We start from the raw sequence: 285,388 nt of genomic DNA, 5'->3' as shown, positions 1-285,388 counted from the left end.
GTTACAGATGTCCTGACATTTTGCTCAGAGATGCCTGCATATCTATTCTAAGACGGTGAACATTCTCCTTCATAAGCACAAAACCATTATCACACCCAGTGAATTTTACATGGATACACATCCGGTCTCTCTCTATGGCCTATATGCAGATTTTGCCAGTTATCCTAATCCTGGCCTCTCCCTTTTGATCTAGGACCCAACCAAGGCCCATTGCCACCCCCGCTGTTGGGTCTCCTCAACCTCCTCTCATCTGGAACCTTCTCCCACCTGCCTTGTCTTTCGAGACACTGATATTTTCAAGTGTTCAGGTTGTTCGTTTGGCAGAATTCTCCCCAATTTGGATTTGACGGATTGCTCCTTATGAAGAGATTCAGGTTACGATTTTTTATTTTGACAGGATCGATCTTGATTTTTATTTTACTTTGGAATAGCTGATGTGCTCACATGAAATAAAATCCAGAAGATCTAGAAGAATCCACACTCGGCAATCTCCCTCCTTCCCCGTCCCTTCCAGGAGGCAAACCACGTTCCAGATTTCCGTGTCTCCTCAGAGATAACACAGGGCAATGTCTGATGATGACTCCCACACCTCTACCTGGGCAGTTCAGCAGGTGTCTGTCTGTCTGTCTGCTGTGTTACTCACTTGCCTAGAAACCTCGGAAGGCTCTCTAAGATGCTTACGTGGCCCGCATGAGCTGGTGCCCTGGCCCTGCCCCTCTCTGCTCACCTCGTTCCACTCTCTTGCCCGGAGGGGCCCTGTCACAATGGCCTCCCTTCCAAGTGAGACAGGCTGGGACCTGGGACCCTCTACCTGAGTGCTTGCATCCGGAAAAACGTCTCCTCCAGTAACAGATACAAAGAACCTATAAGGGACAAAGCTATAAGGAACTATAAGTTTCTTAAACTATATAAGAAACTGTAAGGGACCGCACATGTGCAGTCTGGGCAATTATCAGCAATAAGATACAAAAAGGCCACAAAGCAGCTGCCACTTCTGAGGTGCTGGGAGCAAAGGCAGTGTCCTGGGGGCGCCGCCTGCACACGGCACCACGCGGTGGGGGGCACCTAAGCCACGCCTCCGGCCTGACCCACCAAGCCGCCCACACCCTCACCCCATGTAAGGAACCAGCCCCCCGTCCTCGGGGATGAGCAAGGGCACCTGTTACTTGTTTCTCTCCCTCGTGGTGCAGCACGAGTCCCAGTAGAGCTTGCCTGAACTTCTGGTCTGGCCTCTTACCAATTTCTAGCCGAGTCGGTCACACAAGGAGACTCCCCTGCCTGCCACAGGCCCTGGGACGTTCCCAGTGTTCCCCCTCGGGGACACTGCTGGTCCTCTTCACCTACCCGCTTCTCGTCACCCTGCATGGCCCATCCACCAGCCCTTCCTCCAGGCAGCCACCCCCAGTCCCGGGCAGGGTTACGTCCCAGTAAGGGCCCCTCGGGACACCTGTTCCGTCTTTGCTCCAAGAGGGAGGAACCAGCTGTAACTCCGGCCACCAGGAGCAGCACGTGCTGTAACAGGCTTTCAGGAAACGTTTGTGTGGAGTGGCTGTGCTGTGAGTCCTTCATGTCATGGCAGGAGGCATCTGAGCCAGGGCTGGGGGCCAAGTGGAGGGACCTCCAGGGCTGGGTGCTTGGGAAGTTTCTCTAGGATGCTTCAGCAGCAACAGGCCCTACCCAGGGCCCTGATAAAGAAGCCACGTGTCCCAGCGGTGGGCAGTGGTCGGCCATGGGACCAGCGGAGGTTGGCCCGCGGGTCACCAGCCCCTGTTCCGCTGGGCCTCAGGCTTGGCATTGGCCTTGGACCTGGCATTGGATCAGGAACCAGGGACCTCACCAAACAGGGAGGAAGACCTGGGGTCCTGGGGTCAAGAGAGGCCGGGGGCTTGGGCTCCGCTGAGTGTTCCGGAGGATCATTAGACAGATACGAAGGCTCAGGAGGTGTCACGCGGGGTTCCAGCTCTGCACGGCTGGGAGCCATGGCAGACGGCGTGGGCCGGCCTCTCACAGAAGGGCAAGCAAGGCCCAGCCAGGTAATGAAAGTCTCCCTCCAACGCCTGGAGCCCACTGAGGCCCCAGGAGGCCTAGGATGTGACCTTTGACCCCGAGTGTCCCTAGGAAAGGTTAAAGGAGGAGCTGAACTACCTCTGCAGATAAACGGGGTTCACACGTTCAGCCTGAGGCCAGAGGGAAGGTGAAGTTTACCAACAGCACCCCAACTCTCCCCGCCCACTCCTCATTTAAACAGGAGCAGGATGGAAGCTGGCAAACCTCGGGCGCACGACTCCTTGGGGAAATAGGTTCACAGAGAAAGGAAAATCCCAGCGGGGTAATAGCGCACGGAAGTGGTTTTTTTTGTTTTGCTTTTTTAGGTTTCTGTGCGACTTTCAATTTTTTCCTACAATAATGCCAGCTATTTTATAGTTTTACAATAAAAACCACAAGCCTTTTCAAAGATTCTGTACACACTCCCTGAGAGTACTGGTTCTAACCCTTGATCGCACATTGGAATCTCTTAGGGAGCTTTAAAAATACTGATGCCGGGTCCCACCCCAAAGTGATTCAGATGTAATTATTTGGGGCTGTGGCCTGCCCAGGTGGTTATAATGTACAGCCAAGTTGAGAGCCACTGCCCTGAAAGGAGTATACACTGGAGAGGTCAAATGAAACACATATTTATCAAGCACCCATACCCAGGGAGTCCATGTTCAGTTGTGTGAGCTGTGCACTGAGTAACTCCAGGGGCACCATATACACAGCCTATAGTGTGAATGGGGCCTCCCTGGAGTTATGCAAGGTGGCAGCCTTGCAGATATGGCTGTGTAATGTATATATTCATAGATACATAATTTAAACACTGATTGCATTTATTAACTACAACCCTCCAGGGGGAGGGCAAAGTGACTTCCACTAAAATGTACAGAGCATTTTCTAGAAGACTTAGTTTGTGTCATCTGGGGCTTTAAAATCTGAAGGCCAGGATACTAGTAAAAAATCAAGAACCAAGGGGATCACATCAGTCTGGGACCATGGGTGGCACTGCACTCAGAAGACTGAAAGGACAGGCCCGAAAGGGCTGGGACCGTGCAGAAGCACAAGCGCAGGCGGGAAGTCGCCAGCAGACAGTCCGTCAAGGTGTGGCCGGTGGGAGCACTGCTGGGGCGAGGGGCAGCGGTCACGTGACGGTCTTCAGCCTTTGCCGTGAAGCTTTTTTGTCTCCGCCCGTTGGGATGACCACGATTCTTGGTCACTTCCTCAAACTCAGAGATGAGATCTAATTCCCTGCTCTTAAGTTTGGGCTGGGCTTTGACTTCTTTGGGTAAATAGAACACAGTGCGAGTGATGATATGCAAGTACCAAGGCTGCAGAGACCTGTAGCTTCTGCCTTTGCTTCCTGAATTGTTCCTTCTTGGAACCTAATCACCATTCTGTGAGGAAGCTCATGCCGCTGACTGGAGAGACGTACACCACACACACACACACACACACACACACACACACACCCCCACCCACCACACACACCACACAAACATATACCGCACATATACACAACACGCACACATACCATACACCACACACACACACACACAAACATACACACACACCACACACACCCCACACACACACCCCCCCCACACACCCCACACACAAACATATACTGCACACACAGATACACCACACACACACACACATACACCACACACAAACATATACTGCACATATACACTACACACACAGATACATACACCACACACACACCCCCCCCACACACCCCCCACAAACATACACCATACAGACACACACACACACACACACACACACACACCACACACACAAACATATACTGCACACATACACTACACACACAGATACATACACCACACACACACCACACACACACACACACACCCCACACAAACATACACCATACAGACACACCACACACACACACACACACACACTCCACACAAACATATACCGCACATATACACAACACGCACACATACCATACACCACACACACACACAAACATACACACACACCACACACACACACCACACACACACCCCCACACACACACCCCCCACACACACCACATGCACACATACCATACACCATACACACACCACACACACACACACACACCACATGCACACACCCCACACAAACATATACCGCACATATACACAACACGCACACATACCATACACCACACACACACACACAAACATACACCACATGCACACATACCATACACCATACACACACCACACCCACACACCCACACACACACACACCACACACACCACACAAACATATACCGCACATATACACTACACACACAGATACATACACCACGCACACCCCCCCCACACACAAACATATACCATACAGACACACCACACACACACACACACACACACACACACACACACACACACACAGGGACGGAGGCTTCTGGTCAGCAGCTCCCCTGAGCTCCCAGCCAGAACCACCTGGTCAATCCACAGAATCGTGAGAAATAATACATTTTTATTGTTTTGAGTCACCACATTTTGGTTTTGTTGTGACACAGAATTGGGTGGTGGAAGCAGGGCCGTTTCTGCTCTGCAGGTGGGAGCGAGCCAGCCTCTGGAGGGATACAGGGTTTGATGGCTCTGGGGCTTTGGAGGGATAGAGATAAGGGCAGATAAAAAGCAAGATTTTTATATTTTATTTATTTTTATTATTTACTTATTTGGCTGCACTGCACAGCATGTGGGATCTTAGTTCCCTGACCACGGATTGAACCCATGCTCCCTGGGGGATTGAACCCATGCTCCCTGCAGTGGGAGCATGGAATCTTAACCACTGGACCACCAGGGATGTCCCTCCCCCCTCAAAAAAAAAGGCAAGGTTTCTAAAAGTATATTTATATTTATAAGAGCAATGTATTATGTGGCAACAACTCAGATATGTCAGAAAAGCTGAAAATGACAGCAGCTGCATCTCATCTGCCGTACTTGCCCACCTGTCCCAGTCCCCAGAGACAGCATCTTTTGGAAGTTCCAGTTTATGTTTTTCCTCTAGACTCCAAATCACAAACTTATACCTCCCTTCCTCAATTACCATCGTTAGACAATAGCTATTCACCCCACCATAGTTAAGACGGGGATTCAGCTCCCTACTCCCAATGTGTCAACTTTCGATGACTATTTTTGTTTCTATAGGAGCACCTCCTATTCCAACACCAGTTGCCGATGTAGCTCTCGATTCCCAGCTTTGTAGGATGAGGATATTGGCACCCCCTCCCGTTCTTCTGCTCTTCTCCTCCCTCCTGTAGCCCATATTTGGGCTCTACTTGGACCACTCCAGAGCTCCGCATCGTTTAACTGAGGGTGCAGTGACTTCCTGGAGGAACGTCCATGAATTCCTCAAAATTAGGTGCAGAATGGTGTGTGAGTTCGTTCCATTTCCCCGGGGAGAGTTCAGAACTTCCATCAAATTCTTGAAGGGATAAGACCCAAAGGTGGAGTATTGGGCCCTACGCTGGTTGTCTCCCATCTGCCCCCAGACCCACCCTCACCTCCCCCCGCCCCTCCCCTGTGCCCTAGGGGCTGACACAGAGCACCAGTAGTTCTCACGCACTTGACGTCTGTCTGGGTTCAGCGGGAGCCCAGGCAGGACTCAGAGGGGCGGGGAGAGCAAGGAGGTCACAGCTCCTTCTCAGCAGGGCCATCTTGGGCTGGCTGTGTCTCGCCAAAGGATGCTGCTCCACACGTGCACTGTCTCCTGGGGCGTCCCGCATAGGGGTGATAGCAGCCTGGTTGGTCCCAGCCCCTGGTCACTGCTTTGTCCCTCTGGTCCCACCCCACCCCACCCACGCTCATGTACGTTGTCCCTTTGGAACACACCTTGAATTTTCCTAATCTGACGGTGGCATCTGTTTCCTGTTGGGACTCTGTCGTTGATGTTTCCTTGGACACAAACCCTGAGTCTGTGGTCGTGTGCTCTTGGCAAAGGGAGAAGTTGAACTGCGACGCTGTCTTCACGGGGGTCTGAGCTGACCCTGTGGGAGATCTGAATCTGGGAGGCCTTTATTCTTATCTCAAACCCAGGCAAGGGGCCAGGCCTTTACCCCACCCCCAAACGACCAGCCATTAGATGCCGGGAGGGGGTGCAACCTTAGGCCAAGTGGATGCCTTCAGGGGAGGGCAATTCCCGGGAAGGGCCTGCCGGCAATGGGTACCAGCCTTCCCTGGGGCAATGAGAGCCTATTGTCCAAGGGGGATGGGTGAGCACACGTTGGAGCCCACTGCACACCTGACCCTGGTCTGGCCTTCTACACTGAGGCTTTTGTTCCCTGCGTCCCCGTTGCTAGCCCTGTCTGGCATATAGTAGGTGCTCAGTAAATGCTTGTTGAATGAGAGAGTTGAGTAACAAGCTTCTTTGATATTTTAAAATTCATAACCGCAGAGCTCCTGTGTACCACTATTGTTTTTCTTCTTAACTATTTGTTTTGAAATACTTCCACAGAAAACTTATAAAAACAGGGCCAAAAAGTCATCAGATTTCCTAATTATTAACATTTTGCATTGTCCTCTCTCCATATATATAAAACATATATATATAGTATATATGTCTAATATACACATGCACATATAACTCTCATGCTGTTATTAATTTCTTTTCTTTTTTGTTATTTATTTATTTAAATTTTATTATTTATTTACTTATTTTTGGCTGCGTTGGGTCTTCGTTGCTGCATGAGCAGGGGCTACTCTTCTTGCGGTGCGCGGGCTTCTCATTGCGGTTGCTTCTCTTGTTGCGGAGCACGGGCTCTAGGCACGTGGGCTTCAGTAGCTGTGGCACGTGCGTCTAGAGCACAGGCTCAGTAGTTGTGGCGCACAGGCTTAGCTGCTCTGCGGCATGTGGGATCTTCCCGGACCAGGGATCAAACCCATGTCCCCTGCATTGGCTGGCAGATTCTTAACCACTGTGCCACCAGGGAAGTCCCGCTGTTATTAATTTCTGAAACACTTGAAAATGTTGGAGAGTCCTGCTGCTTTACTCATAAATACTTCAGTGTGTATCTCCCAAGCACAAGGGCATCTTCCTACACATGCTCAGTACAGTTTATCAAATTCACGAGCTATGGCATGGACTCAGAGCTATGATCTGAGTGATCCAGCGTGATCCAAGGACGCGTCCCCCAAGCTGTGCCTAGAATGTCCTTTATAGAAACCCTCCCATCCTTGAGTTAGGGTCCAATCCCAGATCACACTGCCTTCAGCCTGTATGTCTCTCTAGAGCCCTATGTCCTTTATGATGCTTTTGAGGACCACAGACTGATTGTTCTGGGGAGCGGCCTCCTGCTTGGGTCTGTTTCCTCGGGGATGAGATTTGGTTGTGCCTTTTGCCGGGAAGCTGATCATTCCTCAGCCCCGGACGTAGCAGGTTCAAAGTTCACGGCACCTCTCATCCCACAGGGAGGAGTGCCCATTCCCAGTTTCTACTCTAAGTCAAGGTCCAAGGGTTAAAGAATTCATCGAGGTCACACACTTACAGAGTGACTGAGCTGAGGTGACATCGATGCCTTTAGCCGCAGCTCAGAATCTTCCCCATCACAGGCGATGAAACGAGTGACAGTGACAAACACGTTTTTCCCTCGGACTTGGCTGGCCTTCGTCACCCAGCCTTGGTTGTGTTCACTGGGTAATGGCTGGGGAGGCGTCCAGAAGATGCTGGAGGCCCGAGAGGCTAAACTGATTTTCTTAAGAAAGCACTTAGAGCTACTCTCAGAGGGGAAGTCTCCTGGAGAAGGGAGGTAGGAGAGAGCGAGTGGGGAGGAAGGGACGAGGCAGGCAGAGGGCTGCGGAGCCTGCAGGGGAGAGCGGAGAGCTCCCTATGCTTCGGGGCTCTGGGGAGAAAGAATGGTGGCGCCCCGGGTTTTGAATATTCCCTCTCTTCCCCCCTCCCCACCCCTTCTTCTCCTGTGTTTGCCTCTTCCAGATACTTTAGAAAAACACTTTCAAGGCTTTGGGAGAGGACCGTGTTTCATGTGAATTCAACCCTGTTCGCCTGGCCCCGAGGAGGCCGGGTTGTACTCTGGTTACAAGCGAATGGAGGTGGTTCCGTTTGGGTCACCATAAGGGCTGTTTCTACGCAGTAAACATGGGTAAAATCTGTTGTCCTGAGGGGTTTCCAAGGGCTTCTGCAGACCCAGCATCGTCGGGGTTGTTGAGTTGAAGACGACTACAGAAAGTCTTCTCTATTCCTTCTGATTATTTCACGGGTGTGAGTTTTCTGTCCCCAAACAGGCTGGACACCCCAAGGCCAAGCCCTGGGCAGGGAGGGGCCTTTGGCCTCCTGCATCCTGCCTGCCAGAGTCTCTCACCTCTTTGGGCCTCAGCTCCACCTGTTAAGTGGGGCTATAAATACCGACTCTCAGATGGGATGTGTATGACGATTAAAGGGGACAATGCGTCATAGTGTAAGGGACACATGGGTCTTTGGTGGCTTTTCATGTCCACCCTCATTTAGGATGACACCAGGCTAGATGGAGCACAACAGGGCTGAGGGGTGGCCCACCAGCCTGACCAGGGCCCAGGCGTCTCATGCGCAAAACACACTCTTGGCTTTCCCTGTCCTGCCTTCCCTTTGTCACTGTGGGGACAGGTGACCAAGAGGGGCTTGAGGCCTTGGAGGGTCCATGAAGGTTGCTGGGCCTCGTGCAGGGAGGCTTTGGAGAAGCCCCGTCCCCAAATTCTCCCCTACAGCGGCCACTGGAGAGCGCCTCATTCTTTGTCTGGAAGATGGAACTGTTTTCAGGAATTGGCCATTAACTTTTCTCATTTTTCTGGGAGGATAACTCCTCAGAGCAAACTAACAAGTCACTGCAAATCCCCAGCTGTAACCTCGGAGCCTAGGGTACCACGGCCCTTGGCCATGTGTCCCTCGTGTGAAAGCGAGCTGGCTGTGCAGCTGGGGCTGCCCCTCCCCGTCCCCCCCATTCCGGCCAGGCTCCCCCTGCACCCGGGCTGCCTGCACCTGCTCCTGCTTCCCTGTCTGGATCAGGTCAGCCCCTGAGCAGAAGCCTTCACGGCTCCCCGTTGCCCAGTGGATGAAGTCCTCAGCTCTGCTTTCAAGTCCAGCTGCTTTGCCTTTTCCGATCAGATCTTCAACCATTCTTCTCCATGTGTCCCGCCTCTGGCTGGGATGGGTCTCCCATGCGCCCTGGGCTTTCCCAGCCCTGGGTCTTTCCCCAGACTGCCCCTCCTGCCTGGGAGGTCTTCACACATCTCTTCCCACCCCCCAAACTCACCCCAAACGCCATCATCTTCAGGAGGTACCACCCCTCATCCCACCACGACCGGACATGGTCTCCCCTGCAGCTTGTTCTCGGCATTGACCACACCCACCTTGTTTTTACCCTTTGGAAACCATCAGTGGGGACCGGAGCCAATGTGCACCAGCTTAGGTTCAGTAAAGTCAGGTTGGCCATTTGAAATCCACCACTGGGGAAGGATTCATGCCAGGAAACTCAACAAACACTGCAAATCTGCCCCCTCCCGAGAGCTGGCTTAGCAGCAGCCCACTGGATGTGCATCTTCCTTATTCCCTTCCCTAGACTGTGAGCCTCACAGGAGAAGGTGGAGCCTCTCTGCACGTCCATCTACCCTCCCATCAGCACCTCATCACATGCATCACCCTCAGTAGGAACTTCAGTTTGGTCAAGTGGATCAACTCACGCAAGGCGAGGATCTATTGAACGGGACGTGGGGTGGGCAAGGGACAGGGGTCAGGAGAGGAGAGAGCCTTCAGAACAGTACTAAACATTAAGCCTCCAAAAATCATCTTGTTATACCTCAAGATGTCGTAGACCAAACGGCCCCACCATCTTCTGGCCTCTTATCTTACCTCCCTTGTTTGAAAAATCATAAGTTAGAATTTTGCCATCTGTGATAAAGATGGCTATACATCCTCTGCTGTCCTTCCCGTTGAAACACAGAGCCTCTGTCCCTTCTCTGTGAATTAGGTGAGGCTCTGTGGCCACTCGACCAGCAGAAAATGGCAGCAGTGCTGCTGTCCTAGTTTCCAGGCCCAGGGCTTATGTGTCTGGGAGCTTCCATCTCCTGTCTGGGAGCCCTGACCTGCCATGAGAGAAGTTTGACCACCCTGAGCTCATCATGCTAAAGGGGCCACAGGTGAGCGTGCCGGCAATAGTCCCAGCAGAGACCAGCCTTCCAGCTGTCCCCCCCAAAGTACCAAAACACAAGTGAAGCTCCTTCAAACCAGCAGCCCACCAGCTGGTCACTGAGTAACCACCATAGATGCCACGAGGAGCAGAAGAATTGCCCAGCCTAGCCCTGCCTGAATGCTTCACCCACGACATCATCAGAGAGCATGGAATGGTGTGCTGCTTGGGGTCGCCAAGCTTTGGAGTCTTTTGTTATGCAGCAGTATTCACTCACTTACTACATTTTAGACACTGTGCTGGGAGTTTTACTTGCTTTATCCTGGTCAACCTTCACACCACCTCCGTGGAGCAAGCCTTATTATAATCTCCTTTTTACAGAGGAGGGAGCTGAGGCATAGAGAGGTCGAGAAAATATCCCAAGGTCACATCAGTAGAGGCCTAGACCTCAGCAAGGGAGGGGGACACTGCCTTGGACTCTGTACTCTAGTGGGCTCTGCTCTGGCCCTTCCCTGCTCTGCCCCTCGCCAGGGGGTAAGGAGGCTAGGGGCTGGGGGACATGCCTACCCAGAGCCTGTGAGGCCTCCAGGACCAAGCCTCGTGTATCTGGGACCCTAGATCTCTTGCCCCAGTGGCACGAGGCCTCTTCCCAGGGCCCGTGCGGGTCTCCTCCCTGACCCTCACCACATCCCCAAAGGCAACCCAGGACTGGAGCAGGTGCAGGGGTGGCCGAGGGGCAGCTCTTTGTGGAAGGGTTGGTGGAACTTGGACTCGGGGCTGGGAGGTCGTGTGCACGTGTAGGAGGCCTTTGCAGGGCAAGACAGAGTGGTTGCGGGCAGGCCAGGGGCCAGGCCTTGGCCTGGGTCATCTCTCCCCACCTGGCCACGTCCTGCAGTGGATCTCCATGGAGGCCTAGAAGGCTGAATTCAAACCTGACCTCCTGGCCCTTTAGGAAGAATACAGTCAATGTAGGGACATGGAGCATATTTTACTGAATGGCTCATTAGCTTGAGTTATAACATTTAGATATTCAGACACATGGGACGTGGGCCTCCGTTTGGCCCCCGTGACTCAGGCCTGTGAGTGCAAGGGACAGACCAGCAGGCACAGCTGACAGTGGCCAAGCCAGGGCCCGGGCCCAGGGCTGACTGAAGCCAGGAGAGCCACACGACCTCCCTCTGAGCTTATCGCCCAGAGAAGAGTACAGGTGGGGATGGACATGCTAAGAGAGAAGCAAAATGGTCATGCTTTCAGGAGCGCGGCTAATAGCATGGGACCATCTCAAACTCATTCCCAGCTTGGACTAAATGCAGGTGGTGCCGAGCCAGGCAAACTGCGAGGATGCTGGATTTAGGGAATCCAGTTGCTGGAGGAGCAGGTGGTGGGAACTTCTAGGAGAGAAAGGAAGTGTCTTCAGGGCCCCGCCCTGACCCCGTAACCAGAGCTAATGATGAGGCCGAGACTAGTGGACAGCCAGCCCTGTTTGTGGGCGCAGCTCTGGGGCCTCCTCCAGCCTGGGCATCCCTCCCCCACTGGGCCAGCTGCAGCTTCAATTCCACATGTAGGGGGTCTGTTTGCCCTGTTGCCAGCTAAAAAGGGGCCTGGATGGCTGGGGCCCAGGCCAGAGGGGTGGGCAGGGCTGGGGTGCTGGTCAGGAGGCCTGTGTTTCTTGGCCAAAGGAAAAATTCAAGAAATATGTGGTTATGATTTAAAGAAAAATCAAAGGGAGACAGGAGCTCGGGACGTGGGAAATTCTTTCCAAAGTCAGCTTTGGGGAGAGGGGGTATGCATTTAGAGCCCCAGCTTTTTCCAGCCTTCTGGGGAGCCACGTGGCAGTGACGCTTGTCCTTTCTGTGGCCAGAGGTGGACTTCAGATCGTGTCCTCCTCTCTCAGTAGGACATTCTGAGCGCATGAGGTAAAGCGCATGGAGCGGGGTTGCCAGGGCACTGGCTCCACCAGGGACCTCCTGGGAGGAGCCTCTGTCCTTGCTGATGCAGCCTCTTCCTCGCAGAGTGGAGAGGGGGCCGTTCTCGAGAGGCTCCGAGTTTATTCTTCTTGATTTTCTGGTCACTGGGATGCAGTGGCTGAGGCCCCTCCTAATTCAGGTGCCCGGGCCTGAATGAGCACATGTAGACCCATCCCACGTGGCTGAGCTGCAGAGACCCTAATTCATGCCCCCAAGGGGGAAGGGGCAGAGACTAGACCAGACGGCGGGGAGACAGCTGTTGGCGGCATCTAAGAACAGCTGGAGTGAATCTCCTTCCTCCGGTTTCTCAGCCACGGTGAGAAGCCTCCACTGGACCCAAACCAGCAAAGGCAGGGCCAGGCGTCCAGGGAGGAGCCACCAGGCGGTAGGCCCTGTTCCCTGCGGGGCGGGGGATGGTGGCTGTGGTGTCCCTGGCAGACGGCACTCGGCTTCCCTTCGGGTCGGTGGGCCAACAGAGGAGGACCCTCACCCTCTTGCGACGTGCAGGGACTCTGAGGGGGTTGCCACTCCTTTTCCTGTGGGGGCTATGGAGCCCACCCAGAGAATGTGGCCTGCGAATTCCAGCCCTGGCCTCCTGGGGGCCCGGAGTTGTCTCCCAGGCAGCTCCCCAAGAGCCACGGGGTCAAGTGACTTGGAGGAGGCTGGGATGAGGGTGTCTAGTCCAGGAGACACCACCTCGCCGTAGCTGGGGAGGCTGGCTTAGGTTTGAGACGCACAGACATAGGTCAAAGCTTTTGCTCTGCTACTCATCACCTTCAAAAGCATCTTCCCCTCTCCCTTTATTTTTCGGCCAACATTCATGGAGGGTGTATTAGTTTCCCGGGGCTGCTATAGCAAATTGTCAGAAAACTACACACATACACACACACACACACACACACACACACACACACACGTGTATATTTTTTATTGTAGTAAAATATACGTAACATAAAGTTTATCGTTTTCCTGGTTATTTTTCCGATTTTAGGTGGCATTAAGTACGCTCGTTGTTGCGCAACCATCAGAGATGGACCAGGAAGGCTCATTCTCAGGCCCCTGGGCCTCAGGGCATCATTCACGGGTGGCGGGGGGAGAATCTTGTAGGAGGTGCCTTCACCTCACCTTCCTCCTTCCACGTTTCCTTACGGAGCTCTGAGGAACAGGACCCCAGAGGGGGAGACGGGAAGGACTGAGAACGCGGCGAGCCCAAAGTAACAGCCCAGAGCCGGCATGACCTAGTGACCTCGAAGAGGATGACCACCCCGCTGCCCCCACTGCAGGCTCTACCCTGTCATGTTGCCACGACACCCACCCATGTTCTCCTTTCCCTCTAGACCAGTGGTTCTCAGAGTCTGGCCCCTGGGCCAGCAGGACTTGTTAGAAATGCGAAATCTTAGCCTTCACTCTGGATCCAGTGGACCGGAGAGGAGAGGTGGGACGCAGCACCTGTGTTTTAACAAGCCCTCCAGGTGACTCTGATCTACACTAAAACGAGATCACTAAAATGCTCTGGGTCTTCAGAGAAATCCTGTTTTGAAAGAACTTACTACCCCCTCTACAAAGCTACCATTTATTTACCAAAAGTTCCATGCATCAGTAAAACAAGGAATCTGACAGACCCAGCAAGATCCTGTGAGTCTGACTGCAAGTGAGCTGCCTAATGGTCCTTCTACACTTGGATTTGCTTGGCCTGCACATATTTAAAAAAATTCGTTGCCATCATTAAAGAAATAGAAGAATTCACATAGAAATCCGTATTTCAATATTTCTTGAAAAAAATTGGTGTGTCTGGCACTCCGGGTGCTCCATGTTGCCACGTGAGAGTGGATCGGGGCAAAGCATGGGCTCCCTAGTCAGCCACAGTCCCCACTCCTCCTGAAGGTCAGGAGGGAGCCCCACCTGACTAGTTCCCTCATTTAGTCACTGCACTGGCTGCTGCAGGGATCTTGAGTTTTGAGACCCTCTACGTGAATGGAAGCCACAAACTGTAGCCCACTGTGATGGTTAATTGGATGTGTCACCTTGGCTAGGCCATGGAGGTTGCAAAGCAAATGAGCAGTCTTATAATATTATTACTAATTCATAAATAATAAGAACAATGATGTTATTAACAATAACAATATTTGTTGGGTGTTTATCATATGCCAGACACCATGCTAAAGGCTTTCTTCTAATTAAATATCATTCACCTGATACAAGCATTGTTACTCCAGCTTTCTTTTGATTTCCATTTGCATGGAATATCTTTTTCCATCCCTTCACTTTCAGTCTGTATGTGTCCCTAGGTCTGAAGTTGGTCTCTTAAGACAGGTCTTGTTTTTGTATCCATTCATCCAGTCTATGTCTTTTGGTTGGGGCATTTAATCCATTTACATTCAAGGTTATTATCGATATGTATGTCCCTATTACCATTTTATTAATTGTTTTGGGTTTGTTTTTGTGAGTCTTTTTCTTCCTTTGTGTTTCCCGCCTAGAGAAGTTTCTTTAGCAGTTGTTGTAAAGCTGGTTTGGTGGTGCTGAATTCTCTTAGCTTTTGCTTGTCTGAAAATCTTTTGATTTCTCCCTCAAATTTGAATGAGATCCTTGCCGGGTAGAGTACTCTTGGTTGTCGGTTTTTCTCTTTCATCACTTTAAGTATATCCTGCCACTCCCTTCTGGCTTGCAGAGTTTCTGCTGAGAAATCAGCTGATAACTTTATGGGGATTCCTTTGTATGTTATTTCTTGTTTTTCCCTTGCTGCTTTCAATATTTTTGCTTTGAATTTAATTTTTGTTAGTTTGATTAATATGTGTCTTGGTGTGTTTCTCTTAGGGTTCATCCTGTATGGGACTCTCTGTGTCCTGGACTTGGGTGACTAGACATTTCACCAAAGAAGACATACAGATGCCCAAGAAGCACATGAAAAGATGCTCAACATCACTAATTATTAGAGAAATGCAAATCAAAACTACAATGAGGTATCACCTCATACTGTTCAGAATGGCCATTATCAAAAAAATCCAGAAACAATAAATGCCGGTAAAAAAGGAACACTTCTGAACTGTTGGTGGGAATGTAAATTGATACAATTACTATGGAGAACAGTATGGAGGTTCCTTAAAAAACGAAAACTAGAACTACCCTATGACCCAGCAATCCCACTACTGGGCATATACCGTGAGAAAACTATAATTCAAAAAGAGACATGTACCACAATGTTCATTACAGCACTATTTACAGTAGCCAGGTCATGGAAGCAAACTAAATGTCCATTGACAGATGAATGGGTAAAGAAGATGTGGCACATATATACAATGGGATATTACTCAGCCATAAAAAGAAACGAAACTGAGTTATTTGTAGTGAGGTGGATGGACCTAGAGTCTGTCATACAGAGTGAAGTAAGTCAGAAAGGGAAAAACAAATACCGTATGCTAACACATATATATGGAATCTAAAAAAAAAAGGTACTGATGAACCTAGTTGCAGGGCAGGAATAAAGACGTAGACATAGATAATGGACCTGAGGACACAGAGCGGGAAGGGGAAGCTGGGGCAAAGTGAGAGTAGCATCGACTTATATACACTACCAAATGTAAAATAATTAGCTACTGGGAAGCAGCAGCATAGCACAGGGAGATCAGCTCGGTGCTTTGCGATGACCTAGATACGTGGGATAGGGAGGGTGGGAGGGAGGTTCAAGAGGGAGGGGATATGGGGATATATGTATGCATATGACTGATTCACTTTGTTGTACAACAGAAACTAACACAGTATTGTGAAGCAATTATACTCCAATAAAGATCTATTAAAAAAATCTCATTCAATCTTTGAAATAGGCTTATAGGACAGGTACTACCAACGTCACATCTTTGACTGACGGAACAGTCACAGTGAAAAGTAACTGGTTCAAGTTCACCTAGCTCATGAGTGTCAAGAACAAGGTTTGAACCAGGAGTCAGATTTCAAAGCTCATGAGTATAACCATTATACCATACTGCTATGCCAGAGCATGAGCTTCACCTTGAGTTTCCAAATAATATTATGCGGTAGAATCCCCTGGGGTAAAGAAATCAGAGGCCCTGGATTGTAATTCAGGTAGTCCTTGGATCACAGTTTGCCACATCCAGTTGCACAGGTCGTGCACTGTAAAACTGTACTCAGTGCACCAACCTCCAAAGTGCTGCAGGCAATGGAGAGGGAGATGCTGATGCTTCCCATCATCCCTAGAGGTAGAGAGAAGTGGTGGTATATTTATACAATGAAACACTCTACAGCAATGAAAAGGAACAAATAATACCTGCAACAATATGGCTGAATCTCAAAAACTTGTTATTGTATTGAGAAAAAAAAGCCAGACACCCAAGAGTATATCTTATACAACTGCACTCATAGCGGAGAAACCTGGTAGACACAGTGTTAGCCTAGTGATCAAGGTTAACATCACCAGTATTAGGACATATTGGCATCATGAAGCCCTTGACATTATGACACAAGATCATTTTAATGGAATTCTTGCCAAAAAATGCATAATCTCACTCCAACTATGAGACAACATTGAACAAACCAAAGTTGAAGGACATTCTACAAAATAACTGACCAGTACTCTTAAGTGTCAAGGTCCTTGGAGACCAGGAAACACGGAGTATCTGTCCCAGACTAGAGGAGACTAAGAAGAAACAACCACTGAATGAAATGTGGGATCGTGGATAAAATTCTGCACCAGAAGGACATTATTGGAGGAAAGGTGAAATTTAGTACCGTCTGCAGCTCAGTTACCAGATGTTAACTTGAATCACCGATGCTAATTTTCTGTACTTAACAACCATGCTGGGTGATGTGAGGCGCTAACATGGGAAGAGGCGGAATGAGGAACATACGGGAACTCTGTATTATTTTTTGCAACTTTCCTCTAAGTCTAAAATTAGTTCAAAATTCAAAGCTAAAAACCAAAACAGCCCAATAATCTAGGCAGTGAGCTGTCCGTGCCGTTGACCCAGCTCCTCCCACAGGCCACTCTGGAAGCAGGGATGGAGACAGTCTGGAAAAGTCCGTGGGTGACCAGACATAACAATGCAGCTCTGCAGCAAGAGGAAAGCCTGGGTTCACTGAATGCTTTTGCAGAAACACCAAAATGTAGCCGACGAGGACAGTTTTATTTTATTTAAAAAAAAATTTTATTGGAGTATAGTTGATTTACAATGTTGTGTTAGTTTCTGCCGTACAGCAAAGTGAATCAGTTATACATATACCTATATCCACTCTTTTTTAGATTCTTTTCCCATATGGGCCATTACAGAGTACTGAGGAGCGTTCCCTGTGCTATACAGCAGGTCCTTATTAGTTTTCTATTTCATACATAGAGGACAGTTTTAGGCTCTCACTTCTCTGTCAGATGACGGCTGCTCTCGAGCTATGCACGCGCCTGGTGAGGAAGCCTTTCTGCCAGTTGCCGGCCTGCTGTGCCCTGGGGTGCAGGCGTTGGGGGGTGTTCTGACCCCACCCAGCAAGGGGGTCGTCTCTCTGTGGAGAAGAGACAGGGCGAGGGCAGCCCGCTGGCCCCCTGCACAGGGACCAGAGTAGGACGTGGTCTCCTTCCTTCCCGTGACACCCCTGACTCTGGGGCTACACTGTCCCGCGTTTGGCACCTGTCCCTTCTGGTTTCCAGTGAGTGCTGTGCCCACGGAGGCTCGTGAGCGTCTCCCCTAACCTGGCTGACTGGACCTGGCTCGGTGGGCTGGGCCTCTGCTAGGGATCTGGGCCTCTCATGGGGAAGGTGTTTAAACTGATCCTCCAGGGCAGACGCATGGGCCCCTTTCTGCTTTCAACCCCCTGGAGTGTCTAGAAGGATATAGTTGAATCTCGGGGATCCCCTTGAGCCGTGGGAATCCCAGACGATCGGCTCCTTTGCTGAGAAATCGCTCCGAACTTCTCTGTGGATTCTCACCTCCCCCTTCCACCTTAATCACACGTTTCTCTCTTGATTCTAGAACTTTCTGGTGCTGCTCTTGGACTGTTTGGGGATTTGGTCTCTGCCTTAGGTTGGGTTCTCCAGGATCAGACCCCGAAACAAACGTTTCGAGGGCAAATCGTTTATTTGGGAGGTGATCCCAGGACAGAGCGGTAAGGATGTGTGTGGGGAGACAGAGAGGGAGGGAGGTGATGAAGGGGGTGGGGTTGGTCAGTGCCCACGGTGGGCAGCTAAGCTCAGGCATGCTGCGGCATCTGGGACGAGTCCACGGAGCTATACCACCACCTCCAGCCCAGGGGGCGAGGGCGCGGGGTATTTGCTCGATTGTACACTGTTGAACAACATTTGTACGCTTCTGATGGCCACGCCTGCGTGTGGGTGGAACGGGCTTAGCCAGAGACATCGCTCAACTCAGCTGGGCTGGTGTTGGCAGCTGGGTGTGGCTGGAGCTCCCAGGGGTGGCACAACTTGAGGACGCTGACAGCACCTACACGTCCCGAGGGAGGAACAGACCACATCTGAGATCAGGAATAGAAATCAAGATTCCCAAGCTCCCTCAGGAGAAGGTTGGAGAAGCAGAGCCGGATCCATCCTACTGTCCAGGGGCGCCCCAGCGCGTCCAGGTACCGCTGAGAACCTGGGGCCCCAGGGAGGATCTGGGGCGTCCGGAGGCCGTCCTGGCCCCTGAGCTGTCGGGTGGCTCAGCGTCCTCACTGCTTGGAGCCGCCCTTTCTCTTTCCATCTGTGAATAGCACCAAACCATTTTGAAAACAGATTCCTTAAAATATTTCTGTTAAAAGAAACAAAAGCACCACCTCCTTATTGGTTGTTTTTTTAAGAGCAGTCAACCCGTGAGCAGCAGCCTCTTCCGGCTTCGGGGCCTGATGCTTGCAGGGGCCGCCAACCTCACCCACCCAGGGGTCTGCTTGCTCATCCCCCAAATATGCCAGACACGAGACGGCATTCCTGTAGATTTTTGTTTTCAGATAGAAAAGGTGTTGTTGCAGAAATGAGAGCACAGATCGCCACCAGAATCCTTCACTGTCTAGGGTTGTCCTCTGGGTTCCCGCTGAGCCACTAGGATGGCTCTGAATAATGGAATCTTCTGGGATGGTGGCAGGGTTTAATCTGTGCTGTCCATGATGGCAGCCACATGTGGCTACTGAACATTTGACATGTGCTCAGTGCATCCAAGGAACAGAATTTTTTAATTTCATTTTAATCGAAATAGTTTACATTTAAATAGCTACATGTAGCCTCATGTGGTTACAAAATTGGACGGTGCAGATCTTGAGCAAAGGAAATCCTGAAGCCTGTTGGTCTCCCCGGCCGCATAGGTAGAGTCAAACGTGTGCACACACGTGCAGGGCTGGAGCCCAGATAGCAAGCATCTTCTTCCCAGCTCATGTCTTCTCGAAGAGCCAATTCAAGTTGAAGAAGTTATCATGTCCTGCCCTTTGCCTGGAGTAATGACCTTGACCTCAATCAACTAGCATCTCCGAGCCCACCCGTGTCAGGAGTCTGCTCTCCATGACTCCCTGCTAAGGAGCTGGGGTCGCACTATTTACCCCCATTGTCTTGGAGGGGGAAACTGAGGCTCGGCAAACTCCACTGCTCTGCCTGAAATTCACAGCAAAAAAGTGGTCAAGTCAGGGTTTGAACTCTAGTCCATGGAGGCCCGTGATCCCTGGGCATTTGGGTTTTTCCCTAGAAGGAGGTGGTGTTGCCCTGAACTTTCCAGCACACTCTTTCTCAGATCTCCTGGCAGGCACTCACTGGGGAGGGTCCAGCAGACGCCCTGGGGTTGGGCTGGTCAGCGCAGGAAGCTCTCTGCTCCCTCGGGCCTCACAGTCGTGGACTCCTGACCACTGGCGGCATCTCTGCCCTGACACCCCCCCTGCCCCCCACCCATGAACCTCATGGTAAAGATACCAAAGAATAACAAGAACTGGAGCTCTGCAGTCAGAGGGACAGCATGTGTTTTCCATTTTCATCTTTCTCTTCCCTGATTCTCTAGACGTGGATTAAATATAAAAATGAACTTCCTCTTCTCAATACACTGTAATGACCTATATGGGAAAAGAATCTAAAAAAGAGTGGATGTACGTATAAGTATAACTGATTCGCTTTGCTGTACACCTGAAACTAACACAACACTGTAAATCAACTAGACTCCACTAAAAATTTAAGGAAAAAAAAAAAGAGAACCTCCTGACTGAAGGGCCGGTAGACACTGTGAAGCGTTGTCCAAAGGAGAGATTAGTCCTCAGAGAATTTCTGTAAAGCCATTTCTTATTTTAAATAAACCCAAACCCCCCAAAACTCTCAATGATAAAATTCACACACGTTCCTTACGGAAAACTTGGAAAACAGACAAATACAGAGAAATAATATGCATTGTCGCTGTGCTCCAAGAATCTTCACTAACCACTTGTTACGTTCCTTTCCAGCTCTTTCTTTCCTTGCATGATTTGTTTTGCTTGTTGTAGTTGTGGCTGCAGATTTTAGGGGGAATTAGAGATTATGATTCAGTAAAGATTAAGGAGGATTTGGATCCTACCTGAAATCAAAGGAATAATTTAGATCACTGCTTTTCAAAACTTCTGGGGTGAAGGACCAGTTTTTAAACATTCCAACCCATCACCCGCCCCTGACCACAGGTGGACCTCCCTCTCGGGACCGGAAGCAGCACATGCCACATGAGCTCACCAGCGTGTTCGCCATCACCCCCCCCCCACCCCCAGCTACTCAGAGCCCTCCACACTATGCCTGGATGCCACAGCAATGCCAAACTGCTCTGAAAGTTTCTAAACTCCGGCTCTCAACATCCACACGTAATTCTTCATAGTAGCTCTGGTCTAGAGCTGGGGTCTGCAAACTACGACCCTTGGGCCAAGTCCTGTCCACCACTTCATTTGTGCTCAGGGCGATTTTTACTTTTGAAGTGGTTGGGGGAAAAATTTTTTTTTTAATTTCATGACATCTAAAAATTCTATGAAATTCAAATTTCAGGGTCCATAAACAAAGTTTACACAGCCGTGCCCCCCATTTCTGCATCATCTGTGGCTGCTTTTGTGGGACCGCTCTGCAGACTGAGTAGTTAAGACAGAGACCCATTGGCCTGTGAGACCTAAATATTCACAATCTGGCTTTTGACAGAAGAAGGTTGGTGATCCCTGCTCTAGATCAATGATTCCTGAGTTTGCTGCCTCTCAGAATCACCGGGAGGTTTAAAAAAATACACACAGTTTGCCAGGCCTTCCCCAGCTCTGTGGACTCGGGGTCTCCGGGGTGGAGCCTGGGACTGTAGTTTTGGAAGGCGCCCAACCCCCAGGTGGTTCTGATGATTCATGGATCTGGACACTCCAGCCAGGTGTGCCTTGGAGATGTGCTTCTCGAGCCCCCAGGCTGAGTCACTGGGACGGTCCAGCAGCTTGACTCAGAGTCTCCTTAGGGACAAAACCTCTTCTGTCCTGAGCTGCCTGAGTTGTGGGCTCTGCAACAATGTTCTGGCAGGTCCAGCCCTTCCCAGGACACAGCTTGGATTCACACGTCCTGGCGGGGCCTGGCCTGGAGCCCCTCCTGCCATGGTGCAGCCCTCTGCACCAGGGCCCTCGGCTGTCCTGATGTCCCCTTAGCTTCTCCTGGTCTTGGGAGACTAGAATTCTTGGCCTACCTCAGGGGCGGCAGAGCCCCACAGCCTTGCATCCTCTGTGCTGGGCACCCGGCCTGCCTCCTCTGGGCTCCCGCCTCTCACTCTCTGGTTTATGTTTCTGGCACCAGAACTGGAGGCCCGAGCCAACTGCACTCATGGCCTGAGCCAGTTCTGTGGGGGAGTTGAGAGGCGTGAACTGGAAGGGAGACTGACCACGAAGCAGGCCTCTCTCCTGCCGGCTCTTCTCTCTCCCCAAACGTCCTCATGACCGTCTTTATACAGTCATCCCTTGACATCTGAGGGACATTGGTTCCAGGACCCCTGTGGATACCTAAATCCGCAGATGCTCAAGTCCCTTATATAAAATGGTGTAGGACAGCTGGCCTCTGTATCCACGGGTTCCACATCCGCAGACCCACCAGCCTTGAATTCCACGGTTGGCTGAATCTCGGAAGCAGAGCCTGCGGATATGGAAACCCGCCTATATTTCCTGCTCTTTCTGGTTGTAGCCTCAGCTCTGCCCTCTCACTCTTTCCTTCTTGCTCCTCCTCTTCTCTCTGTCTTTCCCTCTTCCCCCGAAATATGCTTTTTCTCACTCCCTGGTTCCTCCCCTCCTGCCTTGAGTTTTCTAGCCAGACCCATTGCTTCCAGGCAGAGCTGAGCCTCTGCCTTGGAGGGCTGGTGCCTCCTCCAGAACGAGATGATGTTGGATCGGCTCTTTGCTGGCAGTGGCTCAGGCCTTCGGGCTGGACATGTTCACAGAGTTTATTCTGGGGAAATGTATTCAGGCCCTGCCCTCAGGGAGTTCACAGTTTATGGGCAAGTTGGACAAGCCACAGGTAATTTTAACAGTGTCCTAAAGGGTGATCCAGGGATCAGGATGGGGCACTGGGTAGGACAGCGCTCAGCAAGACATTGCAGAGTCAAGGAGAGTGTCTGAAGGAGCTCACCAGCTCTGCACGGTGGGAACTGGAGCTGGATTAGGTTCAGAGTGGAGAGCATCCCAGGAAGAGGGATGGCATGTATTCACAGAAGTCCCTGGTCATGCCCCAACTGAACCCTATGGAAGGATCTCAGGTGAGGGAGGGCCATGATCTGATGTGCACTTCAGACACCTCACCGGCATCTAGAGAGAAAGGGGTGCTTTAAAAGCAGGAAAGCCACTGGAGAAGAACTCTAGTGCAGAGAGGCGCGGCCTGGTCTAGGGCAGAAGGGTTGGAGAGGCTGGGAGGGCTTGGAGAAGCATTTAGGGCTTGGGGACTGGATGTGGATCATGAGGGAGAGGCAGGAGAGAAGGGTGACATTCAGGTTTCCTGCACAGCTATCTGAATGGATGGTGTATGAGTCAGCCGCTTCTGTGAGGATGCTGCATAACAAACAACCCCACAATCTCAGTGGTTTACATCAACAACCTTTTAACTTCATACTCATGAGACAGTAGTTTGGCTGCAGTTGGTTAATCTTTAGTGGGTTTGGCTGGGCTTGGTTGGGCTGAGCTTCTGGTTGGGTTCAGGACGCTCCACTTGACTTCATTGTGGATCCCAACCCAAACAGCCAACTCTTATCATGGAAAGTCACAGGAATGCAACCATGCAAGCATCTTTAAAAATCTCCATGAGTATAACATTAAGTTCAAAGGCAAATTCAAGGCCACCAGGAGAGACAGGAGATAAGGCTTCTGAGGACTGAGGGCTGAGGCTGATTTTCTTGAGAAAACCTAGTTCCTGCTCTTCCTGGGCCAAAAAAAGGTCACTCTTGTGATACATTTCTCAAGTCCTTAAAAGGATGCCAGGGAACAGAGGTGTGGTGACCAGAAATGGGCACAAATTGATGTCTACAGAAGTCTTTGTCCATCTAACAAATATAAATTGCACATCCACTCTGTGGCAGACTCACCTTTCCCCCTGTGGTGTACACATGCCTGCTGGAATCAAGACCTTACTGTAAAGCGTCTGTTGCCCTAGGATGGAATATAGACGTTTGGTGTCCTAAGATTTAGTTGTACCATCAAATTGTAACTTCAATTAGAATTTAACAATCAGTTATGTAAACTTTATAAACTTGAAATTGCAGTTGACTGTAACAGAGATCTAAAAAATAATGACTTAAATCCCCAAGCATTTGTTCTTTCACTTAATAAGAAGTTTAGAAGTAGGTGAGCCAGGGCAGAACCCAAGCTTGTTACGTATTTCTGCTCCATTGTCTGTAGTAAGTAGTTTCTGCCCTCAGAGTGTCTTCGTGGTCCAATATGGCTGCTGGAGCTCCAGCCATTGTATGAACTGTAATCTGGAAGAAAGACAAAAGGCAAAAGAGGTAGTTCTCTTAATTGAGACAGGTGTCTTTGAAGCAGGTTTCCTGGAAGCTCCACCAACACCCACGCTTACATCTCACTTAGTCACACGTCCACACCTGGTTACAAGAGAGATTGGGAAATGTGAGTTTGTCTGGATACATTCTTTCCCTGAATATAATCAATGTTTTGTTATTGTGCCAGAAAGTGAGAACAGATATTGAATGGCAACCAGCACTTTCTACCACACTCTCCAAATGTTATTTATGTTTGTTTTTTCCAAAACAGAGAAGCAGTGTAGCAGAGTGGGAAAAGGCCCTGGCTTGGTCTCAAGGCCAATCCCTCTACTTACTGGCTATGCCATCTGGGCAAAGTCACATAATCTCTCAGAGCCTTTGACTCCCTCATCTGCAAAATGGACTGTTGATCGTATTTCCCTTCCAGAAGTATCAGGAGAGACCCAGTGGGATCGAGAACTCTATGAATTATAACACACTGTAAAAAATCAATAATACTGGTAGTAAAATTCAAAGTAGACCAAATACATCTTTGGACCAGAAGGGAACACCTGTTGGTTAGCTTCTCCCTGGACAGAAGTGATTCCCCTCTGTTCTCTGTGCTGCCCCTGCCCCAGCAGGCTGTGGGAGTGGGCGGGATTCAGGGTGTGGACGGGGCTGGGGCCCTGTAGATGCAGACAGTCCTCATGCCCTGGGGACAGTAGGTATCTTAGGAGAGTGTCTACCTGTGGATGGTGCCCCTTGATTCTGTGGTTCTCAGTGGTTCCATCTGACCATTGCTGTTTGGCAGAGGATAACCCCAAACCTACTGGCTTCAAATAATGACTCATTCCCTCTCATGCTTCTACGGATGGACCGGGCTCAGCAGGGCGCTTTCACTTTCGTCTTGTCAATGTCAACGGGGACTGCAGGCATCTGAAGGCTTGACTGGGCTGGACCCCCCAGAGGGTTGCCCCACGCGGGTGGCAGCTGACGATTAGCTGTCTCCTTGACAGCACCCTGCACCACGTGGTTTCTCTGTGTGGCTTGGGCATCTCACAGCATGGCAGCCGGCTTCTGAGTGGGAACCGTCATAAGAGCAAACATTCTTGGGTGAAGAAAGCAGTGAGCTAGACCAGAAGTGGCATGCATCACTCCCGCCAGGTTCAGGGGGCGGAGGAACACACTGCCCCTCCCTGTGGGGGAGCTGTGTGTATGGTAGGAAGGGTGGGGACTGATGGCAGTGTCTCAGAAACCAGGCACCACAGAGACCTTGGCTGTACGTTGAAATTGCTCAGGTGGTAAAGTGCTGCGACCCGAGTGCACACCCAGACACTGCTGGGTCTGGGAGTCTGCAGTGTGGGTATCACGATACAGAAAAGCTCCCGAGATGATGTTAATATGCAATCAATGTTGAGAACCATTGGCTTAATCCAACCCTGAAAAAAACCCAAAAGACCCTCAGGGAGGCAAAGACCCCAAGGCTTTGTCCACAAGGACTGGCATGCTCCTAATCAGACTTCAGGAGGCTCTGCTCGCCACACTGGTTTGGTTCCCATGAGACTTTCTCCTCATATGGCGGGAGACAGAGGAGCAGCACGAAAGCCACGGTGGGAAGAGTTGTTATTTACTGGGGAGGGGCGTGGGGTGGGCAGTAGAGTTTATAAAACTACCTGGAAGCCTCCTTGATCCAGATTTTTGATCTGAAATCAATAGTTTGACCAGTTTTTTTCCACTGCATTTGCCAGGAGTTAACTTGTGTCAGAAAGTGGTGCAAGTTCTAATGAAAATGTCAGAAATCCTGTTTATAGAGCATTTTTGGTCAATCAGCCTACCAATAGTTAATATCTTTCCCCCAAATGGGCAGTACCTAACCATTCATTCCAACACATTCAAATGAATGAATTCCAACACGTTCATTTCAGGATGGAGGGGCAGGGAGCTTGCTCATGAATATTCATGGTTCTGCCCACTGGCCTCACACATTAGAAAATACTATTTATTCCTAAGGCTAATGAGCTCTTAAATTTCTTTTGTGCGGGAGAAAAAGGTTTTATTTTTCTGCATAATTTATTTTGGTGCCTGTCCAGTTTTTGGAAGGGATCTCTCCTTTAAGACCCCGGGTGCATTTCAAGAGCAGAGTGGAGTTTTAAATGAGCCCCGCACAGAGAAGCCCGTCAGCCTAGCGATGACATTGGTGAAGGCAGCGCCGGGAGACAGGTAGGCAGTAGGATGAGAAGTCCGCTGTGAGCCCAGTTCCCAGGGAGATCGGTGTCTACTGGGAGCCAAATAATCACCCCCCACACCCCGTGAAACGCATAAAACCTTGCCATGGAAGACAGCCATGGAAATTGAATGTGGACAATACATAATTGGAATTTGAGACTCTTATGCGTTGAAGGGACCTTATAGGACATCTTGTCCAATGACCTGTGAGATGTTGGAATGCCCATTACAGAGCACGGAAGAGGGGGGTTGTCCTTTCTCTCTCTCTCTCTCTCTCTCTCTCTCTCTCTCTCTCTCGTCCAGTTCTGCCATTACACAGCGTTCCTTATATCCACCCACACATCCTCTCTCCACCTTCCACCCTGCTCTGTGAACCACCTGACGCCCCACGTCCAAGGGGCTGGAATTCTGCAAGTGCCATTTCCCAGGCTCTCTTACCAGCAGCTTCTGCTGAGCTTCCTCCAAGGGGAGGCGTGGACAGATACTGAAAAGCGGCCAAAGAGGAGGCTAATCTTATTCTTTCTGTTGCATACTGAGCCTCCAGCAGAAGCAGCAATAACGCAGGTTCCTGCTCAGGCGGCTCCAGGGGCCCTGGGTTATCCCATTCTCCCTGTTGTTCCAGCCCCAAAGGTGATCATGGCTTCCCGCAGGTATTATTCTCTGGGTGTCCTGATCTCTCCCTGTTTGCACCTTCCAATATCTTCGTAACAAATTCCCTGTATTAAATCTCTCCTGTTGGAAATACCTAAAGAGGTTCCTGATTCTCTGTCTGGACACTGAGTATTGAGATCGGAAGAGGACAATATAGCCAAGCTCAAATATTTGTTGTCACCGGGAAGAGGCAGAAATCTTTGTATAGTTCCAGTACCTGCACTAATACAGTTTTCTCTTCACCACGCCCTCCAGCAGATGCCTCTTCTCCCGTGATGCAGCATCCAGGTCTGTCTTCATCCTGGCCACTCTCCTCTGAGTACACTCCATTTGGTTACTGCTTATCAAGGGATGTCACAGGTGGTGCCTGATCCCCAGCTATGCCAGTCCAGGACAAGGAGCACAGGACTTTCACTTCCCTCTGTCTCAGCATCTTCCTTTGTGGGGCGAACCTGTGATCCTGTTGGAGACCGGCAGCCGACACACGGAATTATCCCTACACCTTCGTCACTGTGTTCTTGATAAGTCCTCACTTTTCCATCCAACACTTGTGTGCTTACTTTTGTTTTCTTAGTTTTTGTTTGGTTTTGGTTTTGGCCGCAGCTACAGGCAGTTGTGCTAACTCCCACTAAACCTCACTCACCCCGCTAAACAGTCCATCGTTCTGTAAGGTTCATGGAGGTTCCTTATTCTCTTGTGCAGCACACTTGCTACGCCTCCTGGTGTCCTGTCTTCTGTAAATATTCCAGGCGTGGCTTCTGTGTTATCGTCTCAGGCACTGATTTAAAACTACTGAATAGAACCCGACGCTGCATAATTGCCCACTCAACAATCATTGCCTGTTCTGTTCATCTTGCTCACAAAACCCTGATCTGGGCTGGTGGGGGCAGTGAGCCCAACTTCAGGAGGCATAACTGTCCTGCTTCCCTTTGTCAGATTCTGTTTCAACTCCCCCTGGGGCAGCTGGAGGCAGGTGGGGGAGGCGTGTGACCCAAGTCTGGCCAAGGGGAAGTCTACCAGGGGATTTGGGGAAAGATCTTCCCTCCCTGATAAAGGGGGAAATCTGTCTCACTTTGGGGACCCCCAACATTCCCTGAGATTAGAACTGGAGGGAAAGCAGTTTTGCGGGTACAATATTTACAGGAAACACTGGTAGGCGGTCAGGGAATTGAGACAGGGAAGGGAAGGTGTCTAACAAAGGGTGCATTATAGGCACTACTATGGGTGACCGGAGCTTGATCATGTAGGGAAAGTCTTGGAAAAGGTGTAAACCATTTGCTTTGGAGTCATCCCTCAGAGGGACCAGGGAACTAGGATATTTATATACCAACTCCTTCTCAATCATTGGTTGGGGGTGGCTTTGGGGGATATGAAGTTTTTGTCACTTCTGATCTGATGCTCATGGGTATAGTAGCCTTCTGTGGTTTTCGGAAAAAGTCTTCAGGTAAAGGCAGTTGGAAACTGCCTGGAGTCCACTAAAGTACTAAAGTGGAGGGAGACTGGAACAACTCGAATACCATCTGCTGTTGTCCCTCCCCCACTTGTGTGTGGTTATGATGTCTGGAGCTGCAGCAGCCATCTTGTGACCATAAGGTGATAAGCAAGAGGGTGATAAACCAACACTCTGAGGTTGGTGGTGCAGGAATGCTGGGAAAATCTATGATCTTTCCTGATGTCAGTGGGCTGCTACACCAAAACTGTCACATCCACAGGATTCTTATTTTATGAAATAATTGTTTCACTATTTCTTAGGCCACCATTACTTGCGTGTCCTGATATCTGCGGTTAAAACAATTCCACCTGGAACAGCACCAAGGAATGAATGGTTGAGAAGTTCAAAGGCAGAGCTGGCCTGTGCAAGTCACCAGAAACCACCCTCTTGCATTCGAATCCTTGTCTCAGGGTTTGCTTTGAGGGGACACAAAATAAAACACAATCCAAATAACACCTTTAAATAAATGTCTGTTAATAAACAGATGAATGGGTGACTGAATGGATACACAGATGGGTGTAACTTCAGTCTCTCCATGTTAAGTAAATGATGACATCCCTATCCCTTGTGGCTAATGGATATCTATTTGGGGTTTTCCTGGATTCTCTCTTTTTGACCTCTGATTGCACATTAGAAGGTTACTTGGCACTAATTGTTGACTTCTCAGATCTTCTGTTTGCAGCTCTGCAATTGTTTAAAGATCCCTAATAAAGTATTGACCAATTGACTAGATAGTTGATAAATTCCAACTTAGCTCTGAGCAGTCCTGGAAATTAAAGGACACTGTTTTCCTCCAGTGCCCATTAGTAGAAGCTGGGGCAAGGGGCACAGGGGAATGCAGAACAGCTTGGCTTTTGTCAGGAAAAGAAATCCTTCCAGGTGAAACTGTGCGTAATGAGTCAAATCCATTTCACCTGCTTTCACTAAGCAAGGTCTTTTTAAAACTTGCATGTCCTCCAAACGGCATGGAGCCTAAATAATAAGATGTTTGCAAGAGTTGTTTTTTAGAAACTTGGGGTCAGCTGCGTCTAGTTCTAGCTGAGCTGGTTAAGACTGGAGAGGACCACCGCCGTCCAACCAGGCATGCATGAGTGTCCCGCTAAGTGACCTTTTGACATTGAACGGCTGAAAACTCCACCCTCAGAATGTGCATAAGCCTGTAGCTTAGTTATGCCCGTGGAGAATGACAATTACTGCACCTTTTCCCAATCGCCTTTCCCCATGCTCCCCAAGCCTCAGCCCACCCTGCTTCCTTATTCATTATCCCATAAATACCCCAAGCCCCTTCCCTTCAGGAAGGCAGAGTTGAGATTTGTTCTCCTGTCTCCTCGCTGGGCTGCCTTGTGGACAAACATTCTCTTTGCTGCGAACCTCAGCATTTCAGCGTTTTGGCTTTGCTGTGCGTCGGTCAAGACGAACCTGGTTCGGTAACACAAGTAGGCACAGCTAAAAAATGTTTCCCTCTCGTCCAAAACCTTTTGGTTGTAAGTGACAGAAATCCAACTCAAATTAAGCAAAAAAGGGACTATGTTTGTTCTAGTAACCACACGGTCCAAAGACAATATGGTTTCAGGTACAGCTGGATCCAGTGGCTCTGGTGATGTGGGCCGTCTCTCATATCTCAACTTGACTCTATTTATCCTCATTCTGCACACAAGCTTCTGGCAGGTGGAATCCCAGGCATCCCCAACTCCAGGGCTACCTTCTCAGTTTACAATTCTGATTGGCAAGCCTCCTATCCAGTCTCTCCTAGGGTCCCATATTAACCTCAGGGAGGATTCTGATTGGACTGGCCTGAGCTAATCAGAATGTCCAGGAGGATGAAATATTCTGATTGGCTACCCTGGGTCACATGCCCACTGCAGTGGCTGAGGAGGGGGTGGGGTGAAGGGATTAGCAGCCCCACCAGGACCATGTGATGAGAGGGAGCTCCCAGAGTAACCATCAGATGGGGGCTAGGCGAGCATGCTGGACAGCAACTGCGATGACTGCTACTGGCCACTTCAGCTTCCTGATCCTCACTGACTCTGATAGTGTAACATGGGATTTCCCAGGTGCTCCCCATGGCTGCCCACAGGGCTTAATCCTCTCATCCCCTTCCTGGTGTCAGGGTGGGGTCGGGGGCACACACATTCTCATGCCAGCCTAAGGATAAGTGTGTCCCCGACACAAGGATTTGGGTATAGGTAGTTAATTTGAGAGATGACCCCAGGACACATGGGGAGGAAGGGAATTAATGGGACAGAAGAGAAGAGAACCAATGAAGGGTGTGTTCATGACAGAAGGAAATAGGGCTCAAGCACCCTTGGGGACCTTCTGAGAGACTGTATAAAATTTCACACACCAAACGATTCCACAGAGGTGTCCACTGAGGGGCGAAGACGCCGTGGTCCTTTCCGTCATTCCTCGTTGCTTGGGGGCTGCACCTGCGGGCGGTCTCTCCCCGCCTCTTCTGGCTGCACGTGCTGGGGCAGGGCAGGGGGAGCCGTGGGTGCTGGAGGGAGGAAGCCTTGTCCACCAAGGCCATGAGTGACTCTCTGATGGCCCGGGGGTGTGGGCTGATGCCACAGTCTGTTACATCTTTGACCACTGTAACGGCCACGGGGCTGGTATTACTCCATTTACCAGCCAAGTCCACTGAGGCCCAAACAATTTCAAAGTTTTGATACCAGATGTGCAGTAACAGTGGCCAATCTGCTTTTTTTGTTGTTGTTGTTGTTCTGTACGCGGGCCTCTCCCGTTGCGGAGCACAGGCTCCGGACGCGTAGGCTCAGCGGCCGTGGCTCACGGGCCCAGCTGCTCCGCAGCATGTGGGATCTTCCCGGACCGGGGCACGAACCCGTGTCCCCTGCATCGGCAGGCGGACTCTCAACCACTGCGCCACCAGGGAAGCCCCCAATCCGCTTTTTAAATAAAATAACCTCGTTGACAGAGTTCGGGGTTGTACAAGTTTCTTCCAAAAGTTCGACCTGCATCCTGTTTCGAGTTTGTTACTGCAGTTGCTTACTAGTTGGCATTAATAAAGACCCTGTCTGTTATTATCTGATACTCATAACCGTTTAGAATCTCAGGAAATAGACCCACGGGTGAGAAATACCAGAGCTTGATGTTTCAGAATGTTGATGTGGGCTCGAGATCAGCCTCAGCCCAGCAGGGACCACAAGATAGTGGTCCACAACGCTTGCAAAACATTTCCTGCCAAGGAGGGAAACCACCGCTTATCATGGGGCCACTTCATGCCCCACTATGAACAAGGACCCGGCAGGCAGCGCTCCATGGGAGTGGCTTTCAATGCTTCAAACATCACGAATTTGATGTTTTGATGGGTATGAAAGCCCCCAGAATGTCGATTCTCACCAATCAAGGACTAGCTGGGGCCTGGGGTCTGTCACTTAGCTCTCAAGAGGCCAGGCTAGGAAACTTGGTAGAAAGGGCCTCGGGGAATTCTTTGGTTTAGACGTGAAGATGAGACAACGGGATAAACGTAACTTGCCATTCTGCTGCAGAGTAAAATGAAGAAACTGGCTGATAAGCAGCTCCCTTGGACTTCCCTGGTGGCGCAGTGGTTAAGAATCCGCCTGCCAATGCAGGGGACACGAGTTTGAGCCCTGGTCCAGCAAGATCCCACATGCTGTGGAGCAACTAAGCCTGTGCACCACAACTACTGAACTTACACTCTAGAGCCCACGAGCCACAACTACTGAGCCCACCTGCCACAGCTACTGAAGCCCACGCGCCTAGAGCCCGTGTTCTGCAACAAAAGAAGCCACTGCAATGAGAAGCCCGTGCACCACAATGAAGAGGAGCCCCCGCTCGCTGCAACTAGAGAAAGCCTGCATGCAGCAACAAAGACCCAACACAGCCAAATAAATTAATTAATTAAAAAAAATAAGCAACTCCCTTGGGTTTAGCTGTGCAGTCTTGAGAAAGTCACTTGACCTCTCTGGGTCTAGCTCTCTGGGTCACATATAAAATGCAGGAGTTTAGTTAATCAAGTGGTCAATACAAGGCACTGGGGCTGCCACCGCCCCCTCCCTGCCCATGGCATAGGATGCTATTCAATTATGACCCTTTACCTCTGAGCTGAGTGTTGGCCTCAGAATCCTTCTCAACACAAGTGTGCCAGGAGCCACTACTGAGAATCAGAGTCAGTAGGTGGGCTGAAGCCCATCTGCCATCCCTGGACTGAATGGCTAAGTTCCTTCTAATTTTAACTTGTTGGATTCTGTGAACATGTAAACCAGGAGCTGGCAAACTGCCCGCAGGCCAAATCAGCCTGTTGGCTGTTTGCGTAATTAGTTTTCTAGAACCCAGCCAGGCCCACTTATTTACATATTGTCTGTGGCTGCTTTTGTGCTACAGAGGAGCGACAAAGTTGGCTGGTTGTGATAGACTCTAGGGCCTGTGAAGTCTAAAAGAGTTCCCATCGGTCCTTTGCAAAAAAAGGTTCGCCACCTTCCGATTTAAACCCACCTCCTTCCCTCCAGTCTTTTCTTCCAGATCATGAGTGAAACTCGTCATTGTCCCTGAGGGTCGTTTCTGGCTGAGCGGGGGGGGGGGGGGGGGGGGGGGGGGGCTTCGGCATCCCTAAATTGGAAGGAGAGAAGCCAGGGGATGGAAACCTCCCAGGGGCAGGGGGGTTGGGGCGGGTGGTGCATGGAGGTGGGGGGGAGCTGGCTTTAGTGAAAGAAAAGAAAAAGGTGCATCCAGACAAGAGAGCAGAGGTTTCCCCTTTGTGCTGTCGCTGAAGGGCCACCCTTGTCAGCTTGGCCAGGCGTCCAGGTGGAGTCACCTTCTGAGGCGCTGGGCTCTGAGAATCCTGGGGTGGCCGGCTGCCCACCGGCTTCCATGAGTAGTTTGGCATGAAAAGTGCAGCTTGGGCCCTTGTATTTCCTGAAGGAAACAACCACCTTTCCTGGTCTGTGGACAACCCCCGTCGCCTCCCTGGCCGTTGGCAGGAGTATTAATGGCGTCCCTGATGGCCGCCGGGGAGCAGGGACCTCGTGGTGCTCCTACAGCTACACAGGACGGGCTGCACGTCCACTTTCAGTCCGTGGGGGCTGAGTCCATCACCGAGGCAAGTCTTCCTAATTCTCGGTGGGTGAAGTAAACTCTACAGCCTCATCTCCGCCCCCCCCCCCCACCACCCGCCGTTGGGATCCCTTTTCCAGCACCTGTGTGCTTTGCTGCTAATGTGCATACCTGCGGCTTCAGGCGCCTGCCCTTGGGCACTGCTTAGAGCCTGGAGGGCCTGGGGGTCTAAGTCTCCGTGCTGGGCAGCTCCTCTCCCTTCGGGTGTAATTCCTGCCCAGCCCCCTGCGGGTCTGCTGAGGCTGGGCCTGGGTCACGCTCTCAAACACACAGGCCAGGCCAGCACCAAGCCCTCAGGGACTGGGTTAATGAATACACAACCACCCACTTTTAGATTCCAAAGTTTATTACACACATAGACAGTGAGAAGAGAAGCCAAAGGTGTCAGCCTCCCAGGCCCTTGTCCCACACAACAGAAAAGGAGGACATCGACAGCAGAGGCCGGCTGACCGCGATGTGCCTTGCTGAGCTGCAGAGCCAGGACCCCAGGAGGACTGGCCTCAGGACAGCCTCCTCCCTGCCCCCGCCCTCTCCTGCTCTGAGGATCCAGGCGTTCCCTAGGCTCAGGGTTAGATTCCCGTTGCTGCTCTCACAAATTATCGCAGGCTTGGGGGCTTAACACAAATGTATTACCGCACAGCTCCGGAGGCCAGAAGTTTGCCGTGCGTTCCTCTGGGCTAAAATCGAGGTGTTGCAGGGCCGCACTCCTTCTAAAGTCTCAGGGGGAGGATCCTTCTCCTGGCCTTTTCCCACATCTGGAGGCCACCTGCGTTCCCCCGGCCCGCGGCCCCGTGGCAATCGGGCCACTGCAACCTGTCTTCATAGTGGAATCTTTCTCCTTCTCACAAGGACCCTTGTATCACGTTGGGCCACCCAGATAATCCAGGATGTCTTCCCATCTCAGAATCTTCATCCAGTCCCACCTGAGAAGTGCTTTTTGCTGTAGAAGGTAGCATGTCCACAGCTTCCACGGATTGGGGTGTGGACATCTTTGGGGGCGTTATCCTGCCTTCCCACCACGTTCAGATCAGCTGTGGTTCAAGCCTCTGCCTCCATGGCGCTTGGATACGTGCGAGGTCGTCAGGGTGCCTCAAGGAAGATCCCACACACCCAGATGACGTCGAGCTGACGTCCATCCCTGCCAGTTCCTCCCCTTCCCCGAACTACTCCTCGCACCTGGCCAGTTTTCCCTGGGAATGCTTCCCTATTAAATCACTTGTCCCACATCTTTGGCACAGGGGAAGCTGCCCTCAGACAGCGGGTCTCTCCGTGGGTGGAAAGGAGTACTTAGCAGGGTCACAGAACTGGTGTCCTTTTGCTCCTGTGTAGCATTATAACTAGGGGATCCCCTTATATTAAGATCAGTTAACAAAGGTGAAGGCTGAAGTTCCCCAGGGTTTATGTAAGTCCAACCCCAAGAGAGGGAAGGGAGGGTGGGTGTGTCCTAGATGGCGTGCATCTCCGGAAGGTTCAGCAAGGCCTTCAGCAAGCCCTGGTGCTAACATGGCCCGCAAGAGGGCCCCAAGTGCCCCAGGAATGGGCTGGGGGCAGCCCTCGGGAGGCAGTGACTCTGCAAGAGTGGCGGTGGCTTCAGAGCCCACATCTGGGGCCCCCTCAGTTGTGCGGAGGTCTCGAGGCCTCTGCAGAAGGGCATGGCCAATGGACGTAGGGTTTGAACTTAGTTCAGGTGTCCTGGGGGACCTCTTGGGAGGATTTTAAGCAAGGGGAGTGACACAGCCTGGCTGACATTTATGGGACAATCACTGGAGCTGCCAAGTGGAGAAGGGACGGTGGTGGGGCAGAGAGGAGGCAGGGAGGCCGGCGGGGAGGCCGGCGGGGAGGCTGTGCCTTGTCTGGGGAAGATGCTGGTGGCTGACTCAGCCCACTCCAGGCCCCAGGGACACCCGGGAGCGAGGGCGGAGGACACCTGGGCTCACTCACTGCCTCATGGCAGCAAAGTCGGCCGCCTCCTCTAATCTGTCTTCTCAAATCCCGTGGGGTCTGCACTTACTGCCCCGCCAACCCCCTCCCCTGTCCTCTGCCTTCCACCGGCCCCTCGCCTCCCCAGGCCCCTCCATGTCCCTGGTCCCTGCCCCTTTGCTCCCAGCTCTGCCCTGAGAAGACACTTACTCCGTGTCCTGAGGGTCCCCCACCCCCTGCCCCTGCCTTGAGAAGTGCAGGTCCTAGGGCCCCACTGCAGGCCTGCCGGGGGCCCGGAAGCCTGTGCTCTAACAAGTCTGCCAGGTGATCCTGATGCTTGAGAACCACTGGGGCCGCACACTGGGCTCACCTGGGGGATTCGGAAAGCCCAGCCAGCCCAGACCCACCGAATCAGGATCCCCGGGGATGACCCGGCTTCAGTGCCTTGTTAAGCAACTCAGGTGCTTCCACCATGTAGCCGAGACAGAGGGCTGCTGTGTGTTGTGCTGTGTGCGTGCATGTGTGTGTGAGCGTGCGTGTGTGTTGTGTGTATGGTGCACATGCAATTCAGTCAACAGACATTCGCTGAGCCCCGCCAGTGTTAGGTGGTCGCCGGGGATGGAGAGCTGGGGTCTAGCAGGAGTGACAGCAGGTAAAGGGGGGGCTTGCGGGGGTGTGTTCCCTTGCGAGTGGAGGCGAGAAGGGATGGGGTGGGTAGGAAAAGGAGACCAGGACAGGTTCCTTAAAGAAGTGGGGAGTGACCACTTTTGTGAGGTCAGCACCCTCAGGCCCAGGCCCTCTATCAGCCTGGCCCCGGGATGGGCGGTGGGCCCAGTAAATGCCTGGAAGACCCCAAACCGCGAAGCCAGACGTCACACAATCACACTGCCCTGGACCCTTGCAGCTTGGGGACCTGGAAAGCGGGTGGGGGCAGGGCTGAGAGGCAGTTAGGATCCTGCGGGGGAGGAGGCAGAGGGAGGGGCGGGGCCGACAGCCAGCTGGGGCCTGCGGGGGTTTTAGGCTGTAGCCGCTCACATGTCCCGGCTGTCGGGACCCTCGGGGTTTCTGGAGGCGGAGTACAGGGCAGTCCCTTGGTCTGAGTCATGCACATCTGGACAAACGTGAGTAAACGGAACCCTGGAGCAGGCAGAGTGCAGCCCGGGTTCCTCCTCCAGTGATGTCTGTGCACAGGGAAGGTGCGGGGGGCAGAAAGCCTTGGGTGTCCGGAACTGGAGACTGTGATTTCACGGAAGCCCAGCTGCCCGTGTGTTCTTGGGAAAGGAAGCGCCTTGAGGTGGAATTCTTGTCTTGGGTTTTGGCAACATCAGGATGAACTGGGTGGTTTGCTTTCTCTTGTGATGTGCTCGGAGCAGAGGTAAGAGGCCCCTCCTGGCCTCCAGGTCGGATATCGTGTCAGCGGGGCGGTGGCCTGGGTGGGGAGCGCCTGAACCGAGGCCCCTGCTGTGGATGGTGATGGGAGCCTTTGCTGGGTTCCTCGAAAGCGGAGCTGAGCTTGGACTTGGCGCAGGTGGCTTATCTGGATCCCATACACAGAAGGTCACTCAGCGTATGATTCCGTTTATATGAAACATCCAGGGGCTGGGGGCAGGGTGAATAGGGGACAAATGCTTAATGGGTACGGGGTTTCTATTTGGGGTGATGAAAATGTTTTGGAATCAGAGGTGGTGGTTACACAACATTGTGAAAATACTAAATGCTCCTGAATTGTTTGCTTTAAAATGGTTAATTTTGTGTTATGTGAATTTTGCCTCAATTAAAAAAAAAATTTAAAAAAGAGAGAACACACAGGTAGATGCTAGTACCCCAGCCAGGGAACATGCCAGCCAGGTGTGGTGTGACGTGCCCAGGAGCTGTCAATATTCCCGTCCCCGTAACTGGAGCCGTCGTGGTCCCCACGCCTTGTTCTTGGCCCCGGGACCATTCCCATGTGCCCTGTGGGGCCCCAGGAAGACACCTCTAGCTGGTGTCTGCTCATCTGCTCAGTCTTAGGTGACAAAATGTCCTCTGGCCCCTTTTCAGATGGAAGAATTGACTCATTTTAACACCTGATATGCCCAGTGCAGTGTAATCACCCAAACTCTGCATGTAGCGGTCCCGCCCAGCTCAGGTGGGCACTGCCAGCGGTGGGCGAGCGGGTAGGGGCAGCTCTTTCGCTATTTCTCAGACCTGAGCTCCCACCCTCCTCACCACTCACCTGGCTGTTCCCGGATCTTCCACGTGGAAAGTCCAGAGGGGAGAGGTGAAGGCCAGGGAAGGGCCGGGCCCCGACGGGAGCTGAAGTGGCTCTGGTCCCAGCCTCTCTCACCCTCACGGTGGGCCAATGGCCACAGCCTCCTGCCTTCAGATTCCCAGGCGTGAGGCGAGGCGGCTGCATCCCCACTCATTCCCAGGGGGGCAGGCCTCCCCCCCACTGGCCACTTTCTTCAGAGGACTCTCCGCCCCTCTGGCCTCTTGAGATTCAGCCCTTCGTGACCTTGCGGTGGTTGGGAGACAGAGGATCGTGCGCCTGGTGTCTGTGCATCTGGTCCGGGGCCCCTTGCTGTGCTGGCATCTTACCACCTATTTGGTTGGCCTTGGCTTTTGGGCCTCAGTCAAAACGAAGATGGAAAGAGTCCCTTTAAAAAAATCCTGTTACATTATTATGTTTCAGTTTGTATTAGTCTCCTGGGGCTGCCGTGACAAACTACCACAAACCAGTGACATCAAACATTGGAAGCTTAAAAATAGAGTTGCCGTATGATCCAGCAATCCCACTTCTGGGCGTAGATCCAGACAAAACTCTGATTCGAAAAGATACCTGCACCCCTGTGTTCTCAGCAGCACTATTCACAATAGCCAAGACATGGAAGCGACCTAACTGTCCATCGACAGATGAATGGATGAAGGAGATGTGAGATAAATAAATAAATACACACACACACACACACACACACACACACACACACACACACATACACACAATGGAATACTACTCAGCCATAAAAAAGAATGAAATAATGCTATTTGCAGCAACATGGATGGACCTAGAGATTCTCATACTAAGTGAAGTAAGTCAGGCAGAGAAAGACAAATACCATATGATATCACTTACATGTGGAATCTAAAAATGACACAAATGAACTTATCTACAAAACAGACTCACAGCCAGAGAAAACAGGCTTGTGGTTGCAAACGGGGAGAGGGAGTGGGGAAGGGAAGGATTAGTAGTTTGGGATTAGCAGATGCAAACTATTATATATAAGATGGATAAACAACAAGGTCCTGCTGTAGAGCACAGGGAACAATATTCAATATCCTGGGATAAACCATAATGGAAAAGAATATGACAGAGACCATATATATGTATAACTGAGTCACTTTGTTGAACAGCAGAAATGTACACAACACTGTAAATCAACTATACTTGAATAAAATATAATTTTTAAAAATCGGAAGTTTATCATCTCACAGATCCTCAGACTAGAAGCCCAAAACCAAGGTGTTGCCGGGCCTTGCTCCCTCTGGAGGCTCTGGGGAGAAGCCCCCCTGCTTCACACGGCTTTGGGCAGCTCCCTGCGCTCCTTGACTGGTGGCTGCATGACTCCATCCTTGCCTCGTCCTTGTGTGGCCCTTCCTGTGTGTCGTCCTCTTCTGTCTAATCTCCCTCTGCCTCACTCTTATGGGGTCACCTGCCGTTGGATTTAGGACCCACCCGGTTAATCCAGGATGATCTCGTGTTAAGAGCCTTAAGTTAATTTCCTCTGCAAAGATTTTTTTTTGCCAAATAAGGTGATGGTCATAGGTTCCTGGGATTAGTCATGTTGAATGGAGCCGCCATTCAACATAGAATTTCTTATTTATTTTATTTTAGTCCCAATTCCCTATTCCTGTATTGCTTCCCCACCACACAGAACGGGAGAGGTTTAAAAACATGACCACAAACTCTGACATTCCTCCCATGAAGGGGCGGGGTCTATGTCCTTCTCCCTGAATCTGCGTGGGCTCGTGTCTGCTTCTACCAGTGGAGTGTGACGGAAGGGATGCTCTGTGACTTCCCGCAGCCTCCTCCTGGTTGGCTGGACCTCTGAGCCTCTGTATGGCAAGTCCAGCTGCCCCGAGACCACCATGCTAGAGGGGCTCCCTGTGGACGCTCTGGTTGACGGCCTCAGCTGAGCCCCCGTCAGAATGCTAGATGTGTCAGCGAGCGCCTTGAGCTACAGACCTGCCCAGCTTTCTGCACACGCTGCCTGGTGCCCTCAGTCGATGCTGCCTGGAGCTGCTCCTGCTGTGTGCCCAGCACTGTGTTAGGTAACAGGCCACCAGAGGAAGGCCTGTCCCTGCTTTTAAGAAGTTTCTTGGGGGAGGAAGAAGCTCAAACAGAAGAGTGTTCACACAATGTGCTTAGTGCAGCCAAGGAAACAAGCCAAGGGCATTGGACGGACAGTCAAGAGGGCGGGAGTCCGCGGGGAGCAGGGTGGGTCGGGGAGCCTGTGAGGGGCGGGGCTCAGAGGCCCTGGAAACAGGTGGAGAGGCGTGTCGCAGGGCAGGAGGAGGGCCACAGGGGGCGAGCTGTCACGGAGGCCAAGGCCAGGGGACACCCTGGTGTCCCCCGAGTCATCCCTTGGTCCACCACTGACCGTGGCTGCGGCGTGGACGCTTCCCATGCACGCAGGTGGGTTCCCCCCGCAAGCACACACTGCGGCTCTCCATCCTCCTGCCCTGGAGAAGTGACAGTGGGGGCACAGCTCACGCCCCAGCTTTTGTCCTTTGCAGGGGTCACCCCAGGGCACATGCTGCACGTTGCTCGGAGGGGAGCAGGGGGAGTGGAGCCCCAGGTGCCCGAGAACACGTGCTCTTTCCTTGTCCCCACCATCTCCCTTCTGCCTCCTGGGCCTCCTCCCACGTGAACTACCTGCCCCCAGTTCCGGTCCCGGGCTCTGCCTTGGTTGAAACCCAACTTAGACCCCAGTGGGGTAGAGCGTTTAAGTGAAACAGGTCAAGGTTGTCCAAGCGGCGGGATGAGGGTGGTGAGCTGCATTCTGGGTAGTGGCCCTTGGATCTGCAATGACGAGGTGACCTCCTGGGCACCAGTTAGGCGGAGTGGGGGGCAGGGGTTCCCGAGGTCCAGGGTAGGGGGAGGAGAACGCAGGTGGGAGGCGGTGGCTCTGAGAAGCTTAGAGAAGGAGGGAGGACAGGGTGCCTTCACTGTGTCCCCCCCACTTCCTACTGCACTCTGCCCCCCTCCATGGAGGTCTCTGGTACCCTTTGGGGGATGGCATTGCTTTGGAACAGTTTTTCTGGAATTTTCCATGATGAACGTTCTAGCACCCCAGGGGCTGCATCCCTGGAGGGGGGTCTGGGCCCCTCTCTCAGTGATACGGACCCTCAGTTCACGCGCCCAGCTCTGTGCGTGGAACTATTGTCTGCTTCTCGAGGCCGCCGCTGATACGCCCCCAGTGTCCCCAGCAGTGAGGTAAGGGCAGCTGACGGTGGAAAAAGAGTCACAGACAAAACACAGCCATCTGTCCAAGGTCAGCCAGGAAGCCGGCGGCAGCCTCGGGTCTGGGACGCAGAAACCAGATCTCCTGGCCCAGCCGCAGCCTGAGAAGCTGAGCCCACACACTTGCAGGGGGTCAGGGGAGGAAAAGGGAGTCCTCGTTCCTTTCCGTCCGCGGGGAAATGCCCGTGGTGCTGGCAGCGTCTGTGGGGCCACCTGCAAGGAGCAGGGCAGCTGCTCCTTCACGAGAGGTGCGGGCGTCTGCCGGCCAACCCGGGCCACCGTCCAGGGCGGACCCTGCCAGCCTGTGTCCTGAGTCGCAGGCCGCGCGTGCACTCGCCAGTGGGCTGACAGGGCTGGCTCGCTAGCCCCCCAGCCCCCCAGGGCCCAAGTTCAAGTCTGGGGCCTGGGGTTTGGAAGGAATAGAGAAAAGTGTCTCCCCGAGGTTAGGAAAATAACATTTTATACTTTCGAGCGTGTGAGGAAACAAGAAGCAGAGCTACATTAAGGCACAGAATGTAAAATTGTGAAATAAAAACGACAAGAGGAGATTTTAAGGAAAGCTCTCCTAAGATGCTGAGCTCCCAGGCCTCTGGGGTATGACAAGCTCTCCTCTGCACCAGGAGACTTTAGCAGAAGTGTAAGAAGCACCCATCTAGTCCAGTGTGTGCTGGTAAATATTTAGCAACCAGCTCTCAAAAAAAAAGCCTGATTTGCAGCAGTTTGCCAGCATCCATGGTGTACATGGTCCCTCGATGGCCCATTTCATCCCACCCATGTGACTGACGTCACTGCCCATGGAGCCGGGGTGGGGGGGGGGAGATGTGCATGGTCTGTTGTCACAGGCGGGTGTGAGCGGCGCTAGCAAACACCACTCCCTGTTCCAGCCAAGTCCCTCATTTCACAGCAAGAAGGACGGAGGCCCAGGGAATGACCATCAGGGTCACACGGGAAGTTAGTGGCAAAGCTGGACTCCTAACCATATGCTCTACCGTTTATTCCATGCTATCACTCATTATTTGTTTTATTTGCCTTACCCTGGAATAAGCGAGGCTTGTTCTGTGTGTGTGTGTGTGTGTGTGTGTGTGTGTGTGTTGGCCATCCCCTCTGTCAGGGACACAGCTCCTCACCTGCCCAAAGCTGGCATGTTTTCATCCTTCAGGTCTCAGTGCAGAGGGGCTTCCTGGCCCCCACACCACAACCCATCCCCGCCGACACACAGCCCCTCTCATTTTCTTCAATGCACTTAGTGTCTAAAATCATCTTGTTGTGATCTCCTCCCAAAGAGCAGTGTCCATGTGCTCACTGTGAGGCCAGCTCCTAGAATGGGCCTGGAATCTATTCCTTAGCTGCTGTATATTTATTGAGCAGCTACTATCTTCCAGGCACCACTCTGGCACCTGGCTTTCAGACAGGAGCTGGTCCTTCTGCTCTAGCAAGTGGCGCATGTAGAGGTTCTTTCTTGGCTGTGTCTGGAGTTTTGCACCCAGGGAATCCCTAATAGGACTAGGAAAGTGGATAGCTCTAGGCTACCTCTTCCCCCTTTTCCGGCCCTTATTTTTATGTTTTTACTTTTCACTTTGTTTACTTCTTTATCGGCATATAACTCATAGAGAGTGAAATGCAGGAATTGTAAGTGGGCAGACATTCCAGGTGTGCCTGGCTGTACAGCCCAGATCGAGAGGCGGGGCAGCCCTGGCTCCCAGCAGCATCCCTCACTTCCCCTTCAAGTCAGTCACCCCCGCATTAGCCACACTCTGACCTGTCTGTCGCCATCCTTGACCTTCACGTAAATGGAATCGTACAGGACGTGCTTCCTTTGCTCAGTGAGACGTCTGACGTTCGTCCCTGTTGCTGTGTGTCGTGTAGTTGATTCTTTTTCTTGCTGTGTCGTGTTCCATCCTGTGAACACACGTGCATCTTCCATGCATCCTGCTGATGGGGGGCTGGGCTGGTTCCAGTCTGGGGCTACCGTGAACAGTGCTGCCTGACTGTCCCCACGCATGCACGGGTGCTCACATGCAGCAACATGGGCGCCGCCCCACCAGCAGGGCCTCCAGGCTGCACTTTCAGGAAGTCCTCTTCCGCCTCCCTCCACCCCTCATCCCCATCCCGAAAGGGAAGGTTTTGGGGCAGCAGGAGGTGGGACTCCCTTACGCTGCATGTGCTCCCACAGATGGGTGGTCGCCCCGATACCAGGGTGCTTTCCTGTCTGGTGAGCCCAGATGCTCCCCCAGTTGGACAAAGCGAGACAGGTTTTCTTACCCTGTGAATCTCCAAGGGACCCCTAGGCCCTCTTACTCTCAGGGGATCGTTTTGCAGGACAAGTGGTCTGAAGAACCCATGCTGGGAAAGTCTGTGTAGAGGAAGATTTAGGAGAAGTATCCTTGGAATATTTATGTTTTGGGCCCTGGGGCCTGTTTTCTCCAAATTGGGCCCCACCTCTCCCTCTCCCTCTCCTTCTCCCCCCCCCCCACAAAGCAGTGGGGATGGAGCCAGGTCTCCCGGGCATTCCAGGAGCTCCAGGGCACACAGACCCTTACCCAAATGGGGGAGGGGCTTGGTCCCCTGTGGAGCTCTGTGGGGTCTTTGCATCCTTCTGGTCCCACTGGCTTCCCCCAGCCCGTGTCTCAGAGTCCAGCCCCCACCTTCTCAGGCCTTGGCCTCTCAGTGGGGACTCCCCCACCGCCCTAAAATAGCAACCCCCCACTTCTGGTCCACTTTCCTGATGTTCCCCCTGCTTAGCCCTCGCCACTAGTTACCACACTGCCTCTGTCACTATTTAACTTCTCCGTCATCTGTCCCCCCTCCTTCCTGGCTAGAGTGCCAGCCCTGGGAGGGCAGGGGTTTTTATGTCTTGTTCTGCTGTGTCTCCAGAGCCTGGGACACTGCCTGGCACCCGGCAGGTGCTCAGCAAATCCGGCCAGAATGAATAAAGCAGCGTCTGCCTTGTCCTTGTTAGAACCCTTTCTTCTGGTTGTTGTTTCTGCCTGGAGGAGGCGAAGGTGGCAGGTCTGATTCCGAGGGGGCCACACATGGGCCACACTGGCTGTATCAAGACAGACTGGGGACTGTTTGCTCTGAGTCAGTGCTGGGCGGGCAGATCCGGGATCCTGAAACCCATCTTGGGACACACGCCGTGCTTAGTGTATTCAGACTAGAAAACAGCCTTCTTTTTGTTTTTAGTGCTGTTGCATTAATATATATGGTGTGTGTGTGTATGTTTTATAATATATACATTATAAAATATACAAAGTGAAGTTTCTTTCTCACCTCGACCCGCTGTATTCCACTTCTCCCCACCAGCACCCGCTGATTTCAGTGTTTATCTTTCCAGAGGTGTTTCACGCAGGGAAGAGCATTTTTTCCCGTTTCTCACAAGCGGTCTTCGGCCTGCTCCGCTTCTACTTAACAGTTCGGCATCGTGGAGGTACTTCCAGCTCAGAGCTTGACATTCTCCCCATGACAAGGCATCGAATATTCCATTAGGTGGAGAGAGCATAGGAATTAATCCTCCCACTCCCTGGATGCAAAGGTCGGTTTTAGTTGTTACCTGTTACAAGCAATGACATCATGTGTGGACTTCGGGCTGAGGGAGAGAGAGAGAGAAAGCCACCCATATGGCTTCAGAATTTATTTAACAAATATTTATTGATGCATATTTCTTTTTTTTTTTGGCGGTACGCGGGCCTCTCACTGTTGTGGCCTCTCCCGTTGCGGAGCACAGGCTCCGGACGTGCAGGCTCAGCGGCCATGGCTCACAGGCCCAGCCGCTCCGCGGCATGTGGGATCTTCCCGGACCGGGGCACGAACCCGTGTCCCCTGCATCAGCAGGCGGACTCCCAAACACTGCGCCACCAGGGAAGCCCTATTGGTGCATATTTTAAGTGCCAGGCCTCTTGTTAAACTCTACAAAGCCCTTGGAGCCAGCCTCACAATGAATCTCAACATCCTGCCATTTTTCTTCCCCGAGAAATTCCTCCCAGGGAGGGTGGGCGCAGAGGAGGGTGCAGAGCTTTGAACCGCAGCCTCTGCCCGGCGGCATTCTAGGCGCCACTTGACCACAGGCTCAGGGGTGACTGACAAACACACATCTGGGCCGCGGAGGGTTGTGAGTTTGTCAGATATATTTAGAGTGAGCCCTTCAGTGCTGCCCAGGCTGGAGAGTAAACAGCTGCTTGCAGGGCCTTTAAAGCGAGTGTACAGAGAGGCTGGACTTGCAGAGCTGGGGAAGGCTGTACTCGAGCTTCTCTGAAATGACAGGCTGTTGGCCCAATATTTTCCCACATGCAGAGGCCTTTTGGAGGTCTGTGCGGCGCCTCTTGCGCAAGGATGGGTCACAGCCGGCTCCGCAGGAATCTGCCCAGCCGGGCCCAGAAGCCGTCACTGGGAAGACTGGGCTGAGGGTTGGGATGAAATCTCCCAGATGCAGACGGTACTGCCTGCCAGCAGAGGATTTGAGGATTTGGAGGAGATTCCTGGAAGCACAAATAGGGGAGTGGGAAGGAGTAGGGATGGGAAGGAGGTGGGCAGAGTGTAAATAGGCAGTGCTGGGGCCCAGGGAACCTGCCTGGACCATACTTCAGAGTTGCCCACCCCAGGGCAAGGATGCTGGGGCTTTATTCCAACATCCTGTCACTGGTTGAAGACTCCTTGGGAGGAAGTGAGGCCCCACCTTCACTGCTGGAGGCTGGGTAGAGAAGCTGCTGGGTGGTCCCCAAGGGATTTTTACGCAAAACCTCCTAATTGATTAGTGTCTGCAAATGACCCCCACATTTTCTAAATGCAACAAGAGCCAATCAACACGCTGAAGCCCTGAGATGCAGCGTGCGGACTCCAGATCGCTGGGGGGAGGGTGAGACCCGGCTGCCCTCCCTCCAAGGGGCTGCCTCCCAGGTGTCCAGGAGGGGAGGCCTCCCAACAGCACGAGGGGTCTGCAGAGCCGGAGAGCTCAGAGCAGCAGCCGGTGCTTCCGCCTGGCTCCACCCACAGGTAAAAAATCCTAATGAATCCATCTCATCCAGATCTATATACTTGAAACTTAGGGGAATGGAACAAAATTGGAGCATTCTTTGAATTGAACTCAAATACCCTCTTGCACGAGAATCTGATGCAGGGTAGTAACAAGAATGGCCTTGAGAGTGGTGCGGGCATGAGGGGGACTGGCTGTGTACAGGTGGAGGTTCACAGCCCACCAATAGCAGCCCCCTCCGAGGCCTCCCCTCCCCCACCTCCCCGCTGGGGAAGTGATGCTCTGGGCGCCACCATCCCTGCATCATTCTTCACCTTTGACCTAGTTAAAAATTCCACTAAGTGAAGGCTGACAATTTAGACCTCTCAGTTACTTACACCCCCTTTTAAATGAGTTTTCCAGGTTAAAACGGTATTGCTTTTGACTGAACTCTTTTAGGTAAAATGATAGGTTGTTTGGGATTTGTTTCAAAGTAACGCAGGAGGTGGAGAATGGGTCGGGGGAGATGCAACAAGATCGGTCACAAATTCATCACAATTCAGGTTGGGTCACGATGCTCATGTACGATTTTTGCGCATTTTCCATAGTGACATTTTGTGGGAAAATTTACAAAGGTATTACTTTTGTCAGTGAACTAGGGAATTAAATGTGACCATCCCAGACGAGAGCAGAGCCCAGTGACTGAAGGACCCAGTGCCAGAGGAGGCTCTGTAGACAGACGGTCAGCTAAGGCCTCTCCCTGCGTGTTTCATTCTAGAACCTAAAGTAACATTAGCTGCCGTTTTGGAAGTAGCTCTAAGTTGCAGAAGAGAACTTAGTTTCTGTCCTGGGTTGTAAGCAAGTGTTCTTGAGTGACTGTTGGTGACTCTTAGCCTCAGAGAAAAATCTGATGTGTTTCTAGAATCGCATGGGAAGCATGATGTACTCCAAGACTGGGGTGCTGGAGGCGCTCTCGTCAGCTCTGGAGGGCGGATCGTGTGCATCTTTTCCCAACTCTGTTTTCAGCAACGTCAGGCTGGAAGCTTGAAATCGGCTACAGTGGGAGGATTTACAACATGGAAGTTGGCAAATGCTACCGACTGGGACTCTTCCTCTACCCTTCTAGGTCGTTCATGGCTGGACTACGAATCAAATTAACGTGAGACAAATTAACAGGAGAAAAATCAAGCAAAAGTTTAATGACAGGGCTTCCCTGGTGGCGTAGTAGTTGAGAGTCCACCTGCCGATGCAGGGGACATGGGTTCGTGCCCCGGTCCAGGAAGATCCCACATGCCGTGGAGCGGCTGGGCCCGTGAGCCGTGGCCGCTGAGCCTGCGCGTCTGGAGCCTGTGCTCCACAACGGGAGAGGCCACAACAGTGAGAGGCCCGCGTACTGCCAAAAAAAAAAAAAAAAAAAAAAAAAAAAAGTTTAATGATGTGTATACATGGGAGAGACTTGGGAAAACTGAGCAACTCACCAAAATGGCCAAAGCGCTCCTCTTAAATACCATCCTCAGCTAAAGGCAAAAGAGGATGTTGAAGGTGGGGCGAGTCAGTTCGGAGAGGTTCCCAGGAGAGGCACAGTGAACAGGGGTATGGGCGTTATGTGGATTTAAGTCGGTGTCTCCTCCATTGATAAGAGTTTCTAGACGTTTGATCATCCTCCTACGCCTGGTACAGTTAGGGAGATACCCTTACAAATGGAGATTTTTGTTTCTTACAAAAGGGTAACTCCTACTTGGTTTTCAGTTTTTCCCATGCCTGCTGTTTCTTAGAAAATAACCAGCTAAAAATAATATACCAGAGAGACACATTTTGGGGTGGCGAATTTGGGCCACTGCTGTAGGGTCTCTGTCTTGGGATGGCCTCAAGAACATGGACCTTCCATCTTAAATGTCTGTGGATGCACTCTGGAAACAGATTGCTCTCAACACTTCTCAGAGCTTAGGCAGAGGGAAGGGGAACAGCAGCAGATGGCCTTCATTAAAATCTGATTGTTCAAATGTGCCCAGTGCAGGGGTAGCCCATGGGAGGTACCTAGTCCATGTCAACACACTTCTGCCGAGCAGTACTGGGGAAGCGGGCAGGTTCTGGGGTGAGGTGGTGTATTGGAAAAGGATGATGACTAGTTTCGTCTGGAGTGCTGTGTTGAGGATTCTGAGCCTAAGATATTTTTGAGCACCTGGAGCCTGCTATTCCTGAAGCCAAACCCCAAGAACTCTCAGGTGCATAATCCAATGAATTTGTTGTGTTGCTGTTCAACCCAGTTGGAATTGGATTTATGTTCCTGCCGCAAATAGTCCTGGTGATATGCTGTGTTGACACTCCCAGAGGACCCAACCACACGTAGGCAGCCCTCACCCCCACCTAGTGAAGTCATAAAGGTGGCTCATTTCCAGTTAGACTGCTGACTCGGTGGTTGGCCAATTTTGACTGGTCCCTACAGGAAACACATATGTGGCTGGGTTTCCAGATATGTTTTTTAGGGGTGGAGGAGGCTTGTCATGCTCCACACTCCATGCTGGGGGGCATGGATGCGGCGACCACCAACTCTGCCCAAAGGTGCCAGGTGGGTGAGCTGGGGACGCCTGTGCCCCCTGTCCCCCACTGCAGCGGGCAGCTTGGGGTGGAGCGTGAACAAGGCTTGAGAAACTGCTGGGCGTTTGCTACTGGGGTCCCAACCCCAGAGAAAACCTAGGGAGCAGCCCAGGAGATGGGGTGTTTGGGGAGCTGAGCAGGGGCCATAAACAAACGTGCAAAACAACTAGATTTCAAGTGACTTCCCGGCTGGGAGGGAGGACAGTTGTTTGCTTGTCCCCAGCAGGCCTGTTTTCTCTCTGAGGCTTCCTGTGCCAGCTTTGTTAGCCCTCGGGGCTGCAGAACCACAGTTCAACGGGCTTTGGAGAGGGGATGGGGCCCTGAGCCCAGGAGAGGCCCCGGAGGTAGACTGCTGGGCTAAGTGAACCCTGGGCGGCAGGGATGGTTCTGTGCTCCATCGCGGGGCTTAGGCGAGTCGGTTCACTGCGTCCTTCTCATTGAAGTGGGATGACGTTGCTTCATTCCCGCTGCTACCAGCCTTACCTGCGGCTCTGTCCCTGCTCACCTGGACCCCTCCATCACCTACTCAACTGGTCTCCTCGCCTCCACTCAGACCCTCACAGCTCTCTTCTGCAAAGCGGCAGACTTGATCTTTCATCCACAGAGATCAGGTCATGCCAGGCCCTCATCAAACTCTCAGATCACTTTGGAAAACCCGTTGGCAGAATTTAGACCCAGCAGTTCCACGCCTGAATCTCCACCCAACAGAGAGGGGCACCCACGACCCCTGAAGACTTAGCCAAGAACATTCACAGCCGCTTCCTTCATAATAGCCCAAGTGTCCAACCATAGGAGAATAGATAAACATTTTATGGTAAATTTACACAAAAGCATAAATACTACACAGCAGTGAAAAAGTATGACCTGCTCCTACATGTGGCGAAACGGGTGAATCTCCCAGATGGAACGTTGAGTGGGAGAAACCAGACATCAATGGGTACGTGGCCATACGGTTCCGTTCACAGGAAGGTCAAAACCAGGCAGAGCAAATCTTTGGTGATATAAAGGGGAGGGGCATGAGGGAGACCTGTAGGGCTCTAGAATGTTCTCTGTCCTGCACTGGTGGTAGTTTCCGGGTGTATGCGTATGTAAAATTTATCGACCCCTACACTTAAAATTGGTGCAATTTACTGTGTGTCAGTTACACAGATACGACACAAAAGAAAGAAAAACCCCTCCACTGGGTCCCCACAGCCCTGAGAGTAAAACACTTGTCTCTAAGAAATGTGTGGTCTGCCCTGCCCAGTCCCTCTGCTCCAGCCATGCTGGCCCTCTTTTTGTGAACTCCATCCTGCCTCAGGGCTTTGGCGCAGCTGTTCCCTCCTCCTGTGATGCTGTTCCCTCCTCCTTTGATGCTGTTTCCCTCCTCCTTTGATGTTGTTTCCCTCTTCCTGCGATGCTGTTCGCCCCACTTCCCTCGTCTCTCACAGGTGTGTGCACCTGTGCAGAGGTAGGGCGGAAGGGGGGTGTGCACTGGGGTTGTTCACACCTATGCGGGCCCTTCAGCAGCAGGAAGAGCACAGTGTAGGGAGAGAAGCAGGGTGGGCTCTAGGCCAGTGACCTTCATGTGAGCTCTTGTCTGGGGCTCACAGATGTTAGGAGACAGTCTGCTGTCCACTGTCCTGTTGAATTGATCATCTTGTTTACTTTCTTGTTTGCTCTTCATGTGCTGGTGCCGTGCAGACAGGGGTGGATTGCCAGCATCTAGCACAGTGTCTGGCCAACGAGAGGTTCTCAAGACACACATGCTGCCTGTATCAAGGAAATCTGCCCCCTGACCCTCTGGCCTCTGGAGAGGCTGTGAGGAACACGGGTGGCCACAGGGGGCTGAGCTGACCCGGCTGAAGAGTGCCATTGGCCTTGGAACCCAACAGCCCTGTAGGCAGGTGACAGCGGCCCTGTCTCAGCTCTGCTTCAAAGGGCTCAGGCCCTCCTCCCTGGAGAGGCGGGCTTGCCCCCCAGCATCTACTGGCCTACACTGGGCTCCGGCTAGACTGGAGTCCCAGGAGCAAGAAGGGCGTCCCAGTCCATGTGGCCGGCCTCGCTTAGCTACTCTGGGGTGGGACAGGTCGGGGAGGTGGGGCAGCTTGGAGGGCTCTCCCCTCAAAGGGGAGCGTTCAGGGGCCTAGGGGCACCCTCTCCACTCCCCACGCCTCCTCATGGCTTGTCAAGTCCAAGAGGACAGTCAGGAGGGGGGACAGCTGCCTTTTGCTCTTGACTCATTTAAATGTAACAGATACATAGAAACGTGTGCGTGTGGGAATTCCCTGGTGGCCTAGTGGTTAGGATTCTCGGCTTTCACTGCCGAGGACCTGGGTTCAATCCCTGGTCGGGGAACTGAGATCCCACAAGCCGTGCGGCGCGACCAAAAAAATAAATAAAATGTGCACGGGCATAAGTGTACAGCTTGCCATGTTTTCACAGATGGAAAAGGCCCAGATCAAGAACCACTATAACACCAGCCCCAGAGCCCCACGCTCCCTCCAGCCTGTACCCTGCGAGGCAGCTGCTGGGGGTGGACAGCAGAGCCTCACACGCATGGAATCATCCAGCATGTGCGCCGTGTCCAGCTGCTTTTGTTCGATGTGATGTTCTGTGTATATAGTTATAGATTGTTTATCTCGTCGCCGCAGGCTGTTCCACTGGATGGCATTCATTTATCCATTTATTTATTCGTTATGATGATTATTGGTTATCATTGATTCAGTTTGTCCATTTCACCGTTGATGGACATTTGGGTGGTTTCCAGTTTGGAGGACTGTGATTCAGGCTGCTGTGAACCTTCGTTTGCTTTTCCCTTCAGCGTGCATCTGGGAGGGAACTGTGGGATGTGGGGTGAGGGGGTGAAGGGGTAGGTCGGCCTCCGTTAATTCATAGAACAGGGCTTGTTTCCTTGGGGCCAGGAGCAGCCTGCGGTTTTCTGAGGCATTTGGTCCTTCTCACGAGGATGCAAGGGGCCCTGCTTGGCTGGGAAATATTCTGATTTTCATTTTAAAGGAAGCTGCTGCCTGCCCCGACACCTTGACCTCCAGAGAAACTGCCAGAGCCCCTCCTAACTGAGCCCCCAGTGCAATACCTTCCAGAGAGAGAGAGAGACAGAGGCAGAGACAGAGAGACCACCAGCTGCAAAGCAAAAAGGAATGAAACCTGGGGACTGTGAAGTGAAACCCAACAGCTCTGGGGAAAATTCTGTAGCTTCAAACAGGTGACGATTGTGTTTTTCTACCAAACTGTTGTGAAATGTGGCTTCAGTTTGGAAGGTTCATAGGACTCAACTCAGAATGATTCCAGGGGAGTGAGATAAGCCAGGTCCCTGGGCCGACCTCAGAGGCGGCAGGAGCCTTGGCCGGAGGCGGGCAGCCTCCTGGGGACGAACGGGGACCCTCGCGCCACCTTCCCTTGGCCCCGTTCCTCGGACAGCCGGCCTCCCCGTCCTGTGGGCCTGGTGGGGGCAGAGGGAAGAGACTGGAGTTCTTCTCTGGGACACAATGATAAGACCCCTCCCCTCCTCTCCTCTCTGCCCCAGCCTCACTCAGGGTGGGGCGCCTCCTCTGGGCCAGGCTCTTGGAGGGAGGGACCTTGACTGGAAGGCGAGGCCAGGGCTGGGGTGACAGTGAAGCAAGGAGGCGCTTGCCTGGGGCGCCACGTTTAAGGGGCCACCAAGAGACTCAGGAATCAGGATAAATAACACCTTAACGTGATTTTTAAAAAATTCAAAAGTAATACAAAAAATCCAAGGTGAACGAAGTGTCAAAAGTTTAACTGAAGGCAGGATCCAGTCCTGCCCTTACCTGACCCTGCGTTTCCTCACTCTGCTCACGGCCCTGGTGCCCATAAAACCTAATTCATAGAAGCAGGCAGCTGGTCTGCAGACTGGAGCTGGGCGAGCTGGCATCTATAACTACTGGGGGAGGCTCACCATCTTTCATGAAGCCTGCTGGGTCCCTGGGAGCAGCAGAGACAAGCGTTCCAGGTGTTATGGTCATTGGGATTGGCAGGCAGGAAACAGAGGACAATGAGGGACTCATCTGTGGGCGGCCGGCGCACAGGCAGGAGGAGGGATGGCAAGATGGCCAGCAGACCACAAAAAATGCGTGCTCCTCCTTCCCTAGTGTAAACTGGTGGCTGGGAAGGAGCTGTCCAGCCAGTAACTACATTTCCCATCAGCCCTTGCATCCCAGAAGGGTCACATGACCAGTTCCCACCAATGGGAATGCGAATAGAAGTGATGGGTGTGTCTTCCCCATCCCTTCTCTCCCCATCTTCCTGGCTGAACGCAGAGGACTCTGAGGCTGGGGATGAAAGGAGAACTTAGATCCCCACATGTGGAAGGCCACCTCAACTTCAAACACACACATGGGCTTCTTAAGTGAGCCAGAAGAAAACTTGTACTGTGTGGCCCACTGTGATGCAGGGGCTTATTGTTATAGCAGCTAGCTTTGCTCTGACTCACAGAGGAAGTCATCAGGAGTTAGAGAAACCCCAGGAAGGCTGGCCTGAATGGTCTGTCATGCTTGGATGGGGTTTGGGCTGGAGCGGAGCAGAACTTCCAGCCTGAGTGTGAGAAGAACAAGTGTGAGAAGACAGCCTTCCAGCTGTCTCGTCCAGACCTCTGAAGCTAGCGGTAAACTTGGCGGGGACACCTGTGGTTGGGTCTGCAAGGCTGCCCACCATGAGGAACTGTCCCCTCTGACTGCCAATCCCTGTGGCCCTGGCCACCACGATGTGGATCATTGCCCTCCCCCAGAACTTTAAAACCTGCAACCGAAGGTTAGGCCCCCTGTTTCTGGGTGCTGTGGACGTGAGGCCCCAGGGCTGGTGGTGACTGTGTGCTCTGCCTTGGGAAGTTGCAGTCTGTGGTTGAAGAGAATAAAGCAGCCAGGCAGAGAGAGAGGCAGAGAGAGGGTAGCGACAAGGTTGGATTAAGGATTCCAGCCGCCTGAGACCCAGGCTGGCTCCTGCCCTTCCCCCACTCACTGGCGGTATCTCAGAAACGGCTCCTTCCACCAAACTCCTGCTCTGGGCCCTGCAAGCTCTAAGTGGGTTTCTGCCATGTGCACACCAAGGATTCCAATGAAACCCAATCCACTAAACCCAAATATTTTTGGCGATGGCAAATATAAACACACAAAAAGATACTCAGTATTTTTACCCAGTGGGGAAATTCAAATTAAGACCACAACGAGGTATCATTATACACCTATCAGAATGGCTAAAATGAAAAATAGTGACAACACCAAATACTGGTGGGGAGGCAGAGAAACTGGATCACTCATGCATGGCCGATGGGATGTGAAGAGGTACAGCCGTGCTGGAAAAGAGTTAGGCAGTTTCTTTAAAAAACTAAACGTGCAACTACCATACAAATCAGAAACTGTATGCCTAGGCATTTATTCCAGAAAATGAAGGCTATGTCCACACAAAAATCTGTATACAAATGTTCATAACAGCTTTGTTTGTAATAGACAAAAGCTGGAATCAGCCCAGCTGTTCTTCAACAGGTGACTGGTTAAAAAACCCTGGAGTAAGGAATGCCATGGAGTTAAAGAATGAACTATTGATACGTGCAACTTGGACGAATCTCGAGGATATTATGTTAAGCAAAACCGAAACAAAACAAAACAAAAAACAATCCTCTGAAAGTTACACACTGTACGATTCCATGTATATTAATATTTTTGAAATGACAAAAGTTTAGAAATGGACAACAGTGGTGATGGAGTTAAGGAAGGGGTGAAGATGGGAGGGCAGTGGGTGTGGCTATCCAAGGACAGCAAGGGGGATCCTTGAGGTAGTGAAATGTTCAGTATCTTGATTATATCAATGTCGACATCCTGATTGTGATATTGTACTACAGTTTTGCAAGATGTTACCATTGGGGGAAACATTGAGAGTAAAAGGGTCTGTATTATTTCTTACCAATGAATTATCTCAAAATTAAAAGTTTAACTTACAAACTAAAAAACTGCCTGAATGCACTGGAGAGTGAACAAAAGCAGACAGAAACCGGAAGGGCTCTGCACTTGGCCGTAAAGGAGTGGCACAGGAAGAGTTTCCCATTCTGTATTTTTCTGGCTTTTATTTAGCCCAAGGGCAGTTCCCAGACTAAACTATGCAGAGCAGCTAAAACTCCAATAGAAAACCTGCAGTCTTCTTGGCTTGTAGAACTGGAAGATAAGAGTCTGGGCAACCACAGCTATTGGAAAGTGAGAGGAGAACCTCAGAAAGGTGAGGCCTAGAGAAGGAAATCCCCCTATCCTGTGTATTGACTCTGTCCAAATCTCCAGCTGACTGTGCACCATGCACACGTGGGGAAGATGTCCAATGGCCCAGCTGAGGCTAAGAGAACTGAATTGAGGTTTGAACTGCTGCCCAAAAGGCAGAATCTGCAGTTTGAGTCTAGCCAAGTTTATTGCTTCATAAAACAAGTAAACAAGCAGACAAGCATCAATACTCTTCAGAGGAATATAACAGAATCCAGAGGCTCTGTAAAATAGCATTGGCAATGCCTAGAATACAATCCAAAATTATTTGACATAGGGAAACCTAGGGGTCATCCTTGAGTCTTCCCTCTCCCTTTCTTTCTACAATGAATCCATTCATGAGAGCTGTTAGCCCAACTCAGAAACAAAGTCTCACTGCATCTGCTTCTGGTCATCTCCACCATGATCTCTTGTTCCCCGCACCAGCTCAGGCCTGGATTATACACAAGGCTCCTCCCTGGAGTCCCTGCTTCCTCCCTGCATAGCATCCAGAGCCATCTTTTTAATGTCACTTGCCATTGCTCTTAGGATACAATCCAGCCTCCTCGCCATGACCCACATGGCCGTGACTGGCCTGCCACTTTGGCCTTGTCTCCTCCAATCCTGCCCTTCCTCACCACTTTCCACCCTCACAGGCTGGTCTGCTCCTCCAACATCCTCAGCCCCTTTGTGCTTGTTGTTCCCCTGATCCTCCTGTTATCATTCAGGTTTCAGCCCAAATATCACCTCCTCAGATAGATCTTCCCTGACCCCACCACCACCTCAGATAGCCTGACAGTCCCTATCACATTCTCTGGTTTTATTTTTCTGAATCATTGAGTCACTGCCAGAGTGTTTGTTTGCACTATCCATCTTCCCCAGATGGAGCGTTAGCCCCACATGGGATAAGACTTGGCCTATCTTGCTTATTGCTTATCTGCAGTACCTGGAATAGCACTGAATACATAGCAGGTTCTAATACACAGTAGCATAGTCTCAGCTATTGTGCGTAATGGCCTCCCCTAACATAGAGACATAGAACAACCACCATTGGATTATGCCCACAGGTTTGGGCAGGGCCCAGCAGGGTGGCTTGTTTCTGTCTCACGCTGTCTGGGGCCTCAGCTGGGAAGACTGAGTGGTTGGGGGTGACTCAGAGCACTGGCTGGGGCTGGCGGGTCCACGTCCAACAGGTCTTCCTCACTCCCAGGTCTGGTGCCTCGGCTGGAATGGCTGGAGGCGGGGCTCAGCCTGGCCACCTCGGGGTCATCAGATTGTTTATATGGCAGATTAGCCTTTCAGTGAACTAAACCAGAGCTGCACAGCCTCGGAAGTTGCAAAGAAGAGCTTCCACTCTACTCTGTTGGAAAAGTAGTTACTAGGGAATCTACACCCCAATTCTTGATGAGAGGAATCTAAAATAATTTGTGGCCATTAAAACATCTGCAGTAGTTCTCAGTAAATATTTGTTGGTTGGATGGATGAATCTATATTAAGGTGTCTCTTAAGTGATTGGTCTCAGGTATCAGTTACTGGAGTCAAAGCTCATCCTGAAGAGTCTCTCCAAAGGGTGGCCCTTAGATAAACGTGCTTTTCCTCCAGGCCAGCTGGACCGGAGGGTTCTTCTTGCTGTCTGCTCTGCTGCTTGCTCCCCTGGCTGCAGACACGATCCAGTGAGTGGAGACACTGAATTTTCTAACACCTTGGGTTCCTGCTCAAGCCACTGACAGCAGATGCTGGACCACCTGTGAGCGGTGCAGTGCGTGGGGGCCTTCCCAGGCCAGGCGAGGGGTGTCCCAGCGATCTTGGTGACACAGCCCACGATGGACGGACAGCCAGTGGCTCCTCTGACCCCAGCAAGTGGGTATTGATTATCCGCGGGCATGTGCTGTTCTAGATTCCATCACATGAAGTGAAAAGCTGGCAGAGATTGGCCCCTGCCCATCCACCCTCCCAGGAGCGTTTAAAACTCCAGCCTGAAATCTGATGGAACGATGGTTAGGCCCTCTGGCAAGGGCATGCAAACCCACCCAGACGCCCCTCGGGGTGGTCCTGAGTTCTAAGAAGTCTCTGCACAGAGAGGGAAGGGAGGCCGTCTCCCTGCTTCTCCCTCTGGCTCCAGCTCATCCGGTTGCCACTTCCCCCAGCCAGACTCTTCCTCACCACACCCTCCCCTGGAGCAACCCTTGAAAGGTGAAAGGTCATCACCGCTGCCTTTGCTGCCCAGGGCCTGTGAGCCCATCACACATGGCACCGACCTGAAAGCTGAGAGGCCTCCAGCTTCGGAGGTCGCCCAGGGGCCCTGGGTGAGGCATCATTTCTGCACTCACTGTCCCCCAGCCCCTACCTCCTGTTCACTCCCCAGCGCACCCCAGTCTGCTCTGTCCCCACAGCAGGGTCCTCACTAAGGCTGCATCCTGCTGCCAATGCTCACGGGCACTTTGGGATCATTTTATTGTGGTTGGGATAAAATTTAAAGATGCAAGAATCACACACAAGGTGTTGACAGACCTGGCCCCACCCACCTAGTAGCAAGGCTCCAATTGAGTCCAGACTTCTCTACACACTGGCTGTGTGACTTTAGGCAAATAACCTAACCTCTCTGTGCCTCATTTTCTCCATAAATAAGCAAACAGTAATTCCAACTTTTGAAGATGCAATGAAAACTGCACACAAGTGTTTAATACTGGGTCTGGCATATAGTGGACTCTCGCCTTTATGGACAATCTAGGGTCTCTCCCCCATCCCCACATGTACCCTGCTCTCCAGACACACACACCCGCAAAGCTCCAAGCCTCCGTTTTTATTTACGTGTGGCCCAGCCCATCACCTCTCCCTTTGCCTGACCTCCTCTTCCTTTTCTTTCTCACCTTCGTCCCCTTGCTGTCTCCTTAAGACCCCACTCAGGGATCCCACGTTCAGAAAGCTTTCTCCCCTTCCTGCACCCTCTGGGCTGGGTGCCTGGGCTGCCTGGACACATCTTCGTTTAGCTCTCCAGGGCCAGGAAACTGCTGGCTGGAAGGCAGATTACAGTCACTGAAGTGCTTTGCTCTTTACTGTATTTTTCAAACTTCTGGCATTTGTTATAACATTAAAAATTTGGGAGCCTTCACATGACAACCTGGATTTCTGTAACTCTTGAATACCTGAAGGAGTTAGCAATATGGCTGAGTGTCAGTTGCTCCCTTTCAGGGGCGTGGACACTGCAGTTTGCCACACTCCCCACTGCTCCCTATTGTTTGACACCCAGCTGCTTCTCACTGTCTTAGTTCCTCCCAAACCAGGCTCTGAGATGAGAACTTGGATGCAGGTAGTTCATTTGGGAGGGGAATCCAAGCAGCACAGGGAGTGGCTGGAGGAGTGAGGTGGGGAAAAAGGAAGCCAATAAGAGGTATGTCGATGGCCGGGTTGCCTGTGGATAAATGGGCTCTGTCCCACTGGGCTGCTCCGGGAAACACTGTAGAACCTGCCTCAGGGTGGTCCCTCAAGGGTGGGGAAGCCGGGGTATTTACCCACCAACTGTTGTGCTCCCCAGTTGCAGGCCACCCTCAGCTTGCAAGTGCTCAAGCAACACAAGTGCTGAGAGAAGCAGTGGCCCGCGGCGTGCCTGAGGAGGTGGGTGGTCCACTGCATCTGCCGTGACCCCGAGGCAGGCCGAGGGCATCCAGGCAAGGCATCTCACAGCATCTTGGCACTGTGAGCTGTTTGCAACCTCTGAACCAATAGCATTGCACTTGTCTGGTTCCCTCTCTTCCCCACCTAAATTGTAAGCTTCCCGAGGACAGGGCCTGTGAACTTTAGCTCCTGACTCCAGTGCCCAGCTCTGCACCTGGCACACAGGTACTCAGAGATGTCTCATTAAACGTTGCCTGTTGCTTCGGCTTCCCAGTTACCAGAGGGGGCAGTTCCAGGTCTGTGACAGACACGGCACTGTCCGCAGGAGGGGAGTGGTGCCCCAGAGTCACAGACTTGCCGCCCAAACACGTGAGCAGGGACAGCTCACCTCCCAGGGGTTGCCAAGGCCCAGGGGGAAAGACCAATGCACCCGTGTGCCCTTATGGGCCCCTGAGTGAGGCAGCCTGTGAGCAGTGGTGGGGATGCCACCACGGGTTTTGTGAGCCCGTGAGTGAGGGAACCCAGAGGACCACGCCTACTGCCCTGGAATTGTGTTCCACTTCACTCAGCAGATACGCGTGGAAGTGCCGGGATGCACCACTTGACATGTTGGTGCTGGGAGCCAGGCGTTCAGGGTAAAGGACCATCTCTCTAGAGGAAACAAGCACTAGGAAGAAAATAAACAGGGTGATGTGACAGGGAGTAACGGAGAGGAGAGGACTTTAGGGTAAATGATCAGGGAAGGCCTTTTTGAAGAGGTGACTTTGAGCTCAATGCAAATATCAGCGGGGAAAGGCATAGCAGGAGGCGGGAACAGAGTGTGCAAAGACCCTGAGGCAGGAGCTTACTGTCTAACTTAAGGAACAGAAAAGTTTTGATGAGGACACAGGGAGAGAAGTACAAAGTCCCAGAGGGAAACGGGAGCAGGTCACATGGGGTGGGGGGGCAGTCTGGGGGTGTCTGGATGGTTTTTAAGTGCAGTGAAAGGGCACTGCAACTTTAAGGAGGTGTGGCCATAACTAGTTATTTTTTTTAATACATCTTTATTGGAGTATAATTGCTTCACAGTGCTGTGTTAGTTTCTATTGTACAACAAAGTGAATCAGCCATATGCATACATATATCCCCATATCCCCTTCCTCTTGAGCCTCCCTCCCACCCTCCCTATCCCACCCCTCTAAGTCGTAGCAAAGCACCGAGCTGATCTCCCTGTGCTATGCAGCTGCTTCCCACCAGCTCTCTATTTTACATTTGGTAGCGTATCTATGTCGATGCTACTCTCACTTCTTCCCAGCTTTCCCCCACCACCCCCGTGTCCTCACGTCCATTCTCTACATCTGCATCTTTATTCCTGCCCTGCAACTAGGTTCATCAGTACCTTTTTTTTTTAGATTCCATATATATGCATTAGCATACAGTATTTGTTTTTCTCTTTCTGACTTACTTCACTCTGTATGACAAACTCTAGGTCCAACCACCTCACTACAAATAACTCGATTTTGTTTCTTTGTATGGCTGAGTAATATTCCATTGTATATATGTGCCACATCTTCTTTATCCATTCATCTGTCAATGGACATTTAGGTTGCTTCCATGACCTGGCTATTGTAAATAGAGCTGCAATAAACATTGTGGTACATGTCTCCTTTTGAATTATGGTTTTCTCAGGGTATATGCCCAGCAGTGGGATTGCTGGGTCATAGGGTAGTTCTATTTTTAGTTTTTTAAGGAACCTCCATACTGTTCTCCATAGTGGCTGTATCAATTTACATTCCCACCAACAATGCAGGAGGGTTCCCTTTTCACCACACCCTCTTCAGAATTTATTGTTTCTAGATTTTTTGATAATGGCCTTTCTGACCGGTGTGACTCATTGTAGTTTTGATTTGCATTTCTCTAGTAATTAGTGATGTTGAGCATCTTTTCATGTGCCTCTTGGCCATCTGTATGTTTTCTTTGGTGAAATGTCTATTTAGGTCTTCCACCCATTTTTTAATTGGGTTGTTTGTTTTTTTGATATTGAGTTCCATGAGCTGTTTGTATATTTTGGAGATTAATCCTTTGTCCGTTGTTTCACTTGCAAATATTTTCTCCCATCTGAGCGCTGTCTTTTCTTCTTGTTTATGGTTTCTTTTGCTGTGCAAAAGCTTTTAAGTTTAATTAGGTCTCATTTGTTTATTTTTGTTTTTATTTTCATTACTCTAGGAGGTGGGTCAAAAAGGATCTTGCTGTGATTTATGTCATAAAATGTTTTGCCTATGTTTTCCTCTAAGAGTTTTATAGTGTCTGGTCTTACATTTAGGTCTTTAAACTTGTTTTTAAATGATCTTCCTGGGCAGAGAATGAGCCACAGGGGGCAGACATGGAAGCAGGAGGCTCGGGGGGAAGGGATTGTCATCTTCCAGAGAAGAGCAGTACCGGGTGGTGCGGAGCTAAGGAACTGGGCAGGTCATGCCTGCATTTTGAAGTTGGGGTTGACAGCACCAAGTGATGAACTGGACAGGGATGTGAGGAAGGGGAGACCACTCCTTTGGGGTCCAGCAGTGGTGATCGCATCCGGGCTGAGCCGTTGGCAATGCCCCTAAAAGGGGCTGTCCCTTGTCACCCTCTCCAGCCTGCCTGAGATGTTAGGACAGCAGCTCACACCCTCTGGAGGAAGGACGCACCCCCACCCCTCACCCCCCACGATCAGACAGACTTTCTCAACCAGAGGTCAGGGTTCCCTGGATGGGCTCTCAGGAATCTCAGGGTTTAGGGAGGGAGAGGGAGTTTGAAACCATTTGTAGGAATCCTGAAATGCCAGCATGAGAGGTACTCATGCTCCTCCCAAGGTCCCAGCCCCTTGAGAAACACTTAAATTACTTTATCCCACATCAAAATGTTTTGTAGTATCTGAGAAAGCTAAATATACATATACCTATGAGCCAGCAATTCTGCTCTGAGGTATATGCCCAAGATAAATGATAATACATTCACCAAAAGACAAGTGCAAGAATGTTCTCTGCAGCACTATTTGTCAATAAACAAATTAGTCCAATTGTTTAACAGAATAGTATACAGTCACGAAAAAGAAAGAACTGTGCCTGCAATATCATGCATGAATCCTACAAACATAATGGAAAGAGCCAGACACAGAAGTGTGCACATTGCATGCTCCCGTTATATCAAGTTCAGGAACAGGATACGCTACCTCTGCTGCTAGATGTCAGGATAGCCTTGGGGAGGTGGACCTGTCTGAAGGGGCGTTAGGGGCCTCCTGGCTGCTGGTAGTGCCCTGTTCTCCACCTGGGCCGGTATTCCATTCCTGAAAACTCACCAAGATGCTTATTTATGATTTGTGCGCCTTTCTGCATGTATATTACACGTCAATAAAAAATTTTTAAAAGACCAAGTTCCATAACTCGATCACCCATCAAATTCATAAGACTTTAAGTAACTTTACTTTTCCCCAAATTCAAATGGACCTTCACAAGACAGACTTGACATATTGAGAATATTTAAGAGAACATTTTAAGTGTTAATAGTCATTCTGAAGGCAGAATTCCAGAAACGTTCCTGGCTAGGATTGGGTGTCTCCCCCCATAGTGGCTGGATCCCAGGGGTCTGGGTGGGCAAGGGATTCATGGGGCAGATCAGGAGGGAAGCCCTTTGGCCCTTGAGGTGGCCCAGCCTGCTGGTGGAGGTGACCTGGGGGCAGCTCCGGGATTGGGGCCATTTCTGATCCTCCGCCCACCCTGGAAGCCCCAGGAGCCTGGCCAGAAGTAGCCCAAAATGGGAGGCTCCTAGGGACGCCCTGCTGCTTTGACAGCCTGGCCGAGAGGGGAGTCCCAGCTTCCCGCGGGAGCTTCCTCTCCCCGCTCACTGTGCTGTCCCGGTGCCTGTGCAGGAGACCGCCTGCTCTGCAGAGACCAGGGGCTGCCGTCTGTGTCCAGGCTGGGAGCCTGCTCCCTGGAGGCCTGGTGAGGCCCAAACTCCAGGACTGGGGGCTGGGTGGGTCACTGGTGGGCTTGCTCTGTGTGGGCCCCAAGATTTGAGCTCCTTCCCCAAACATGCCTTTGTGCTGTCCAGTCACGGGGGCTAGTCTGTCGGGGGCCACCCCTTCTAGTTTCACTACAGGGCAGACCCAACAGCCCTCAAGCCAGCCGCCTGTCCACCTGGCTCCCGAGCTGAATCAAGAAAGAACACTGACTAGGACTTGAGGGAAGACCAGAGCCTGCACTCACATCCAGAGGAGGAGGTCGGGGTCCCCAATTTTATAGGGAGACCCTCTGTGCTGGCCGCCAGCTCAATTCAACACTCGGTTATTGAGCACCTCCCCCATGCCAGGCCCTGGGCCAGGCCCTAATTGTTCATTTCAGGGGGTTGAAACAATAAACAAAATAAGCAAATTATACAGTATATTACAAGGTGATAAATGCTCTGGGGAAACATAAAAATAAAGCTGGGAGAGGAGATGCTGGGGGTGACGTTTCTAACAGGAGGGCCTTGCTTAGAAAGGGTCTCGAAAGCAGAGCCTTGAAGGGTAGCAGTGAGCTGGGCGGGGACTGGGGAAGGGGCTCCGGGCTCAGGGAACAGCCGTGCAGAGGTCCCTGCCAGCAAGAGGGTGTGATGTGTTTCAGGACCAACAGGGAGGCTGGCCTGGCCGGGAGGTGAGAGCCAGTGAGGCAGAGACAGAGGGATGAGGGAGGGACAGGCCAGACTGTAGGGCATTCTGGGCCACATAAGGAATCTGGTTTTGTCTTGAGTGAAACGGAGTGAGATGTGGTCAGACCCACTCAAAGCCACGTTCAGCAGATTGGGTCGACCTTTGCAGAAAAGCCGTTGCAGTGAGAATCGAAAGCTTTGAAGATGTCCGTCTTCCCACTGTCGATCCATTTCTAGGCATCTTCCTAAAGGAAAGATGGGGAATGCGGCAAAGATTTATATTTAAGCCTCCATTCATTCATTCATTCAATAAAACATGGTTACCTGCTCACAGAAACCACCTAAAAGTCCCAAACTAGGGGCACTATTCAGTACATGATTGCACATAAATTGGATGAATTGTTGTATAACCAGGAAATACTATTTTTCAAAGATTTCATAATGAGAGGAAATGTTTAAAACATATAAATGAAGGAAACAGGATAACTGATGTTTGATAGAATCTCCATCTGTTGATTTAAATGGACACATGCACTTACTCTCCCATGATGATCCTGGAAAACGTTTTGCTCAGTGGAAGGAGCCAGTCAGAAAAGCCCGCAGGGTGTACGATTCTATTTTGATGAAATGTCCAGAATGGACAAATCCATAGAGACAGAAGGTAGATTAGTGGTTTCCAGGGGCTGGACTGGGGGGTGGGGGGTGACCGCTAATGGAACTGCTAATGGGGATTCTTTTGGGGGTGATGAACATATCCTGAAATTAAATAGCAGTGGTGGCTGCACAACTCTGTGAATACACTAAAAGCCCACTGAACTGTACACTGTGGGAAGGTGACTTTTATGATGTGTGAAATATATTTCAATAAAGCTGTTATTAACACATGTATACCTATGCAAGTGAAGAAAGAGTGGAAAGGAATTCAATAAAATATTGGATGGTATTGATCGTCTTTGGGGGAGAGTTATGAATTTTCTTCTATACATTCTCCTATATTTGAGTAATGGTGGGAAATTTTCAAAAAAACAAAGAAAAGGGACATATATGGCATGGGACAGAACCTTCGCGGGGACTTTCTGTGAATCTCACCCCCTCCCAAGAAGGACTCCGTAGCAGTGAATCGAGATGTTTGCCCCAATTTTCCACGCTCGCCTCTGCCAGCAGACAGCACTGCCTGGTCCCCTTGGGCACTGGGTGAAACTATATGACGTGTTCTGGCCAATGATTTGTTCGTGAAAGTGACCCGTCAGCTCTGAGCCAGCCCATGTAATTGCTGGTGTGAGACACCCCCAGGGCTCTCTTTCTGCTGCAGCAGCCTTCAAATGTTCTACAAGGAGCTGCTCCGTCAGCCCGGGTCCTGGAGGGAGGGCCGTCCAGAACCGTCCCCAGCAGACCTGAAATGGGCCTGTGATGTTGCTGAGATACAAGGCTTGATTGTTTCCAGCCACTGAGCTCTTGTTCGTTGTTGCTGTTGTCACAGCACAACATAGCAGGTACTGACCAATGTGCGTAAACAAGGAGGGCTGAGCTGTCGCTGCCACCAGCCTGCAGCTGCCGCCACGATAAAATAACGCCGTGGCTACACACTGCACTGCTGGAGGGCACCCCAGCTGCCTTCCACTTCAGATGGCTTTCTGTCTATTTTTGCATTCTCTTTAAAGCAAAGCTGAGAGATAGGAGAATCAGATCTTTCCCTCATTTCACAGACAAGTCAAGGGGTTTGGCTGTGGTCTCAGACCCGCTAGTGGCATTATCCAGGTCTTCTGAATCTCTGTCCAGTGTCCTGGCCACAGCAGACCCTCAGTCTGGTCCAAGAAGATCCAGTCACTGGACCAGGCCAAGCAATCCAAGAGCATAGTTTGTGCAGGAAGGTTTGTCCTTAAAATAAACCAGACGGGAAAACAATGCACAGTTATGGAGAATCTGGTAGAAATGGATCCAGAAAGACAACTACCCTCTTCCCGTTCTCCAAGGTAACCTTGACCTTAGGAAGTTAGGTGGGAACTAGAGAGTAGGGGGAGCGAGTGAAAAAGAAGGTCCCAAAGTCTCCAAGTTGGAGAATTCTAAGTGGAACACTCTCTCTGCCTAGAAGGACAGAGTTTGGGATGTGAGACCAGCCGTATGGGAGAATCCAGGGGAAGGACGGGGTGTTGGATGCACAGGATGGCTGTCCCAAGGGCCTCGTCCACCTGTCTCTAGAGCTCTCGTTCTTCGTGTTCCAAAATGGAATGTCTTCTATTGGTTTTTTTTCTGATCACAGAAGTAATACTTACTGATAAAAAGCTCAAGTGATTATCTATCTATCTGATCTCCTATCCATCTATCTATCTATATTATGTACACAAATGAATCCCTCTATAAAACTCACCCATCCTTCCACTGTCCTAGACAACTAACTCCACCCCGTCTGCGTCCGTCCGCAGCCTGCCACCTTGTTCCTATTGCACTGGGAAAAGAGAGGCTGTGGGAAGAGAGATTCCATATCTCCTACCTCCCCGCGTCAGGCCCCTGCTCTTCCTCCCCTCCCGTGGTCCTCTGCGGAGGAGCCTGTGTGTTCCCAGCCAAGGCCAGTCCTTCCTCCTGTGTCCTGGATTCCACCGGGCACCTGCTCGAGGACGCAGTGGCAGCAACGCCTCCCTCTCTCTCCCGCATCCCCAGGGCTCCCGTCTCTGGGGTCTTCCGCACAGCGTGCAAAAATTCTCTCCGGCCCTGATTCCCAGTCCTTACCCACCTGACCTGTCGGCAGCATCTGACACAGGTACCCCCATTCCCGGAAACACCACCTTCCTGCAGCATCAGGAACCTCCAACCTCTGGGGTGATCCCGCCCCATCTCTTCGTAGCTCTCTCTCATCCCTCTGCCTTCTCAGCCCTTGATCCACTCCCGTTTTCTATCGACGCTCACCCCCGTCGGCTCTACCTTCAGGATAGATCTGGTGACCCACCATCACCTCCCACCTGGCTTCCCGCATAGCTTCCTAACTGGCCCCTTGAGACTCTTCCAAACACAGCAGGGTGATCTTCTCAATCGTGTGTCTGATCACGTGGTTCTCCAGTGGGGTCCCATCTCTGTCCTAGTTAAAGCCAAAGTCCTGTTGATGACCCACAAGGCCCACACGATCTGACCTCATTTTCTGCTGCCCCCGACCTGGCTCGCTCCTCTCCCTGAAGTCAGCAGGCGCACCCCACCTCAGGGCCTTTGCACTGGCTCTTTCTTCCGCCTGAAGTATCTCCTCCCAGGCTTCCCACAGCTCTCAGCTCATCCCTTCCAGGCCTTTACCTGGCCTGGCTGCCCTGTTTAAAATCTCCCGTCTCCCTAACAGTCTTGACCCCCTTCCTCTGCTTTCTTTTCTTTCTGTATTTTATTTTTAAGATTTTTTTGATGTGGACCATTTCTAAAGTCTTTATTGAATTTGTTACAATATTGCTTTTATTTTATGTTTTGGTTTTATTGGCCACGAGGCATGTGGGACCTTAGCTCCCTGACCAGGGATCGAACCTGCACCCCCTGCGTTGGAAGGCAAAGTCTTAACCACTGGACCGCCAGGGAAGTCCCCCTTGCTTTCTTTTCTTCACTCATCCTGAAACTAATTTATAAGGCTGAACCACATAAAATTGTCCATGTTCAACCACTTTTGACCCCTACCATGTCAATTTCATACCACTCAGATTAATATGTATTTTACTCATTCACCTTTGTTTCCTGCCTTCTCCCATTAGAATGCCAGCTTCTGAGGGAAGATAGTCTCATCTGCTGTGTTTTCTCCTGTACTAAGAACCACCTGGCACAGAGTAGGTGCCCAGCAAACATCTGTTGAATGATTCTTTCTCAGTGACCTGTTTGCCCCACTATCTCACGGTCATCTTTGCATGGCCATTCGAACAGGTCTCCCTCGCTCCTTCCAATGCCTGTCCGTACCTGGTAGATGCCACCTTTGAGTCCCTGAGAGCACTTTGAAATCACCAGATACACTCCCTCTCCCACCCCCGAGGCGGCTCTGCAGGCAGCAGACAGACCCGGATTGAAACCACCAGTCAGTCAGTGTGACCGGCTTACTTAACTTCTTTGCTGTTCAGAGTCCCCACCTGTAAGACAGGGAAAATGCCGCCTTCTCACCCCGGGAGGATTTGGGGAATGCGAGTGAAGTGCTGGTGTAGTGTGTGCTGAATCAACCCCTTGTATTCCTGCTTGTAAAGGTTTAGAGCAGCTATCGGTTAAAATTTATATATATTTCCAGTAACACTTGCTTAAAGGTTTGTCTCCAGCTTCCTTTCAGACCTTTCCAGGAATCAGTCACCCCAGACCACCCACAGCTGGTCACACAATGGACACTCCGGTCTCGCCCTGAGATTGTCACAGCTTTGTCCCACCTCCTCCCACCCCAAGACACACTTTTAAAAAAATATTTTGTTCTCCTTCTCCACCCCCATCACAGTCGCTTGGCTTCTGTGTGTGACCCGTGGTGACCCCTCTCCTTACCACCGCCCACCAGGGTGCCATCAGGAGGCTTTCTAAAATAGAGGTAAAGTAGGAAATTCTCAGTTTATACCTGGAGATACTCCACACTCCCAGGCCTCACGTGGGGATTTATGTTAGCTACAGCTGCCCTACAAACTACCCCCAAAACAGTGGCTTAAAACAGTGAGATGTATTTGTACGCGTCTGTGGGTTAGTTGGGTTTTTCTCATCTGGGCCAAGCACTTCTGACCTCAGCTGGACTCACTCATGGGTCTGAGGTCAGCTGATGGGCGGGCTGGTCCAGGAAGGCCTCACCTGCACATCTGGAGGTTGGCTGGCCGTGGGCCGAGGCAGTGGCCACGTGTCTCTTGTCCTCCAGTGAGCGAACCCAGGCTCGTTTGCGTGGTGGTCACAGGGGGTTCACACCTGTCACAGTGTCACCTCTGCCACGTGCCTTTGGCCAAAGCAAGTCACGGGGCAGTCCAGTTGCAGCAGGAAGGGAGATGGACTCTTGACAGGCGGAGCTGCAGAGTCTTTGTGAAGGGTGTGGGTACCAGGAGGAGAGGAGGGTTGTGGGTATTTTTCACATCACTTGCTACAGCGTCTTTCTTAGGGGTGCGAGCAGGGCCCACTATCCTGGATTATCGGCCCAGATGTGTCCCGGTCCTGCCAACTGCTGAGAGCACTAGCCTTCCTCAAGACAGAGCCTTCTGAAATGGGGCCACCTAGCTGCTCACATTCAGCCTCTGTCTGGGGGAAACGGTAGGGGCGGGGGAGCCTCGCACTCGGCAGCCCACAGCCCCACCCCTTACCTCTCCTGCAGGGTCCTCAGCTCACTCTCTCTGGGCCAGTTGGGCTTGTCTTTCCCCTCATAGCTCCTTCTCTCCCCTGCTTCCTCCCCTCCCTCTTCTCCATCCTCAGCTCACTCAACCCTGACCTCCCCTTTTAACACCTCCTCCTAGCAGCCTTCCCTGGCCACGCTCATCCATACCCACCTCCCCTTTCTTTCAATAACGATACCCAGTTAGTGCTGCACATTTCAAAACTTAGGTTTTTAGAGCTACCACACATGAAGCTCTTACCAGCTGCAGGAATTTTAATCTTCTGGACGCTTGAGTAGATACTGTTATTATCACCATTTTACAGCTGGGAAGCTGGGCTGAGAGGTTGACTTTCCAAAGGTCTTAGAACTAGTGGTGAGGGGTGGATTCTGTTCTCAAAGCCAGGGCTACTCCAGACCCCGCCTGCAGCAGAGCTGTCAGTGTCCTGCCCTGCCGTGTGCCCCGCCGTCACTGCCTGGGTGCACGCGGCTGGCCGACACCTGGCTGTCCGTGCCTGCCCTTCGGGGCCTGAACACCTTCTCAGTGGGGTTCATTTTCACCACGCGGCTGGCTTGGGTGCTGAGTGATTAACTCCCCGGGGGAGTAGTCCTTAACAAAGGACAGAGAAGGTGTGATGGACACCCCAGGGTGGGGTGAATTAACACGTGTCTACACTGACTCCTGAGTCCCCAGCAGGGTTGAGGTCAGCTGCCCACAGTGATGAAGCGTGACCCGCACGTGCCACAGAGACCCCTTTACTGGCTGTTTGCCCCCTGGCCACACCCCCTATCCCCACCTGCACCTCCCCCACCACCTCTGGGCTGTTCTGCCCTCCCCTCTCCCATCACTTCTGGGCTGTAAGCTCCTTGAAACCACAGAAACTCATATTTATTTCCCTTGCTTTTCCCACAGTGTCTAACCATGCTCAGAACCTTAGACACTCCATAAATACTCATTGAAATCATGTATTGAGTCATGGATGCCCCCAAACTACAGATATTGGGCCAAGAGTCAGTGTGGACCCCTCTTCCTCACAGACGTTTCAGCTCCTGAGCTCTCCTGATGACATATACTGGACATGTACCATGAGAGAGAGATCAACCTTGTTTGGCTAAATCACTGAGATTTGGGGGTTTGCTTGTTATAGCAGCATTCTGTGGCCTATTCTGACTGATACGGTGATCCAACTCGACGAACAAAGACATGTATCAAAATAAAGAATTCAGGAATGACAAAGCTATGATTTTTAAAATAATGATACAAAAATTAATGATAAGCTCTTAAATATAAAACTAAGTAACTGCAGGGGGTATGCTTATGGGAAGAACACATACGCTATCTAAACCTTCACAAATTAAAAGTAACAATAAAACCAACTAAAAAATGAGAGGGAAAAAAAAAATGAGAGGGAAGAAGTAAAAGTGTTAATTTCTTTTTACTTTTATTTCTTTCTTTGGTAGGAGTTTATACCATCTAATATTGAAAAACAAAGTTTAAAATAAACCTAATGATACTAACTTCACTCTTACTCTTTTCTCCATATTATTCTTTAAACTCAGAAGAAATTGATTTAGAAATTACTATATCTAGTGATGAAGAAAAAAATTCAGTGAAGTTCAGCAATTCTTTCAGTTCAGTTCCACTTTTTTCTTCTGTTAAAATAAATATTCACACTGTTGTCTTAGGTTAGGTTCTTCTGGAAGCAGACTCTAAAATTTGAGTATTTCATTGTGTATAGAGGGTGGTCCCAGGAAGCCCTGGTAGGGGAGTGGGAAATCAAGGCAGGGAGGGGAAGGAAGCAAGGCCGGGTGTTAGAGAGCCGGGGCCACCCTTTATGGGGAGCTCAGCTTAGCTCCAGTGGAGAGTGGGGAAGACTGCCTCAGAGCTGTCCCACCCACAGGCAGAGGACCCGGGGCATTTGGCCACCAACTTCCAGCCATGATTAACGGCTCCCCTGGGTGTTAACTCCCAGGCATTTCTTCCCTGCCCTGTGCGTGGGCTGACCCCACTCCTGCAGCCAGAGAACCCCTCAGGCCGAGGGGATTCAGCTGCTTTTGAGTGAAGTAACGGACTCTCCTAGAACAGTGAATGCCGCCAGGATATGGGCTGGACACCAACAACACCTGCTACATTTCTTAAGTTTAAGAAGCCTGTATCATGGATTCATCCCAACTGAATTATACCAAGTAAAAGAAGACAATGTACCTCAGAGAGCGACATGTTGTGTGATTCCATTTATACAGTTTTCAGGAAAAGTTCAAAGTCTAAGGACAGAAAACAGACCCTTGGTTGCCAAGGGCTGGGGAGGAGTGAGGGATGACTACAGGGGGGCTCCAGGGAACTCGCTGGGGTGACGAAGATGCTGTTTATCTCCTTGATGGTGGCGGTTACAGGACAATGCATTTGTCAAGTTCATAGAACTATGCACCTAAAAAGGGCAAGTTTTACCATATGTAAATTATACCTCAAAAATCTGTCTGTGATGCTCTTAAGAATGTTTGCATACTATTTGCTATTTCAAGAAAGTTTAATTCTCCCTTGAGGATGTAGGCACTTGGTTCTAAAACTAGAACAAGGCAGAAGTGATGTTGTGTGAATCAGAGTCTAGGTCATGAAAGACTGCAGCTTCCTGCTCTCTTATTCCCTCCTGGGTCACCTGCTCAGGGGGCAGCTAGATGCCAGGTCCTTACAGCCCGAGGGAGGCCCACTCAGAGAACAGCTGTGGCCTTGGGCCACCAGCCACGAGAGGAGCCTTCTTGGAAGTGGGTCCCCTAGCCCCCACCAACCTGCTCCCCGGCCCACAGTTTGTAACCTCACAGGGGACCCTGAGACAGACCCACCCAGCTAAGCATCTCTCAGTTCCTGTCCCTCAGAAACTGAGCGAGACAAAATGATTGTGTGCGTGAAGCAGCTACGTTTTGGGTTCATTTGTTATGCAATAGATAACTGCTACGCTGACTTAAAATTTAATTCCCATTTTTAAATAAAATTATCCATTCCTTTAGATAAATTTATGCTAAAGAGACAGTTGGCATGATATTGGTGAATAAGGTGAATGATGGCCGTTTCTGGGTGGTAGAATCTGGGGGTCATTTTTCTTGTGTTTGTCCTTCTTTACATTCTTGAACTACTTTTTATAACAAATGTGTGTCAATAAAGTGGAAAAGAAAAATAACGACTTGGAGCCCAGAGCCAGTGCAGAGGTATCATTTCCTAGCGGCAGTGCGCGGGGAGGGTCTACAGGAAGCAGGAGCACCTCACACTCAGTGGCACCACAGCAGCAAATGAGCCACTTCTGAAACTCGGCTTCGTTCTTGTGCATCAGAAGGAACTGTCCCAGCAGGATGTAGGCCTGGATGTAGGAACACGGGATGTAGGATGTAGGAACACGGGAAACGTACTCAGCTGTGCTTCTCTTCCCCTGGCAAATCGATGGAGGGGGCACAGGTCAGATTCAAGGGAGAAGGGCTGTCCCTGAAACCCTGACCCTGGCGAAGCAGATTCGGACACTGGCCTGGGTGAGATGTGAGGTCAAGTTAAATGTCTATCTCTACAGGTGGCTTTGGGGGCCGTGTAGCCTGGAAGGAACCTGGACATGTCTTTGAGATCTTGTTAAAAAGGCAGGATCTGACTCAGTAAGTCTGGGGTGAGGCCTGAAACTCTGCATTTCTAATGCTGGTCCCGGAACAATATTTGGAGTAGCGAGAGCCTCGTGTACCTCTGATGCTCTCTTCAGGCCTCGGATCTAATATTTCTCTCTTTGAAACACACACAGGAATTAGAGGTGCCCCCCACCCTGCCACTTTCTCAATGGTTCAAGCACAGGGTTTCTAACCCTTGACACTGTTGCATTTGGGATAGTTCTGTGTTCAGGTGCGTTGTTGGGAGTTTAGCAGCATCCCTGGCCTGTACCCACTAGATGCCAGCAGTATACCCCCTACCTTGAATTGTGACAATCATGACCATCTCCAGACATAGCCAGGTGTCCCCCAGGGGACAGAATCTCCCACAACTGAGAACCACTGCACCTGGGACTGGCATGTGAAGGGCACCTTAGTATCAGTTTGTTTTTGCAAACCCACCTTGTGACTCCAGGCAACTCACTTAACCTGAAGTGAGAAACTGCAGAGCCTGGGGTTCAGTTTCTGCATCTTCTGAAGGCCCTTCATCTGCCCCGCCCCACCCTGCAAATTGGATTAAGTGAATTCAGTGTGAGACCAGTGGAGAAATGCAACTTCCTTTTTTGTCCTGGAAGACTGCAGCCCTGTGGGAGGAGCAGACAAGGTATCAAGCACACTGAACCTTGCCCCTTTTCCCCTTCTGAAGGGTCTCTGTAGATGAAAAACACGTGTAAAGATTAAGTGCCCACAAGTCAAAGTTGTATGGTGTTCTCTGGTTTTCTGAGTGCTGGTCCCACAGCTTTTCATTCCTCTCGTGCTGTTTCATCACTGACAGTCATGAGGGGCAAGGGCCACAAGGAGAAAGAGACATCCAAGGCCACAGACTGGCCGGGACATGAACGGGGAAGGCCACGTTCAGTGCCCGGCTCTCTGGCCTGGAATGAATGGGAACCAGTGTCCAGGCCTTGAGTCCTGGGCCCCCTCCAGGAAAACCCACTGGCGTCTATGTATTTCACTTACATAAAACCAAGCAAACTTCATCTGAACCAAAATGAACGCATTTTTAAAAAGACAAATTAAATAAAAGCTGAATTCCAGTCATAAAATATACCCAAGCATTGGAGTTTGGGGTTTTAAAAAAATTTTTAGTCCAGATCCAGTTGTTGAAAAGAGACAAAAGCTAGGATTTCATGGTCATTTTAAATTGCTACTTTAATCATCTTTTTGAAAAAGTGGTGTAATTGGTTAGAATGAGCTCATTTTACTTTTGTCAGCATCCTTGTCTTTTCAGGGGTGATTTTACTGAGTTTTTTTTTTTAATTAATTAATTTGTTTATTTTTGGCTGCGCTGGGTCTTCGTTGCTGCACGCGGGCTTTCTCTAGTTGTAGCGAGTTGGGGCTACTCTTCGTTGCAGTGCACGGGCTTCTCATTGCAGTGGCTTATCTTGTTGTGGAGCATGGGCTGTAGGCGCGCAAGCTTCAGTAGTTGTGGAATGTGGGCTCAGTAGTTGTGGCTCGCGGGCTCTAGAGTGCGGGCTCAGTAGTTGTGGCATATGGGCGCATTTGCTCCGCGACATGTGGGATCATCCCGGACCAGGGCTCGAACCCATCTCCCCTGCATTGGCAGGCAGATTCTTAACCACTGCGCCACCAGGGAAGTCCCGGAGATGTTTTTTAATTCAACGTTTTAAAAAGTGAACATTTACTGAATGTTGATTGAGCCCGTTGCTGCAGTAGGTATGGGAGGTGCAGAGCTTTGTCCCAGGAGAGAGAACATTGGTGATAATAGTAGTAAGTGATGCTTTTGAGCACCATGGGCAGGCTCAGACCCCTGATATGTTTTCCTGCTTTGGATCCTGACATGCGCCCCGTCCATTCTCTAGATGGGTCATGGAGAACCCTGGAGGTAAGACTCCTGTCCTCGGCCCCATTCCAGCACACCCCACCCATCTGTGGCCTGGCCTGGCACCTCCACCATCCTGAGGGCTGGCGTCGGCTGCTCTGGTAACCAGAGCTTCCATGTCCCTCCACGCCCAGCAGCCAGGATGCCAGGGACCTCGTGGCTCGCAGGATCAGAGGCAAACTTTCCAGGAAAGCCACAGGCAAGAGGGCCTCATCTTTAGGCCTCCAGACCCAAGTGGCAACTTGATGCTCCCTTCTGCCCTTTCTCTTTGGAAGTTGGCCTGCTTCTCCCTGCTCCCCAGGGAAGCAGGAGTCGTAGGCTCCCATCATGGCCCTGATGGAAGGAAGCCCTCTGGGTTTCTCTGCGGGCTCTAGAGAGTGAGCCCCTACCCTGGGGGAAGAGGAGCCACCCCCTGCCTCCTTGGACCAAAGCTCAGAAAAACCTGGCTGCAGGGAGAGTGATGCAGATACCCTGACAGACGTCCCCACCTCCCGCCACCCAGGCCAGGGATGCTCATTCCTTCCCGAGGCAGCCTTTGCCTGTGTGGCAGGATGGCAGCTCGAGGGAAGACTTCCGTCAACGCCACATCCCAATCGTGAGCAGGTCTGGACCAGCCTCCAGTGTGTCGTGCCTGTTCCTTGCGAAACAGTAGCAATATTTGAGTCCGAGGTCCCTGGTGAGTGACCTATGCCGTCACACAGGCCCTGAGCTCAGAGCCCCACTTGGTTTGCTGGTGTGCTGCCACCATCTTGAAATTCCTGATTAATTTCAACAAGGGGCCGTCCATCTTCATCTTGCACTGGGCCCGCAGATTAGGTCCTGGTCCACGCTCATTAAAAATTTCAGGGACTTCCCTGGCGGTCGAGTGGTTACGACTTCGTGCTTCCACTGCAGGCTGCGCAGGTTTGATCCCTGGTCAGGGAACTAAGGTCCCCCATGGAGCGGCCAAAAAAAAAAATTTTCATCTCCACTATGACACCTGGCCTTTCAAACAGAGACACGTAGTCTCGGCCCCTCACTGTCAAGCTCCCCCCCTGCCAGTTCCCAGCCCCTCAGCGCCCGTGGCGAATGGACTTTACAGCACCACCAGGCTTTGTTGTGTGATGAACAACTTTCTTTTTCTCTGACTGGACGCTGACTCCTCAGTCTTCAGGGCCACTGAGTGCCAAAGACAACCTCGCAAATGCAGCCTCTGTTAGTGTTTCCAGTGTAAAACTCCTTGTCTGAAGCATGAATGTCCAACCCACTGTGCTTTCTTCCCCCTGCCCGTCTCCCTAGGACACACTTACACAAAAACATTGTTTAACTGAAACTCGAATTTAATTTGAGGGTGCTGTATTTTACCTGGCAACCCTGCATAGGATAACCCCAAGCTTCTGTGACTGACTCCTTGTAGGGTCCGGGCATCAGGCAGGGCTGGGGGTGGGGGTGGGGTCCCTTGCCCTGCTGCCCACCCCAGAGCCTGTCTGCCAGATTCAGATTTTGTCTCTCTCACCTTGAGTGACTTTGAGTGATGCACTTGGCTGCTTCGTGCCTGTTTTCTCATCGGTGAAATAGAGACGAAATAGTATACTTTATGGGATCTTTTGGTAATTAAATGAAATAACTGTATGTAGTGCACTCGGATCAGTGCCTGACATGGAGCAAGCATCAGGTGCTGGTTCTATCAGGTGACAGAGGCTTGGGGAGCAGGTGGGCATCCAGGACATTTGCTGCTCCCTCATCTTCCAAGTATGTTTCAGAAGGAAGATTTAGGCATGGTTATGACTTCGTAGGGTGTTCAAAGGGTACTGAGGCAAACCAGATTCTGTGGGATGTGAAACTTACTTCCACGCTGTTGGAGTCACCCCATAGGGCACTGCCCATGACTCTGAATCTACTGAGCGCCTGGAAATTCACCCCCCTCCATTGGGTTTTCCTAGGGAGAGGAGGAGTACGAGAAACCCAGAACAATCCTTTCTTCAGAGAAGACACGGGAGGACACCAAAGGGAGCTGTGCCTCTAACAGAACGCGTGGAAAAAACAATCAATAGTTTGAATGTGACAGCAAGGGGTCCACTGGGTACTCAGCGTTTAGAAACAGCGACGTGTCCGGCCAGGGTGGGTGGGCAGAAGGAGGGCTTGCTTCCGGAGGGGGTGGGCCATGAGTGGGCCCATGAAGGAGACAAAAGTTCATTTTAAGAGGGGCCTTGGGTCCGCGGGAGGGTGGTCCCCATGTGCTTGTAGTTCATGAACAGTCTGGTGGAGCATGGGGGTGAGGGTGGGGGGACAGAATAATATAAGGCGGAGCTAGACCTGGCGCGGACACCTTGAGCACGATGTATCTTCCCTCTTCTGGTCATTCCTTTCACCTTTGCAGACATTTTGCCGTTAAATCTAGACCAATGCTGTCCAGTAGAAATCTAATGTGGGCCAGCACACGTGTCATTTTTAATTGTCTAGAAGCCACGGCAAAAGGGGGAAAGAACAGGTGAAATGAACTCTAATAATTTTAATTTTTTCCCATATTTCTAAATTATTATCATTCCAACATGTAATCAATTAAAAAATTATTGATGAGATGCTTTCCATTTTTTGTTTGTTTGGCACTGAGTCTTTAACGCGGCCATGTGTATTTTATATTTATAGCACAACTCAATTCAGACGGTACGCAGCAGGTACAAGTGGCCCATGGCCGCCGTGCTGGACGGCCAAGGTGTAGATCGTCAGGCCGAAGCCGTCAGCCCCAGGGGAGGGCAGGCACGAGAAAACCCAGAGAAAACGCAGCCACATTCTTGACTTTTGAGACTTGGGTGAATCCGTAGTTTTGAAAGTCAGGACTGCAACTGAGCCAGAGAACTGTTCAAGCCACAGACAAATCTCTGGGAAAGTGCAGAGAGAGATAGGGGCAACCCCGCCGAGCACGTCATGCCTCCGTAGAAGAAGAAATGCAAGTCTGACTTGGGTGGGGCAGGCATCGAGGAGAAATTACTGGACTTAGAGGCTGGTGGGAGCTTGAGAAGGTGTCTCCATGCCTGCCCCTGTCCAGGGCCACAGTCCTAGAGGGATGATCGACACACCCAGATGCACCCTGGGCTCCCAGGGCGGGGCTGGTGTCCCATCTCCTGGTTCCAGCATCTGGTGTCTCGGGAGCGGTGTGAGGGGCCCAGGCAGGCAGGGCTGAGGGCAGCCTCACACATCTGCATCCCAGCGGGTCCTCGGAAAGGCCCAGCACCCATGGGACAGGCCAAGGAAGCCACCATGAGCAGGGGTGGAGCCTGAGGGGATCTCTGCTCACAGCCAAGAAACCCCAGGGACCCCCAGCCTGGGGAGGGGCCTGCCATGTCCAGGCCTCCTGCAGGCAGGGTGTGAAAACCCAGGAGCTCAGAGGACTGTGGGGCAGAGAAGAGATCTGTAGGACATCACCGTGGTGGATACCTGTCATCACTCGTTTGTCCAAACCCACAGGATGCGCTGCACCAAGTGTGAGCCCTAATGTCAACTTTGGGCCCCGGGGAGATAAGGTGTCAGTGTAGGTTCTCCCGTAAGAAACCTACCATTGTGCTGGTAACGCGGAGGCTGTGTACGGGGCAGGGGCATAGGGAACCTCGCAGCACTTTCTTCTCAGTTTTGCTGTAAACCTAAAACTGCTCTAAAAAATAAAGCCTATGGAAAGCACTACAGGAGCCTGCGTTTCTTTTGCTACATCTGAGCCGCCGCCCTGCCGGAATCTACCTGCCTCTTACTGCTGGCCCCGCCCACGGCCCCGCCCCCCCCCCCCCCCCCCCCCCGAAGCGCCTGCTCATCTTGTCGGTGCGACACTGGGGTCTCCTCCTGGATCCTCATATAGGCCCAGCCAGGCTCCAGCACTCGATTCAGGAGCTCATCACCAAATCTCAGTGTAAAGCCCCCCCCCCCACCCCCCGCGCCGCCAGGGTGGCCTCCTGGCCCTGATATTCTTGGGTGGTTTGTGACCATATAATCCATGGCTGTTCTTGTCCTCACTCAGGACCCTGATCAAGGCACTCACTTTCCAGAGCCTCTGTCTCCTCGTTTGTCAAGTGGAGACAGCGACCTCTCATCTCATTCGCAGGTGGGTGAGGGGCTCAAAGCAGAGGAAGAAGGTGAACCCGTGGCATCAGTGCCTGGAATTAGTGGCCCTTGGAATGAGTAGAGCCTAAAAGGAGAGGGCTGGTCACAGCTAGCTAGGAGGTGGGAAACACAGAGGAGCAGATCTCCAGGGACCTGGCCAGTTCCTCCTTCCCTATAGCCCTGACTCTATGTAGCAAGTTCTCGGATGCCTGAAAATTTCCCATTATTCATTCATTCCTTTATCTTCAATATGCCTCTCATCCTCCTAGAATCACTTGAAACAAGTTGGAAAAAGCAAAACTATAGGGACAGAAAACAAATCAGTAGTTGCCAGGGGCTGAAGGTGGGAAATGTGACGGGTAAGGGGAACATTTTGGCACGATGGGGTTGTTCTAGGCCTTGATTGTGGTAGTGGCTACATGACTACGTGCATTTGTCAAAACTTGCAGAACTGTGTACTAAAAAAAGGTGAAATTTACTGTATGTAGATTAAAATATTTTTTGAACGATGAGTATGGCTGAACAACAACAACACCTCAGAACTATGGAGACATGAAACCAATGGTGGTAGAAACCAGAATAGCGGTGACTTCTGGGAGTGGGGGGTGGAGTTGACTGGCAAGAGACACAGGGGAAGCTTCTGGAATTCTCGAGGATCCTGACCGCCAGATCCGGGTGGTGGGTCTATGCATGTATATCTGTGTAAAAACTCACTGAGTTGAACCCGTCACATCAGTGTGGGTATGTTACACCACAATAGAAAAGTAAAAGGGACGATCATTTCTTCTAAAAAATAATTTTTAATTTAAAATGTCTTCCCTAATCAGACTTGCCTGCTCTGCTCTCTGCTTGGGAATGGTCCTCTCTGCTTTATCTGGGAGGAAAGAAGCAAATCTACCTCAATCTGTCTTCCTGACAATCCCACCTATTGGGTATCAGATTGTGGTAGATTCGGGTGATATTCAGAATGTTTAACAAGTGGTGCAGGGCAGCGTGTCAATCAGAGAACCACAGGCCCAGTCGTCCAGCTGCCCCCTGGACACAGCCATGCGCTGGGCCGGTGCAAACCAATCTCACCGTCAGCTGCGCACTCAGCGGTTCCCCGCCTCCCTGGGCGTCTCTGCAGCCTCTTCCCGCCCAGCGGTGAGGGCTGACTTTAAAGCCAAAGGGAACGAGCTACAGTACCTCTGCCGGAGGTGCCTCTCTCGACCGAGTGTGCAATGCTCCTGTGAATTCCCACCCGCTCACTTTCTCTGGGTTCTCTTTGGGAATATCTCCCATCCTCTCCTAAGGTTCATGAAGCCTTATATAATAGCACCATAGAAACAGTTGCCTAGAAGAGATCGTTCCGATTCCATTGGCCATCATTGAGGCTGTTCTCGGACTGCTAGTGACATCTTAGAATAACTCACTTCCTTGTACTCTGGTGTAGACACCAGGCTGCTATGACTCCACCTGCCATGGCCTGATAGGACAAGAGACCCTCATGTCTCTTCATGGGGGTGGGGAGTGCACCCAAATCGTCCATCCTGATAGCTCGGCCCCAGACTCGGGCGGCTGGCTCACTTCTGTCGACCCCTGGGTGTTTGAACACCAAGTGAGTCACGCACAGCCCAGCTGCTCTGAGCCACAGTGATTCGATTTGCCCATTATCTGTGGACCCTGGCGGCTGCCCAAGCATGCGGGGTCAGTAGCCTCCAGCCAAGCATGTGGCGCCCGGCCAAGTGGCAGCTTTGCTCTCCGACAGCCACTGGCAGGGACACGTGGCACTGGCTGCCATCTGGCAGGATTAGGGGAATACAGGTTGAAAGAGAAGTTGGAGAAACGAGAAAGGAGGAATTACCTTGTTGAAACCTTTGGTGCACAGATTGATTGCAAGCTCACGGCTGACCCCATCTACCCAGGCAACATTCTTTTCTCCAATGGGTTCAGAAAGGAAGGTTCTCAGCCTGGGAGACATGTGGTCCATGTTCTGCAACAGCCATGGGGAGGGAGGTGGTTAGGGAACTCCCTCGGCCTTCCCGGGGCGGGGGGCTGGGGCCAACAGACAGTGAGTATCCTGCCACCGCCGAACGTTTACTGGGGACTTTTAGATGCCAGGTGCAACGCCCTGCTTTGAAACCTTTACATACGCATCCCCACCTGCACGGGTTAGGTGGGGACGTTAGTGATGGTCTCAGATAAGCCCAAAAACTCCCCAATGAAAGGGTGGGATTGATGCTAAGAGCTCTGATGGGTTCCTTGCCAACCTTCCCACCCTAAATGCTTAAAGAAACAGCCTGCTTCTCTTAGCCAGTGAATCTACCTTCTCCAGCGTTTTTTTCATATTTTTATTTTAACTTTTATCTCATTCTGTAATAGCTGGTTGTTTGGTTGCAATAACAGAAAACTCGAACTGGCTCAAATATTAAAGAAGACATGATATAAGTCAGGAGCCCAAGAGTGAGGGTGGGTCTGGTACCATCAGGGTTGCAGATCCTTTTCTCTGATTCTTTCAACTTTTCTTCCCTGTGTTGGTTTCGGTGGGGGCTGGTTCCCCTCATGGTGATGAAATGGCTGCTCCAGCACTCATGCCGTGCGCCCCCCCCTCAAATCTCAACCCCAAAAGAAGAAGTTTCTAAAGAGAGAGAAACTGTTTCTGAGGAGTTCCAAGCAGAGCCTCATCCAGCCGTATGTCCAGTCCTGGATCTGGGAGTGGAGTCAGCTTTCTCTAAGCTGTACAAGCTGTGAGTTCAAGTACAGTTACCTGCACAAAATCAGGATGATTATCCAGAGAAGGGCAGGTGGGTGTGAAGGCAGTAACCATATCGTCCCACTATGGTCCACCCCTTTGATGAACTAACATTGGTACAATCTCCTTCCCTTATGTAGCCATCAGAAATACCCACAGGTGGCTGAAATGGACTCACCCCTCCCCCAAAGGGCGGAGCTCTATGATTCATCCAGTTACTGGATTCAGACTCGAGTTCATATTTTCTGTGAGATGCATCGTACTCCCCATCATGTCTGGAAGTAGCTACTCGAGGGATGGTAACCTATGAACTAAATTCTGCAGTTCATCATCATCAACATAGCCAGCAACGATGGGAAAAACCAGGATATCTGCAGTAAGAATTTCCAGAAGGGAAATTCTCCATTTGGAGAAGGAGAAGGTGGGAAACACACTCAGTTGCCATTGGTCGATAGCACATACGGTATTGAGGAAATATTGGGGATTCCTTGCCCTTGTGGTGAAGCCAGCTCCTCCAGCAGACAAGATGCTGGCCCCCAGTTCTGGGTTTGGGTGGGTCCCCATCCACTGCCTTGTTAACATCTGAGGGGCTTGGTGTTGATGCCTCCCAAGAAGATTCTCTGTTGTAGCACCCCACTTCCTGTGGGCACAAGCTCAGGGATCTCCGTGAGGGATGGGCAATCTCAGGCCACTACTTGGCCAGTTTCCTTGGCATCTCAGCCCCCTTCAGAATTTACTGGGTTTCTTCTGTTCAAGTCCATGGGCTGGTGGTTGAGTGGAGATCTTCACAGGTCTGTATCCTTGATCTGTGCCCTGCCTGCTGCCCTGATCCTCGGACTGGGGACATCTAACTACATCTCCGAGGTGGGGAGGTGCCCCAGGTCTGCCCCTTGCCCCACCTCATCCCAGCTGCATCTTCACAGTAAGGCAATTGTCCCCTTTATCAAGCGTGACATCCTTCAGACAAGAGGCTCGGGAGACACCTGGGAACTGGGGCAATGTTCTTCCGGGGCCCTAATCCTTTCTCTTGTTAAGTCACCTGACTGGTCGCCTGTGTTCTAAATTCAGCCTGAAAAGTCAGCTTTTCCAACCCAGCAGGACTTGCTCAAGCCACAGGCAGAAACGCTGTCTCTCAGCAAAGCTGTATTTTCACCCCTCTCACCCCGCCAATGGGCCACCTTCCCCCGGATGTGAGTCTCCTAGGGCCTTAATGAGGACGCAGAGGTGCACAGTGTCCCGCATATCCCGTCAGATCTCCAGATGTCGAGTCTCCACACACATAAGGTCTGTGTCCCCGGGTGAAGCGGGCCCACCAGAACCAGCCATTTCCCTACACAGGGGTCACTGTCCTCGTCGTTTGTGTGAAGACACCCTCACTCCTCTCTGCCTGTCCGCGCTGGAGGTTTGCTCCTTAGTTTATGATGCAAGCAACAGGAAATCCGGTTCCAGCTGGCTTACACTTAACGGAGGTTTACTAGCATGTGCCACCTAAATGTCCCGAGGTGCGTCACATGTGGTCGATCAAGGCTCCCGCTTGATTTCCCTGTGACTCTCGACTCTGCCTCCCTTTGTTCATTGGCTCAACCCTCAGCTCCACTCCTATTTGGAAATAATCGGGCTGCAGCAGGGCCTGCAAGCCACGCCCCCTCCCCCAAAGGAAAACACTGCTTTTCCTCCAGAAGCTGTGAATGTGTGCCTTCTCCAGTCAAATCCTCGTACGCCAGGCCTAAGACATTGACTACGGCCTGATACATGTGTCTTCCCTCTGGTTCAGAAAGCAGGTTAGTGACCTGCAAAGCACACAGGCTGCAGGGGCGGGGATGGGACACAAAATCAGGGTAGTCGCCGTGTTCCTGGGGGCACTTACCTGGGGAAGTGACCACCATACGGGCTGAGGGTAGGAGAGCAACACAGCACCCTCCACATACTCCCCAGTAGGTTGTGAGGCCCCCAAGGGCCGCAGCGCCTCCCAAACGGCCTTTGCTCCGCACCCCAGCCCCAGTGCTGAGTACTGCGCTGGCACACGGGAAACACTTGACCTCAACCACAGAAACATCTGTGGCTTTCACAGCACTGGTCCCCCAACCCGTCCCCATGCTCCCAACTCTCCTCCAGACCTTCCTGTAAAGCCTAGCTCCCCTTGTAAGCCTTCCTGCCCCAGGGAACGTTTTGGATGAAACTAAACTCTCCAAGGAGTGATGAATCCAAATGCACTGATTTTCGGGGCCAGGGGGCTCCTAAGGAAAGTGGTCTCGGTGTGTCAACTGATTCTTGTCCAGAAGCCACCGACTCTGCGAGTCTCAAATCCATGGATGTGTGAGCTGCGAATACAACATTACGTGGAGAACACAGATCTCTCTCTTCAGCAGTTCAATATGAACATCTCTCAATCTGTGAAAACGCGATACTGCGTGAATCTGCAGCACCCATCGCCTCGTGGGGCGGTGAGTCGGGGTTGGTGGCCCAGCTCGGGGCCTGGCAGTAAGAGATCAGGATTTCTGAGTGGGAGGAAGAGGCCGAGAGAGTGCTGGCCGGGTCACCAACTTTGCCCAGGGAAAATTCCACTCCCTATCCGCACTGGCCATCTGTTAAGTTAAACATCTCTGCCTATTCAAAGAATAAATGGAAAGCACAACATTGTTATCAAAGCACCAGCAGCATCAAAGACAGCCAGTCGTTAGCAACACCTTGTGTGTTTGCTTTTCTCACACAGCTGGATCCTTGAGACATTCTGGAGCATAGACAGCGATGTTTACCCTCCTCACGGACCACCGAGGAAAGGTCTTTGCATTCGTTAGGGTGCCTTTGCGACAGTGGTCCTCAACTGGGGGCCAATTGTCACCCCCTCCAAATATGGGGCCATGTGTCTGGAGACACGATGTCACAACTGGGGGGGCGGGAGTGCCACCGGCATCTGATGGGCAGAGGTCAGGGTTGCTGCCACGCGTCCTGTAATGCACACAGCAGCCCTTCCACAGCAAAGAATTGTCCTGTCCCACACATCCAGAGAGTCAAGGCTGAGGAACCCTGGGTTACAAGGAATGGAGAACCCTGACTCAGACGCTCTTAAACAATAAATACATTTCTAATCTCACATGATCAGCAATCATTGGTGAGGTGGACCCAGGATTTTGTCAGTCAGTGGCTCTGTTTTTCAAGTACCGGTCTAGCTGCCCCCAAGGTCCCGAGATGCCTATGGAATTTGCTCGGGTCGCATCCTGACATGAGAACTTCACAGGGAAGGAGAGGTCATTTCTGCTTTGGCAGCAGAACCTCTACAGCAGAACTTCCCTTCCTTCTACTGGCCCAAACCAGGCCACATGCCCAGCCCTACACAAGTCACTGGCCAGGGAGTAAGACCACGGGGTGGGGGGTGTGGGGAGTGTATGAGGTCATCCTCCCGAGCACATGGCTGCTTGGAAAATGCTGGGGTCTCCAGGAAGTAGGAAGGGAGGAGGTGGGTGCCGGGTGGATGAATGACCTTGTCTGCTCCATCTTCTAAACCCTGGACTAATATTCGGTCCGTTGCAACTAGCGCTTCTCAAAGATTAATGTACGCACCAACCACACAGGGGGTCTTGTTGAAAAATGCTGGTTCAGGGACTTCCCTGGTGGTGCAGTGGTTAAGAATCCGCCTGCCAATGCAAGGAACACGGGTTCGAACCCTGGTCTGGGAAGATCCCACATGCCGCAGAGCAGCTAAGCCCGTGTGCCACAACTACTGAGCCTGCACTCTAGAGCCCGCGAGCCACAACTACTGAGCCCATGTGCCCCAAGTACTGAAGCCTGCGCGCCTAGAGCCCGTGCTCCACAACGAGAGAAGCCCCCACTCGTGCAGCAACGAAGATTCAACATAACGAAAAATAATTAAATAAATAAAATTTTAAAAATAAATAAAATTCCCACTGTGATAGCGGGACTGTCTTTCTAAAAAATAAAAAACAAAGAAAGAAAGAAAAAGAAAAATGCAGGTTCAAATGCAGCAGGTCTGGAGTGGACCTGAGACGCTGCATTTCTAACGAGTTCCTGGAAGATGTTGATGTTCCCAGCCTGTGGATCGCACTTTGAGTAGCAAGGCATTACGTGATGCCACTTGTTCTTTTCATGTTATTTTATATCTCATCGTGGTAAAATACACGTAGCGTAAAATTTACCACCTTAACCATTTTTAAGTGTACAGTAGTGTTAAGTATATTCACATTATTGTGCGACCGATTTCCAGAAGTGTCTCATCTTGCAAAACTGAAACTCTTAAATCTATTAAACAAGTCCTCATTCCACACCTCACCCTGCTCCACCCTCCGCTCCTGGCAACCACCATTCTGCTTTCTCTATGAACATCTCTATGAACGTGACTGCTCTAGGGACCTCATATAAGTGGAATCATACAGTATTTGTCCTTTTGCGACTGGCTTTTTTCACTTAGGGTGATGTCCTTCAGGTTCAACCATGCTGTATCATGTGTTAGAGTTTCTTCCTTTTTAAGGAAGCTCACCTTGTACATACATATCACATCTTGTTAATCCATTCATCCATTGATGGGCACTTGGGTTGCTTCCACCTTTTGGCTATTGTGAATAATGCTGCTATGAATATGGGTGTAAAAACATCTCTTCGAGACCATGCTTTTAGTTCTTTTGGGTATGTACCCAGAAGTGGGATTGCTGGATCACATGGTAATTCTATGTCTACTCTTTTGAAGAACCACCATACTGTGTCCCATAGTGGCTGTACCAATGCCACTTATTCTTAAACTTGACAGCACATTAGACTCACATGGGGAAATTTACAAATTACTGATGTTCAGGTCCCTCCTCCAGAGTTTGCTTTAATTAATGTGGAGTAATGCCCTGAACACTGGAATTTAAAAAAAACTCCCCAGGTGATTCCAATATGCTGCAAAGTTTGAGAACCATTGCTGCCTTGTCATTTGCTTCTTTCTCATAAAATTATGAGCTGGTTTTCTAGGATGATGGGGTTCCAGCTAAGTGGGACTTTATAGTGGAGTCTCCACCGTCTGTGTTGCCAGATGGCATAAGCTCACCAACCCTCAGGCACTGTCTACACTCCCACCCCGATCACCAGGCACATCACACCCTCATTAGACATCAACAGGAAGATTTAACTATGACCCCGACGGCTTTGAGGTCAGACAACTTCAGAGCATGCAGACCTCAATAATGGCCTATCCCCCTGTTTTTAAAATTATAAAAAAAGGGATCTTTACTTCAAAGGAAATTTTACCTGGAATCCCTTTATGTAAAGTAGATCAAAGCAGAATTACTCTGTTGACTTGGGAACGAGGTGAGAACACCAACCCCTGCCCCAAACACGGAGCTGTCGGGTGGTCCCCGGTGCTTCCCCGGCCCCTCTCTGATGCAGCCTAAACCCCTCATGTCACACATGAGAACACGGAAGCCCCAAAGTTTATGTGACCTGCTCAAGACCATGCAGCTAGCAACCATGCAGAAGGGCACCCCCTTCTGAGTCAGTGGCATTTCCCAGTGGGGGGTGGCTTCAGGATGGGGGGGCTGCAGTAGGGTCAGATTAAGCGCTTGCTCGAGGGCCATATGACAAAACGACTGCAAATGCTTTAACGTAGTGTCGTCCCGCCAAAGACTCCTGTGTTACAGGGTGTTCTTCTCAATTACATCGTTTTCAACCTCAAAGTAGTGTTTGGGGAAGACACATGGCAGGAAATGACCTCGGTCAAGTCTGGGTTTAGATGCTTAGAGGAGGCACCTGTTTAAATAAAGAATACAAGTCAAGGGAATTTGATCACGATTCTCAAAGGAATGACCTTCTAGTTGCAAATGTTTGACGACATTTAAAGATCATTTAAAAAATCGACACAATCGGTCTTTGTGAGGAGGTGATAACAAATTTATCTGCCCCGTTAGATAAATGGGGTGAGGGTGCAGGACTCTGATACCAGACAAATGGGCATGTGGGGCTTGGGATGCCGTTTCCAGCGGGGACATAATATGTGAATTCGAAAGGTGATGCCGTTCAACACCCATTAGCGGGAAGCAAAGTCATTATTCTCTGAAAACCGTGGGAGAGGACACGAAATGTAACCCCAGTGAGGAAGACACCAAAGTGGACCGTACAGGAGTATAATTAGAATACTATTGTTTTCCTGAAATGGAAACAGAAACGTAATATATTTCTAAATATACCATTTTATATAATATGTGACTTTAAATGTGTGTAATTAAATTATAAGATCAAATAGTCTATGTAGACTATTTTATCTATATCCCTGAGAGTTTATATATTCAAAGAGCCAAAAAACATTTTGAGCAAATGAAAGATTATCTTATTTTCGTGTTTGCTTTCTATTCAGGCATTTACGGTATTGCCTTCCCCAGGAACTACGGTATATTTAATATTAGACTTCGTGTTTTTCCCTCACCCTTTATTGGGGTAGTAACAGGGGGTAGAGGGGAGCATTCTGCTGCTTACATCTTGTTCTATAAAATGTCCCACAAGATACATCTTTTGGAATTTAATGTGAAGAAAAAAGTATACCTTCCAAAATTGGCATATTTCTACCTTTATGACAGAAAGGACTTGCAAACATCCTATTTCCCTTTTTACTAGGAATCTTTGAGCTCAATTTGACAACCGTATAGAGAAACTAGCGTGGATTAAAACCTCCCTCCCTTCCTAGTTACCATGTTTGCTTCTTTATCTCAATGTCTTCATTTTCTTTTTCTCCCTTTATTTTAAAACTTAAATTCATGTGTTCAAAGTCCTCACACCCTCGATTAGAAAGTTGCCCAATGCCTGAAAGCTCTGGAGAGCATAAATAGCTCCTAAACTAAGCAGATTTATGGGAAAATTCAGGGTCCTTCCCTGTGTCCTCAAAGCACGGCAGCTGTGTAGCAGCAAGAGAGCGAGGGTGAGAGCGACCTCAGGACGGTCTCCGCAGAGGCCCTGGGCCTCCAGTGAGAGGATGGATGGACGTTTGCACTCAAGTGCACTCAACTCAGTTCTGACGGACTTGGACCAGGAGGGAGTGAGGATACTACCCACTTCTCACCCATCAGGATCCAAGGATACCTTGTCTGTCAAATACCACCCCAGGTTCTTGGTAACTCTGCCCCACTCCTCAGAGCAAGTCTTCTCCCTTCAGATGACCGGGTCTGGCCCTCCCGCCTTGGAAGGGTGGTGATGTTCCTGTGGCGTTGAGGTCTGACTCCTTCCCCTTTAATCCGCGGAGGGTCCAAGGAGCCACTGTAAGTTCGCCTCCCTTTTAGGATGGAAGTTCACGGGCTGAAGACCAGGGCTCCATTTTGTTCAGTCAATTCAAGAATTACTCTTCAGGCCACACCATACTCACCACAATGGCCTGGGGCTGGCTGGCGTGGGACCTCCCCCTCACTTTCTCAGGCCACATCCTGGCGCACCCAGGAATGCCCCTCTGTGAGGAGTGCTCGGCTGGGGTGACCCAAGCCTGCGGGCGGCCATCCGTGCTACCCCCGGGGCGAGGGGCAAACATCACGGGGAAAAGCAGGTCTGAGAGATGGCAGGCCCAGCAACACAGATGGGCCCAAGAAGTGCCCAAGCTAGGGAGTCAGAAATAAGAGGGTGGGATGATCTGCCCCTTCGCTTACGAGCTAAGAGAGCTCAAGAGGATTCCTGAACCGAAGACTTAGTCTCCTCATCTGTAAAGTGGGCATAATGAGTGTCATCGGGATGACTGTTGAGATCAAACAAGAATGTCGACTCCTAGTGCACAGTCGGGGATAGCGTAAGCCCCACTCCAGGTGAGCTGACTCATTGGGGTTGTGTTTAATTATTCTTCTTCAAGCCGACTCTCTGTGGGTATCGGACCAAGTTGGTGTCTGTTGTTTCTAAGCACTATCATCTTCTAGAACGTGAGCTTGCTGCATCCTTCACATGCCACGGGAAGACGCTTTGGCATCCAGCTCTGTGAGAGACGTCAGCTGTCTACCCCTGCTCAGTGCCTGCTCCTTCTGCTTCTGGGACCATCACCTCCACTTCCCTTTACTGACCTCTCTTCCTCAAACCTCAGTCTTTGTCATCCCAACACCCTGGCTCCACGGGGCAACCGTACACAGGCCTGGCCAATGAAACTAGCGGATCACTTTGGTCTCAGTGATTGGTTCAGAAATGGGTGCATTCCCTAGCCCAGGCCAAGTCTAGGATGTCTTTCTCTGCAAGGATTACTCAGCTTGGTAGAATGTGAGACCAGAACTGCTGCAACCATGTTTGCCATCACCTGCTCCCAAGAGCCTGCCTAAGACGGAAAACAACATATAAGAAAGCCAGATCTGGGATAAGGAAAAAGAGAGGTTCCCCAGTAATCATTTGCAGGCCTGGATCTAGCCACGCCTGAAGGCATCTACCCCTAGACTTTTCAATTACGTCAGGCAATATTTTCTACTTCTGTTTAATCAGTTTAAGTTGAGATTGTGCTATTTGTAACAAAGAGTCCTAACTAATACACCCCCAATGTTCATTCCTTCACTCACTCATTCAACATTTGAGGTGGTGCACCTGCTATATGCTAGGTACTGTTCTAGGCACAAAAGCATCTTCACTCTGCCCAGAGACCCGGGGCAGGATCAGTCCCATGGCTTAGGCATCAGGGATGGAAAAATCAATTTTCAATGACCATGAATGTTCATCATTCAAAAATAAAGGTAATATTTGCCTTCCTTGCCCTTAGTTCCAGTTCTACAATGGCAAACAAGATCTTTGGTGGCTGTCTTACACGTGGCCTTTTAATGATAGCTCTTTCTCTAGATGGGTCTACAAGTGATGAAAACCCAAATAAATTAACTGATTCTGCAGATCTTTACTGACCACCATCTATATGCAAGGCACTGAGTCGTCTATGAACCTGTAGGACAAGTCCTTCTGTGGGTGCCCTGCCCAGAGAAAACTTAACAAGGTGAACTCAGCTTTGCGGGAGGACATGCCTAGAGTCAAGGGGTCCCCTCTTCAGGGAACTAGAAAGGAGAGGGAGGGTTGGCGTCACGGATTCCAGACTCCACTCAAAGCGCAATCTGGGTGTGAAGGCCTCGGCTAGACCCCTACTGGGTGTGCTGGTTGGGCACAGGAGACCTGAGTCTGATCCCAGCTCTGCCCACGACCAGGAGCGTGACCTTGGGCGAGAAGCTTTTGTTTCATATTTATAAAATCAGAACGTTGGGTTCACGGGAACTCATCATTCTGGTCCCTCCCAACGTCACGTGTCTTTGTTAATTTATAATCTGTAGATGGTGGAGACTTCACACACATCCCCAGTCCCCATTCTGCCATTTTCAAATCCAAAATCCAAAAAGCTCTGGAAGCCAGAAGATTTTTTTTTTTTGAAACTTCTTTGGCAGCAAAACCTAGTCTGAACTGACATGAGGCTATTTCTAGTCTTTATTATCCCACTTAGTGTGAATATTTATACATTTTACCACAGGCATATTAATGGCTTTGTTTACAGGGTGCCGAGCCAGACTCTCCTGGGAACGGTCTCGGATGCACAGAATAGGCACCACACTGCTTTGCTAAAATCCAAAAAAATCTGAGTCCCCCAAAACTTGTGGCCCCTGCGGTTCTGAGTAAGGCTTTATAGACCTGAGCCACCTGCAACGGTCCCCTGAAGAAGCCGCAGCTTCTCCAGCTGTCACCTCTCCTGTCTCATGATTCTCAGTCTCCTAACCCCCTTTCCCTAAATATAATTGCCCTGTCTCTAAAATCCTGTCTCTGCTGGATAGCCTTTGTCTGGGAGGTGGTTCTAGCTGGGACTGTTCCTGGCTGCATTTTTCTTTCATGAAAGTATTTCCTCTTCTTTGGGGCCCTGTTCTCTGCAAAGGATCCAGGGCTGATCTAATAAAATACGTCATCTAAGGAACGGATGAGTGTATTAGCTACCCTCCATGGACATCTGCTTTTGTAACAGATATTTTTTCCCTCACTTTTTATTTTCAATTGTGGTAAAAATATATATAATATAAAATTTACCATCTTAGCCATTTTAAAAGTGTACAGTTCAGTAGTGTTAAGTATATTCACATTGCTGTGTGACCCATTCCCAGAACTTTTTCATACTGGAGTTAAACAACAGCTCCCCTGGCCCCTGGCAACCACCATGCTACTTTCTGTCTCTACGAATGTGACTCCTCTAGGGACCTCATATAAGTGGAATCGTACAGTATTTGTCTATTTGCGACTGGCTTATTTCACTTAGCATACTGTCCTTAAGGTTCATCTATATTGCATCATGTGTTAGAATTTTAAGGCTGAATAATAATATCGCATTTTATGCACAGACCACATTTTATCATTATTCACCCATCGATGGACATTTGGGTTGCTTCCACCTTTTTTTTTTTAATAATATTCTTTTTTCTTTAAACCCCACATTTGTTTATCTATTTATTTTTGGCTGTGTTGGGTCTTCGTTTCTGTGCGAGGGCTTTCTCTAGTTGTGGCAAGCGGGGGCCACTCTTCATCGCGGTGCGGTGCGCGGGCCTCTCACTATCGCAGCCTCTCTTGTTGCGGAGCACAGGCTCCAGACGCGCAGGCTCAGTAGTTGTGGCTCACGGGCCTAGTTGCTCCGCGGCATGTGGGATCCTCTCAGACCAGGGCTCGAACCCGTGTCCCCTGCATTAGCAGGCAGATTCTCAACCACTGCGCCACCAGGGAAGCCCTGCTTCCACCTTTTAGCTATTGTGGCTAATTCTGCTATGAACATGGGTGTGCTGTAACAGATCAATTTTATTAACCTCTTGATTTATACCCCCTTTTGGGTAGAGCTTTAGATTCCTCCTCTCTCTGCCATTATAGCCCCAGAGACAAGGAGAAGGAGCTTCTCCAGAAGAAAGAAAGAAGAAGAGAGAATCTACCTTTTCTGCCGCAGATTCTAGAAAGAGGAAGGAGAAAGCTCACCCCATTACCCACAAGAGAGAACAGGTTGTTTGGGACGCAGGTAATAGGGGCAGGGAGCTCCCTCTCTGGGACAAAAATCCCATAGTGGGCAGACATGTAAGATTCCAGAGGGAAAGTTCTGGCAGCCTGGCCAGGCCCTGGGAATGGTGCATGAGACCCAGTGGCCTGCTTCACTGGGCTTATCAAGAGATGACAAGAACAGGCTGCTTCCAAGGTGTTTGGGTCAGTGGTGCAGCGGCCGTGAGCAACTGCTGGATACATGAGCCTGAGCACCAGGCAGAAGATGCTTTGAGGGCTGATGGATGAGCCAGAGTCTGGCAACCGGATGAAGCGGTCCCAGGAATGGGGACCTTACAACCAGGGCAATGGCCGAGCCATAGACTCCAGCATCGGGTGCCAAAATACCCCTACAAGACCAGAAGGGGCTGATGACCCCCAGGGCAGCCACTGCCTCAGGGGTCAGGCCATCATCCTGCAGGCACCACGAGTTCTCAAAGTCCTGCCCCCGCCCCCTCCTTAAAGACGCATAAGCATCGCTGCCCAGCCCCACAGCCACAGAACTCCTTAGGGAGGCTGGGGAGGGGGAGAGCGGTTGCTAAGGAGACCATCTCCCAAAAGACACTCTTTAAATCGGCCTGGATAGCTGACTGCTCACACTGAAAGGACACAGCGTGAAACTGAAGACAGAGCGCGTACTAGGTGCGGTTGGCGCACGCCCAGATCCCCTGGACCAGCCGGAGCACCTATGGCCCAGCTGCTAAAAGTGCGGCCACCCACACTCCCACACTCAGCGGCGGCTCTCCCGGCCCTGCAGTGGAAGCGGCCACTCCTGGAGACGCCTGTGACCTGACACCGAGTACAAAGCCCGGTCCCCTCATCTGGGGCGGGACCCGCTTTCTGGCACCATTACTGCTCCCGGGATCCTGTGAGATCCAGCGGGAGGGGCCCCCAGCGGCAACAGCTTTGCTCGCTCCTCCCCCTCCTGCTCCCCTCCCCCTCTCCGGGCCACGTGCACCTGCATCCTGGTCTCAGGTCTGCTTCCCGGAACTGACCGGCTAGCCTATGTTTGCCTGGACCCCACTGCGTAAGAACAAAGAAGTGCATTTTCTTTGCACATGTGGGTGCAGCGCGAGTGCATTTGTGACCGACTCCACTGCACGGTTAACGATGCTTTACGGTAACAGCGATTCAGTTGAGGGGGCGGTTACAGGCCCTGGGGTGAAGCTCCCGGAGGCCCAGTCTGGGGTCGGGTGACCCTTCTCCGCTCCTCTTGGCCTGCAGGGCCGGCTGGATGGTCGCTGGGCTGATTTCTAACCCAAACCTCCTGTGAGGGTTTGTTCTTCCAGACTAGGGTGGCCAGGTTTAGGAAATGAAAATACAAGATGCCCAGTTAAATTTGTATTTCAGATAAATAACTAGTTAATGTAAGTCTGACCCAAATATTTTCACAAGGCATACTTATTCTAAAGAAGTTATTTGTAGTTTATCTGAAATTCAGTTTCTGCTGGGCAGCCTGCATTTCTCCCGGCAGCTCTCTCCCCACCTCTGACTCAGCAGAAGCCCCTAGGTCCGCCCACACTGTGGACCCTGGGCTGCCCGGTGAGCTGCAGGGCCAGAAATTCTTCCTGTTGAGATTTCTCTCCTGGCTTGGCCCCTTTCAGGCCAGCTCCTCTGCCTCCCTCTCTGGATATGAAAGCTACAGACCCACGGAGCTAGAGAGGGGAAACAGCCTGATAATACACGGCCGGGGAGATAATTGCTGAAGGACAGCGCATCACTCACAAGTCGCCTCGGAGGCCAACACTAGTTTGGATTCAGCGTGTCCTGCTCCTCTGGATGGACCGTCTTTGCCGGCTGGGCTCACCCTGGGGCAAGAACAGAACGTCCACTGCGGGGAAGTGAGGGAAACGCAGTCAAGGGCCTCACGTTTGCAGGACACCGACCGCCTCTCCCTGTCCGTGGCTGTGGTCACACTTAATTCTCAGAATTAACTAGGCAGCAGTGGGGAATTGTTCCCATTCTGAGTGATAGGGAAACCGAGGCCCAGAGAGGCGGAGAGGGTCACGCAGCCAGTAGAGGGCAGGGATGGATGTGAGCTGAGGTCTGCCTGGCTCCTGCCTCTCCCAGGTCAGAATTCGAAAAATCAGAACAACGAGGGCAGGTTTCTCAGAGGCTGTCCCTGCCCGCCCACGTTCCCTCGGGCGGGGCTCGCAGTTCCCACCGCAAGGACCTGCAGGTGGATAAACACCTGCAGGTGGATAAACACCCAGTCCCTGCACAGCTCGGGTGGGGACCCGCAGGTGGATGGCCCCAGGCGGCGACCTGCTCTGAGCACTGCTGCCGTCCCTTCCTTGCCGCCCTTCCCCCCGCCCCTCTGGTGTGACCCGGATCCCCTTGCAAATTACTTCTTGTGCTCAAATCAGTTTCTCAGGGTCGGTGACTGGGAAATCCAGCCCGAGAGAGCAGTTAGCGCTGGTCCAGCTTCCAGGGTCATGGGAAGCTCTTCTTGTGTATCATCTCATTTAATCTCCCCGGCAGTGCGAGGAAGCGGGGTCTACGATGGCCCCCTTTACAGATATGACACATTAACTGGCCTGGGGCATCACCAGGCCTCAAATCCGACTGTGCTCAGACTAACATCTGGTTCCCAAACACTGAGTCATCAAGAAAGTCTTCTGCTGGATTTCTGGACCATCACGTTCTCTCCTTCCAGCCCTGGACTGAATTCCTCTGCTCTGGTGCAGATACGAGCAAGGGCTGCAGCTGGCGGCCATTGTACAGGAGGAAACTTGCCATCGTGCCACATTTTAAGCCATATATTCAGTCCATTCTAAGACATGCAAGGCCCGTACGTGTGTGTCTTCTACTTGCTCTTTGGCAAGATTCCAAGATTCTAGTCCAAGTTCTAGGCCAAGACTCCACTTTCCTTTATCCCTTTGCTCTCACACTTGTGTGCCTGCCCTCGTCTGGGTCCTCAGCACAGCAGGTCCAGTACCTTCTAAGGGTTGTGAGAGTAGGCGTCTATGCACCTGTGAGTCTCAGCTTAGAAAGCAGCTCTGAGTGACTTGCCCCATCTTCCCAAATGCAAAGTCCTACTTAAGACTCAGAGTCTTGTTAGCTCTGCCTTCAGAGAGGAGGTCTCACCCAGAGTTCTGTTCTCTTTCTGATTTGTCCGCTTTCAAAAGCCAGGTTCTCGAGGCCATAAAGAAATGTTTCTCCAAAGATTGCCATTGGTTTCACTCATTACATTATCATGTGAGCAGAACACGAACTATGTGTTTTGCAAAGAGGCCCCTTGCAGAGACGATACAAAGGAGTTTCAGTTATTTCTGGAGACCTTTGGGCGTTCTGTAGCCATCATGAGATAAGCCTGCCCGTTTGTAAACACGCTTCTGGACCCAGAGCATAACTACATTCCTTCCGGGGAAGAGACTCTGCATTCCCTGGCGTTGGCAGGGCTGTGATCTGCCCCTACGAAGCATCAGTCTCCACCCTGGATTGTTAGGGAAGAGTTTAGGCTGGAAGGGATCTCAGTTTCAATGGCCTTTGTTGAAAACACACCATTTTGAGCCTCTGTTCAAAGTTCAGATTAGGGGTTACAAACGCAAAAGCCAGAGGATTCAGGCAAGTGAACAAAATAAATTCATGAGGAAAAACAGTGCAAGGGCAATGGTTAGTGTGGACTAGCATTTGGGATTCATCAAGGAGGCCACAGGTGGTGCGGATGTGGCCATCTGGGGGCCCACACCCCACCTTAATGAGGTAGCCCCTCTCAGGGGTGTGGGTCCCAGGTGGCCAGATCTTGTGAGTTATTTCGAGAGACACCAACATTTTTTATTTTTTAACTTTTTTAAAAAATTAATTTATTCATTTGGTCGTGCCAGGTGTTAGTTGCAGCAGGTGGGCTCCTTAGTTGCAGCAGGTGGGCTCCTTAGTTGCGGCAGGTGGGCTCCTTAGTTGCAGTTCACCAGCTCCTTAGTTGTGGCACATGTGCTCCTTAGTTGTGTCATGCGAACTCTTAGTTGTGGTGTGCATGTGGGATCTAGTTCCCTGACCAGGGATCGAACCTGGGCTCTCCTGCATTGGGAGTGCAGAGTCTTAACCACTACACCACCAGGGAAGCCCCACAAAAGTTTTGATTTTTATATGCAAGTTCCCAATTTTTAAATGTTGGGCAAAAATTCAAATACCTGAAACACAGTGTGGACCCAACAAAACCAAGCCACGCCACCAGTTTGCCTCTCCTGCTATAGACTCTCCTTCCAGAAAAACGCCCCACCTGCACATATAAATAAAATTTGACATCTGTTTTTGGGGGTTGTGGACCAGCGCCCCAGATTAGGAACCTCTGCTGCCACTCTCAACTCTTACGAGAGTGGTTCTCATCTTCAACCTCAGACAGGGTTTCCTGGGGATGTGGTTTGACCTTCCCCACGAAGTGTATCTACAAGCAGGTAACCACCGTTCCCGCCTCTGCTCCCATCTCCCACTCAGTGGCCAGACAGTCCCAGCATCTCCTCTTCAGTCCCCACTGGGACTTTCAACTGTCAAAGCACCTACTGGTGAAGGCTTGACTTCCTGTGTGTGCAAACCCGGCCCAAAATGCCAAGGTGTGGACTCCAGTCCCTTCCCTCTGGGTGGCCTTGAGTGCTGATGGCCAAAGTCCACCAAGCCACGCTTGGCGCTGACTCTGCTCTCAAGGGTTAGGTACACACACCCCACTCTGCTCATGACATCTGCTTCTCCGCCTGGCCTTTGGATAGAGTCACCTCGAAGTGACCAGGGACACGTATGCCACACACCCCCTGCCCCATATGGAGAAGCCCTTTACACCTCTCTGGGCTCCGAGCCACTGCTGTCTGCTCACGGATGCAGCTTCTCTCTGAGTGGCAGTGTAGGGGCCGGAGGGAGCCGCGCAGAGGCTCCTTAGCAGCCGGGAAGCTGGCCCTGATCCCACCTCTCCATTCCCCCTGCCACTTCAGGAGCCCTTGCTACAGGCTTATTTGATCCTCCTAACAGAGCCATGAGGCAGGAATGCGTTGTAGCTCTATTTAACAGATGAAGAAACTGAGGCTTAGAGAGTTTAATAACAGAGCCAAGATGGTGAACTCAGCAAGGAGAAGAGCCTGGGTCCTCCATGTGTAGCTGATACTTGTGAGTCCCACCGACTAACCAACAGCCGCTTTCTCTTTATAAATGTGGGTCTTGGAGTGGCTGAGAAGTGCCCAGACCGGGTCCTCAAACATGATGTTGTTATAGCCGTCATGCACGTCAGCTCGCTGCGGCCCTGACGCACAACCTCTGTCTGGATTTAGAGTGCGTGCTTGGTTCCAGGAACACGACCTTCCTTCTAACCCCTCCTGCCTGACGGGCTTGGCACCCCTGGCTGTTGCTGACTCTTCCATGTCTGTGCAGGCATCGAGCCTCTTCAACCTCACAATGCAGGCACCTTGCCCGTCAGGAGGCCGCGATTTCCTAAGTGCAGACCCACGCGCTTCCTGCACTTTCCATAGTCCCTTCAGGTCTGGGCAGCCCTCTGGGCTCCAGCAGCCCCTCACAGGGCCTTTGTGCGGGAATGTCTAAGAGAACAGAGAACACCCTCCAGAGGAAGGAAAACCACCAGGGCTGGGACAGGGCCCCCTGAGGCACAAGGTGATGCTTCTATGCAGCGTCACATAGGTCACCGTAGCAGCAGGTGGGGTTCAGCCTGAAACTAAAGAGCTGCATGACCTTGTCCAAGTCACTTCCCTTTCTTGGTTGCTTTGTCCATAAAATGAGTGGGGTGGAGTTAGGTTAATAATTTCCCAAAGTGCGCTCAACAGAACAATAGCCTCTAATTTTCCCCCCAGTTCCTGTCAATTCAGTGTCCGCCAGCTTATTCAAGGCCCTGACAAGTCCTGCGCAGAGAGGGAACTGCTGACGTGGCCTAACCCACTGTCTCCTGACCTTCCTGGACCACATGGCCTTTGAAATAACATCAATTCACATCCCTGGGCCAGGGTTCTGTGGACCATGCCTTGGCTAATTTTCATGTCTCCTCTGGTGCTGAAGTTCTTCTTTAGCTCAGCAGTCCCTCTGAGTCTGTGCTGGGAGACAGGAGGCCCAGATAGCCCCCTGGAACTGATAGGGCCCCTGCCCTCTGCTTCCCCCACCATAATAGAGCACCTGTCTCATGTCGACCGTGCTAGTTTCCTGATGTTCCAGAAGTTCTTCCTCCTGTCCAGTTTTCCACGGAGAATCCCACCTTTCCTGCCCTCGTTCCATGTGACTCAGGGGGGCTGGCCTCACCACCTGGCTCCAAGGGCCTACACAGAACCCAGGCCTGGCCGTGAGGTAACACATCCTCCTGGCCACAGCGATTGCTTCACTGTGGGCAGGGGACCCCACGAGGCCAACCAGAGAGAACTCTGGCACGTTTGCTGGAAAGTGCAAACCAGAGGGGCATCTCTTCCTCACTTTGGAGAGTCTGCCAGCAAGACCCCAGGAGAAAGCAGAGCTGAAGATGGTGACAAATACTTTTCTGGAATCACTGAGGCCCTGGATCCAGCCATTCCTGAAGCCCTTGCATGCTCCCATCAATCCTTTTCCCTTAAAATAGCTTGAGTTTGGTTCTAATCCTGTAAATGAAAGAGCCCCAACCAGTTTTGCCAGGGTCATGGGCAGCATCAAATGTTAAATGGGAGGAGGAAGGGTGAAGTGCAGGGGGTTGCTCAGGACGTGGACTGGGATGGCTGCCCATGGCAGTGTGGGTGCAAGCCCGAGTGCCAGGAGAAGGGACAGATCACACGGACCCCAGCAATAGGGCACAAGGCTCAACCCAGTGGAGGGATGCAGTTGTGGTGGTATTTGGGGCTCTGTGAGGCTGAACCTAAACAGAGGGCCAGTGCTGATGGACTTTGCTCTAAGAGAGCCTTGCGCCAGCACGTGTGGGTGGGGACCTGCAGGCTTGGCGTCTCCTGGGAGCTCGTTAGGAATGCGGGGGCTCAGGCCACATCCCACACTGGATCAGGATCTGCACTTTTTTTTAAATTTGGCCACATGGTGTGGCATGTGGGATCTTAGTTCCCCGACCAGGGATTGAACCCGTGCCCCCTGTGTTGGGAGCGTAGGAACCGCCACTGGGCCACGAGGGAAGTCCCAGGATCTGCATTTTAACAAGACCCCGGGTGGTCTGATGCACATTCCAGCCTGAGAAACACCTTGTGGTGACTGTGGCCACATCAGCTGGTCCTCCCTGCGTGTACTGCTGCCTCGGCCATCAGCGGTGGACAGTTTCCCCTCCCTTTTTATCTGGGCTGCCCCCTGACTTGCTTGGGCCCAGGAGTGTGCTGGAAGTGGTGCTTCCGTGCCCTGCTTGGCCCTCAAGTGGCCTGGAGGCTCTGCTTCTTCCCGCAGAAGCCAGCTGCCATATAACAAGTCCGACCCTAGGTTAACCCTGTGGGGATGCCGCCTGAGGACCTGTGAGCTCCAGACGAGTGAGGAGGGCCTTCCTTCTTGGGCCGCCTCATCCAGCGCAGCCCCCAGATAAACGCAGCTGAGCACATGACCCTCGCTGATATCACATGGAGCTGAGCCCTGCCCAAGTATCTCATCCACAGAATCAGGAGAAACATCTCATCATTGGTGTTTGAAGCCACTGTTTGGAGTCATTTTGTTATTTAGCTGAGGAACAGCTACCGGGCCATCTGCAGGGTGTTCACTCGCTCCAGCCTCTGTGCTGAGCACTTGCCACCGGCCAGGCGCTGTTCCAAATGCCGTTCCAGGCACGGGTGGAGGTGCAAGCATAGGCAGCACCCCTGCTCTTGCAGGACTGATGTTCTTGTCCAGGGAGACAGCGATAGACAGGAGACCATGCAACCACAATGCAGTGGCCCGGATGTTTGTGTCCCCCCAGATTCACAGGTGGAAATCCTAACCCCTGGGGTGATGGTGTTAGGACATGGAGCCTTTGGGGGCTGGTTAGGGTGGAGCCCTTGTGAACGGTGTGAGTGCTCACATCAAGGGGACTCCAGAGAGCTCTCTCCCTCTCTTTCCACCACGTGAGGATCAGTGAAAAAGTGGCCGTCTGCCACCCGACCCTGCCGGCACCCTGGTCTCAGACGTCCAGCCTCCAGAACGGGGAGCAATACACTTGTGTTGTTTGGAAGGCACCCAGTCGATGGTATTTAGTTATGGCAGCCTGAACTGAGACACACGATGACTTCAGAGGGATAAGGACCGATTTGGAGTGGGGGTGGGGAAGGTCCCTCTGAGGAGACATACTTGACCTGAGGTCCTGATGTTGAGCCAGAGGAAAGGGGGTGCAGCCAAGGGACAGGGGACACGGGCGGCTGGTCTGTGGGATGGGGATGGAGTCACAGAAGCTGGCAGGGCTACAGAGGCACCATCCCTTTCGGCGGCCACTGGCCACACAAGGCTATCTTACTTTAAACTTAAACTTACGTGAAGGTTAAGTACAATTGAAAATGCAGTTTCTCAGTCCCACGAGCCACATTTCAAGAGCTCAACAGCCACACGTGGATCATGGCTACCATATGGGGCAGCGCCGATGGGAACGTTTCTGTCAATGCAGAAAGTCCTGTTGGCCGGCGCTGGCTATAGAACAAGTCAGAAGTAAGCCAGGGTTCAAGGTCAGACTGTGTGCTCTGGGGCTTGGTACTTCATTACATCCCTTGAGGTCCTGGTTTTCCCCAGGATTCAGTGAGGCTCTTCCGGCCCAAGAGCGGGTCCCTATAATCCCCAGCGAGATGCCAAGTGCACAGAGAGCGGAGCTGGGGTCTTGCCCAGAGCGTGTGTTCAAGGCCTCATTCACAGTAACTGGCAGCAAAGAGGCTGTTTAGTTGCCTTCTTTGCAACCTCATTTAAGCTGCCAATTTGGGGCTCCCTGATGTGAAAAAGAACAGAGCGTGGCTACTATTTCAGGGCAACTCGCAGAAGGGAAATTGCTACAATTAGCTGAAGCTGATTTCGATTAGCATATTTTCTTCCTTGGCGCATAACATCTGTTGGTGTCCTGTCAGAGCGAGACGCACGGGCAGAGAACCAGGAGGGTCCACGGGGAGCCCGATGTCAGCCAGGCCAAAGTCTGGGGGCGGGGCTAAGACAGGGCCTGAGGGACCGGTCAAGTCGTGGGCAGTTTGTGTTAGGAAGAGCAGTGCTTCCTTGCTTAAGCGGGGAGGCCGAAGGTGGAGATGCATGCCCTTCCTGGAGTTAGCGGGACCGTGCTGTTGTTTAGCGTTTGTGACACCTCCGCAAGTTCACCAACCTCTGGGGCGGGTACCTGATCATCCTCATCTGAGAAATGGGGGCGAGGACACCCACCTGATGGGTTAGGGGAGGACACCCACCTGATGGGTTAGGGGAGGACACCCACCTGATGGGTTAGGGGAGGACTGCATGAAATAATCTCTGTGAACACTTGGCAGACAGCAGGTGCTCCTTATGTGTTAGCCGAAGCATAATTTGATTGAGAACAGTCTTAGGAAAGGAGGAGAGATGGGTGAAGGGATGTCTGATTCACATCCAGGCTGGTTCCAACCCTGGCACTGTCACTCCTTCCTTCATTCATTCAACAAACATTCATTCTGCGGATTGGCTGTGGCCTTGGACCACACCCTTTTCCAGCCTGGACCCCTGTTTCCTACCTGGGGCCCCGCAGGTCCACAGAGCTTATCTCTGTGGTTCCTTCAGCTCTCCCCTCCTGACAAAGTTTGCAGCTGCCCTGGGAGGCCTGACCCAGTTGGACTCAAACGTGGAAGATTAGCAAGATGTTGAGAACCGGATCCTGCAATCTGGGATCCAGAGCAGCCTTTAAAGATCGTTTGGTCCATCATCTCCTGACTGATCACAAGGGTCGCGTCCCAGCCCTGCTGGCGGAGGCACCTGGCTTGCCTGGACGCTTCCAAAGGTGCACCCTGGCTGCCTGGCAAAGCAGCTCGTTCTATTTTCAGAGTGCTCTCATGTTGGAGAGCCAGTCTGAACACAGGGTATATATAAATTCTAGGTTAATGCCCCTCTTGAAACACAGTTCTTGGCTTCTGTGTCTATAAGCTTCACCTTCCTGGTGGCAGGAATTAAGAGCAATGGCAGAGGTAGCAGGTCTGACACACAGTAGGTGCTTCACATGTGTTCCCTCCCACCTCTCCAAATGGGGGCTGGCGCAGGGGCCCTCTATCTCTGGACCCTAGACTGTTCGTCTCGGTCAGTGGACCTGGGTGGAACCAGTGTTCTCAGCAGACTTGGAGACCACCGGCACCAGGGACTTGCGTGTGAGGAGTCGGGGTAGGGGTCAGGCATCCAAAGAAGATGAAGGAGTGATGGTGAAGCCTCAGGGTAAAAGGTTTCTCTGCGCACCCATCTCGCTTACTGCCTGACACACTCGGGTAAATCCAGGAGCTGCTCAAAACCGTGGGCCCCAGAACAACACCAGGGCGACGCATGCCATGGGGACCTGCGGGTGCCCCGTCACAGACGGTGAGTGGCCCGTCTGGACGCCTGAAGCTGATGGACGGACAGGCTGGAGGAGAGCGCAAGGGGGCTGCAGGGAGGCCAGCCCCGCCTCCTGGTGCCCTTGCGTGGGTCCCCTGCCCATTGGCCACAGACCACCCTTGGCTGACTGCTGGCGGCCCAGCTGGGAAGAGCCAGCATCCTCTCGAGAGGTGGCTTCCGTCCCTGCCTCACCCCCAGCCCCTTCCTCCGTGTTGCCTGCTCTCTTGGGGTCCTGATCCATCCACCCACTTCCCACCACCGGCTCAAATCTCCCTCACTGTCCGCAAAGGGGAGAAAGAGTCCTGACACACCTGAGGGCCATGGGAGTTGATTTAAAAACCGCCAGAGAAGCAGTGTGTACAGAGAGAGAGGAAGGGTCCTGGTGTGCGTCTCTGGAGGGGCGGTGGTTTCAGCATCCCTCGCACCACCGAGGCCCCACCTGCTCACACGGCTGTGAGTGTGTCCTGGGCCCGAGGACGGCCTACCACCTCCCTGGGATTGTCATCTGAGAGCCTGACCATCCTCCCCCCCAGCCTCTAGCAAGCACACCGCTGACCTTTGCCCAAGGGAGCGGGGCCAGGTGGCAAAGCAGGCCTTGGAGGTGATTAGAATATCACTTCCTGCAGCCAGTAACCCCACAGGCAGGGGCTGGAAAAGGGGTGCCTGGGTGGCCTGAGCTGGCTTCCCCAGGAAGGGCCCTGGGCTGGTCCTGGTACAGTCCTGGCCCCCAGACTGGATAATCCTGTTCTGAGTATGAGACCCTAAGGGCTCGGCCCGCCCACCAAGGGCTGTCTCTGTGTCCACAGCTCTCCGGAAGCCTGAGTACTCACCAACGGTGCCTGGAAGGTCGGCGCCGAAGGTCAGCGTGTCTCAGTTGCCTGGCCCCGCAAGTGCAGGCCAGCCCTGGGGGCTCAGCTTATAACTGGGCCCAGGGGCAAGTCAGTCCGCAGATCCTGAATGGACTGCATCGTGATGTCACACCCTGGGGCGGCTCACACACAGCCTGCTGTCCCTGCTGGTGTCAGGGGACCCCCCCACCAAGAACTGAACCCCTCTGGGTGCCGTTCTGGGCCGGCACTGCTGGAGAGGCAGTGAGGTGTCTGTGCTGCAAGCCTGAGAGCAGCTTTGAGACCCCCCGATGCTGGGTGTCCCTGCCCCTGCCTGGCCGGGGTCAACGCAGTTAAAACAAACCCATCTTTTATACAGCTTTCCTTCACAAACTGACTTCCGGGGGTACCTCCAAGCCTCTGGGTTCAAACAACCCGCTCCGTTAAGGATCTGTCCCTTGCAGGTGCCGAGTCGCGCTGGCAAGGCACGGCTGATGCTGTCTGTGCCCTGGCTGCCTGCAGCCTCCTGGCTCTACCCCTTCGGTGCACTAGGGAGCTGACAGAGCTGCCAGCACCTGTGTCTCTTTGCTGGGTGGCTTTTTCCAGCTGCTGGAGCCCACCCTGCCTGGAGGCGGTGCAGCTGCAAGGTCAGGGAATAAAGTCTCCCCACCTGGTCACCCTCCTGCTCAGGTGTGGTCATTTGGAGGAGGTCTCTGTACCATCTCCCAGAGGTCCCCTGGGACCGAGCCTCAGTTGCCCGCAGTGGTCACCGCCTTGGTTACACATCCTGTCTTGCTGCCTCTCTCCTGACTCACTTCCCCCCTCCCCTACCAGAATTTCCTGGGATCAGCCCCCAAGTAAAGGACTTTCCCTTGAATCCTCTTTACAGGGTCTGCTTTGAGGGGAACCCGAATTAGGACATGGTGAATAAGGAATGGTTTTTGTCCTTGATAAGTTCACACTGAGAGGAGGAAAGACAAAGTGGCTTAGTACAATCGGGAATTTCTGGGAATTGCTGGTGAGTGTCGGGTCTCAGGGCAGAGGGAGGCATTCATTCTGCTGGTGACCCTTTGGACTGTCATCAGGGACACCTTGAGGAAACGCAGGAGCTCAGCTGACACTCTCAGGAGGAGGCCAGCGGGAAGAAGGGGCCTCGGCAAGCTGGCCCCAAGGCCTTTTCTTCCACACGGGAGGCCTGAATGTGGTACCCACAGGGGACTGATTTGCCATACAAATTCCTCCTGGTTTCCACCTCCCTAGATGATTCTTCCTGAAATAAGAATTTGGAGGGGGACCAGACACCATATAAAATATGGCTTTTATCAGGTTTGGGCGGCTGTGGGATGGTTGGAGAGGGGTTGATAAGGGTGTCTGCTGGCCGATGGGATGAATGTGCTTTCCAGGGTGCCCAGCCTCACGCCTGCACTAGGCAGGATCAGCCCACTGCTTTGCAGGGGGCCATAGCCCTCCGCTCCTTCCACACACTCCTCTCCATCATCACCAGTTCTCCCGAGGCCGCCAACAAACACACAGCCCAGATGAAGACACTGGGCATGGCATCAAAATACCCTTCAAGGCAAGTTCCCACCCCCTTCAGTCAGACGCTTCACGTACAGAAATTCTGGAACTGCTACTGAGGGGCCCGAGGCTGCTTGGCTGGGCACCTGCGTAGATCATTCTTAGGGGACGAGGCGCCTGAGTTCTTCTTGCCCCACATTTCAACATGGCTGGAGGGAGAACGAAGCCCATTGTACTGGAGCCTGGTGTCAATAACAGCATCACCCAGGACTCAAAATGTATTTGGCTGCAAAGCCATCATTAGCTCTGCCTCTCGACAAAAGGCTCACATTCATGAAAGGGGTCCCCTTCCGAGACCCCAGCACAGAACTGAGATAGGAACGGGGGCTCAGCTTGTGCCTTTGAAGACAGTGGTCTCAATGTTCACCTCATATTTACCCTCCTGAAGCCACAAAAATGCCTTGGACCTGATCATTTTATTCGGTCATTAATTTAAAGGAAATAATCTAAAATATGGGGGAAATCTATGCACTCACATGTTAATTTCAGTGTTATTTAGAAACATGGGAAACGTGCCACAACTACCAAAGCCCACGCGCCTAGAGGCTGTGCTCCGCAACAAGAGAAGCCACTGCAACAAGGAGCCCGCGCGCTGCAATGAAGAGTAGCCCCCACTCGCTGCAACTAGAGAAAGCCCACATGCAGGAACAAAGACCCAATGCAGCCAAAAATAAACAAATAAGTAAATTTTTAAAAACCCTTAAAAAAAAAAAAGCAGCAATACTAAGTGTTGACAAGGATGTGGAGCAATTGAATTCTCTACATTGTAAATGCTACAGCACTTTGGAAAATTGGTAGTTTTCCATAGAGTGAGACCTACCCTATGACCCAGTAATTCCACTTCCAGGTATTTACCAAAAGGAATGAAAACATCACAAAAAGACTGGTACAGGAATTTCACAGCTGCTTTATTCATGATATCCCCAAACCAGAAACCAGAAACAACCCAAATGTCCATTAACAGGTGACTGAATAAACAAATTCTTGTATATTCTTATAATAGAATGTTAATCAGATATAAAAAGGAATAAACCACTGGTACATACAAGCTAACATGATAAACCTCAAAAATACCTTGAGCAACAGAGGCCAGAGACAAAAGAGTACATACTTGATTGTGTTTATGTGAAGTTTTGGAACAGGCAAAACTAGTCCAAGGCTAAGGAAGGGCCTGGGGCGCATGGGGTAAAGGGATGAGGAATCTTTTGGGGAAAAGAAAATGTTCTAATCTTTAGTATAGTGGTGGTTACTCGGGTGCATACATTTGTCAAAACTTGTCAACCATCACACTTAAAATGTGTGAATTTTAAAGCATGTAAATTATACTGCAATAAAGGTGAGAATGTGTGTGTTTGTACTTGCAGTGTGTGTATATATGATGTGTATTACATACATATATGTTCAGATACATATATATATGTATGTATAAATACACACACACACACACACACACATATTGCTTCCCTGGGGAAAAAACCAGAAGGAGCTACACTAAAATGTGAAAAGAAGTTTTGTTTCATGAATGGGATTATAGATGATCTTTTTTCTCTTCTCAGATTTGCCAAAATTTCACCTGTATGATCTTATTGTTTATATGATAGAATAATAAACGTTCATTTTTTAAAAATTCTGCAGCCATTGGAGGCAAGCACTTATGGTGGTCGACGACTCACCAGGTTTTAATTGCGTGTTTGTGTCATGAAGTCCTATGATTTTTTTCCTGTATGCCCACCAATCTAAGTTTTCAAACCGGGCGCAAATCTCGCAGCCCCTGCGAAATCAGCCATAATGTCTTTGCTGGAAACAAATACTGTTATCATCCACCATCTTTTCTTATATTGTTTCTCTTTAACCACATCATGTGCTCACCAAGGGCTTGAAATAATATTTTTATTCTTTGTGTTTCCAACAGCCCCAGCACAGAAATAAACCACAGAAATTTGGAGAAAATAGACCTGAGCTGGCACAGGGTCACTATGTACAGTGGCACAGGCCGTGCACTGCACAAACTCCAAGCAATGATACAAATATCTTCCCCTGCCACGTGGATAGAGCCCTGTGGAGTTGTGCAAACAGACTCCTTGGTCAGAGTCCTGTCCCATCACTTCCTAGTTTTGTGACCTTGAGGAAGTTACCTCCTGAGCCTCAGTTTCTTTATCTATTGGGTAAGGAATATTGTTAAGGAAAATGATTGAATTGAGATAGTGTGTGTTCAAAGCCCTCTGCAAACTGTAACACACCCTACAATGTGAGATGTGATGATTCCTGTAATAAACCCGGTCTCTGCCTTTCTTTATGCCTTGCTCATTACCACCCCTTCCTCATCAGCTTCCACTCAGTTCCCTGAAATTGCCAGACAACATTCCCCCCTCAGGGCCTTTGCACGTGTTGTTCCCGCTGCCTAGAAGACTGTTGTGCCCACATCTTGCCTCCACTGGATCCTTCAGGTGATGCAGGTTTCAGCAACAGCGTCACTGGAGGCTTCTCCTGAGCGTCCTGAGATAGCCTCCTCCCCGCTACCATGTTCTACCTCATCATCTGGTGTTATTAGTACCTGAAGTTATTTTGTTTGTTAAATGCTGATTGTCTACCTCCCATCCCAAACCTCCTTGGGTAGAGGGTCTCTGTTTTGTTCATTGCTATGTCTCCAGCCCCTGGAGAAAAGTTGGTGCTCAAAAATCATGTACTGAGAGTGAACAGATACTTATTGATAACTAGGCAACATGTTGTATTTATTCAGTCTGCCAACTGTTTTCCAAAAACCAGAGACTGTGAAGCAAACACGGCTTTTTCCTCCTCTGCTGAGACCGGGCACCCACCCCAGTGGCTGAAGGAATCTGCCCGAGACGTGCTGGCGGCCACAGTCTGAACGTTTGCCGGGGAAGGCTCTACGTCAGTCCGTGTGGTGAGGACCAGGGAATAAGGAGGGCATTGTGCTGCTAGTTCCCAGAACAGCTCGGGAAAGGGGGGGAAGCACCTCCCTCAACCGGGCGCACCTCTCCAGCCAGGTGCTTTGTTCCTCTCCCCTTTCCCTTCCCGACTGTGAGCAAGGAAATCAGGTCAGCCAGCCTTACCTTTGTTCCTCGTAGCTCTCAATGTGGGGTTTCTCTAAAGTTCTGGTGTTGGCATGAGCCCTGCCAAGGCCACGGTGGAATTTTCTAATCCATGCCAAAGATGGAGCTCATTAATTTTCCTGCCTGAAAGAAAGAAAACACTTCTTTAGGAATGGGCGTGTTTCTCTTTCTGCTGGAGGAGAGTGAGGCCTCTCTGCAAGGAAGATGAATCTAGGTTTGTAGGTGGGTCATTCAGGGAAGACCCAGCGCACCGACAGCGCTCACAGACCTGCCAGGCCCTGGAGTTGTCCACGCCAGCGGCTGCCCACTGCCGTGGGCTGAGGGCCGGGCAGGGCCTGGGAGACTTGGGCAGAGGCTGGGATGCACGCCCCCTCTCCCTAAAGTGCCCACCCAGCACATTTCCAGAAAGTTCTTCTGCCCTCTCTTTCTTCCTCATTTGAAATGTGCATGATTCCTGGAGGGGTCACTCCTGAGGTCAGACGAGCCATCCTCACTGCCTGGACCTGACACTACCAGGTAAATTGCTAGGATCTTTTTACACAGTAGTAAATAATTTAAAACTTTATATTATATTATACACATCTTAAATATATATTATATTGTAATGTTAAATATTTAATATACATTAAACTGTATTTATTAATAGAAAATAGTATAGAAGGGAAAAGTAAAAAGTGTCACATGGCAGGGGTTGGGACTTCAGGTGATTTTCCACGTTTTTCTTGATAGCTTTTCCTGTATTATCCGCATTATGTATTCATATACGTTACTCTCGTGTCATAAAAATAACAATAAAATAATTTCCCTTTTTAGAAAAACTGCCTTTGTGGATATATTGTGGAGAAGAATGCAAAAATCATGTGCATCTTTAATATAAACCTTAATGCCTTCCTGGTACAGACGGTTTAGAGGCTGGAGCCCCATCCTCAATGGCTGCCTTCACCCTCCCCTGCCTTTAGAGGCATTGCGTGGTAAGCCAGTAATACTTTAGTGTGAATTAGCCAGAGTTCATCTCCCCCCGCCCCCCACACACATGCACACAGACACACACACCCCACAGGTGGCACCCAGAACTCTGTGAGAGTCTGTGGACTCACAATGGAAGAAGGAATAAAAGTTGCCTAAATTAAACCAGCTAACTCAATTCTGCCCAGGCCTGGATTTTTCTGACTGCAGTGGCCAGCAGCAATCTAAAGAAGGTGTCAGGGGGGCCACAGGCTATGTTCTCATCCCACCGAATCTAATTTGTCTGCAGCGCACGTTCAGATTGGAGGCTGGACGCTTGTGCCGAACTGAGACAGTCTGCTTGATCTGTTAGCTGGTTGAAGGGGCTGCCAGGCCAAAGGCAGAGAGCTGAGCTCAATCGCCCTTGCAGGCCCTTTCTGGATTTTATTTTCTTTTTTACTTCTGGTTTAAAGACCTTCTTCAAAACTCTCACTAATGATTAAAAAAAAAAAGCTGATTAACAGAGTTGAGAAGAGCCACACGATGGTTAAGTGGTTCGAGAAAAGACGTGGAAAAAAGGTTTAAGGAGCTGCAGTTTGGAGAAGAGAACCCAGAAGAGGGGATAGAATAATGATTTTTAAGTGCCAGGCACTTAATCAACTGAGACGCACTCGGTGAACGTTGAATGGACATTGCGTGGGGATGCCTTATCTGTGCCCTAAAGCCAAGAAGAATAAGACTTTAAGAAAGGAGTACGAAGGAGGTAGGAGGGATTTAAGATAGATACAAGAAAGGACTTCCCAAAAGCTAAAAGCATCTCATTGCAGAACCAGAAATCACAGTGGATTCAGAAGGAAAAACCTTTTAGGCCTTTTATAAGCGTTAATGTTGGTTGAAGAGTTCTAATTCCTGTTCACAGAATCTGGCAAACTAGTGCCCAGTTGTGTTGGGGCAGCTTCTCCGTGGAGCCAGCGGTGGGGGAAAAATGTGTTCAGAGATTTTGTGGAGGAAGCAGTTCTGAGAGCTCTTCAAGGGCAGAGAGAAACCAAGTTCGATGCAGCTCTGCACCACAACAAGAAGCGGGGGCTTGGCAAACGTAGTGCCCGATTCCAGGATGAACGAGCAAAGGCAGTCCTTGAGAGTTGGGGCAGAAGGGGACGGCAAGAGGCTGGGAGAGCATGCTTTGGGCCGAGGCACCGCATGGGCACGGGCGGGAATGTGTAGAGCTTGGCGAATGTCGGGGGGACCAGGCGACGGGAGTCCACACAAGTCAGGCAGAGAAAGATTTGACGTAGAGGAGACCATCTGAGGCTCCTGAAGGGGGGACAAGACAAGATGGAAGCACCGGTTTTGGAAGGTTGAGTTTGCTAAAAGCGAGTGGATGGATTGGAAAGAGCGAGAGAAGAAAGACAGTTGGGTCTTTCACAGCTCTGTACACCAATTCACTCTATTTACACTGGAGCATTTCCCACAAGCTGAACGTTAGGCTGATGAATTAGTGATTGCCTGTGCCCATCCCTACTACACCACAGGCTCCCCGAGCACAGGGTCCTGTTTTTCTTGTTCTCCGCTGAGTTCTTAGCACCTAGCATAGACCCTAGAGTGTAGCAGGGCTCCAGATACATTCATCGAATGAATGAATAAAGTAAACCGGGCATGAGGGACAAAGTTTGGGAGTCCTGAGTTCTTCATTGCTGGTAATCTTTAAAAAGAGTCAAGACGTCTAACTAGCTAGACTAGTAAAGGAGGCTTTCTGCTCAGGGAAAGCCTTTTAACTTGATGGCCCTCAGATTTTGAATCTGAATGTCCAGTGTGAGGCATCTAACCAAGCCAGGCTGACCACATTCAGTTCAATTAAAATATTTCTGACAGTTTACCAAGTGCTCACTGTTATCTGAGGAGTAGGCTGAAGGGGAAACACATGGAGTCCTGGAAGGACAGTAGAAAGGAGAAAGGTTTCATTAACTCACGTAGGGTCTGTTATACCTGCTCATTTCCCCACTGTTTTTTTCCATGGCAAAAGCAGAGGGTTGTATCATGGAAAGATGCCATTTTTGGAGTCTCTAGACTTATTTAACTTTGTCATTTATAAGTGTGGGGTCTTGAGCAATGCTACTGCACTTCTCTGAACACCAGCTGCCTCACCTGTAAACTGAGCTAATGATAATAATACTTCCCTCTCACGGTTCTAGTAAGGATCATTTTCAAAGGACTTTAGAAATAGGAAAGTACCACGCAAACATCATCCATCTATTTATTTCCCCCATATTTTCTTTGGGGACCCAGCCAGCCCCAGGTCAGTCCTCAATTTTGCAAAAGCTCCTATCTCTAAGCTCACTTCCAGCATCACCCACACAGCAAACCAAACATTTTTGGCCAAGGTATATTTTACTACCACTAGCAACCATAGAAATTTGTAATTTGGGATCACTCTTACCATCTATTTTCTTTGTGTAAGTTTTATTTTTCTTTTGATGGTTAGTATAGTCTATCTACAGAGCGTTTTCTTTAAGTGTATAACAACATTACTCTGATTTCGAGTAACACTGCTGCAGAACTTAAATCGTCTGGGATGTCATAGGTCTCCTGCTCTAGATTTTGCAAAAGTATAAGATAAATGTGCTGACTGTGGAGCGGAAGGATCTGCGTTCTGTTTCAAAGCTTTTAAACCCTAAATTTGTGTTTCTAGAAGCTCAGAGGGCCCTACATTCAGTCGTTTGTTCATTCCTTGAAGAAATATTTATCAGTTTTGGATCAGCCCAGCTGATGCCCTGTTCACATCCCCTCTGCCATTCCTGGGCATCTCCACAGCCGCTGACTGCAAACAACAGCACCCTTCCCCAGGTCTTTCTCTGGGGCGTGGGCTGGAAACGCCAGGAGCAGCCTTCAACCAGTGATGGGTAGGTGTTGGTGAGTAAGTACTCTGGCTTCCTCGGTGCTCAGGGTGGTACCTCTGAGGCATACACCACCGCATCCCAGGGTTCCTCAGTGGGATTAAGCTTCAACTGCTCACGGTGGAAACTTGCTGGTGATGCGCTGTTTACTGCCTGTCTTCCTTCCCTGGCTCACTTCTTCACTCCCTTCCTGGTGACTCCTGGGATCACCTTCCATATAAAATGCTTTCACTCAAATCTTTTTCTCAAGGTCTTCCTCTGAGGAGAGCCAACCTAAGGTGAGTTTTTACCAGAATCAAGGCATTGGGTAGGTCTTCAGGGAACAGAATGATGCATCAGTTCCAGCCACTGCCCGCAACGAGTCCACAGCTCAGACATGGCATGAGATGTGTGCAGAAATGTCAACATGAGCATGAACAGGATTTCATTTTCTAACATTTTCAAATACTGTTGAGTCTCTTTCACACACACACACACACACACACACACACACACACACACACACACTCACACTCGCCCTCCACTCCAGTCCAGGTGACTGTTATATTCAGTTCTGTGAAGGAACCAGCCACCTCATAAGGGCTGATTGTTGCATTTTCAGGAATTTTTCAAGCAGTTCATTAAACACAGCCATTATTAAACATTTTATGATATAAACTTACAATGACATAGATTATAGTAAAAACAAAAGTAATAAATACTCATCCTCATCACTTCCTAATTATTTGACTACATTTTACTATTATATCTGCCTTTGAGATTATTCATGAGGTTACCTGTATGGTTTATAATGGTATGTTACTGCGAATTTCTTCGCATCTTTGTGTTTGGTTACTTGAAATCAGCTCCGATGGGAGTATTCACACCCCAGAAATTGGCAAATGCTACAAATTAGGAATGCTCCCCTGCCCCCAACTCCAGTAGCCAATAGTTAAATATTTACCGGCACATCAACCATATTTTGCCTGGAATCTTACAAAAGCCTCCTACCTGGTCCTGGGATCCTCCATTCCATGTCTTAACAATTCTGCCCACCACTGCTAAGGTGACCTTTTGGGATATACACTGATGTGTATAAAACTGGTGACTAATAAGAACCTGCTGTATAAAAAAATAAATTAAATAAAAATTAAAAAAAAAATGCAGATCAGACGGCACTACTCTCCCACTTAAGGCTCCCGCTCCCCTGGCTTCCGATACATCCTAAGGCTCCTCTCCTGTCTGCACCTTCGTGCCTCACGGCCTTTGCCTTCTCTCCTTTCCTTCTTGAGCTCCAGTCACACAGTCCTCCTTCTGTTCCCTGAACCAGCTGCTAAGCTCCTCCCCACCCCAGGGCTTTTCCACTTATTCTTCCTTCTTTTCACAAGATCAGCTTCTTCTCGTCCTTTAAGTGTCAGCTCAACCATCACCTCCCCAGAGGGGTTTTCTCTGACCGGCCTCTTACATCCTCTGCACCCCCCATTCCCAAAGCCCACCCCTCTCCTTCACAGGAGCCTCTTCTCGCTCCTTGTAGCCTTTGGCACCATTTTGACTCACCTTGCTTATGTATTGGTTGACTTGGCTACCGTCTTTTCCCCACTAGAATGTGAACTCCACGAAAGGAACCCTCTGCCTTGTTCAAGGCTGTCTCCTCACCTCCTAGAACAGTGACTGACATGTGATAGGTCCTGAGTTGGATTCATCTGTTGGATGAATGGATGCACGTTGCTTCTACCTGCCCCCCACCCTGGCTCCATTCACTTCTCAGCCCTCCACAACTCGGTGGCCAACTTTTCACCCACCCCTTCCTCTAAAACTTTGATTCCTGAGTTGCCACGTTTAACACACATTTCAGTCTTCATCTTGCTGAATTTCCAGTCTGCATTTAATCATTCTTTACTTCTTGAAACTCTTTCCCTTCCATGTGTATTTCTGCTTGTTTTCTTTTGCTTCAACCATCGCCATGAGAAGTGAACGCCCTCTCTAGTTTCTGATTCCCAAAGAAAGGAATGAGCCTTGTGGAGCAGCATTGAGATGCTCCAGTCAAGCCCAGACTAGAAGTGAACCCCCAGCCCACCCATGCGTGACTTATGCGTGGGCCAGCCAAGATCAGCCAAGCCTCAGCTGCCGTAGATGTGTGAGCTCTAATAGGAAACCAGAATTGTGATAAGCCACTGAGTTTTGGAGTGATTTATTATGCAGCAAAAGCAGATTGATACAGACTCTTTTGTGGGTTTTCCTTTCTCTGTGCAGGACTCAAGCTCTGGTTTCTCCTGTCCCCATCCACATGCAGCTCCCAGCTTCACATGCTGGGTGTGATCATCTCATCTCTGTCCTTAAGGTCTGAACCTCCTCTCGTGCTCAGGTTTCCAACTGTAATAGCCACACTGGCCTCCACCCTTGAGCTTCAGACCCAGTGAAACACTATCTCCCCCTGGACTTCCCCAAGACTCCTCAAATTCGACATGTCAAGACAACAGGCAACATCCTCCCCACTTCCTTTCCCCCACCTATTCATTCTCCTGCATGCCCTGCCCCTGCACTGACACCACCATGCTCCCTGTCATTCGGGCCAAGAACAGGGGCTCACAGGTGGCTCCTCCCTGTCCCTCACTCCCGTGGTCACGAAGCCTCACCTACTCCACCTCCTAAACACCCTCATGAAGGACCCTTACACCTCCCAACGGTGCCACTGCTCTGTTCAAGCCCTCACCACCAGAACTATTGCAATGGCCTCCAACCCAGTGGGTCCCCAACCTAGCTGAGCATCACAGTCAGCCGAAATAGGGGGCCATGGGAGCGACCTTGGCTGCCACTGACCACAAAGCCTTCCCTGAACCACCACTGCAACCCGCACAGGTACAGCACACCTTCTGGGATCTGGCACCGAATGCAGTGGTTATGCTCATGGACCCTGGCGCCCACCCCCCTCCTCTGACCAGCCCTGTGACAAACGGCAGGGTACTCAACCTCTCTGTGCCTCCGTTTCCTCATCTCTAAAGTGGAGATAATAACTGTGCCTCCTTTACTGGGTTGTTCTGAGGGTGAAATAATTTTCCTTATTTGTAAGGCATCTCCAATAGTGCCTGGCACGTGATAAGACCTAAAAACGTTACGTCCTTTTTTTCACATGATATTTTTCTTCTGTTTGTCTTTTATCATCCTTTTTTAGTTGTTGATAAAGTAAAACCTCTTTTCACACTGTAAGATATCTTCTCTTTCTACCTACTCTTTAAAAATAATATTTGCAAGTTAGTCATAGAAAGCAAAGCCCTGTCATGAGTTAATGGGCTGTTCTAGGTAATTATTCTTGTATGTTTAGTTTTTCCCAATAAGAACGCTTTATTTGTTTTTAATATACAACTAAAACCCAAAAAGGACGTATCCTTTTTTTTTTTCTTAAGTCAGGTTGATTGAAGAATAATTTGCTTACAAACCAAAGTCGCCCTTTTCAAGAGCGCATAATTTGATCGTGTAACTGTCACTATCGCCAAGGTGCGGAGCATTGACATCACCTCTACATGGTTCCCTTGTGCCCGTGAGGCTCGCCTTTTGACACTCAGCTCTTCTTACCCTCTCCTTCACCCTTCAAGCTTTGGCAAAACACCACAAATCGGCAGGCCCCTGGTGCACCACGCTACCTAGATCCCAGGCCTCCACCCGCCCTGTTCTCTCACCTTCTGGCCTGGCTAATTCCCCTTCTCTTTCCAGCTTCTGCTCTCACCCCTCTGCTCTCCGCAGTCTGAGCTTGCCTCGGCCTCTCTCTGGCCTGGCTTCATGTGACAGCCCTCACTGGCCTGTCATCCAGGGGGCGGCAGGGACCTGATTCCCAGGCTTCAGCCTGTGTCTGGCACTGAGCAGATAGGACCTGGAGGCTGTGCTGGGCGATGGGATCCCTCTTGTGCTGGGTGGCTTGATGGTTACAGGCCTGCGGCAGGGCCAGGGGCTCTGAGCCTGGGGGAAGCCCCTCACTCCCCCACAGGCACCTCCTGTCCATCTAGTCCTGGGGGTGGTTCCCATTTTTCCCAGACACGCCTTGGGAGAGACCAAGGCTGAGACAGGCTGAGAAGGCGGAGCAGGGCCGAGGAGGGCAGTCTGCAGGCACAGCAGTGGCTGTGAGTCAGGTCGGCTAGGAGGTGGGGGTGGGGTGGGGCAGGAGCTGACCTCCTCGTGGAGGCTGGACAAGGGGCAGGGACTGAGCAAAGGCAAAGGCTCAGGCCAGGCCACTTGTCCATACTGAACCCTATGTTGTGTTGAGGCCAAAAAAACGTCAATCACAGGAGGGAGCAGACAGAGAGACCCTTTTTTGTAAACACCCTTCGCACCTACGGACTTTGTAATCCTATGATTCGTTTAACAACATTTATGGAATGTGCATTTACGGAGCCCCTACTCTGTGCAGGTGTGGGGTCGGTAGAAGGTCCTATCGTGGCCCCCAGATGCCCCAGACACTCAGCCTTCTGCCAAGGGCTTCTTGCTGCAAACAGCTGCTTCTCTCTGCTGGAAGGCTTTCTCTGGCTGACGGAGCATCGGGGTGAGTTAAAGCCCCCCAGAAGAAGCCCTCTACCGCGAGGACTGGGAGTCCCGCACTGCAGGGGGGACACCTCTGGGGCGGGCTCCACATGGTTCCCTAGTGCCCAGCGATGCTGAGCCTTGGCTGCCCGCAGAGGCCACTTGCTTGACATTGTGCTCTTCACCAGCCCCTTCCCATCCCACTTTCCTACCAGTGTTTCCTGTGATCATCCCTCAAATGAGTCACTTGCACCCAAACCCTCCTGGTCAGGATCTGCTTCTGGGAAAACCAGTGTGAATAAGATGAAGGAGGTCTGTGCCCACAGCAAGGCCTCTGAGGGCAGTTGGGTCTTTACGGGGTCTGAGTATCAGTCTAGGCTGCTTGCCCAGCTTGTAGTGATTTCCGGGCACTCGACAGACACCAATGAATGGATGGATGGGTGGATGGATGGGTGGATGGATGGGTGGATGGGTGGATGGGTGGATGGGTGGATGGGTGGATGGGTGGGTGGATGGATGGATGGGTGGATGGGTGGATGGGTGGATGGGTGGATGGGTGGATGGATGGATGGATGGGTGGATGGATGGGTGGATGGATGGATGGGTGGATGGGTGGATGGGTGGATGGATGGGTGGGTGGATGGGTGGATAGATGGGTGGATGGATGGGTAGATGGGTAGGTAGGATGGATGGGTGGATGGGTTGATGGGTGGATGGGTGGATGGATGGGTGGATGGATGGGTGGATGGAAGAATGACTCTCCAAAACCCAGAGAGGGGAGCGATTGTCCTAAAAGGGTACATCCATGTTCAGAGAGGCTAACTGGTTTACCCACGGTCAATTAGAACTAGTTGGTAGCATATGCCAGCAAGAAGCTGGGATTCTTGACTTTTACGTCAAGCCGGGGCTCACCACTGGAAAAAGACTGAGTGTGGAAAGCTAATCCAGGTTAATTCCCGCGGATTAATCATTAATATGCTAGGGAACTGCTGAGATTAAAAATATGAATGAACAGTTTAATTTCAACCCAGCCCCTCTTTATTCCCTCATGATGGCTTGTATTTTCACATCTAACAACTCATATGGTACCAGTGACAAAGAGGGAGGGAGTATGTGAGACTGTCCAAGAAACAGCTATTAGGAACAGGATTCTGCAGCCACGGGGGTGGGGGAAGTGGTACAGGGCAGATCAGCCTGCAGCAGCCCTTTTGGCCTCCCAGAAACCTTAATTTCAAAGAAACTGGCTTTGACTCAAGTTCAAAGAGTTAGTTTTAAGAGACACTGATATAATGGTTAGAAACCAGGCCTAAAATTATCTTAATTGAGACTTATTTGGTTATGAAGAGAGAGTACTGGGTTATATGGGGGCGGGGGTAGGGGTCGGGAAGTCCTGTCATGAAGCACCGTTTACTCAGTTTTCTGGAAAGTGGGTGAGTTTATGTGCGTCAGACCCTCTCACCCTCCCCATTGCAGAGTAAAATGCCGGAAGGTCAACTGCAGTCATTGCCCTGCTGCCAGTTGAGGTTTGGACGGTGCCTCAGTTGTAACCTCCCTAAAAATGGGTGTAAATGACGTCCACCCTCCATTCCTCCTGCACCGTCTGGACTTTCCGCCCCAGTTTACTCAAGAAAATTCTTTCTGGTGCTGATTGCAATCTCTTTGAAGATAGTGACGTGCCCTCTCTGAACTGACCCCCAGCATAACTTGTCCTCACATCTAGGGCCCGGAGGGGGCGCTGCTGCAGGGGAAGTCAGTTGGTTTTAAACGAAGCATTTCTCCCTACTGTTCGCATGTTGCGCAACCCTGCTCAGGGTGACACCCACCGCCATCTCAGCCCGGAGGGGCCAGGGGCGCAGGCGCGGCGCTGCTGGGATTCGAACCTTCGCGGCCCGCCGGGCCACAGCCTTCCCGGAATCAGCGCCAGCAAGCAGGGTCGCTGGCCCGGGGTGGGCGGGGCCGGCCGGCGCCCCCTCCCCCGTTCGGCCGCGCGTTCCGGGCCCGCCCCGCCCCCGCGCTGGGCCGAGCGCCGCGCCGCGCGGCTCCGCCCCTCACAGGCCCCGCCCCCGAGGCTCCCCGCAGCTCCTCCCCTCTCCCATTGGCCGAAGCGGAGACCCGCCTCTCCGCCCAATGGCCGCCGCCGCGGCTCGGCCGCCCGCGCTCTGACTGGTCAGCGGCCGGCGGAGTGGCGGGGCACGGGCCAATGGGGAGAGGCGGCTCGATGAATGGCTGGCCCGGGTGGGGAAGGCAGGAGGCGGCGATCCCGGCGGAGGGGGCCGTTTGCCAGCTCCGAGGCAGAAAGTGCCACGACTCCACACGCGCGCACGCAGCCAGCGAGCAGCCGGAGCGGACGGCGGACGGGGCGGGTGGCGTCGGGGTCGCGGCGCCTGCAGTTGCTCGGGGGCAGCTTCTCGGCGGAGGCTCGGCCGGCTCCTCTCTCCCGGTTCCGCGGCGGCGGCGGCTCCTGCCCTCTCGCTCTCCCTCCCGCGTCTCCGGCTGCAGGTAAGAAACTTGGCCGGGCCCTGCAGCGGCGGTGGCGGCGCGCGGGCCGGGCCGTCGGGGCGCCGGGGCCGGGCCGGGCGGGCCGCGCCGGGAGTGACACGTCTCCCTGGTGGCCCCTCCCCCGGCGGCGCCCCCGGCCGTCGCCGCGGCGGCGGACCCTAGGGGTCCGGGCGGGCCCTGGGGGCGTGTGCCGGGCCGAACCCGGTGCAGGGGCGTTGGCCGAGCGTGCCCGAGGTGTGGACCCCACGCCCTCGCCGTCTGCGGGACCTGCGGCGGCCCCGCGGCGCGACGTGGCCGCCCCCCCCCCACTTCTCTCTGTCCTTCCCAGCCGGGCCGTCGGGCCGGCCGGCGCGCTCCGAAGTTGGGCGAAGAAAGTTGGCGGCGGGGCGGGGCGGCGCACAGCTGGCGGAGGAAGGGGTTAAGCTTCGGGAAGCGGCTGGATGACGTTGCCGGGCTGGAGTCCGGGCTGGGGGGGTGGGGGCGGGCGGAAGGCGGCTGGGGCCGGCGGGGGAGGGGGCGGGACTGAATGGGGGCCCGAGCCGAGCGCGCCCGCCTCGGGCTGCGGCTGGGGGCGCGGCGGGGCCGGGCGGCGCCGACGGGGCGGGCCGGGCTCGGGGCCGCGGGGCCCGCCGTGCGGAGACCCGGACCGTCCGGGTCCGGACGCCCGGCGGCCGCGGTGGCAACTTCCCGGAGTGCGGGAGGCGGCTCCCTGCTCCCCCTGGCGGCGGGGCCGGGGGCGCTGTTTGCCCGGCCGGCCGCGCGGACCCGGTGCGAGGGCGCCCGGCGGGGGGACGATGAATGGGCCGGCGGTGCCAGGCCCGGCGGAAGTGGCACCTCCGGCCCGGCCGTCAAGCGCGCTGGCACCCCGCCTGGCTCCCGCCCCGGGTCCCGGGCTCCCGGCCTGGCGCCGGGCAGGGGAGGGCGGGCTGGGGTCCGCGCTTCCCGGGCAGCATCTGGGAAGCCTCGGGGAACCCTCCCCACATTGCAGATCACAAACGGTAGCTCGGGTGGTGTCATGGCTAAGGGGTGGGCTTCCGAAAGCCGGCACCGTGGGGAGTCGGCCAGGCTGTTTCACTCCGGGGTCCGCTTCCACGTCGGAACAGCCGGGCTGCCGGAGAGAGAACCGTGAAGACCCAGCACGTGTAGGGAGTAGTCCACAGGTGTTGACTGTTACTGTTTTTGCATGAGTTTCTAGGGTGTTCGGGCCGGGAGGGTGGTGGGGTCTGGGTTTGGCTCTGGCCCACCCGCTGCGGACGCAGCCTTGCCACGTCCTGTCGTCTGGATCCCACCCCTGCCACGCTGCAGACCCTTTGCTCAGGTTGCTTAACCTCTCTGAACCCGGGTTTCCTTATCTGTAGCCTGGAGATAGAACCACCCACTCACTGTAGGGTCGGGCAGCCTCCCAGGTAAGTGCTGGGAAACCCTGGGACCTTGTGCCAGCAGAAGGAAGTTTGGCAATAACTCCTGGAGGTCGGAGGTCAGCAGAGTCTAGGAAGCATCTAGAAAATGAAACTTTGCAGGCTCTTGGGAGCCTCGCGGGTCACTGTTTGCCTGGTGTGCTGGAACCTTCAGAGCGGGGGCGTTTGTGTGGCGTTTTCTGGACTTTGGGGAGGAGGTCTCTTCAGAGCTTTGGCTGTTCCCGCGGGGCTGGGAAGCACTCTGCCTCCCCCTACGCTTTCCTCTGTGCTTGGCTGTCCTGACTTCCCCCTGATCCAACCCCAGAGAAGGCTCTGTGATCCTGCAGCGGGCTGTGGTGACGTCTCTGTTCCTTTATGAACTCTCCAAAGGTCAGGCCCACTGTGGGCTGCCAACTTGTTTTCCTTCCAGAAAGAAGCTTCCGGTTCTGAGGGCCTGGAGATGCCACTTCCCTCTCTGATGAAGCGAAGGAGGAAAGCTGGAGGCAGGAGGTGGAGCAGGGCTTGCACGTTCAGGGCTTCTGGACCCGTTGAGCTGCAGGGTGGCGGGGTGGGTGGCCAGATAGGGAGAGAAAGGTGTCTCGGGGACTGGAAACAGCCGCCAGGGAGTCGAGCCGCAGGCACTGTGCTGGATCAGAACTCTTCACTTTCACAGTTAGGAGTTGGCCTCTGAACATCTCTACAGAGATTAAGAAGTTAGTTTGGTACCTTGGTGCATGAATAGTTTTTGGTGATGGGAGAATTTTAAATAAATCCCAAGCCACTGAGTCACATTTGAGCAATTATGCTCTTTGCTGAAACGAGCCCTAAGTCAGTAGGCTGTAGTGATGATACAGCACCAAATTCCATGTAAGTGGCTGAATGCAAACCATTTGATTGGCATCCTGGTTTATTATGTAGCAGGGACGCCTTTTAAAAATGTCAGGACCCCAGACTTTTCTTACTTGTTCTTTTATTCCAAGGAGTTTTAACGAGGAGGTGAGTGACGTATAGGCAAGGAGTCAACCATTCTTTTCGAGAATCCAGATTTTTCTGTGCTAAAATCTTGTTTTGGGAGAAAAAATATGGTCAGTGAGAATGATGACGGTGGAGACACTGCTGTCCATCTGTACGTTCTGGCCCGGCGATGGTTAAGGCCTGGCCCGTAACACAATAATTGCGGATGAAATGAGGTAGACCAACACACATGTTAAATTTTCTCCAGCTATCTCATTGGACAGCCGAAGCTCAGCCCAACTTGATTTTTAAGGTTTACTGTTTAGAGTCAGATTCACGGCTTTGGTGTACATCTCGGCCTCACAGCAGCCAGTTTCCATAGCGTAGATGTGGTTGTTCCCATCCTGTGGATGAGAACGTGGAGGCCCAGCAGGTCAGTTCCTGTTGCCCAGCTGCTGGGTGATGTGGGCACGGCCTTCTGAATGTTCACCGACACCTACAGGCCGTATAATTCCATACTCGTTGGGACAGTAAGTACCCCAGGAAGCACCTGGAATTGGAAGATGGAAACGAAGGCGGGGATTCAGTGTGGGATGTGGCAGTACCAAGACAGGGCTTTCATTTCATGTCTTTGTCAAGCTTCTCCTGTGTGCCAGGCCTTCAGACACCACAAACGAACCTCGTTCGTGTCCGAAGACGCTCCATCTAGAACTGTGTTGTCCAGTACGGTAGCCACACGGAGGTATTTCAACTTAATTAAAGTTAAATAAAATTAAATTAGTGGCTGTTCATGCGCTTCCACCTAATAAGATGTCACCTTTAGAAAGCAGTTCTTCCTGACCCTTGGTGTGCATTATAAACTGCATGTTAAGGGAAAGAAGGCAGGGGAGCAGGGGCGTAGCACAGACAGTGGTCCTGCCCTGGAGAGCTTCTTACCTAACACCAAGGGCATCAAAGTGGTCAAATGTAACAGACACGGAAGATAGGTATTGGGCAGAAAACATATGGCTTGTAGGGAAAGTAAATATTTAATTCTAAGTGAGAGAGCCTGGGCAAGAGGGCCACTTAGCATTATGGAAAATTAACCTGGGGACTTCCTAGGAGGCTGTTTTCTTAGGCACACAAGTTCTGATGAGTCTCCTGAAACAGGCAGGCCGACTCCCACGACTGGAGGCCAGACACATGTAGCGTGTTTCCTTTAAGAGCTGTAAATGACATGCATCTCCCACATGCCTAGCAACGCAGGGCAACTTTAATTTATAAAGAAAGTTCTGTAATTTCTACGTTGGATTATTTTGGCAAGGCTGGAACAGCTGCCGGTCTCCTAACCTTACACGGTCCAGGGTGCAGGCATTTTCCTGTTTGGCGGACAGCAGTTGCTTCCTGGCTCTTTGCAGGGCTTTGTTATATTCCATAGAACTTTGAAAGGATCACTGGATAGTATTTGGGGAGAATTTCTGAATTCTTGGCTTTACTAGTGGCCTCATCTTAGTACATTGTGTAGAGTAACGTCAAACCAGTTAACAGCCCAGAGTGATAGACAGCTACTTTCTTGTTGGTCAGACAGGAGGCCCCTAAGGTTGTGGCGGAAGTGATCAGCTATTTATAGTGATAGTGAATACCATCTGCTGGCTCCAGAGTTGGAATAGAAGACCATCTTAGACCCAAAGCTCTAATTCTGTGCCCTGGCCCTGGTTGAGGTGTGAGTGAACCAGGTGTGTTTCAGGCTGTCTTGAGACTGGTTCCCAGCTGGAGCCCTGCATGGATGGAACTTGGCTGGCACGTGAGGTTTGTTCAGGCCCGGTTGCTAAACAACTGAGCCACCTTTTAAAATTGGAGAAGTTGTTGTTGTTAAAATCTAGATTTGGGGGTTCTCTTGGGGAAAGTGGGAATTTCTGGGCACACCAGTTCTGCTTTCTCAGGTGGCAGCCGTGGACTGTGGTTGTCTTCCCCAGGCAGGGGCTGTGCTCTCCTCCCAGCCTCGCTCACAGTACGTGCTTGGGTGCCAGTGGTCCCCGAGGGACACTGTCTACTCCAGCGTCTGGGAGCAAAGAGGAGCTGGAGGGCGTCCGCATGTGACCTGCGTAGTCACCGGCGTCCCCCACTGGCTGCAGCTTGGGGCAGCGGGGGGAGCAGTGGTCTGGGTTCTAGTCCCCAGAGTAAGTGGTGTGACCTTGGATGTGACTGTTCTCGTCCCTTGGCTTCAGTTTCCTCCTCGTGTAATATGAAACCAGGCCAGTTGGCTCCATCTTTCAGGCCACACATCGTGCTTTATCCTTCACTCCATGCCTTCTCACACTTGTATCCTTTACGACGGCAAACGTGTCAGCTCCGTCCACTCTCACTGCATCCCCTGGTGCCAGCCTGGTGCAGACCCCTCATCCCCCGGGTTATTTCACTAGGTCTGAAGTGGTCTGCCTGCTTTTGCCCTCACCCCCTGCCTTCTGGTCTGTTCCCAGAGCAGATCGTGCCACCCTGTGTTCAGGACCCTCCTTGGCCAGAGTCTGTCCAGTGGCCTCCAAGGCCCCACTTTTCCCTCAGGCTTCACTGCTGCCACCCCCACCCCCTGCTCTGTTTCCCGGGCAGGCCCTTCTGCCGCAGGGCCTTTGCACATGCTCTTGCTCTCCCTGGGGAGCTTTTTCCCAGACGGCCATGTGGCTTTGCTCCCCCACCATCCTCAGGTCTGTGCATTGTGACCTCCCTGACCACCCTATTTAAAGTGACAGGCCCGGTGACCCCAGTCCCACTTCTCTGCATGGCTTTGTTTTCATTATCACCACCTGATGTGTCACATATGTGACTGACTTTGTCATTTCTGACACTGGATTGTAAGCTCTCCCAGTGCAGGGTTGTGGCTGCCCTGTTTCCCCGAGGTGTCCCTAGTGTCTGGACAGTGGCACACAGTAGGTGCCCATCCTTGCCGAGCTAACAGGTGATTTTCTAGTGCCTGTGTTCTGTGAGTACATTATCATTTAGCCTCAAGTAGCCTGGATTCCTAGAGCATCAAATATAAACACAAAAAACATATTCCAAAGCCAAGTGACTTTGGGATTCCCCCCCAGCCAGGCTCCAGTTGGGAGACTGACCGTTACACTCATGGCGGTGCTGCCACATGTGGCCCATCCTGCTCCGCCAGCAGAAGCCAATGCTCTGAAGTGACCCTTGGCAGAAGGCTTGGGCGTTCGCTCTCTCCCAGGTGCCCTGCACCTGCAGGCCGGTTAGATTGGTCTCAGCGCTGCCTGTTCTCCGCTGTCCGTCACCCACGCGGGGGCCTCACCAGACCGGGCCCTTCCCAGGTGCCTGCGCTGGTTCCAGGAGGAGAATTCGCAGTGAGCATCCTTTATTTCCCGGCGGAGCTGATGAGCTAGATGGGTTTGCAGAGCAGCCGAGCGTATCAGTGACGACGCCCTCACCAGGAAACAAAACGTTATTTTTGGTTTGAACAGTGCACTGCCTCTGAAAAGAGGTGGGTTTTGTGTTTCGTGAGCAAGAGTGCTCCTTCGTGGTAGGAGGGGAAATTCTTTTCCGGTAGTTGGCATTCCATTCTCCCTTCTTTTAGTCAGACTTTGTTGGACTGAGAGGGCTGGATGAGGTGAACCTCCCGCCTCCCAGATGGCGTTTCCTCGAGGACCGGGCGTGGACGCTGGGCAGGTGTGGGATACTGGAGACAGGCGGGCTGGCTGATCGCAGCCCCTTCCAGGCCGAGCCCACATCCCTCGTTGTCTCCTCTCTGCCTGCCTTTGCTTTTAGGCAAAGAAATGGAAAAGTAGATCATAGATTCCTGGCCCCTCCTGACGGGAGGATCTGGCCTACGCACTTCACGCAGAACCGTGAGAGACCGGGTTCTGGCCCTCAGCCCAGGCAGTATGTTCTATTGGAACTTTTCATTCAGTGGTTAAAATGTACAACTCAGCTGTAGCAAAACGATTTCCTTTTTAATTAAGGCTCATCCTGCATAGGAATTAGATGCAACTTTATTTCTGTTGAACACGTTTTCATTTCTTGGTGAGTTCTAGATCATCGTAGTTGGGGAATTCCGTAGTAACTGCGGTGACTCGGGGAAGGGGTCAGTGCGCAAGAGTGAGCGGTGACGACACCGTCAACAGCGGCCTCGTTAGTGACATGTCGTTAGGGGCGTGGACGGGGCTTTAGCCACGGCCGAGCTGGCCACTGCAGCCTGTGTTGTTGCCTCCAACCTCAGAGGGAAGCCCTGAGGTTTGTTCTGAACAGTCTGGTTTTGGAAGCCGCAGGGACAGTGAGGTCTGTGGGGCTTGGAGGTGGGAGGCGGTGCCCACTGTGACCTTGGTCCCCACTTCCCCTCTCTTGGGAGCTGCGTAGTGAGCGCATATGAGGGGCCTGGGGGTGGCAGGAGTGTATGTGCCGTGACAGACCCGCCTGGCATCAGAGATGCTCCTCCTTTGAGAGCTGTGTGGATGCATTTTCCTACCAAAGTTGGCATGTGTGTATATACATATTTGAACTCTTCACTAAAGTAGAACAAATACAGAAAAATGCGCTGTCCCGCCTGCAGCTCACGGAGCGGCGCCCCACGTGGCCAGCCAGACAAGAAGCATTGTCCCCCAGCAGCTCATTTCGTGCCCCTCGGGTTGCTGCCCGTGCCCGGGGGTAACCACACCCCTGACCTGTAGCTCACAGGTCCCTCGCGCCTGTGCGTGGACTCGGGGCAAGTGGACACACGGCCTGTGCTCATCGTGGCCTCCCATTCGACGTTATGTGTGAGCATGAGGTCCATCCGTGGTCTTGGGCTATTGTAGTTCATCCCCCTATTGTACATACTCTGCACATCACTGTGCAGGGGCGCTTGGATAGTTTCCACTTTCGGGCTTCTGTTTTGATGTACTCTAAATTACACGATACTGTAGAATGCAGTCTTGCCCCTGACTTTGGCGACCCCGTGTCCACTTTTCCACGGGGTCTGTTCCCAGGGGTGGGGCTGCAGCAACGGGAGGCATATGCTCAGCTGTGGACAACAGTGCGGACTCCCCAGAGCGCTGGTCCTCATTTGTACTCCCACCAGCAGCCTAGGATCTTGGAACATGACTTCAACAAGGAACCAGGGTGAAGTTGAGTTACCACTGCTACTGATAAGAAGCACCCCCTCGTGCTGCCCTCCCCATGTCCTGGAGATGGTTCATCAAAGAGGAGCCTTTGCATAGGGCTTGCGGAAAAGGGTCAGGTTTTACTGCCGGTGAGCAGATGCTGTCCAAGCAGAAAGGCAACCCCTCGCAGTACATGAGGGAGGGCTCACAGAGCTTTGATCTGCGGGGAGATTCTTCATCAGACCCCCCCACCTCACCCCGGTTCCAACAAGGTAGATGTAGTGACTGTTGGAGTGTTAAGTGGATTTCTTCAAAACAAAGGAGCCGGCCGTTGGGTACCAGAGGTCACTCCGCCTGAGCCTCTGCCCACCTGCTGGGACTCTGCGCAGAGCCCAGGGCCGGGAGGCAAGGGCACTGGGCAGGCTCCCCTCCTCCTGGGACAGATGTGCATCCAGGCTTGGATCTGGGAGTCACCCTACCCAACAGCCCTCCTGTCACATCGCAGGGATGACCTCTTTCCTTTTAAGAGCTTGCCTGGCTGGGGTTTGGTTTGGCCACGAGTGGCAGCAGTGCCAAATGTCAGTAGCTTGAAGAAGTAAGGGCGGGCTGTGTTCCGGTGACAGGGTGGACTGGTGGGCTGGACCAGTCTTCTCACTCGGGTGGGGCAAGTGCTACAGAACAGATGAAAACAACACCTGTGGAAAGCACTGAATGGCTTGGAAGATCCTGAGGAAGGTAGTGAGGAGACCAGAGTCTCAGTGCAAAGAATAACCCTGGATGGTGAGCACAGTCCTGAGGGCGTTCGGTGAACTGGGCAAACTGTGAGTTCCGATGGCACCTCTGGGCGCAGGGGGCAGAGACCAAGGTGGGCAGGATGATGGAAGCTGTGCCCACCGAGGACTCTTGCACCTCCAGGGTGAAGGTGAGTCAGAAGTAAGCCCATCCCCTCCTGAGATGTTGTCCTTCGTGCAGATCCTGTGACCTCAGTGGTAGGACATTTTCCAGCCAATTCTGATTCTTTGTAGAGTGCCCCACAGCCGGTCCACAAGCGAGCAGGTCTTTGAAGGACTGCGCCTTTATCCTCGGCTCAAGGCAAACGAGCATCCCTGGTTGAGAATAACCAAACACAGAACGCCAGGCGTTCAGTGAATGAGGACCAGCAGGAGCTCTGTGAAAACAGAGACAGTGAGTGGTTGACACAGTGTTTAAAAGCACTTCTTACTCTGCTTAAAGTAATGGACAAGGTGGAAAATACCTACAAAGAAAGGAAACTGTTAAGTGACCTAACACATTTGATAAAGGAATCAGGTGCAGTTTCTAGCCATGGGCAGCTCAACCACTATAGTTAAAAACCCAACAGATTGAAGTGTGTGATTGAACTGGAAGATAGAGCAGAATGTACAGGTTTCACTTTAGAACAAAATAGGACTTGTAAGTAACTTGTAAGACCAACTGAGAATCAGGGAGAAGAGGTGGTGTGCCAGAGCCCGTGTTGGACGAAATAATGACTGAGAATTGTACAGAATGGAGAAGACACCCATCCAAACAAGGGAAAAACACCCACATGTAGAAAGTGTAGTGATACAGCAACCAAAGGAAAAGATTCCAGAGTGAGGGTGAAATAAAGGTAACTTTTAAGGCAAAAACCAAGACCGTTAATTAGTGACATCTTGGCTAAAGGAAACTCTCCAGGATGTTCTTGGAAGGAAAATAGTGCCAAACGGAAAGAAGAATGAAGAAGGTGGGAACATTTGGGCAACTCTAAACAAATGTGAAATAATAATAATAATGTTGGGAGGGGCACTGGGAAAAGGATATGGTTAATAACACCTAAGTTAGGGGGGTGTTAGAATTAGCGGAGGGAGTAAAGTTTTGTTTAATTTTGAACTTTGTGAACCTCACATATTATTGTGTTTTAAAGGTTGTCACTAAAGAATAGAAACTGTATTCTGCAATAGTAGAGGGGAAGAAATGGAGTGATTTAAAAACAATCCAAAAAGAGATAAGAAAGGAGACAAAAAGAACTCCAGGACTGGTGGGGAAATAACACAAAATAAGATTATAGAGTTAAACTCAACTATATCAGCATTTAAAATGTAAATTGGGGACTTCCCTGGTGGCGCAGTGGTTAAGAATCCATGCTCCCAATGCAGGGGGCCCGGGTTCAATCCCTGGTCAGGGAACTAGATCCCACATACATGCTGCAACTAAGAGTTCGCAGGCCGCAACTAAGGATCCCACCTGCCGCAACTAAGACCCGGTGCAACCAAATAAATTAAAAAAAGAAAAAAAATTTTTTTTTTAATTGTAAATTGACTAAATACTCCAGTTAAAACATAAAGATATCTTACTGGATTTTAAAAATCCAACTCTTGTTTACAAGAGACGGTGAAAATGAAAGAATATATAAAACAAAAATTGACAGAACTACAGGAAATGGTCAAATCTATAAGCATAGTAGAGAATTTTACAATATCCTCTCAGTAATTGACAGCTAAGCAGACAAAAAATCACTAAGGATTAGAACTTTGAACAAAATTAGGAATGTGATCTATGACTCTATATAAATAAAACAAAACACTGTAGCCAGCTAATACCTATTTGACTTCAGAATTTTCAAAGATTGGCTGTATCCAGGGCCTTAAAGTCAATCTCAACAAATGAAAGGATTGAAATTATGTAGAGCAGGTAGTCCGACCAGAGGTCAGTTAAACTAGAAATATGAATAAAAAGATAAATAGAGAATCTCCATGTATGTGTATATTAAAATAAAACACTTCTAGCATGTATTTGTAGGTCAAAAAAAGAAGGAAAATAGAAAATATTTTGAAATGAATGATGAAGATACTACACATCAAAACTTGTAGGATGTAGCTAAAATATTTATAGGGAAATTGATAACTTTAAATACACATATTAAGAAAGAAGATGAAAATTAATGAGCTAAGTAAGCATCTGTCTCCAGAAGTAACAAAGTCAAAATAAACCACTCAGAAGGAAGTGACAATGAGAAGGGATTAACGAAACAGAAAACAAGTAAATATACAGTGGAGAAGTTCATTCTTACAAAAGATGAATAATGTTGACAAATATCAAGCAAAATTGGTCAAGAAAAAGGCACAAATAACATCAAGAGTGTAAAATGGGACTTCACTACAGATGTGGTGACGTTAAAAAGATGAGTGGTTATCATGAACAACTTGTGCTAATAAATAAAAGCAAAGCAGTGTCATAGGTGTTTATTAACCACCAGAGGAGGGGGCTCTACCACACATTGTTTGTATAAGCCGCCTTTTTTCATCTCAACATGGTGATAATTTTGCAAGTTTTAACAACAGTGAATTTCTGGGAACATATAACTTAACAACACTAAGCTAAGAAGAGAACCAAGAACCTGATGAAGGCACACCTGCAGGAAAGTCTACAGCAAACATTGCACTGCATAGCAAGACGCCCAGAAGTTTTGCTTTGAGATCAGGAAGAACAGGCTGCCAGCTGACACGCCTTCTCTTGAGCACGGTGTTGGCCGTCCTGCCCTGTGCAGAAATTCAAGAGAAGTGAAGCGGAGGATAGAAAGATTGGGAAGAAAGTAGTAGAATTACTACTAGTAGAAAGTTAGTAGAATTAGGCAAGGTTGCTGTGGGTTGGGGGGGAAAACCCTACAGAAATCAATTACATGTCAGTATTACCAGCAACAAACAGAAAATGAAACTTAAGAGAGACCCCATCTGCAATAGTGTAAAAGCCGAAAAACCAAGAAGAAAATAACTCTTTCCCAAAGCGTGTGAGACCCCACAGTGTGTGTTCTCTTCCTCCGCCAGGATGCCTGTGCTTTTCTGTTTCAAGGTGGTTCTCATAACCCTGTGACTGTGTAAATGAGTGGCCCCTGCCTGATTGGTATTTAGTGGAGCCTACACAGACGCTTGGAGCGTGGATGTGCCCAGGTTTGATTGGACACGGTGGGGAGACCACTGATCCTGCTTCCTGGGAGCTTCGTGTCCACTGCAGGAAGAACTCTGCACATCTGAACTGCTCGTGGGCGATTTGAGGACTCAGGACTCCTGACCCCTACCTCAGGGGCGTGTAGTGAGCCCTGTAGGCTCCTCGTAAGTGCTCAGAAGATTTAGGTCCATTCAAGTACCTACTTTTCCAAAGACTGTTATATTGGAGAAACACAAAAGCATGTCAATGCTTTGTTTTTTTTCCTTAGCAAAGAAATTGAATCTGAAGTGGCCGGTGAAAAAGCCAAGGCTGAGAATAGAATACATTTCTATTTTTAGTGTTTTATCTTTCTTTAAAATGAATAGCATTGTTTCTTTGAAGTAGGAAGTCAGTTATTTCCATCCTCTTAAAACATGAAATAAATTATTTCCGAATACTATATCTTTTAGTTACAAGATTTTCTCTTAGTTTTAGGTTAAAAAAAAAAAAAAGAAAAGAAAAAGAAAGAAGAATTAGAGGTCACACTTAAAATTTTAGATGAGATGACCTGAAAACTCTCTTCTCTATAAACATTTAGAAATGTTAGATGGAGCTAATAAGCGTTCTCTAAAAAGCATAGCTGAGTTTACAAGGTAGTAAAAGAGATTACCGAATGCCATAAGACAAGGGCGGGGACTGTCTGGGTCCAGAGGTGAGCTGCCCCTGCAGTGTGGGTGTCGCGTAGTCCTCCGAAGTCTGGGTCTTGGGTCATTGGTTTTTATGTCCGGGTGGGAGCTGGGTGTGGGGAGTGGGAACCCAACTCACACTCCAATGTAAAACCTGCACTGAAGGGACAGACTAGTGGCCAGGGGAGATGGCATGGGAGCTTATCTGTTTTGTCCTGAGGCGGGGGAGGCAGAGTCTCCTGGGAATATTTAACAGGAGCTGCTGCATCTAAAAATGTGTCCCTACCTGCCGCCTTCTCTGAAGGCTTCGTTGAAGCAAAGATAAAATAGCTCTTTAGAGACAAGCCTGAAATTCAGCCCAGACAGGGTTGCAACTTAATAAATTCCTGCCAGAGTCACTGTCAGAGGTATAAAAGTAGGTAGTGGAAAACATTAATGGGAAAAAATAACACCAGGGAAAAAACAAGGCGAACTTGAAAAAAAATAGAATAACTCAAAGGACTGATTATAGAACTGGTTAGATTCAGCTGAAGAGACAATTGGCGAAGTGGAGCGTATGTCCGAGTGGTAGCACAGAGAGATTGAGGTCTAGTTAGGACTTCTACCACAAAGAAACAGGAGCAAGGAAATCTCCAGAGAACTGAGTGGCCAAGGGCTTTCCAGAACTGGTGAAAAACATGAGAAAGCACAGTGAGCCTAAGATAATAAAAATAAATAACACGTCTAAAGGCATTGGTAAAGGCTTGGAACCCCAAAGATGGAGCTTAAAAGCGAGGAGGTATTTTTAAAAGGTATTACAAAGGAATGACAGCTCAACAACATGTTTTTCCATAGTAAGCACACACCCTGCCACGGCTGCCAACCAAAAAAGCCAGAAGACAGATAAGATAATATCTTCAGAGTGGTGAGAGAAAATAACTGTCAGCACGGGACTGTGGACCCAGTTAATCCATTCATGCAGAGCGAGGGTGAAGGAAAGAAGTCCTTCCAGGGCTGTGAGGACTGCGGGTGTTTATCAAGAGGAGACTGTTGCTGAAGCAAGTAGTCGAGGACGTGCTTTGGGGAGACTCAAAAGAAGGCGTGAGGTGCACGAAGCAGTGGCCAGCAGCAGACTGGGAACCGTTTGGGTAATTTAACACGAGTGTCTGGAACTCCAAGCACCCGCAGGTCGCCCAAGTATGTGTGAGGGAGAAGTGGGTGGAGCACCAAGGCTCCTGGGAAGTGTCAGGTGTGTATGTTAGGAGAACGTAAGGGGAAAAGACATTTTAATTACAGTTTTTTTAAAATTTTTTATTTATTTATTTATTTATGGCTATGTTGGGCCTTCGTTTCTGTGCGAGGGCTCTCTCTAGTTGCGGCAAGTGGGGGCCACTCTTCATCGCAGTGCGTGGGCCTCTCACTGTTGTGGCCTCTCCTGTTGCAGAGCACAGGCTCCAGACGCGCAGGCTCAGTAGTTGTGGCTCACGGGCCTAGTTGCTCCGCGGCATGTGGGATCCTCCCAGACCAGGGCTCGAACCCGTGTCCCCTGCATTAGCAGGCAGATTCTCAACCACTGCGCCACCAGGGAAGCCCATTAATTACAGTTTTTTAAAAGAGCGCTTGCACACAGACACACACAAGAACAGAAGAGTAACTTTCAAACACAGAGGAAAAGATGTCCAGTGGAATGCAAATAAATAAATAAATAAAGGGGGAATAAGCAAAGAAAAAGTATTGTAAATAGGAGTAACAAAATAAGGGTATAAATGAGTCCAGATACGTAGGCAATCACAGTAGATGTTAGTGAACTAACCGTACCAGTTAAGAAAGCAAATTGCCATGCTGGTCTGACAATAAAATCCAGCTATATGCTGCTTTTAAGAGCTCCACTTAGAACATGTGAACCCAGAAAGGTTGCATGTGGAGAACAGAAAATGATTCTAGGCCAATATTAATCCCCCCAAAATTGGCATAACTTTTTTTTTTTAACTGCAGTATAATTGCCTTACAATGTTGTGTTAGTTTCTGCTGTACAACAAAGTGAATCAGCTATATATATATACATATATCCCCCCCATCCCATCCATCTAGGTCATCACAGAGCACCGAGCTGAGCTCCCTGTGCTATGCAGCAGGTTCCCACTAGCTGTCTATTTTACACATAGTAGTGTATTCAGACATACAATCAGAATGAAGTGGGAAAAAAAAGGATCATTATTAGGGATAAAGAGGATCACTTTAGGGGCTTCCCTGGTGACGCAGTGGTTGAGAGTCCACCTGCCGATGCAGGGGACACGGGTTCGTGCCCCGGTCCGGGAAGATCCCACATGCCGCGGAGCAGCTAGGCCCGTGAGCCACGGCCGCTGAGCCTGCGCGTCCGGAGCCTGTGCTCCGCAACAGGAGAGGCCACAGCAGTGAGAGGCCCACGTACCACCAAAAAAAAAAAAAAAAAAAATCACTTTATAATAAAGGAAAAAATAGTAGGCACTTTATCAGAAAGATGTAACAATTCTGATCTTATATTCACCTAATAGATGCCCTCCAAATAAAACACAAATCAACAGATTTCCAGGAGAAACTGATAAAGCCATGATCAGGGAGGTTCATGTCAAGAAGTTAGAACAGTATAAACCAATGGAAGTTGGAGGAAGGAATAATGAAAATTAATTATATAGATTGGATCACAAACCCAAAAGCTGGTTCTGGAATCATCATTGAAATTGAAATAGCAATTAAAAATCAGCTCTCTGCCAAAGGGAACCTTCATACACTGTTGGTGGGAATGTAAATTAGTGCAGCCACTGTGGAAAACAGAACAGTGTGGAGGTTCCTCAAAAAACTAAAAATAGAACTACAGTATGACCCAGCACTCCTACTCCTGAGTATATATCTGAAAAAAACAAAAACACTAATTCAGAAATATACATGCACCCCAGTGTTCATAGCAGCACTATTTATAATAGCCAAGACATGGAAACAACCTAAATGTCCATCGACAGATGAATGAATAAAAGATGTGATATATATATCGCATATATATTTATATATACGTATATGATGGAATACTACTCAGCCATAAAAAAAGAATGAAATTTTGCCGTTTGCGACAACATGGGTGAACCTAGAAGGTATTGTGCGAAGTGAAATAAGTCAGACAGAGAAAGAAAAATACCGTATGATGTCACTTATATGTGGAATCTAAAAAATACAACAAACTAGTGAATATAACAAAAAAGAAGCAGATTCACAGTATAGAGAACAAACTAGTGGTTGCCAGTGGGGAGAGGGAAGCGAGGAGGGGCGAGAGAGGGGTAGGAGATTAAGAGGCACAAACTATTAGATATAAAATAAGCTACAAGGGTCTATTGTACAACATGGGGAGTATAGCCAATATTTTATAATAACTATAAATGGAGTAGGTTTATACTTTAAAAACCTTTCAAAATTGTGAATCACTGTATTGTATACCTGTAACTTATATAATATACAGCAACTATACTTCAGTTAAAGAAAAATCAGCTCTCTACCCACTCTCCCCCCTCCAAGAACAGATCTCGAAAAACCAGATTCTGACAGTTTTACAGGCAAGTTCTTGTGAACCTACAAAGGATGGAGGAAAAGAGATTGTAGCTCATCTTACGGGACTGAAGTGACCTTGCTACCAAGACTGCGTAAGAACAGTCTGAGAATGAGCTCTGACTTGCCCCGCTTGACAGCACAGCCACCCGAATCCCACATAAAAATGTGAACAGACCAAATCTAGTGAGGGATTAGAAAAGAAAAGACCCACCGTCAAGAAGTGTTTACACCATCAGAACCACCTGTGAGTTAACATTAGAATATATTCTTTTAATTCAATCCAATTCAGATTAAATGTCAAGTGGTAAAGAGAAAGCATTTGCTAAAATACCCTATTAAAAAAGGAAAGGTAACTAGGAACATAAGATAGCTTAACCTGATCAAAGGTTTCTACCAAAAGCCTACAGTCAACACAGCATCTAACAGTGAAGGATCAGAAGTGGAGACCTGGCCGTGAGACCAGCGAGCCTGGAGCCGGCTCTGTGAGACGAGAGAGAAGCGATGGTGTGGATTAGAAAGCAAGAAATTACTCTTTTCACAGGTGATTTTTCTTGAAGAGGATCCACAAACTCCTGGATTTGATGAGAGTTTAGCTTAATATTTGGGTAAACGACACACACGCAAAAATGAATAACTTTGCTGGTTGTCTGTAGCTAGAAAAAGAAAAAGATACCTTTTTCTAGTACATTTAAAAATAGCAATAACCTTAACAACAACAAAAAAGATGTGTAAGACTTCTATAGAGAAGATCATAAAAGCTCCCTGCAAGTATAAAAGAACATTGAAATAAGTGGAGTGCTACACGCTCCATTCACCGACAGCTCCCATAGTATACAGCATCGGCTCTCCCCATGTTCACCTGTAAATTCAGTGTGTTTCAAATAAAAGTTCCAGTAGAATTTTTGGAAGGGATGCATAGACCAAAATGTAGTATTGACGCAGGGCGTAAATAACATTTAGGTGGAACAAAGTGTGAGTCCGGTGAGGAGGGATCCACGTGTACTGCAAACCAGATGGGACAGAGGAGGCTGTAAAAGTCGGGGGGTGGCGGGGATGGACCAGTCCGGAAGGGGCGCTGGGTAACTTAAGCCGTGGGGGAAGCTGACCCTGTTTCCTTTCCTATGCCAGAGTAGATCCCAGGTGATTAGAAACCCAGCTATGAAAAGTGTTCTGAAGTTTGTAGAAGGAAATAAACAGTGAAAGGACTTCTCTCCCAGTGGTTGGAACCTGGGTGGCTGAGAGTCAGGGGTGTAAGGGAGGTTTTCACTCGGTATCAACCCCTTTGTTCCTTTTGCGTTTTGACTCCTAGGAATGCGTTGCCTTTCTCCAACACAACTGAGTAATTATTTAGATTTAAAGGATAGCAACAGATTTTTCCTTAAAAAAAGAAAAAGGAAACAGGTTCTCTTTGACTCTGGGGTGGTAGCAATGAAACAAGAAAACACTGTGAAACAAAACAGTGAAACAATTTTTCAAACAAAATTGGTTGAAAAAGAAACCGCAGACTTGGATACAAATGGTTAATATCCAAATGTGTAAAGGGCACCTACAAATGAGGGAAAAAGACAACCCTTTAGAAAATGGGCCAAGGGTATGAGCAGACAACGTCGTGGAAGCAGCATGAAGGGCAGCTCACCATGGGAGGCACGTGGGGCCGCATCCGGGTGTGAGTGCAGGAGGAGATGGTGCGGGCCGCAGAGGGCGGAGCTCGCGGCACTGCCCTGGGGGAGCAGCCCTGGGCCCTGCGGTGTGTCCTAGAGGATGAAATGCTGCCACGTGATGCCCGCAGTGGTGTCTCACGCAGCCCTCACCGTAGCGGTGCTGGACATGTGTAAGCACACGCACACGTGTGGAAGTGGTGGCGTTCTGAGTATTGGTTCTCTCTGGAGAGAAGGATGAGATACTACATATATGTATCTAAAGTAAATGGGGAAAGATGTTTGGATTTGCTAAACCTGGGTGGTAGGTAAATGGACGTTCATGATATTTTTCTTAATCTTCCGTATATTTGAAATATTTCATAATATTTACAAAAACAAGGAGACAGTGATCCTGATGCAGCCGCACCTGCTAGTGTCTCCATTTTATTGTCGTTGTGTTTTGGGTTGTGCCTTCCTGGTAAGTCACCTACCGCCCAGGAGATGGGGCTTGGGCTCAGTCGGGAGGCTTCGTCTCGCTCCCCTGCCGTGGCTTCTCCAAGTGCCCACACGTGGCGCCCGAGGAGCAGCTGGAGAGTGATGAGACCCCGCCCCAGCGGTGCTGTTGAGGGCCCTTTTCGCAAAACGTCCCCAAATCCCCATTGCCAAGTTGGACTGAACTGGCCAGACTGGACAAGCCAGGTCGGGCCACACGAATCAGCAAATGTAGTCCGTGCCTGGGGCGTCCACTTAACTTCTGTTCCCGAGTCCTTACTCCCAGGAGCAGAGGAAAGCCATTCTCTGAGGAGCCCCGAGGTGGCCCAGGGCATGTCAGCCGGCCAGGCCTGGGAGCGGTCCCCGAGCCTCGGGGGAGTCTTCTGCCCCCTGCCCTGGCAGGCCTTCACCTTTCTGCTTTGCACTCTAAGCGGACTGGCCATAGTAAATAAGAGTGCGCATTTCATAGAGGTTTCCGGGATTGACGGAGTGCAGGTTCTTTGTGGTCAGCCCACACAGGATGCAGTGGCACGGTTGGCCGGATTCTTTGCCCTCCTGGGCACGGCCCTTGGGGAAACCCTGCGGGAGATTCCCTCTGGGGGCCTTTTACCATGGTGGGGATTTCAGAAGCGAAGCGCCAGAAGGCCGACCTTGAAGGCTGACCTTGAGAGCGTCCTTGAGGCATCGCTGGCTTTGCTGTGCCTGTGAGCACAGGTGGCACTCCCGCCCCTCGAGCAGGAACTGACTCTGCGGGGCAGCGGGAAGGCGGCTCCCACCTCGACTTCTTGGCTGTCCGTGGTGATGGTGATGTGTCCTGAGCCTTCACTGTTTCACTGAGTTACCACAAATCTAGGGCTTTTCATCTTCCTGTGAAAGCGTCCTTTCAAAGAAACTCATACTCAGGAGTTAGTGGTGGGGATACAATTTCTTTCTGGAGCAGCGGTCCTGCAAAGCTGGGAAGACACATCTGTGATGGACTCAGATATCTGTCTGTCCACTGCGGAGGGAAGTGCTCTCCCAGCTGGCTTTTCTCCACTCTGCCCCTGACAGAGAATATATTTTTGTATCCCGTGTTTGCCTAACTTGAGAGTCAAAGCTGACTTTTCAACCGTGGTTTTTCTAACCAAACCACACATCTGCAGAGCCCACGGTGGGGGGCAGGCGCCCATCGTGGGGGTGGTGGCCCTGGGACTCCAGGGGACCCGACCTCCAGGGCTTGTTGGGGACGCCACCCGGGGCTTACGGACCCTCAGCCAGGGTGACCCGGGCCCCTGGCGTGGTGCTGCCTCTGGAGAAGGGGTGTTTCAAAGGAGTTTTGTATCCATTCTTTTTCAGATTCTTTTTCCATGTAGGTCATTACAGAGCATTGAGTAGAGTTCCCTGTGCTGTACAGAAGGTCAAAGGGTTTTTGTCATCTGAATAGGATGGATATAGTGATTATGGTGTTGCTTTGTACCTGAAACGTGTCCACGTTGGCGAAGTTCTGAGGGGTGCTTGTGAGGACCCGGAGTTTCAGTTGGTGGACGCCCTCCAAGCAGCGGGGTTAGAACGGGGCCTGGAACGTTCCAGCTTCTTGTCCCTGTCCTCCCACCCACGGGACCCCCCTCCAGGCCTTTTGCACACTTGGCTGCGAGGATCCCGAAGGGCTCGTGTGGGGTGACCTCTCCTGACTGTCATGTGTGAGGGGCCCTGGCTGTGTATCTCGCTGCCAGAACCCATGGCCCGGGGTCAGAACCCGCTGCCCCAGGAGTCTACCTCGGGCCTGAGGACTGGAATGTGGAGCTTGACCTGGAGCTGCAGGCCCGGCGACAGTCTGGGTGAAGTAAGTGTCACAGCCGCAGCTGAGGGACTTACCACCGTGGAGAGCAGAGCGCGTTCCACCCTCTTCCCGCAAGGGTTCTGTAGAAAGACGGAGAAACTGTGCTCTGGGGACCCGGGGGCCGTTCAGCTCTCCCCCTTGCTGCCTTCCTCCCCCACCTCACCATTGCGTTCCCTTCTCAGGTCCACTGCTTGTCCTCCTGGGGGAGCTGTTTCTCACTCCCCAGTTCAGGGGACTGGAATATGATTGTAGTAGCATCAATATTAGTTGATAAAAGTTGAATGTATCCAAGAAATGAGCCTGTTGGAGTTTCTCACTGAAGTCAGATTTAGCCCGGCTGACAGCTGATGGGTGTGGACCTGGCCACCTCTGACCCTATGGACTTTGGTCCCCAGCCAGCAAGAAGGGGTGGTTCATCCTCTTGATTGGGAGTTTGTCATCAGGCAAAGGGTCCCCTCCCCAGGGCGAGGAGTGGACCTGGTGACACTGTCCTCCTCCCTCTTTGCAGCCTCTGGATGTGAAATTCCAAACCTGGAGTCTTACTTGGTCGGCTTCCCAAGACTGGTATTTCCTGTTTCCTAATGTGCAAGTTTGCAGGTTGCATAGCTCTTCGGAGCTATCACTGGCTAAAGGCCATTTTTCCTCACCAACTTTTGATCACCTTTCCGGATTGTAATGCGTGGGTTCTCATCTTTGGCCCTGGGTAGCTGTGTTTATCAGCACTGGAGGAAATGGAGGCAGCAGAGTCAGATGGCTCGCAAGGGCCTGCTGGCCTGGACGCTGTGGCTGAGAGCCGGCAGCCGTGTTTGGTTTGACTCACATGGTATTTTTAAAATCAGTCAACTTCACGTTAAGCAAAAAAAAATTTTCTGTCCTAATGTGAGAAAGCGAAAGATCTCTCAACACGGTGCCCGCATGTCTACAGTAATCAGCTGTGGCTGGGCGTCACCTGGCCCTAATGTAGTGGGGCAGTTTGCCACAGTCCTCACTACTCCCAATTGTCTCACACCTGGCCGGTGCTTGTGCTCATGTGCATCTTTGACCCCTGCCGTGAGGAACATCGTGAACTGGGAGCATGGCATCTGAGTCTCCTGGGTGTTATGTGCCCTGATTATAGAGCTCCTCGCTGCTGTCTCTCCATGGCTTCGTATGTCCCGGCACTAATGGAATATCTTATGTAAGAGTTGCTCACTTCTGAAGGGGGCAGGGAGAATGGGTGACATCGGAGATGGCCTGAGTTTGTTTCTTCCTTCACTTTATCAGTCTGAAGAATTAGTGAAACCGTAAGTCAGGTGTTAGGGGTGGGGTTGGTGCTTGTTGAATACCTCAGTTTCTACAAAAAATAATTGACATGTATGTATTTGGCAGGTGAAAGGAAAGCAAGCCAGGATGGATATTTACGACACCCAGACCTTGGGGGTTGTGGTCTTTGGTGGATTCATGGTTGTTTCCGCCATCGGCATCTTCCTGGTGTCGACGTTCTCCATGAAGGAGACGTCGTATGAAGAAGCTCTAGCCAACCAGCGCAGGGAGATGGCGAAAACTCACCACCAGAAAGTGGAGAAGAAAAAGAAGGAGAAAACAGTGGAGAAGAAAGGAAAGACCAAGAAAAAGGACGAGAAACCCAACGGGAAGATACCTGACCATGAGCCAGGCCCCAACGTGACCATCCTCCCCAAGGACGCAGTGCGGGCGCCTGCAGTGGCAGTGGCTCCAACCCCCGTCCAGTCCCCCGTGGTCATTCCCCCTGTAGCCACGGTACCAGCCATGCCCCAGGAGAAGCCGGCTTCTTCCCCTAAGGACAAAAAGAAGAAGGAGAAAAAAGTGGCAAAGGTGGAACCAGCAGTCAGTTCTGTAGTAAATTCCATCCAGGTTCTTGCCTCAAAGGCTGCCATTTTGGAAGCCGCTCCCAAGGAGGTCCCTATGGTGGTTGTGTCCCCAGTGGGTGCCAAGGGCAGTGCCTCTGCCACCAGTGCTATGCAGGGCAAGAAGGCAGAGGGGGCCCAGAACCAGGGCAAGAAGGGAGAGGGGGCCCCCAACCAGGGCAGGAAGGCAGAGGGGGCCCAGAACCAGGGCAAGAAGGGAGAGGGGACCCAGAACCAGGGCAAGAAGACAGAGGGGGCCCCCACCCAGGGCAAGAAGACAGAGGGGGCCCCCAACCAGGGCAAGAAGACAGAGGGGGCCCCCAACCAGGGCAAGAAGACAGAGGGGGCCCCCAACCAGGGCAAGAAGTTAGAGGGGGCCCCCAACCAGGGCAAGAAGACAGAGGGGACCCCCAACCAGGGCAGGAAGACAGAGGGGGCCCAGAACCAGGGCAAGAAGACAGAGGGGGCCCAGAGCCAGGGCAAGAAGACAGAGGGGGCCCCGAACCAGGGCAAGAAGGGAGAGGGGGCCCCCAACCAGGGCAAGAAGGGAGAGGGGGCCCCCAACCAGGGCAAGAAGACAGAGGAGGCCCCCAACCAGGGCAAGAAGGGAGAGGGGGCCCCCAACCAGGGCAAGAAGACAGAGGGGGCCCCCAACCAGGGCAAGAAGGGAGAGGGGGCCCCCAACCAGGGCAAGAAGGGAGAGGGGGCCCCCAACCAGGGCAGGAAGGCAGAGGGGACCCCCAACCAGGGCAGGAAGACAGAGGGGGCCCCCAACCAGGGCAAGAAGGCAGAGGGAGCCCCCAACCAAGGCAAGAAGACAGAGGGGACCCAGAACCAGGGCAAGAAGACAGAGGGGACCCCCAACCAGGGCAAGAAGACAGAGGGGGCCCCCAACCAGGGCAAGAAGACAGAGGGGGCCCCCAACCAGGGCAAGAAGACAGAGGGGGCCCCCAACCAGGGCAAGAAGACAGAGGGGGCCCCCAACCAGGGCAAGAAGACAGAGGGGCCCCAGAACCAGGGCAAGAAGGGAGAGGGGGCCCAGAACCAGGGCAAGAAGACAGAGGGGGCCCCCAACCAGGGCAAGAAGACAGAGGGGCCCCAGAACCAGGGCAAGAAGACAGAGGGGGCCCAGAACCAGGGGAAGAAGGCAGAGGGAACCCCCAACCAGGGCAGGAAAGCGGAGGGGGGCCAGAATCAGGGCAAAAAGGCAGATTCGGTTGCTAATCAGGGCACAAAGGCGGAGGGTGTTGCAAACCAGGGGAAAAAAGCAGAAGGGGGGGCCCCCAATCAAGGCAAAAAGGCAGAGGGAACCTTGAACCAGGGCAGAAAGTCAGAAGGGTCCCCCAACCAGGGCAAAAAGGTGGATGCATCTGCCAACCAGGGTAAAAAGGCAGAGTCAGCTCCTATGCAGGGCAAAAATGCAGATATGGTCCAGAGCCAGGAGGCACAAAAGCAAGAAGCTCCTGTGAAGAAGAAGTCTGGGTCTAAGAAGAAAGGTGAGCCTGGTGAGTAGCTTTGATTTCTTTATGACTTTGGAGGGAAAAGCAGTCTTTAAGTGGCTTATGGATTCCCTTTGGGGAAGCCATCTGTATCAGTCAGCTATCGCCACATGGCTGCATAACAAACATCCCAGAATTCAGGGTCTCACAGTGTCAGTCGTTTATTCCTGCTCATGTTTCTGTTGACTTGGCTGGAGGTTGACTGGTTGGGGTTATCTCGGCTGGTGGCTCTGCTTCATGCTGCAGTTTAACTGGTTCAGCTCCTGCTGCAGGTTGAACATAGGTCTCTTCTATGTGTTACTTCTGGGGCCCTGGCCGAGGCATCAGTGACTCTCGAGGGCAGAGGCCCTCCCATGGTTTTGGCAGAGCTGTGAAAGGGCACTGCTCAAACCAGCATCCTGTTGGCTAGAGCAGGCCATGAGACTGAGCCTGAGTCAAGGGGCAGGAAGTCTACTGTCCCCAGTGGGAGGGACTGCGGAGCGACCTGGGAAAAGGTGTGAGTTGAGGAGGGGTGAGGAATTAGGAGCAGTGACTCCATCCACCACCCAGTCTAGGACAGTTCCGTGTCTTGCAGTCTTTCTCAAACGTCTGGCTGCGTTCTGTCAGCCTGTTCTGCGTTCTTACCTCACCTGGTGCTTTAGCATAGCTTTGTTCTTTTCTAGATGTTTGTTGCATGAGTAGCAGTAGGATGACGTTTCTGAGAAACAATGGCATCCACACCCCTGCCTCCCAGTTTTCCCTCTTCGCTACCCCCAACCCCCGTTATGTAATGGAGCATTAATAGCACATTAAAATAGACATTATGTATCAGATACATATATTAGATAATGTAGAACATGAATGTCCGTTATCTTTTTAGTATGGATTACTGTAGAAATTGGGCCCGCGAGTTCCTGTTTCATATTCATCACTCACTTGATACAGTAGTCTGATGTTTTCTTCCTCCCTCCCTCCCTTTCTCTCTCTCTCTCTTCTTCTCTTTCTCTCTAGATTTCTTTCTTTCTTAGATTAGCCATTAGTTGATTTGGAAAATTAATTGCATTTGTCTTGGTGAGGTACATTAGGGGCTTTGAAACGTTTGGACCTGTGCCAGGTAGGCAGGGCCCTACGTTTTTTCCCTCTGTGAAGTTGTATCTGCTTTGCTGTTTCCTCCGCCCCAACTTCTGGGGGGACATTTACTCAGGCAACACTCGTCCCATGTGAGGGTCAGGGACTGGCCCACCTTGCCCCACAGGCCATGTCAGCCTCTCAGGCCCTTTGAAAACCCAGGCGCTCAGCCTCAACCCTGACTCCGTGGCGGAGGGAGAGCACGCTGCCCTCTCTTCACGGTGATGCTCCACTTGACCCTGGGAGGAGGGCATTCGAGGCAGAAGACGGGGATGCAGGTGAGAGCTGCCTGTTCTCTGGCTTCTCGCGCATCAGGTGTGTTCAGACTAGAGCTTCCTGTGGTCATCGTTACTGTGTAGGGCTTTGGCCATTGAAGTAAGGTATGAAACAGAAACATGATAATATTAGAAAGGAAGGCAAAATTGTCCTAATTTGCAGGTAATAAAGAACCTTGTTGGGAGGAAGACCTAACTTAACGACCTGTGTGAACCCACAGAGCAGCTCGCCTGAGGTGGTATAAGAGGAAATTTGAACAGAAAAAATACCATGATTCAGGATAAGAAAGATTAAATATTGCAGATAAAATGATAGTCACTCCCAAGTTAACTTAGTAGTTTATTATTCTTCCTGCCAAAATTTCAGTGGGCTTAAAAGTCCCCCCGGAGGGAAGAATAAGTAAGAATACTGAATAGACTTTTAAGTGGCTATTGGAAGGCCGGTTCTGTCTGATGTGTGAACACAGTCCCAAACTATTGTAATTACAGTAGGGTGCTGGAGTGAGGCCAGCAGGTCAGGGAAGAGACTGGTCCTAACTAGACTGTATCTCACCTGCGCTTCAGGGCGGGGAGGGGACAGGTCAAGGCAGTGATCCTAGGCAGGATGTTTAAGGTTTGGAAGGGTCTGCTTAGTCCCTGTGAAAATGTCAGGTGTGTATCATATTGGAGTTAACGTAAAAAGAAATCAAACCCTAGAAAATAGGAAAGATGGCCGAAATTAGTACTGATCAACTCGTGGCAGGAGGCCGTGACTCCGAGGTTGCAGGGAGAAAATCACAAAGGGCGGGGCGCTGGGCCACACGGCCAGCCACGTAGCACACGGACAGGCCGCAGAGAGAGCACAGCCACACCGGTGGCCTGCGGGTGATGTGACACTTGAGCGGTGAATTGCTTGTCTTCAACTCTGAAGAGTTGGAAATGTGGGGGATGTGCTTGCGGTTTTTCATTTTCCTGGACGTGCCCCGTGTGCTTTCCCCCATTTTCCCACGGTTGGTGGACCCTCGAAGTGGATGCAGGCCCCTGTCCGCCGCTGCCCTCCCACCCCACCCCCACCGTCTCCGTGGAGATCCCCCCAGGGCAGGGCTTCTCAGGCTTTGACGTGCAGGGTCTTGTTAAGATAAAGACTCAGTGGTTCCCAGTGAGGCCCGAGGTGCTGCATGTCTAAGCGGCTCCCCGGAGATGCCGGTGCTGTTGCAGTGATGGTCAGGGCCCCGAGTCTCCTGAGGGTGGGGGCAGGAAAGGGAGGTGGGCTCTTTCTGTAAGGGCTTGGCTTCGAGCAGCCTTGCAGCTGCGCCTGTGAAGGACCGCTTCCCAAGGGCAGAGTGAACCTGTCGCTCTGACTGCCCCGCATTCCCCGCTGAGCCATGTCCGCCACAGCCATGGTGGTTGAGGGTGCGAGGACGGGTGTGGACGGGTGGCTCGGCCTTTCCCGTGGCTCATGGAACCGGCCCCCACTGCCCTTGCAGTCACAGCTTGTTTGTGGAGCTTGGGGTCCCGTTCATCTGACTCACATCGAGCTTTTGGCCCCTGTGGCCGCACTGCCCAGTGAGAAGCAGGCCGCGTTCCCTTCACTTAGTTACACCTCGTGTTCCGTGCTCCTCCCTTGACCCCTGGCTGCCTGCCCTTGACCTCCTTGCCTGCCAGCCAGGACTCAGTCGGTTTGGGGGCTGCACACTCCATTTCTTCAGGGCCACGGGTATACCCTCGAGGGAACTGTGGACAGATCCCCACTGGCTGGCTGGCCCTGGGCATCCAGAAACTCAGGGGCCTGGAGGTGTGAATGCCTTGGGGGGTGAGGTGTCCTGATGACCATGCCGCAGGGATGAGGGAGATGGCTGGGGGGGGTCTGTGTCGCTGGTGCGGAGCAGGCCGGGGAGGGAGCTTGGGGGAGGGGACCCGGGCTCGGGCAGGGGAGGGTCCAGGGCCACGAGGTTTAACCGTTGGCACCAGAGAGCTAGGTTCTGGGGCTGCGCTGACCAGTACGGGAGCTGCTGGTCACGTGGGGCCAGTTAACATTCAAATCAATCAAAAGGTCAGAGTGAAAACCGCACTCAAGGTCTCAGTAGTTACACAGGGCCAGTGGCTACCTGTTTGGACAGTGCAGATGAAGACCATCTCCATCAGCACAGAAGGTTCTACTGGACAAAGCTTTTCTAAACAAGAGCCATCGGGAAGGAGGGGGCCTCTTGGGTCACCTTGCAGGAGGCCCCGTGAAAATGGACTTGTCTTTGCAGCCCTGTGGTGGCGTCAGGAGTTCCTCCGTCTTTGTTCTGTCTGTGTCCTGAGTGGGGTGGGAGTGAGCTCCCCGTCGCCCCGCATCACGGAAACCGTGAGAGAGCTCCCAGAGCCTGTGGCTAGCCCACACACGTGGCATGTCAGCAGCAAGAGCAGCCCTGGAGCTGGGGTGGCTCCCGCAGTTGTCCTGACACCCGGTTGTCCCAGCAGGGCCTCCGCTGACAGGAGCCCCAGAGGAGAGCGGGCACAGGACACGCTTCCGCAGGCCCGAGTTGGAGCTATTCCGGAACTTCTGATCTGATCTTCCTACAGGAGCAAATTGAGGCTGTGTGACAGGTCTGACCAGACTTGACATGGACACCCACCTTCCTAATCCTTTCTTAAATTTATTGTGTAAATGCGTGCTTCCAGCAAACAAAATTCATACAGTATGGAAGCGTGGAAGGTAAGAATTGAGAGTCTTCCTCTCCACTCCATCGCAGCCACCACCGACCTCCCGGGGGGCCCCCGGAGATGCCCCGCTCATCACACGGCACACGCAGCGGGCCTGCGTTGCAGAGACGGACTTGCCTCCTTTATTCCTCAGTACACCCTGGGGCTGCCGCTTTCAGCTGCATTGTAGCCCACGGCGTGACCATAACGTCATTTATTTAAATGCCACGAAGCAGTGTGCCATTCTTTTGCTGCTGAAATTAATGCTACAGTGGCGTACATGTATCACTGGGTGAGTATCTCTATAATGTAAATTCCTAGATAGGTAACTGCTAAGTCCAAAGGCGGGTGCTTTTTTAATTTAGGAAGACAAGCTCTATCTGCCTTACCCTCTGGAGGCCTGGTGCAGCGGACGGTTCCCGCGGTGATGGGCCCACGTGAGCGCCCCCCCAACCTGACCTCGGTGCTCACGTGGCCCCGTGGAGATGGGGGCGATTTCAGGGCCGTCAGGAGCCCAGGTATGGACTACGAGAAAACACTTGGTTTTGAAACAGAAGCACGGATTCTTTTCCCAGTGTCTGGAGAAGAGGGGATTCACAGAATCATAACGAAGTGGAAACTTCCAGAACGGAAGCTTCCGAGTCGGCTGCACCGTCCAGGCCTCTGCTGGTTTGTTCTCCGAGGGCCACCGCGGCGAGTATTCATGTTCATAAGGAAAGCACGCTTCTTGCCCAGGAAGCAAGCGGACATGGGGGTGGTTTGGGACCTTCTCGGCAGGGCCGTTCCTCAGCTCCTGGAAGGGAGTCCACGCAAACACAGTGCGGGCCAGGCCTGGGGAACTGGATGCCCAGACTTGGGCCGGACAGGAGGCACCTTCTGGAAACTGAGTTGGGCCCAAGCCCTGGGACTCATGCTGCCACGGGGGCTTGGTTTGCGGGCATCACTGCCGAGCAAGGCTGAGGCCGGGGGGCCGTCCTCTTGGACTCTGTGCCCAGCATCATGCCAGACCCTGGCCCTTAACACGGACGCGTGCCATCTACCAGGGGCCAGAGGCCATCACGTCAGGGCCCAGCCGGCCTCCAGGAGGTGGAGGTACCTACCCTCAGACCGGCCCGCACGATCCCACGACGGCTGAGTCCGATGCGCTCACAGGTCCACGGGGCAGAAGAGCCATCTTTGCGGGGAGGACTGTAGGTGAATTTTATTTTCTTCCCTTCACCCTTCTGCATTTTCCAGTTTTTCTGTCACACGTATTCTTGTTAATGGAAGAGAAACCAAAACTCCATTCTTTGTCTGTGAGTTGAAGAAACAGGCCCTCCTCGTACCAAAGTGGAGGTCCCACCCCTTCGGGCGCCAGGAGGGAGCCCAGCCCTGACCTCAGGGCCCTGACCTCAGGGCCCTGAGCATCCTCTGAGCCGCAGAGAGAACTGCTCCTTCGGGGGCGCAGGTTGAGGAAGGGAAGTGGCCAGTGCTTCTTGGGCTGCCCCAGCCCCTGGGCACCCAGCAGATGGTGGTGACTGAGGTCAGGTGAGAGAGAAAGGTAGTTCCTGCACCCGGGACCTGGCGGCATCCTAGGGGTGTCAGCTCCGTGCTGTGAGAGGCCTCCTGCCGCTGCTGGACCCCGGGAGATGCAGGAATAGGGTCGTGTCCTGTAATGTAACAGGACAGGGGCCAGACCCACCAGGAGACCTTCAGTCGGGGTGTCTGTGGCCCACAGGGCCTCATCTTGAGCCGTGTGACTGGACAGTAGCTGTACCCCTGCCTCCTGCTGTCCCCACCCCCCGCGGGCTGCTGTGCCTGAGGCCGGGGTCCCGGGGAACCGGCCCCACTGTGCTCCAGCCTGGTGTGTGGGGAGGGGCTCTTTCTGTGCATTTATCCCCCAACTTCCTTTAAGGTGGGTTTGTATTTTTACCTGTTTTAGGACAGCAGAAACCAAAGCTCAGCTCTGTTTCAGGACTTCCCAGAAGGGAGAGTTGGGACCCCGGGCCTGGGTCTCCGCCTGCCCCCGCCCAGGCTCAACCACCAGCAGCTGCCCCTCCTGCACAGGCCGAGGCACAGAGGTGGGGTGTGGAGATTACGTTTGAGCCTCTCTTTTGAACTTAACTCAGTTTCTCGGGGTCTGAAGCTCTGAAGAAAACTGCAGATCTCCTGAGATTTTTTTCACTTTCTGTGTAAGTTCTTCAAACTCAACTTTTCCCTTTCTTCTTTTTGAAAGAACAAAACATCCCCTGGGGAAGCGAGTCTGGTGTCACGTCTCAGAGAACCTGCTGGAAGATGTTCTTCCAGGGCTCTCCGTTCACTCCTCTTAAACGGGGTGGCACTGTGGCTCCCGTCACTGCCAGGGCAGGAGGCTGAGGTTGTACGTCCCCCGTCCTTCCTGCAGGCAGTAGGTCAGACCTCCTGGTCCCCTCAGGCCCGAGGAAGGAGCTTGTGCAAAGGCCCTCCAGGGGTTGTATTTCTTTAAGAAATACTGTGATGTGTTTTAGTTCTTTTTTCAGATTTAAAATTGATTTTGTTAAAATTTGGGGGGAAAAGCAAAAGTATAAAGAGAAAAATACAGTCATTCAATTTATAGGATTTTTTAAAAACTCCATTAGATGTCATTATGTGTCCAGTCTCCCAGCTTGTCAAGAGATTACTTTTTTCTCCAGCCAAATGAAAAGGCCTGATTCAAAGGCCCCAGGTAGGGTTGCTCTTGACATTATTTGTCCTTTGCTCCAGTGCACTTAAAACGCCATTGCCAGGGTCCAGTGCAGCCGCTGGTCTGAGGCCTGCACCCTGTTGGGAGCCGGAAGCCCTGGGCAGTGCTGGGCTTCAGCCTGAGCCGGGCTTGGGGTCGGCCGCGTGTGTGCTGCCCTGGACCGCCGTGGTGCAGACCAGCAGCTGTGAGGGCGGCAGGAGCTGCAGCTCCAGCTCTTGACACACTTGGTGGATCTTCCGTCGCGGGCCTCGAAGGGTCGCTTTCCCGAAGACTCAGGAGGACCCTACACGGCCACTGTCCGTGAACGTGCAGCTGGGGGTGTGGCCCAGGTTCCTTGTTTCTGGACACGGTGGCCGCCCTCTGGACTTGGGGTCAGCAGGAGTCGGGGGCTTGGCTCTGTTTCTGAATCTGACGATTGCTTGGGAAGTGCTGGGCTTCCAGGAGGCGCAGGGGCCCTTCCTGGGGCCCTGGCCTTTGACCTGAGTTTGGCTCAGGTGATTGGGGAATGTCCTGGGGGGCTTCCCGAGGCTGGGGTCTGGCTTCCTGTTGGGGGGAGCGTGCAGGTCCCCCACCCACACTGTTGGGGTGGCGCCCCTGCATGGTCCCGAGCCAGCAGCTGCCGTTCGGCCTGCACCTGTGTGTGTGAGCGGAGGCGTTCAGAACCGGTTTGGACGCTCCCTGGGATGTGAGCGTCTTTGCCGTTGGAGTTCTCGTCCGGCCTCCAGGACCCCACCCGTGTCTGCTGTCAGAGCCCTAGGTTGTCATCGCCACCCCGCTTCCTGGGTGCTCTCAGCCCCGGCCCTGGGCTCCTCCCTGACCTGCCTCCAGCCTTGGCCCCCAGGTGTCCTCAAGTGCAAACGTTGCTCACTCTGAGGCACTGCCCCTTTGCCCATGAGGTGAAGTCCGGATCCCCGGGACCCATGCCAGTGCCACCTGCCTCTGCTCCACCAGCCTCGGGTCATCCCTGCCACTCCCTCCCCTTCCTGCTCTCCACCTGGTAGTGTTTGGCTCAAGCACCTCCTGCGTTAGAAGCCTCGCCGGTGTTGCTGCCGTGGCTGCTTCCCCAGGTGCCCTGTGGCTCTGCTGCCTGATTCCGTGTCCGGGGTCTCCTCCCCTCTCCCAGCTGGGAGTCCCACAGGCCTTTCCAGGATTTTGCAGACTGTGGGGTACACAGTAGGTGCATACTTCATGTCTGGAGACCATCTGCACAGGGCTTCCAGGCACCTGCAGCAGCAGCTGGAGTGGAGCTGGAGCTCTTGACGCCCGTGCCAGGGCCTGGCAGTAACTCCCTCGATCACAGCTGTGTGTGCGCAGTCCCTGCAGCTGTTCTGACGCCCCCTGTCGCTTGGCTGAGCCGGGCACGAGCAGGCAGGGCTTCCAGGGCCCGGACCTGGAGGGGCTGCTGCTGAAACAGCGCCAAGTCCCTGGTGGCTGAGACCCCACTGTCAACGGTGAGAGGGGAGACTCCTCAGCCCTTTTTGCAGGACAGGTCTAATTTTAGGTGATTAAGCCTCCCGGCGTGGTCACGAAAGGGAGCGTAGTTTGGGAGTTTGAGGCACGTTATACAAGCGCTGAGTGCTTCTCCGCTCAGAGCCCAGGGAGGCAGAGGGCCCCTCATTTCCCTAAATGTGCTGCCCGTTTGACCTCGTGTGCAAAGACAGTGGTGCGAGCAGGGGCCGTGGGCCCCAGCGCTCTGTCCACGGGGGCGTGAGCGCCAGCTGCGGGGGCAGGGGAAGGCAGAGTTGCTTCACCCCCTGCCTCCCCACCCAAGTTCCTCACTGGGGCGCTGTCCGCCCAAGGAGGGGTCAGGGTGTGGGGTGCTCCTGGCCCTGTTGATCGGTTCTGCCGTGCTTACCCTGTGCCCAGCACATTGCCGTTGCCCGCATTTGACAGATGAGGAAACAGGCTCAGAGGGGTGAAGTTGCTTGCCCAAGGATGCACAGGTGGGAGGGAGCTGAGCCAAGATTCAAGCCCAGACCACCTGGCTCCAGGGGCCTTGCTCTGACCAGGGTGCCCACAGCCCAAGGACAGGGATGACCTGCAGATCGGAATTGGCCCGTGGATGTGTTCAGCTCCGTGGTGGTTTTTTTCACTGAGTTAGCTGTCAGCACTGAAGGTCAGGAGATGGCACACAGCAGTCTCGTTTCTAGCTCTCCTCGATGCGTCCGCAGCCCTGCGGGTTCTGGCCTGGACCCCGTGGGAGCTGTCACCTGGAGGGAAAGGACCATGGCCAAGGCCACCCGCTCAGGGGAGGCTGCCCCGTCCCTGCAGGGCACAGCGCTTGGGGTGCTCACTGTGTCCCCAGCCAGGCAGGAGCCCGGGTTACTCCAGAGCAGTGAGACGCTGGCCCTCCCCGGCCGCTGTGCCCTTCTGCTGCCTGGTTCCTCCCCCAGGCCTCCGGCCCGGCCGTACCTGGAATTTCAGACTCACCTACGTGGGCGGAGCCTTGGCTGCTTCTCTCTCACGGGAGTTCACTGCTACGTGGTCCTTGTGAAGCCTGTGGCTTCACAGAATAGACGTTGAGTCTCTGACAAGTTTCTCTTAGGGCCTTAAGATTTCACAACCCCAAGGATTATTTCTAGCCTTCGAGCCTTTGCCAGAGGACACGTTAGTCCTTTGTGTATGGGTCAGCGTGCCCGTCTCGTGGGCCTTGAAACCCAGAAATAAATGCCACTCACGTGAGGCCCAGAGTTCTGGTTCCCAGAACTTTCCTTTCTTTCAGTTTTACTTTCCCCGATTTGGGGTGAATAAATATGGCGCCGTTCTTACCTTAATGAAATAAAGTAAAGTCATATCTCTCTACTCTAAAACTAATGCTGCAGTGTTTGTATGAGGATGGAGAAGGCCGTGGAAGTTTCTGTGGGGGGTGGGCGAGGAGAGTTAAGTTCTGCCGTTACATAGCTTTGAGGTGTTCCACTTGTTACAGGTTTTTGTGACTTTGTTCACTAGGACATCTAATACAATTTAGTATAATTACATGAGAAAGTTTTAACAAACGTGTGTTAGAATGACGCTCCCAGAATACTCTCAGGAACGTTCTGTGCACAGGGCCCTCCTGGAGGGAATGCATCTGTGAGACCACTGGGGTAGTGGCCGTGAAGGATGCGGCATTCCATAGGGAAGTGTAGCTGTGTCATCCAGGTCTGTGTCCCCTCCCCCAGGTGGGTGGGGGGCAGTGCAGCAGGGGCCCTGGGGCCTAGGAGGATGGTCACTCTGGGGCCTCTGCAGGGACGGGGCTGCCAGGGCTTCAGCAGGCGGTGCTTTGGGGCCCCAGGGCTGGAAATACACTGTGAGCCACACTACAAAAGGCAAATGAGAGACACGTGGAATTCATTTTAATATATTTCATTTAACCCAGTTACCCCAAATGCTATCATTTCAATATGCAATCAATATAAAAAAATCATTGCAGGTATGTTACATTCTTTTGTTTTTCCATACCAAGTTTTCACAATCTGGTGTGTGCTCCCCTGGGAGCCACCCCAGTTCCCACCACTAGCCACGTGGCAGGTGCCTGGCAGCCGGCATGGCTGGGGGCAGCGCAGGAGCAGGCATCTCTGGGTCCGCAGAGGAAAACATCTGAGTGGCCAGCTTCAGGGAGGCCATCCTGCCCAGTCTGACTCCGGCCGACCTCCCTCTTTTGAAAAAGCCTGGCAGAAACATCGGTCTGCAGGCCAACGGGGCGGAGCAGGAAGCCCAGAGACCAAACTGCTGACCGTGAGGTTTTCGTCCGAGTGGTTCCTTCTCTTTTGGCTTAGCTGTACTTGAATTTTCTCTAGGGTGCAGAAGTTTACCATTAAAATTATTTTACGTACATATTTCAGTGAAAAGAATGAAGGTTGAAGAGGGCCTCCCCCCACCTCCCAGTTTTCATGACACCCTCAAGCTCCTAGGCCTTTAATGTCAACATGGTTTTGTTTTTTTTTGGTTTTTTTTTTGTTTTTTTTGCGGTACGCGGGCCTCTCACTGTTGTGGCCTCTCCCGTTGCAGAGCACAGGCTCCGGATGCGCAGGCTCAGCGGCCATGGCTCACAGGCCCAGCCGCTCCGCGGCATGTGGGATCCTCCCGGACCGGGGCACGAACCCGTGTCCCCTGCATCGGCAGGCGGACTCTCCACTACTGCGCCACCAGGGAAGCCCAACATGGTTATTTTTACTCCCGAGCTTCGCGGGGTAGAAAGTTCTAAAGTGAAGGTGCTCGTAGCAACCAGCTCGCCACGTGCCACGTCCCCTTTATTAGGGGATCCTGCTAAGTGCTTTGACTTGTAATGACAATATTGTGACTAGGGAGTGAAAATATTGTGACAAGCCAGAGAATTTCGGTTGCCATGGAAACCTTCCCCTCGCTGTCCTCAGTGAGGTGGGCTTGGCTGCAGGTGCCGCTGCAGGCGGCCGCTTGGCTCTGTTTCAGCTCGTTTGGGGCCCTGTCGTTCCACAGCTCGTGGGCAGTTTGGGGAGCTCAGCGCGAGGAGCTGCCAGACGGGGGGGGGGGTCTCTGTTCACCCTTTCGTGTCTTTGGGGCTGTGTGAGGGGCTGTGTGAGAGTGAAGCTATCGCGGGGGCGTCGGGCGTCCAGGAGTGACAGCTGGCTGTTGGCACGTGGCTCTGTGTTCTCCAGCAAGGTCACGCACTAATGGACCAGTGAGCGGGCAGCCCTGTTCTGGACGAACCCAGCCATCCCTGTCCTGAAACCTGCCTTAAGCTTCGTCCAGGGAGGGCTGGAAATAGAGGGTCTGAACCAGGACATCGGGGAGGCAGCCTCCTGCTCCCCGCCGGTGGGGCTCAGTCTTGGCAGGGGCGTGAGCGTCGCTGGGTGGCGCACGGCCAGAGCTGGCCCAGGCAGTTTGCTGGGAAAAGAAGGAAGGAAAAAAGCACCTATGGGAAAGTATGCCTTGCCCAAGTCTGCTCACTTTGATGATGAAAAAGTAGGGGGACATCTCCTCCAGCCCAGGAATACTCAGCCTTTCTTTCCTGGGGACCTTCCCCGCTGCTGTTTTTGAGCAGGACCTGAGCTGAGTCCAGTTGAGACCCCAGGGTGGGCTCGCTGCACTCGGCCCACAGACCTTGGGCAGCCAGACAGAGACCTCGGCTCTGACTGGCCTCTGCTGCTCTGGGGTGTGACGGGCTTGGTGGCTGGTGCCCGAGTGTGAGTCCCTGCCCCTTCCCTTCTGTGCAGGGCCCCCGGAGACCGACAGCCCGCTCTGCCTCCCCTACAAGACGCTGGTCTCCACGGTCGGAAGCATGGTGTTCAGCGAGGGCGAGGCCCAGCGGCTCATCGAGATCCTGTCTGAGAAAGCAGGTGTTGTCCAGGACACGTGGCATAAGGTGGGCCCTCCCCCCACCCCAGGGGCCAGTGAGTGGCAGTGGTTTCCTGGTCTTGGGCCCCGGCCTCCCCTGGATGGTGCCCTGCAGGCCGGCCGCACCTGACCTGACAAGCTGCGCGGAGTGTTCCTGGAACACCTCCACCTGCCTCTCGGCAAAACTCTGTGCCCTTCCCCAGGTCGGGCTGCGTGAATCACCCGCAGATGCTTCTACTTCAGCTGCAGCCCAGCCACTGCAGCAGGAGGGCTGTTAAGGGCCGGGGCGGGGCGTTGGGGGGGCCAGGAGCTGGGATCCGCTGGTTTGTGGCCGGGGCTCGGGCTCAGGAAGGAGGGTGTTTGTCTCCCTGGTTTCTCTCTGTCTGGTGCTTGTGGCCACGAGCTGCCCCAGGAGGTGCCGCGGGGCATGTTTGTTCCTTAAACAGCTGGAATTGTAGGTAATTTTGCTGGAGGATTTTGTGGCACCTCAGTGATGAGAGATGTTGGGAGTGTCCTGAGGCCACTGGGTCACCCCCCCCCCCGCCCCGCCCCAGCCCTTGCTGAGTGGTGACGGGCCCTGCGGTCACAGGAGCTCCTCGCTCAGTGCGTGTTGGGCCGTCTTCTGGGCCTGAAGTGGCCGGAGGTCAAGGTGGCCGCTCCCCTCCAACAAGAGAGGCCTGAACTCAGCTCAGGCCACTGTCCCCAGGTACCCACCCCCCACCCCCACCCCGTGCCTGGGCCTCCAGGCTTCAGCTGGCAGCCTGCAGGCCGCCCCCAGCAGCTGAGGGATGGGCACCAAGCCAGGGACGATGGCCGACGGCCCCCAGCAGGCCGGGAAGAGGCCCTGGCCACCATCGACTGGGGTTAGGGAAGAACCATGCTCCCACAACTACCCCAGGAGTTTGGACCCGAGGCCTGGCCGACCGGGCGGCAGAGGCAGGGGCCGCCCCCAGAAGTGTGTGCCGTCAGGCCGCCGCTCTGCTTTTGGGTCGGGGTCTGATGGTCGGGGTGAGTCTCAAACCAGGCGTCTGGCCACCCCATTAACGTGGCTCTGTGGGCATCTCTAGGCCACTCAGAAGGGTGACCCCGTGGCGATTCTGAAACGCCAGCTGGAAGAGAAGGAGAAGCTGCTGGCCACAGAGCAGGAGGACGCGGCCGCCGCCAAGAGCAAACTGAGGGAGCTCAATAAGGTAGGGCTGGCGCCGGGTCGGCCCGGGGGCTGTGGCTGCGTGAGGACCCCTGCACAGCGGGGTCCCTCTCGGGACTGGGAACGCACGGGTTGGAGGGGACAGCCGGCCCTGCGGTTGTGGCCCCGTCTTTTTAGGGTGATGCCCTGAGAGGAGGGTGGGCACGGTGGGTCCCAGGGTCTTTTCTTGAGAATTGGAGCAGAAAGCCGTGGCGAGGGCTTAGCGGGGCTGCTGCCCCTTCTCCGCTGTCTGGGGAGCGGTCCCATGGTGGTTCAGCACGTGACACGTATGTACCCAGTGAACACTGGTCTCGAGGGCCCGTGCTGCCCCGACAGGCTGGGGGCCTCGTTCAGGAGGGGTCGGCACATGGCCGCTCCTTGTGAGGAGGAGGTCCGGGTCCCTTGCAGAAAGCTGGTCCCTCCCGTTTAAGCTGTCCTTCCCAGCATCGCGCCCTGCGTGGCCCTCGCCCTGTCCCTGCTTCCTTCGCGGGACAGCGGGCGCAGGGAGGCGGCTGGGGCCTCGGAACATCCCACACGGCTGGGCGCCTGCGTCGCTCGCTCACGAGGCCTCAGAGTTCGTCCTGAGCGACGGCTGCGGCTCTAGGCCAGACGGGAAGGTTTGTTCAGTGGGGGACGGACGGGCGGCGGGAGCGGAAGATGAGGCTTTGCCGTGGTCGCTCCTGGTCAGGCTCCATCCAGGAGGCGGAAGGGGAAGGCCGGTCTCTGAGGCCTCCCCTAGTGCAGCCTCCTGCCCGGTGGCCTTCGTCCTCTCTCTCGGGAGTGTCCCCCGCGGCCTCGGGTTGCTGGTTGGATGCAGGGCGGCCAGAGCCACTCACCCTGCTCCCAAGAGCCGACTGCGCTTCCCTTTCCGCCCAGCTGCTGGCGCGTCCCAGGCCAGGAGCCTCTGCCCCATGGAAGTGGGCTGTGAGTCCCAGGCCTCCTGCCCCAAGGGCCCGCGGCCAGCAGCGACTGTGGAGTCTGTGGTTCTGGGGGCTGTTCTTCTGTATCCTCTTTTTGGACAACCTGAGAAGATGTGTTGACCCCAAAATAAAGCTCACGTGAGAGGAAAGGGGAGTGACTGTTTTTGTGGCTGGTGGCTGTGTGGCTGCCTGGCCAGTTCCTCGTGCTGGCCCCTGAGATTAGGGTGGGCTGGACGTGTCACGAGTGAGCAGCTGCAGCCTCTGACGGGGATGGTGGCCATTGCCGGGGTCTCCGGCCACCTCGGGCTGGACAGCAGGTGCGGGGTGGGGGGTGCACCCTGCAACAGGAAGCCCCTTAGGCGCTGCTGCCTGTGTAGGGCACTTGCTGCTCCCCTCCGGGGCGGCTACTTGAGTTTCCAAACCCTAGCGCAGCTGACCCACAGACCCCCTCCCCCTCGCCCTCCCCCTCCCCGACCAGACGCATTTCCAGCCCTGCCCAGGCACCGTCTCCCTGCCATGAGACACAGGCGCAGCCCCTGGGGCTCCAGGCCTTGGCTCTGAGGCAAGACGTCTGACAGTGCGTCCAGCTGGGGCCCTGCCTCCCCCACGGCATCCTCCTCCCTGAGCCGCAGGGGGTCTTCACGGGCTCTCAGCGCTTATGCAGCCCTGGGAGGGCCGCCTCTTCAAGCGCAGGTGGCTCCCAGTCTTCAGACCCGAGTCTGCTCCCCGACGCGCCTGCTCCTCACTGCCTCCCCGGGGCCTCTGGTGCTCCTGCATTAGCCTCGAGTGCCCTTCACCGCTTGGCTCACTGGAAAGAGCCCCCTCCTTCAGGAAGCCCTCCAGGGTGGGGCCCCCATTTTCCTGTCTCAGCTCAGAGGTCACCTTGCCTGGCAGGGGCCACTGAGGCCCAGGCATCGCCATCTGTCCTTCTGTGCCCTGGAGTCCGTGGATGCTGAGTCCCTGCATTTCTCTGTTGAGAGTTTCAAGCAGAGCGGAGGGGATTCCACTGCTGTGCCACGTCTTCCAGCCTAGCACCGTTGAGTAAAGTTATATGAGAAACTTCTGAGAATGTAGAAGTTCCGACTAACTTGATCATCCCAGGAGCTGGGGGGTGGATAGGATCCGCGTTTCTTGTTTAGTTCCCGTCACAATTTCTTTGTCCTTGTACAGAAGTTTTTATGGTTGCAAAAGAGGGTTTTGGTGAATTCCTTTTCTTGTGATCTGTGGCTAAAGGACACAGAGGCCGTGTGGACTGTCTGCCAGGTTAAGTGGGCGCCTTGCAAGTGGGTGAAGTCAACAGAGTTGGGTTCAAAGACCATTCCGGGCACCAGTTCACGGGCTCGGGCGTCCTGAGACCTCCATCCTGGTTTCTGAGCGTCTTCGGGGACGTGTTCAGGGATTTGAGGAACCACACGTGGCTCCAGAGCCGTCCTTCTGGAAAACTCTTTCCAGCTGTCATCTGCTTGGGCACCGGGGCCTCTGTCCCGAGGTGACACTCTGGGCTGGACCCCATCCTGTCCTCACGCGGGCCCGAGAGGCTGGGCTCTGAATCCTCCGTGGACAAGGAGACTCTCAGGGCGGGGGTGCTCCAGTCCACGCCTCAGCCGCCTCGGGAGATTCACGGTGCAGGGCCCGCTCGGCCTGGGGAGCAAGTGAGTTTCTGGGCTGGTGGTGTCGCGACGGTGCCTCTCAGCTCAGTCAGAGGAAATGGGGCTCCGGCCCCCAGCAGCAGGTGTGCCTTTCAAGAAGATAAGTCTGACCACTGCAACTGAATTAAGAATTTGACAGACAGGAGGAGTCCTGGGATTCTGAGCTCCTAGAGGAAAGAGAAGCTGTGGAGGATGAAGCAGATGCCCTGAGGAAAATCTGGCCTTTCTTTGCCTTTAAAAAGTCCCAGGGCAAAAGGAAGGGAAATCCCATTGAATCCTGGTGGCCTTGGGACCCTGTCCCAGGAGACTGGGATCCTTACACCCTGAGCCGGGTGGATGCCCAGACCTGCCTGAGGCCTGCTCAGGGTGGGGAAGGCCTTCCCCAGACCTATGCTCAGCCTCCGGGCATCTGGCATGGTGGGCGGAGGGCCACCTCTGTGTGGCCGTGATTATTCATCGGGCTGGACCGTGTACTTAGGGGCCTCTGTTCTGCTTGGGGTAGGGTGGCAGGCATGGGTCAGAGGAAGCCTGCCGGAGCCCTGAATCCCCGCCGAGCGGCCAGCTCAGCCAGAGGAGGGGCACCTCGCATACCATCCCTTCTGGGACCCTCGTGGGCCCACAAGGCCCCAGGTTCCTGCCCATCCTGTCGCTTAGGGCTGCTCTCGGCCTTCGAAAGCGTGTCCTCCCCGAGGCTCTGTGAGCTCAGCTTCAAACCAGAGATGGAGAGCCTCGCCTTACTGAGAGGATTGAAGGAACGAGACACATGCGTGTCCGAGTGGCCTCTGCCCCTGTGGGCCCTCGCCCTGGGCACAGCCAGGAAGAGGATTTCTTTGAAGAGCGGGGCCAGGGGTCCCGGATGGTCCCAGGGAACTCCAGGCATGCAGAGCTGCCCTGGCACCCAGCGGCCACCCGCTCAGCCCGGCCCTTCCCTGGCCTCCAGTTCTGTCCCATCTCAGACGGGAGGGGCCCTCTGGCCCTTTGGGATAGACCTCCCTAGTTTCCCGGCCTGGAGAAGAGGAGGCTCTCCCGCTTCTCTGGTCCACTGCCCAGGACGGGGAGGGGACTTGAATCTCATGGGACTTGTGCCCCAGTCTGGCTAGAGGCCCCCTCGACAGAGAGCACCTCCGCCAGGGGGCCGGTGCACGGGTCCCTCCTCACACTATCACTTCCTGCTCCCCCATTGTTTCCGTCCACTGCCATTCCTTCTGCGATGATGGAGACCCCGTCCTTTGGCCATCCCTTCCCACCCTGCGCTCTGCCCCTGCCTGCGGCTCTGGGTCCCCAGGCCCCGCGTCCCGTGTTCATTGTGGGTATCTGCCACTGACCGGAGCAGACATTCCAGGGATAGGGCGGTGGACCGAGTGGCTGTCCACGGGGACCTAGGCCCTCTAGGAGTGGGCTGACCCCTCAGCCATCAGGGCTTGCCGCCTTGTCAGTCCTGACAGAGATACTCAAGTAGAAAAGGGCGTTCTGGGGCCTGGCTGTCAGACACTGAGCCAAACCAGGGTGTTGTAATCCCAGCAGGGTTCAGCCAGTGCCCCTGGAGAGCCCAGGGACAGGATGCCACGTTGCCCAGCTCCTGCCTGTATCCACGGTGCCCACTGTGTTCAAGGCCTGATGGCCAGCCCTCCGCCAGTCAGGCCGGCAGGGATTCCGGGGTCCCTCCTCATCCCCTGCTCGTTCTCTGCTGTGGCTGCTCCCGTCTGTCCGAGAGCTCAGGACGGGGGTCTTGTGGCTCTGCAATCAGGCTCCTCCTGGCCCCAGGTCATGTTCTGGGTCATGATGGTCTTGGTTTCATCTGATAAGCTGCCCCCGCCCGCCTCACCAGCCTCTCTGCCCTCTGCTTTCTCCCAGGAGCTGGCAGCGGAAAAGGCCAAGGCAGCAGCCGGAGAGGCCAAAGTGAAAAAGCAGCTGGTGGCCCGGGAGCAGGAGATCACGGCCGTGCAGGCGCGCATGCAGGCCAGCTACCGGGAGCATGTGCAGGAGGTGCAGCAGCTGCAGGGCAAGGTGGGCAGCAGGGCGGGCACGGATGCCCGCGGACGGGGCCCTCACCATCGCGTTTGTTTGGGGGAGGGTTGTTTCACCTGGCCAGATGGTGTGTGTGTTTAACGTTAATAAGCAGGAAGATGTATGCACATTTTAAAGAGCATCGTCTGAAAGCACTCTGGTCCCAAGTGGTCAGCACTCCATCCTTTTCCCTGGGGGCCCATGGGTCAAGTTCACAGCCTCTCCATGACCCTGGAGTCATGCCGGCTCCACCTCCTCCACTCGAGGTTGGGAGAACGCCATAAAACTAGAGGCCCAAAAAACTGCACAGCCCCAGCGGAGGGCCGGGCCAGCCCTGGCCTGCACAGTCAGAGCCCTGCACTCCGCTTCCGCGGGCCGCGCCACAGGGGGTCAGAGGGCAGGAAACGGGCATCTTCGGGGTAACCGTAGGCTGTGGCTTGTGGCCCTTTGCTGGGTCTCAGAGCCTTGGTCGGGGCAGAGCGCACCAGCTCCATCTGGGGCTTTGGGCTGAGTGCTCGGCTCTGCACTTTTCCGGCCCCTGTTCTGAGGGGGCCTCCCCACCTCGGGGGGAGAAGGCGGAGCCCCCCGGGCTCTTATCTGCGGGCTGGGGTCTTGCCAACCTTGCTCCGAGGTGGCTCTCTTTGTCAGGCCGAGCGGCCTCTGATGCCCCTTGGATGACCTTTCAGATCCGGACGCTCCAGGAGCAGCTGGAGAATGGCCCCAACACGCAGCTGGCCCGCCTGCAGCAGGAGAACTCCATCCTGAGGGACGCCTTGAACCAGGCCACGAGCCAAGTGGAGAGCAAGTAAGCCCTGCGCCCCTGGCCGGACCCTGGCACCTCCCCGAGGGCCCGGAGTGGGCAGGGTCCCTCCGTGAGCCTTCAACACGTGGCCGGCGACCTCTCGCGTGGTCAGGCCCTGGGAGGGCTAGTGAGCTCCAGCCCATGCCCGGCATCCATGTCACCAGATCCCCTCAGGTCCTGGCTTTGCTGGGAGAGCAGATACTTTTTCATGTCTATTTTCACAGTGTCCCTGCTTCTGGCCCAGAGTATCAGAGCCAGGCTGACCATCCAAGATGAGGGTCTGGTGTGGTGTGGGCCCTGCCGTGGGCCTGAGTGCCCTGAATCCCCCTGGTCAGGTCTCCTGTGCAGGAGGGGACGTCTGCTGCTCAGGAGCTGAAGCCAGGAGGCCTCCGTGAGCCGGCAGAGGCCACTCCCCAGGGGGCAGGGTCTTCTGTGGCCCTGGTTTCAGCACCACCACCCCAGCAGGCTGGCCAGGAGGAAGCCCCACTGCATTTTCTCTTGGTTCCCGTTTCTTTGCCTTCTCTCGTCCGGGGTGTCCTGTAGGGATTTCTGGGGTGCTTGTTATCCCCAGACCATCCCCTCTCCCCCAGAGGAGGCTGACGGGAGCAGAGAGAGCAGGCGCCCGTAGCAGGAGGGCAGGTGGGAAGAGTGTCGCCCACAAGCGGCACCGGGAGCAAAGCCTGTGCTCACAAGGCTGCTTTTCCTGGCGGCCCCGCTGACTCGGAGTGAGGTTGACGGCCACCCTCCTCGCTGGTCCCTTCTCTCAGGGGTCCCTGTCTTCATCTCCGTCCTGACCTGCTGGCAGGTTGATGGTCTGGGGCTGCGGTTTCCTCAGCAGTCATGGCAGAAGGTGACCGTGGGGACGGAGGGACACTGGCTTCCTTCTCATGTAGTGTCCACTACTGGCTCCATCCTGGGGACAGCTCTAAAGCCTGGCCCTGAGTTGCGGCTGCTGATTCCATCAGCTTGCGGACACTCTGCCGTGTGGGACGGGTGTCCCCACGTCCCTCCCAGAGCTTCATGTCGGTCCCAAGGGGCCACCCAGCTGGCCTCCCACCCTCATCCCCATCCCTGGTACCGGAGTCCAGCCTCGCCTGGGCTCCCCGGTCTCGAATCTTGGCCCTGGAAAGCGTGCACTGAGGGCCCCGCAGAGGGCTTTGGGGCGGCCTCCCCCGTGCAGACGGGGGGCCCACATCTCCCCTCCCCAGGCAGCAGGGCAGAGCTGGTGTTGGCCAGGTTTCCTGCCTCTCAGGGCTGTGGACCGTCTCTTCTGTCGCCTTCACCTGGTCTGGTACTGTCCCTTGGCTGGACGGTCAGTCCTGCCGTGAAGAGGTGTCTTTTGTGCTGTGAAGGAGGCTGCACGCTGACGACCTCCTCATGCTGGGAAAGGCGGGTCCGGAGTTGCCCCTTTCGCTGTCAGTCACATCTCCTTCCGTCACTCCTGAACCTCCTCGCTGGTCCTGAGACCCAGCTCTTGTGCAGCGTTGAGGGGTCTCGTGTAAGATGCTGCAGCCTCTTTCCCTGCCTGGCTGTGGTCCAGTCGGCCAGTGAATCCAGCGTGTGGACTCGAGCGGGCCGCCGGCCCCGGTCCTGCAGGGCAGCATCCCAGGGCTCATTTGGGCCCAGACCAGCCGTGAGGAATCAGCCACTTCTGTCAGGGGCTCCATGGGCTGCTTTAGTGCACATTTTGCCCTTGGCTTTTGCTGGTCCCTCCACCGTGTTTGTAAAACAGCATCTTCAACAAAACACGTCACACCCACGTGGCTGATTATATAGAGGGCCTCAGAGGGGCTCCAAGATGGGCAGCTACTTCAGAAAGAGCAGGTGCCCCGGAGGAAGGGCTCAGACCTCCGGTCCCATCTCCCGGGGCGGCTCTCGGGGCTGGCGAGAGCTGACTTGAGCCCTCTTCTGTCCGTCATGCGGGGCCTCCTGACTGTCTTGCAGGCAGAATGCAGAGCTGGCCAAGCTCCGGCAGGAGCTGGGCAAGGTCAGCAAGGAGCTGGTGGAGAAGTCGGAGGCCGCACGGCAGGAGGAGCAGCAGCGGAAGACGCTGGAGGCCAAGGCGGCCGCCTTTGAGAAGCAGGTCCTGCAGCTGCAGGTGAGTTCGGGGGCAGCCGCCTCGGTGCCCGTGAATCCTGCCCGCCAGGCTCTACGCGTGGCCTCCCTGGGTCCTCCCTTCTCAGCTGTGACTGTGACTGCAGTGGACCCAGGCAGGGCTGGGGCTGGAACCCTTGACCTTGGCCTCGTTAGTAGTGATACCTGGTCAGCATAGAGTGGGTGCTTTCTGTGTGCTAAGCGTTGTTCTGAACGTTTACAAGCTTAACTCAGGTAATTCTCATTGCAACCTTATGGGGTAGATACTGTTGTTATCTGTAATTTACCCAGAAGGAAATTGGATGCACAAAGTTCAGCAACTCTGCCAGTTCACCCACAGCCAGGGTTTGAGCCCCAGGGCAGCCCCAGAGCAGTCAGCGTCCCACACTTGCCACACGTGTGGTGTCACAGCTCCGGCCGCAGCCAGGCCGGCGGGCGCGGCCTCTGGCTTCAAGGCCCGGTGGGTGTTCTTTCTTCTCAGCCTCTGGATGTGGCCCGGAAGCTCGTATTTTCCCAGGGGGACGCCTGTTGTCCAGAGGGAGGAAGACTGTCCCCTCCCTGCCCCATAGGTGCTGGGCAGCAACCAGTGGGCCCCTCAGTCTCGGGGCCTCCCTGCTCATTGGCCCGACGAGTGCTGCGTCCCCCAGCTGGCCTGTTTCGGGGCAGGGTGACCGGGCGTGGGGCAATTGTCATACCTCTGTGCGTGTAACTTCTCTGGAGGACAGGGAAACCCTGGAGACCCACACAGCTTTGCACCTGTTTCTGCTCAGTCACTGAAGCTCTCGGCTGTAGAGTGTGGGGCAGTGGGGCTGTTTTATGGAAGGGACTAGAACGACAGACACGAAATTGTAAGACTGCTGTGTGTGTGCCTAAAAACAGGCACAGATAAACAAAGTTTGGATTGTTTGGGTGGAATTGAGATGGATAACTTGGTGTAAAGTAGGTCCACCCTGAGCAGTGAGATCAGAGCCCCTGGGGAGGGCCTGGTGGTTATGTTCTGAAGGCTGTCGGGTGGCCCTGGGGCTTCCGGGGCTGGAGCCTTCTGGCGCCCGGGTTGTCACCATCACTGTAGCCAGGAATTCCCAGGCCGCGAGCATCTCCTCTCTCTGAGGTCACAGAGTCCCCGTGGTATTGATAGTGAGGCCCGGATTTCAGAGGTGCAGTTTCCCCACCTGTAATGTGGGTGTGGTGGTGGTACCTGTGTCTTGGGGTGGCTGACACACACGGATGCCTTGTCCAGAACTGCCTAACAACCATATGCCCTTTCCCAGGCCCCCTCGGGAAATCTCCAGCCCAGGCCGGACGTTTAGCTTGTAGGAAGCCTCTCCCTGTGCCACATTCAGGTGAAAATGGGCCTTTGCCTTTCTGGGGCTGTCCTGCCTTCACCTGAGGCCTCTTCCCCAGGAGCCCGCTCTTCAGGGTCCAGGGTGGCCTCTTGGCCTTTTCTAGCAGGTGAACTGACCTGGAAATCCAGGAGGCTTATATAAGTCATCGGCACAGGATGGCAGGGTGTGAGGAGCTCTAGACGGCAGAGCCGGCTGAGGGCCCACCTCCTGCCGCATCCTCCCAGCCCTCCTCCCTCTGCTGGCCCCCAGGCGTCTCACAAGGAGAGCGAGGAGGCCCTGCAGAAGCGCCTGGATGAGGTCAGCCGGGAGCTGTGCCGCTCGCAGACCAGCCATGCCAGCCTCCGGGCGGACGCCGAGAAGGCCCGGGAGCAGCAGCAGCAGATAGCCGGTGAGGGCGGTGTGGGGGCCGGCTCCGTGGTGGGGGTGGCGAGGGCAGCTGGGACCCCTGACTCCCCACCCGTCAGGGGACGTGCCGGGGGTGCTCGGGGTCAGGCCTGGGCTGCGGAGGACTGAATGTGGGGGTGGGGCCTGTGGGGCTGGATATGGGGGTGGGATGGAGCCTGTGGGGGTGTGGCCTGTGGGGTGGGATACGGGGGCGGGCTCAAGGTGGAAGATGCTGCCCCTTCGGCGTCACTTGCTGTGGGGCCCACCTGGAGCCGTGATGCTCCTGGGGCTGCTGCCGGCCTTCTCTTCCAGCCCAGTCAGGCCTGGAGGCCAGATTTGGAAGGTGGGTTTATGGTCCCCCTGTGTTCACAAGTCACCTTCTCAAACGGGAGGTGGTGACGAAACCCAGGGCACCAAGGGCCCCTAGAGAAGCAGGGCAGACTGTGCCAGTGAGGGCTCACCAGTACTTCTGGAGCCGCTGCTGGGGGCCGAGCACTCCTGTGGGTGCCTGGGGCTTGGCCGGGAGTGAAGCAGCGGGCTTGGGGCCGCGTTCCGGCAGGAGAGACGGGCACAGTAGATGGACCCATGTCGACAGACTTCAGGTAGGCAGCGCGACCGAGAGCAGGTCCTAGAAACGGCAGGCTGTGTCTGTGAAGGGCTAGGCAGTAAATACTTCTGGCTTTGTAGGCCAAATGGTATTTGTCACAACTGCTCAGCTCTGCTGCCACAGTGCAAAAGCCACCCTAGACAGACAGACCTGGCTGCGTGCCAATAAAGCTTTATTTTTCAAGAACACGTTGTGGGCTGGGTTGGCCCAAGGGCCTAGTTTGCTGACCCCTGCTGTGATGGGCCGGGTGTGGCTTTGAGTGGTCAGGGGAGGCCTCTCTGGGGAGAAGGGGATGTTTAAGCCCAAGGTCTGGATGATGGGGAGAGGCCAGCCTCACAGAAACCGCGAAGGGGCCCCTGAGAATGGGAGTGAACTTGAACTTGGCCTGTACAAGAAACAGATGCAGGTCAGCAAGCGAGACTGGAGAAGGCAGTGGCTAGTGTGGGGTAGACGGGCAGGGCCGGGACACCCTCCTTTGAAGAGTTCAGGGGCCGTGTGGAGTGCTGAGGGGGCGGGGAGCACGGGCAGGGCTGGCGGGATCCCATCTGCACTTCTGGATGCTCCGGCTCCCGGTGGGGACCAGGGATGGGGCCTTGCAGTCGTCGGACCAAAGGCACCTGGGCTGGGCCCAGGCAGCCACGGAGGCGCTGGTGGATTCGGCAGGCAGTGGACGTTGGATCCACAAGCCTGGTAGGTGAGTGAGAGGCGGGGGCACAGGAAAGCAGAACAGCCACAGCGAGGGGACCAGGAGGTCTGAGCAGAGCTGCGTGTGGACGTGGCCGGCGTCTGAGCCAGGGCTCAGGGAGGAGACCAGGGCCGGGCCGCCGTTTGGAGTCAGGCACACGTGGAGGACTTTCAGAGCCGTGGTGGGGCTTAGCGGAGGTCACCGAGGGAGGGCACGTTGAGGCGCCCCCCTGCCTCTGGTCTCAGCGACGTGAGCCCATCTCCCGGAGAGTAAGGTTTTAGAAACTGCAACAGGAGCCCATTCAGTTTTCCATCTTTTCCTGAGTGATCCGGGGGCGTTCTGTTCTACCCTAGTGAGTCCTTGAGAAGGAAGCCAGGCTGTGACTTTCTCCACCAGCTAACAGGACACCCAGGGGTCAGGGGAGTGCCTGGAAGCCCGCAGGCGTGCACTGGGCAGCATGGGGCACCTGTGCCGGCCTTCCCCGCACCCTGCAACCCGCTGGTCTCCCTCCCCGCAGAGCTGCACGGCAAGCTGCAGTCCTCCGAGGCTGAGGTGAGGAGCAGGTGCGAGGAGCTGAGCAGTGTCCACGGGCAGCTGGACGAGGCCAAGGCGCAAAACTCGCAGCTCACGGAGAGGATCCGCTCCATCGAGGCCCTGCTGGAGGCGAGCCAGGCCCGGGACGCCCAGGTCAGCTGCACCTCCTCCTGGGAGCGCCCCCACCCACCCCACAGGGGCCCTGCCCTGATGACCTGTCATGCGAGGTGGTCTCGTGGTGACCTCAGGGCTCTGTCTCTCGTTCCAGGCCAGCCGAGAGGAGGCCAACCAGCAGCAGGCCCGGTAAGAGGAGGCAGGGGCCGTGGCCTGGGTGCGGGGGTCCCAGGGAGGAGCCCTCTGAGACGCCCTGCCTTTCCCCATCCCTCCAGTGACCTCGAGGACGAGGACAGGCTGGGCAGGGAAGAGGGCACCTTGCAGGGAGCTCCTGCTTCGAGGAGCGAGGCTGTGGGGAGAGTGGCTGCGCCTCAGCAGGGGGATGGGCCTCGCTGTCCATCCGTCCATCCATGCATCCATCCATCCTTCTCTCCCCGGGAAGGACCGGCTGGTCAGGGTGTTCTCTCCACGTCACAGGGCGAGGGAATTTAGGAGCTGAAGTTGTAACCCAAACGGGAAAGTGGTTACGTGCCCAGAGTGGAGAACTCGGGAGGTTGCCCGGGCTTTTGCACAGATCTGGGATGAGGTGCGGTTCACAGCTGACCAGGTCGCAGGGTTGATGCCGGGTGACTTCAGTGGCCCAGCCCCAGGCCTGCTTGGACTGTGTGTTTGCTGTTGCTAAGATCTGGTGGGCTTCTCAGGCCAGGGGGCTGGGTATGTGTCCCTCAGCAGATGTCCATGAGCTTGGGGGGTGGCCCTGGCTGCCGTGGCTGGGGGTCCCCAGGGCAGCCACGTGGGGTTAAGCATGCAGGTGGTCGGTCATGTCCTGGGTCGTCCACTGACCAACCTCCCTTGTTCCGGCTGCTGCTGCCAGTGAGTCCCCTCCCCAGCGCCTCCCCAGGCCACGGCCCATGTTCCGTGGCCTTGGGCTCGGGTTTGGGGGCTGGGGAAGGAAGCCGGCCTCACGGCGGCCCCAAAGCATCTTGCTGGAGACTCAGAAGGAAACCCTCTCCGTGCACCTTCCCAGAAAGCTTTGCGCAAACTCTGTTTCTCACGGCACTTGCCAGGGTAGAGAGGTGTTTGTTAAGCGTTTTGCTTCTTGTATTTTACGATCAGCTTCTTGGACTGCACAGCTAATTGCTAGTTACCTAAGTCATGCTGCAAGCAGGGTTGATTCTAGCTTTTTGCATCATGTAGATGTTTGGCAGAATTAGGGTTTTTTAAAATTTCCTTCTCAGACTGTTTATCTGGAAGTTGCGTCTAGGCCAGGCCATCGTGTTCTGGGGTGGGGATGAGTGATCCGGCCCCAGGTGTTCTGGAACTCGGGCCGTAGCTACCAAGGGGGGTGACTGTCAGCGTGTCCTTGCCACCGGCCTGCTGTGCCTCTTCCTCGGGGCCTCGTGCCTTTGGGGGTGCTCTTGCAGGGGTGTGTGCGGGGCCAGCGCTGGTGCAGAATGCCAGCGGCTTAAGGAGAGACTGCGAGGGGTCCCACTGGAGCTTTGAGGGTGGGGTCAGGTCCTGTGGCCTGAAACCAACATCCAAGAAGTCGACAGCCGTCTTCAAGGCCACATGCAAACGGTACTTAGAATGAAAATGAGACGGTGCTCGGGGGCATCAGAGCGGGCAGCGCACACAGCCTCGCTGAGGTTATTTGGTCCTCACGCACCTCCTTAGCGTGGTGTACTGCCGGCCCCTGGTGAGAAATACGAACGTGTCCCCCCCGGGGGCATCTTCAGACGGGCTTCCTCCTGCTCCCAGAGGGGCCCTGTTGTGTTGCTTCAAGTCGGCGTTGGCGGCTTCTGGATGTCAGCTTTTGTGCGACCCCGGGGCTTCCCTGTCCTAAACCTTAACGCAGAAGGTGACGTATTAAGTGTCCATTTGAAGCGTCTTCCTCAGAGCAGCCAGAGCAGTTCTAGAGCGTCCACCCCTCGCTTTCCGGGTGATGGGGTGGACGGAGCCGCAGGGCCTCGAGTCCAGAGAGAAGTGCGAAAAGATGGCCCCCCCGGCCTGCCAGCCGCATGCATCTGGGGTCGTCTTGGGCTGATTCCCTGGAGCCCAGGCGCAGGACTGAGGGGGAGCCTTCAGGTCTCAGCAGAGTTAGGTTTTGGACACAGGACGGTCCCAGCGCCGAGAGCAGGGATGCAGTTGATGGGTGTGCCGGCCACGGTGCCACCCGAGCCTCCGGCCCCGGCGTCCTCCGAGGAGCCCCAGCCCAGTCTCGAGGGCAGCTGTGGCCGCAGGGAAGGGCCAGCCGACGCGTGCTGCGGGACAGAGTGGGACCAGGCTCAGTTTACCAGAAGAAAGAGCATCTGGAAACCTGACTGTCCACGGCGCGTCCACGCACTGGCCGTTGTGGCAGCTCTGACTGCTGCCGTCCCCGCAGCCAGTGCCACCAAGTGGGACAGCGCTGGCCTCTGGGCCCCCAGCCCTCAGGGGAGGGGCCACGGTGGCTGCTGGGGCTCCCCTGAAGCCTGTGCCGGCTTGGGGAGGGGACTGACCGTAGCCCCAGGCCCCACGGGTGTTCTGGGGCAGAGGAAGGGGCCCCGAGACAGGGCCTATGGCGGCCGCGGGCCCTCGGAGCCCGGCAGTGATGCCGCCATCCCCCCTCAGCCTCATGGAGTTGGAGTCGCAGGTGTGGTGTCTGGAGAAGGAGGCCACGGAGCTCAAGGAGGCAGTTGAGCAGCAAAAAGTGAAGAACAACGTGAGTGTCAAGGGGCCACCTGCCGTGTGGATGCGGAGGGGGCTCGGGGCCTCTCCTTGTCCCGTCCGGCTGCTCCCTGTGGTGGGGCTCGGGGGTCCTGACTCCCACTGGGTCGGCTTGGTCATGTGGTCACCTGGCGTGAGGAGGGGGCTGTAGGGCGCCTCCTCTGCGGTGGGCACATGGGAGCCTCGGCTGCGTCCCTCCGACCCGGGCCGTCCCCCCGGACCCCCCCCCAAGACACATACACCCACCCCCCCCAAGACACACACACACACACACACACACACACACACACACACACACACACACACACACACACACACACACACACACACACACACACACACACACACACACACACACACACACACACACACACACACACACACACACACACGGCCCCATTTGGTGGCAGACCCTCTTCCCACTGAAGAGCTGCCAGATCCCCGCCGCCCGCAGACGCGTCTCCCTGAAAGGCGCCCGCAGGCCCCGGCCACCCGAGAGCAGCCTGGCGCCAGTGCTGCCCGGGGTGGCCTGTGAGGTCCAGAGACGGGTCGGAGAGGGCTCGCCCGCCCGGCGGACACCAGCCTGGCTGTTGACCGTCTCCCCTCTCCTCCCAGGACCTCCGAGAGAAGAACTGGAAGGCGATGGAGGCTCTGGCCTCGGCTGAGAGGGGCTGCGAGGAGAAGCTGCGGTCCCTGACCCAGGCCAAGGTCAGCATCGGCCTCGGGATCGCCTCCGTCTAGCAGCTCAGCAGACCACACAGACTGCGTGCAGGGCAGCCTCAGCCTCAGGGCATCTCAGAAGTCCACCCGGGGCCCGGCTGCTGCACATTCCTGCCCGCCCTCCTGCCTTCTCCCCGACATGCGGGGAGCGGCAAGCCCTTGTCTCCTGCTTCTCAGCTGGGCCTTTTGCCCTCGGAGGCCATGGGGGCCCCGAGCTGGGTCTGTTCATGGACTTCGCTCGTGTTAATTCTTCTCGCCTGACGTTTGTCTGCTTTCTCAGGCCCCCTGCGGTCCTGGCCCAGGGGCTCCGTGATTGAGCTTTGGGGGAAGGACAGTCTTTAGTAGCAAGCACTCAGGCCCAGGTCGGGGGAGCACGGGTGGGTCAGTGTCCAGGGCCCTGGCCGGGACATGGTCTGCAGCTGCAGCATGAGCAGGCGGGGCCTCACCACTGGCTTTGGCCAGGCCTGCCCTCCCTCTCCCTTTTGCTCCCCCTGCAACGCAGAATTACTGTCCTGTTATCATGAGCTTTGCAGCAACTTTCACAAGCCTCCCAGGAAGCCTGAGGCTGTGTCAGATGAGGCCTCCGAGAGGCGGAGCTGGGGAGCTTACACTTACACTCCCCAGGAGTGACCTGGGCGCCTGTCTGGCCTTTCTGTGGCAAATGCAGAAGCTGTGACCAGAGGTGTCACCTGACTTGTTTGTGGTCACACAGCCAGATGAAGACAGGGAGCTGGCCTCTGGGTCCTCAGCCCTTGCTTGGCATCCCATGACCCGGGCACCTGAATGGTGGTCACGAGGTCGGGGGCCCATAGCAGGCCACGGATCAGCAGGCGAGCGAGAAGGGTCGGCTTCTGAGACTCAAGTCTAGGCACGTGGTGCTGTGGTCAGGCTGGGCGTCCATCTGCCGGCCATCCATCCCCCCGCCACCGGCCCCAAGTCACACACACAGCCTCACTCCCGGCTCTAGTCCGGGAGCTCCTAGTGCCGTTCCAGGCCTCGGGCCCTTAGGGGCAGGCGGCAGGCTCAGCCTGCTGGGGACGGGTGACCAGATGGGACTTTCAGCCAGAAATCTGCACCGCCCCCCTGCCCCCAGGGTGTGGGGACAGGCTATCTGTCCCCAGGGACCAGTGCAGTCCTTCTCGGCTTTACTTATGGCTCCTTCCCGCTTTCTTGGGCTCCTTTTTCTTGCGTTGAGTGGGAGCATCAGGGGGGATGGAGGGGGCTCTGGCCAGCGCAGCTGCAGGGGGCCCAGGAGCTGTTGGAGAGCCGAGACCCCGACCTGCCTTATCCCCTCAGCACGTGGCAGCCCTGATCCTCCCGCCCACAGGGTTGCAGGAGCTCCTGACCCTGGTGGCCACCCCTCTTCTCTGCGCTCCCTGCCCCCCATATGCACACGCTCAGAAAGAAGACCTGAGCCTGAGTGTCTGCTGGGAGGTGTCCGTGAACCTGCATGTCCCGTAGGGGGTGCTGCCATCCCCCTTCTTTAGAGCTGAGTTTGTTTAAAGTTGGCCAGGCCTGGGGTGGGGTGGCCGGAACTTGACTGCTAAGGTTAGACACACCCCCGCCCAGCCGGCCCCACGGAGCCACCATTGGTCTCCTCCGATCCTTGTCCCTCCCCTGAAGGGCTGGGGACATGTTCCTGGGGTGAAACCCCCGGGGCTGCCGTAAGCTCCGTGGCTGACCACCCTCCCGCCCTCCCGCCCCGCCCCCAGGAGGAGTCGGAGAAGCAGCTCAGCCTGATGGAGGCCCAGACCAGGGAGGCCCTGCTGGCCCTGCTCCCGGGCCTCTCTGCCCCCACCCACCAGGTAGGAGGGGAGGCAGCTCTCGGGGGACCCCTGTGCGGGTGGGGGCACATCCCGCCCGACCTTGAACATTTTTGTCGCAGAATTACGCCGACTGGCTGCAGGAGCTCAAAGAGAAAGGCCCAGAGCTGCTGAAGCAGCCACCAGTGCACACGGAGCCCTCGGTGAGCACGGCCACTGTCACTCGCGCCCTGCCCTGTCTGCGGGATGGAGGGTGCCTGGAGCTGGCCATCGGATTTTGGCTCAGCAGGCCCCTGTCCTGCCCTCCACCCTCAGGACCTGGCTGCCAAGCTGAGGGAGGCGGAGGAGACGCAGAACAGCCTTCAGGCCGAGTGTGACCAGTACCGCAGCATCCTGGCCGAGACGGTGAGGCCTCTGTGACCTTGGGCGAGTCACTGCCCCTCTCTGGGCCCAGTTTCTTTGGCTGAATGGTGAAGGGGGTGAGCTCAGGTTGAAGGTCTGGGGCACAGTATGGGAAGGGATAGGACAGCGTTCGGCTTGAATCCGCTTTCCTGCGACTCCAGGGGCCATGCTCACTCAGCCTCCCTCTGCGATGGCCAGTCCTGGGTTCCCCGTCCTGGGCCGCTGAGGCCCACCTGGTGCAAACCCACCGGAGACGAGAGACCTGACAACCTTGTTCGCACACCGGCCGGGGGCCCCCCTCCAGAACTGTACCCCCTCCTCCCGCACGGCCGCCGCTCTGGGCTTTGAGCCGGGGGGTTGCGGGGAGCCACGGGGGTGTGGGGGGGCCTCTCCAGGCCCTGCTCAGTGCCGTCCCCGCAGGAGGCCATGCTCAAAGCCCTGCAGAAGAGCGTGGAGGAGGAGGAACAGGTGTGGAAGGCCCGGGTGAGCGCCACGGAGGAGGAGCTCCAGAAGGTACCGCACGGCCCCCAGTCTCCCCAGGGCCCACCTTCCCTCGGAACCCAAACTCCACTCCCTCAGAATGCCATACAATTCAGGGGAAACGCCCACCGGGTTATCTGGGTCACTTGGGAGTCACGTTTGCTGGGTTTTGGTGATGCCACAAACAGTGTCATTGTGGAATGACCGACAGCTGAGTCCCGGTCTCAAGGAGACCCCCCCCCAGCCCCACCCCCAAGGAAGAGAGTGCTGGTCATACCTGGGGGTGGGGGGGGGCGGGGGCACCACAGGGCTTCCCGGGAGGTGGGGTGCATCCCAGGATGGACCCCCGGGGCTCGTGCTTGACGGCGCTCCCCCTTCTTGCTTTGTAGTCGCGGGTCACAGTGAAGCATCTCGAAGAGACTGTCGGGAAGCTGAAAGGGGAACTTGAAAGTGCCGATCAGGTGCGTGCGGGCGCCGTCCGGAGGCCTGCCATCCTGCTACAGAGGCTCCTCTAGCGGCTTTCCTTCCCCGACCGCACGTCCCTGCTTGTCCTTAATGAGCCGTTACGACCTCGGGGTGGCTGGGCCCCGGTGCACCATGGCTTCTGCCGTGGCCTCATGAACCGTGGGAGGGTTGCCGGGTGGCCCTGCTGCACTCTGCACCCTCCTTGCAAGTAAACCTAAAAGCTGCTGAGGTCTGAGAACACGTGCGGCCCCAGGGTGCGTCTTCAGGAGGTGTTGGGCCTGGGGGGCACCCCCCTGCATGGCCTCAGTTGGCTCGTAGCCATCAGGCCACGGGGGCCCCTCTCAGCCCTTGTCCCAGGGCCTGGTGGCCCCAGCGCCTTGTCCCCGTGGCCCGTGCCCTCCCACTGGCCGGCTCGAGGCTCCTGATGTGTGTTGTGTCCAGGTGAGGGAGCACACGTCACATCTGGAGGCCGAGCTGGAGAAGCACATGGCGGCCGCGAGCGCCGAGTGCCAGAACTACGCCACGGAGGTGGCAGGGGTGAGTGTCCCGGCGCAGGTGGGCCTGGTGGGGGCCCTGCGGCCAGGGCAGGGGGCAGCCAGGTCAGCCTGGCAGCGAGAGGATCTCTCTACCCGGTGTGGAGACACCATCTCTGCGGGGAAGGCATTTAAATCTCAGTGTTTTCTGATTCGGGGAGCAGAGAACACAAGCCTGGCACCCCCGATCCTGGTTCGATCTCCGACTTCTGGCCTCGCTTTGCAAAAGACAATCCACAAACATTTGTGCAGGCCTGAGACTAGCTTGTACTGAAGGCGATCCTTCCTTCGTCTTCAAAAAAGAGCAGAAGCTCCTGGGGGCCTGCGCCCACCCCTCCCCCACGCCCCACAGGCTCTCTGGGTGGCGTATGTGGATGTGCTTGGTTGGGTGTGAGGTGCTGACTCACTGGAACTGGCTCGCTCTCCTTTTCTCCCACCACCCGGGTCTGTTTTCTGTCCAAGTTGAGGCAGCTTTTATTAGAATCTCAGTCTCAGCTGGATGCAGCCAAGAGTGAAGCCCAGAAACAAAGCGACGAGCTTGCCCTGGTGAGTGAACTGGTGTGGCCGGCATGTGCCCTGGGGTTGGGTGTGTGTGTTTCTGCATCCCGTCAAAGGGGACGTGCGCCGGTCTGTGCTGGGCCCAGTGTGGACGGCCCCTCACACGTTTGCTCCACGCTGCACACTGGGCCTGTGGCTGCCGGGACCACGGGGCTCCAGGTCTGCGCTGGGAGCTCTGGGGGGGTCCTTCTGCCCCGTGGCCTTCTGTGGGACTAGGGTCCTTCTTGTGGGACTAGGGTCTTTCCTCACCCAGCAGTGGCTCAGGTCAGGTCAGTCAGATCTGCAGTGTGCAGGGCAGCCTGCTCCACGCTGGGCGGTACCAGGTGACCTGTCTGCAGCTGCGCAGGGCTCCCGGCCACGCGGGGGCCTCTGGTTCTTCCGGTTTTCAGCCTTGATGTGTGACTCTGGTCCGCGCTCCTTGGCCAGGTCAGCCTGGCCTTGTAGCGGCGGGGGGGGCGGCCCACTGGTTCCAGTACCAGCCCGTGAGGCCAGACACAGTCCGTGTGATCTGCACGGTCTTTCATTAAATCATGAGTTGGCTGTTAACACTGAGCCACCGGCGTGGGGGGGTGGGGGGAGCGGGCGCGGGGCGCTGTGTGTGTGTGTGAAAAACGTACGTGTCTGGCTTTCTGCGAGGAGACCCCAGGTCTGGTCCGGGGGGCTGGCGTTCCCAAAGCAGCACCCACTGAGCAGCCCCCTCGCTGGGTGCACGCTCTGGCTCCCCGGGTGCCCCCTCTGGTCGTTCGGGCCTGACCGGGGACCATCGCCCCCGAGGGCAGGTGCCGAGTCTGAGGGCCATTCTCCAAAGCCATGTCCAAGCCAGGCCTGGGCCACATGCAGAGGACACGCCCCGAGTTTCTCCTCGTCACTGGCCTCTGCGGTCTGGTGTTGACTTTTGGGGCTGTTGGCAGGAGGAAAGGACCTGGAGGGTGAAGCCCCACACACTTGGGGCGCCCCTCATGGGGCAGCTCTGTCAGGGCCCCCCCCAGATCCCCGCTGGGAACCTTCACCCAAGCTTTGTGGGTGACACTGCTGCCCCTTCAGGCTTGAGGTTCAGAGGTCTGGGGCTTAGGCCCCCCAGCAGTGGAGCTCAGGGGTGAGGGGACCTTATGAGGTAAGAGTGTCAGCTTGTCGGGGACCCCACAAAAGGCCCTGACGGGGGACCGCACCCAGGAGGGTAGCGGGAGGCAGGCGGCAGTGTCTGCGCCGAGCCCACCGGCCGCCTGCCGTTCTTCAGATTCCGTAGCCCCGCGCATACCACATTCTTTGGGGGTCACCTGGCTCCCGGCGTGGGGGTCTCTGCGCCGCTGGCCTTGCCACAGAGTGCATGTGGGGTCAGCCCGGGCCCCTTGCGGGCCCCTCGGCCACAGTTTGGCTCGGGTGAGGGCTCGTGGCGCTGGCTCTCCTGCCCCAGGGAACCTGCACGGGAGCCAACACAGGCCACAGTTGTCAGAGCAGGTCCCCCGTGGGCTTTGGCTGCTGAGAGCATCTGCCGTCCTCCTGCGGGGTGCATCCAGCTATGTCAGGCACAAACCCACCCTCCCTGTTCCAGGTCAGGCAGCAGTTGAGTGAGATGAAGAGCCACGTAGAGGATGGTGACGTAGCCGGGTCCCCGGCTGCCCCCCCAGAGGCCCCCTCAGCAGAGCAGGACCCCATCGAGGTTAGGGTGGTGAGCCCGTCCCCAGGTGTCCATCACTGACTGCCGTGTGGGCCCTTCCACCCAGCTGGAGGGCAGGGACGGCAGCCTCTGCTCTGGCTAAACTCCGGCCACTCGCAGCTCCCGGCCCCACTGCCCAGATGCCCGACTCCTCAGGACGCCAGAGTGGGAGGGGGGCGGGGGCTGGGGCATCACTGGTGGGGCCCTTGCCATCCAGACCCCTGATGTGGGCGGCAGCCGCCCAGAGCCTCGCCGGGGTGGGAAGGCCGCCAGGGCTCGTGCGGTGCCTAGGCTCCTCTGTCCTGGGGTCTCAGCAGAGGGGCTGCGTCTGCGTCTCTTCTCAGCCATACCAGCTTCCGTTCCCAGGGGTCGGGGCCCTGCCTCCCCCAGGGGGGCTTCAGGCACACAGGCCTCCCCACTCGCTTGTCCCAGGCAGGGCAGGGTCGAGGGGGCCCTGGGCACAGCCAGAAGATGTGGCCGCAGGTGTCAGGCTGCCCAGAGCCCTGGGTACCCAGGAGGGTCTGCCCCAGGTTCCGAGCATGTTTGCGGTGTTTGCATGCAGCTGAAGATGCAGCTGGAGCGGACGGAAGCCATCCTGGAGGACGAGCAGACGCAGCGGCAGAAGCTCACAGCTGAGTTCGAGGAGGTCAGGCTGCCCCGTGCCGTCGGGGCTTCTCTGGGTCAGGGCGGCGGGTCTAGGGGGTTGAGCCGCGTCCCACCCCAGGGGGTGTCGCTGCGCCATCGTCACCCGCCTCCTGTCCACATGGGGCCTGACCCGCTGCCCCGCTCTGTCCAGGCTCAGCTCGTGTCGAGTCGTCTGCAGGGGGAGTTGGAGAAGCTCCGCTGCAGCAGCGCCCTCGGGTCCTCAGAGGCGGAGGAGGCCACGCGGCTCAAGGTACAAGGTTCCCCGTTGTCACCCCCGGAGGCCCCTCGGGCAGCGTCCAGCCTAATTTGGAGGTTGGCGAGGTCGGGGGGGATCCCTAAGTGTCCAGTGTCACAGCTGGACGTCACCAGTGTGACGATTTAAATCGAGTAGAACTGAAGCTGAGCTCCTCCGTCACCCTGGCCACAGGGCAGGTGCTCAGCAACCAGTGCCCGACCCTGAAGCACAGCCCTGTGACCCGCAGGCCGCGTCCTCACACCCTCGGCCCCACGTGCGCAGCCAGGTGGCCTTCCTGCTGTGCGTCACGTGAAGGCTGATCCCCTTCAACCCTCTGACCCACAGGAGAGACTAGAAAAGGAGAAGAAATTAACCAGTGACCTGGGACGCGCTGCCACCAAACTACAGGAGCTTTTGAAGACGACCCAGGAGCAGCTGGCAAAGGAGAAAGACACGGTGAAGAAGCTGCAGGAGCAGCTGGACAGACCAGTGAGTGCCGCCGGCCATCCCCTCGGGGGTTGGGCAGGGCTGGGCGCCCCGGGATGCCTGAAAGCTGTCCTCTGCCCCGCCAAGCCCTCGGGTGCCTCCTCCAGCCCCAGGGGCCTCTCAAGGTGGAAGGTGGTAGGTAGGGTGGTGTAGGGACGAGGCCCCTAGGCCCAGCCTGCCCCTCCCCCGCCCTCTGTTCACAGGAGGCCGGCAGCAGCAGCTCAAAGGAGGGAACATCTGTCTGAGCTTCCTGCGGAAAAAGAAGTCACTGTTCAACTTACCAAAATGCCTTACACATTCCTGACCAATAAACAAACCAACACAGCGTTATCTGGGCCCAACTTGGGTAGCTCTGAGAAGCCATAGAGACGAGAGTCTCTTAGCACCAGAAGTAGCTCTTCCAGACCCCAGTTTGTAAAAGAAAGAATCTTTGTCACATTCGATAAACACTATTCCCTAGGACCGGCCCTGGACCACCGGCCAGCAGACGCCAAAGCCCTCAGCAGCTGTGTGACAGACCTGGGTGTGTGCTAGGGGGCCGGGACCTTGGGGTGTGTATGTCAATCAGTCAGTGCAATTGTTGTGTCTTTTGTGGGGTTGGCGGTCGGGCGATGGGCGGTCCAGGTGGTGAGTCCTGAAGGCTGCAGCGCAGACTGTAGGGTCACAGCCAGCGAGGCAGCAGTTCTCACCCCTGGAAGAAGTTGCCACCACAACTGACGTGTGACCTCCTGGGTGTTGATGCCATTAAAACCCGCGTGTCGCCCGGCACTTTGGGAGAGAATGAGTGTGGTTTCTGGTCCCCCCCGCGCTTTCCCCACCCGGGCCCTAGCACCCACCGGGCAGGATGAGGGAGCAGGGCCCGTGACACCTGGTGGCCAGATGCCCTGTGGGCTCCACCCTGAGGAACTGAGGCGGTTCCCTAGCAGGGCTGTGGGCAGGCTAGGCTGTCATGTGAAGTGAGTTCCAGGAATGAACACGGACCTGGGCAAACATCCACGCCGCAGGAGGGCTGGCCCAGGGCGGGGGGGCAGGCAGCTGAACTTGGGGTGATCTTTGGACCCACTGTGTTCTGAGGGGCCCACAGAATCTGTGGTCAGGAGGTGTGTCAGGGGCTTTGTAAGGAACCTGGAGCTCAAGCAAAAAAAAAAGGATTTAGAGGCAGGGTGACAGGAGCAGTTGCACCAACCTAGGAACAGAAGGTGAATCAGAGCAACCCTGGCGGGGCGGAGGCGGGGGGCGGGGGTCTCGCTGGTACTTTCAGCTCAATTCCAGGACCCATAATCCTGGGAGAGGGGTCTGATAGGCTGAACTTAGACTACAGGTACAGCCAGATGGAAGGGAGGGTGGTGCTCCCAGGGAAAGCAGCTGAGTACTGGGGTCTCACCACCTGCTTGAGAAGCTCTGCATCCCATTCATCGCAGTGGGGGGTGGGGGTTTGACTCCTCTCTGGGGTGGTTGTCACAGCAGCCTCGGGACCTTGGGGAGGGAAAGATCAGGGTGCTGCCCAAGGCCCCATGCGAGCCACTGCCAGAGGCCGGGCAGTGCTTTCAGTCTGCACAGCCAAGACCTGGGCCTGGCTTTCAGGGGCACTTGGTACGTGGGCCACCTGGCCCTGCTGTGTGGCACTTGTATGTTGCAACTCTGTTGGGATCAGGGTGCTGGAAATTCTGGGATAGTTCCCCAGAGATGTGAGCAGAAGCTGGAGTTCAGCACAGAGGCACTGTCAGAGGAGGAGGGGTCAAGGCCAAGGGGACAGTGGTGCACACAGAGTGAGTGTCTGGGAGGGCCCTGTGTAGCCAGGTCATGAAGTCAAGTGGTCTAGACAGGAGGGCACTGGGAGCCACTGAGGGGGACAGTCATACCCGCCTGGAACTCTGCAGGGGGCTAAAGTGGAGAGGGAGCCCGCGGGCAGCAGGACACAGGTTCTGGCCAGGAGCCCGAGCGGAAGTGACTGATGACACCTGAGCTGGCCACGGGCCTGCCCGTAGGCTCAGTTCTCACGTGACATCTTTCAGTGCCTGTGGGAGAGGAACCTCCCCCACCCTGCAAAGAACCCTGCAGAAGTGAGAGTGGCTCACCTGGTGAAAGGCTGGGCAGGCTTCAGGCCCGCCTCTAACACCAGCCAAGGTCAGGAGACCTGGGGAGGTTTGTGAGCCTGGAGCCCACGCCCGGCTCACGACTCACCCTCTGGCACACAGCGCCCTTCACGCAAGGGTAGGGGTTTGGAGCCATTTTCTGGTGGGAAACAGGACGGCCTCGTGCCCCAAACCAGGTCTCTGGCATCCGAGTGGCCACCGTGGGCCCAGGAGCCTGCGTTTCCACTAAGCTCCCCTCCCTCACCACACCAGCTTCAGAACTGAGGACCCTGACGCTAGGCAGATGCCCCCTGAAGGCACAGGAATGGGTCACTTCCAGGAAAGAAGGCACAGGAGACCCTGGGGGTGCCGAGCTGCTGCCTTTGGGCTCCGTCCTCAGACCGCCTGGTGGGGCCCAGCGTCCACCTGTGGGGACCAGGCGGCCCAGGGCAGGGTGAGCCCCTCTCTCCCCAACCCCCCACCCTGAGGCCCAGCAGCAGCAGCAGCTCCCGGCTGGCCGGCAGGGGGAGCCCACGGGCCTCGCTGTCCCTGGGCCAGGTCCCACCCTCGGGCTGGGGAGGGGGGCGGGCAGCTGCCCTCACAGACCCAGCCCATGTCTCAGGCCCCGACAAGAGAGCTGGGGGCTCTGACAGCATCTGGTCCAAAGTCCCCCTGCAGAGGCTCCCGGGTTGACTTGAAGCTCAGAGTCACGAGGCCCATCAACATCCCCTCCAGACCCGGAAGCTCCGTCACGCTGGTGGCGGCTTTCTGGACTAGCTTCCTCCAGTCACCTCCGCGTGACGGTCAATAAAATGCACAAACACCGGGATGCCTGACCTGCAGGCAGCAAAGACACAAGATCCTAGAAGCCACCAGACACTCCACAAACGCCTTCTCTTTGAGCTTCCTGCAGGTTTGGGGCCAACAGGACTCAAAACGCAAAAGAAGAGTGTTGTTTTCCTTCCCGCCCCAAATAGAACAAAATCTCAGAACTCCAGATGCGTGATGGGAATAGCTTAGGACCGGAAAACGATACCTGAGCTGTCCAGCTGTGCCGCCCATGAGCTGTGTGACCTTAGACAAGTTACTTTACCTCTCTGGACTGGCTACTGAGGCACTGGCTGCAGGCTCAGTAAGTCCCCTCCTGCTGCCCCTCCAGCCAACCATGCAGTGACCCTTCTTCCAGCTGCAGCCCGGCTGGAACTTGGTCTAAAGACTGACTGCACGTTTCAGAAGTGCCCCAGGTCATGACAAAGTGATGAGTCTGCCCTTGGGCATATCCAGGCTCTGATAGTCCAAAGGGCACGAACTGGTGAAGAAACAGAAGCTGCACTTCTGTGTGTGGAGCAGCCAGCACTCTGAGGAGTTCTAAAAAAAGGAAACCACTCGACTAAGCCTAATGTTATTGAGTCACTGTGCTCACTGTTTTCTTAGAGATTAATATTCTCTGAGTAACAAACTTCACAGTCAAGCTCTGAACTTCCGTTAGCAGTGGCTTTATCTGCTTCCTCCTTGGGACAAAAGAGTAATGATTAAATGAACCCTAAGTCAGCTTTCCACACACACTTCTGCAATGTGTTAACACTTATAAAAGTGTAAATGTGTTGAAAGCAGAGAATACCTGTGGTTTTATTCCTCACCAATGTCAGCTGAGGTCTCAAAACTCTAATTTTGCAGAATTACCCGGAGTGCTGGTTAGCAGGATTCTTGGGCCCCAACCTCAGGAATCCAAAAGCTCCCCTAGGCAGAGATATAAGTGACTGTTAGCATTTCCCAATTTCTGGAGTCAAGTGGACCGCTGGGAGCTGTTTATATCACATCACATCCCTGTGCTCGAAACCCTCCCCACAGCAGCAGCCCCACCCCGACATACCTGCACGGAGGAGTGGTGGTACTCATACAGGTGGGGCCACACGTCACAAGGTGAAGCCACAGAAAAGACCTTCTCCTTCTAGACTCCTGGCTCTACCTACAAAGCTGATTCTTGAAAAGGGCAGCCTTGGGCCTGCAGCGCTTCTCGGAGGCCTGTTAACGTACACTCACTAAAAGCACTGCTTTCCAGAAGAGAAAACAAATTCAGGATGAAAGAACGACAAGCAGCTTATCAGTAAACCACTTTTATCTAGAAAACCACTATTATCTAGAAAATAGTGCTGGTAAAGCCAGTGCTGGTAAAGCCAGCACTATTTTCTAGATAATTCTGAAAGAAGTACTTTGATCAAAGCGTATCCTTTTTTGGCTCCCAGGTGAATCAGAGAGACAAAATCCTGGCATTTGGATAAACATTTGGAATAAGAGAAAGACTCCCAACTTTTATACCAACTTTTTCATTCAATCAGAGGAGGAGGGGGCTGTGGCCTTAACGCTAATTGTCCGAAATACCCAAACTTCCACACCTAACCCCACACATGGAAGGCAAAATCCTTTATCCCCAATTCAGCCATGAATAATTACACGAGAGAGAAATTAAAAATGCTTCCTTTATTACATAAAGCCAGTACTGCTACTTCTAAATTCCACTGTTTATGCATCTCTGTGTTTTTCAGTGTTACGCCTGTGATGTGAAAGGCAGTCACTTCCAGGTGTCCTCAGCGTGGCTTCCCGTGGCTGTCGGCCGTCACACCCGCTCCCTGCTTCAGACAGTCGGCAAACTACTCTAGGAAATTAAGAAGCTTGCCCAGGCCCCAGAGTAAACATAATGTTCTTCCAAACCTTATTGTACCAGAAGCAACACAGTTCTGAAGGAGACACAATTAAAGACATCCCGGTATCCCAGTCTGTCAATACACCACCTCACCATTTTCATCAACAAAGTGGATTACACTGGAGCCCAAATTTGCATTATAATTCGCTGTTACAAGACAGTGCACATTCTCCAGATTTCCAAGATGCAAGGTCACTCTCAGAACAGCCTCCCAACTAGACCAGCGAGCAGCTGCAGGTGCAGGAGCTGCTTCCTGTGTGCCAGCTACGTGCACGAAGTAGTGCTGTGCAAGATCAGTGCTGGTTCTAAGCAGTCTCCACCACACGTCTGGTAGAATCTTACGTAGTTAGTAAGTACATTAGTGCTGTTACATGTTGTGAGAATTATTTTCCATTACTCAGTTTAGCTCAACAGAGAAAAAAGAATTTGGGCCAAAATTATAACCAGATTATGACCAATTCTCTAAGCAAAAGAAACAAAGTAACTACTGAGGTTAATGAAGATGCAGTAGTTCTCTTCATGTGGCCTTGGACTGTTGTGTGAACTGCACTATTAAAAAATCATGAGCTTAACAAAAATCTTTACAAGTCAACTAATCAAAACAGGCATTTGGCCAGTAAGAATTTAATTTCACACCAATACAACTTTAGAGTTTAGATTTATTTAGGGCCATTTGCACATGTGCATGGAATAGTTTACCCTAGCAAATGACAAGACAGCTCCCCTCAGCGAGTCCCTGGCCTAAACGCATCAGCTTTACTTACATAGCGAAAGGATAACATTAAACACGGAAGCTTTCAGTTTGTGGCACCGAGTGATGGTCTACACAGGGCATCCTTCAAAAGCTACAATTAAGGATCCACCTAGCTTTTCAGCAATACAAGCCCGATTGAGGTCTTCTGGCCCATTTGCTTGACATTCATGTTTTATGCCTAGGGAGGAAAAACAACAATTCTATTTAGAATTATGGCAGTAGCTTACGTATTTCTCTAAGATATCCAACTGTTTTAAAAGACCAGTTCAAACGTGGGTGGGAAAGCCGTGGCATATACAAACCACGGAATAGCACACAGTGACGAGCAATCTGTAACCACATGCATCATCACGAATGACTCTCACAGACTAATGCTGACAAAAAGAAGCCAGACTTAATAGCGTATGTTCTAGACGGTTCCACTCGTATAACACAAAATCAGCCAGAGCTACCTTATGCTGTTAGGAGCCAGGGGACTGGTGTCCCTGGGGGGAAGAAGTAGGGGCAGTGGTGTGAGGAGGGGCACCAGGAAGGCTTCGGGGCGCTGGTCATTAAACCAGGAAACAACCGTAATTCACGTACGCTTTTCTACAGATGCGCTGTATTTCAACAAGTTAAAAAGCAGGTCTAGGAAGTTTTTCTTGGTTTTTGAAATATACATAAACATATGAATTTGATGTTTTGATCGTACAGTTGATTTAGTCAACTGAATTGAGGAATAAGAGCACTTACAAATGGGATCACTTCTGCTCCAGAAAACAGGTCTCCAGTGGCACCGCACAATACATCAAGAAATCTGTCACAATTAAGACTATGTAAAATGTTTTACTGATCGCCTTCTCATCAAAATTACAACACCACACTGCACAAAAGGAGCTCAATTATGGAATCATATACAGTAGCTTCTCTGTAAACAGCTGCTCTCTTTTAAACAGCTGCATTTTCTGATTTTCCATAATTTTAAGACCATTTCTTAAGCTGCTGAAAGCACAGCAGGTCAGCTTTTGGACCACTCAGGACTGACTGGAGAAAGCCAGCGAAGGTTTCACCAGGAAAAAAGGCACCAGGGAGATGGTCTTTCACGTCAGCAGATCAAGTCCACGGAGCAGCTCCTTTATTGGAACGCACCGCAGAGCGAGGAGGAATCCACTCCGACGCCCTCTGGGGTGCCGTGTGCCAGTGCTGAAGCTAAGGGGTCACGTCAAAACACCAGTTCCCCGGCCAGTGCACACACTTCTAGGGGCAGCCCGACACCAAACCAAGCACATGAGGAGCCTGACAAGGACTGCACGATGCAGGAAAGGAAGCGAGAACTTTGTTTTCCCAAGTAAAACACGCTAGGGCAAACCCGATCTACTACAAGAATATAAAAATCAGTCACAGTAAAACAAGCAAAATGAAAATGACCCTAGGCCAAGCCCTTGTGACCGCGGCTCTCCCAGCTGTCTGGAGCGGCCACAGCAGGAAGGTAGGGGGCCACCTCTTCTACTGCGCACCTCCCGTTCCCAGCTGGGAGAACCCGGCCCGTGGAGGTCACACAGCACTCAGACGACAAGCTTAGCCCTCAGCAGGCTAAGGGCACTTGCCCCATGCTCTGTCCATCATACCAACATCTCCTCCTGGCTGGAGACAGTAAGTGCGTCCAGGCCATCTCATCAGGGTCCCAATCACCCAGCGGCAAGTCAAATATAACTGGCCAGCCCAAGGACTGAGGCCACTCTCCTCTGGACACAGATGCGTCTATAACGTAAAATCATACCATTCCAAAGAAGAGCCAGCGACAAGAGCAGCCCTTCCCATTTATGAACATTTCCTTTGTGCAACTGTGTTCTGTCAACTACATTCAGAGGTAACAGCAAATTTATTACTTAGTATGACCAGTTAGTCCCCACCTGCTACGTGAGAAACTTGACAGCATCTCAAACTAGTTTCACACCAGACTGAACAGGAGTACACACACAGTGTCGAGGGAACAGAATATCGAACACAGGCCTTTTGGCCCAGGGTGGCCTGCACAAGGCAGAGACGCGCAGAAAGCTGGGTCAGCCTCCAGGGTTTTCCTCTAAACAAGCAGTGATGCCCTCCTCTGTGGCCAGGGCCCTCCAAAGAGAGTAAGGTGCTTCTTAGAACAGGCGGTCCCCGTGCCAGGGCTCACGACACCGCCGAGTACCGGAAGTCAGCTAGGCCTTACCTTGAAATTTCTTTTTGATTGCATCCTTGGAGCTTGCGTAGATCATTTTACTTTTCAGAGGTGCTAGTTCTGGAGCCCTGGATACAGAAGCGCCAAAGAAGAAAAACAGTGGTTTAGAGAAAGTTCAATTTACATCTTGTTAAACATCTGCAGCAGTGGGCAGGGAGGGTCCTCAGAATCTTCTGGGAGAGCTTCTCTAACTACACAATTTTTCCAATTCCGCTCCTTGGACCGTGGTGGCTGAGCGTATACAGAATAACTCAGGTTGACGAAGGTGGGAAAAAAGTTGAGGACCAATGATTAGAAATCAGTTAATGGCGCTAGAATAAAAGAAACAACGTTGGATAATTCACTGTATGACCCAACTGTTTTCTTGCAAATAATTGTTTTTCACTCGTATCAATAAAGGCTTGAGTTCAGGCTAATAACCACCATCTTTGTATGAGGTTTTTAATACTTTCTGGTGGAAAAGTTTCAAAATACAGAAAAGTACAGAGAATAATCTGTAAGTCAAGTATCTGCCACCCAGAATTAAGAGATGCTAGCAATTTTTGCTTCAGGTTGTTTTCTGGAAAAGAATGTATATAAAGTCCAAGTCCCCTTACTACCCCTGCCCACCCGGTCCCCTCATTCACATCTGTTCCAGCAGCAAGTTCTGACCTCAGGCACTCGTTGTCCATCTCAGTCTAACATAGTAAAACACGTCACAAGGATTTCTTTTTCTAAGCTTAATGGTAATTCAGCAATCATTATGTCTTAATTGTTAATATAACTATTATCTCATATTTACAAAATGTTTAGTGCCTCCCCCTCTTGAACGAATACTGGAAGCACAGCATACGCTTTACCATGTTCTTTACCTGCAACGTTGAAAGTAAGAGAAATACTAACAATGCACAGAAACATCTCATCTACTCAAACTGCACATCTACGAATGCATCATCTCTCACTATACACCAAACCTCAGGCCTGCCTGCACTCCACACCACCACGATTCCATTTAGCTGCCATATTTCCAGGACATTCCACAGTCATGAACACCGTGGCCCGGTGGGGCCCTCAGCTAGTCTGCCGCCCACACAGCGGGCTGAGTCTATTCCTGGGAACAAGGCGAAGGGCAGTTTCTCGGTCTCTCAGCGCATATTCCTCACAACTCTGAGGTCCAAGGAGGGAGGCAAAGCCACAACAAGGACCTCAGATGCACCAGCTACAAAAGTAAGTGGGTGCTTTTCTTATGCAAAATACGTCAGGGACAAAAAAAGCTTTAGCTGTTCTGATTTTACTCTAAACAGATCTTCAAAATACTTGAAGCAAGAGCCGTTCCCTGGGCCCTAAACAGAGCTTGTGATGGAAAACTCCTATAAGGTTTTATCTTTCTTTTAAAAAGTAATAAAGCAAAAATAAAACACTGCACTAACACTGAATCTTCTCTTCTTCATTCTACTTTTATTTTCCAAATGTTCTTTAATAAGGATGTATCATTTTCATAGTGGAAAAAAAAAAGGATAAAAATCCAGGATAAAAAATAGTGCAAATGAAGGAAATATTAACCAGTTTAAAAGCTTAAACCTTTACCTGCCATACCTGCCACTCAAGAGTAAAGCCCGGAAGAGCCAGGGCTTTAGCTGGTTTTTTCACAGCTATTTTCCCAGCCCTAACACAATGCCTGGCATGTAGCAGAAATAAAAGTTTAAAGGATGCACCTTCATTCAACATGCTCGGTTTTAAGTCTCACTACTATCTTTATGCACTTGTGTCTGTGGCTGCCAGGCTCCTTCCACAGTGGGCGCCCAATACGTGCATCTGACCTCACCAGGTGCAGCCAGGGCTGCAAGGGACTGAGCCGTGGCCTAGGGTTACATTCCCTGAGACCTGAACTCTTTTGACTTCCCAGCCCCATGGTCCCACGTTGTTGGTGGCACACAGCTGAGAGTTAAGCCCCTCCTTGCCTTGCTGGGCTCAGGCCAGAGTCCAGAGGACACTCACGCCCCCCAAATCAGAGGCCGTTACCACTTCCCCCTTCCCCTTGGAAGCCAGAGAAGATTCTCGCTGTGTAAGAATTCCATACCAAGGAATGTACTACATACAATACAATTAAATGAGGAATATAGGGTGACTTTTAAATCAAGCTTAATCTCAAATATGAACTTACTTGAAAAGACCAGAATAACTAATTTAAACAGCCTTTTAAGGCCATGTAAATCACTTTATAGCACAGTTTCACTATTTACAACAACGCTGTCCAATAAATAGAGCTTTCTGCAGCAAAGGAAATGTTCTGTATCGGTGCTGTGCTACCTAAAAAGGTGGCCACTAGTCACATGTGGCTACTGAGCATTTGAAATGTGGTGATTCAACTGAGAAACTGAACTTCAGACTTTAATTTCAACAGCCCCAAGAGGCTAGTAGCTACCCTACTGGACAATGTGAATGCAGAGCAAATCCCAGCTGGAGGCCACGCCAGCACCAGCTTCAAAGGCCACAGAGGCACAAGTGAAGCGGGAGGCTGGTTCCTGGCAGGGCGTGTTGGAGAAGAATCTGGTGAGGTGCTAAGCTGACAATAAGAGATTAACTCTGAGATTTACAAAGGTTCAATATTTCTAACAATGCTTACCACAAAAAAAACATCAACTCCTCTTTTCTGGATTCCTTTGTTTCAAAGCTTGCATCATACAAAGCATAGCGACAATCTTTTTCAGGAAGCATTCCCACAAAATGCTTGAAAGGATCCGTTATGGTTACACCGATATCTCCAACCAAGATCTCTTTGCCTTCTTCTACAATGATGCACTTTTTGTCTGCGCTGAGACAAAAAATGACAGCTTTCTTTCTTTTCTTGATTTCTTCTGGTGTGGAGCACTTCCGAACTTTCATGTCATAAAAAATGCGACATACTTCATCAGCAACTTGCACTCCTGAGGCCTAGAATGAGAGGGGAAAAAATCATAAGGAGGCTTACAGTTTTTATCATGCCAAATACAAAACACTACGTAACTTTTGGTTCATAGACTGGCATACACTTAAATTTTTTTAGGTATATTTACCATCTAATAGGAAGACTAGAAAATTTGAGCTGCAAACACTAATTTCAGTCATTAAACTTTTAAAAAGATTACATATCTAAGCCATTCATCACTGTTATGCGGGAATAAGGGAAGATTCAGCTACAGCAGCTCCTCCAACCCTGAAACCTAGCAAGCAGTGCTTCCTGGGGTGCTGAATTAGTTTCTTCTTATACAGGTTGCTCAGAGCCCTGACTGGGGCAGTCATCTCCCCAGTTTGGGTGTTAATAATACCCGAAATTCTTTTCATAACGAATAATAGATGGTCAGAGTGGCTGGGTTGAGAAAATTCCACTACTACAGCACATACTTCACTAATAAAAGAATTGAAAGATCTTTGTTCTACTAACATGTCAAAATTATATGATTAATCCAGTAACATATCAGTCACATACCTGTAAAATTTCATTTATAAAATCTCCAAGTTTTAAATTAAAATTAGAATAAATGAGACTGCTAGGAGACTAGATCTTAATCGTTCCCACCACAAGAAAAGAAATGATAATTATGTGATGTGATAGAAGTGTTAGCTAACCTACGGTGGTAATCATATTGCAATATATAAATGAATCAAAAATCAACACCTTGTAAACCCTAAGCTTACATAATGTTATATGTCGATTATATCTTGATTAAAAATAAATAAATATTTACTGCTATAACAAAGAGGATAGCTTAATTTAGGATTATACTGACTACAGAAAATAACCTTTTACCATGTTATACTTGCTATTCCAAAATGAAGAAGTGGTTACATAAGATCTTGATAACCAAAGATCTAAAATCACTTTTTGATCTTTTCAACTTCTTTAAGGAATGTGCCATTTCCATTAACTTTATAATTTTTTATGCTTCATTAACTACTTTGGTTTGCATGTTAGCTTTTCTAAAGCAAGAATTATAAACTTAATAGAATTTAAATACTAAACAATGCCAAAATGTTAATGATACCCAAAATTAACATCACACCATTTGATTAAATATAAATGCGTGTGAGATGAAAAAATAACCTGCACACTAGGAAAAAATATTTGCAAATCGTATATCCAATAAGGAACTTGCATCCAGAATATATAAAGAAACCTTATAACAACAATAAAAAAGACAACCCAATTTAAAAATGGGCAAGCAATTTGAATAGACATTTATCCAAAGAAGATTTTTAAAAAACGGTCAAGAAGCACTTGGAAAAAAACGCTCAGCACCATTAGTCATTAGGTAAGTGCACATCAACACCACAATGAAAAACTACTTCACACCCACCGGGATGGCTGTGGACAGAAACTAATGTTGGTGAGGCTGTTGAGAAACTAGGGCCCTTAAATGTTGCTGAAAGAACTACAACAATGGTGCAGCCGCTTCAGGAAACCATCTTGCAGCTCCTCAAAACATTAAACATGGAGTTAACACACAGCAACACCACTCCTCAGCGTAGACACAGGAGAAATGAAAACATATGTCCATACAAAAACCTGTGCGTGAAAGTTCATAGCAGCATTATTTCTAACCGCCAAAAAGTAGAAAGAATCCAATGTTTATCAGCTGATGAATAAACAAAATGTGGCATATCCATACAATGGAATATTATTCATCCATAACAGAATGAGGTGCTGATACCCGCTACACGACACATGAACCTTGAAAAGCACCATGCTAAGTAAAGGCCCAGACATACGAGGCCACATTGCTCACAAGTCTATTCCCTGAAATGTTGAAAACAGTCAAATCCATGGACAGGAAGCAGATTAGTGGTTTCCAGTGGCAAAGGGGAGAGGGAATGCAGAGTGACTACTAGTGGGACGGGCATCTTTTTGGAGTGATGGAATGTTCTGGAATTTGATAGTGGTGATGGATGCTCAACTCTGGAAACATACTGAAAATCAGCGAACTGTACTTTATGATATGTGAATTATATCTCAATAAAGTTGTTACTTAAAAAGGCATGTAAGGGGCTTCCCTTGTGGCGCAGTGGTTGGGAGTCCGCCTGCCGATGCAGGGGATACGGGTTCGAGCCCCGGTCCGGGAAGATCCCACATGCCGCAGAGCGGCTAGGCCCGTGAGCCATGGCCGCTGAGCCTGCACGTCCAGAGCCTGTGCTCCGCAACGGGAGAGGCCGCAACAGTGAGAGGCCCGCGTACCGCAAAAAAAAAAAAAAAAAAAAAAAAAAAAAAGAAAAGAAAAATCCATGTAAGAATTCTGGGAGTTAAAATACACAAAGATCCTAGCAGTTACTTAGTATTAAGGTAACTGGGCCACTTAATCATCTCATTGATTAAAAGAGCTCACCTCAATCCCATCTAATCTAATCTACATCTAATCATAATCCACTTCAATCCTACCTAATCTAATCCTAAATGAACATTTTACTCTAACAAAGAGGAATATATAGAAAATTAAGGCTAGAAAACTACCTCCAAAGTTACACAATCTTACCGCTTTCCCATTTTTAAAAAATACTACCTTAAACCTTCTTTTACTGCTTTAGGAGTAGTATTGTTCTGATCTTCACAGTTCATCTATGGAAAGCAAGTTAAGAATCTTTATTTTGATTTTTTGAATAGAGATGAATAAAATGTTCAAAGTGACAAAAATTAACAAGGAATTAGAAACAGACCCTAATTCCTCTAACTCCCTAGTCCATAACTGGTGATTTGTAAATCACATTTGACTAATCCATCTTTAAAAGCATGAAGGAAACATGTGAAGCCTTGAATCCAACCAATTAATATTTGAATGTATCTGTCAATATCTAAGTGAAGTATTTCAAACAACACTCAATTCCGACTTGGAAATTAAATTAATTACGTATCAGTAATTGAAAACAGAAAGTAAATGTGCATCCTGCAATCATAATGCAACTAACCTCCGTCAAATCTGGCTGTAACTTACAGGCACCTTAAAAGCCTCAGTAAGGAAGAATTTTGGCTTTTTTCTATCTGAAATGAGGAATATGGAGGTTTCTGATGAGGGGAATACTAGAGACATTTATGCTTGAGGAAACTAACACCAAAGACTGTGAAGGAGAAACTGGCAAAGACACTGGAAGCAGGAAGACTACGTCTGAGGCAACTGCCAATATCCAGAGAAAGCTCTGAACTACAGCAGTGCTGCTGAAAACAAAAACAAATCCAAGGACATTTCAAAGCAGAGCCAATACAGCTGAGAGAAACAGTACAGAAGAGCATCAAAGACGACCCTGGATGGATTCTCCAGACTGGTGACTAGAAAGACTGATGGATAAACAGAAGGGGGAGGATGGGCACAGTTTAACACGTTAATCTTGAAGAATGTGCAAGACATCTAGGTGGAGATGACCAGTTAGTAACTGGAAACAGCACAAATCTAATAGGAAGGCTCCACTTAATCGGTATTTTGGACCAAAGTCAATACCACGGAGGCATATCAACATTAAGTAGCAAAAGAGAAACAAGTCAATGGAATTAAGAAGAAATTATCAGAAGGCTAAGAAGAAAAAGTAAGAAGGGGGAAAAGACCATCCTGGAAGCCAAGAGAAAATATTTCCAGAAGGGAGGTCAGCAATACCAGAAACTGTAAAGTTCGAGAATGACTGGAAACGGACCACTGGGCTTGACGACTGGGCCTCTGAGCATTTCAGGAGACAGAGGGATGGGCAGGAATCCAGGGCAGTGGGCTGGGGATGCACAGGGAACTGAGGTACAGCAGACAGGATGGCTGATGGCGAAGGGAAGGGGAGGACTGAACGCTGACTTCCAATGCATGTAAGTTGTCTTCCACTGGGGAGATGCGGCCACACTAACAGTTTAAGAGCTTGAAGGAACAAGAGAAAGAAAGCCAAACCCTAAAGAAAAAGAAAAAAATACTAATATTGAGTACTTCTATTGTCACACACTTCTAAATCACCATTCTATGAGCTAGCTACCATTACTGCTTGCATCCTACAGATGGGGAAATTGAGGCATAGAAAGATTAAGTAACTTGGCCAGGGTCACACAGAAACTGACAGAAGAACTGAGGTTTGAACTCAGGCGATTTGGCTCCAGAGGATACTTAACCACTCAAACAACAGTCAGAATCCTAATGAGACTGACGAGATGCAGGGCACAGATGCACGAGTCAGTCTTAGGAAAGACTATGCCTTTATTCCTCTAAAACAGGAAGAGGGAGGGTAAAGGTTTAGAATAGCTATGATGGGTAGTTCCAAAGGGAATCCCCTAAGGACCAGCAAAGGGATCCGAGGACCCCACAGGTTCAGTGAGGTCAGAGAGGCAACGGTTGAGCAATCTGGCAGAAAGCAGATGCTGATGGCGGTGTTGGTGGAAAGGAAGGACTCTGCATTCTCCTGAGGTATCCACGCTCGAGGTTTCCATCACCTAATCCAAAGGACTCGCACGGTGTTCAGATTTCTGCCTTTCTGAACTCACAGTCTTTACACCCAATTGCCTATCTAACATCTGCAGCTGGATGTTTCAAAGGGATCTGATGCTCAGCATGTCCAAAATCTGATACAGGTTGGTCTCCTTCTCATCAGTCTTCCTTTCCCAGTACACACCACCATCCCAGTTTCATATAAGCGCCAAACCTAAGAGACATCCTCAACAATCCTCTACCCTCACCTCACTTAGCCCTTTGAATTTCCAAGTTTTTCTCCAAGATATTCATTTCTCCCCATTTCTGTTGCCATTCTCCCAGCCCAAGCTACCACTGCCTATTACCGTAACTGTGCCAGTAACCTCTCAAGTCACTGCAGGGGAGGGAGACGAGGACATGCATGGACCCAGGAAGACCACGTTCTCCAGCCTTCCTCGCAAGCTCAGCTGGGGCCACAAGACTGAGCCCTGCTCGGTGAGAGGTGGTCACCGTGACAGGAAGCACCGCCAGGCCTGGCCCTTTAAAGCTGATCTTCAAGCTCTGCCTTCCCCTGCAAAGATGACCCTGGCAGACACACCTCAAGACAGAAGAGGGCTGCCCAACCCCACTGCACTGCACGACAGAGATAAACCTTTACTCTATTATTAGGCCACTGATATTTGGCGTTTAATTTGTCATCCCAAACACAACAGACTGCTCACGCACCCTGTGATCACCTCCACTCCCCCTAATTCATCCAGTGCACTGCAGCCACAGATCTGGAACAGGAATACCATCACCGTGCGTAAAACACTTCAGTGGCGGCTTTCCACTGCTCTGCGCAGGCGTGATCCGCCCACCTCTGCAGCCCTACCTTACAGCACCCGTGCTCGGAAGTCCAGGAAGCTCACTACCGGCCTTCTGTCAGTTGTCTGCATTCAGGCTCCCTCCCGGCTCGGGGCCTCTGCTCACTGTGCCTCATTCACTCTTTACACCTCAGATCAATTTTCACTTGGAAAACAAGTTGTTTGGGCCAAAACCACTATCACGCGCTTCCATGAGATCATATGCCTCTAGCCCATAGCACTTACTACAGCCTCAATGTCCTACCTTCAAGATTACTTGACTGTCTCCCCAAAGGGGCAGTAAGCTCCTTAAGACTATATGTCTGTCTTGTTCACTTTTGTGTTCCCTTGAGGAAATCAAGAATAAATCAGACCCTCAAGGGAGTGTACTGATTAGTGGAGAAGATAAAGAGCACATATAGTGCTTCAATACTTGGTAAAACATTCACTATTCCTTGATAAACTCCAACAGAAGGGCGTTTAAAGAAGGTAGAGATCAAACTGGGGGCAGGGAGGGGATGCGGGTAAATCAAGGAGAGTTTCGTCCGGAAGGTGACTTAAAGCACTCCAGAATAAGGGGGCTGAAAGGATGAAAAGACAGTTCCTGACAAACAGAACGCGGTTCGTCCAGTATGACAGGAGGAAACCAGGATGTGGACTGGGTTCGGGGGAGAGGCCACCAACGGCAGGCCCAGGAGTCTGGAGGCACTGGGTATTTTTTGGAAAATACACGAAGCCATGCATGAGAGAGCCAGGACAGGAGGAGACTGGGGCAAGGAGACAACCTAAAGGCCACTGCAGTCAGCAAGGCCGGGGCCATGAGGCCTCCACCAGCGTGGCAGGCACAGTACAAGGAGGAGGTGGTGAGGACATCCCCTGTGCTCCACAGCCGCTGGCTGGGAAGGGAAGACAGCGAGGAAGCAGACAGAATCAAGTGTTCAGGTCAGTGACCAGGAGGCTGACTGATATCACCAAATGCTCATTTTCTCTCATCTTCCCACTGCGGTGGCTTTAGGGGCTTCGATGTTAAACAAGTACGATTTCTTTACGACTACTAACACTGTAATACTAACTTTTGCCCTTGAAAGTAATTTAAAACATGCACGAGGCAACATGTACATTAGATTCAATTGTAATGAATAAAATATGCTTGAATTTGTTAGACCTTGATTTACTTAGTATATACTTGGAATACACTTGATATGGAAGATTAAACAACTGGTGCCTAGACTCTTGATAATGATTTTTATAAAGCTGGACTAAAATAAAACTGCGAGGGCAGACTGGGAAGGCAGGGGACACCACTCCTCCAGCCCGGCGCCTCTGCCACTGCTCCTCCATGGTCTCACGGGCACCAGCAGGGCTCTTCTTCCACCTTTGACTCTGGGGGGTGAACGGGAAAGCCTGGGGTACGGACTAGTGGGATGGAAAAAAGATAAACTACTCCTTAAGTAACTACAGTTTATTAACTTTTTTAGAGGCCAAAAGCAGATAACTTGATATTAAAGCACCAGAATTATGAGAGCAACAGCTCCACCCAAGCTTCCCCACTAACCAGCTGTGTCACCTCGGGCGTGTCATTTAACATCTCCTGAGTAAAGGAGTTCCTTCAACTGATTTACTTAGGGGCATGCACCAGGTCAGTAGGATCACCTGGGGATCCTGTTAAAATGCAGATTTTGCAGATTCTGATTCAGAATATCTGGGGTAGAGTCTGAGACTCTGCATTTCCAATCAGCCCCAGGTGACAATCCCTAAACTGTTGCTCTAAAATTTCAAGAAACATTAAAATCTTAGCTCATTGCTATTTTACTTCTTTGCCTACAAGTTTAACTTTTATAATGAAGCAGTAGTGATAGAGTACATTATAAAAACTAATAGGCCCAAAGTCAAAGCATTTTTTGAGCCACAGACTCCTGGTAAAGCCTATGGGTCCTTTCTCAACATGGTATTTCAATCAAAATAAAAGATACAGCATTAAAAAAAAACCAATTATATTGAAATACAGTTCATCTATCATGATGGTTAAGAATTCCTGTGAGTATTAAATTCTGTGGATTTGTTATCACATTTCAATGAATCTCTTAAAAACAGTTGTAACACTAATATTCAGAATCATTTGTTCACTGTGTTTTTTACCTAATAGAAAAGATCCTCTCCCATAAGTCTCAGTTTTCAGTATTTCTCTAAAATGTTAATTATTAACATTTTAACTGCTCAGCTGTCAAGAAATCCAAAGTTTATTTTTTAAAGCAAAACCAAATTCAGTTGCAATTTTAAATTTATTTCTAAAGAGTTATTTATATTCAACTGCAAAGTTTTAACAATAAAGACCATTAAAGGATACTTTGAAATAGGACCAAAATCTGCTGCACTGTTGGGAAAGAAAATCTTGAGAGCAAAAATAGATTGCTATTACAAGAGCCTTGTGATTACCTTAAAAAGATATGTTATCCACGACTTCAGTTTCTCTCTGTTCTGTACCAGTGACCACTGGAGAATAACAGTTGCTTTCAGAACTCCACCCCCATGTTAAAATAGTTGCTGTTAAATGATTCTTCACTTATTTTATCTCACGTGACTACCAGTTTTAACTTGTACCTGAAGCATAATGGATCTCAAACCTGAGTCTCCTCTGGCAGAGCTTGTGTAAAACACTGATTCAGAGATTAAATGCATAATGTACACGGAGGCACTGTCTTTATATTCAACATTCACCCAGTGTACGCTTCTTTAAATAAAGTTACTACTCACAAACAGAGGGGGAAGTAAAAGCTACAAAGACTATGAAACACTGGGTATTTTAAAGTTAAAACATCAACTCTCTCCACTTCTAGAGTAAGGATGGTAATCTTTGAAAGAAGCTCAAGTTTTCTGATTCAATTATTGTAGACAACGGAACCAGGCCAAAAACGAAATGTGATGGCTTACAGCAGCCTACCTTTCAACAAAACTTCAGAAACAGTGGTCTATGTCTATACTACCAAACTCACGTAGGATGCCTGCTGGCTCCATAACTGATGCCAACTACACTTAACCCAATCCTCATTGGAGAAAACAGGAATGAAAGCTATTGTTTTGCCTCAGAAAATTATTAATTTTTAAAAAATTATTTTTCTAAGCTGAGCGTCTGAAACATTTGAAAGTAGAATACTGCATAGCAGACAAATACAGTTTCAAATTTACAAACACCTGGCAGAAAAAAATGGCATTAATTAGGTCCTTTCTCAACCTACCAACTCTTAAACACCCACCATAACTGCTAATCAAAGGAGTTGGGGAGTTTAAATGGGTTCACAATTATCCTTTATTTACACCATGCCTTGCACAAGGGCCAAGAGAATCAGAAAATTACTGACTACAGAATATTTAGGCTTTTGGCTACTACAACTGGTGCCTCTGAGCAATAATGATCACACAACAAATAAAATGAGAGTGACAAGTACTTCAGGGACATTTTTACATGTAAGATTTAAGAACCTCACAGATCCTGTGTCAAGATGGGAGGCAGAATACATACATTTAATTTATCTCCCTACCAAAAAGCCACTGAGTTCAAATAAGAATGAATGAAATTAGTTTGAGAAGCATTCAGGTCTCTAGATCCCGTCCTGAACTCCACTCTGCCGCCACCCCACTCCCTGGAATACTAGAGGTTATTCTCTGGGTAAACAGTATGTCTTTCTGGCTTAGTTATCATACTGAAAACAGGAAAATAGGTGGCCATATGCAAATGATGCTAAGACACTCCACCTCCAACACCACCTTGAAGCTGTGCTGAACAACAGAACTTTCTGTGATGATACAAATGTTCTCTGTCTGCACTGTCCAATATGGCAGCCACTACCACACACGGCTACTGAGCACATGAAATATGGCTAATACAACTGAGGATTTTAAATAGTTTAACATAAAATAACACATAAAATTAACTCAATATGTACCAAAATAGTATATATTGGGTAGACAAATCTATAAAACATATTACGTAGTTTTCTACCTTGGAAAAACACTATACTATTTAGCGTTATGGATGCCTCCTGTCCTCAGGAACCACCGTTACTATACTATGCAGTAAAATAATGCCCCCAAGGGCAAGGATTTCAACTCCAGTTTACTGTAATAATTATGGCCAACTATTTCTGGAGGTAAGGAAGCAATCTTGGGGGGATAAGAGACTTATAATAGACTCTTTTTTTGGCACGGGGATATTCTGAGTGTTAATTTGGAAGAGTCAAAACAACCAGACAGCTTAAAATTTGTATTTGAAACAGTAATTTCTACCTGTCCTCTGACGACCGCAACTACAGATTGAAAAACATACTGACATTCGCTGTATCTCTCCCCTTTCTTCCCGTGACTATTAAATGGATGAACAGCAAAGATATGAAGAACACAAAGGATGAGAACGGTCTTCTTTAACAGTCAAGATTGAGTCACACCACCTCTTACCATTATCCTCCGCACAACTATCAGCTACAGGTGTGAAGCAAAGGTCACAAGGATGAAAACTGGGGCCTGCTGTGGGGCGAGCTAACAGGCTCTGCCTTAAAATCTGTCCCTGCCCAGTAAGTAAAGATCAGTCAGGCAAGCACACAGCAAATCCTCCATCCCTTGATAAGCCCAAAATGTCCACAGCTGCTGAGTACAGTTTTCTAGACCGTGCCTGGCCAAGGGGGCCAAGAAAGAGCTAAATTGAGCCCCTGCTCCACTAGCTGAGAGGCGCCTCTGCAGGGCTGCGAAGCTGGCAGCAGCGCCATCTGCCTGCCTCCTGGGGCTGCGCCACCGAGGGAAGTGCCGTTCTGTCGTTTGCGCAGTCACTACACAGGCCAGCAGCGAGCCAGAAAATGTTCCTAGTTAACCCTCTGCCCTGATACACTAGCTCATCCCCCAAAGCCAGGGTGACTAAACTGTTAAATTTACAGCCAATTTCCACTTGTAGAAGTCCTTCATTCACCTCACAGCAAAGTACAGACAATGTCCTTGAGACAGCCTATGTAGACCAAACAGCAACTCTCTACTAGCTGCATGTTAATGTTTAGAGTTCCACGAAAACCATTTTATGGTTACACCTTACTTGGTAAGGAAAAAAACTCATTCAATAACCTAAATTCTAGGAACCACCACCCACAGAAAAAAACCCGCCACCAAAAGAAAAATAACTTACAGAAAAATCATCTCAACAGCCAAAATAGATTAGATAGAATAAAGGCCCAGTTGCTAAACATCTGTCTCACTCCGATTGTATGCAGTCTTATTTACAGACAGTCTTACTAGGTGTAACAGGTTCCCCACCTGCTGGGAGGCTGAGGCAGGGAGTCAGAAAGGCAGGGCAGGAACAATAAGGAGTTCCATAAACCTGACGGAGAAAGTAACAGCCCCCATTTCTCCCCCCACCCGCCTCAAATCTAGATAGAAAAATGGGAGGGGGTCCGAGCAACCAAGGGATAGAAGCACACTGGCAAAAAGTCCTAGGTCTTTCCTGTTTTCTTTCAAGTGCCCAATTTCCTTCAGGATAAAATCCATGCCAAGCACTTTATGCCCTATCTTTCCAGCTTCCTTTCCCACTTCTCCCTGATGTGCACCCCGTAATTCCAGTCATGCACGACCTCTGGGATTCCCTGAATACACCACATTCTCTAGTGATACTTCACCTTCCTCCTCTGCCGCCGGCCAAGTCCTTCAGGGCTCAGCTCAGGCCTCCCCTCTGGGAAGGAAATGCTTACTTGGCCTCTCAACCACCATATGCTAACACAGAGGACGATTATTTCCATCACAGAATCATCAACGACTGTGATGAACTTTCTATTGGGTGTCTCATTCTCTAGACTGTGCTCCTTAAGGGCAAGAACTAACAGTATCATTTTTTCTCCAACCCTATTCTACCTAAGAAATATCAGCTACTTTATAAGGTTTTGAAAAATGATTATCCCTTAAAATTTTTATGAAATGTTGTATTTTTTCCCCATTCTTTATGGTACAATTCTTCAGTTTACACCAAGGAAAATACTACATCTCAAAACTTTAGGGTTTTCTGAAAGAAACAAAGCGAAAAACTTCTAAGCAATTTTCATTGATCTCCACAGAATATTTTGGTCCTGATCAGACCTGCTATTATTTTCTTTTTCCTAAAAATACAGAACTTCAGACCTCTGACATACTGTTTGCATATATTTATAATGTTTATCTTTTAGATTCCTCATAACTGACAAAAACAACTTGTAAAGAAGGAAAATTTTTACATCATTTGATTTTATAAGGACAACTCACTGCATATCACATCATGGAACCATGAATGTACTTGCGATGATGATGAAACTGAAAGACATTTTTTTTGAGCTATAACTGACACAGCATTGTTAGGTCACAACAACATACCTGTTGTTTCAAGTGTACAACATAATGATTCAGTATTTGTATACACTGTGAGATGATCACCATAATAAGTCTAGTTAGCATCCATCACCACACGTCGTTACAATTTTCCTTCTTGTGATGAGAACTTTTAAGATCTACTCTTTTAGCAACTTTCAAATATACAATAAGTACTATTACAATATTATAGTCACCATGCTGTACATCACATCCCCAGAACTTATTTATTTTATAATAGAAGTTTGTACCTTTTGACCACCTTCACCCATTTTGCCCACCACCCTGCCTCTGGCAACCACCAATTTGTTCTCTTTATCTATGAGTTTGGGTTTTTTTCTTTAGATTCCACATATAATTGAGATCATAAGGTATTTGTTTTCCTCTGTTTGACTTATTTCACTTAGCTTAATGCCTTCAAGCTACATCCATGTTGCTGCAAGTGGCAAAATCTCCTTTTTTATGGCTAAATAATATTCCATTTATGTATTTATATATGTGTGCACATTTTCTTTATTCACTTAACCATTAATGAACACTTAGGTTGCTTCTATGCCTTGGCTATTGTAAATAATGTTGCAATGAACAAGGGGTTGCATACATCTTTTATTCCTTTGCATAAATACCCAGAAGTGGAGCTGATGGATCATACGGTAGTTCTTTAATTTTTAATTAAATTAAAAAATCAGTATGAGGAATCTTCATACTGATTTCCATAATGGCTGAACCAATTTACATTCCCCCCAATAGTGCACAAGGGTTCCCTTTTCTTCACATCCTCACCAACACTTGTTATTTCTGTCTTTTTTATAATTGACATTCTAATGCATATATGGTCAATTAATTTATGTCAAAGGAGCCAAGAATAAAAAGTTGACCCTTGAACACCTTGGGGGTTAGGGGTACTGACCCTCTGCACAACTGAAAATCTGCATATAATTTTATAGTCAGCCCTCCAAGTCCATGGTTCCGCATTGGTGGATTCAACCAACCACGGATCGTGTAGTACTACAGCACATATTTACTGAAAAAATCCACCTCTAAGTGGACCTGTGCAGTTCAAACCCATGCTATTCAAGGGTCAACTGTACAATGGGAAAGGACAATCTCTTTTAATAAATGGTTTTGGGAAAAGTGGACAGCCACGTACAGAAGAATGACACTGGACCGCTATCTTATAGCATAAGGAAATTAACTCAAAAAATGGATTAAAGACTTGAATGGAAGATATGAAATTGCAAATCTCCTAAAATAAAACACAGATGGTAAGCTCTTCGACATAGGTCTTGGTGATGATTTTTCTGGATCTGACTCCAAAAACCAAAAGCAACAAAAGCAAAAATCAGTAAGTGGAACTATATCAAATGAAAACACTTCTGCACAGCAAAGAAAACCATCAACAAAATGAAAAGGCAATCTATTGAATGGGAGAAAATGTTTGCAAATCAGGTATCTGATAAGGTACATATCCAAAATATGTAAAGAACTCACTCACATACAACTCAGTAACAACAAAAAAATTCAATTAAAAAATGAGCAGAGGCTCTGAATACACATTTTTCCAAAGACATAAAGATGGCCAAGAAGTACGTGAAAAGGTGCTCAACATCACTAATCATCAGGGAAACAATCAAAACCACCATGAGACATCACCTCAACTCTTGGTATCTTTATCAATGCCCTCTGCCTAACACATACACACAATCCCCCATCTACCCGGAACCGAAGCTGTTTAATAAATGTTTATTTAATCAACGTAAGTTTTCTACTTAATATTCTGTTCTAAAGGTCACAAATATACACTTTTTATTTCTAAAACTGATATGTAAGCATCACTTAATTTCAGAATAAATGCTAGATAAGAGACATTAATGTATACAGTATTCAATATGCAAAGAGTATGACCTTTAAGAAGTCAATATCCCATAAAACAAACTGACACATTTCAAAATTTCTGCAATCCCCTCCCCTGTTAAATAGCCATTTGATTCTGCAGTTGAAAAAATTTAAAAAGCACTACTTAATAATAAGATATATCTATTAGTGGTTTTATCCAAGGTGGAGAGAATGACTGTTTCAAGCACTTATTAATATTAGGGAGAAAAAGATCTCCACAATATTTTGCCTCACCTTTCACTAAGATAGGAAACAAAGAATACATTCCTAAACTGGGGAATGGAATACTGTTTGCAACAAAAGGAACAAACTGCTGATGTACAAATACCTTATCCTAAGTGAAAAGAACCCAGACTCAAAGGTTATGACTGCACAATTCCATTTATATGATACTCGTGCAAAGGTGAAAGAAACTACAGGGACAAAGAACAGATCAGTGAGTCAGCTCTACACACCACCAGTCCCTCCCATCAGGAAACTTGCATAAGCCTCTTAGATAGCCTCATCCACCAGAGGGCAGACAGAAGAAGTAAGAAGAACTACAATCCTGCAGCCTGTGGAACAAAAACCACATTCACAGAAAGACAGACAAGATGAAAAGGCAGAGAGCTATGTACCAGATGAAGGAACAAGATAAAACCCCAGAAAAACAACTAAATGAAATAGAGATAGGCAACCTTCCAGAAAAAGGATTCAGAATAATGATAGTGAAGATGATCCAGGGGGCTTCCCTGGTGGCGCAGTGGTTGGGAGTCCACCTGCCCATGCAGGGGGCGCGGGTTCGTGCCCCGGTCCAGGAGGATCCCGCGTGCCGCCGAGCAGCTGGGCCCGTGAGCCATGGCCGCTGGGCCTACGCGTCTGGAGCCTGTGCTCTGCGACAGGAGAGGCCACGGCAGTGAGAGGCCAGCGTACCGGGGAAAAAAAAAAAAAAAGTGATCCAGGACCTCGGAAAAAGAATGGAGGCAAAGATTGAGTAGATGCAAGAAATGTTTAACAAAGATCTAGAAGAATTAAAAACAAACAGAGATGAACAATGCAATAACTGAAATGAAAACTACACTAGAAGGAATCAATAGCAGAATAACTGAGGCAGAAGAACGGGTAAGTGGCCTGGAAGACAGAATGGTGGAATTCACTGCTGCGGAACAGAATAAAGAAAAAAGAATGAAAAGAAATGAAGACAGCCTAAGAGACCTCTAGGACAACATTAAACTCAACAACATTCGCATTATAGGGGTCACAGAAGGAGAAGAGAGAGAGAAAGGACCAGAGAAAATATTTCAAGAGATTATAGTCGAAAACTTCCCTAACATGGGAAAGGAAATAGCCACCCAAGTCCAGGAAGTGCAGCAAGTCCCATACAGGATAAACCCAAGGAGAAACACGCCGAGGCACACAGTAATCAAATTGGCAAACATTAAAGACAAAGAAAACTTATTGAAAGCAGCAAGGGAAAAATGACAAATAACATACAAGGGAACTCCCATAAGGTTAACAGCTGATTTCTCAGCAGAAACTCTACAAGCCCGAAGGGAGTGGCATGATACACTGAAAGTGATGAAAGGGAAGAACCTACAACCAAGATTACTCTACCTGGCAAGGATCTCATTCAGATTCGATGGAGAAATCAAAAGCTTTACAGACAAGCAAAAGCTAAGAGAATTCAGCACCACCAAACCAGCTCCACAACAAATGCTAAAGGAACTTCTCTAAGTGGGAAACACAAGAGAAGAAAAGGACGTACAAAAACAAACCCAAAACAATTAAGAAAATGGTCATAGGAACATACATATTGATAATTACCTTAAATGTGAATGGATTAAATGTTCCAACCAAAAGACACAGACTTGCTGAATGGATACAAAAACAAGACCCATATATATGCTGTCTACAAGAGACCCACTTCAGACATAGGGACACATTCAGACTGAAAGTGAGGGGTTGGAAAAAGATATTCCATGCAAATGGAAATCAAAAGAAAGCTGGAGTAGCAATACTCAGATAAAATAGTCTTTAAAAAAAAGAATGTTACAAGAGATAAGGAATGACACTACATAATGATCAAGGGATCAATCCAAGAAGGTAAAACAACTATAAATATATATGCACCAAACACAGGAGCACCTCAATACATAAGGCAACTGCTAACAGCTATAAAAGAGGAAATCAACAGTAACACAATAATAGTGGGGACTTTTAACACCTCACTTACACCAATGGACAGATCATCCAAAATGAAAATAAATAAGGAAACAGAAGCTTTAAATGACACAATAGACCAGATAGATTTAATTGATATTTATAGGACATTCCATCCAAAAACAGCAGATTACACTTCCTTCTCAAGTGCACACGGAACATTCTCCAGGATAGATCACATCTTGGGTCACAAATCAAGCCTCAGTAAATTTAAGAAAACTGAAATCATATCAAGCATCTTTTCTGGCCACAACGCTATGAGATTAGATATGAATTACAGGGAAAAAAACATAAAAAACACAAACAAATGGAGGCTAAACAATATGTTACTAAATACCAAGAGATCACTGAAGAAATCAAAGAGGAAATCAAAAAATACCTAGAGACAAATGACAATGAAAACACGACGATCCAAAACCTATGAGATGCAGCAAAAGTAGTTCTAAGAGGGAAGTTTATAGCTATACAAGCCTACCTCAAGAAACAAGAAAAATCTCAAATAAACAATCTAAATTTACACCTAAAGCAATTAGAGAAAGAAGAACAAACAAAACCCAAAGTTAGCAGAAGGAAAGAAATCATAAAGATCAGAGCAGAAATAAACGAAATAGAAACAAAGAAAACAACAGCAAAAATCAATAAAACAAAAAGCTGGTTCTTTGAGAAGTTAAACAAAATTGATAAACCATTAGCCAGACTCATCAAGAAAAAGAGGAGAGGACTGAAATCAATAAAATTAGAAATGAAACAGGAGAAGTTACAACAGACACCACAGAAATACAAAGCATCCTAAGAGACTACTACAAGCAACTCTATGCCAATAAAGTGGACAACCTGGAAGAAATGGACAAATTGTTAGAAAGGTATAACCTTCCAAGACTGAACCAGGAAGAAATAGAAAATATGAACAGACCAATCACAAGTAATGAAATTGAAACTGTGATTAACAATCTTCCAACAAACAAACGTCCAGGACCAGATGGCTTCACAGGTGAATTCTATCAAACATTTAGAGAAGAGATAACACCCATCCTTCTCAAACTCTTCCAAAAAATTGCAGAGGAAGGAACACACCCAAACTCATTCTATGAGGCCACCATCACCCTGATACCAAAACCAGACAAAGATACTACAAAAAAAGAAAATTACAGACCAATATCATTGATGAATGTAGATGCAAAAATCCTCAACAAAATACTAGCAAACCGAATCCAACAACACACTGAAAGGATTGTACACCATGATCAAGTGGGATTTATCCCAGGGATGCAAGGATTCTTCAATATACACAAATCAATCAATGTGATACACCATATTAACAAATTGAAGAATAAAAACCATATGATCATCTCAATAGATGGCAGAAAAAGCTTTTGGCAATATTCAACACCCATTTATGATAAAAACTCTCCAGAAAGTGGGCATAGAGGGAACCTACCTCAACATAATAAAGGCCATATATGACAAACCCACAGCAAACATCATTCTCAATGGTGAAAAACTGAAAGCATTTCCTCTAAGATCAGGAACAAGACAAGGATGTCCACTCTCACCACTATTATTCAACATAGTTTTGGAAGGCCTAGCCACAGCAATCAGAGAAGAATAACAAATAAAAAGAATACAAATTGGAAAAGAAGAAGTAAAACTGTCACTGTCTGCAAATGACATGACACTATACATACAGAATCCTAAAGATGTCATCAGAAAACTACTAGAGCTAATCAATGAATTTGGTAAAGTTGCAGGATACAAAATTAATGCACAGAACTCTCTTGCATTCCTATACACTAATGATGAAAAATCTGAAAGAGAAATTAAAGAAACAATCCCATTCACCATTGCAACAAAAAGAATAAAATACCTAGGAATAAACCTACCTAGGGAGACTAAAGACCTGTATGCAGAAAACTATAAGACACTGATGAAAGAAATTAAAGATGATACCAACAGATGGAGAGATACACCATGTTCTTGGACTGGAAGAATCAATACTGTGAAAATGACTATACACCCAAAGCAATCTACAGATTAAATGCAATCCCTATCAAATTACCAATGGCATTTTTTACAGAACTAGAACAAAAAACCTTAAAATTTGTATGGACACACAAAAGACCCCAAATAGCCAAAGCAATCTTGAGGGAAAAAAATGGAGCTGGAGGAATCAGACTCCCTGACTTCAGACTATATTATAAAGCTACAGTAATCAAGAAAATATGGTACTGGCACAAAAACAGAAACATAGATCAATGGAACAAGATAGAACGCCCACAGATAAACCCACACACCTATGGTCAACTAATCTATGACAAAGGAGGCAAGGATACACAATGGAGAAAAGACAGTCTCTTCAATAAGTGGTGTTGGGAAAACTGGACAGCTACATGTAAAAGAATGAAATTAGAACACTCTGTACGTAACACCATACACAAAAATAAACTCAAAATGGATTCGAGACCTAAATGTAAGACCGGACACTATAAAACTCTTAGAGGAAAACATAGGAAGAACACTCTTTGACATAAATCACAGCAAGATCTTTTTTGAACCATCTCCTAGAGTAATGGAAATAAAAACAAAAATAAACAAATGGGACCTAATGAAACTTCAAAGCTTTTGCACAGCAAAGGAAACCATACTCAAGACAAAAAGACAACCTTCAGAATGGGAGAAAAGATTTGCAAACGAATCAACGGACAAAGGATTAATCTCCAAAATATATAAACAGCTCATGCAGCTCAATATTAAAAAAACAAAGAACCCAATCCAAAAATGGGCAGAAGACCTAAATAGACATTTCTCCAAAGAAGCCATACAGATGGCCAAGAAGCACATGAAAAGCTGCTCAACATCACTAATTATTAGAGAAATGCAAATCAGAACTACAATGAGGTATCACCTCACACCAGTTAGAATGGGCATCATCAGAAAATCTACAAACAACAAATGCTAGAGAGGGTGTGGAGAAAAGGGAACCCTCTTGCACTGTTGGTGGGAATGTAAATTGATACAGCTACTATGGAGAACAGTATGGAGGCTCCTTAAAAAACTGAAAATAGAATTACCATGTGACCCAGCAATCCCACTACTGGGCATATACCCAGAGAAAACCATAATTCAAAAAGACACATGCACCCCAATGTTCATTGCAGCACTATTTACAATAGCCAGGTCATGGAAGCAACCTAAATGCCCATCGACAGACGAATGGATAAAGAAGATGTGGTACATATACACAATGGAATATTACTCAATAAAAAGGAATGAAATTGGGTCATTTGTAGAGACGTGGGTGCATCTGGTGACTGTCATACAGAGTGAAGTAAGTCAGAAAGAGAAAAACAAATATCGTATATTAACGCATATATGTGGAACCTAGAAAAATGGTACAGATGAACTGGTTTGCAGGGCAGAAAATGAGACACAGATGTAGAGAACAAATGTATGGACACCAAGGGGGGAAAGCGGCGGGGGTGGGGTGTGTGTGCTGAATTGGGCAATTGGGATTGACATGTATACACTGATGTGTATAAAATTGATGACTAATAAGAACCTGCTGTATAAAAAAATAAATAAAATTAAATTTAAAATTTTTTAAAAAAAAGAACATCAGTGGTTGTTGGGGATTGGAGGAGGTATTAATATGGGCACTTTTTTGGAGTGAAGGAACTATTCTATATTTTGATTGTGGTGGTAGTTACACAACTGTATATGGCCAAAATCCGCAGAACTTACACTAAAAATGGTGAATTTTACTTTACGTAAATTATCCTAAATGGAAAAAATATACATTACTTTTAGTTTTTACTTCAAGAGCAACAATGTAAAAAACACTCTAGTCCCTTTTGAGAAAGATAATACTGAACACACCATAAGCTAATGGTAAACGATGTTGTCTTAGCTTAACAACTTGGCTTCTCTGGAGGATGAGCTAGCATGTCAGTGAACCGAAGACAGGAAGCAGACTTGATGCTGTTGGTTAACTGATCTACCTTTGTTCCGTGGTCACACTCAGTTTCTAAGCCCTACCAAATTCCTCCTTAAATGTGTATTTCAAATCTATTCCTTCTCATCTACTCTTCAAATCTCCTATCACGCCCAAGATTAAAAATCTTCACCAATTCCCAAGCACCCACAAAAGTCCGAATTCATTAACACAGCATAAGAGGCCCTTTATTATCTGAACCAACCTACCCTTCCAGATTTATCTTCCACCACAGGCAACGATATTACTCACTGTTACCTTTCAGGAAGCAATTTGGCCATTTTCACCAAGAGCCTTAAAAAAATCTAAACTCTTTGACCCTTTAACCTAGTATTCCTACTTCAAGGAATTTATTCTGGGGAAATAATCTGCATAATACTAAAAATGAGACAGTCCAAATAAAAACAGAAGAATTACTAAGAAAATCATAATATATCCACAGGATAGCTTGTGATACAGCTGTTAAAATTATGTTTATGGTAAGCTTTTAATGACATGGGGGAAATAATTATGATTTGGTTTAAGTGAAAAAATAAGCTAGATATAAAGTTTTATGTACAGTAAAATACATAGAGGAAAAAGAAATTTCATCTCTAACAGTGGGAATATAAGTGACTTTATCTACTCCCTAGTTTCCTCTATTTTCCAAGTTTTCTATGATGAGCAAATTTTAAAAATCAGAAATATATACACACAAACACCAAAATTTGACTCAGTAACTGCATACCTAGGACTCTATTTTGAACAAACAATGCCAATGAAGGCAAAGATTTATGCTCAAGGATGACTGGGCACTACTTACAATACGGATTAAAATCTAACAGGAAGATGATTTAATACCATCACTGTATATGCATAATACCATTACAGTTTAAATAGTTTTTACAGATATATTTAACACACCATAAAATTGACCCATTTAAAGTGTAAATTCAGTGGGCTTTAGTATATTCACATTGTGCATCCATCACAGTCTAGTTTTAGAACATTCTGAACACCTTAAAAAGAAACCCAGTACTCATGAACAATCACTCCTCTTTTCCATTCTTACCAACCCCAAACCTAGCCAACCACAAATTTACTTCCTGTCTCTATGTATCTGCCAATCCTGGATATGCTATATAAATGGAATCATACAACATGCAGTCTTTTTCTGACTGGCTTCTTTCACTTTACATGTGTTAAGGTTCATCCATGTCATAGCATGTATCAGTACATCATTTATTTTACTGACAAATAATACTCCATTGTACAGATATACTACATTTTATCTATCCAATCATCAGTCGATGGACATCTGGGTTGTTTCCACTTTGAGGCTATTATGAATAACACTATGAACATTCATGTACAAGTTTTTATGTGGACATGTGTTTTCATTTCACTTGGTATATAACTAGGAGTGAAACTGCTGGGTCATATGGTAACGCCTAAGTTTAACTTCTTGAGGAAATGTCAAACCGTTTTCCAAAATGGCTGCACCATTTTACATTCCCACCAGCAACATATGTGGGAGGGTTCCAACTTCCCCATGCCCTTGCCAACATGTTAGTTTTTTTACAGCCATCCTAGTGGGTATGAAATAGGATCTCACTATGTTTTGATCTGCATTTCCTAGTGGCTAATGATTTTGAGCATATTTTCATGAGCTTATTGACCATCTGTGTATCTTCCTTTAGAAAAATGTCTATTCAAAGCCTTTGCCCATATAATTCAGTTGTCTTTTTATTGTTGAGTTGTAAGAGTTCTTCATATATTCTGCAAGTTCCTTGTCAGACATATGATTTGCAAATATTTTCTCCCATTCTCTGGGTTGTCTTTTCCACTTTCTCAATGGTGTTCTTCGATGCAAAAAAGTTTTCAATTCTAATAAAGTCCAATTTACCTATTTTTCTCTTGGCACCTGTGCTTTTGGTGTCACTGCCTAAAAATACCACGAAAATTGTCCAAAAAACACTGCCTAATCCAAGTTCACAAAGATTTATGCCTATGTTTTCTTCTAGGAGTTTTATAGCTTTAGCTCTTATATTTAGGTCTACGACCCATTTTGAGTTAAATTTTGTATATAGTGTGAAGCAGGGATCCAAATTCATTCATGTGGACATCACCTGTCCCAGCATCATTTGTTGAAGACGCTATTCGTTTCCCCATTAAATTAGCTTGACACCCTTGTCACATTGAGATGTGAGAAATAAAGGACATAAAACTGTTACAGATGAACTCAACTGTTTGAGAAAAATCTACATTGACATTCTCCAGATATTCACTATCTCCCTTATTTCCATTATAGTACTTATTACAATCTCCAATTATCTTATTTATTTACTGATTTCTTACCTGTCTCCCCCATGAGAATGTATATTCCATAGGAAAAGGGACTTTGTCTTGTACACTGTTGAATCTCTAGAACCTACAACAGTACTTGATTCCCAGAAGGTACCTAACACTTATTTATTGAAAGAATGAGCATATGTTTAAAGTGGCCTGAAAGAAAGTGCACCAAATGCACTTTGGATAGGGCTGTCATTACAACTCAATTTTCCTTAATGTTATATAACGAACATACATTATTATTACAATCAGATGTGAAGATATTTTAAAGATCTGTAATACTTCTGCATCAATTTGTTGTTCCTCAAAGTTCCAAGAACCTCAATTTTTTTTTTTTTTTTTGCGGTACGCGGGCCTCTCACTGTTGTGGCCTCTCCCATTGCGGAGCACAGGCTCCAGACACACAGGCTCAGCAGCCATGGCTCACGGGCCCAGCCGCTCTGCGGCATGTGGGATCTTCCCGGACCGGGGCACGAACCCGTGTCCCATGCATCGGCAGGTGGACTCTCAACCACTGCGCCACTAGGGAAGCCCCAAGAACCTCAATTTTTGCCAAACTATTTTGGCTTCTTTTATATAGTACCCCAGCACAATGACACCACCAACTACCTAGTGGCTCAGGTCTAAATCTTCGGAATTATCTTTGATGTCTTTCTTTCCCCTATGCCACACACCCAAATGATCAGTAAGTCCGGTCAGCTCTTCCCCCAAATATACAATATCCAATCACTTCTCACTATCCCAGTACTAACAATCCTAATCCAAGCTACCACTGACTGATTGAATAATAGCAACCGTCAATCAGTTTTGTCCCCATTTGTACATCTAAATCCTATCTCACTCCACAACTTAACACCCTAACACCTCCCTACCACCAGACACCCGACAGCTTCCTGGTGCAGTCACCTTGGCTCACCCAGCTCTAGCTCCTGCCTACAGTCCATTTCCTACTTTTCTCCCTGCTTTTCACTGAATTCCAACTACACAAGCCTTTTTTTGTCCCTGGCATGTCAAGCTCATTCTCTTCTCAAGGCCTTTCTACTTACAGAGTTCCTTCTACCTAAAATGCTCTTAACATGGCTAGCTAGCTCCTTCTTGCCATGCAAGTCTTAAGCTCAAATGTCACCCCAAGAGGACTTCCCTAAGAATCTACCCCAAGGTAGCCAACTTTTCTAGTACTCCCTATTGATCACCCTATTTTTTTCACACCAGTTGCCATTACCTGACATGATCTTGTAATTTTTTGGTTGTCCCTCCCACCTGCCCACCTCCATTAGAATATAACTTCTACAAGGAATGGACTTTGTTTTTCTGTACTGTATGCCAAGTACCTGGGTCAGTTCTTGGCATATAATAACTTCTCAAATATTTATTGAATAGATGATTGCTATTCTAAACCTTGAGGGCAATGAACAACTGTGTTTCATTCTCCATTAATTACTTCAAGAAAAATATAACTATGAGTGGAAGACAAGATATTTTTACATCAAGGATCAAAATCACTTCAAAAGTCAAATTAAAAAGTTGATCATATATAATGACTCCAAGTAAAATAAAATTAGTTTAAAGAAATAATAAACAATTAGAAACATGTTTTTATGCACTCCTTCACCGTTTTTATTTTATCTACAATTACTGAAGTAAACACTGGTGTACTCAGAATATAAAGAAAAGAGACTGTTAAACTTGGATCTAGGTTGTTTAATATTACTGTTTTAGCCAGTGCGATAAGCACTTACTGTGTGCCAGGCATTGCTTTACTTATATGCACTGACAAAATGCTGTGATGGTTAAGTGCTATTATCATCCCCACTTGGAGGAATGATGAAATTGAGGCACAGAACAGTCAGTAATGTGTCTCAGGTTATACAGTCAGTAAGTGGCAGAGCCAAGATTCAAAAAACCTAGGCAGCCAGACTCTGGGCTCAAGCTCTTAACCACTTCTCAGTATAGTTTAACAGTAATGATAACAATACCTACCTCACTGGGTTGCTAGAAGGATTGAGTGAGATAAGTTAACACAATGTCTGACACACAGCAAATACTTATAAGTTATCTAAGATAGCATTACTTCTTGTTCTTTCATTTGTTGAGCTTTCAAGTGCTTTTCTATGGTTCAGGATGCCTCAATGAGCATCAAATACCATTCAGTTTCATTTTTAAGAAAGAAAGAGAATTGGCATTACTGAGCAGTTTTTGCATGTCAGAATTAGTTGAAAGGTGCTACTCTAATAATACCTGCCTTGTCTATCTCAAAGGATTTTCACTGTTAAGACTCGAACTAAATTATAACGCAATATACAAAGGGGAGGTACTATTCAATTAGTTCAGTACTTAAAACTCAATTCCCATTGTATTAAAAGAAAGGTATGTGGGAATAGAAAGTATAAAAATTAAAGTAATCCATCTCCATGGGACCCGGCCCCATCATAATGAAGAATGCCCTCTCATTCACTCATTCGTGTTCATTTGATAACATCTGTTGTGGGCCTACTTGGAGAGGTGTTGTGGTACTGAAATATACAAATCCTAGCCAATGGAGCTCAACAGTCTAGTCCCACAAAACATCTTAATAAGTTCCATAAAAGGGATTCACAGGCTACCTCAGCACTGTTAGTCATATGCAGACATGCCAAGAATTAACAAAAGTGTTGGTACCCACACTAACGTCCCCTTACACATTAAACAGGCCAATCCACAAAGTCTGAGGCTGGTCCGTTAAGGTGGCCACTAACCACACGTGGTTTAGAGAGTCCATTAAACATGGCCAGTGCTGCCGAGGAACTGCATTTTTAATTTTATTTCACTTTAATTAACTTAAATTTTTAAATTCATTATCAATTCCATTACTGGAAAACTAAGTATGCTTGGAGCAACTTAAGTATATGACTCTGCTTTTTCAACTATAAATTTTATGTCTAAATATATACCAAATATTTCCAATGAAAACCGAGCATCTGAATTGAGCTGTGCTGAGTATAAAATATACAGTGGATTTCAAACAATTTGTATGAGAGAAGAATGTAAAATGTCTCATTTTTTAATTGATTAAATGTTGATACAATATTTCAGATATATTGGGTTAAACAAATTTCATCTTTTCTTTTTACCTTTTTAATGGGGCTACTAGAAAATTTAAAAATACATATGTAACTCACATTTTATTTCTATTCGACACCATTGGTCTAAAGATGACTTACAACGTTTTTAAAACAAGGCCTCAATGATTTGAGAATTCCTCAGAGCTTCAGAGCTTCCATAACTGACTTAAAAGATAGCTCCAGAGCCAGCTGGAGAAGTTTTACCTATATCTGCCCATGCTTTAGTTTTAGCTCTATTACTTAAAAAAAAAAAAAAACACTACCACCAACAAAAATGTGCTTTGTGAAAGAATTTAAAAATTTACAAGTTGCCCATCTTCTGAAAACAAGCCAAGACAGGAATATGGGTAGAAAATTCTACGGGTAGAAAAATATGGGTAGAAATAGGAGGAACAACCTACAAAGTAATGCAAAAATGTTGAAAGTAGTAAACAGTCTTCCTCTAATGTGATCCAAAAGCACAAACACACAGATAAATTAGTTTTAAATGTAGGTTTCCTGCTACAGTACGCACTGAAGTTTCTACCTTTCAAGTGCTCATCCTAAGCCTTGTTGCAACAGAATAAGAGTTCTTTGACGGTCCCTTGTCATGTCAAAAAAAATAAAGCCAAAATCTCCACCATTTCACACTACAGATTAAAATATGAATTTTAAGAATTCTGACTGCATTTTTCCTGAAATGAGCTACTTTTAAAAGATCTACCAAAAATTGATTCTTTAACACAGCAAACAAATCATGAAATAGGGTAAACAGCACATAAGCATTACAATGTCAGCTACTAGAAGACAATCTTACAAGAGTTAAGGATCACTCAAGACTATGTACTCAACTCTATGGGGGCCCTTGTACAGAAGATTCCTTGTACATGAATTCCAAGATTCCATGAATTAAGTAACAAGTCTGTCAAAGCATTACTGAGATGAACCAATCTGATGTTTATTTTTCTATGCTTCTCCCAATGTAAAATTTCAAGCAAAATGAACAGGAGACAGCTTTTAGAAGCAGGACAACTCCAAGTGAAAACTCATTTCTAACACCAATGATTAAAATATTTCTGAGTGTTACATATAAATCTTTGGGTATGTCTTTCATGGAAAACCTAGAGAGGAGTATTAGGCTATGTGGAAAGGTAGCTCAAGATGCTTAAATAACAAGCATCATGTTTATGGTTTATTATTTTCTGTGGTTTAGGTATGCAAATAGCAAAGACTACCACAGAGACCAGGCCTAGTTATTCAGACTAGAGCATTACTCTGTAGATAAAAAAAAAAGGACATGTTAAAACAACAGTTTTTAAAGAGTTTCAATTTTTTTTTTCAAATTTCAAATGTGGTGTTCGGCTCAAAGTATCTTAATTATTACTGAAAGAAAATATAAGTTACATTAACATAAACAAAAACACAAATGTTTAGAATCTTCCTGTATACAATAAACACCATTTTGATTTAAAACAATTCTGTTTACAAAAAACGATTATGGTTATTTGTTTTATTTTTTTAATAGCCTTTATTTTGTAGAGACATTGTAGGTTCACAGCAAAATTGAGCAGAAAGTACAGTTTTCCCGTATATCCCATGTGTGTTTGTTTTTAACATTTTGGCTAGAAGCCACACATAACCTAGATTTTATATAGTGCCCAGGAAAAGCAAAAGACATATTGACCATCTTGTCCAAAAGCCTCACATTTGGAGAATTAAAATAGTTCTGGTAGAGGCCTGTTAAGTTCTAGGTAGCCTAAATTAAGTAAAACTTAATCATCACAGTTGTAAATTCTTTTTTGCCTTTATTCCCCAGAAAAACACCCTCAGAAAAGGCACTGGGATTCCTTCTGGCCCTCTGAAAATTGTGTTTCTGATGCAACCGCCCATTAAAAAATACGCAATCCCAAATTAAAAATCCCCAAAACGGAGGAAAAAGAAAGAAAAGGGTAAGTATAGAACAGAGGATGTTAATCTCCACGCCCTGTGGCAAAGATGGAACTCTACTCTGGATCACTGTGCATTCTACCACAACCAGGGCCTCACAAGGGCAGGTGGCTAGAATTAAGAGTACTGAACTTCTGTTACTTAGCAGCTTGAGAGGCAGGCAAAGAAAAGCAGGTGCCAGAGGCAAGGTATATTAGTCTTCATTATGCAGGTCCGGCTTTGACAAGCACATTCTCGCTGATTTTCTTTTAAGGTTAGATTTACTTTATGGCTCCACAAATGAGTTTATATGAAGACGTGAGGAGTATTTACACAGTGTCAGGGTCACTGAAAGCTCATGCATGTAAAAACATAAGCTGCAACAAGAATGAAAAGATACTCAACTACTGCTAATCAGAGAAATGCAAATTAAAAGAATGAGAAACCATTTCACACCTATCAGATTGGTTTTCAAAGTCTCATAATGCCAAGTAGTGAAAATAGAGAAACAGGCTCGTGAAAGCAGCTGATGGGAGGCAAACTAGAACTAAACCTCATCAAGTTCTTTTTTTCAAAGTTGCAAAAGGATACACGAAGCATGATAACATTTATGTAAAATCTTAAAATACGTCAAGGCAACATATATTATTACAGATGCATACATGTACAACTGAAAGTATGGAAACATCAATGAAATGTGTTAGTTTCAGGTGACTATGCTGAACTTTTACCTGAGCCCTGAGCTCCTGAAAAGCAGTGAAGATTAAGAAATTCACTCCCATCATTTTGTGTTCAGGGCAACAGAAGGATCCTGCTCTTGCTTACTTCCAGATTAAGACATGTCCCCAGGCTTCCTCAAGACTCCTCAGTTTACCAGCCCCAGGTCTCTGTCCTTTTTTGTTGTTTTTTTGTTTGTTTTTGAGATGTTCCTCATTTCAATTAATGTTCTCTCAAATGCAATAACCTGCAAAAATCATCTCCTTAATCGGCCAGTACATTACGTCTTTGACACAGGAGTGGTTACCTCTGGGGAGAGAAGGGAATGGGATGAGGAAAAAGATGCGTATTTACCTGTAAAGGTAACATAAAAACCTGAAATATGGCAAAAAGTTAACCTTTTCTTTTTTTGTACAAAGGAACTTATTATTCTGTGTACCTTCCTGCTTAAAATGTTTCAAAATTAATTTTTAAATTATTTTAAAACCTGATGTGGAGTCAGAAAAGGCCACAAGTCAATAAAACCTTTACAGACTGTTTTGTAATATGTTAAATGGGCACAGGAACACATGCCCAACCTCTTCCACTAGATTGCTGTAAGTAAAAGTGTTTTTGCTAATCATCAAGTGGAAGAATACAGGTGTAATTCAGTCTGAGCCAACAGCTCAGTTTGTTAGAGCCGAGTTCTGATTAGGGTAAGGTTAAGGGTTAGATTATCATGCAGACCTTTACTGCTTCAGGGACAAGACTACACTCTGACTTCCCAGAGAGCCACTGGTTACAAGAGGAGCTAGGCCAGTCTCCTGTGATGTCTCAATCCATACCCAACAGGAAGAACTACTCAGCAGATAACCCTAGGAATTTCATGGTAGGCTGGTAAATAATCTTTGTATGAGGAAGCTGGCGCACCCAGTACACACGCACACCAAAGTTTTGTTTGGAGAGTGTAGATGTGGTTCCTGTGGAGGGTAGGCTTTTTTTTTTCTTTGGCACTGTAAAGTGAGACTTTAAAAACATGAAATCTCATCTTAAAGTGCTCAGGGTGATCTGAGTTGGTTTCAAATTGCTTTATTCCCAAGTGCTTCGAGAAGACTTGGTGAGTACCAGGAAGTGATTTTGTTAATGTAGAACAAATCCATCAACAGTTAAAATTTAATCTGAAAAAAAAAAAAATCTTAGAAACTTGGAACCAAGTATCCAACCAACAGATCTAAACAGTTTCAAATACAGAGGTAAAGTGCTAAAATCAGGGAATAAACATACATCTTCATAATATTCTCTAATAGCTGGAATGAAGGGAGAAGCTCTGTGCTCATAAGGCTAAATACAAGAAAGCTTTAAAAATGGTCATCTGCACAAATGAACTGATCTACGAAACAGACACAGACTCACAGACAAAGAGAACAGACTTGTGGTTGCCAAGGGGGAGGGGGTTGGGGAGGGACAGACTGAGGCTGGGGTTAGCAGATGCGAGCTTCTACATATAGATCCTACTGTATAGCACAGAAAACTATATTCAACATCCTATGATAAACCATACTGGAAAACAATATTTTAAAAAGAATGTATATATATGTATGACTGAAGCACTCTGCGGGACAGCAGAAATGAACACAACATTGTAAGTCAACTGTGTCAATTAAAATAATAAAATAAAGATGGTCACCTGTATTCTAAACTCTCTTTCTTTGCAAGCATCCTAACAAGAGTAGTTCATAAGTTCTTCCGACCTCCCGAAGTTTGAAACGTACTCGGAATCACCCATCTTGATTAATTTTTATTTCTCCTCCTCCTTCCGAACCATAAATATTTTAAACAGACTCTTCATTTTATTTGAATGTATAGAAATAAGAAAGTTAAGCTTTAAAGTTTAAGCATTTAGCTAAAGTAAAAAGGTTTGGTCCTATTTTCAAACAGAAAATAAAGTTATGTCAAATCAGAAGGCACTAAAGCCGGCTCCAGCCTGATTCAAAGCACTTTCGTCTGAGTGTATGGTCTTAAATTTATGAAAACTCAAAGCCCTAAGATTAAGTCTTTTAGCATAAAGTAGTACAATCTTAAAGAAGTTAGAAAGTTGTAAGATGCCGATCTCCTTTGTAGCTTACAAAATCAAACCAAAGAAGAACCAAAAACTGAACAACATCAAATTCGTACTAAATATCCTCAGTCATCCAGAAACTACTGTTAATCTCTAATTTTCTTCCACCACTGAGCCAGTCTGCATAGCCCTGAAAGGTGCAATACCTTAAGAAAACCCAAACTGTCATTCAGTGAAAACACTGTGTAGGAAGATAAACTGGTACCAACTGTTTCCAGGCAGACAGATGCAATAACAGTGTAATATTTCCAGCAAAGTCTGGTAAGCCTTTGCCTGCAAATCATTGACCAAAAATGGTAACAGAATGCGCAGACTACAGAAAACGACAAAATGTCCTACTTCATCGTCCACTTAAGAGCACGGTTCTACAGCAAACGAGAGTGACAGTTTAGAGGGGAAAATACGTGAATTAAGCAGTCCAACACCTAGAATATGCGGAACATCTGTTTACTTTTTAGCGACTCGGATAGCTTAATGGACTTTAAAAAGCTTTTTCATTTGCTTTAGTTAGCATCCCAGCATCATGCCCACCCCCTGCCCGCTAAATACTGGCAGAGCCAACCTGTTTGCAGGTAGAAGAAAATCTGTGACCGTACATGGAGGCCGGACAGGCCACCGCCCGGCCGAACGCGCAGGACGAGGAGCTGCGGGACGCGGACCACCGGGGGCGGCAGCAAAGGACCGCAGGCCCGGTTCGGAATCGTGGGGGTCACGCTCGGTGGCCATCCCGCCCCCCAGGTGGCTCAATAAAGGCCTCGTTCCCTCCTCAAGACGCACGGACCTCAGGGGCCGAAACCGCCCGAGTCGCCGACCGCCCGCTCCCGGCCTTGGCGAAACGTGCGCCAAAGAGGCCCCACCCGGGAGCGCGGGCGGACCCCGGGCGGCGTCGCCGGGGCGGGGGGGTCGACCCCGGCTGGGCTACCGAGGCCAGGGGGAGGCCCCGCGCCGGCGGCGACGGCGAGAATGCAGCGGCCGGGGAGCCGCCCCGGCGCGGGGCCCAGCGGGTCCGCGGCGGCCGAAGCCCGGGTCCCCCCGCGCCGCCGCCGCCCCGACCCCGCGGCGCCCCGGGCCCCCAGCTTACCATCTTCGCCGCGGCGGCCGCAGAGCGCGGAGAGGGAGCCGGCGAGCACCAAGTCTGCAGAGCGACCTCCTCACAGCAGCCCCACTAACCTCCCAGGGACTGGCGGGCGCCTCGGGCCCAGACGCTGCGGCGCACGTCACGCGCTGCCCACCGTTGCTGCGCAACCGGCCGGCCTGGCAACGCCCCGCCCCGGCAGTCCCCCCCCCAACCCCGACTCCGCGGGGGCGGGGTCTTCCTCGCCTTCCGGAGAAGGGGCACCGGGTACCCCTCACCAGCTCTGGCCTGTGGGGCGGGGGCGAGGTCCTCCCCCAACAGCTCCGGACGAGGGGGCGGAGCTTCAGCTGGCACCTGCGGGCGAGGGGCGGTGGCCCCTTCACCGGGGCGGGGCCACGTAGCGCCCCGCCCACTGCGCCGCCGTTGCCCTTACATGGAAGTAGCCACCTGGCCAGGTGTGCACCGCCGCGAGGGGCGGGGCCTGGGAGGGGGAGGGGTGAGAGGGGCGGGGCCCGCGGCGGAGGAGACGGGAGGGAGGAGGGAGGGAGGAGGGAGGAGAGAGGGAGGGGGGAGGAGGAGGGGGAGGAGGAGGGGGGAGGGAGGAAGGAGGACGAGAGGGAAGGAGGACGAGAGGGAGGGAGGAAGGGAGGGACGAAGAAAGGACCAGCGGGAGCCGGGGCGCGGGCGGTCGCGGGGGCCGCGCGTCCCGCATTTTTTACCTACTTTGGTGAGATTCCCGCCATCCTCGCCTGATTGGCCCAGACCTGCACGTCTGGCCCTCGGGCGAGAGGAAAAATCTGCACATTTTTCCTCTTTGCCGAGGCGACTGTGGCGATTCAGAGCGCTCTGAGTCACCGCTAATTTCAGGTCTGGAAAAAACAAGGAGTGATTTATTTGTCTTTGGGAACAGCCCGGGAAAGGAGCACTGCAGTCCGCAGCAGTGTGGCAGGGAAACGGCAGAGATGCCTCAGGATGGTGGCGCCAGCCCCGCTGCTCCGTTTTGGGGATTTTTAATTTGAGATTGCGTTTTTTTTAATGGGCGGTTGCATCAGAAACACAATTTTCAGAGGGCCAGAAGGAATCCCAGCGCCTTTTCTGAGGGTGTTTTTCTGGGGAATAAAGGCAAAAAAGAATTTACAACCGTGATGATTAAGTTTTACTTAATTTAGGCTACCTAGAACTTAACAGGCCTCTACCGGAACTATTTTAATTCTCCAAATGTGAGGCTTTTGGACAAGATGGTCAATATGTCTTTTGCTTTTCCTGGGCACTATATAAAATCTAGGTTATATGTGGCTTTTATTCTGGCCTCTAGACATAGAGACTCATTTCTCGTTACTCTCCTGTTTTGTGTTTGTTTTCTTTTTAAGAAAGAAAGTTGTGGCAATTCTAAGCCTTACCACCTACTACAAGATTTTTGGCAGGCTAGAACAGTGGTTTGCAATGTGAACGAGAACTTATTCCAAGTCAGATTTGTGTGCCCCATCCCCAGAGTTTCTGACAATGTATCTCAGGTGAGACCCAAGAATTTGCATTTCTAACAATTCCCGGGTGATGCTGATGTGACTGGTGGGTATCGGGCACTTTGAGAAGAAAGAACCCACCTGTATCCAGCTGCAGCTGGAGCCCTGTGTTTCCCTGTCGGCCGAGACTCAGTGCCACCCTCCATCTCTGAGTCGTCAAAGACTTCTTTTCTGTTCAAAACGGAATCGTCCTCATGTAAGGATGCAAGTCGAGCCTGCTCCAACCTCTCTTATGCATTTCGTCCTCCTCACTGCAACCAGAGTTATGGCCAAACAGAGGAATCTTATCCTGTCACTTTACTGCTTAAAATTTCCTGTGGCTTCCTCCAGAAATCTCAGCAGTTCAGTCTGGCCCTTCTGCCTCTGGCCTCAGCCTGCCTTTTTTGTCCTGTCTCCCACACTTTCCAAAGTTCCCAGTATCCTTCCAGACTAAACTTCTCATTCCAGAATCCTTCTTGCTCTAACTGCCATCATCACGGGGCTGTTGGTCTCTCATCCTGGAATGTTCCCAAGAGTCTGGAGACTTCTGACCACTTCCCAAGGGATCAAGAGTGGGTCCTTCTATAGTCCCACAGTTCATCACTTCTCAAACCTTGAGAAGCATCCACACCACCTGAGGATCTTGTTAAAATGCAAATTCAAGGGTTTAGCAGTGGGTCTCAGTTGCCCCAGGAGATTCAGATGCTGTGGGTCCTCAGACCACACTTCCATAGTGAGGTCTTAACATTTTTCCCTACTGTTAGTATAGCTGTAATTTATATATGCATTTGCTGCCACCATCACTACTTTATATTGAGAGTTCCTTGAGGTCAAGGGGTGTTTAGGATGCATTTTTTTTTTAATTTATTTATTTTTGGCTGCGTTGGGTCTTCGTGGCTGCGCGCAGGCTTTCTCTAGTTGCGGCGAGCAGGGGCTACTCTTAGTTGCAGTGCGTGGGCTTCTTATTGCTGTGGCTTCTCTTGTTGCAGGACACTGGCTCTAGGCACGTGGACTTCAGTAGTTGTGGCACGCGGGCTCAGTAGTTGTGGCTTACGGGCTCTAGAGCGCAGGCTCAGTAGCTGTGGCACACGGGCTTAGTTGCTCTGCAACACGTGGGATCTTCCCAGACCAGGGATTGAACCTGTGTCCCCTGTATTGGCAGGAGGATCCTTAAGCACTGTGCCACCAGGGAAGTCCCTAGAATGTATCTTATATGGACTGGCATAGCCCCTGATGTATAGTAGGTGTTTAATACATGTTTGTTTCGGTCAGTGAAGTATCTGAAGATGTTTTACAATCCATCAGGCAAACCTCTATATCAGTTCATTTTAACCTAAAATGAGCCCCCATTTTTCTTAAGACCCCATTGAACTTTAACCTCTTCCTTTACACATTAGTTTCCTAGATATTTTCATTCCTTATCATCCCACAGAGGGAAAAAGTTTTAACATAAGGTCTCCCCTTGAATATGAGACTGAGTGTGTTCCGTTTCTAATTTAGAAAATATTCTGCGTATGTAACCATCTGTGAACATATAGGTGCTTTCATTTAAAACCATAAATATGAGTGGTAGGGGAGAAAATACATTAATGAGGCACTTGAAGAGAGATGTGTTAATCAATGATCAGGAAAAGCCTGCGAGGGGATATAACCCTGCCAGTATATATTGCAGAAAAACTATTTTTAGCTTCTTTCCAGCCTCTTCACAAATTCACCTATTCTCTCTCCCCTACCCTTATTTATGTCTGTGCTCTTTTCTAAAAATAATTTTAATTATGTAAGTAAGATATGAGTGTGTTCTCATTATGCAAAATTCCAAGATACAATAAGAAAAGCCCCCAGAGCGCTTTTGCTCTCCATCCCCACAGCGTCAGCTTCCTCCTCAGAGGTAACCACTGCTCTCAATTTGGTGAATGGCCTTATGGAGAAGTAAGCCATGTGCAGGTGTTTTGTGTTGTGGTTTGTTTCGGTCGGTGCTTTGTGTCATGGTTTTGTGCTGGGTGTGTGGTGGCCCGTAGCTTGCTTTCTGATTTTCTTGATTTCCTACCTACTGGATCCGTCCATGTCTGATAGAGCAGTGTTGAAGTCTCCAACTGTGATAACGGATTCACCCATTCCTCCCCGCAGTTCTGTCAGGTCTTGCCTCACTTAGGTTGACACTGTTGTTGGGAACATACACATAAAGAATTATGTCTTAGAGGAGAACTGACCCCTTAACGTTATGTAACCCCCTTGTTTATTCACAAGAATTTGCTGATTCTGAAGTCGACTCCGTCTGAAATTAATGTAGCTACTCCTGCTTTGTTTTGATTAGTGTTAACATGGTATATTTTTCTCCATTTACTTTTAATCTGTATGTGTCTTTATATTAAAGTGAGCTTCTGGTAGACAACATAGAGTTGGCTCTTTTTTTTTTTTGATGCACTCTGAAAACCTCTGTGTTTTGATTGGTGCATTTAGACCATTGACCTTCAAAATTATTATTGATATAGCTGGATGAATAGCTGTAATATTCACTACTGTTTTCTATTTGTTGCCTTTGTTCTTTGGTCTTATGTTTGCCTTCCACTCTTTTGCTGTCATTTGTGGTTTTAACTGAGCATTTTAGATGATTTCATTTTCTGTTCTTTCCTAGCATATCAGTTATACTTTTCTCACTTTTTTTAGTGGTTGCCCTGGAGTTTGCAGTATACATTTACAACTAATCCAAGTCTGCTTTCAAATAACGCTTCACCGCTTGACAGATAGTGTGAGTACCTTACACTATCTGTACAGTAACAAAATAATACAGTAACAAAATAATCCTAATACAGTAACAAAATAATCCTAATACCCTCCTCCTCTTATATTATTGCTGTGATTCACTTCATTTATATCTAAGCATATATAGGCATATATGACATATACAAAAGCATATATAATTGAATACATTGTTGCTGTTATTTGAAACAAACTGTTATCCATTAATCCATCAATTAAGAATAAGAAAAGTAAAAGTTCTTTTTTTTCTTTTCGGCCATGCCCCGCAGCTTGTGGGATCTTAGTTCCCTGACCAGGGATTGAACCCGGGCCCTCAGCATTGAAAGCACCGAGTCCTAACCACTGGACCGCCAGGGAAGTCCCTCTCCTTCACTTTTGAAGGATAATTTTGCAGGGTACAGAATTCAAGGTTGGTGGGTTTTTTCTCTCAACACTTTGTGTTTCCCTTCACTCTCTTCTTGCTTGAATGGTTTTTGAGGAAACGTCAGTAATTCTTATCTTTGTTCCTCTATAGGTAAGATTTTTTTCCCCCTTCTCAGGATTTTCTTTTCTTTAGCTTTGATATTCTGTAATTTGAAATGATAGGTCTAGGTGTAGTTTTTTGGTATTCATATCCTGCTTGGTGTTCTCCTAGCTTTCTGGGTCTGTGGTTTGGTGTCTGACAATAATTGGGGGAAATTCTCAGTCACCATTGTGTCAAATATTTCTTCTGTTCCTTTCTCTTTTTCTTCTTCTGGTATTCCCATTACATGTATGTTACCCCTTTTGTAGCTTTCCCACAGTTCTTGGATTTTCTGTTCTGTATTTTTCAGTCTCAGTTCTCTTTGCTTTTTGATTTTAAGGATTTTACTGATATGTCCTCTAGATCAGAGATTCGTTCCTCAGCTGTGTCCAGTCTACTAATAAGCCCATCAAAGGCATTCTTTATTTCTTTGTGGGTTTTTGTTTGTTTGTTTTTTGCCTTTTGGTATGCCTTGTCATGTTTTCTTGGTAGCTGGACATGATGTCCTAGGCAAAAGGAACTGTGGTGAATAGGCCTTTAGTAACATGGTGGTGTGGTGTGAGGGGACTCAGTCTTTTACTGAGCCTGTGCCTCTGTGGACGGCACAAGTGTTTCTCAGCCACTCCTACCCCCACCCCCAAGTTGTCTAGAGTGGGCTGGAGGTGGGTATTTCCCTTACCCAGATGAGTTAGGCTCTGATCAAATCCTGACTGGTTAGGCTCCGATTAACTAGTTTCCCCTGAGGGCAGGCTTTGTTAAGAAGAACAAAGTGCTCTGGAGGATTTCCCAATGGTTCCTGCAGGAAGCAGGAGGGGATTTTTCTCTGATATTTACTGTGGGAACATGGTAAGCTTCAGGAGGCAAAACATAGGGTCCCCCTGTGACTGAGTCTTTCGGGAGTTTTTAACCCTCAGACTTGTCCACACTGAGCCTCCCCTAACTTGTCCATCACAGTTCAGGTTTTCCCACCTGGCACTGGTTCCCCGGTGGTTGCCCCTCGTAAGACTGCTCTGGTTAACCACAGCTCCCTGGATTCTCCTGTCTGTCTCCACTTTGGGGGCGGCGGTTTGCCCTGTGTTCTCTTCTCTCTCATGGATCCAAGAAGAGTTGTCTGTCCAGCTTCTTACTTGTTGTTAGGACAGAGCTGCAAACTCCTTAAATGTGGAAGTAGAAATGTGACATCTGCCTCTTCCCTTTTAAAGAAACTTCTCAGAAGTTCCAGGCAAGGCTTCTCCTTTCATCTCACTGATCAGAACTTGGTCACAGGGCTGCAAGGGGGGCTGGGAAGTGTGGTCTCTTCTCTGAGTAGCAACGTGCTCAGCTAAGAAACTGGGGTTCCTTTACCAAGGAAGAAGGGGAAATGGATATTGGGAGATAACTAGTGGTGATGGCCATAGGTTGATATTATTATTAGTCCCATTCTACAGATGAGGTTAGGGGGAGAGATGTTCCTTAGGAGCCCAGAGGAGTTAGCCATCTGCTTATTATTATTCTCACAGTGATGCCGAACAAGAGAACTAGGGACCCCTCGTTGCTTCCTTAACACCACGGGGGATGGGTGGTTATACAAAACGAGGCAAATGGAAGCCATAGGAAATACATTCTGGACATTCCTTTACTGTAGCCTAGTCCTGCTGGATCAGGCAGCCCCAGGGGCCTGGGCATCTATTTTAGGAAAGGGCTAAATATATTTAAGTACATTCATGGGAACAATGTAGTACCACATGGTAACACTATTGATTTCTCTATTAATCCTTAAAGTCATATACCACTATTTTATAATGTTAAAAATTGAACAACTATGACGTGTTTTTCAGATAATAGTGCACTATTGATACTTGAGAAATTGGAGTAGGTAGTCTCACAATAACCCCAACCAGTGGTTATTCATCCCCCTTGGGCCAAACGGTCCCTTCGAGATGAAAAGTAAAACAGTCCCTTCGAGATGAAAAGTAAAAAGCGGTGTATTTGTAGTTATATTATTTTCACTTATGTTAGTCTGAACATAGAAAATGGGCAATACTCAACAACTATCTTTGACTTACAAAAACAGGACTTTCTTATGGTTCAATCTAATACACACTAACCAAGTAGGAGTCCTAGCAGCCTGGCCTTTTTAAAGTATGTTTGCGTCATCTCATCTATTTTTACCAACTGAATTTCTCATACGAAAAAGAGGAGGTAAATGTTAAAAAAATGAAAGTGTGTTTGGAGGCGAAACATTGCGTTCACAGTGGGATGCCACTTTGCAAGATTTTTTCAGTTAGATTTGACAGCTGGGTCCCTACTGTGTGCCAGCTGTGGCTGTGTTTGCCACCAGGACAGGAAGATGAATAAGTCATGGGCCCTGCCACAAGGAGATCACGAGTGCAAACAGATCAATGCCAAGGACAACTCCGCCCAGGATCCCTTGGGAATTCTCAGACTCCTACTGGAGGGGCAGATCATAGCAGGGAGATGTTACTGGAGCTTAATGGGTGAGGTATCAGGAGAGGAAGTTCCCCACATGATTTCTCACTGAGGCTGGGAAACACAAGTACGGAAAGGTGGTGAGAGGGGCTCACTCAGAGACAGATGGTTGGAAGGAAAGAACACCAAATGTTTTTACCAAAAAACTAGACTCCGTGGACTAAGATACCTAGGTAGATATAAATGAATTTTGTTTGTTTGTTTGTTTTTGCTTTGAGGGGCTGCTCTGCTGTGCTTCCTACCTTTCCTCTTTTCCCTTCTTCTGGGGGTGGGAGGAGGGGTGTCAAATGATGGTCCAGACAGAGACACCCAGCTCTGCCCAGTGAGGAACTCAAAGCAGGCTCAAAGACAGCTAGACCAGAAACAGCCAAGGGACAGAGGTTGTGATGTGAAATCCGGGACCTTTTGCTATAACTGTTTTGCTTTTGCCTCTAAGACGCCAGTATTTCCATCATCAGTCTTCCAATGCGGTGTTTGATACCGCTGTCACCAGTTCCAGCTTTGACTGGTCGTGTAACCTCTTGTACAACATAACTCTCTGGGCCTCCTGTCCTCACCTGCAAACTGAAGGTGTTGACGAGTTTAACCCCTTTAGCTCAAAAATGCACTAAAGAGAAGATTTATTGAGTACCCAGCACAGTATTGGCAATTTGTAGGGTAGCCTATTCTAGTAATACTAAGGAAGACCCTCGAATTTTGATATATAAACTCTAGGCCTTGGGCTCTTGACACAGGGCCTATTTTTACAGCAAAATCAATAAGTTGCTGTAATTGTCCAGGCGGTGGCCTGATGGGGTTCTCTCAGCCACCCACACCTGGGGGAAGGGAGCTGATTGGCACAAAGGGAGAAAATAGGATTCATGTCACATACTCTTCATGTCAGTGAGAGGCTAACATATCACGTCTTACAGTCATTTGTTTATTTTTATTTTTTGGTCAGTAAATTCAGGCTCAGTCATTAAGAGGTGGTCCACTCGCAAGATTTTCCACGCTGGAGTTGGAAGGAATCACTTGATCATTTATGTTTCTCACTCCTGTGGGAAACCTTCCTTGCCGCCCTATGAGCCAGTGAGTCACTTCCTGGCTTCAGACCTCTCCGGCTTCCTTTGTTTCCCAGCCCCGGCCTGGCCCTCCGGAGAGGGGTCTGGGCTGGGAGGCAGGAAGGGGTCAGGCACCAGGCTGCACACCTTCAGTGGCTTTCAAGTCTCAGAGAAGGACCCTTGATGCCGGAGAAAGTATGCATGTGGTCTGATAAATGCTGTGTTGGATTCCAGATTCAGCATTTTTTTTTCTTTTTCTTTTAAACAGCTCTAGGAAAGAAGTGCCCATAGAAGGTAGAGCAGGGTTCAGGTTTATTTTATGACTCATAGAAATTTCTAAAATGATAAATATTGGCTTGGCAGGAGCCTGACATAAGAAACTCAACTAAACCAGACTCTATGGTTACAAGAAACAAGAACAGTGTAGTCAACAAATAAACTGGAGCTCCACTCCCAAGCTTTCAGAGAAAAAACAGCAGAAAACACTTCCTGGATGTTGCACGGTGGCCTTCCTGGCCAGCCGCGATCTCATTTGTTTTTCCTGAGTCCAGAAACTGAGATGGTTGCCGGATCTTCCTGGCTAGGAAGCCATTTCAAATGCCTTTGGTTTTATACTTTATTTAGTCCAGACTCTTTTTGGCTAATATAATGAAAATACTTCATGAGGGTATGGTTAGAAATATTTTCCCCTTAGGAAAAAAAAATTTTTTCCTTCCTGAGTAAAAATTCCTCCACCTCTCTGTGTAGAAGAAACTAGGCATTCTGGAGAGAATATTGGGAATGCAGAATATCAGCTTGTTTCAGAGAAAACTTAGAAAGTCTGAGCCATAAATAATGGTTGGGCTTCTCCTGAGTAGAGTTTTTATTTCTCATGAAACAAAGTCAGCATTACCTTAACTTCCATCAGCTGATTTTATTTTCTAAAAAAAAAACAAATACGAATATTCATACCCAATGGAAAGGCTGGTGTAACAACTTAGCAGAACGTAGTAATGAGTAGCTTAAATCTTCATTGCAGCTGCTTTATCCTGTGCAACCATTGTAAGTTTATTAACAGAGCAGCTTTACTTACTAGTAGTGTTCTTTAAGATTGGCTTTCCCAACACACACACACACACACACACACACACACACACACACACACACACACACACACTTTACAGTCTGGAGTCACAGTAAATCCATGGTGAGGAGGACCAATAAAGAAATAAAGTGAAGCTGTGCGGCATGCCCCCCCACTCCCCCCCACAAAAGGAAATAAAGTGAGAAGGGCTCAGACCACAGTTCCATGCCTCAAATAAAATGGATTAAGGGACTGTGAAGCCTGTGAGGGGCCCAGGCCAGGCACCCGGAAGAGGCATCAAGTCTGAAAAGATGTTTCTGTCAGTCTGCCAGGTCAGGCCGATGACCCTCCTACAACCAGTCTCAGGGGATGAAGGCGTCCATCCTTTGGAAGAGGAGGCCATGTTGGGATAGGTGCAGACCCCCAGGGCCGAGACTCTGGAACACGTTGCAGGGGAGGTCGGAGGGCAGAGAAATGGCTAAAGTTGCTCCCCGTGCTCTTGTAAAGAAGCCACCGCCCAGCTGGCCTGGAACACAAGTGCAACCAAACACTGCATCCGACTGCCCTTTGCCCCAGCTGCTGGGAAGCTTATCTCCAGCTTCCCGGAGAGAGAAACTGCGAGATTAACCAGGGGGTGTGCCAGGGGCCCGGTGTGGGTGCCAAGGACCCGGGACTTTGCCTTTGGAAGGCTTGGTCCTCTGTACTTTTCCTCCCTTTGCTTCTTCGCTCATCTTATATTATTAAGCATTGCAGCCTGCTGGGGGGCTCTCCCCACCCCCAGAGGCCGTGGCAGGAGTGTGTCTGCAGGTGACCACGGTGATGCTGGCAGCACAGAGGCAGCAGTCACGGGGGCGGCCCCAGTAAGAACAAGGGAGAGGGAGCCCCCTGGCCACGAGCCGTGACACAGGTGGGCCCTGGGTCATCTGCTGGTTGACTGAAAAAGCAGTAAAAATAGTTACAGAGCAGAAATTGCCTGGTTGCATTTTTTTCCTGGTTATTAAAAAATGCAGGTTTTTTTTAAATTCTGAAAATGTATAAGAAAGAAAATAAGTATTCCCCCCTCATTGCCCATTGCCTTTTAATCCAGTCATTTTAAAAGGTGACTTGAAAAAATTTTAATTACACAGATTACCTGGGAGTACTTTCTCTTACTTAAAAACGACAAAACAAAACAGAAAATTTCAACTTCACTCCCCTGCAGTTCTTTGCCCCTCACCAAAATGAAACCCTACCATTGGTTTGAAATGTGTCCTTCCAGAGTTTGTACATTTACACACCACCACCACCCCCCACACACGATTGATCTATCAATAGATACAGTTTTGTATTCCTGTGATTTTTAAAACCATGGCTAGCATCGTATTCCGTCATCAGCATGCGCCCCTGTGCCAGGAAGCCATCCAGATCCTTGTCCCATCACTTCCCTTGGTTCTCTGCTCAGATGTCACCTCCTCTGGGAAGCCTCTCCTGACCACCCTGTCTAAAGTTACCACACAACCCCAGCCTTCCGATGCCCTGTGCTTTTTAATTTTTTTCCATCTTAATATTATTTAATTCTATGGAAACATTTTTTTATGACATTCCTTTTTTAAAATGGGGGAACTCTGTACAAGCAAGCATGATCAAACATCTGTGAGAGCTGGTTAATACCGATCTTATTGTCTCGAAGTCTCTCTAGTAGTGTTCAAGAAATTACGTTTACGGTCCATCTGAAGGGCAAAAGCACTGGAGAGGCAAGAAAGGACTCGGGTGAAAAGCTTCAGAGGATTGCAGGGGGTATTGTAGCGGGGATTGCAGGGGGGTTGTAGGAGGGATTGCAGGGGGGTTGTAGGAGGGATGGCAGGGGGGTTGTAGGAGGGGTTGCAGGGTGAATTGTAGGGCAGATTGTAGGGAGGATTGCAGGAGAGATTGTAGGGGGGATTGCAGGGGGGTTGCAGGGGGATGTAACTTGCTGCTTCAAAAAACTATGTTGAATTCTGGAGCATCTCCATTCCCTAACACACCTTCCAAACCATTCATTGGGGTAGTTTTACCCAATGCTTAAAGACTCACATTATACGCAGTTTGGGGGCTTTTATAAATTCAGAAATAAATATAAAGAGTAGAGCGTATGGAAGGCTTCTGAGTAGGGCTATAAGAGACTCAATACTGCTAAATAAGTCCCCAAACGAAAATGTTTGGTCCACGCCACCCCAAAACCTATGTGTAATAAGAGAAAATGCACAGCAAGAAGCAACGGTTCCCTCTGCTTCGTTCTTCTCCATAGCACCCATCACCCAATCTGGCACAGGCCATTTTTCACTTGTTTATCTTACTTACTTTCAGTTTTCCCCCATCTGACTATAAGCTCCACAAGAACAAGGATTTTTATATATGTTTTCACGTCTGTATTCTCAGTGCAGAAGAGTGTTGGCACATAGTAGGTTGTGAATAGATATCTGTTGAATAAGTGAATGAATCAGATTCCAAACAGTTGGTGGGGAGACACTGGCAGCAGGCATCTCGTGAGCAGGGGCTCCAGAGCCGCAAACTAAGGTCGGCAGAATGAGAGTGGGGAGGAATCAGGGTCCGCCAACCAGCCCTGACCTGCCTATCTCTAGACCCCATCATATTTGCTTAAGCTATTGGCGGGTGCCTGCTATGTGCCTCTGAATGTGATTGTAGGTGGCCCAGAGGGTGGAAAGAGAAGAGGACTTAGGACAGAACCTGCGGACCCCCACTAATTCAAGGATGTGAATTTGAAGAGGATCCCTTCAAGAGGCTAAGAAGGAGTAAAGAAGTGGAAAACCCGGAAGCAAGTGGAATCTTGGAGCTAAGAAAAATGCTTCAAGAAAGGGCATGTGTGACATGGAAGCAACCTAAGTGTCCATCGACAGATGAATGGATAAAGGAGATGTGGTACATATATACAATGGAATATTACTCAGCCATAAAAAGAATGAAATAATGCCATCTGCAGCTACATGGGTGGACCTAGAGTAAGTCAGACAGAGAAAGACAAAAATCATATGATATTGCTTATATGTGGAATCTAAAGAAAGGCTACAAATGAACTTATCTACAGATGTAGAAAACAAACTTCTGGTTACCAGGTGGTTAAGGGGAGGAAGGAATAACTTGGGAGATCAGGATTGACACAAACACACCACTATATATAAAATCAATAACTAATAATGACCTACTGTATAGCACAGGGAAGTCTACTCAATACTCTGTAATGGGCTATATGGGAAAAGAATCTAAAAAAGAGTGAATATATGTATACGTATAACTGAATCACTTTGCTGTATACCTGAAACTAACACAACATTGTAAATCAACTATACTCCAAAATAATTTTTAAAGAAGAGAAAAAAAAAAGAAAGAAAGGGCATGTGGTAAACAGACTCAAATGTTGGTGAGGAGACCTGGGAAGGGAAAAGGGGTGTTGGACTAGGAACTCCAGGTGGAGGTTCAGAGTGTCTTTTGATGATTCCTGTTTTCTCTGTAAAGCAGCAGGCATGACCATCCGTGGTGGTTAATTTTATGGGTCAACGTGGCTCGGCTGCAGTGCCCAGTGTCTTGGTCAAACACTCCTTGAGGAGTTGATTGCTCTCCCTAATGTGGCTGGGCTGTGTCCAATCAACTAAAGGCTGTAACATCAAAAACTGAGGTTTCCTGGAGAGGGATTTCACCTCGAGGCTGTAACAGTAGAAATCCTGCCTGAATTGCCAGCCTGCAGACCTGCCCTGATGGATTTCAGACTCGAAGCTGCAAATCAACTCTTACCTGAATGCCAGTCCGCTCTACGGATTTCAGGCTTACCAGCCCCAACAATGGCATAAGCCAGTTCCTTACTCTCAATTCATCTCTGTCTCTCGCTCTCTCGCTCTCTCGCTCCCGCTCTCACTCTCAATATATATATAATATTAGTTCTGTTTCTCTGGAAAGCCCAAACTGATACAGCATCCATTGGGAACATGTTCAGACATTTGTCCAATTATTTTCTTAGGCTGAATTCCTGTAAGTAAAGTGGCGAGGTAGAAATTCCTGAGCTATCCAAAGAAATATGCAGTATGTTGTCAGTCTGCCTTCTAGAAATGTAACATTCCTAGGAATAGTGTATGGCTGTCCAGATCCTGGACCCACATCAGTGGTAGGTAGGTACTTAATGATCTTTTTAACCTTCACCAATTAGCTGGGAGGTACCACTTTCTCATTTTATATTAGCAGTATTTGATGAATAATGAGCTTGAACATCTTTTCATGTTTTTTGACCATGCACCTTCCTCCTTAACATTTCATATCAAACTCTAAAGTATAATTATTTGCTTTAGAAACCTGAGCTGCTTATATATGGCTTTTTCTTTTCATTTGAAAATATCGCACATGGTCACACTCTGTAACAGATAAAATTCTCAGTTGCTTTTGTTTGTCCGCTTTTCTATCGGATATTTGTCCTTTTGGATTGATTTGTGATCTTTATGTAGTACTTTGTCTTTTATCCAATATGCAAGCTTTCCCTCCGTTTTTGATTAGCATCTAACATTGTTTGGGGGTTGTTGTTGCTCTTAGGGTTTTTTGGGCTTTATTTTTTGTAGCACAAAAAGTCTATATAATATGTGGTCAAATCATTCAGTCTTTTTCTCTGAGGCAGTTATTTATTTTGGAAATGTTGGCCATATATACGGACTTTCCTCTTTTCACATGAAAAAGACACAAATGATCAGATTATGTAACAGATAAATTTCTCAATTTAGGAATGGAATTTATAGGTGTTAATTACCACTTTAGTATCTGAACCTTTGACTCGATGCATGGGAAAGTCTTAATACGTTATTTTTCCTAAAAACTTGAGTGGTTTCAGTTACTGGGGAGGCATGTTATTGCAGCTGTTAAAACTTTGTGATTTTTGGAAAAAGAGGGATTTTTTTCCTTTTTCGTGAAAACTTAGCTATTGCACAGCACTATGAAAAACATTAGATACATTTCTAGCTTCAGGTGGTAGGTACTGAGGAAGAAGTAAGTGATTCAAAGCAGAATTAGGGTTTAAACTCCACATTTTATTCCCAGTGCTGTGTTGATTTGAGGGAAACTTACAAATTTTTTTTGTTACATTATTTCTTCTCTTAGTACCTCCATTAAAACCAGCATAGAATGAATACAGTTTTTTTGTTTTGTTTTGTTGCATTATTATCGCTGTAGGGTTGACCTGTTACATATGTAGAGGAACTTCAGCTCATGTAATGATCAGAAAACAACAATGCAGGTTCTAGAAGCTCTACCAGTGCCCCTCCAGTGTTCCCTGAACACGTTCCTCTAACCCTGAAGGCTGCCCTTGGAGCTGCCTTCAACCAGAGATGGACAGGGAGTTGGTGGATAAGAACCCAGCTTCCTCGCCCCAGGTGGGATGTCTCTGTGGGGCATCCTGCTCTGTCTCCGAGAGGCCCCAGATGCAGTGAGCCCCAGTTGCCCATGATTCACTGCCTTCCCTTCCTGCCCCACATCTCCACCCATCTACTGGTGTCTTGGATCCTCTCCCAAATACGCTGCAGTCATCCCTCAGTATACACGGGGTGTTGGCTCCAGGACCCCTCCCCAAGTGCTCAAGTCCCTTCTATAAAATGGTGTTGTGTTTGCATGTAAGCTACGCACATCCTCCCTTACACTTTCAATCGTCCCCAGATTACTTATAATACCTAATAGAATTCTGTGTAAATAGTGGTAAATACAATGTAAATTGTTGCCTGAGCATGGGCAAATTCAAGTTTTGCTTTTTGGAACTTTCTGGAATTTTTTTCCTTTTTTTTTTTTTGACCACACTGTGAGGCTTGTGCGATCTTAGTTCCTGGACCAGGGATCAAACCTGCACCCTCAGCAGTGAAAACATGGAGTCCTAACCACTGGACTGCCAGGGAATCCTCCCCAATTTTTTTCCCCCAAATATTTAAAAAAATTATTATTATTTATAAATTTATTTTGGCTGTGTTGTGTCTTTGTTGCCGTGTGTGGGCTTCTCATTCCGGTGGCGTCTCTTGTTGTGGAGCAGGGGCTCTAGGTGCGTGGGCTTCAGTATGGCACATGGGCTTCAGTAGTTGCAGCACGTGGGCTCGGTAGTTGCAGTGCACAGGCTTAGTTGCTCGGCGGCATGTGGGATCTTCCCAGACCAGGGCTCGAACCCGTGTCCCCTGCATTGGCAGGCGGATTCTTAACCACTCTGCCACCGGGGAAGCCTTTTTAATTTTTTTATAAATTTATTTATTAAAAAAATTTTAATTATTATTATTTAAAAAAATGTATTTCTTTACTTGGCTGTGCTGGGTCTTAGTTGCAGCACACAGGATCTTCGTTGATGAGTGTGGGCTCTTAGTTGCAGCATGTGGGCTCTTAGTTGTGGCATGCAGAATCTAGCTCCCTGACCAGGGATCAAACCGGAGCCGCCTGCATTGGGAGCACACAGCCTTACCACCAGGGAAGTCCCCCCAATTTTTTCCCCCAAATATTTTTAATCTGCGGTTGGTGGAGCCCATGGATGCAGAGCGCCAATGATACTTGTAATTGAACCCTTGCCTCAGGGTCTGCTTCTGGGGACTCCAAGTCAACACAAGTGCTTACAGTAAGTCAGGCTACAGGCAAAAACTAACGGCTGATATTTATTAAGCACCGACCATCGTAAGCACATAATTTAACCCTGACAACATGTTTTGGGAACTAATACATCTCTAGCTTACAGATGAAGCGTGTGAGGCTGAGAGAGATCATCTCTTTGCTGAGATCACATAGCTAATGGGTCATGAAGGATTTAAACCTGGACTATTTAACTCAAGCAGCCATGGTTTTAATCTACATGTCCTATGACACAGTGTATCAAGTTACTTCAAATAACTTCACTGGTACATATTCAATCAGCTTTGGGAGGGCATTTTGCTGATAGCTGAGCTGATATATATATATATATATATATATATATATATTTTAACAAACAGTAGTGTTGCCTAATTTGGATTGTCTGCAATCATCCAAATGAAATCCGAGTCACTGCAAGCAGCTTTTCTTTTTTTCCAACCACATCAAGAAGTGTTCTCCTGGTTCTTCTAAAACACGTCTGTTTTTGCAGCTAACCACTGTTTCTGCTGTTTTCGTCAAAACTAGCGAGCTATTTGCTGTATGATAAAGGTCTCCACTTATGCCCTAATAACCAACTGAATGGATCCAGGATTTTAGCTGGTTGTGTGAGGCGTGTTCATTACTGGTTTGAAAGACAACACTTCACGGGCTTTAGATGACCTTTATTTGAACTGAAATGTTCTTCCAGCCACTGATGTTATTAACTTTTTTTCTGTTTCAAGGCAAAATATTATGCTCTCCCCCTAGTCCCGCTGCTGGTCTTCAGAAAGAATAAAACAAATGTTTTGTGTTTTCTACAAAACGTTATCAAATTGTTTCCCAAGTTAGGTCATTGCAGCTGCAAAATTCTTGTTTGTAGAAAACTTAGCCAAGAACAACAGAGCCTATGGTCAGCTATTATTTCAGGGGGAAAAATAAATCTTGAAATTAGCTAGGGATTACTATCTCCCTTTCCACTAAAATAAAGACCAATTCCTCCAGCTGGGTCTCAACTATTGTTGAGATAAATCTCTTTCTTCCTTTACAGAGCTACACTTTAATTTACTGGCTGACTTCCCCAGTTTTTGAAATGGCCCCATAACATTTTGGGAGTTATGTTAACTTTATAAGGCAATTTATCATAAATTAATTTTCAGAAACTTCTTGAGCCAACTGGACATCAAAACAAGCCATTTTCTCAGGCTATATACTCTGATTCTAGTCTAATTTTTTTTTTAAGCTGAGCATTTAAATTTAGGGTACCATTTTACATAACATACTTGGGAAGCCTGATTCTCTTCTTTGAGTTTGCAGAGTCTGAAGAAAAGACATCAAAAGTTTCTCTCCCTCAACATCTGCCACTGGAGAGATGGATCTATATTATTTCACAGGTAATGCCATGGCAGTTGAACACCTGACTTTCAAGGGGCAAATGTCCTGAACTGTGTTTATGGTGTTTGTCAATTCCTCTGGTATAAATATTCCCACCTGGCTGATTTCAAGCCACCAGTGCAGTGTCAACCAGCTCCCCAAATTCCTGAAAATTTAACAACTGGGTCTTATTAGGTCCTAAGAGGCAGCTGCAGAACAGCACTGCAAGTGACTCAGCAAACTAGTGCCCCAAATGCAGCCTTGGGAACATCAGCTTGTTAGCTCCGAGATGCCCTGGAATTGTTCTTAGCGTCACACGGACATCACGTAGAAATCCTGGCAAAGCAGCATCTTCAGATCCAGTGTGTGTGTTACCTCCAAACTCAGGTTGCCTTGCAAAAATAATGTGGACTTCCCTGGTGGTGCAGTGGTTAGGAATCCGCCTGCCAAAGCAGGGGACATGGGTTTGAACCCTGGTCCAAGAAAATGCCACATGCTGCTGAGCAACTAAGCCCATGCGCCACAACTACTGAGCCCGTGTACCACAACTACTGAAGCCCGCGTGCCTAGAGGCCATGCTCTGCAACAAGAGAAGCCACCACAACAAGAAGCCCACGCACCGCAACGAAGAGTAGCCCCTGCTCGCCGCAACTAGAGAAAGCCCACACACAGCAACGAGGACCTAACGCAGCCAAAAATAAATAAATAAAATAAATAAATTTATTTTTTAAAAAATTGTATGTCCATGAAGAGCAAGACATAAGTCTCTGGGTGTTAATTCAAGCTCTGGGCAACATCCCTCAACTCAAAGCAGCTAGATCGTATCATTAAGGGTGGCCCCCTTGCCTTCGAGCTGTAGCTGCTACTTGTGACATACTTCAGGAAGCTGAGAAATATACCCTGGGGCAACCTACCACTGTGTGTGTCCCTCACTATTTCCTTTCTTTACTGGAACAAAAAAGGGGGCTATTGGCTGACCTCTGGGAGAATGGGAAAGTACCAAGCCATTCTCTTAGACAATCCCAGCGTAAGACTCCAGGTCACTTCAGCCCTAAATCCAGCCGCATTGCTCCCGACTGAAGCCACGCAATCCTCAGAGCACGACTGCCTGAACATCATGGACCCAGTGTGCTCTAGCAGACCAAGGCTTGGCCAGCCAGATTTGGAACTGTTCACTGATGGGGACCAGGTAGGCGATGCCCTGGGTACGCAGTGATAACCCCAGAGAAGACTGCTGAGAGGAGAGCCTTGGCCCCAGGGAGCTCAGCCCAAAAGGCAGAAATCTTTGCTCTGACAAGCACTCTCTTTATTGCTGAAGGAATGTGGGTGAATATATACACAGACTCCCGCTCTGCATTCTCCATGGTGCACGCTCATGGGGCAATCTGGAAAGAGAGGGGCCTCCTTACTTCAAATAATAAGGACATAAAACACACTTCTGAAATCCTGTCACTGTTAGAAGCATTTCATAAGCCCTCACAAGAGGCCGTAATGCACCGCCCAGGCCACCAAAGAGGCGAAACTCATATAATAAAAGGAAACCAATTAGCTGACCAAGCTGCAAAGAAGGCGATTATCAAGCCGTGAGAGGGTCACTTCTTCCTCAGCTCCATCTGTCAAAATACCAGCCGGTGTATTCAGAAGAGGACAAAGAAAGGGCTAAAGAGTGAGGATCCACTCTTGATCACACCTCGCCCAGCTGGAAATGTAGTGCATGAGGAATTGTTTTTTTATCCCGAGGCTTGGACCCCGTCCTGAGGCACATTCATAATAGTACCCATTACGGGAGAGATGCCACCTCACAATGGATTCAGAAGTATAAAATGGGGCCTAACCTACAAAGGGCCATCCAACGAGTCACTCAGAACTGTATGATTTGTGCTAAAACGAATGCAAAGACCGCTGCTTGATACAGCACCCCCCATGGGAACTCAGTACTTTATACAGGAACCTGCCCCACGGAGAACCTACTGGCAGGTAGATGAGCTGCAGGAAACTGAAGATACTTGTTAGTGTCTGTGGACACTTTTTCAGGATGGGTGGGAGCATATTCCACCCAGACAATAAAAACCTCTGAAGCAGTGAAAGCTCTCCTTAAGGTAATTATCCCCCGATTTGCATGGCCCAACACCCTTCAAAGTGACAATGGGCCTGCTTTTCTCTGCACTATAACCCGACAGGCACCTAAAGCTCTGCATGTTGGTTGGAAACTACATTCATCCTGGAGACCACAATCAACAGGAAAAACTGAGAAAATGAATCATACATTTAAAAAGAACATTGCTGGGAATTTCCTGGCAGTTCAGTGGTTAAGACTCCACGCTTCCACTGCAGCGGGCACGGGTTCCATCCCTGGTCGGGGAACTAAGATCCCGCAAGCCATGTGGTGCAGCCAAAAAACAACCAGTAAAAAGAACATTGCTGGGCTTCCCTGGTGGCGCAGTGGTTGAGAGTCCGCCTGCCGATGCAGGGGACATGGCTTCGTGCCCCGGTCCGGGAGAATCCCACATGCCGCGGAGCGGCTGGGCCCGTGAGCCATGGCCGCTGAGCCTGCGCGTCCGGAGCCTGTGCTCCACAACGGGAGAGGCCGCGACAGTGAGAGGCCCGCGTACGGCAAAAAAAAAAAAAAAAAAAAGAACATTGTTAAAATATGTCAAGAGACTAATTTAACTTGGGATAAAGCCTTGCCAGTTGCCCTGAGATGGATCAGAGTGGCTCCCAGAAGCAAGCTTAAATTAAGCCCTTTTGAAATATTGTATGCTAGGCCATTCCAGGTGTCTGCCTGTGTGGGAGAATCTGTAGGACGTCTTAAAGGACCTGGCAGTTGCCAATCATGTTAAGACTCTAGCAGTATACTAACTTCTGTTCAAAAGTTTGCTTCCAGTAGGTCTGCCTACCCAACTGAGGTGCTCCTGCATCCCTTCTAGCACAGAGATGAGTCCTCCTCAAAACCTGGAGAGAACAAGGACCCGAACATCAACTTGCAGCTAAGCGGACAGGACCGTATGAGGTCCTGCTAAACACTCCCTCCTCTGTTAGGTTACCCAGGATGTAAGGCCATGGATTCACCAGACCTGAGGAAAATTCGCTCCTCCAGAAACTGGACAGAAGAAAGAAAAGGGGACTTGGTCTTGTGAGCCATTAGAAGATCTTAAGTTGCTGTTTTGAGCCAAGCCTCCTACCAGATAAGTAATGATGACTTTTGGTCTTCTCTTTTGTTTCACTACACTGGAGACAGCCATTCATTGGAAAGGACCAAGGGGGGAAATAATCCCCCTTTCTGAAATGTTTGGCAGGATATAAAGATAGCACAGGGCTTCCCTGGTGGCGCAGTGGTTGAGAGTCCGCCTGCCGATGCAGGGGACACGTGTTCGTGCCCCGGTCCGGGAAGATCCCACATGCCGCGGAGCGGCTGGGCCCGTGAGCCATGGCCGCTGAGCCTGAGCGTCTGGAGCCTGTGCTCCGCAACGGGAGAGGCCACAACAGTGAGAGGCCCGCGTACCGCAAAAAAAAAGAGATAGCACAGAGCAGAGCATCCTGGGTATCCTTATACCAAGTGCTGGAATTTATGTTTATGTTCAAGTGCTTGTCTAAGTGTTGTGACAGGGCCATAAAAAGGGGAGCCATGGTTGCCCAAACCTGGCAATACTTCCTGACCCAAGTTGATCAGTTCCATTCCACAATCACCCCCACATCGCCCCCGTTCAGCAGAGCGGTTGTCACCCCTTTTCCCACAAAATGGTGGAATGGACATTGACAGTGGGAATTGTACCAGAGAGGAACAAACCTGACTCCATATTGAATCTATTCCTTTAGCTCTAACCTTTGTGCTCTGTTGCCGGGGCTTGGTCATGCAGGCTTTGCACCTTTTGTAAAAGAATGTTGCCTATAGCCTGAAATATACAGGAGAGCCCATTCTCAAGGCTCTGACCTTTAAAGGTATTAACACTTTTCCATTCGTATAGAATTTAAAAAGTTGCAGAAAAGAAAATAATTGTCTTGTTGGAGGTTTATAGGAACATTGTGACCAGACGTATCTGGACAGCTGCAAGAACAAATGATTCCGGCACCAGGAAGTGGGCAACAACCAGCCACATCCCCTCCCCTTTTAGTATAAAAGAAGCCTGAACTCTAACTGGGGTAGATGGTTCTTTGGGACACGAGTCCACCATCTTCTCTGGCTGCTGGCTTTCTGAATAAAGTCACTATTCCTTGCCCTAACAGCTCATCTGTCAATTTATTGGCTGTTGTGTGGCAAGCAGTATGTGCGTGGACTCAGTAACACTATATGCCTTCCAAACAATGGCAATCTTCTGCAAACCAGCTATTATTAGAACTTTCATTAGAAAACTTTATGTGGAATTTAGGTCTGAGAGTTGAAAGTTAGGGCTTAAAGTGTACAGTCTTAGTATCCCTGAGTGCAGAATCTGAAAATAGATGATAAAATAGTTTGGGATATCATCTGTCCCAATTTTAGGTCAAAGCTGAGAAGCTGGTAAACTTCAGAAGATAGAACATCTTCTCTTGTGACATAGTTCAATTAGTTCCTCTTGATAGCAATAAGGAAGTAGATAAAGACCCATAAAAACAGTGGGTTTACCAGATGTAGGTTTAAATCTGTGACTGTGTAGTTCTATTAGAAATGCCTTCATGGGTGTTTGTGCCTAATTCCTTGCGATCCATTTCCTACTGGTACAAATTGGGGTCTGGAACATCTTTCTTTTAGGGCAAAATGAGCATGCCAGTTGGCCAACTGTGGCTCGATGATACATCAAACCACTTGGAAATCTATTTCCAAAACAAAAGTGGGTGGTTGAGATGTAGGCTGACCCAACTTGAGCATGGCAGTAGGTCTGTTTAATGATATCTTAAAGAGAAGCACAGAGCAGAAATATGAATAGCATGGCTAGCGCGAAAGCCACAAGAAATTATAACTGTGAAAGAGACTTCTCCAAACTTGGTCCTGAGGATGGTGCCTGCTGGGATCATGACTCATTGCTGCATCCCTGAGGTCACAGGCATGACCACTTTTCATGCATAACCAGAGTGAGGATGAATGAGTAGGTGTGACCGTGTCTCAACGACATTCCAAGGCTGTGCCCCGTCATCTGGTGCTCAGGGGAGGTGAATCCAGATACATCTCAACACCCCTTCATCACTAGTGTGTTAAACTCCTGCCTTGGTCATCAGTGAAATCCTGGTTACCGAGCCCATGATACCATCTGGTGAGTCAAAGGAGCATTTTTGCATTTTCTTGCTATCATTAAGAAGCATCTACTCTCAGCAAAAATTTTCCAGAGGTGGTTGGGATTTTGGAAGGTAGCTTTTTCTTTTGTTATAATTTCAAACTTACAGAAAAGTTTCAGGAATAGTATAGGGTACTCCCATTATACCCTTTACCTAAATCCACCAATTATTTGCAATTTTCTCTACTTGCTTTACTATTCCATGTTTTATTTATTATTCACATTGATTTATATGTGTGTCTATTCCATATGCATATATGTTATTTATTTTCTGAACCACTGCAAGTAAGTTGGCTGTTGTGCCTAATCATCCCTTGAACCATCATGTATTTCCTGAGAACAAGGTCATCTTCTCATACGCCATTGAACAATGATCAAAATCAGTCATTTTAACACATAATATTGCCATCTATTCAAATTTCATCAATCATCGCAATAATGTTCCAGGACAGCTATTTTTGTTTGTTTTTTCTGGTCTAGAATCCTATTCAGGATCATGCAGTGCATTTAGTTGTTATGCCTTTTGTTGGTCCCATCAGTCAAAACCCACAAGGAATACATCTGTCATCAAATTTGATATTTGCTTCAGTTACTGTATTGGGCCCTGAGAAAAGCAGGTGGATACTCAGTGCCCTCTGGCTTTGATAGTGAGTGAATCTGTGGCTTCACTTTCCAGAAGGTCTTCAGCGTCCACAACGTACGTGCAGTTGGAGAGAGAGCCTTGCTTTTGAGTGTGTTTCTTCCTTTGTGTCGACGCATCACTTACAGAGCAGCCAAGCCTGCTTTACAGCTGATGGGGAGGCCAGTCTAAGGCAGCCGGCATTGGGGGTGGTCAGAGGTTTGCCCTTTCACTCCGGGGTTTCTGGCCACCTTATTCAACACGAGCCTTTCCAGAGTGACTCGCCTTTTGAGTTGATCCAGTTTGGTTGCAAGGCTTCAAGCTGTGCACCTGTGCACCCAGCTGCCCCCTCTGCTGTCTGCAGTGGCCCTGGGGGCCAGGAGGCACTCTTAGGGCAGCGTGGCCCTCTTGTGGCAGACATGTGTATGTCCTGGGAAAGGATGGACCGTAATAGGAGACCGTGCAGGATCAGAATGCTTGGGCAGTGCGTCTACTAGATTGCTAGGGCTGCCACAACAAAGTTCCACAGACTGGGTGGCTCAAGCGGTAGAAGTCTATTTTCTCACAGTTCTGGAGGCTGGAAGTCCGAGATCAAGGTGTCGTCAGGGTGGTCTCTTCTGAGGCCTCTCTCCTTGGCTTGTAGACGGCTGTCTTTTCTTTGTGTCTTCGCGTGGTTTTCCCTTCTGCTCCTATCTGTGTCCTAATCTCCTCTTCTTATAAGGACACCAGTCATATTTCATTAGGACCAAACCACATGACTTCATTTTATCTTAGTTACCTCTTCAAAGGCCCTGCTCCAAAATACAGTCACATTCTGAGGAATTGGGGGTGAGGACTGCAACATATGAATTTTAGAGGACACAATTCAGCCCATAACAAGCAGCAAGATGGTAGAGATTCCTTAGCTCAATTCCATCTTTTCAGAAAATGGGTTAACTGAATTGTTCAAGGCCTCACAGCTAGTAGAAAGCAGGGACCCCTCCACTACCCTTTATGTCTATAAAAAGCCCAGAGCCAGCTCAGAATGTATCTGAACTGAAAGGGAAGGCTTAAACCTCTAGAGTATGAAATTGACTAAAAGGCAAACCATCTATGCCTATTTTTTCAGCAGACAAAAGTGTTAATTAAAAAATTTTAAAGTGTCATGTATTGAAACAACTTGAAATGGAAACAAAAAGATGTGATGAACATAAAACCTGGCATATTACACTAATTTCTAATTATCTGTATGTTTTTATATGACTATAATCACTAGGCATCTGGTGTTTTGTTTTATCTGCTTCCCTTCATGTTTGTTATAAACTTTTTCACTTATGTCATCACATATTCCACATGGTTAAAATTGGTCAATGGTTATAGACCATTTTCTCCTATTGTTTTTGCACAGTTGACTAAACCATTTCCCCTCTGTCCCTCTCCCTTTCTTTGCTTTTACGTAGCTAGTCGGCTATAAAGTAAAGCAAGGAATAGTTCTTAGATGTCTACACCGCAAAGTGCTTAATGTATAAGGTGATCACACTTTTCACAAATGTTTTTGAAAATAATCTCAAACTATGTAAGGATGGTACAAACAAGACCCGCATACCTTTTACCCAGATTCACCTATTGTTATTATTATGCCCCATTTTCCTTCTCTTTCTCTTTCCATACATTTTAATGTTTATGTTTATGTATGTATTTATACATGTAATTTTTAAAAATCATTTGAGGGTAAGTTACATACATCATGCATTTTACCCCTAAATAGTTCAGAGGATATTTTCTTTTCTTTTTTAATATTTACTTATTTATTTGGCTGCATCAGGTCTTAGTTGCGGCACGCAGAATCTTTTGTTGCGGCACGCGGTCTTCTCTCTAGTTGTGGCACATGGGCTCCAGAGCGCACAGGCTCAGTAGTTGTGGCGCGCGGGGCTTAGCTGCCCTGCGGCACGTGGGATCTTAGTTTCCCGACCAGGGATCGAACCTAAGTCCCCTGCATTGGAAGGTAGATTCTTAACCACTGAACCACCAGGAAAGTCCCCAGAGGCTATTTTCTAAGAATAAAGATATTATTTTACTTAACAGTGGCGTAGTCATAAACTTCAGTAAGTTTAACATTGATACAGGTGTAATCTATTGTCCATCTTCCGATTTTGCCGAAGGAGCTAGTGATGATCTTACAGCATCTTTTCTCCTCCAGCACAGGATCCAGTCTAGGATCAGTAGTGCATTTGGATGTCACATCTTTAATCTGGAATCTTTCCACATCTCTTTTTGTCTTTTATGATATTAACATTTTAAAGAACATTGTTCCCGTCTATTTTTATTAATAATGTTCCTTATTTTGGGTTTGTCTGGATGTTTCCTTATATGGTTAGATTCAGGCTATGCGTCCAGGGCCAGGATGAGATGTTTGTTGTGTCCTTCTCTGACAAACCACGATACTCTTGAGAGTGGGTGCCACCTACACTTACACTGAGATAAAGGGTGTAAACGTGGATGGTCTCAGGTAAACTGGGAGGTATGGTGACCCTCGTTCTGTAAGTGATTATCCCCCTTCTACCAGTGCCCATACTGGGACCAGATGGACTTGCTGGCCCACCTCCCACTGCCTGCAGCTGCCTCTCTTTCCCACCGGCTTCAACTGGCCATCATTCTACCCTTGGCTGTGCCTGGCAACTTGGTCTTGTTCAATTTCGCTGGAGAATAACTTCCAGTCTCCTGTCATGATGGGGGTTGGGTGGTTGCCTGACTGTGCAGGGTGGGGTAGGAGATGTGAAATTCTAACTGCTCCTATGCAGACTCTCAGGCAACCCTCTTGTGTTTCAGCTCTACTGTAACAGAGAACAAACCTGACTCCATATTGAATCTATTCCTTTAGCTCTAACCTTTGTGCTCTGTTGCCGGGGCTTAGTCGTGCAGGCTCTGCACCTTTTGTAAAAGAATGTTGCCTATAGCCTGAAATACACAGGAGAATCTATTCTCAAGGCTCTGACCTTTAAAGGCATAACACTTTTCCATTCATATAGAGATAAAAAGTTGCAGGCGGAGAATAATACTTCTTGAAGGTTTATAGGAGCATTGTGACCAGACCTACCTGGACAGCTGCAAGAACAAAGGATTCCTGCACCAAGAGGATTGCAACAACCAGCCACCCTCCCTCCCCTTTTACTGTAAAAGAAGCCTGAATTCTAACTCGGGAAGATGGTTCTTTGGGACACGAGTCCACCATCTTCTCGGGCTGCTGGCTTTCTGAATAAAGTCGCTATGCATTCCCCCAACAACTCTCCTCTCCATTTATTGGCCTGTCGTGTGGCGAGCAGTACGAGCTTGGACTCGGTAGCGCTACCCTTCACCTCCATCTTCTGCCATATCTGGTACATCCAATTCCTAAGATTTCTGAGGTTCTCTTGCATGAACAAGCTGTTTTCCTCTCCCATCCCCCCGAGACACTTAGGTTTCTTAGCTTGCTCCACTGTGCTTAGTCAGTCTCCTGAAAATTTGTTCACATATCTTGTCCACTGTATTCTTTTCTTCCTTATTTTTGTGGAGTTTTAATCTAAAAACATTCTTTGCTGCCATTTTCGGTGGGGCTTGGGGGAGGGAGTAGAGATCATGCCCATGTTCAATCCACTACCACCAATGGGAGGCCTTCGAACTTACCCTTGTGGGACCGTTCTTGCCATGCCCGCCTCGATTTGGCCTCACCATGTTCGGGGAGCACAGGGCTCACACCTCGTTCATGCTGTTCTGCCTGGAATTCCAACTTCCCTAACTGCCCACGCACCGCTCACTGCTGCTGCCTTGATACAACCACAGCGTTTTATTACCATCTCTATTTTAGAACTTATCCCAGATTTCCTTGTGTCTTCATTCATTGAGTAGGAATTTGTCTCCTGCCCCTTAAAGGTAGGGACTTGACCTTGTTCAATATTTAACTCTTCCAGATGATGCTTTGTGAGTAGATGTTTTCTAAGTGTTTGTTCCACTGGATTAAAAGGAAATAATATTTTTTCTTTTGTTATGTTCCTGGAAGTTTATGTTTTTCTCAAACGGGATTTCTATGAGTGGTAGACTGGGTTGCTGGTCCCTCCCAATGCTTCACTCCATTGTGACAGAGTTCCACACCCACACCCTCGCCATGGCCTTCTGTGAACCATGCCTCTTGACTGAGGCTGTGGCTGTGGGCTTTGCTTTGACTAATGGGATGTTAGCAGACGCGATGCCAACAAGGGCTTAGAACGATCTTGTGTGCCTGGGCTTGCTCTCATCTTTCTGTCACTGCAAGCTCTAGGAGGATGGCAGACATTTGGAGCAGAGATGCACGAGCTGATCAGAAGACCTGCAGCTTGCAGAAGAGCTATCCAGCTGAGCTGCAGACCTGGGACAGAGTGATAAAGACTTCTTGTCTGCTACTTAGTTTGGGGGTCATTTTGTTCTGTAGCAATAGCTGACTGATACATGATGTCAAAGGGAATGAATGGTTTTTTTAAATAAATTATTCTTGTCCTACGTTGGTTTTGCTCTCTAGGAAGCCTGAAACCAATTTACCATGCAATCAGCATGGTATATGTGTGCCATACCATAGAAAATACTCATTGGTGCTCCTTGATTTGATCATAAAATCTATTTTTAAATGGCTTAAGACAGCAAAATAGAATAATAACCACACTGCCAGCACAACTTTGGCCCTTACATAGATTCATTCCAGACTGAATCCATTATCATAGTCCTTTTGGAGAAAAAAATAAATTCTGAGAAACCAACAAAGATCTGTGTAATTTTCTTGATCTTTGATAACTATGACTTTAATTTGTAGTATACTATGTGCAATCCATAGAGTTAATTAGATGGCACTGCTAATCCTTACTTTTATGAAAACAGGCTTTTGATAATGATTTTTAAAACTGGAGATAGGACAAAATATTTATATTTAGGAACATCCTGATCAGATGCTATTCATTTCTTTCAACACCCACAATTTACTTTTAAGTTTGTCAAAGCCTAGCTTTGTTATTTCCATAATACAAATTAAAATGAAACATAGTGGCAAAAAAAAATTCCTTCATATTATGTAATTGAGAATTGGCCAATTTATCAAATCTTTAAGAATTTTTTCTTTGGTTCAAATAATCTATTATGCCAACGTCCTGATGGAGCTCTGCTTGTATCTCCTACTCTGGAAAGGTTTTCAGAATCCATGAGAGTCAGGATAATATTATAATAAGGACAACTTTTCTGAGTTATTGTACAAAGAAGAGATTGGTTACAAACATGCACAAGTATCAGTAAGAACTTACTTGAATACACCTCACAATTTACCCAGAGGTGCCATTTGATTTTGCATCCACGGTTAAGAACCCCTAATATAAGGAGGGGTCCTGAATGTCATGTTGCAATTACGAAAAAGAATTGCTTAAGTAATCAGAAAAGAAAATGGTATTGTTAAAAAGTTCTGGCATTGAGAGCTTGACTGAAAGAGAGAGAAGAGACAAAGCCAGGGGTCCTTGGGCTCTCCGACTAGTCCAAGTTTAACAAGCTCCCTTGGGCTTCCTTCACAATTCCCAGTGGAAGCAGTCAAAAGAAAGGCATGCCTCTCCTGTCCTCCTGACCCTCCATTTACTCACAAAACAACGGGCTTTAACAATCACGGAACAAAAACTACATTGCCCAATGTAACCTTCCAACCCCCAGAGCTGTATGGGCCGCTAATCCAGCGCACAAAAGCAGGCCGACCGCTCTTTTGTTCTGCCCGAGGCTGGGCGCAGCGCTGAGCAACAGCTGATCGGCTCTGGAACGTCCCAGCGGCGTGCCAGGGGCCTCCGATGTTTATTTAGCGCGCTGCTGTCTCGACGAGGGGCCTCTGGGAGCCGGCTGCACGCTCGCCCGCAGAGGAGTCATGTACCGGCGCAGCTACGTCTTCCAGGCCCGCAAGGAGCAGTACGAGCGCGCCGAGGAGGCGCCGCACCCCGTCGAGCCGGACAGCCTGGTGGAGAGCCGGGCGGCTGCGCCAAGCCTGGCGCAGCTGCAGGGGCTCGGCGAGCGCGTGGCCGCTCACGTCCAGCGGGCCCGGGCGCTCGAGCAGCGCCACGCCGTCCTGCGGAGGCAGCTGGACGCCTTCCAGCGCCTGGACGAGCTGGCCGGCCCCGAGGATGCCCTCGCCCGCCACGTCGAGGGCAACCGCCAGCGCGCCCGGGATTTGGCCGCCGAGCGCACCCGGTTGGAGCGCCAGGGAGCAGAGGCGCAGCGCGCCCTCTGCGAGTTCCGAAGCAAGTAAGCGCAGCCGTGGGAGTAAAGAGGCAGCGCGGGCCGGGAGAGCGCTGCCCCCGGAGGTGGGAGGGCCGTCTCCGGGCCCAGGCGACCGGTGACTTCATCCCGGCAGAGGCACGCACGTGCTGCATCTCCCTAAGATAGGACTAGCTTCCATTTTGGTGGCACGTCACGGTTTGCATGAAATCGTGTAATTTGCTGTTAATGTCTTTTAGAGTCTAGATCTAAGTTACGTGCAATGAAATGCACAGATTTTAAGTGTGTAGCTCAGTGAGCTTGACGAATGTATTAACAGATGCCCATGTAACTACTAAAACAAGCCAGATATTCCTCTACCCCAGAAAGTTACCTTCTGCCCTTTCCCAGCCTTTGCTTCCCTCTCCCCAGTCCTCCCAAGCAGAGGCACCCAGCGTTCTGATTTCTGTCACCATAGATTACTATTGCCTGTTCTGGAATCTTCTAGACATATTCTTATGTGTCTGGCTCCTTCTGCTCAGCACAGTGTTTTTGAGATGTGTCGATGTTATTTAATCCTCACAGCCTCATCCTGTTATAGACGGTACTGCACCCAGTTTACAGATGAGGAGACTGAGGTTCAGACAATGTAGAGATTGGGGGCAAGGTCACTCAGCTGGTGGATCGCTGCACTGGGACTGGAATTCAAGTCTTGAGCATGCTAAGTCTAACGGCCTTCACTGCATCACAGCGGACACCTGGACATTGCTTCAGCGTGTGCCTGCTAGTGTCTGGCCCCTCAAAGTGTGATCCATGGACCAGCAGCATTGCCATCACCCAGGATCTTGTTAAAAATGGAGACTCTTGGGCCCACCCCAGAGCTCCTGAATCAGACTCTGAAAAAGACCCCCAGGTGATTCGTCGTTTAAGTTAACGACCTTGAAGTTTCAGAGGTCCTGCTCCTGGGCAATGTCCCCCCTTTTGACAGACTGAATAATGTGTTAAAATCACCCAAAAAGCTATTCAAAGAAAAAAGATGCTCAGCAACTTGTCAGCATCTTTCCAGTTGATAAAAGGGTGTGCGCTTTGATTCAGCTGGGCACTTCAGGGAATTTACCCTCTGATACTCACTCCAGGAGGTGTCAAAGGGCATGTCCACCAGGATATCCACTGCAGCGTGATCTGCAATAGCAAAGGCCTGGGACCAACCTGAAGGCCTGTTAATAGGAGTCAGATTATAAAATTGTGCTTCATTCATGCAATGGAATACTGTGCAATTGTGAAAAAAAGTAGTGTGTTATCATCTATTTTAAGAAGACGGAGGTCAGAGTAGAGAGGTTTTGCTTGCATAAGAAAAAAGACGACACAAGCACACACACAGAAACCTAATAACACTGGTTACCTCTGGGAATAAGGAAGTAGGAGCAGAGGTGAGAGGGAGACTTTTACCTTTTTCTGTCATTTAAAAAAGTCTCTAACCATGTAAGAGATTTATCTGTTTAAAAATTATATAAATTAATTAAAAAATACAGATGTGCAGGCCCCATCCTGGACCTCAAGTGGGGCCCAGGGTTTTTATATTTAATGAGCTCCACTGGTGATTGCAGTGAACAGCCAGGTTTGAGGACCTCTGGTCTAGGGTAGCCAGAGGGTTTTCTTCACAAGTGCGTTGTGTTTGAGTTCCGCATTCTCAACCCCAGTCGTGGGCAGGATATTCAGCATTGGGTACTGAGCATATTTATCAGATCATGAGCATCGATTCCATTCCCATCAGTCCTTCTGTTTTTCTTTTCTTTTTTGGCCAAATTGCACATGTGGGATCTTATTTCCTCGACCAGGGATCAAACCCGTGCCCCCTGCAGTGGAAGCATGGAGTCCTAACCACTGGACCGCCAGGGAAATCCCTGTTTCTGGTTTTGATCCACAGAAATAGGTTTGCAGCTGGAAGAATGCACCTGAAAATCCCTGTGGCCCTTCAAGGGAAAACTGAGGCTTGCAGAGGGCCTGTGGGTGGCAGGACTGGAACTTGGATTTTTCACCCTAGGCCCATACCCTTTCCAGAACACTGTGTCTTAGAGAGAAGCTGTTCTTGGACTCCTGTGGAGTGAGGCCCAAACGTAGGACTTCATTCATACTAAGTTATGTTCCCTAAAGAGAATGGAAGTGAATGCCGGTTGACACCCAGGGCAGTTCCATGGGTCATCAGAGTACCTCCGATCCCCAAATGGCCTTTACCTGGTCCTTGGGCCACAGTCAGCTGTGATCTGGCTGGGCCGGCATGACTCCCAGGAGCCCTCGTTGGAGGAGTGGCCATGATGAGTCCTGCTGATTTCACTTGGCTCTGAGTTGTATGTCCATCGTGGAGCCGACCCTTCAGGCGCTGTGATTTATTTGATAATTCTCTTTAATTTATTCCCTCCCATTGCCCCCTTGGAGAAGTTTTGATGTTTTAACTTGAGTAGTGGGACTTGAAAATCATTATAAAAATCATACCCATCTACATGCATGGGTACACACACCGAGTTTGGTTTAATTCCAGAGGTGAGGTGATGATTAGCCAGAACCAGGTGAAATTAATGCAGAAATAGGAAGGTGTATGCAGCCTTGTTAGGTATGTTCTTTACCTGGGTAGTTGAATGATTTCAAAATCAGGTCTTCAGCACATCAAACAAAGGCTAAATAAAATAAAAACTAAATAAAATAAAAACAAAACTACCAAAATACAATGATGAATAGAGTCAATTATCCAAATCGCTGAAAACCAAAAATAATCCTGTAAAACAATCAGGTAATTGAAGCCAAAGTGGTTTTTTCCACTTTATGAATTCACTTTTATATTCACTTCTATGAATATATGAATATATCATGAATTCTTACAATGAACTCTTTATAATGAAATCACTCGTCTGTAATAAAATATCTAGGCTTGTCTAAGCATGAAAATCGCATTAACATGTTGTTTATTAAATATGTTTTTAAGCTACAGAAATTCTTGGATGTTTCTAGCAGGAAGAAGCAATGAGAAAATTAGATTTTGTTAACAGTTTTATTCTTAAAGCTAATTAAACATTAAAAAACATCATTTCTGGCTCCATTAGAGGCACACAGAAAAGAAACTGTTAAATGTGACATCCTGGTGTGAAAGGTAAAACTGATGCAAATATATTTTCTTACTGGTTATAGCTGAGCTGCTTAGGTGGCTCTAGAACTGGAAACACTTAGAACAGTGTTCCTATACCTCATGTTCTTCCCTGAAGTCAAGACTTTTCATTCTGAGGCACGATTTCCCAGCACCTGTCACAGTATAAAGTCCTTGACTTGACCCATGGCATGGGTGTACAGGGACACAGAAAGCGATGCTTTGTGGCATCCCTGTTTCAGGTGCAGGAGGAAGGGATGCAGAAGGACACACCTGCACCATCTTGTACCGCAGATACCTGGAAGGGGCCACAGACATGCTTACATCCCATTGGTCAGGACCACACTGAGCTGCAAGGAAGGCTGGGAAATGCAGTCTCCCTTCTAGGCAGCCCTGTGGCCACCAAACATGATGGGCTCTAAGTCCTATTAGAATGGATATTGGGGACAGCTTGCAGGGAACGAGGTCGGGGGTCATTTGGGAAGGGGCTTTCTCTTTTTCTTCAGGGGGTGAAATTCCCCCTAGAAGGAAACTCGTTTTGACCAGAATGATTTCTGGGGTCTCTCTGCTTCCTTGATCTTTACCATTTTTTTAGAAGTCCAGGGAAGAAGTCGACTAGGAGAAAAAAAATACACCTGCTCCTAGTATCTGCTGCTTTATTAATCTTGTGTATGTTTAACTTTGAGGGTGTCCCTGCTCTACCCAGGCAGCATGGTGTGGCTGTCAGGACACAGTTTTGTTGTCAGACTCACATCTGAGTCCTGCACCCCTCTCTTAGTTTGGAGTCCTTGAAGCCGAGCCTGAGAAAGTCGCTTATTTGGGAGGTGGCATCAGGGAGCACCAGTTGCGGAGTGAGGAGGTTATAGGCAGCAAGGGAAAGGAGCCAACACTGAGTGCGTCACCGGCAAGTTACCTGCATGGCCATTGGAGGCCACCTGCGGGGTGGAGAGCACACCTCAGTGATCCCAGCTGAGGACCAGGGAGCCAGGGTGTGTACGTACCCAATCGCCCTGTCAGAGCTTGCAGGCTGCTCCCAGGGGCACTGACTCTCTGAGCCGTCCAGCCTGCCCTGCCTGCCAGCCCACAGGAGGCCCCTGGTGTGCAGGGCAAGGCCGCACAGATGCGGGTGAAGTGCCAGGAGCACCTGCGGCGGCCTCGGGCCAGTTTCTCAACCTCGGTTTCCTCTTCTTTCCCGAGGGGGTAACAGGAACTGCTGTATTCCAGGATTTTGTGAGGATTAAATGGCGCAACCCAGAAAAGCTGACACGTGATGATAAGTACAATAGTATAGGGTATCCGGACCAGGTCAGGTTAGTGCTGTTTGATGCAACAGATCGTTAGTACAGCCTCCCAGTCTCTGTGCTGCCGCCGCACTTGGGTACAGGTGCGCTGGGATCTGATTCCTGCGTCTTCGAGTGGCTGGGAGGGGGCACTGGGGGCTTGGGGCTGGGACTCCGGGCCGGGAGACTCCTGCCCATCTATGGGGCCACCGGCGGCACTTCCTGCATGTGCAGGGATGTGCAGAAGGTTGGGAAGGAGTGGGCTCCAAATGCAGCCTCAGCTCCTGCTTCCCTTAATGAGAGCGGGTAGGACTCAGGTTAATTGAATGCTGATTGTGTGACCACACATACCGGATCACGGAAGCTGCCCAACTCTCCCTTCTGTGTCCCATCTGCAGGTATGAAAATGAGTGTGAGTGTCAGCTGCTGCTGAAAGACATGCTCAAACGGCTAAACAAGGTGAGCTGAGCCCGTCCTTGGGTTTGAGTAGATTCACGGCAAGACGGGGCTAAACGGCTGAACGGTTGTTTCACGCGCTGCCTCTTTGTGTTCTTCCAGGATTCCCCTATTTCTTTTGCTGTCATTCTCCTTCTTTCTTAAAAAATTTATTTTAATGAGGTATAGTTGACTTACAATGTTGTGTTAATTTCTGCTGTACGGCAAAGTGACTCAGTTATGCACATATATACATTCTTTTTCATATTCTTTTCCATTATGGTTTATCACAGGATACTGAATATAGTTCCCTGTGCTCTACAGTAGGATCTTGTTGTTTATCCATCCTATATACACTAGTTTGCATCTGCTGACCCCAAACTCCCACTGCATCCCTCCCCCACCACCTCCCTCCCCCTTGGCAACCACAAGTCTGTTCTCTATGTCTGTGTGTCACTCTCCTTCTTGACTTTGTAATTTCAACTAAATCTTTGTGAGTGAATGCACACACCCACACACACTCCTCTACCACAAGCTAAATGAGCTCGTGAGAGATCCCTAGACGGTTAAGCTCATTGGTTTGCTTGGCTATCAAAATGGGCCAGCGTTACAGGGACTGGCTGTTGTCTGCACCTAACTTAGGAGGGAACCTGCTCCGGACGGTGGTTATCTGGAGGCAATGCTACCTTATCCTGTTGGCTAAGAGTCTTGAGATTACTCCTCCCCAGGGAAAGTCTCAAGAGAATAGAGGACGAAATTTCCTTTTACCCTCAAGCTCCTCACACTTGAAGCATGAACAGTCGCCATGTGCGAGGCACCAGGATTCTTAGCTTCTTGCTGGAGACCCTCCTGCAGAGGTTGGGTGGAGTTGTTCTTTGCAGGGGCAGTTTCCTTCTTTGGATCCTCCATCACCATCTAACTGATTGGATTTTCTGCTGTAGCCAGGAGAACTTGACTACCAGATAGCAGAATAACTGTGGACCACAGAGGTTGGACGAAACCAGGGATGGCAAAGAGCTGTAAGCATTATCCTTTTCTGATTATTTCAGAGCTCAGATGTCAGAGGGGAAGGACCTATGGGAAATGGTTATTTAAAGGGTTCCTTGTTCAGGGTACCTGGCTGCCTTCCCCCTTCCCCGTTCCCCACCCCTAACCTCATTGCTGATAAAATCGATCACCCTTCCCTGCTGCGCCCAGATGTGGCCTTAAGATTCTTCTCCACCTGGTTGCCGTATGATCCAGCAATCCCACTCCTGGTCATACATCCGGACAAAACTCTAATTCAAAAAGATACATGCACCCCAGTGTCCATAGCAGCACTATTTACAATAACCAAGACATGGAAACAACCTAAGTGTCCATCAACAGATGAATGGATAAAGAAGACGTAGTATATATACAATAGAATACTACTCAGCTATAAAATAAATGAAATAATGCCATTTGCAGCAACACGGATGGACCTAGAGATTATCATACTCAGTGAAGTAAGTCAGAAAGAGAAAGAGAAATATCGTATGATATTGCTTATATGTGGAATCTAAAGTATGACACAAATGATCCTATCTATGAAACAGAAACAGACGCACAGACATAGAGAACTGACTTGTGGTTGCCAAGGGGGAGGGGGGTGGTGGTGGAGGGATGGATTGGGAGTTTGGGGTTAGCAGATGCAAACTAGTATATATAGGTTGGATAAACAACAAGGTCCTACTGTAGAGCACAGGGAACTGTATTCAATATCCTGTGATAAACCATGAAAGAATGTGAAAAAGAATGTATATATGTGTATAACCGAATCACTTTGCTGTACAGCAGAAATTAATGGGACATTGTAAATGAACTACATTTCAATAAAATAAATGAAAAAAAAATAAGATTCTTCTCCACAGGAACCCCAGGCAACTTCAGACAGTCAGGGTTAGCTCAGGGTTAGCTCGGAGTGTTTGCCACTAATTTCCTGGCTTCGTCCAACGTCTGTTGTCTAGGATTATTCCGCTAGTCGGTGGGAAAGTCAGAACTACACTCTAGGGACACTGAATATTGCTTTGTGTATGTTACTGACTGTATGATATTTCTGTGACCATCTCTGTGTGAGCATCTAATGTATTGTCCAACTCGGGACACTGTGTGAAGCTGATGCTGTCAGTAATTACGCAGGCCGACTGTTAGAAGCTGGACCGTCTCAGGCCAATGGAACAGATGGGCACACAGAAGTGAGCACAGAGATGGCGGGGAGGGTGTCCTGCAGCGGAGCCCTAAGCACACAGCTCATGACTGGCCGTGTGCTGAGCTGGGTTTCAAGGACCCAAGGCCTGCTGGAAGTCTGCGTGGAGTGGGGCCTTATTAGCATTTGCCCTCACTCAGCTTTCAGCTGACACTTGTGGCTCACCCCCATTTGTGTTTTTGGTGGCGATTCCAGGCTGGCAGGGGGGGCCGCCGTCTTGTCCATCGGCCGAGGCCTTCAGGAACAGGGGCACCTGACACCCTTCGCCTTTAGGTGCCAGTTCAGTCCCTCCGCAGCACACCTCCTTTTGCTTTGTGACTGTTTGTCCTCCCTGCAAGCAGGGCTCTCTCTGGACTGGGCCCTAAGGTTGTTGCTCACGTGGTACCATCCTGGGCATTCCTTGAAGAAGAGAAAGAACTTAGTCCTTCTTTTTACCTTTGGCGGCAAGTGACACTGGATTTAAAAACAAGCTCAAATCTTCTGGTTTTTTTTTTTTCTCTCTTATTACAAAAGCAATGCCTATTCCCAGTAGAAAAATAAGACAGTAGAAAGAAAATGAAAAATAAGGGAAAGGTATTCCACCATTTCCCCCCGTCATACTGTGATGTAGCGTGTGGACAATTGGGGTATGAGTCCCGTGAGAATGTTACGAAGGTTCTGGGGAAAGATGGGACCAAGCACGCGGGCGGGCAGGGGCAGCACATCGGTGTGGCTGTTCCCGGGTCCAGGGAAAGACACTTCTCCCCACAAGAACTGTGCCATCCACAACAGAAGGGTAGCCTGCTAGCAAGACCCTTCACGCTGTCGCTCAGTATCCCTCTCTGAGGCTCAGCTTCTTCGTCTGGAAAATGGGAGCAATGCTAGTTCCCACCACCATAGGAGCAGGTGTCCGTCTGCATGCCTGGTGAGAGTTAAATGACATAATAGTGCACGTGACCTGCCTGTTACAGTTGTTATTACAGGTCACGCGATGTGATGGACGCCAGCTTAGTTTTCTCGGGAAGTGGCTGCGTACCCCTGGTGGAGTGGGAGTGCGTGGAGGAACACCTTTTTTTTTTTTTTTTTTTTGCGGTACGCGGGCCCCTCACTGCTGTGGCCTCCCCCGTCGCGGAGCACAGGCCCCGGACACGCAGGCCCAGCGGCCATGGCGCACGAGCCCAGCCGCTCCGCGGCATGTGGGATCTTCCCGGACCGGGGCACGACCCCGCGTCCCCTGCATCGGCAGGCGGACTCTCAACCACTGCGCCACCAGGGAAGCCCATAGAACAGCTTTTTAATAGCTGTGAATTTATTTTTATGACTACCTTTTCTCTATAGCAGGTGACATTAAAAAAAAGTTTCTTTTTAAATGCATGTCAATAAACATGAATCAATTTGAAAAAAATACGGGGTGAGTAATAGTAGAAGATTTTGGATGTAGCAGAAATCACAGGCACAGGATGCAAATACAGTGAATCGGGAGGTCCCTGCACTAGCTCACGGGAGCCTCGGAACAGCCTTCTGGATTTTGTTTATTTTACCCTCAGATAACCCGGTCCGATCGCCCCTCTGTCAGGGGGGAACTCACCCTTGCTGAGGCTAAACGACTTCAGAGACCCGCAGCCCACCCGCGGCAGGTGTGGGCAAGAGCCAGGTGCTCTGTGTCCAAGGCTCATTCTTTCCCTCCCAAGGACAGTCAGGGAACCGCTGTCTCTCAGGAGACAGACGCAGAGCCGGAGTCTCTGGGTGAAGGTGGCCACTTCCCATTAGATGTTGGTGCCCTGTCCATCCCCCCAGGCCGCCCTCAATGTCACATAGAGATGCTGAGCCTGCTGGCAGCTTCCTGCATCTGTCTGGCTTGGGAACATCTGCAGTGGCAGGGGGCACAGTCCAGAAGTGTGGGCATTAGCACCCCAGGGGCGACCCTCAGCCACTGGGGGACAGGAGGGGGTGGCTGAGTCCCTGGCTGGCCCACCCTTCGTCCCGACAGTTCAGAGGTGAGTTTCCCAGTCTCCTGGGGGGTCCCCAGCAGGACTGAGCCCATTGCCCACAGTGGGAACCCACTCATTCCACACCTTTATTGGCTTTGTTCTTGTCCCTGTGTCACTACCCCACCCCTTCCAGTGCTCCTGGGATTACCTCTCAGATAAGGGACCCTTTCCCAGTCCTTGCCTCGGGGTCTGTTTCTGAAAACTCAAATTAAGACAGCCGCTCAAGGGTCAGCCAGCTGGACCTTCAGGTTCTCTGTCCACTGAGATGGTCACTGGAGAAGAAGGAGGTGAAATGGTACAGTAGAATTCACATCTTGTTGGCTGTCGGTCATATCACTGATTTTAGTTGACAAAGCTTTGAATATCTACAGACGTCACATCATCTGGGTTTTGACTGTCAACGCAGCCTAATGTCCGTTTCCTTTGGTCCCTTTGGAAGGGATTGATCCCTGGGTGTGGCCGTGTGAAGTGGGGTACACTAGGAATCTCTGACCCAGTCTTTGAGTCTGGCTTGGAAAATATCACAATGTATGGACAGGACTGGTTGCCACCATGTTCATAAAGCTGCCGTCTATGTATACTGCCCAGGTAATTAAACCTCCAGAGCAGAGTGCCTGTATTAACAGCCAGCCGCTCCTTGCTATGCACTTGGAAATGAAATAAATTCCTCAACATACTACTTACATACTCGGGCCAAAGTTATTCAGATTTTCAGCCTTTGGATGTGGTAAGCATTCCTGGTGACTTTTATTTTATCTTTGTCTATTGACATTTTTTTTGTTTTTTATTCTTAATTTTTTATTGAAGTATAGTTGATTCCCACTATTAGTTTTAGGTGTACAACATAGTGATTCAGTATTTTTAGAGATTGTACTCCATTAAAAGTTATTAGAACTGATGACTTTTTTTAAAAGAAAGTATTTATTTTGGCTGAGCCAGGTCTTTAGTTGCGGCACGCAGGATCTTTAGTTGCAGCATGTGGGATCTAGTTCCCCGACCAGGGATTGAACCCGGGTCCCCTGCATCGGGAGCACAGAATCTTAACCACTGGACCACCAGGGAAGTCCCTAGAACTGATGACTTTAAAATATTTGGGTTTGGCTAATCTCTAGGACTCATCATGTATATTGCCAATTTGAAAATAATGTAGGTGCTAGTCAAATGCTTTCACCAGAAAACAATTTTAGAAAATACCTAAAGCTGCCGTATGTGCTTTTCCATGTAAGTCGTGTATCTTAAACATGCCTGGAAAGGAGCAAGAGGCAGGGGAGTTCAGGGGGGGTGAAAGGATGGGGCACGAAGCTTTTGATTTCAGGGCTACAAGCCTTCATACGTCCAGGAATTCCTCTGAGGCTGGAAATGAACTTCTGGAGAAGAGGAGAGCCATCTGGGGAAGAAGAGTGTAGGAGGAGGCTGGCGGTGGGCGGCTGGAAGAACAGAAGGCAGAGGAAGCGTGAGGAAGGATGCAGAGGGTGAGAGTGGAGTCGAGGAAGGCAAGGTGGTGGGAAGAGGGAGGGTGGGGAGTGGAGGGACGTGCCCAGCTCCTCCAGGTCAGCGTGAGCCCTGGAAGGAAAGCAGCTCTAACATTTTTGGAAAGGTTTTTGGCGTCCAGGATTGAAGTAGGTGTTTTTTTATTTTTTTATTTTTTTGCGGTACGCAGGCCTCTCACTGTTGTGTCCTTTTCTGTTGCGGAGCACAGGCTCCAGACGCGCAGGCTCAGCGGCCATGGCTCACGGGCCCAGCCGCTCCGCGACATGTGGGATCTTCCCGGACCGGGGCACAAACCCGTGTCCCCTGCATGGGCAGGCGGACTCTCAACCACTGCGCCACCAGGGAAGCCCAGTAGGTGTTTTTTTTTAATCAAACCCTAATTAACTAGAAATCTTAATGAATTTGAATACCCATTCTTTAGCAGTTGTTTTTTTTTTGGTTTTTGTTTATTTTTTTAGTTGGGCTGGATTTGGGGCTGCGTGTGGATACAGACAGTTGGGGTTTTAATGGATTTCCAGCACCTCTGTGACTGGGTTGGCAAGGCTGATTTTTCAAGGGTATATAGGACTCTAGTTATTTCTTCAGTTACTTTCTCAGAAATCGTCTAGGCTAGCGGTTCTGAAACTTCCTGTGCATCAGAATCAGCTGGAGGGCATGTTAAAACACAGATTCCTGGGCCTCCACCCCAGAAATTCTGATCCGGTAGGTCTGGGATCCACCAGATTTTTTACGTTTCTAATCATTTCCAGATGGTGTGGTCCAGGGACCACACTTTGAGAACCACTGGCCTCGATGAAACCATACACAGTATCAGGGCTGGAGTGTTTTCTAAAATTAGAATATTGGCCCAGAGTCTCGATTTGGAAAAATCTAGATGCTCCGGCTGGTGCTTTGGAAAATGCAGCTGACAGCATCCAAAAGCATAATAAAAACACAAGCGTCTACACATTTCTGAGTCTGGTGCAAACAAAAGAAAACCCTTCCAAACGAACGCTTCTCCCCGTATCAGCAACTGCACATTCCAGCGGCAGCAACGCACCTTTGGGAGTGTCACTCTTTTAAAGGTTGGCTGATGGGACCTAAGAGTGGTTGTTTGGCTTGACCCTGAGAGGGAGGTGGGGGACGAACAGCAAGCACCTTGCAGGACAGGATCAGGACTCAGCCCTCAACTCCTGACTAGTAGAGGGAAGATCGCATTCCCATTATCTCCAGTTAACCTCTGTTAACTAGCTGAACGGCCCACTGGTGCGATATCTCCCCGTCCGTAAGGTGAGACTCCAGTTTCTGAGCTGCGTTTGTCAGAGTCCTCGGGTTCCATGGATTTGCTGAAGGGCCTCTGAGGGAGGAGGGTTGCCAGACGATCGGGGTTCCTGTCCCCCGTCCTGTCCTTCGAGAAGCACATCTCTGCTTTCCTTCTGTATGTTGGCTTCCCTGGGATATTTTGTTTGAAGGATGACACATGTGGCTTTAAAAAGTGTGAGGACCAATGACCTTTAGGGTCCCTTCTATTTTTTTTAAAATTAATTAATTTGGTTGCACCGGGTCTTAGTTGCGGCTCGAGGGCTCCTTAGTTGTGGCATGTGAACTCTTAGTTGCGGCATGCATGTGGGATCTAGTTCCCCGACCACGGATCGAACCCGGGCCTCCTGCATTGGGAGCTTGGAGTCTTAACCACTGCGCAACCAGGGAAGTCCCAGGGTCCCTTCTAGTTCTAAAATCTTGAGTGTTCGATCCCTTTATAAGTAATAACACAAAAGGTCCTTGAAACCTCACTTTCAGTTCTTCAGCTCCAGTGATTGTGTATCAATTGTGGGTGAATTTTTGGTGAAAATTACGATGTTTGAGAATTCCCTGCCCCATTCCATCCTCAGCAATCTTGAGGGGCCGAGGGTGGGGAGAGTAGAAAAGCATCCCGAAAGTGAAGGTGAAGCTCAGGTCTCCACCCCGCACTGCCTCCTCTCTGACCCGGATTTAGCCACGCCCACTCAGCAGTGTCCCATTCCCAGAGCTGAGAATCACTTTCACAAGGAACCACCGTGCCTCAAGGGAGTGGGGCTGATTTTCCTTCCCGTCAGTGTAGTCCTAGTAGGATTGTCCGCAAGACGACAGTCATGTGACCATGTGGGCCAATCGCAGCTCTCTCTCAGAGATGTGACTCCTGGGGGCGGAGATGAATGCCTTTGGAGCTGGGTCGTCCCAAGGGCTGTGCCGTGGACCCCAGCTGCTTAGATTGCTGGGACTTCCCTGCTTTCTGTCCTTCCCAAGGCCTGTCAATTACCCAGGATTTATCTGGTTCCTCAGCCCTTTCCCACTGCTGGAAAGACACCCAGGCTTACTTTCCTTCACCATGTCTTTCATGAAGGGGCTTCCCCAGGCTTATGTGACAGTCCTGAGTAATTCAGAAAGCCATTCACCAGGACCTCCAAGGGGCACCCCACCTTCCCTGGGGCGTTTGCACAAGAGCATCCGTAATGCTCTGCTCTCCCGGGGGCTGGGGGGGTGGGGAGAGTCGGACAGCACAGGTCTTGAAACAAGGGCAATACTGTTGTGTTTTCATTGTACTCTGTGTGACCATCCCTGTGACACAGGATTTGAGGACCCATCATTAAGCCCCCAGGATGGTAAACTCCTGAAGGCAGAGCGTATCAAAAGTCAGCGACTGGTTAACTCATTTATCAAAAGAATGAGCCCAGAAGCTAAAACACCCAAAGACGGATTTCACATTATTTTAGTTCAGAGCCCTGTACCTGGCGACATGCATCCCTTTTAATAATTTGGTTCATTCTTTTACTTCTGATTTAAAAATAATACTTCAGACCATGGGTGGGTCCCTTAAAGGGTGTGATTTTCACACACGCTGTTGCTTCTCTCGATGGGCAGCGGAGCTTGGACAGCGGAGGCCCAGCTCTAGGGCTGAGAAGTGGGTGGTACCTCGGGGAAAGCATGCAGGAGAGTCCAGGGGCTGCGGGTGAGGAACCGGCTCTGGGTCTTGGGGTCCTTCCCTTCTTCCCTCCCCACCTGTTTGCCCAGCGTTGGCATCCCTGGTATCCATGAAGGGATTTCAGAGTCTTCAGGGGAAAGGATTTGGTAACTGGAAATTAGAGGCTGAAAGCGCTGTGGGATTCACCCTAGAGCAGGAGACACTGAAGAAGACAAGATGGTCCACGTGTCTAAAATCAGTCCTCTAGACCTTCCGTGTCCAGCGCAGGGGCCACTAGCCATGTGAGGCTGGGGAGGGGTCAAAATGCAGAGAGTTCAAATCGATGTGATGTGTTGTGAGTGTGAAATACACACCAGGTTTCAAAGACCTAGCCTGGAAAAAAGGAAAATATCTCATCAATAGCTTTTAAAATGTTGATGACATGATAAAATGATAAGATTTTGGGTATATTGGGTGAAATAAAATATATTGTTAAAATTAATTTAACCTGTTTCTTTTATTTAATGGGGCTACTAAGAAATTTAAAATTATGCCTGAGGGTTGGACAACCCTGTATTAGAATAACATTTAATTTAAAAAATTTTATTATTATTATTATTTTTTTGGCTGCATTGGGTCTTCGTTGCTATGCGCGGGCTTTCTCTAGTTGCGACGAGCGGGAGCTACTCTTCATTGTAGTGCACAGGCTTCTCATTGCGGGGGCTTCTCCTGTTGTGGAGCATGGGCTCTAGGTGCACAGGCTTCAGTAGTTGTGGCGCGTGGGCTCAGTAGTTGTGGCTCGCGGGCTTAGTTGCCCCGCAGCATATGGGATCTTCCCAGACCAGGGATTGAACCTGTGTCTCCTGCATTGTCAGGTGGATTTTTAACCACTGCACCACCAGGGAAGTCCCAACTTATTTAATTTTGGCTTGCATAAACCTACACAAAAGGCATGTGTGAAGGTACATCGCTAACGATTGCAAATCGACCAATCTGATCTGGCACAACTCTTAAGTTCTTTAAGATAAACTCTGAAGTTCTCTTGGGTAAATAAAATAGTTTCAGAGGTTTGAGTTGGGTGAGGGTTAGCCGATCCCTGACAATCTTGCTGAAGTTTCAGACCAAATTCACGTGAATGGATATTTATTAAATAAGCCTTTTTTCTGATGCAGTCCCTAAGGTTCATACAGCCTCTTCTCCAGGCTCCATGAAGTCCCAGATCTCTGCTGTTTTAAGTGCTAAGACAACACTTTGCATGAAAAGCTCATTCAAGGCAGGTGATACAATAGGGTCAGGATTCTGGTATCCTTGCTGTCGGTGTCAGACAATCATATCTCCCTACACCAGCGGTCTTTTACAGGAACGATTATAAGGAATCAAGTGCCTTTCCTAAGAGTGCAGGCCTAATGCCTCCCTGGAACCTAAATGCTATTAGTACCAGGATGGCGTGTGTCCCAAAATATCTTGGCCTGTCCACATACCTTGACTGTCTTAACTCTGTTCACGCAGTGGTAGGGAGTATCTTAACTATTTTAGCAAACCACATTTCTACCTTTGTCAGTGAGAGCGCATTGCTAACGTTCATCATGCTTTTTAACAAGTCATTAGGAAGTCAGTAAAAATTCACTTAGCAAGCCCTCAGGTATTGGCAGGTGGGCGTGGCAGAGGGGGCAAGGAACTTGGACCTGTAACATTTCGCTGAATTGTTGAAGTATTTAAGTCAGTTCCAGACATCACAGCACTGTCTTATGAAGAGCACAAATACTTACTCATACCTATTTGGTTGATCCAAACAAGATCAATGAGATATGGGCTTCCCTGGTGGCGCAGTGGTTAAGAATCCACCTGCCAATGCAGGGGACACGGGTCTGAGCCCTGGTCCGGGAAGATCCCACATGCTGCAGAGCAACTAAGCCCGTGCTTAGTTGCTCCACAACTACTGAGCCTGCGCTCTAGAGCCCAAGAGCCACAACTACTGAAGCCCATGCGCCTAGAGCCCGTGCTCCGCAACAAGAGAAGCCCACACGCAGCAACGAAGACCCAACACAGCCAAAAATGATAAATAAATAAAACAAATAAATTTATTGAAAAAAAAGATCAATGAGATAAAAGTTGGTGAATTATCAAAAAGTTTGGTGAGAACATTCAATCTTCTGTCCTAAGTGTTATTTCCAACTTGAAAGGAACAAACACTATTCACCACAGCAATCATGCTAAAACATGAATTTTATGTTGAAGATACATGGCCTCAAGGTGTCAACAGTCCTTGGGAGAAAACTCTTAAAATTAAGGTTTCCTATCCCATAGGTTGTCTTTTCACTTTGTTGATGGTTCTGTGCACAGGTGTTTTGAGTTTGATGTAGTCTCACTTGTAATTTTTTTATTTCGTTGCCTGTGCTTTAGGTGTCGTGTCCAAAAAACTCATTGCCAACACCCATGTCAGGGAGCTTTTTCCTGTTTTCTTCTTGGAGTTTTTGTTTCAGTATTAAATTATTTAAATCTTTCATCCATTTAGAGTTCATTTTTGTGAATGGTAAGATAGGGGTCTGGCTTCATTCTATTGTATTTGTTTATTTTTAATTTTTATTGGAGTATGGTTGACTTACAGTGTTGTGTTAGTCTAGCTTCATTCTAAAATAAAGGTTCCAGTGTTAAGGGAAAACTGTTTCTTAGTCTTAGAAACTCAACTCACTGATGATAGGATATAGAACAAATACAGATGTAACTTAAATTTTAAGGTTATCGGTGTATAAATGTACTCTTTCCCCCTGATCTTTCTAGATCAAGGCTTCTCAACTCTGGCACTACTGACACTTCGGACTGGAGAATTCTTTCTTGTGTGGGGTTGTCCTAAGTATTGTAGGATATTAACAGCATCGGTGGGTGCTACCCACTAGATGCCGGTAGTAACACCCCCACCTCCCGCCCGCCCCTGCACCCCCCACCCCCCCACCCCCACCAAGTGGTGACAATTTAAAAAGTCTCGAGATTGTGCCAAATGTTCCCTTGGGAGCAAAATCACTCTCAACTGAGAACTACTATTCTAGACCAGGTCCAATGGGCTAACCCAGTGCTTGGCTAGAAATGCAGAATCTCAGACGCCCTCCCAGACCCACCAAACAAGTCTGCATTTTGGTAAGACCCGGCCGCTGTCACACCCACGCCCGTGCTCTCCGCCCCCCGCCCCCCGCGGCCCCTCAGAGTCGATGCCTCTCATTGCAGGAGGCAGATGAAGCCCTGCTGAGTAACCTGCGCCTTCAGATCGAAGCCCAGTTTCTGCAGGATGACATCAGTGCGGCCAAGGACAGGTACAAAAAGGTAACCATGACCCTTCTGTAGCCCTTCCCCCAAAAAGCCAGTTCAGGGCACTCGTGGCTGAAAAAATGGGGTGGCTGGAGTGGGCTGCCCTGTGTGCGATGTCCCGAACCAAGCGGGGCTGGGCTGGTCGCTGGACGGCACCTAGTGAGCCAGACCTGCGGGGCTGTGGGAGGGGTGGCAGTGTGGTGTGTGTGTGTGTGTGTGTGTGTGTGTGTGTATGTGTATGTGGGGGGGCAGTGTGTGTGTGGGGTGTGTGTGTGTGTGTGTGTGTGTGTGTGTGTGTATGTGGGGGGGGCGGTGTGTGTGTGTGGGGGGGGTTATGGGTCGGGGGGAGCCAGTATCTGTGCAGGACGTCACAGTCCACAGAGTAATTGCACACAGATCCGTCTTGATTAAGCTGTAGCCTGTTGACTGGTTCAGCTCAGAACATGGAGAAAATGCAAAAATCGTAATTTTTTAGCGCTGTCTCTGAGGGAACACATGGCATGCAGGGGCCTCCTCGCATGTAGTGCTGTGCTCTGCCCCCACCCCTGCCAGCTTCTCACAGGCCTCACGTTGGGGGGGCCTTGGTGCTCTGGAAATGTCCAGTCCTGGAGCTGTGTAACCAAGGGCCAGTGGCCTAACCTCTCTGAGCTTCTTCATCTTTGAAATGCAAACGCCAGACTCTCCTTCCTGCACAGCCATGTCATCTGAGCATAGACACCTGTGGGCCTGGCCATGATCCTCAACCCTCGGGGCTGACCTCTCCAGGGAGCCTGGCCTCCCTCGAGCTGCAGTATCTGTGTCTCTGCCTCAGGACGGATGTGCACCAGGCAGCGGAGGGCAGGTCTGCCTCACAGGAAATGTTGGGGAGTTAATGCTGAGGGAGCAGCCTCAGCCAGGGACGGATGGAGTTGGTGGACACGTACCCCAGCTCCCTCTGCACCAGCTCCCAGAGAGCCCACTAGGACTGGTGCCCACAGGGGTAATTCACCTGAAAACACAGTGTCTCACCTCCCCGCTCCACTGCTCATGTTTCCTGACATCTTTGCCCAAGCAAACTATTTGCACCCAGATCCTTCCCCCAGGGTCTGTATCTTACTCAGCTGGGGCTGCTATGACGAAGTACCACAGACTGGGTGGCTTATGAGCAACAGAAATTCATTCCTCTCAGTTCTGGAGCCTGGAGCACCGAGATCAGCATGCTGGCAGGGTTGGGTTCTGGTGAGGACCCTCTTCCTGGCTTGCAGACGGCTGCCTTTTTGCCATGCACTCACCTGGCCTTTCCTAGATCCGTATCCATAGAGAGAGTGACTGCCTTTCTTATCAGGGCACTAATCCCACCCTGGGGGCCCCACCTTCATGCCCTCATCTAAATCTAATTGTTCCCCAAAGGTCCCACCTCCAAATACCATCCTGCTGGGGGTTAGGGCTTCAGCACATGAATTTTGGAGGGACACAACTTTCGATCTATAACTGTCTGCCTCTGGGGAAAGTCACACTGAGGCAACGTGAAGTAATATGGGTGAAGCACCTGGTACCACCTGGAACTTGGCAAGTGCTCAGGCAGCATCAGAGTCCCTTCCTGTCTCTGTGGGTGCCTGCTGCATTGTCTCACTGAATCCCAAAAAACAGCCTCAAGAGACAGTGTCCTAGGTTCCCTGTCAGCAGAGCCTGAGGTGCCTATAGGTGGGATGGGGGTTAGGAAGGCGCAGGGGAAGGGGCTGAGCTGGAGTCCAGGCTCAGCCTGATCCCATGGGGGCTCTGGAGCGTGAATCACACCACAGGCTTGGTCCCACCTTGAGGCAAGAGGGTTGGTCTTGTGTCCTGAGCCAGGAGTCATTGGTCCGGGTGGGACATGGTGTGGCATTGGGGGCAGTTGCATAGCTTCCTGGCAGGATGACCACTGTGTGGCCGAGGGCAGTTCTGCAGAGGGGGCAGCTGTGCTACGTCTGCAGCTCTCGTGCACGGAGCAGGCCCAGGTGATCTGCTGGTGAAAGGGACCAGACATTGCCTTCAGGTTGTTAATCCCTCTTTTGTGGAAGAATCAGAGGTTTAGGCGGTTTGAATACCTTGCCTGAGGCCACGTGCAGCTAGTGAGTGAGGCAGTCCCCGCCGGACTGGCCACAGCCTGTCCTCTGAAGCACCGCCTGTGCTGCAGTCAGCAAGGTCCTTTGTGCCCTCCGGGATCTCTTTGTCCCCCATCCCTGCTTTTCTGATAACCCTGCATCCAGAGCGCTATGGAGACAGCCGCAAGGCAGCCACGGGACTGAAGGGAAGGTGACGTGAACTAAGCCTCGGTTTATTCATCGAGCCCAGTGTTCTCATGAGATTAAAGGAGGCATAAAGCGGCCTCCGCACCCATCACCGTCTGTCCTATTTGTGGCGGTGGGACACGTGAAGGCATTCATCCTGCAGGTCACCTGGTACTGGAGGGGAAAATGTGGGGAGCTCAAGTTCTCATGGGAACGCTTTCCTCCCCCAACAGAACCTTCTGGAGATTCAGACCTACGTCAGCATCCTGCAGCAGATCATCCAGACCACCCCGCAAGCAGCCGCCGTAACCAGTGGCACGAGGGAGGTAAGAACGGAGCCCAGGCGGCTGCAAGACCGCATGTGGGGATTTGTCCTGCAGCCCCGGGAGCCCAGAGACCCAGGGAGAGGCGCCAGGTCACCCCCACTGCGGGTTCACATTCGAAGTTCACTCTTCTGCTCTTTCACTCAGACCGTGAACGTGGGTATTTAGACATCTGAGGACATAAACTGTGCCCCTGACCATCTTCTTAGGTATTTCCTCTTGAGGATTACGGGCTGTCCTTCCTTGTCTAGTTTATAAGAAACTTCCAGACTGTTTCCCAAGCACTGTAGCACTGCTGCATCCCCACTGGCAACGGATGGAAGTTTCTGTCGCTTTGCTTCCTTGTCAACGCTGGGTATGTCGGGTTTTTACTTTGGTTTTGCCGTTTGCTACTCTAATAGGTATGTTGTGTATCTCGCTGTGCTTTTAACTTGCATCCCCTCACGCCTTAATGATGTTGAGCATCTTTTCATGCGCTTATTTGCCGTTTGTATAGCTTCTTTGTTGGACTATCTACCCAAGACTTTTGCCCATATTTTTTTATTGGGTTGTTTGTTTTCTTATTCCCCTTATCAATTTGACCATAATTTTGAATACAGAGAACCTCAGACAATTAGTGACTCTATTTTCAAGGTCAGGCTCTGCTAGTCTGGGGCATGAAAACTCTTGGGAAAGGATAGAGGTGATTGAAGCCGATTTTTAAAAAACTGGGATTTGGACGTAAAACCTTATTCCCAATATGTTCCAAATCCCTTCCTCACTTAGCTCGCTAGCAGGGCAACACGATATTGATGTATCTTTTCCCCTAATGTGGTTTATAGGATTTTGTGATGCATGATAGGATATTGTAAAAATAAACTGAAAAGGATGCAGATTAAAACAAAAATGTCACGTGTCCTTTCTTCAGAGGAATGTTACGCTGGGACAGGGTTTTGTAGATTGTTCAACTGAGAAGACTCTGGGTTTTTCTGCAAGGATGACTTAGGACAGAAGTCTACCCAGGCCCACACCCTGGAGAACCAGTGGGCTAGGGTGTTTGTTTGAACCTAATTTTTTATATCAAAGCTAAAGAAACCCCCAAATTTGCTTTCAGAGACACTTTTGAACCCTGCCAAGTAACATCTAAGAGGCAGGAGAGTTACTTTTTTTGGCCTTGACGGGGATATTCTTGTCCACCTTGCCCACCAATGACCCCAACTGAACTGGGGTTGCCACTAAGGCCTAAAAAACAGCTCCTCCTAAAGCATAATTTTCTTTGTCAGAGACTTCTTTCCAGACACTTTAGTTCTGTTTTGCAGACATTTTTCCTTTAGTTCATAGGTGTTTTACATCAGAGCATACTTTTAAAATCACATCATCTGTTCCCTTGTAACCCTGTTCTTCTGAGTTGTACGAATGTAGAGCCATCTAGACCTAGTTTAATAGTGTCGGTGATCATCAGAGACCCTCAGCGTCGTCGCCCGGGAGCTTGAGACAAATGCAGCATCTGCAGCCCGACCCCCAGCAGACCCACTGTGTCAGAATCTGCATTTTAGCAAGGTGCTCAGGGATTCGTGTGCACGTTAAAAAGCAGATGTAGAAAGAATCACATTCTTTATTAATCTCATCTGAAAAATTCTACATACGAGCTAGGTGGTTGCTTTCAGGTTTGCCCCTTTGACTCTTGTTACTGTCCTAGAAAATGCCCGTTGAGTTCGCACAAAGGATATAATTAGCATTGCTTCCTAGGAGCCTGGGGTTAATGTGTCCATAAAGCATAAAGTCAGTGTCCTGTAGCCAGAGGTCCCTGGGGCCACCCCTGTGGTCAAATCAAGCTGGGTTTATTACTCCCCACAGGAGGGGAGGGTATACGCCGTGGATGGGGACCTGCGCTGGTCTGGGTACTGTTGAGGGGTGGGGGGCTGGTCTTATGGCTGAATATCCCCCTATTTTGTACCTTGGAGGCCAAGGTATGGTGGGAGGCTAAGGCTGTGCTTGGTAACTAAGCACCATCACTTGAGTTAGTGGTCATTTCTGTGGTTACACGGTGATTGCTTGGTCTGAGCTCAGACACAGTTGCAGAGCCGGTCTTGTTTCTGTCCTGTTCCCCTGGGATCCCAGAGTGACATCTTTAGGTGTTGAGGTGGCATCATCTGTAAATTTATAAGGAGGGAGCATCATGCTGGGGGGTGTTGGTTAGTGCCGGCTTCCAGCTGACAGCTGCCGGCTGTCTTCCTTCCTCTACAGTAAGTATCCAAGGGCCTCCTGTGCGCGAGGCACTGTGGGAGCACCTGTGGGTGGACATGGGGAGGATGTAGTATAAGTAGGAGCTGGGCGGTGAGGAGAGGCGGGGCCAGACAAGCAGGCTGGGCCCTGGTGGGGAGGTGGGTGAGGGATTTGCACCGTGTCTGCGTCCATGCTGAGGCTGCAGGTCTCGGCTGGCATGTTTGCACATCCTCCATGTAGTGGTACCCAGAACGTGAGTCCCCTCTGCTCCCAGCTGTCCCCACGTCTGTGTCTTTGGGGCAGGGAGGCGGGAGCCGAGGTACAGAGAAGCAGGGAGGACAGAGAGAGAGAGAAACAGACTGACAGACAGGGAGAGAGACACACACAGAGAGACTGAGAGAATGCACATCTCCGCTGGGAGACTCAGAAATAAACACACCATCCTTAGGCAGCTCTGTCCCCAGGCCCACTCCTCCTCCCTTGCTCTCACTTTCTCTGTGTCTCGTTGCTCCGGCCACTTTGCAGGCAGCTGCAGAGCAGGGGCACCTTCAGTGGGTGGCCATGAACGTGCTGGGTTGTGACTCTGCCCGGCAGGGGGCGGGGGGTGGTCTCTCTGTGTCAGAAGGCGCTGCTCTAGAGAGGCCAGGCTCTCAAGAAGGGGTTTAGATGTTTCTGAATAATGTGGAGAGGCTGGTGGGAAAAGGGCAGCTGCTCTGCAGAGTGTGGAGAGGTTGAGGGTGGACCTACTTCCAAAACATTCGGGGAGCACCAACAGGGCTTCCCCTGTCGCCATGGCCCCTGCTGTGTGCCATGGGGACGGCTCAGCACAGTTGGTGGCTCTGGCTCAGGGCTCAGGCTTAGAAAACAAAGTGAAAAGGCAGTGAGTGGCCACAGTGGGCCTACCTGAGTCAGCTTGGCTGCTGTGACAAAATACCGTAGACCAGGTGGCTCAACCAACAGACACTTATTGCTTACAGTTCCGGAGGCTGGAAGTCCAAGGTCAGGGGGCTGGCAGATTTGGCCCCTGGGGAGAACCCCATCCCGGCTGGTAGATGCCACCCCTCTCTCTGTCCTTTCCTTCCTGCCCGCATGGAAGAGGGGGCCCTGGTGTCTCGTCCTCTTCTAATAAGGACACTAATCCCATCGTGGGGGCCCCACCCTCATGACCTCATCTAAACCAACCCTCCTGCCAAAGGTCCCACCTCCAGATGCCATGCATTGGGGGTTAGGGCCTCGGCCTGCGAACTTGGGGGGACGTAAACATGCAGAACACAGAGGCCCCTCTCCTCCAAGTGTGAGCGTGCTGAGTCTGGCTTCTTTGTGCAGGCGAAGCTCTTGACGGAAAGGGAGGTGGCCACCCTGCAGAGCCAGCTGGAGGACAGCCAAGAGGTGCTCTGCCTCCTGCAGGCCCAGAGAGCCGAGCTGCAGGCCCAGGTATGCCCGCCCCTCCTCTCTGCCCCTCTCATTCAGGTGTCACGGGCCTGCACAGGTGAGCACTCGTGCATCTAGCGCTGTGAATTCTACAGACTCAACACACCTGTGTCCTCAGCCCTCAGAGCCGCAAACAGCATCCTCAGTGAGGTGACCAGCAGTCCACTCCCCGGGACGCCTTCCTGCCCAGAATGGAAAAGCCCTGGGCCAATGGGGGCAGTGGGTCCCAAAAATTCGTGGTCCCTGGAGATCCCCCGCAGGCCCCCTTTGAGTCGCTGCCCCTCCCCCACCGAGGGTAAGCTATCCCCACTTCTGCATAACCGATCTGTCTTGCCCAGTTTAACCTTGTTTTTGAAAATAAGAAATGGACATACGTTGGGGTTCTTACCCTACGCTCGCATGAATCTGTGCTTCCTGTTTCTCTTCTCATGACCTGAACTCTCTCCTTCAGAATTTGACTGCAGCCCTGGAGAGAGGGGTTGTGCTGGGATTTGCTCCTGCTCAGAACTTGTCAGCGGAAACTTTGCATTTCCACCCCACCCCTTTTCTTTTTTCGGTGACGCTTAGTTTGCAAACGAGCAGAAAAGCTTTTTGCAAACTTTGCAGGAAAGCGCAGTCCTGTCTCTGTGGCCTTCCTTTGCGGTTAATGAGCTTCGTGGGTCACCCCACCCCCGCCAACCCTGTGATTCCTCCAGTTTTCTTCCTCTCGTTACTGTACACCGGGCCATGCTGATGGGGACGTTGGGTTAGAATACGCCCCTTACGCTGTGTAACCACATTTCCCAAATCCAAAAGTAAGTTGATGTTCGGTTTGACAAGTACACATAAGGGACAAGGGAACAAAAATTTTAAAATCTGCCCCTCTAGAAAACCCAGACCATTAAAGGCTATATGTGACTTTGTCTCTATCCCACCAATGCCTGACAAGATCAAACCCTGCTGAAGCCACATGAGATGTGGTGCTTTTGGTGGGTGCACGGTTTCCTCCAGATCTCAGGACTTGAGTCCAGAATCCTGATGCCTGCCCCACCCGCCACCCGACCCCTCCCTGTGCAGCAACTCAGGGGCCACGGAGAGCAAACGGGGGCCTGGGGATGGTCCCCGAAGGCAAAGACCCCAGCTCAGGAAAGCGAGTACTGCCCTTAAAACGCGTCCTGCTCTTGTTGACAAACCGCGGCTTGGGGACCAGAGGCACCGTTTTGGTGACTTGGTGAATGTGTGGTTTCCTCTGAGGCCCTGAGAGGATGGAGGGAGGGTCAGGGTGTGTGTGTGTGTGATGTGTGTGCACGTTTTTATATGTGTGCATGTGTGCATATGTGTATATGTATATAAGTGTATGTGTATGTGTAAGTGTGTGTATGCGTGTATGTGTGTGTATATATTTGCCCGTTAGTATATGTATACATGTGTGTATGCAAGTGTATGTGTAAAATGTGTGTATGTAACTGTATGTGTGTACGTGTGTGATGTGTGTGCACGTTTTTATATGTGTGCATGTGTGCATGCAAGTGTATATGTGTCTATAAGTGTATGTGTGCATGTAAGTATATGTGTGTGTGTAAGTGTATGCATGTGTGTGTGTATGTGTGTGTACGTGTGTGTGTGTGAATGAGTGTTTAGAGAAGTGGATGCACGCCCAGTCATGGTTCTAGACACCAGTGTTCTCCAAACCACCAGTTACCACTCATTACTGGGTTGTGAAATGAACTCAGCAGGACCGACTGGCCTGAGAAAAGAAGGGACTCACAGCGCCAGCCTAAGACCGAAGAGGAGATGACAGCGCGCATGGCGAGTAGGGCAGGATTTACTTTGTGAAACCTTTGTTTAAATATATCTGTGTGTTTAAGGATATAGACTTGTGCAGATACACACCTGTACTTATATCTTTGTATGATGCCTATGGTTTGTGATGTAAAATGTAGCTCTTCCAGTGGCCACGGTGATGAGGTTGAAAACCTCTGCCCGAGAGGCTGAGAAGGACCCCAGTCTCCTCAGGAGATGAGGGAGCCCAGCCTGATGTGGTGGGCTCATCAACCGGTGAAGTCCGGTTCCAGGGCGAAAAGAATGCTTGTCTCTCTGTGAACTCATATGCATTTATTGACTATAAAAGTAAGACGGGGCTTCCCTGGTGGCGCAGTGGTTGAGGGTCCGCCTGCCAATGCAGGGGACACGGGTTCGTGCCCCGGTCCGGGAAGATCCCACATGCCGCGGAGCGGCTGGGCCCGTGAGCCATGGCCACTGGGCCTGCGCGTCCGGAGCCTGTGCTCCGCAACGGGAGAGGCCACGACAGTGAGAGGCCCGCATGCCAAAAAAAAAAAAAAGTAAGACGTTTCATAAAGGTTTAGCCTAGTTTCTGAGAACATGAGATAAAGCTCTCTGCTTGGCCGCCTGTCCCCACCCGTAGCTGCTGCAGAAAGACTGGCTTGTCTGACTCTGAGGTCGTTGTCTCTCTAACTGCGGGGGGCTTCACTGTCTCTTCTGTGCCATCCCTCCGCCAGTCCCCTGCCCAGCAGTCTGGTGAAGCCCCTGGACCCTTTCTGAGAAAAATGTTAAAGGCATATGGCTTCCGTCAGAGGTTTAGGACTATGGGAAGCTGAAGCTAAAGGGGCTTCTGTATTGTACTTTGCTTCTGCCCTTGTGTTTTGAAGGTTCTCATTTATACCTGGGGTATCAGAAGAAACATTTCAACAAAGTGTCTTGTTGGAAATGAATAGCCCCAGCCACCATCTGATGACTTTATTTCTTATCCCATTCATAATTAAAAGTTACTAATTTGAAATTTTATGTTTATTTTACCTTCTAAGTCTTTGGTAAAGTCACATATTAAGGATGACTGAAATACTTCCAGAGGAGCTCTGTTGGCGTAGTTGTAGAGAAATGCATTTGAACTAATGTGGTATAAAACTGTAATAAAACAGAAATTTCATGTATTTGCCAAAATTCTGAGTTTGTAAAATTACCTTCATTTCTTTGGCATCACGTACTTACATTAATAATAGTAAAATAAGATATTGACATTTTCCATAAAAAAAAAGAAAAATGTCAAAGGCATAAAGTACATAGAATTAAAAGGAAACCAATTATACTGAAACAAAATATTATCTGCCGAATTAGTTATCAAAATATTGCCAAAGCATTTCCTCTATAATAATATATGTGCTTATAATAAGTAAAACCTAGCAGGGGGTCTGATGAAACATGAGTCATATTAGTTTTCTCTTGCGGCCATAATAAATTTTCACAAAGGTCAGGGCCTAAAACAGCACTTCCTTGTGACCTTACGGTTCTGCAGGTTAGAAGTCGGGGCAGGCTTGGCTGGTTTCTCTGCTCTGGGGCTCACAGCCCTGAAATGAAGGTGTCAGCCGGCCTGGGTCCCCCGTATCTGGAGGTTCTTGTTGGGTGGTGGGCCGAATCTGCTTCCTGTCCCATTCCTGTCATTGGCAGAATTCCCTTCTGTGTGCCGCTGGGACCAAGGACCCTATTTCTTTGCTGGCTGTCGGCCAGGATTTACTCCAGATGCCGTCCACCTTCCTTGGCATGTGGCCCCTCCATCTTCAAGGACAGCAGTGGTGCTTCGAATCTTTCTCATGCATCTAATCTCCCTGATTTCTGCTCTTAAGGGCCCGTGGAATTAGGAATAATCTAGAATAATCTCCCTGTTTTTTAAGGTCAGCTGAGTAAGAAGTTCCTTTGCCGAGTAACATAATATATTCATGGGCATACAGCTAAGGGGCAAAGGTCATGGGGCCGAAAGTCTGCCTAATTAGCTTGAATCAAAACACGCACGTGGCAGGACCCACCTGAGAGCTTCTGACTCAGTGGGTCTGGGGTGTGGCCCAAGAATTTTTATTTCTAAATTCCAGATGCTGTTGCTGGTCGAGGAACCACACTGAGAACATTGATGTAGGGGTGGTCCAACGTTGGGCCAGAATATTCTACACCTCGGGCACCCGGGTTCCTGGCTCGGGCCCTCCATAGCCTTATTCACGAGATGTGCACGGCTGGCTTTTTGCTGATTTTAAAAGGCTGTTGTGACTTCCCAGTGGAGTAGCTGAGCTGAGCGTTCCAGGGGAGACTCGTCAGCCTAGCCCCTCAGCAGGGCCAGGGCCATGACTGGGGACATGATGGGGGTCAGGGGAGGGGGAGCTCCTTGCAGCCTGAGGGCTCCAGCCGGCAGGGCTGTGGCAGCTGGTTCTGCCTATGGTTAGGGCATCTGATGCTTCTGGAACCCTCCGTCGCAGGGTCCTCAGGGGGAGGTCCCTGAACCAGCAGCATCACCTGGGGCTTGTCAGAAATGCTCGTTCCCGGGCCCGTCCCAGATCTACGGAACCAGGAACTCCGGAGGGCCCAGCATCTCGTTTAACAAGCCCTCCAGGTGGCTCTGCAGGCTCAAGTTTGAGAACGTTGGTCCACAGGTTGCCCAGGACCGCACCCACGATTGGAGCTGAATGTGGACCACACACGAGACCCCTGGGGATGGCACTTCTTCCAGGCGGGTGAGAAGGGACAGGCGTTCTGGTTCTCTAAATTGCATCTGCTGAGTTTCCGTGACAGGAAAGTGAAAAAAGTCAGATTATTGGGAAAGTATACTCCCAGGTGTCATTTCTCAGTAAAGTCCCTTAGCGCCACCTGGTGGTACGTTTTGGTAAGACAGCGTGTAATCGGCGAAGGACACTTGATTTCTTTTTCCTTTTTGAAATGACCTTGGATCCAAAGGAGTCTGGGTGCCTAAAGGGACTGAGGCAGGAGGTCACCTCTCCAGATGCGCTCACTGTGAGGCACTGGCCCGGGTCCCTGAGGACCATGCTGTGCAGAGGCAAGCCCTGCAGCTGTGCTGAAACACATCTTTCAGCCGTTTCTGGCCAGCCCCACGCGAGGTCCAGGGAGCACTGAGCAGAGCCTGGCCTGGCTCCTGCTCCGGCCGCCCAAGCCTGGTGGGGAGACGGCTATCAGCCGGATCTAAGCGGTCCAAGCGGAAACACACGGTCACCTAGCTCAAGATGAAGTTCCGGCTGCCTGGAGGCCCACACCTTCCACCTGCCTCTTTCCACCCGCCAGGGCTGTCTGTGGGCTGCTCTCTCCCCCTCTCCTCTCTGGACCCCTCCTGTGGATCCTGGCACCGGTGCCTCTGCTCCCCACTTCTCTCTCTGCGAGTGGCTTTGCTTCTGCAGCACCTGGACCGGCCCCACCTCCTCCTGGAAGACTTCCGTGATGTCCCCAGCACCCTGGGCCTCTCCGTGGGCTCTGTGACACCTTGGGCTTTGTTCCTGTGACCGAGCCGCCTCCCTCTCTGGGCTGTGGCTCCTGGAACGAGGGTTTCTTTCTCCCACAGTCAGTCTGGGGCTGGACGGCCTCTGAAGCCCGTGCCGAGATCACTCCCATCAGAGATGTTGCATTAGCCCTCTTTGAGCTGCTGCAAGTGGGGCTTTTATTGGTTTTCCTGAACACCCCGCCCTCTGATGAATGGTTTAAATTATTGAGCTATAACACCAGGTGCTGCGGGCACAGCCCTTTCCTGCTCATGTGGGAGAAAGCTAAGCTTTGATGAAAGGCAGCTGTGATCAGCTTTCATGCCTTCCTGCTGCCCGGTTGACACTGGGATCGCTGGACCCCAGCCATGCCAGCCTGTGACCCGCAGGCTTCGTTCTCAGGACTGCTCCGTGGAAATGGAGAGTCTTATGTGGGGATTCATCCACTCCGGATGGCTTCTTGTCTCTGAGATTTGAGCCTCAAAGGGGTCCTTTAAATTCCTTACTTCATGGAAGCATTTCCTAGAGTGTGTGAACACCGGTGTGGGTAAGAGCATGTGGTCACACCAAGAATCAGAGACTGTGCCTCAGTATTTGACATCCCAGGAGACTGTTTGAATGGAGATAATTTTTAATGAGGAACAGAAACCTGGTCAAACTCGCTTGGTTTATTTTGAAATAATTTTAGACTTCTAAGAAGCTGCAAAAATAGCTCAGAGGTTTCCCGTACTCTCCACCCAGTTCCCTCAAAGTCAACCTCTTAATAGCACAGCACCAAGGTTGGAACCAGGACATTGTCGAGCACGCCATCCTGGTAACAGATTTGCCTGAAATCTCACCTGTTACCCTGCTCACGTGTTTTCTGGTCCTGGATCCTGCTTGCATTCAGCTGTCCTGTCTCCTCAGCCTCCTCCAATCTGGGACAGTTCCTGCCCATCTCTGTTTCTCAAGACCTTGATGGCCAGTCCTCCTGTGGGACGTCCCCCCATCTGGACTTCCCTGATGCTTTCTCGGGGCTGAGCTGAGGCTCTGCGTTTGCGGCAGGAACACGACAGAAGTGATGGGTCCTCGGTGCCTCTCACCAGGAGCACCATGTGGCTGTGTCTTTGTACTGGGGGTGAGACTTGGGTCACCTGGGGTGGTGTCTCCAGCTTTCTCGACTGTGAAGATATTTTCCCCCAAAGGAGCAAGATATAAAGGGGCTGATGACCTTTGGGAACAGGGCGGGCGGCGGGAGCTTCTCACTCTCCCCGATTCCCTCTTTTCTCTCTTTTGCCGGCGCTCTCATCTCTGTTGCCTTTGCCTTTTGGCTTCATGTCTCTGTCTTTCTGAAGAATTGCCTTTCTCAGTTTCTCCATGCACTTTATGAAAGATTGTTTCTCCAGGGTGGCGGCTTCAGACCCTGGGCTTACGTGTCCCAGTGAGTCTAGAACCTACCACCAAGTCACTGCTCTTCCTGAGATCCCTTCCCAGATGCCCGGAGAGGAAGCACGTGATAGGCCAGCCTGAGTCCTGGTTCTGCGGCTCTGGTCAGGGGAGTGTGGTCACACTGCTGCCCGGACACTTCCTACGTGTGAGATGGGACAGTCTTCAGACATGGGGACGACACAGGCCAGTGGACGGCTTCCCAGAGTGTCTAGTGCATGTACCTCTCCCTCTGTTCCTTCCTTCCTTCCTCCCTTTCTCCCTCCTTCCTTTCCTCCCCCCCTTCCTGATGCAACAGATCCATTCCTGACAACCTTTGTCGGCTGCGTCTGCCCGTGTCCTCACTAGGGACGTCACTGTTCCACGGCCACATCTGTACATAAAGTGAGGAATGAGGCTGTCGCAGGAATAATCACCCTCTACATGTCCAATGTGCTCGTTTAGCTGCATGTGTGAGGCGTCTTGTGGTGGACATACGTGAGGTTGGATTCAGATACCTGTCTAGTCCCCCGTGACTCAAAAAGTGTGACCCGGAGACCAGAGCCATGGGCATCGAGTGGGAGCCGCTTAGAAATGCAGCCCTCGCGGGCTTCCCTGGTGGTGCAGTGGTTAAGAATCCGCCTGTCAATGCAGGGGACACGGGTTCGAGCCCTGGTCCGGGAAGATCCCACATGCCACAGAGCAACTAAGCCCGTGTGCTTACGACCACTGAGCCTGCGCTCTAGAGCCCGCAAGCCACAACTACTGAGCCCGTGAGCCACAACTACTGAAGCCCAGGTGCCTAGAACCTGTGCTCTGCAACAAGAGAAGCCACCGCAATGAGAAGCCTGCGCACCGCAAGGAAGAGTAGCCCCCGCTCGCCGCAATTAGAGAAAGCCCGCGCGCAGCAACAAAGACCCAACGCAGCCCAAAAAAAGAAAAAGAAAAAGAAGTAACTATACTTTAAGAAAAAAAGAAAAGAAAAGAAATGCAGCCCCTCCGGCCCCACCGGACCTGCTGAGTCAGAATCTGAGCGTAACAGTATCCTTGGGGGGTTCAGATGCACGAAGAAGTTTGAGAACTCTTCCAGGAGAAGTGGGTTTGGTTTGCTTGTTCTATTTTGCTTTTGAGAACCGGCCATGCCTGTTAGATCTCTTCTCTTTGGGAAAATGAGGTTGTACTAAGCTTGTAAGTCAGTACGCTGTGGCCCTTTAGGGGTTGTCACAGCTCTTACAGTGAACGTGAGGCCACCTCTTTTTATTTTCCTACCTTAATTTTGATTTGTCCTGCATTAGGAGGTAATTAATGTTTCCCTGAAGTTATTTTATTTATACACATGTGCGAGTGTGCACACGCACACACACACCCTTTAGCTACCACAACATATACGTAACTCTACTGATCGGAAATGAGGAGAAAATTAAGGTGCCGTAGTGACTGAATAAGATCAAGGAAACTTCCTCCCTTAATTATTTCAGTAAAAATCGCATCTTATCTATTTAGTACATGTTCTTCTTTTTACTAATTTTTCAGCTGTCAGATTTATGCTAACTCAGTACATTATGAAGAATGTACTTTGTTCGAGTTGCACATTTTATTCCATGGACGGCAGTTTTCGTTTCAGTTTCTGGGGTTGTCATCTTCCCACTGCCTTTGCGGGGTGGAGACTCTGCTAGGGCAGATTTCCAAGGGTGCTGATGCAAGCGTAAGGAGAAGGGGTTCACATCCCTCTGTGGCTTAAGGATTCCCTGCTGACAGAGAAACAGAGAAACAAACCCACAGAACAAATAAAACTGGATATGCCGCGTCCAGGGTATCCCTGCCGGGTCTGTGTCTTAAGCGAGAGGGTGGGCTGGGTTTCCTTACAGCTGTGTCTTTGCCCACAGACGGCGGCCCTAGAACAGGCCATCAGAGATGCCCACGAGTGCTACGATGAAGAGATTCAGCTCTACAATGAGCAGATTGACACCCTGCGGAAGGAGACTGAGGAGGCTGAGAGGAGCCTGGAGAGGTCATCCTACGACTGCCGGCAGCTGGTGGTCGCCCAGCAGACCCTGAGGAATGAGCTGGACCGGTATCACCGGATCATCGAGAACGAAGGCAACAGGTGGGGTCAGGGGTGGGCAGAGCCCGTGGGCACAGCGCCAACCTCTCTGGCTGGCCACTTACTTGTTCCACAGATCTTTGCTGAGTGTCTCCTGTGTTACTGTTCTAGGCAGTGGGGATGTGGCCAGGAAGGGAACCCCCATATCTGTGACCTCACAGAGCTTGAATATTAGTCGGGGAGACAGGATGAGTGGGTTTGTAGCAGAGGGCGTGTGGCCTGTGACCTGTGCTCTGGAGTGAATCGCAGCAGGGAGAGGGGAGAGGAGGCGAGGGTGACGGGGGAAGTGTTTGAATGTCAAGCAGGGGGTCAGAAAGCCCCCACGGAGAAGGCTCCCTTCAGCTCACAGGCCTCTGGGGACATGAGTGTCTTAACAGAGAGGATGATCAGGCGTGGTTATTGAGGTGCTGCCGGTGAGGGGCCTGCACGGTACCTGGAGCTCAACCAGCGCTCAGTGTAGGTATTATTACTGCTGCTGCCGTCGTGACTCTGACCACCTGGTTGGGTCAGTAATGTGGCTGTCGACAGGCCGTCTGGTCTCCTCCACATAATGGAACTTTGACTTGAACTCCACTGGGAAGTAGATCTCTGTCTCCATCTCATCATCATTCACAGCTGCACCTGCATCGTCTACGGTCCATTTTCTAGATGTATTAATACATCTATATAGGGACTTCCCTGGTGGCACAGCGGTTAAGAATCCGCCTGCCAAAGCAGGGCACATGGGTTCGATCCCTGGTCTGGGAAGATCCCACACGCTGCAGAGCAACTAAGCCCATGAGCCACAACTACTGAGCCCGCGTGCCACAACTACTGAAGCCCGCGTGCCTACAGCCTGTGCTCCACAGCAAGAGAAGCCACCACAATGAGAAGCCCGCACACTGCAAAGAAGAGTAGCCCCCGCTCGCCGCAACTAGAGAAAGGCCACACGCAGCAACAAAGACCCAACGCAGCCAAAAATAAATAAATAAATTTATTTAAAAAATACATCTACATCAACTATGTCTACACCTATACCTACACATAAGTCTACATCTATGTCCTCATCATCTGTACGTGTGTACATCTACACTGCATCTACGTCATCCACCTCATCTGTAGCTACACCTACAACATCTTCATCTATACCTACACCTACACCTACCTCTACATCACCTACATTTATATGTACATCACCTACACCTACACCGACATTATCTGTACCCATATCTACATCATTTACATCTGTGTCACCTCCACATACACTTATATCTACATTATCTATAGCTACACCTACATCTTTATCACCTAAATCTACACCTACACCTATACTTCCACTATACCTAAGTCATCTCTATCTACATCATCACGTACATGCACATCTACAACGATGTCTCCGTTATTTATAGCCACACCTACACCTACATCTATGGCTACATCAATGTCTGTATCTGTAGATATTCAGAGAACAGATTGAGGCCAGCCCCCTCCTATAGGGACTCTGAATCTCTATTAAGTTGAGGTTCTTCAATTCAGTCTTGCTGATTTTGGGGGGTTTAGATTGGGTTAACAGAGAAGCACCCAGACACAGGAGCACTTCCTTCCCTCTCGCTGGGGCTCTGTCTTGCTGTGAGTGCTCTAACGTGTAGGAGGAAAAGCGAGACTTCCTTTTGTTTTCTCTAGTTCTGGTCAACGTATTGTGCTGAGCTCTATATTTATGTCACAGTGAATGCTTCATGCACACATATACAAAAATAAGTCTTGAACGGGTATTTAAGCGTCCTTGTGAACGTTTTTGTTTTGGGGGCAGGGCTTCATCAAAAGGTAACTGGATACCCCTTTCGTTGGTTTATATATAACTCTTAATTTTGATATAATTTCAAATTGATAGAAATGTTGCAGGCACAGAACAAGGAAATTCTGAATCCTCTTAGATTCACCAGCTATTTATGTTTTGTCTCTATCTTTCCACTGTCTCTGATTATATATAACTATTTTTTAAAAAAGACCAGTTGGGGCTTCCCTGGTGGCGCAGTGGTTGAGAGTCCGCCTGCCGATGCAGGGGACATGGGTTTGCGCCCCGGTCCGGGAAGATCCCACATGCTGCGGAGCGGCTGGGCCCGTGAGCCATGGCCGCTGAGCCAGCGTGTCCGGAGCCTGTGCTCCGCAACGGGAGAGGCCACAACAGTGAGAGGCCCGCGTACCGCCAAAAAAAAAAAAAAAAGATCAGTTGGGCATATTATACCCTGGTTGCCCTAAATACTTCAGCCTGGGCTGGCCATTCTCTTATTGAAAAAAACCTCCAAAACAAAAGAATTACAATTTTTTTTATAAGTGTGTTTCACAGCTTTGACTTGAGCTCAAAGAGATGAGTATTCCTTTCCGTTGTCCTCCAGTGTGTACATGTGTTTGTGGTTCATGAGCAGTTGGATCTGGAGAAAGCCTTTTTCATTTTTGCTGGACATTAGAGCATCCCTCTTGCCCGCCCCCCATCTGTTTGGCTCAGTGAATTAAAGCTGGAGATCACCCTCTTTCTGGTTCTTTTTGCCAGGCTGAGCTCTGCCTTCATTGAAACCCCGATCACTCTGTACACCGTGAGCCACGGAGCCTCCCTCAGCCCTCGACACGGTGTGAAAGGTGAGTCCCCAACCCTGGCTTCTGCGACTTTCTGTCCTGGGAAAAAGGAAAAATCAAGCGGCTTTCTCCCTGAACTTAGCATTCATACTCCCCGTCCGTCTGGAAATTCAGTGCTTTTATGTGAGGTCCCTTCTCTCCCTCACTGATGTCCTCCAACAGGTGCTGAGTGACTGAGTCAAAAAGTTTACAAGGAGAAAATCAGATGGGGGTTAGACGCCCTCAGGGACGCCATCTGTGAACATGAGGCATTTAACTGGCGAGAAAAAATGCAGCTCAACATTTACTTGGGCAAGAAGTGAATACTGAATTGTATCTATTCACCGCCCCGCCCCCCCCCCCCCCCCCCCCCCAGTGAAATGAACTCTTTCATGCAGAGGTGCTTGATCTAGTGTAAGGAGCAGAGTAGATGCTCAATTTTTGTTCGTTCTCTCTCCCATTCAAAACTGAGCAGAAATAGCTTGGTGGGCAAGCGCAGCTTCTGCCTTCAACATTTGGTCCTTTGAGGATGGTTTCACGCGCCTGTGAGATGTCAGCTCACAGCGCAGTCTCCCCAGTCCTGAAGGAACAGAACAGTGCCTGGGAGAAGAGAAGCCTGTGTTCATAGTGCCTTCAAATCCAGGGGTCTCAGAAAGCTCAGAGGGCTTTGCAGAGATGGGGTGCCAGAGTCAGAACGTTGCTGCCAGGGTCAGGGGTCCCCAGACACCCAGGGCCAGCTCCAGGGGTGGGTGGCTGTGTGCAGGGCGCTGGGCTTGATGCTGTGCGGTCGCTGTCTGGACATTCTTCACAGTTTTGATTAGCGGGCCCTGAAATTCAGCAGCTGGTCCTGCAAGTAAGCCCTTCTCCACGCCTGCTCCCAGCCACCTGCTTTGTGGTGTCCCCACTGTGCCCCCCCATCATGGCTTCACGGCCTGCTCACTCTGCCCTGTCACTGAGGGTCAGCCCCACGGGAGGCCCTTGCTCTGTGCAACTGAGTCCTCTGGTTAGTGAAGGGAGGGAGGGGCTAGAGAAGACTTCGGGATGAAAAAGTTTAAAAATCACTGTGAGCAAAGCTGGAAAGCCTCCCGGGTGAGGCAGGGTGAGATTTGTGTTACACTTTCAGTTTTTCCTCTTAGCTGATCTGAGGAAATGAACATGGCCTCGGGCACAGGGGATTCCTGTTCTGAGTTTGAGAGCATCACTTCCTCTTATTGCCCAGGAGGAAGGGGACGCTGAGCAAGGGGTGTCTGTGTTCATCTGGCCTGGGTTGCGAGCGGGACAAGGGAGCTACTCCCCATGGCCGAGGCCATTCTGAACCCGTCAGAGGCCCAGGCAGCTCTGCCTTGCTCCTTTGGGGAAGCCTGAGGCGAGAGTGCCCTGTGGACTGGGTTTCCACTGTCTGCTCTGTGGATCCCAGTGTCCCTTGTGAACTCGGGGGGCAGGGGGCTTGGTGGGCACTGGAGCCCTGCTCCCACACAGTGTTACTGCAGGAGGATCACGGATCTCAGTCGGTTGTACCCAGTGTGATGGGAACTGTGGGCACCTCCCTCCCCTCCGCAAGCCCAGAGGGGCCGAGGGACTTGTCCAAAGTCACACAGTGGCCGGCAGAGCTGGGTCCTCAGTGTGGGCTGTGGACGCTTCAGACCCGGGGATCTTTCCCTGTTGCTTTTGATCATACGTAGTAAACCCCACCCCAGCGCTAGACGGGGGGCTCCAGGATAATTAGTGTATTTTTCAACACATACATTTTCTTCCTCTTTCATTGGTGACGATACTTGCCTCATTGTCCTTTTTTTTTTTTTTTTTAAAGATCTCGCCAGGGCTGTGCAGGATATAACAATAGCAAAACCAAGACAAAAAGGCCTCCCCAAGAACGTTCCAAGGAAAAAGGAGATCATAGCGAAAGACAAAGCAGATGCAAGTCGGGAAGAGGCACCACTGAGAGGTCCTGAAGACGCAAAGCCAGGGCAGGTGGTACCTAAAGAAGAGGGTGAATCTAAGCTCGAATCAGGGGAGGGAGAAGCAAGTCCCCCGACCGTGGACGGGGCTCCGGAGGATGTCCCAGACGGAGGGAAGATAAGCAAAGCCTTTGAAAAACTAGGCAAGATGGTCAAGGAGAGGGTGAAAGGCCCCAAAGAACCCGAGCCCCCCGCTGACCTGTACACCAAGGGGCGGTATGTGCTGGTCTCCGGAGATGCCAATTTCGTGGACCCAGGCTTCTGTTCCTTCTCCGTCCCGGCCAAAGGGGGCGTGGTGGTTTCCAAGGGGGACGACTCTGTGCTGCCTGACAGCCACGTGGAGCCCTCTCCCCAGCAGCCGGAGCCCCCTCTGGAGGATGGAGAGGGGCCTCCCCAGGGGAAAGAAGATGGTCTGGAGGACGGAGAGGGGCCTTCCCAGGGGAAAGATGGTCTGGAGGATGGAGAGGGGCCTCCCCAGGGGAAAGAAGATGGTCTGGAGGACGGACAGGGGCCTCCCCAGGGGAAAGATGGTCTGGAGGACGGACAGGGGCCTCCCCAGGGGAAAGAAGATGGACACCCCCCTACCCCGCACACTGCAGACAAGGGGGATGAGACGAATGACGAAGAACTGAAGGGCCCCCAGGGGAAACAGGATGGCCAGAAGGAGGAGGAGGGGGCCAGGGAGCCCTGTGTCACAGTCTCTCCTGGCCCAGAGGGGCCGTCTACACCCCAGTCTCAAGGGCCTCAGGTCACTCAGGGTGGGTCCGACGGGCCTGGAGCTTGGAGCAGCAGCCTCCCGGCGAGAAGCCCTCCCAGGACGCTGGCCTATGAGAAGGTGGAGGTGATGGAATCTATTGAGAAGTTTTCCACCGACAGCATCCAGACATACGAAGAGACTGCTGTAATCGTGGAGACCGTGATCGAAAACACGAAGGCAAACAAGAAGAAGCTGGAGGAGAAGTGCTCTTCCGATGCCTAGGCTCGAGGGGAGAAAGTGCCTTTGGGCCACTGTTGGGAAGTGCTTGGATATTTTAGGACAAACCATACAAGACTGAGGGTTCTTGTTTGGATTAGACCATAGTTGGCCTGTCTGGCTTGCCAGTGAAGCCTTAATTAAAACGTTTTCTTTGCTTGCACATCCTTTGTCTAATTAACAGGGGCTTTGGGCTTTTAGGTGGGTTAGCCTTGCTCAGGGGTGCTCTGTTAACAGCCACCAAGACATGCTCGTTTAGGAAAGAGACAAGCCCTTCATATGGGTCACTGAGAGACTCGTCAGAGGCTCAGAGTCTGGATTCCACAGAGAAACGTGTTAGATGATGGATTGGCTGGTTTTCTCTGCATTTCAAGCACAAACATTTGATCACATGAGGAGTGTTTTGTTAGAAGTAAAACAATTAAAGGTGTCTGTCCTGGTTTGGGTTCCCCAGAAGCTGATCTCGCAGCAAGGATTTGATGTAGTTTCTGGGGGGAGGGGTGGTCTCAGGAAGTACCAGGAGGGCAGGGAGATGGCGGCAGGGACAGCAAGGAGATGGGCTACCAGATGGGTCAGTCCTGTGGGCGGCTGGCGCTTGGCCCCCACCCCTGGGGGCTCTGGGAGATGGGGTAGAACACGCGCCTCCGAGTCACCCTGCCCAAGGGTGAGGGAGCTGGTGTATTGACCCACCAACGCCGGTCAGTCAGAAGGGAGCGCTGCTCCCAGGGCATTGACTTTGGGGACCAGGAAAGCCCTCGGCCGAGAAGTACAGGTGCAGGCGTTTGGACGTCAGGCATGGAAATACATGGAAATGGTAAGGGTCACGGGATGTAAGTGGGGGACCATTGCCACCCGCCACAGAGTATGTGCTGAATGTCCTTTTGTCTGAGTCACTTAGAATTTGTCACTCAGAGATTGCAATCCTGGGTCAGGCTT

At 50.2% G+C, this 285,388-nt stretch overlaps 4 protein-coding genes and 2 long non-coding RNA genes across 8 annotated transcripts; 3 read left to right on the top strand and 3 right to left on the bottom strand.

Annotated features, from left to right (window-relative positions):
* Positions 1-36,449: 36,449 nt before the first annotated feature.
* On the bottom strand, positions 36,450-79,807 carry BANF2 (BANF family member 2). The gene is made up of 3 exons (XM_067708492.1): positions 79,682-79,807; positions 71,506-71,596; positions 36,450-36,529 (listed from the first exon to the last, which is right to left on the bottom strand). Exons 1-3 carry the CDS (start codon positions 79,805-79,807, stop codon positions 36,450-36,452), a joined length of 297 nt encoding a protein of 98 aa, XP_067564593.1.
* Positions 79,808-118,154: 38,347 nt separating this feature from the next.
* On the top strand, positions 118,155-176,977 carry RRBP1 (ribosome binding protein 1). 2 transcript variants are annotated; one of them, XM_067707301.1, is made up of 24 exons: positions 118,155-118,282; positions 139,178-141,179; positions 153,098-153,246; positions 154,286-154,408; positions 158,828-158,980; positions 159,667-159,785; positions 161,727-161,880; positions 163,472-163,610; positions 165,416-165,585; positions 165,701-165,735; positions 168,157-168,247; positions 168,868-168,960; positions 170,685-170,777; positions 170,858-170,938; positions 171,051-171,140; positions 171,558-171,650; positions 172,007-172,078; positions 172,524-172,619; positions 173,078-173,161; positions 174,726-174,833; positions 175,393-175,476; positions 175,627-175,725; positions 176,056-176,199; positions 176,400-176,977. In XM_067707301.1, the coding sequence occupies exons 2-24, from the start codon at positions 139,199-139,201 to the stop codon at positions 176,439-176,441; spliced, it is 4,293 nt and encodes a 1,430-aa protein (XP_067563402.1). In that variant the 5' UTR covers positions 118,155-118,282; positions 139,178-139,198; the 3' UTR covers positions 176,442-176,977. The 2 variants fall into 2 exon arrangements, with proteins under 2 accessions (XP_067563402.1, XP_067563403.1); XM_067707302.1 differs by lacking the exon at positions 174,726-174,833.
* LOC137207434 (uncharacterized) lies at positions 154,419-155,473 on the top strand. Its single transcript, XR_010935082.1, has 2 exons — positions 154,419-155,021; positions 155,281-155,473. It is a non-coding gene; the product is annotated as an uncharacterized lncRNA (long non-coding RNA).
* Positions 176,978-180,733: 3,756 nt separating the features above from the next.
* Positions 180,734-218,023, bottom strand: DSTN (destrin, actin depolymerizing factor). Its single transcript, XM_067707305.1, has 4 exons — positions 217,845-218,023; positions 186,535-186,842; positions 183,921-183,997; positions 180,734-181,907 (listed from the first exon to the last, which is right to left on the bottom strand). The coding sequence occupies exons 1-4, from the start codon at positions 217,845-217,847 to the stop codon at positions 181,798-181,800; spliced, it is 498 nt and encodes a 165-aa protein (XP_067563406.1). The 5' UTR covers positions 217,848-218,023; the 3' UTR covers positions 180,734-181,797.
* LOC137207433 (uncharacterized) lies at positions 209,264-217,679 on the bottom strand. Its single transcript, XR_010935081.1, has 2 exons — positions 216,910-217,679; positions 209,264-216,457 (listed from the first exon to the last, which is right to left on the bottom strand). It is a non-coding gene; the product is annotated as an uncharacterized lncRNA (long non-coding RNA).
* Positions 218,024-218,185: 162 nt separating the features above from the next.
* Positions 218,186-284,790, top strand: BFSP1 (beaded filament structural protein 1). 2 transcript variants are annotated; one of them, XM_067707304.1, is made up of 8 exons: positions 218,186-218,293; positions 252,017-252,077; positions 263,884-263,979; positions 266,447-266,539; positions 270,068-270,175; positions 278,712-278,932; positions 281,460-281,545; positions 283,332-284,788. In XM_067707304.1, exons 2-8 carry the CDS (start codon positions 252,057-252,059, stop codon positions 284,456-284,458), a joined length of 1,752 nt encoding a protein of 583 aa, XP_067563405.1. In that variant the 5' UTR covers positions 218,186-218,293; positions 252,017-252,056; the 3' UTR covers positions 284,459-284,788. The 2 variants fall into 2 exon arrangements, with proteins under 2 accessions (XP_067563405.1, XP_067563404.1); XM_067707303.1 differs by lacking the exon at positions 218,186-218,293 and adding an exon at positions 246,874-247,247 and having other exon boundaries at positions 283,332-284,790.
* Positions 284,791-285,388: the final 598 nt, after the last annotated feature.

The sequence above is a fragment of the Pseudorca crassidens genome, chromosome 15, assembly GCF_039906515.1.
Source record: "Pseudorca crassidens isolate mPseCra1 chromosome 15, mPseCra1.hap1, whole genome shotgun sequence".
Classification (NCBI taxonomy): domain Eukaryota; kingdom Metazoa; phylum Chordata; class Mammalia; order Artiodactyla; family Delphinidae; genus Pseudorca; species Pseudorca crassidens.
The sequence above is the reverse complement of the archived record's forward strand: the minus strand, read 5'-3'. Positions and strand labels throughout refer to the sequence as shown.

What these genes read in the sequence shown, in the direction of transcription:
- DSTN (XM_067707305.1), bottom strand. An exon ending in GAGTTGATGTTTTTTTTGTG is followed by an intron (nt 183,998 to 186,534) that starts GTAAGCATTGTT and finishes TTCTGTATCCAG; the next exon opens with GGCTCCAGAACTAGCACCTC. An exon ending in AATCAAAAAGAAATTTCAAG is followed by an intron (nt 181,908 to 183,920) that starts GTAAGGCCTAGC and finishes TTTCCTCCCTAG; the next exon opens with GCATAAAACATGAATGTCAA.
- RRBP1 (XM_067707301.1), top strand. Translation starts at nt 139,199, where the DNA reads ATGGATATTTACGACACCCAGACCTTGGGGGTTGTGGTCTTTGGTGGA. An exon ending in ACGAGCCAAGTGGAGAGCAA is followed by an intron (nt 159,786 to 161,726) that starts GTAAGCCCTGCG and finishes ACTGTCTTGCAG; the next exon opens with GCAGAATGCAGAGCTGGCCA. An exon ending in CAGAGCAGGACCCCATCGAG is followed by an intron (nt 174,834 to 175,392) that starts GTTAGGGTGGTG and finishes GTTTGCATGCAG; the next exon opens with CTGAAGATGCAGCTGGAGCG.
- BANF2 (XM_067708492.1), bottom strand. Translation starts at nt 79,807, where the DNA reads ATGGACCACATGTCTCCCAGGCTGAGAACCTTCCTTTCTGAACCCATT. An exon ending in GCACCAAAGGTTTCAACAAG is followed by an intron (nt 71,597 to 79,681) that starts GTAATTCCTCCT and finishes TCCTACATCCAG; the next exon opens with GCCTACATCCTGCTGGGACA. An exon ending in CTGCTGTGGTGCCACTGAGT is followed by an intron (nt 36,530 to 71,505) that starts GTGAGGTGCTCC and finishes ACGTTTGTCCAG; the next exon opens with ATGTGCATGACTCAGACCAA.
- BFSP1 (XM_067707303.1), top strand. Translation starts at nt 246,874, where the DNA reads ATGTACCGGCGCAGCTACGTCTTCCAGGCCCGCAAGGAGCAGTACGAG. An exon ending in CTCTGCGAGTTCCGAAGCAA is followed by an intron (nt 247,248 to 252,016) that starts GTAAGCGCAGCC and finishes TCCCATCTGCAG; the next exon opens with GTATGAAAATGAGTGTGAGT. An exon ending in TGCTCAAACGGCTAAACAAG is followed by an intron (nt 252,078 to 263,883) that starts GTGAGCTGAGCC and finishes CTCTCATTGCAG; the next exon opens with GAGGCAGATGAAGCCCTGCT.